The sequence below is a fragment of the Pipistrellus hanaki genome (assembly GCF_964339955.1).
Source record: "Pipistrellus hanaki genome assembly, chromosome: 18".
NCBI lineage: Eukaryota > Metazoa > Chordata > Mammalia > Chiroptera > Vespertilionidae > Pipistrellus > Pipistrellus hanaki.
Window position 1 is genome coordinate 14,605,105 of NC_140520.1, and position 217,969 is coordinate 14,823,073.

Here is a 217,969-nt window from a genome sequence, read left to right on the forward strand (position 1 = left end):
CTCTCAGGGGAGCCGATGTGGTTTTCAGACAATGGAATTAACCCTTCGGGGGCCAGTGGCACTGCGGACGGCGCCCCCTCCACCTCCGTGGGGGGCGGAGTGAAGTGGGAGGGAGCCTCTCTCCCTGGGCCCTTTGCATCCAGCGCCCGCCCGCCGCTGGGGCAGGCGGCTCCCGAAGCAGCGACCAGCAGAGGGACTGGTGAGCGGGCTGCCCCTTCTGCAGGTCTGAGGAAAGGGGCCCTGGACTGCGGGAAGTCCTTCTAGCGGTCTGCCCTGCCCAGGACACATTCGCTTTTTCTTTTTCTCTCCTGGGGCTTTCTGCGGAGACAGAAGGAATCGAGACCTGGGCAACCTCTGGCACTTCCCGCTGCCTCACTCCCAGGTTCTTCCTGAGTCCTGGGCCCCACCTGTGCTCACAGGCCGCGGCCAGATCTTCCGACGCGGTGGCTTTTCCTCTTAGTCTCACTAAACATTAAAATGGCATGAATAGAGCCATGAATAGAGCTGAAACCGGTTTGGCTCAGCCTGCGGACTGAAGGGTCCAGGGTTTGATTCCGGTCAAGGGCATGTACCTTGGTTACGGGCACATCCCCAGTGGGGAGCGTGCAAGAGGCAGCTGAATCGATGTTTCTAACTCTATCCCTCTCCTTTCCTCAATAAAATATATTTTAAAAAATAATAATAAGATGGCATGAATCGTTTTTCCTAATTGCCTTCTTCTAAGGATTGCTAAGCACTCGTGCGTCTCTTTCCTTTTAGAGTTCTAGAGAGTGATTTTTCCTTTTCTTTATGAATATGACCCCAAGTTAGACAGCAAGAAGAACTTCTGAAGAAGGCATAGACCAGACAGGAGAAGGTAACGGCGTGGCCGTCAGATACCCCGCTAAGGACATAGTCGGAGCACGATCAGGGATAGGATTCCAAAATGCACTGGGGAAGTGGGGAAGGGGGGAAGGATGTAGGTACTTGACCTCAAGAGGGACTTCTCCGGGGAAACTGGAGGGTGGATGTCAAAGACCAGAGCCTCTGTCTCTAAAGTCCTGGGGACCAAGCAACCCTGGAGCTGGGTGGGGGGGCCCGTGTCCAATCTCCTAATCCCTGGTGGGGAGGGAAAGATTGATGGCTGTCGCTATGGAATCAATATGATTTTCTTTATTTCTCCTCCCCCATGACTCTGGGAGGCCACGCTTCCCTCCCCTCCTTCTCCATCATTACACAACCTCTCCCAACCCCGAGCTGATCGAGATGGGAATAGAGGGCCATGGAATTAAATTCTGGGGGTTGTTTTCTGGTTAAATCAACCGAGGCTAACATAATGGAAGTGAGAGAGAGAGAGAGAGAGGCTGTGTGATGGAAGGGAAGAGACGGGAGCTGAGGGTTAGGGGGAGGCAGGAGGACAGGGCTCCCAGCCCACTGAGGGCATAGGAAAAGGGCTACAAAGGGGGGGTGGCCCAGAATACTGGTCCAGGGAGTTGACTATGACAGCAAGGATGAGGCAAACCTGATGTGCGCAGAGGACAGGGAGCTGCAAGGAAGACTGGGGTTAGTGCCCAGGTGCAGTATCCGGGTATTTTTCTTAGGTGTCGTTGGCATTTCCTCACCTGGAGAGCTGGTCCCACCCCTTCGCTCACCTTCTCCCCGTCCATTTCACCCACCTAAGGACCTTTTCTGTTAGGAGCAAGAAGATGCTCCTGGGAGGAAGGACCCCTCCTCTTCCTCCCCACGAAGGTGTTGCAGCAGAATCTGAAGCGGGAGTTCAGATTTAAAGTTTTTAAAACTTCAAATACCCTAGCTTGCAACATGCAGCCTCAACACATGTTACTCTGCCTTCAACACCCCCCTCTTCACGTCCAGTAACTGGACCCAGACTGATCAGGCCCAGAAACGCCCGGACAAACCCAGACATTCATAGAGGCCGAGGGAGCCGGGGTGGATCCCATCCCTGTCTGGAAACAGGAGTCCGCAGCAGGCAGCCCCCTCCCTTTGGGGCTGAGAGCTGGCCCTGGGTGTCTCCCGGAGTCCACAGGGAGAGAAGCCATTGGGCTGAGGGAGGGCCGGTGGGGGCTGGGAGGAACCCTCTGGGCTCCCTGCCAGCCCCCGGGGATTGATACACAGACCCAGGCGTGCTGAGTGCCTTCACAGCAGCAAAGCCAGGGATGCTCTATTTGAGCCTCAAGCAGAATGTCCTTTCCTAGTTAGGGTCGTTTCTCATACAGTATTTGAGTAATCGGCGTGATCTGCTGCTGGATTCTGAGCCTGTTGACACTGTCTGACATACTTGGAATGAATGGGTCCTCTCAGGCCTCAGTTGTGCCTTTAAAACGGGCGGGACCAAAGACGCAGGGCTGGGGTCGGAGCCTGGGGAGGCCTCTGTGGGGGCTGCTCAGGGTGGGGGTGGCCAGGCAGGGGGGGGTGAGGAGGTGGTGTCCTCTCTTCCCTGAGGAATGGGGATGAAGAGGTCTCCTCTTCCTTGTCCTCCTTGCTCTCCTGCCAGGACTGGTCTGGAGTCCAGGACTGAAGGGACAGGGGACTTGGCTTGTTCCCAATGGGACGGGAGGAGAGTATTCCTTCATAAACACTCCTTGCCATCTGCCGGTGAGACAGGGGCCATTCCCACCGGCTCATTCCCTTGAACCCCCCAGCCGCTCCCCCAGACAGGGTGGGGCCCAGTGCACCCTCCTCAGAAGGGCAGAGGCAGTGGTGGTGACAGAGACTTGGTTTAGAGGAGGGAGAAGAGGTGAAGGGAGGAGAGGGGAAAGGGACACCCCTGACTAGAGGGATACGGTCCCAGGGGCCAGAAAAGGGGAAAGGAGAGGAAATGCCAGGTATGCTTTTGGAAGGAGGAGAAAAGCAGCCTTCAGGAGACAAAGAGGAGGGAACAGGAGAGGACTAGGGCAGTGGTCGACAAACTCATTCGTCAACAGAGCCAACTGTCAACAGGACAACGATGGAAATTTCCTTTGGGAGCCAAATTTTTAAACTTAAACTTTTTCTAATGCCACTTCTTCAAAATAGACTCGCCCAGGCCGTGGTATGTTGTGGAAGAGCCACACTCAAGGGGCCAACGAGCCGCATGTGGCTTGCGAGCCGCAGTTTGCCGACCACGGGACTAAGGGAAGGAGCGGGTGAGGTAGAGGGAAGAGAAGAGACTAGAGATGGAGGAAAAGGTGAGCAGGAGGCAGCCCTGGGGTGTGCAGCACGTGGCTGAGGGCCAGGGAGGCTGCGTGTGTGTGTGTGTGTGTGTGTGTGTGTGTGTGTGTGTGTGTATGTGTGTGTCCGGTGGCCGCGGTGTCGGTGGAGACTCTTCAGGTTCCATTAGTGGCGATGGAAGGTGACATGCAGGGATCGATACCAATCGAGGCGACAGACTCCCAGTAATAAACCCATTTCGCTCACACTTCTCCACCCCCACCGGCCAACCCCAAGAGAGGGCGCGAGGGCTTCCCACATCTGACCCCCTCTCCAGGAAGGCTGCTCTCAGACCTGTCCCAGCCCCGGTGCTGGGACGGGGTAGGGACCCCACGCCTGGGAGGAGTCTGCAGCAGGGCGGGGGCGGGGCTATCTGGCCTCATGAGGCTCAGGCCCAGGCTCTGCTGCCTTCCACCTGGACTCCCGTCTCCTCCCTAACCCTGTGGGTATTTCCGAGGCAGAACTTGGAAGAGCTCTGGACTTTCTGATCAGCTTACCACCACCACCACCACACACACACACACCCCCCCCCCCCCGGGTGCTGGTGAAGGCCTCTTTGTGTGCCTGGGTCGGTGTGGGTGTCAGAATGTGTGTCTGTCTGTCTCTGTCAGTAGGTGTTTGTCTGTGTGTGTCTGAGGATTCATGGAATGAATGTATGTCTCTCTGCGGAGTCTGCCTTTACGACTGCGTGGCTCCGTGCGTAGGTGTTTGTGTTTCCAGCGTGTGTTGTTAGTGTACCGTGTGTGCCGATCCGTGTCCACACACCCCGCCCCCGCTTCTGGGAACGGGGGTCCGTGAGCCCGAGCTGCCTGCGTGAGTCTGAGCGTGCGTATCCGTGTTCCTGTGGGTGCTGCTGCTGGTGTGTGGGCTGTTTTGGAGACTGTGGGTGTCTCTGTGTACATGCATCTGTGGGGGAGTGGGGGGAATCGTGACTGTCTCTGTCTCCTGGGCGGGTGGGAAAATGCTGCTGGTGTCTTAGTCATTTTTGCACCCAAACCTGCCCCAATCGGGCCCCTGCAGCTGGGCCTCAGGCAGTGTCTGTCCTACCTTCCAGGTAGGGTGTCCACCGTCCCTGGAACTGAGCAGTTTCCCCAGATAGGAGACTCTCAGGACTGAAACTGGGCCAGTCCCAGATGCACCAGGGCAAGGTCACACACTTCTTCCAGGACACACGGAGGCCGGAGTGAACAGTGGGGCAGGTGTCGGGAAGAAAAGGCAGGAGAAAGGTGGGGGGAGAGTTAGAGGAGAAGCTAGGAAGACTGAGGTGTTTGATGGGAGAGGAACTAGAAAAAAAGAAACAAAAGGCTGTGGGAGCAGTAGGAGGGATGCTGGTTAGGCCAAAGGAAGAACTTCCCCAGGGTACAGAGGTGGGACTCCAGAAACTGAGGCAGGAGGCAAGGAGGATGGGTTGTTCTCTGCTGGGATAAACTCCAATGAAGAGACATGCTGGGCTCTGTGGGGGGGACGGGGGACGGGGGACGGGGGCACTGGCAGAGTGACGTTGCTGGCCAGCAGGTAGCCCCTCTGTGGGGGCTCCTACCCCCCTGCACCCCTCACTGTCCGCTCTGCCCCATAGTACAGCGTGTGGGGTGCCCTGCTTTGAATCCTTTCCTCTCTCTGCCTGGTGTGCTCCCCTCCTCAAAGGGAACAGGGATGGGCACCTGGGTGGCCTTGGGTGGTGGGCATTGAGCAGGAGGCTGTGGGAGGGACAGCTGGAAAGATTGGAGCATTGTCCATTGTGTCCACCATGGAATCTGCAGTCCCTACCTCAGTCTCTCAGGAAACCTTTTTATTATTTTTTTATTTTATATTTTTATTGATTTCAGGGAGGAAGGGAGAAGGGAAGAGAGACATAGAAACAGCAATGATGAGAGAGAATCATTGACTGGCTGCCTCCTGCATGCAACCCAGGTATGTGCCCTGACTGGGAATCAAACCGTGATCTCCTGGTTCAAAGGTCAACGCTCAACCACAGAGTCATGCCCAGCTGGGCTCTCAGGGAACTTTTTTGATGAAATTCATAGCTTTGTCCCTGCTCCTGAGTGTGTTAGCTGTCTCTGGCTGTTCCTCTCTCAGCCCCATCCTGCCTCTCCTCACTCCTGCCTGCTCCTGCATGGGGCCTCACAGGTGAGCCTGCCCAGCAAATCACATTCCTGCAGAGTCCGTGAAGGTCAGGCACACTGGGCTCCTGCAAGGGGCCTCCAGGCTCTGCTGATAGTTGTCCCCTATAGTTTGGTCTCAACGCAGTGCTTTTCTTTCTTTTTTATTTATTTATTTGTTTATTTATTTTAAAATATATTTTATTGATTTTTTACAGAGAGGAAGGGAGAGGAACGGAGAATCAGAAACACTGATGGTAGAGAAACATCATTCAGCCACCTCTTGCACACCCCCTAACTGGGGATGTACCCGCAACCAAGGTACATGACCTTGACCAGAATCAAACTTGGGACCCTTCAGTCTGAAGGCCGACGCTCTATCCACTGAGCCAAACCGGTTAGGGCTTTTCTTTCTTTCTTTCTTTCTTTCTTTCTTTCTTTCTTTTTTTTTTTTAAATTTATTTTTATTAATTTCAGAGAGGAAAGAAGAGGGAGAGAGAGACAGAAACATTAATGATGAGAAATCAGTCATTGATCGGCTGCCTCCTGTATGCCCCCTCCTGGGGATCAAGCCTGCACCCCAGGCACGTGCCCTTGACCGAGTCGAAGCCAGGACCCTTCAGTCTGCAGGCCAGTGCTTCACTCACTGAGCCAAGCCGGCTCCGGCAACGTCGTGCCTTTCAGATTGCCCTGACATCAGCTCTCTGGCACTTCGAGGTGTTTGGGGGGGTTACACCGATAACCATGAGGATGAAACTGCCTTTGTGGGGGTCACACGGGCTTGTATCGGTTCTATCAACCGAATTCTCCGTAAAAGTTTCGAAAACAGAGCTTTAATGCTAAGAATCGTTGCGCCCTGGGCCACTCCTGACACCTGCAGGCACCTCTGTGAGGAAGAGTCAGGAGAGTGGGCCCAGGGCAGAGACTGCGCACCCCTGGGCGCTCCTCAGGGAGGCTGATTCCCTGAACCCAGACCCTGGGCCAGAAGAAGGGGCATGGCCGAAGGTGGACATGTCCTCTTGACCCCACAAACTCCACACCTGGGCTGGGGGCCGAACTGCTTGCAAATTGCAGTTGCAGTGTTTGTTGAGTCCCTGCCTCGCTGGCCTCTGAGCTGGGCCCTGGGCTGAGCTCTGGAAGGAGTGGGAGAACTGGATCTTGCCCAGGATCCTGCTGTGTTCACTCTCCTCTGGGCCCAGTCTGTGTACCTCTGTGAGGCTCTTCTTGTCTGTTTCTCAGACGGGTTCTGTCTCTTCCCTCAGACCGGGGGCTTTGGGAAGCCAGAGCTGTTGGCTCCCAGAGGAAACCGTATCTCCTCCGTCAGACTAGGGATTACCTGGCTTCAGACTAGGGGTCAGCGTGGGAATCCCTCCTTCCTTAGTCTGTAGACGCCCTGAGAGGGGCTGAGTCTCCTTTCCTAGTTCCTCTTCCTCTGTCCAAGCCCTGGGGCGGGGAGGTGGGGGTGTCAGGGGTGAGCATGGAGGAGATTTGGCCAAGGATCCCTGAAGATAGCAAGGAAGGGGGTGACAGTATGAAGAACACACAGGCAGCAAGGACACACACACACACACACACACACACACACACACACACACACGGCCGCAGAGAGGGCAGGGAGAAACTGGCATAACACATAGCAAGAGGGTGCAGGCAAGGCTTTGCAGCCTTATGAAGAGCCATCCAAAAGCCTGGCTTAGGAGTGGGGTGGGCGGTGGGGGTCGTGGGGGGTCACAGTGGGAAAAGGCAGATGGCGGCTGTTGCCCACTAATTCTACGTCCCCAGCTCTTTTCGGGACCTTTGAGGACACGAGATGGGCAGACATGTCTACCGTCTGGAGCCAGGAAGGATTTCTTGCAGAAGAGAACTCGGGACTCCAGGGGGATGCTGGTCTCCCTCCCCCCATCTAACCCTGACACCCCCCACCCCCCACCATAACACGAACTTGGGGCAGGCCAACCAAACTTTTGTGTCTATATTCAGTATCAAGGAGCCCTGGGTCAGGCTGATAGGAAGGAATAAGAGGGAGAGGGAAGGGGCCAGGAGAATGCAGAGCTCAAATGAGACCTGAGATAAAGCAATTACCTGATCAATATGGGTGAAATTGAGTAATCTAACAAATCAATACCCTGGGCAGGAGGCTGAGAGGTGCTGCATGCTCTCAGTCCTGATCTCTGGACTCCTCCTCCTCCTGAAACCTCCCCTCCCCTCCCCCACTTTAGTCCCTTTCCCACACCCCCACCCTCCTCACCTCCCCACCCCCGCCCCACCCCCGCCTCCAGGAATTCACTCTAGGTCTGCCTTTCATCCAGCCTTGAACTCTGGTCCCCCCAAGGCTGCCCAAGACTTCCTCTTCAGCTTCTTCCTCCCCAAACTGATCCCCTTCTCTCAGCAGCCCTCTAGGTCGATGCCTCCACATCTTTCTCCATCTTCTTCCATTCCTGCCCCCTTTCTCACTTGCTGGGGTCCACAGCCCAAGCCAGCTTCCCACATCTGTGTCCTGGGAACAGGTGTGGGGAGGTGGTTCCACCTATCCCCCTATTTCTGTGGTCGGCAAACTGCGGCTCGCGAGCCTCATGGGGCTCTTTGGCCCCTTGAGTGTGGCTCTTCTACAAAATACCACAGCCTGGGCGAGTCTATTTTGAAGAAGTGGCGTTAGAAGAAGTTTAAGTTTTAAAAATTGGGCTCTTAAAAGAAATTTCCACCATTGTACTGTTGATATTTGGCTCTGCTGACTAGTGAGTTTGCCGACCACTGCCCTATCTGATAGTCACCTGCTAAGGACAAGAGCTAGGTTTTCAGGGACCAAGTCTTCCCACACTCCTTAGATGCTAGGTTGCGGGCTGAGCTGGACTCTGGGGCAAGGAGCTGGAGGAGGATCCTGACGTTCCAAAGGGGACCCAGTGGGTGCTGACAGTAGTGGAGGCTGGTAGGCCATCTGGGTCTGCCTAGAAGAGGGTCTTGGGATTTGGTTATTTTAAAAGAAGGGGTGAGGGGGGAGAGTGAGAACAGAGAACATCCCCGGTGTGTGGGAACATGAGTTCCTACCTTCCCAAGTCAGTGTTAAAGATTCTCTGGCAACCAGGGAAGTGACAGCTCCCTGGGAGATGAAGAGAAAAGCCATGGCAGTCAATGAAAGAGAAACATCACATGACCTCACTCATTTATGGATGATAAAGAACATTATAAACTGATGAACCAAAAGATAGATATAGAGACAGTAAAGCAACAAGCAGACTGTCAATTTACAATGGGGAGGGGAGGGAGATCTGGGGGAGATAATAGATCAACAGAAGGACTTGTATACATGCATATAAGTACAACCAATGGACATAAAACTCTGGGGAGGGAGGGTATGCATGAGAGGGAGGGAGGGGAGCAAAAAATATATATATTAAAAAATAAAAAAATAAAAAAAATAAAAATAAATAAATTTTTTTTAAAAAAAAAGAAGAGAAAGGCCATGGCATTGTGGGAAGACCACTGGAGCCTCAGTCAGAGCCTCTTAATTACTCATCTTCCATGGCTGCTGGACTGGAGGATCCTGGCAGGTAGGGAGTGTCTTCATTTGGCTGTGACAGCCCAGGACAGAGCCTGGCACCCAGTAGGCACCCAGGAAATGTTAGTCGAATAAATGAATGACTGTTGCCACTTTGCCACAGTCCACCTTGTAACTCCGTTCATTATGTTGGCTCGTTTCCCCGCCTACAATGTTAGTCACTAGAGAGCAGAACCTGCTGTGTCTATCAGCACATGGCCTGCCCGGTTTGTTTCACAAATGAATGAATGAATGAATGAAGGTCTGCATAGGTGCCTCTCCCTTTCTGGCCTGGCGACCCATCCAGAGAGGAGCTCACACCGGCAATGATTCCACAACTTCCCTGAGAGAAACCAGAGGCCTCTTTAAGGCAACCCAATCCCCTGCCCCCTTCCTTCTGCCCTCTATGTGTCACCTCTGAGAGGCAGGGAGGTGTCTGAGAAAAAAACACGGACTTTGGAGTCGGAAACTCTGGGTGAGCCTGGTCAGTTACTCACTAGCTATGTTGACTGAGGGCAGTTCACTTATAGCTTCATTGACCTTTGTTTTCTTCATCTGCGAAATGGGGATGTCAGTGATACATTAGGCAGAGGGCTATGTTGTGGATCAAATAAGTTAACTCAGATGAAGGGAACATAATGTTCCAGTGTTCGTTGTTATTGTCAATATGAGGGGTAGGAGGGGTTGCTCAGCAGAAGAACATTTTAACAAATGCAGATAAAGATTTTTTCCAGCTGGGCCAGGAGTGGGAGCATGAAAATGAACTTTCTTTTTTTAGGTTGTTTTTTTAAAATATATTTTATTGATTTTTTGCAGAGAGGAAGAGAGAGGGATAGAGAGTTAGAAACATCGATGAGAGAGAATCATTGATTAGCTACCTCTTGCACAGCCCCCACTGGGGATGTGCCCGCAACCAAGGTACATGCCCATTCCGGGAAATGAACCTGGGACCTTTCAGTCCGAAGGCTGACGCCCTATCTACTGAGCCAATCTGGTTTCCGCTGAACTTTCTTTACCTGTGACATTCCGCAGATAGCCTGAATCCACACTCCTCAGTTTCCCTTCCCCTTTTCTTTCAGTGAAGTTCTAATACCCAGAGGCCAAAGTCATGCAAAGAAGACACAGCCCCAGACACCACATTGTGGCTGGTTCCCCTCCTTCTCACCTATTTATGTTACTCTTTGAGGAATGGAAGGGGCGGGTTGGGGCGGGGGTGGGGTGGGGGTGGGGGGGAGACCAGAGAAAGTCTTAAGGACACGATGGAACGGAAGAACAAAGAGCCCTGCCCTGGGAGCCAGTATCGTGGTTTCAAGGCCGACCTCTGCCTCCTGGAGAGAATGGTCTTTCCATTCTCCTCCCTTCTTCCCGCTCCTCCCTGGTGTGGTCCCTGCAGGACTCCAGGTGAGAGGTTCCTTGCTGGACCTTAGCTCTAGCACCAAGGTTGTAAGGCTCTAAGTCTTTTCCTAGGCTAGGCTTTGGACTGGAGTTGGACTGGAGCCAGCTTTGATGACAAAGGCCAGAGGCGGTGACGGGGTTAGGTAGAGAGGCGTGTTGCCTCTGGGCTTCAGACCTTCACTTCCCAGTCTCAGCCCATTGTTTGGGCTGCACCCTCCCCATTGTCTGCCCAGACGGCGTCCTCAGATCCGGGAGCTACTTCCCTATCAGTCAGGGTTGGGATTGTCTGCATTCTGGGAAGGTTTGGTCTTTGATCTTTATCCCTCCTTGGCGAGTCCCACAGCTCAGTCCCTGCAGCCTCTTTGACCACAGGTGCTAGCTCCGCCTCCTGCCCTCCTGCTTAGGACACAAAGCCTGACACTTGAAGAAACACTAGAGTTGTGGTCCCCCAGAATGCCTCCAATTCCGCACGTCTTGTTCTGAGGAGGCTGGGAGGAAGCGTCGTCCTTGCGCTTGCTCAGAAATTCAAAGCAATGACTAAAGTGTGGGATCCAGAGTGAGGAGACCAGTTCGAGTCACCGTGGGCCTCATTTTTCTCGTCTGTGAAACAAGGATCATACAGTAGGAGCGGGGCCAGTGAGAGAGCGAGGTGCAGGTATAAAGACCCACAGAGTACAAGAACCATGATGGTGGAGGGAAACCTCCCCAAAGCACCTTGGTCACTAATTAAACAAGGATTTGAGTACTACATGCTTTGTAGGCATCATCTAATACTAAGGACGATCCTATAAAAGCAGGAAGTTGAAGCATAGAGAGCTTCTGTAAATTGCCTATGTAATAGCCAGTAGAACGGCAGGGGTGGGACTATGGGATTAGAGCCAGTTCCAGTTTATCTCCCATCCTCAGGGCGTTCACACACCCAGCTCCTGTGAGAGGAGAGGAGGGGAGCAGAAGTCACCCCCGGAAGGGTCGGGGTGCTGGTTGGGGGGAGGGGAGAGTGAAGTCTGAGACAGCAGGCCTTCTCCTGTCCTCATATTCCAGTCCTGCATCCTCTACCCCAACAAGCAAACCTCCTTTGTATATCTGTCATCCATCCATCCAACACGCTGTTATCAAACATCTTTAGCTCCAGGCAAGGTGCTGGGTGCTGAAGAAAGATGAGCTGACCCTTGGCCAGCCTTTCGGCCACCCTGTGACCAAGCCGGAACATAGGGCATTAACAACAGCATGGAAAGGTGATGGTGCAGAGGTCAACATGGGCTGCGGCACAAACACAGAAGGAAAGGCCCCTGGAGGGGATGACCTGAGCGGGATTCTGAAGGATAAGGTGCAATGGGCCAGGGGAAGTGGAGGAAAAAGGGTGGTCCAGGCAGTGAGAGAGACCAGGTCAGCAGCAGTTCAGCAGGGTCCAGGGGATTTATGGCAGAGTAACTGAGGCACTGGTCCTGGATCTTGAACCCTGTTCATATCAGTTAATGTCTCCGTGACTCATTGTTCTCCTCATGAGAATTTAATGAGTTAATGAGAAGCCCTTAAATATGCCTGGCGCATGGTGAATACTCTGTTCACTGGCTGTTGGGGTTTCAGCCACTTTGGCTGTGTGGGTGGGAGTGTAGGCTCATGTGCCTGAGTGTGGTTACGGGGCAAGATTATGAAGGGCCTTCTAAACTAAACTAAGGGACCGTCCCACTTAAAGCTTTATTCCCTACTCACTTATCTTGGCAGGCTCTGAGACACCCTTTTCTATCACCCTATGTCCCCATGCAGTGTTCTCACCCCCAGACCCCATCTGTTCCCGCACCACTTCTTCCCCTCTGCTCACCCTCACTCCAAGGCTCAGAATATGAATAATCATCTTCTAATTCCATGCAATGAATGGTCAACAGAGAGTGGCAGAACCAGACACCTGGGATCCTGATCTCAAAACTAGATGCCATCTCCCTTCTAACAGAAGTCTCACTTTGCTTTCAGTAGCATGACAAAGGGAAAGAAGCAGGAAGCTTGCCCAGCAGAAGGGTCTCTATCCAAACCCGTTCTGTGCTTGACTTGGTCTGCTTCAGAGAATCAACCAGTCAGCCTTGTCACTTCACTTTCCCCCCCTTTCATGAGTTGAATAGTCTCCTTGAGCAGACATGAACAGGCTGGTTACAGCTTCTTAGGGCTGTGGCCTTCATGTTCACTGGCCTACCCCAAAGGCTTTGGCAAAATATTGGTGATGCCCATCACTAGCAGAATTAAATGTTAACTCTTTGGCATCTCCTCAGACCCTCCATAGTCCTTCCTGGTTTGCTTCTTCAGACTCACCCTCAATTCCAGTCTTCCTGACTCACAGGACTCTTACATGGAAGTCAAATTAACACTTGGCTATGATTCTACAAATGTTTGTGTCTTTAGATTCCTTTATCTCAAGGAGGAAATGAGGTTACTCGGTCTGGCACCGTTTTTCTTAGGGTGTGTTCTGTGATGTTCAGTACCCCACCAAGATCTCCCCTTACCCCTCTGGATTCCTGGCCTCTACTGGCTTGCCATGTACTTAAGACAAACCACCACCAACAAAACCACCTTCACTGATATTATTCACATACCAATTCACCCTTTTAGAGTGACTGTAACTGAGTGGGTTTTATTTATCCAGTGTATTAACTATCTCCACTAACTCCAGAACATGTTCCTCATCTCCCAAACAAAGATATGACCCATCGGCAATCACTCTCCACTCTTCTTGGCAACCACCAATCTATGTCCTATCTCTATGGATTTGTCTATTCTGGACATTTTATGAAACCATATCAAGTGTGGCCTGTTGTGTCTGGCTGTGTATGTACTCTTAATGAATCCTCAAACTGGAGGTAGAAGTTTCCCTACTACATTGTGTCCCAGGCTTCTGTGTCCTTTAGCAGTAGCCATTGACTCAAGAAAATTGACACTTCAGAACTATTAAAAGACCTATCTTCTCACTATATACTGATACCTATATCATAGGAATAAAAAGCACAGTCTCTCAGCAAAACCTCTGGCTAAACTACCCTGGCTAGTGTGTCAACGACAACACCAACACTCGTATTTATTTAAAAGTATTTTTTTTTTATTTAACTTTAATTTCTGAGGTAAAATACTTTTTTCTTTCAACTTCCATAACAAAATACAGAGCTATCAGATACCCCTGGAAAAAAATATGTATATTATACATATATTTCTATAACATTACATCATATATATAATATATATGCAAAAATTTGAAGACTTTATAGAAAGCGGAACATCTAAAAGGCACTGCACAATGGAGTTAAGATTACTTACATTTTATGTACATATACACACTTTATTCTGCTTAAGCTAACTAGTGAAGTCATCTTTCACGTGTGAATATCTCACAATTCCCTGCATCACAATTTTATAACTCAAATGCCTAAATATTTAAAAACAAATTAAATTGTAACTTTTTTTTTCCCAACAAGAAACTAACAATGGAACAGTTTTTAAAAGACTGGATCAAAGTTCTTTTTAACAGAATTAAAATTTCATTACTGTTTATAAAACAAAAAGTACAAACATAATTATGGAATAAATAAAAAGGGACAAATAGCCAACTCACTCTTACCCACTTGGTGAGAAGTGAAATACAACTATATTTTTAATGCTTCTGAAAGTTTCTTGGCCCATGGAGGACTAGGGTGCAGAAATTCCCTGTATTAGTGAGTTGGGTTTAATGCAGTGCAGCTTGAAAATGGGGAGAGGGGGTGAAGGGACTGGTGAATTGTTTAAGATTGACCTCTACTATTGTCTCTTTTCAATAGTAAAAAAAAAAAAAAAAAAAAAAGCAAACTGCATGAACAAATTCTTGATTATAAGACTTCAAGATTCATATTTGTAAAGTTTTAAACATTTGGCACAGCAAATTCAAAAAAACTGGGGGAGAAAATAGGTCTGGTTTTACCCCCCTTTTTTCTATCTGCTGTTGGACAGTGATAAGATGCTCACAGAAAAGTAAAGGCTGGCTTTGTGCCAGGCTGGTGACAGGTGCTGCCAGGAGCAGGCTGGGGGGGGGGGGGGAGAGGGAGGGGAGAAAAACGAACTCCCACCCTCTCACCCCAGGAAGACCCACCTCCACATTCCCTGGTCCACTTCCTGAGCAAGCCCAAGTTTGGCTCTATTTATAAAGGACCCTCCCCTCCACCCAACCCCAGTGTGCAGTGCAAATTGACCAACAATTTACTGGTGGAATGGCAATCAAAGGAAACAGTTAAACACCAAATAATTTCTTAAAGCCAAAAACATTTCCATGGAATTGGACATTTTTTGAGTGTGTTTTTTCAAGTGTAAAAGCATTGACTTTTTGTTCAAACAGAAGCAGCATCTAGGAATTCTGGCACTTGGGTTCTAGGGGGTTACAGGTATGCACATGGATTTCTTTCCCTCTTATTAAAAGGCCTCATGTTTCTATTCCTGAGTTAATACCGACACCTGCTGGCCCTCCCCTCTAGTGGGCAGGGAGGGTGGCCAGCCAGCCTCCCTGGTTAGACTGGGCAATGACAAGAAGACATACCTCCTCCACATGCCCGGGCTTCTTTCCGATTAGAGGTAAGTTGAGGTGCAGAGAAAGTAACTGATGAAAACATAACCAACCGAAGATCCCTTGAACAGACAGCCCTTCGCAGCCTGACCAAAGCCTGAGTCCTTAGGGACCACTGTCAGTCCCTTTCCCAGGGAAAGACAGGTTACTCATGGAATTTGAATTAAACAAGGGGGAGGGCACTTGCCCCCAAAATCTGCATGATGGACTCTGTCATCCCAAACCACCTAGTAACTCACTCACATGCTCTAACCTTCCCTGGGCCCCTCATGCATGCTCTCCTTTAAAAAAGGACAGCCACCTGCCAACATTGGAGGACAACCCTCCAATGCTTCCTAGTTCTCTTAGTTAAGGTGGAGTCAGGAATTTCTCCATTCCTAGACAATATCCCTGTGCCCTCTCCTTACTACTCTCAGATATGGAGTTACTTCTCTTCCTGCTGCCAGGGGGATTTGAGCCACAATTAGACACTCCCACACACTAGAGTTACATGGGCACATGCATGCAGAGCTGGCTGTGGCTTCTCTCTGCCTCTAGTCCAGGATCCTTTCCCTTCACAGAAAATCAGTACTTTCCCATCCCTTTGAAGTTGATGGAACAATTCCTCATAGTCTGTAAACTGGAGTCTCACATAGGATAGTCAACTGATCACGAATATTAGAATAGGCTAGGGAAATGGTATGGCTAGAATGGTAATGCCACAACGGGGCAGACACCAACTTTCTTTCATATCAGGCCTTTTGACATCTGGCTGCTTTCGTTATCTAACTATTCCTTCAGGTTCAATAAGCCTCCACTTGTACCCCCAGCTACCTTCTGCATTTCTAGGTATCATCTGCCTTTCACTCCTTTAATCCTGCCTTTTTACTATCCATCCCAAAAACATCTAGAGAGGATGACTAAATATTAGCTCAAAATTTAATGGTGCTTTGAAATTCTTGGATTATCTGACAAGTTGTTCACGTCCTTCTATAAGTTTCGTTTGACAGACCCGTATCATGTTAAAGTATGTTCACTGTTAAGGCTTGACTTAAGAAAATGGTGAGAGAGCCAGACAACAAAAACACAACTTCATCAGTGTCATGCCTCTCCGTGAACTCGCTACAGCCATATTCTGGTTTGGCTCTCCAGACCCACAATGGAAAAGGAAAAACAAAGGTCATTTTTGTGTTTGTTTTGTTTGTAAAGGCGTTGGGTTACTTCCTCCTGCCCTCTTCTTTCCTCCCTGAATAAGAGTTTACAACTCCTCATGGCTTCTTAACAGATGAAGGTGAAAAGTCCAAGAAATTCATAGCATGGCTTACTGTCTCAACCACGCAGCCAGGTTCAGTGCCTGCCCCACTCTAACTGGCAGTATGTTTCATGTTTCCTGAAAACATTTTTTAGAGGAAAAGAAAAAAATGCCAAACAACGAAGGAAAGAAGAAAAAAAGCAACATCTGAACACCCCAATCGCCCTATCCCAGTAAGACCGAGAATATCGTATTCTCCCCCTGAAATAATTACAAAGAAACATCTCAGGCAAATACTGAGCATTAATGGTCTCTCACCTGCCAGCCATGCCCTTTCTCCTTTATATGTAACTCTCCGAGCAAAATAAACTCATTAATGGCTTTCCTATATATAAATACAGTAGAAAAGAAAGAAGTCTGGAACCTGAACATCATGGGGCCAAACAGCGTCTTGGCCCTTTGGGAGTTTGTTCAGAAAGTATCAGCCTCAACAGGAAATAGAGGCCCTTTCGCCTCTCAGTCCAATACCCTTCCTCTGTCCTACCCAGCAGGAAAAAAAGTGTGTTCATGTCTCACCTAATTTATACAACAGAAGATGACCAACCCCGTTCCCCAAACATAAAAATACGAGTCTATGCCACTAGAATGATCAAACCGGCTAATTCCCTCCCCCCACCCCGAAATCTTGCTACATAAATACATGTGTGTGATTATAGTATAAACAGCTCCCAATCCACTTGCAGTTCTAAGCATCAGCCGCTGCCGTGGCCAGGCCCTGCGGTCCGGACCCATTCCAGAGGAACTTGCCGTCCTTCCTCAGCTCGCGGGCTTCGGGGTCGTCATTCCAGCGCCGCTTCAATCGAAGCTTGGGGGGCATCAGGGCATCTTCTTTCTTCTCAGGCGCACTGGGCTCTTTGCCGGGCCTATCTTCGCTGTCTTCAGTCACTTCTAGGGGTTCTTCGCTTGGGGTGCTCATGGGTACAGGAGGCCAGACGGGTGGTGCCTCTGGGCGGGCAAAGATGGCGCCTTTTCCCTCCTCCGTGGTCCTGCTTGGCACAGTGCTCCCTTCCGGAGAGCGCTCCTCCTTCTCTTGGGCCGAGTGCCCGAGACTCTCGGGATCCTTTTCAGAGGCTGGCTCGACCTTAATTCTTGGGGGCACAGACGCCATGGTGGGAGCAGTGACGGGTGCCGAGTCCTCCCTGCTCTCCACCCTCTCCCGGTTCTTGCGCCCAGCTGGTGGGGGCTGCAGCTTGATAGAAAACGGGGTTGACTCTTCGGGATGCATTTGGCACTGCAGTGGTGGAACCATGAGCCCCGGGTAACGGGGAAATGTCCGGGGACTCAGGTGGTAGTTGAACACAGAACAGGCTTGAGAATGAAGGTAGTGTTTCATTTCCTCAGGGTTGAAGGAAAAGCAACTGCTGCTGGTGAAAGGGCTCAGGCCTGGGGACGGGCTATAGGAGAAGATGGTGGGGGTCAGGGAGAGGGCTGGTGAAATGGGAACATTGAGGACACCTCCTCGGCCAGGGATGGGAGAGACGGCGAAGGGACTGTGGGGGTCAGGGTAGATCCCTGGCCTGCTGAACAGAGGAAGCATGATGTCAGGCTTGCGTTTCTGATGGCCAATCCCTCCTCCACCGACAGCATTCCTGGAGGACATGAGATCCACACCCCGGCGCCAGTCAGCGGTTGAGCCATCCTCCAGCTCCGAGAGCTCCGCCTTTCTGTCAGTGCCATTACTCAGCTCCTGCCCGGCAGTCAGGGAGCTGGCAGAGAACCGCCCCGGCTGCACGTCACCAGTTGGAGAATGAGTGTCCAGAGGAGGGAAATGGAACCGGGAAGAGGCTGTTGGAACTGGTGGTGCACTCTGGGGAACCACGCCTGTGGAGGAAAGAAAGACAAAAGGCTACCTCAGGTCTGGTAATTCATTACCATCACTTTTACTTACACTTAACAAATACAAGATGTCTCTCTCCTTCCCTTCTACTCTCTCTAAAAACCAATGGAAAAATCTCCTTGGGTGAGGATTAACAACAACAACAAAAAAGACCAAAGACCCTGCACCTAACATATATGGATACAAACAAGGCATGTCCTAAGAATAAAAACAGATTTTAAAACAAAAACCAGGTTTATTAAGTTCTTAGGGTATATGTTTTATCAATTCTGATATACAATCACCACTTTATATAGAAATTTAAATGTTTCAATCTCTCCAAATCTATATTTCTCTAACAAACTTTAGGTAATGATCTCTATTCCAAACCTGCTTTCAATACTTTTCAAGCATGGAGAAGGCTGGGTGAAATCCAGGACTTAACACTCACTCTACCAAGGCCACCTGGGAAAATGTGAAGCTCTAAGCTACCAACAGCATGCTAGACATGTCAACTTCAGATGCTCACAAGTTCTCAACTTCCCAAAAGGCCCTTCTGATAAAAAAAAAAGGGGCTAAGGAAGGGTTGCAAGCCAAGGCCTCAGAGGCTCTTTGGGCTCCTAGAAAAAATTAACGATATCTATCACTGAAGATGTCAGGAGGGCTCTTCACATTCTGAGGTAGAGATAAGGGAGAAGGAAAAAAGGACAAAGAAAAAGGTAAGAAAAATCCAAATAAATTAAAGTATGGTGATGTAGAAGAAACAAAAAAGCGCATAAGACAGTGTGGTTAGGCATCACTCCCAAACAGCTGCCTGCTGTTATTTGTATAATGGAGTCACCCTCAGATAGGACTCTGGAGGCTGCTGGTGTGCGCAAGACTAGCTTTCTAGGCACATGTAACGGAGTAACACTGTCAGAGCAGCATTTCCCAAACTGATGCTTCCCAGAAAAGGCAGGGCTTTTTCCCCTGCAGCTACCGACTGAATCTTACAGTTAGGTTTGAGGAGAGCCACGAGGGTCCCAGGCCAGAAGTTTCTCTTCTCCCAGTCTATTACAGTGGCAAAAATTCCATTATTTTTGAGTCTTTTCTATCTTGATTTTTTTATAAGAGCACATCAAATCAAAAGTAAAAAAAAAAATTAAAAAATCCCCATTTCTGTGTGCTCTGAGGGACTGAATAACATTAAGCATAATGTGAGAAGGTCCCGTCTCCTAAATGATTTTATCTTAGAATAGCATCAGCTCATAGCAAAATGCATGTAAGTATTTTTCAAAATAAGTAATTTGTTAGATAATAATCATGGTTCAAAAGTAGTAACTTTAAAAGGTATATATCATTTGAATATGGACCATATATTAGATAATAGTATTTTAGAGCAACAAACTTCCTGGGGAGTTGTAATATTACTGTGGTGGTTATGGAGGTGAATGTCCTTGGACCTGGGAGATCCATGCTGAAGTACAGGGGGGTGAAGTGTTATGTTTGCAACTTAATCTCAAGACTTAAACATGTGGCTGTTCACTACTTTACCAATTTTTCTGTAGGTTTAAAGTTTTCCAAAATAAAGGTATATATAAACAACTTGGGTGGTGGTGGGAGGCAGAATGTCTGAACTGGTATGTCCTGCCCCCACACTCCTGACTGGCTATCATTTTTTTTTAATTCTTTTGGGGTTATCACTTTTATTAGTATCTTCTGTATCGTCTTTTGTTTATTATGTAAGTAAGTATTTAAAATATATTTAATATTTTACAGGACACTTTTAATGGTAAAAATGAGATACTACATGGAGAAGTATTTTCAACACTATTCAAATGTTAAATACTCCCCACTAATTTGTTAAAAGTAAGATTGTGGGGAAGGGAGAACATTCACTTTACTTTTACTCCATGAACTTCTGTATTATTTGGATAGGTTACAACCAGCATGTATTGCCTCATTCTTAAAAACACACCGATCAAAACAGACCAACTGGATCAGCCCACCATCTAGACACGATCTCTCTGGCCTCCAGGATCTAAATCCAAACAGCCCTCCTTTTAGGGTGCTGATCACATTCCACATTCTGAATTGTTTTAAGCCTCTTATATCTTATCTCTCCTGATAAACTGCAAGTTCCTGGAGGAGAGTGCCCCTCCCATAAATTTCTTTTTTTTTTTTTTTGTCTGTCTCTAGGGCTTACTAAATTATCTGTTGACTAAATGAACTGAGTCTCAATCCAGAGAAAGAATGGTTAATTTAGTAAATAAAAATTGTGAATTTCAGACGCTCTATTTCTCAGGTTTTGTTTCCTAAGAAGCTGTTCGACAGGTAACTATTCAAACCACCCTGATCAATCTTTATCTTTGATGTCATCCTTCATTTTATCATTTATAAAATTACATTGAGACATATACTTTGCAGAGTTGAATGAAATAAGTCACCAAACACTAAGGCAACTTTGTTAAGTAGATGTATGTTCAATAAATGTATTTCTTGTCATAAAAAGTTAAACTGAAACAACATTTGGTCTATCTGGGTAAAAGTGCTCTATGAACAAATGACATCCTTTGGAGCTATCTGTATCCAGGAGTAAACAACCAAGCAGCGTGCCTAAAGGAAATACACACTGCTCTGCTTTTCCTGTGACTTCCCTGATTAGGATCTCGAGCTTAGTCGAGGATCAGTGTTGGTTCCAAGGCCTTCGGGAAGAATGGGTTGTGCCAGGCTACTACTGTAAGGTCTCTAGACCAGACTCTTCACAAAGGGAGAGTCCAGATCTCCTTGCCTTGGAAAAGCATATTACTCCCAAGGGCTGATGGATGCCCCATCCCAGGTAACCCAACGGCTGGACTTCTGAGTTTGCAATGGACACGGATGGTTGAAAGACAGAAGAGCAAGACCATTAAAGCCTTTTTTTGGGGGAGCGGTATGGCAGGGCATGAACACCAGCACCTTCTTCAAAGCTGCTGGTGTGCCTACTTAATTATTTTCGTTGCTACTTCATAACTGTAATTTTGTTACTGTTAATGAATCGAAATGTAAATATCTGTGTCTTAGGCTCTATAGGATCATAGGCCAGGCCCTGTTCTAGACATTAGGGATAAAACAATAAACAAAACAAAGCCCCTGCTCCCATATAGCTTCTATTCTAGTGGGAGTGTAGAGCCTAAGACCATCGGAAAACACAGATACTTATATTTCGATTCATTAACAGTAGCAAAATTAGTTATGAAGTAGCAACAAAAATAATTTTATGGTTGGGGGTCACCACAACATAAGGAACTGACTCGGTGGATAGAGCATCAGCCTACGGACTGAAAGGTCCCAGGTTCGATACCGGTCAAGGGCATGTATCTTGGTTGCAGGCAAATCCCCAGTAGGGGGTGTGCAAGAGGCAGCTGATAGATGATTCTCTCTCATCGATGTTTCTAACTTTCAATTCCTCTCTCTTCCTCTCTGTGAAAAATCAATAAAAAATATTTAAAAAAAAAGAAAAAAAGAAATGAGGAACTGTATTAAAGGGTCTCGGCATTAGAAAGGTTGAGAACCACTGCTCTAGATGTACAAGGAAGGAGCAAGAGTGAAAAATAGAGGAAATGGAATTCCAGTGGCTAGAACAGGTTTGATTTCCTAATGCCTCTCCCTCAGGCACAAGGAAAGAAAACAGGTTGTAATCAGAGAGATACATTCCAATACTTTTTTTTTTTTTTAAATGTATGCCCCAGGGACAGGAGGGAGTGGCTATAAGATGGAAATGTAATGATAGCTGCATCAAGCTAAAACTGCTCTAACTTGTTGTGTGTAGTAATTAGGTATCTGCAATGGATCTCAGCATTATATTCTCTCAGCCACACCCCCGTTCTAATTTTTCAGGTTGTTTCCAACTTTTCTGTGAGAAGTCGTAATACTGCAGAAACACAATTAGATTTCTTTGCCTTAACAAAGACTGTGCTGATGGCTGGTTAGAAACTGGTTAATACAATGTTTTATTGGGCAGGATTATGATTTGTACTAACAAACAAGCACACTCTTATAAGAGACTACTTTCTGCTGAGAGAGGCAGACCCGAAACCTCTGTGAAGAGCTGTGGTGAAAGCTGTCCCCAGAGATCCTAGAGGGGAAACCTTGCTGCACTTGAGAGGAGGTCAACTAGGCCCCAAGTCTTGTTCTGAGGTGCTGCTGGTACAGATCAAAGACACTGCTTTTCACTGTACACATATGAACATCCCCTTTGGTGATCAAGGATGCTGTGGTTTTGATGATATTCACTTGATAAGGGAAGGTTTGGTAGTTTCACAGAAAGTCGGAAGTGCTTGTAGAAACAGGTTCTTATCTATGAAAGAGTCACTGGATAGAATGTTAAAACTCTTGAGTCCTGAACTTAAAGATCAACACAAACCTACAGAACATCATTCCTAAAGAGGATAGAGTAATAGTATCTAGGAAATTACAAATATGCAAAAAAGGGAACCAAAACAACAAACCAAACCCAATTTATCTTGATGCTGCAGAGCTTATCACTCTTTTGGTATGAGATGAATGGAAATACCTGAGCAAGAACAGAGGCAATTCAAGGGGTCACATTATTTTAGTGTTTCTGAAAACTCTTTCCAGCCTTAACTGGTTTGGTTCAATGGATAGTCAGCCTGTGGACTGAAGAGTCCAAGGTTCAATTCTAGTCAAGGACATGTACCTTGGTTGTGGGCACATCCCCAGTAGGGAGTGCTCAGGAGGCAGCTGATCCATGTTTCTCTCTCATTAATGTTTCTAAATCTCTGTAAAAAAAAAAAAATCAATAAAATATATATTTTTTAAAAATTATTTCCCCACCAAGAGACTTTGCATCTTACCACTTGACCGAATGTTGATGAACGGGTAGTTGGGCGTCACCAGCTTGTTAAAATTAAATTTATAAGTAAATCTTTTCCCTTTTGTTTTATGAAGGATCCTCTTGTTGTAATAGTATCTGTAAAAACAGAAATGTATGTCAATCTATCTTCTACCTACTGACAGTTAGTACACTTAGGTAATCACTAAAAGTTACTTGCAAACATCACTATCATTCTTTCGCTCATCTGCCCTAAGGTTAGGGCTGGAAGACCTCGGTGCTTACTTTTCATTCAATTTTCAACCGAGTTCTGATCATTGGCTAGAGCTTTACAAAAACAATCTCATTTAGGATCCTGAACACATATCCTAGCCCCAACCACCTTTCTCTTCCATCTTTCTCTAGTTCCAATTCTATAGTACATTTCCTTCCTGTTCCATTATATGTCACTAGCTAGTTTCTCTTTTCTGCCTTACCCAGCTGGGGACAGACAAGGATCTTGGGACACCTGATGTGGCTAGTCTAGAGGCCATCGATGAAGGAATGTGGAACTGTTTTATGGTGGCAGGCCAAACAATGGTACACCCTGATCTGGAAAACAGCACCGAACTTGGCCTGCTTCCCTCCTAAAGGAGATGAGAGTGGCTCCAGCAAAGCTGCCATCCACATTTTACATTCAGGGTCACTAAGAATGAAAAACCTCATTCAGGGAGCTTCAATGTACCCGGAACCTTTAGCCTCGCATCTATTCATTAGCACGGGTCATAAATTACCTTCTGGTCCCTTGAGGGCTAAGGGTTATGAAATATAAAGACTGACAAGTGGAAAAGAGAAGCTGAGAAAATTTATAGATCAATCCTGGACATGCTGGAGCAACTTATGGACTGACAACTGAACTCACAGATATGGTTCCTAAATACTGTAGCTAGGTCAGTACCATTCAGCGAATCCTCCTATGAGTTTGCTTCACTCTTTTTCTAGTTTCTTCCAGAAAAATCTAAAGAAGAGAAATTCTAATAGATTTCCAATAGGGGAAGTCTAAACTAATCTGGATTATAAATGAGCTACAATCCACGTTTTATCACACCCTTTTACCCACCATAGAACAGAATCGGCTGTCTTTCAGAAGCCAGTGCCAATAACAGTGGAATTCCTTCCTGTGTATAACCAAAGATACGCCTGTTTTCCTTTTGTGCCTCTGCTACTGAGATTCAACAGCTCTTCTGCTCCCATTTGAAAACTACACATTATTCACTTCGGAAATATAGTCTCTTGTCGCCTGATACTCCTTTTCCCTAACATTCATCACACTGCTCGGTCTCCTTTCAATCTACTGACACCATGGATTTGGGGATCCTTTCTGTTACCTGAGGGCCCGGCTCAGTTTGTCGTAATTCATCTGCGGTTTGCACTTCCTGCGGCCCCAGAGGCGGGCCACCTCGTCCGGATCCTTGATGACAAACTCCCCGTACTCTCCCTGCTGCCAGGCGATGACATGGCGGAACTCTTCCTTCTGCAGCAGCTCCAGGATGAAGTGCCACAGCTGGATCTGCCGGGAGCCTGGGGAGGACTCTGTTTTATAGGCCCAATCAGGAAACTGATACCCTTTAATGTGAAAAGGGCAAGATCAAAGTTGTCAGGAGCTAGGTACATGCATTCCAGTTATCTCTGACTTCAACATTCCAAAGCTCAGAATCTCTAGAGTGCTGTGCAAATATGCTATCAACACCCTGGGGCTAACCACAACAGGGGAGAGGAAAGCACAGAGGTTACCTTCCCTTAAGACAATCACCAAATCTGATAAGAGTTTGGTAGCAGCCACCAGGTGTCCTAATCTCTTACCCTTCCATACAGTACTTAACCTCACCCCTCCTTTCTACGAAGGCAGGAAAGTTCCAAAAGGAACAAACAGGAAAGATAAATGAATGTTTTAGGAAAATACAGCTGAAAACCCTTACCCCCACGACTAGAACTGTCTCTCTAACAGAAGAGAGATTCTAAAGCCTGGGATAAAAATGTTGTGACCAGACATGTTAGATATACAAACATGGGAAACAAGCCTACAACTGTCCTAGCAGGATCCACCCAGCCAAGAGGCTGTCAGTCATGGGCTGGCATTTGTGAACAGAGCCCAAGTGGAGAGAAAAAGAACCATGGAGGGACATTCCGAGTAGACCAGAGATGATTCACTTCTGCTCACCTCCACCTCCTTCTGGCTTTTCCACGATGCTACAGCCCGCTTTCATTTTCACCCTCCTGCTGAGAGAATATAAAGCCGCATCAATTACCTTTTCATTACCTTCCTAGGATTTCTGGCACAGCCTTTCCCCAACTTCCTTTCTTTATCTTTTCCTCCTTAAGTAACCCCTCTTTCTTTCAAACCTGTCACCTCCAAACTGCTAATCCTCAAGTCATCAAATGATGGTCCTCAGGTCAAAGGCCATAATTATCTTTCACCTGACTTTAAACTACCTAGGGGGAAACACGATCTTTAATATTTGCTGTCTTCCTCCCCACCAGCGCTTTGGAAAGTAAGGGTACCAGTTAAATGGGTCCAAAGAGGCAGCCAGAATAAGCCAGTTTGTCTTCCATTACTAGACAGGTCCAGATGCCAAGATATATATGCTTGAGCTCACCCAGATGTACCAGTTTAAAGAAGAGGGGCAGGGGGATCTAAATACAACTGATTGCCATTCAGGAAAGAACATCTGATTTTGATTTATTTTACTGAATTATGTGAGACGGGAGAAGGAAAACTCTGTCAGAAACTGCCCGCTCCTCCTTGAAAAACACTCTGGGATACAGAGAGTAAACACATTGTGTGTACAGTTACTCTATACAAGAAACACACACATTACCAAAATCTTTTTGAGAAAAAATTTACATTTCCTTCCTTTGATGGGGGGGGGGGGAGAGGAAGGCAAGCATTTCTGAAAGCCTTTGTCCAAAAGGTGGAGGGAGTCTTAGTGTGATCTGAATTCACTCCGTCCAGATTTACAGCACCTCTATCCATTTCCCGTTCCCGGCAGCGAGTAGCTTTGTATCAGTCCATCCTTTAGCAAAAAGAAGGGAAGGGTGAAACTGCCAGAGGGAGAGAGAGGGAGAGAGAGAGAGAGAGAGAGAGAGAGAGAGAGAGAGAGAGAGAGAGGGAGGTGGGCAGGAGAGGCAGATCTACCCTCCCTACTCCCCAGGGTGGATGACAGGCCCTCGGCACCCACCTTTCCGGGGATCTGGAGGAAATGGAGGTGCCTCAATGGCCTCAGGGTGGAGTGGAGACAAAATCCTAGCCTTGGAAATTTCATCTAACCTAGGATTCCTCTAGATCCTTTGAATCACCCCCCTCCCCCCCACCTCAGCACACACATTAAGAAAACCAGCACGTTTTCGTCAGTAAGACAAGGGACAGAGGATGAGATAAACACCCCAGAGGAAGAGAACACTGACACACAGCCGCACACACACAAGACACACAATAACAAGGCCTCAGAGGCTGAGGCAGAAGCTTCCTCTCCAGCTGCTTCCATCTCCGTGACAATGAGGGAGGAAAAACACTCATTTCCCCGCGGCTCCAGGAAGCTGCCCTGGACGCCGACTCCTGGGTGGGAGGCTCCGTCCGATCGCAGGGCCTTTATCCGGCGGCAGGAATGGCCTTCCACCTCCGAGGCTCGGCCAAACCCCGCTGCCACAATAACTTGACAGGGAAGCTCTCTCCCCTTACAGCCCAGCTCCCGATCCCTCGGGGGTTCCCCGCCCCCCCAATAAAGATTCCCCTCCCAGGAGCCCGGAGGCGCCTCTGCAGAGGTTCATACATTCCTTTGGAGGACGCTGTCCAAGGAGGGCCACTCGCCCCGACTCTGCACACCCCACCGAGGCCCCTTGCGCCCTGCCTCCGGCGCCGACCACCCCCGAGGAGTGAAGCAAGCACAAGCACTGAGTCTGGCTGGGCTGCGGCTCCCGGCTCGGCTCGCGGCCCGCACAGCCTCGTTTCCGCTTGCTTCCCGGGAGGGTCTCCCCAGCCCCGTGGCACGATCGCTGCCCTGGCTCCCCGCCGCCGCACAGACACCCGGGCGCCCTCCCTCCCTCCCCGATCCTCCTCCCCGCCCTGGGTGAGGCCAGCGGGGCTGGGACGTGGCCCGCCGGGCATCCCCGGCCCCAGGGATGCCGATCCCGCCGAGGCTCAGGGGGGCCCATCGGAGGGGGGTCGGGCGGCGAGGCCAGGACTCACCTCTCCCCGGCAAGGTCCGTCTTCGGTCCGGTCTCCTCCGCGGCGGCGTCTCCGGCTCCTCCTCATCCACCCCAGCAGGAAGTGACCTCCGCGGCTGCTGTCGTCACTTCCATCCTCCGCAGACGGGGCGGGGAGGAGGCGGCGCCCTCCCCGCGGGTGTCCCGGCCGCGCCTCCCTCCCTTCCCGACGGCGGTCGGGCGGACGCCGACTTCCGCCCGCACTCCGCCCCCCGGCGCCGCTCCGGCCCCGAAGCCCACGTCGCCGCCCGGCGCACGCTGCTGCTCGGGAGGGGCGCGTGCGTCACGCTGCGGGGGCACGTTACGCACGCTCACGTCGCGGCCCCGCCCGGCCGGCCGCGGGCTAGTGCGTGAGGCGGTGGCGGCGCCGAGTGTGTGGAGCCGTGCCGGCCAACCCCGCACCGGCGAGGCGCGGCCCCGAGAGCCCCCCGGGGGCCGCGGGAGGGGGCGTCGCCGATCTCCCGGGAAGGGCCCTGGTGCCGGGAGAAAGCCTGCCCCGACCGCGGTGACCTCCCAGAGGAGAGTGTGCACAAGGGGCAGAGGCCCCCAGGCTTGGGGGGGGGGGGCGTCCTCTTCACCCCCACCCCCTTTCATTTACCCCAACCCACTTTTCACTTACCCCCACCCCCCTCTCATTTACTCCCACCCCCCTTCCATTCACTGAGGAAAGAAGCCGCGGAGCTTTCTCTGCGCGCATTGCTCGGACATCTGCCCCTGTATAGGAAGTGTGGCCAATTCCCCTCGTATCCCCATATCTCTGCATTTAGGTTTTAAAAAATATATCTTACTGACTTTTACAGAGAGGAAGGGAGAGGGATAGAGAGTTAGAAACATTGATCAGCAGCCTCCTGCACCCCCCACTCCCCCAACCCCACAGGGAATGTGCCCGCATCCAAGGTATTGTACATGCCCTTGACCAGAATCGAACCTGGGACCCTTCAGTCCGCAGGCTGATGCTCTATCCACTGAACCAAACCGGTTTCGGCTGCATTTAGTTTTAACGTGTCCACATCTAAGCAATTTGAAAGTCTCCCTCGGTCATTCACAGACCTCTACCTTTTCTCTCCCCTCTACCTTTCGTCCCTGCGGGAGCAATGACAAGTAACTTGTCCAGAGCGTGTCTGTTCTCCCTGTCCGGCTCAGGGCTCAGTGGTCACAAGGCTCCCAAGCACTTCGGTTTCATCTCCATCCCCAGCCCCATGGGGCTGAGTGGTGTCCAGGCTTAGTCTCACGCCAGAGGCAGGAAAAAGGGAGGGTGAGGGTCATGAAAGGTTAAATAAATTAGGATAAAGAATACAAATGAGAAGTGAAGAAGAGAGATGGGATTGAAGAAATCTGAACAGCCATTTGGGATAAAGCAGTCCACTTTGTCCTGTTACCATTGTTCTGCTAACTCCTGAATGCCACCAAGACCATGGAAACGTTATCATGGTAAGTTATTAGAAAAATTCCAGTTTGGGATTTGCTCCCAGCCATTCTCTAGTTGTTGATAAATGAACTAGCATGCTGGGCCCTTCTGAGCTTAACATTGCCCGTTTAAAAAGAAAGGATAATAACATTGGTGATATAAGGTCTTTTCTAGTTAGAAAATCCTACCGTGGAGTTGCATAAAATGACCAAAAATTTTAGCGCCGTAGAATGGACTACCAATGTCTGCAACTACACCTTGCATCTAGTAGGAACTGTCTATCCTCTGTATCTTCCCAACAGCACCCAGAGCAATGTCAGATGTTTGGTTGAACAGTCTTTTTCAGTTATTGGGGTTTAGCTCAGTGACATCAATTGTAGTCAGGTCCTAGTGCCTTCATCAGCTAGCTGTGTGACTGGTTAAGTTACCTAACCTCTCTGTGTCAACTTCTCATCTTGGGTGAGCATAATATGTATAGTATCTACTCAGGCTGTGGTATGAAATGTGTTAATACATGTAGAGTGGTTAGAGCATGTAGAATGGCATGTTGTGAATATGGCAGACGAACAAATGTTGGCAAAAATAATAATTAAAAATCATTGCGTTAAAAATCCTCACATTTTCATACCACCCATGCAAGTCTTAGGAATTGTGTCAACTTGGAAGCCAAGGTGAGCAGCTTCTTCTGAAAGTCTGAGGTGACCAGCCTTTGGCTCAGGGTTCACATTGTCATGGTTAGAGCCAGCACGTAACCTCCAAGGGCCCTGTGTTTTCCAAAGAGCCAGAATTCTCCTTCACCCCGGGCTCCCAGTGGTTCTCCGCTGCGCCTTCTCTGACTAATTAGAGTCAGCGAGGACAACTTGAGTAAACACAATTAACAGAGACTAACAGGTCTCCTACCTGGCTGGAGTCTGAGCTGATGTACGGAGAAATGTGTCTGTGCCAAGAAGAGCTCAACATAATTTCTACATTAAGAATCTCATCCCTGACCTGAAACTCAACAGGGGAATTGGGGTTTGATAAAGCAAACTGGAAATTCCTTCACCACTAGTGGGTCCAGATAAACGAGTTTTGCACCAGGAACTTCTTCTTCTTCTTCTTCTTTTTTTTTTTTTAAAAAATAAAGATATATATAACTTTTTTACAGAGAGGAAGGGAAAGGGACTGAGAGTTAGGAACATTGATGGAAGAGAAACAATGATCAGCTGCCTCCTGCACACCTCCCACTGGGGATGTGCACGCAACCAAGGCACATGCCCCCCCCGATCAGAATCAAACCTGGGACCCTCCAGTCCACAGGCCCACGCTCCATCTCCTGAGCCAAACGGGTTAGGGCTGCACTAGCACCTTCTGTGATGGCAGTATCTGGGGAGATTTGGGTGGCTAGGGACTTCTTGCCCCCTGAATCCAAGGTTCCTATCCACTATCTCCTTCACCGCAGCACTGCCTGCCTTCTTCGTCTGCCGCAGACTGGCTTTCACAATGTGGAGATTCTTCTGTTGCTGAAACGGAGAGCGTGAGCTTTCTGAAAGCATGGGGGTGGAAACACTTAGGCACAGTCTAGGAGTCAAGGCAGGTTGTAATCTCTCTTGAATTTCCACTTGCTCAAAGCCTTCTTTGTCCATTGACACTGGCCTCTGCCCCACTTCCAACCCATCTTTATAATTGTTCCATAGGTCTAGGATAAGTTTCTGTTCTAAATCTCCCTCTCCCAACTAGGCTCCCAATGCAACAACGCTACTCCATTGCTTCTAAAATTTAAAAAAGAGAGAGAGAGAGAGAGAGAAAAAAAAGAAAGAACATCTAAAATTAATTTTACTTTAAAAACCCTTCCTGGCTTGGTGTGTGTGTGTGTGTGTGTGTTGTGTATGTTTCTTCCCTGGCTCGCTTTTCTGTATGGCTCCTCTATTTTATTTAAGAACTTAATATTTTCCACATTCCAAACTTTCCTGGCCATATACAGAGGATGGCAGAAGTAGGCTTACAGTTGTTCACAAGAAAAAAATTACAAATTGGTAAAGAATAATACAAGAATAAACTGTGTTTCACATACTTACAACTGTAAACCTGCTCCTGCCCACCCCTGTGTGTGATATAAATGCCTTCCTCTCTCCTCCCCTGGTAGATCACTGTGGTTGATTTACTGTAGCAGATACTATCTGTGTGTTATGTATGTATTTGTTCTTCTAAGTGTGTTTGTCTTAGATTGCAGGCTCTCAGGGCTTAGAGCTGCTGTCTCTAGATCCCTGTAAGTGCCCAGGGCAGTTCTGTGTCATCATTTGAAATGCCTAATGATGATGATTTCCTTTTCTGTGCCATACGGGCTTATGTGCGACTGGCACTGGTTACTTCCCACCTCCCTCAGTGTCCTCTAAGTCTCCCAGCAAAAAGCCAGTAGCCTCTTTTCCCTAAACTGTGTTCTCTTTGAACTTGGACTCAGAAAATCTGAGTTTCATTCCTACTTCTGCCCTTTGCCACCTGTGCTTTCGACAAGTTGCTAAATGTCTCTGAGTGTGGCCTCCTCACCTTCATCTGTAAAACAGGGGACACTGTTGATGTCCTTGGTGAATACAGAGTATAATAGTGGTTGAGGAACGCTTATAAAGGATGAAACCCTTTTACAGAGGTCAAGGATCATGACTATTCTGGCTGTCACGCCAGACCTTACACTGTGTTTGTTATCAAGAACTCAAAACTTGACAGCAGTTATCACCTCATTTCATAAACTTTGAGTGGATTTAATGTTTCAAACTTGGGTAGGAATCTAATGGAAAAAGAACTTTGCCTTGAAAAATAGGGTTCTTGAGTTTTTCATCTAGGCACTGTTTTATAAAGCCTACCAAGAGGCAATACATTTCAGTCACTCTGTGCCTCAGTTTCCCTATTCATAAAATGCCTATGATAAGAACTCCCATAAAGAAAAATACTGTAACATTAAAACATTATATTGATAAAGTAAAAACCGAAGAGTGTATTAAAACTGTCTAATTTCTGCCCTTCCGGTGTACTCAGTGGTTAGAGTGTCGGCCCTCACACTGAAGGGTCACGGGTTCAATTCCTGATCAAGGGCAGGTACCTGGGTTGCAGGTTCAATCCCCCAGATTTGGTTGGGCCCCTGTGGAAGGGAACCAATTGATGTGCTTCTCTCACATTGATGTCTGTCTCTCCTCCTCCCTCTCTCCCTCTCTCTTTAAAGACGGGCAGGAAAAAGCCCTAGCCGGTTTGGCTCAGTGGATAGATCGTTGGCCTGTGGAATGCAGGGTGCCAAATATGATTCTGGTCCAGGGCACATACTGGGTTGCAGGCTCTGCCCCAGCCCCCACCCTGGTTGGGGACTGTGTGGGTTGGGACATGTGTTTCTTTCACATCAATATTGCTCTCTGTCTTTCCCTCTCTCTTCCCCTTTCTCTAAAAATCAATGGAAAAATATCCTTGGGTGAGAATTAAAAAAAAAAAAAAAAAAAAGATGGATTAACACATACAAAAACTGAACTTACGGGGTTTCGTACGTAGCAGAGCAGCTCCCTCACTGCGATCTATTGAAAGTCAGCCCTCGACACAGGGTTTGTAAAAAAGAAGATGTAAATATAAAGAAATAAAAAAAGAAAAAAGAAAAGAAAAGGAAAGAAAAGGAAAAAAAAAAAGAAAAAAAAAGAAGGAAAAAAAAGAAGAAAAAAAAAGAAGAAAAAAAACCAAAAACACTGAACTTATTTCTATGCTTTGTGACTCAATTTCCCCTAAAGTGAAGGTAAATTATAATAAGAGAATAAACTTTTACTAAGTATTAATTGTATTTTACCACATTGGACTTGAGAAGCTCATTAGATTTTATGTTTTGGTTTATTTTTCCCATCAGCTCAAGGTTGCTGTGAGGGTAAAGGACTTAATGTCAGTAACGTGTGGGGATCCCCAGATTAAAGGTTAAGTGAGTCCAAAGCAGAAGTAACTTTGTCCAAAGTCACCGCTCCAGCAGAAGGAGCCGCGAGGCTGCTGTTTTTTCACCAGTGACTTGGGGATTCGAGGACTCTCCGGGATTCCACGTCCATTACAGTCCACAAATACCCCTTCCTCTCATTTCCCTTTTTTAGGTCTTGGTTCCCCCATCTCGCATTGGCGCAGTGGAGAGGGTAGTGGAGAGATCACGAAGGAACAGCATGGGACAGTGTTTACTGAGGAAATGGCCACGTAAGCTAGTTGGCCTTTTTTTTTTTCCGGGCAGCCTAGGAGCAAGATTCCCCTAACCAAATGTTTGTCTGCTAGAATTTATATATTTCTGAAGGCTCACTTCTTCCAGGAAGCCTGCTAAAGTTCATTGGAACAGGGGGCTAGCTTCTTTCAACCTATGTAGGATGTGTTTTTCAAGGCCCTGTCTTTGTTCCTTCCTCCCGGAAGACATGAAACCTTGACCTGTTTGCCACGTAAACTTTTTGCTGTCTTTTGTATTTATTTACTGTTCATATCTGGCTTTCACTGTGTTCTCTTTATGACTGTCTACGTCATTTATAATCCTAAGAGGTCAGATACTGTGTCTATCTAATTCTCATTATATAATAGCCAATAAAATGATAATCACTGTAATAGAGACTTGATAATCATAGACTAACAAATGCTAGTAATGGTTGTAGTGAGTAATGGAGTAAGGTCTTGAATAAGATTAATTAAAAGCCAATCACCTTAAAATATTTTAAAACTTTTTTTCTTTAATAATTACATTTTTTTTTTTTTGGACTGGTAGAATTTTAGAGTTGGAATGAATGTCAGAGGTCATCTATCCTATGCTCTCACTAAGTGCCACCAGCCTCTTTATATATATTCATATATATATTTTAAATTGATTCCAGAGAGGAAGGGAGAGAGAGATGGAAATATCAATGATAAGAGAGAATCATTGATTGGCTGCCTTCTGCTGGGGATTGAGCCTGCAACCCCGGGCATATGTCCTTGACCAGAATCGAACCTGGGACTTTGGTCTGCAGGCCGATGCTCTATCCACTGAGCCAAACCAGCTGGCTTTAGCTCAGCGGTTCCTTCGAGTACAAACCAGCTAGTTTGCCACGAGCCTCTTGAACCCTCACAATGACAAGGAGTTCACTACTTTGCCCAACACCTAGTCAACCTAGTTTTGCCTTGTAAAACATATCATGCCTACAAAAATATATGAAAATATATGTGTTGAAGAGCAATAATAAAACAAAATACTTAAGTACCTATCACCCAGGCAAAGTTGAGAAATTACCATACCTCAGAAGTCTTCTTTGCCCCTCCTGATTTCATCCAAGTTCAATGTTTAGATCATCCTAATTGTTCTTCCTTATATGGAGCTGAAATGTGTTCCATTGACACATCTACCCATGATTCCTAGTTCTGGGCACTGGGACTGTACAGATTCAATGTAATGCTTCTTACACGTGACAACCCATCGGCTATTTGGTGGCATGTATCATAAGGAATTGCTAGAAGAAACATCTTTAATTCTGTTCTTATTCAAATGTGTCTTCAATAATTGTACTTCAATAATTGTCTACAGACCTGGTCTGACTGGCAAAATTATCTCGAAGATGGCCTCAGATAGGATTGACTATTTCAGAGGCCATTGCACACTGCTGAGTAGATAATAAAAAGTCCCATAGTTTTCGTATAAAGACTATTAACCCAGGTCTCTTCTGTTAACTAGTTTTGAAATCTAAATGCCAGACTTTACATTGATTATGTTAATTCTTGTCAATTTTATTTAGTTGGTTTTGGCCTGTGATTATGCTAGCCTGTCTATACAATAATGCATTCTAATTTATTAGAATGCATTATTGTATAATTTATTAATAGGGAGACTCTCTTTTTAAAAAAATATATTTTTATTGATTTTTCTCAGAGAGGAAGAGAGAGGGATAGAGAGTTAGAAGCATCGATCAGCCGCCTCCTGCACACCCCCACTGGGGATGTACCCGCAACCAAGGTACATGCTCTTGACCAGAATCGAACCCGGGACCCTTCAGTCCACAGGCCGACGCTCTATCCACTGAGCCAAACCGGACCCAGCAATAGGGAGACTCTCATTGGCGCAAGCATGAATAACATTTCTGCAGAATACATTAAAATGCCAATGTTAAACTATTCTGATCATAATATTTCCTAAATGGTTCAGAAGTCACTGCAGGATCTTGCAGTGTCTCCTCAATTATTGTGCCTTTGATCTGTGGGATGCCAGTTAGTGGAGTTGCAAGTAATGAGATTCCAAATAGCAGTGTGCTTTAGTGCATGAGACTCTGGCAGAGAGTTAAAGCTACTGTGGAAAGCAGAGAGCATCAAAGTAAAGCTAGTCATTATGCTGGCAGCAGGGAGAGAGGAGTGGGAGTTCATGTACAGTAGTTGGACATCATAAGGAACTGAGAATCTATCATATTTTGGCATCAATTCAGAGGGTGGAATGTCTAGATACATGTACCGCCAGGATATTTTTCTCTGAACAATAAATTATTGTAACGAGCTTCGTTAATGTGCTTGCAATAATGTTTTAAGGCCAGGTTTATTGGCACAATTTAAAAAATAACTATCATTATAATAACAGGTCTTGATTTTGTAGCAAAAATCTGGGCTGCTAATATTTTAGGAGAAGAAAAAACTCAAAGCTTGGAAGAAAAACACCCTAACATGTACCTCCTCTTGGCTGTCCTGAAACACCTGGGGCACAGAGATCATGTACTGCAGAAGCGTGTGCGCGCACACACACACACACACACACACACACACGCCATCTTGTTCAGCTTCTACATTATATAGATGCTGGTTACAGACCAAGTCCTCATCTGCCCCTACATGCCAATCTGGTCCCGAGCAATGCTAGTTTCTCATGGGAGATATTTTGCCCTGACACTGCCTCTGAAGCCCTGAAACACTAATTTGAACCTGAACATTTGAATTGAACCTCATTACTTGAACTGTGTTGAGGGAAGTGTGGGTCCCGTGGGTCTGAAATAGGATGAGAGGAGACTCAGCTCTCGGTTACACTGTCTCCTGGTGCCAAAATACACTGCCTCTGGGAAACCAGTTACTTGCGACAACTTTGATTATTTTTTGCCTTTCCTGCTCCTCATTTACTCTGTATAATTCACACTGTAACTTCCTGAGTCCTCTCACCTTGATGCAGAGAGGGAAGTAGGCATCAAATGAGAATCACGAGAGTCTCTCTAGTATATGGGGTGGTCAGAATTTGGGGAACCATCACCCAATCAGTCACTTACCCGCACAACTAACGCCATTTGTTAGGTAAGCATTTTGCTTTTCCCTATTCTGTAGAACATGAAAGGTCAGATAAGTGGGGTTTTGTGGAGCAAAAGTGACATGCTGAAGTCCAGCAGTGCTTTGTATGGGTTTGTTACCTGTGCCTTGAAACTCCACAGAACCAAAATCAAACACCCTTTCAAACAGCTCCACTTTATACTTATGAATATATCTTTACTTTTAGATTAAATTTCTTTATTATGGGCCCATTGGCCAAGTTTGTCAGGATTGTTCTTCTTCTTCTTCTTCTTCTTCTAGAAAAAATATTTTTATTGATTTCAGAGGGAAAGGGAGAAGGAGAGATAGAAACATCAGTGATGAGAGAGAATCATTGATTGGCTGTCTCCTGCATGCCCCCTACTGGGAATCAAGCCTACAACCCAGGCTTGTACACTTAATTGGAATCAAACCCAGGACTCTTCAGTCCCCAGGCTGAGGCTCTTTCCACTGAGCCAAACTGGCTAGGGCAGGATCATTCTTTATTAAAATATAATACTATAGAAATCAATGATATATCACTAAATACCTGGTGACATTCCACCTTTACAAGTACCAACAGAGCAGAATGGTTGCCCAGTTCTGGAAGGGTTTTCTAGAAAACATAGTAACTCCTTAAGTTTATGTAATATTTTTAAAAACATTTAAATATTATAATTGTTCATTCATCCATTATTTATTTCCTAACACTTCATGTAGCCGTTGCTAAATACCATGCACTGTGCCAGACTTTGGGGAGACAAATCTCAGGGAGCTAGGTCTCCTCTGACTGTAATAACAGTTCCATTAGCAACATTCCCTACAATTATTTAAAGCTGTGAGCCACAGACTAAGCCAAACATATGAACAGAGCTTAATGTTGTAATCAAACTTAACATAAACAGGTTTATCCAGTTCATTAAATTCTGTACTTTCGTTTCTTTAATAGATATTGGCTGAGAACCTTCTCTGAGCCAGGGACAGTGCTAGTCACTAAGGGTACACAGAGGATTGAGATGCTGGTCTCCTCTTCAGAGAGCTGGGAATCTAATGGGAGAAGTAGACGCATAAGCAGACAACCTTGACAGGATGTGAAACGTAGTGCAGCAGCAGACAGTTTGGTAACCTACCTAATTATTCTCAGCCCTTTCTTTCCAGCTGGCAGGGCCCTTCCCCAGTAAAAAGGTGAAAATGCTTTCTTAGTCTCCCTTGTAAACTAGAAAAAGGACATTTTACTAAATCCTGCTCTGAAAGTCTACTGCACATGTGTCAAACACAAGGCCCGCGGGCCAAATCCAGCCCGCCAGGCCTTGCAATGTGGCCCACACCGCGCTGTCATCACTGCACTCCGCTGTCAGTTTATGACATTGTCAGTTTATGACTGTTCAGTAAACCATTCGGCCCGCGATTTAGACTGGATTTTAGATTTTGGCCCCTTCTCTGATTGAGTTCGACACCCCTAGTCTACTGGAAGGGTGCTGGGAAAAATTTTTCACCTGAAAAGAGAGATTCCCAGAGCGGAACTCATATTCCTTTGTCTTTTGTTGTGAACTAAATTGTGTCACCCCTAATATTCATGTTGAAGTCCTAACTTCCAGTACCTCAGAATGTGACTGTATTTGGAGATAGGGATATTTAAAGAGGTAATTAAAATAGGCCATTAGGATGGACCCTAATTCAACATGACTGGTGTTCTTATAAAGAAAAAGAAATTTGGACGCAGACACATACACAGAGGAAAGACCATGTAAGGACACAGGGAGACGATGGTCATCTAAGCTATGAGAAAAGGCCTCAGAAGAAACCAGCTTGCCAACACCTTGATCTTGAACTTCTAACCTCCAGAATTATGAGAAAATAAAGTCCTATTGTTTAAGACAGTCTATAGTACTTTATTATGAAAGCCCTAGCAAACAAAATATATCTTCCCTGATTTTGGATGTCATCATATGAGTTTGGAGATGCTGTAACCATTGTGGAAGAGCCAAGAGAATTGTAGAATTGCTAGCTTAGAACCCTGACATCACTGAGCCAACTTTGAAACCATCTACTTCAAGATTACTGGTAAAGAGATAATAAGCCCCTACTCTTTAAAGCTGCTTTAGTTGTGGAATTTTGTTACCCCAAACCACAAGCATCCTAATTGATACCTTCAAGGATAGGTGCATTGTGGTATAGAGATAGGGTATTATTGCAGGGACACCAAGAAGAGGTGTCTAGGTGACAACTAAGCTTGACCTTGAAAGATGTGCAGAAATTAATCAAGCAGATGACCGAACAAAGGGCATTTCAGAAAGCGAGGATCATAAACAAGAGCAGCAGTCACCAGATATGTGAGAGAAACTTAGTAGCTACAAGGTTTTGGTGTTATAGGAGTCCAAGTGGGAGTTGGGAAGGGCAAGAAGAAGGATGTGGAGGTTGTCAGGTTGAATCATGGAGAGGGGCCTTGATTGCTGCTAAGATCTGTGACCTTTTTCCCCCTCCAATCTGTGACTTTTTCTATTGGCTAGGTCAAAATGTTGAGTAGAGGATAAAGTGGAGGGGTCAGAACTGAAGGCAGGAATCCTAATTGGGAGATTTATGAAAGTTCAGGAGAGAGAGAAGGGAACAGAATTAGAGATGGAGGTTGAATGGAGGTGGAGGTTGACCTGGCTCCCAGCCCTTGGCCCTTAGAGGACAAATACCAGAAAGTTCAGCAGACACACCTGAATGATGTACATCAACATTATCGTGCTGTCTGGCAATTAGGCATAAAAAGGAAATGACTATAATTTATAATGTAACTGAGAATAGAAAACTGAACTTTATCCTAAATGCCAAACTTTGTCTCTTTGTATCATTTTTATGAATTTTTTTTAAAAAAATGTACTACCTACTTCCCTGTTTTCTTCAACAGACTTTACTAGATGTAAACTGACCTTTTCTTGATGACTCATGGTCATCATTATGAAAAAGGAGCATTCTGGTGCAGAGGGAAAGGGCTGTGTGTTAGATATAATAAGATGTGGATTTATTCCCAGTGCTACTCACAAATCTGTGTGATCATAGAAAAGTGACTAAGCCTCTCTGAATATTTGTCTTCTTGGCTGCCTACTTCATAGGCTTGCTGTGGAGATGAAGTGAGATAATGTGTGTGGAAGGGCTTGATAAACCATCAGGCACCATACAATGAGGCATTATAATCCTCCTTCTAGGAGTGAAGTGACATACAACACAATACTGTGTCTACTCTTGAGTCCTGTTGTCCTTCACTCTTCGGTTGTTTTCTGTCTCTGCTCAAAAATGCTTCCATCTCAAGGCCTTTCACCCACACCCACCTGTCCTCCAAGAACCAAGGGCTGGGAAGCCAGGTCAACCTCAAAATACTTGGTTCAGTGTAACTAGGAAGAGTCTTCATGGAAGCCTAAGGATCTGGCTTTGATTCAGGAGATACATGTCAGCTATTTTGGGTGCTCAGAGGCCTCTTTCACTTCTGGATTTGGTGCTGCATTCCACAGAATTGAGGTAGTCAGAGCGTGACCTCCAGTTAAGAGAGGTGTAACTAGTGCTTTTATACTGCCAAATGAACTGTTTTGTTTTCCCTCTTCCTGCTTAGTTCTCTTTTATCTCTCGGTAACCGGTTTTCGATGATACCGTGTATAGATTTATTCTCATCACTGACCCACAAAGCATGACATAAGTTAAGATTTAAAAACAAACAAACAAACAAAAAAAACTTGCCGAGACCGGTTTGGCTCAGCGGTAGAGCATCGGTCTGTGGACTGAAAGGTCCCAGGTTCGATTCCGGTTAAGGGCATGTACATTGATTGTGGGCACATCCCTGGAAGGGGGTGTGCAAGAGGCAGCTGGTCGATGTTTCTCTCTCATTGACATTTCTAACTATCTCTCTCCCTTCCTCTCTGTAAAAAGTCAATAAAATATATTAAAAAAAAAAAATCTTGACTCTAACTTTTCAATAGAGATATTCCTTGCATTCCCTCCTTTAAGGATTTAGGAGTCCTTCTAGGAAGGTCCTTAATTAGTATGTTGGGAGGCTTTTAGCCCCTCAAAATGACTGTGGGAGCCTAGAATATAAGATCCACGTATAAGGATATGGGATGGTTTATTTTATTATTTTATTTTTTATTATGATGATTAAAAACATATACAATTTTCCATCTTTTTCCCATTATAGTTCACATTCAGTGTTATTCTGTATTAGTTTCAGGTGCACAATATAGTGGTTAGACAATCATATACTTTACAGAGTGGTCCCCATAATATTTCAAGTATCTCCTGGCCCATACATAGCTAGTACAATATTATTATTTTTTCTTTCACTGACCTCTTTCTGGCCACTCCCAGCAAATGCCCTCACATGGGGTGGTTTATTTAAACAGTAGATAGTGATGAGGAGATGTTTAGCATTGTGCTTAAAGCCTGCATTTTAAGTTGGACCACTTGAACTTAAGTGTGTTGCATAATTTCTTTGGATCTCAATTTCATCATCTGTAACATAAGAGCAAACCTGATGTAAGGAGTCAATGTAATAATGCATATAAAGTACTCGGCACAGACTCTGGCACAAAGTAAGTATCCATGAAATGGAGGATGGTGTTACTGGTTAGACGAACCAGTCCTGTAAGATAGTAAGACTAAGGGGTGCAGGGTCTGAATTCATTAAGACAAAGGAGAAGACAGGGGTTGTTAAGAGATGGGGAGTAGAGGATCCTAGAAGAGGATTGGGTGTTTGGGTAGAGTGGGCTCTAGATTACAGGCTGGATTTTGAATTATCCAGTGAGAACAACTCTTGGGATCTGATCAGTCTTGGCTGAGTTTAGGGTGGAGAGAGGGCAGATATCTGGAGGCTGAGATGTTTACTACCTTCTTCAGGGAACCCAGCCAAGTCTGAAACTTTAACTTTCATATAAAGCAATTCTCCTAGCCTTTTTCATCTCAGGTCTCCTTTCCCACACATCTTTGTGATGAATTAAACATGGCCACAAATTCTTTAATACTTCCCTGGACAGGTGGGGTCTTTTTCCTCTTCCCCTTTTCCTTTGTTTTGGTTGGGCTTTGACTGATTTGACTGAGAAAGTACAGCAAAAATGACACTGGGTGCTCCGTGGAGCTCTTTACATGCATATTCTTATATGACCCTCCTGGAAACACGACGGGGAACCTGCACTTTATAGCTGAGGAAACTGTGGAGCTGTGACACAGAGCTGGGAGCCGGTTGAGAGAGGTCTGGCCACTTGCCCCAGGAGTTCCTTGTCACTCATCAGTAGCAGAGCCAGGAAGGAGTGCAGGCTGTTGGCCCAGTCTGTGTTTCCACCTTTATCTGCTTGGGCTCCGGGTTGTGGAAGGGATTACATGCAGGACTGGCTGCACCATTTGCCGGGCCCAGGGCAAAATGAAAATGCTCAAATATGATGAAGAATTTCAAGATGATGACAGCAAGCGCAGGGATCCCTCTGAATGCCCCTGTGTGGATTGTCTCCCTAAGAAATCTGGCCTGAGTATGTGGTTACTGCAGGGACACAGGAGGGTGAGAGACACTGGGCTTGAGTGCTGTAGCAGCTCCTATATGCCCTCCCTGCCCTGTCATTATGCCTCTCCTCCCCTTAGGTAAATCTCTCAGCACTGTCATTCAGAGAGAACAAAGAAGGGGGTGGTGGGGATGATGAATTGGCACTGTCAGTGGGTAAAGCTGTCTTTTGGCTGATCTGTCCTCAAAGGACCCCTAGCTCCCAGAAGCCCTCGGGAAAGCTGCCTTCAGGTGAGGTTTTTGCTGCATCCAGCCAGCGTAACATACTGTGTAGATGCACAGCCATACAACAAGATACGAAGGTGATTAGTAACTTGGGAATTCTTGCCTCTTCAGTGCTCTTTAAGTGTCCGTTTATTGGAGGAGCTCTTTCTGTGTGTCCAGTGCTCTGCAAGCTGATGAGGGGAGAAGACAGATTAAGTGAAGGGAAAGTCAAGATTCTTGCCCTCAAGGAATTTTTGCACTCTGGTTGGGGATCTGAGATTTGTAAACACTAAACAATTAGAAGACAATGCCAAATTACATATAAGTACGCTGGCAATTAAATATGAGCAAGGGCCAAAATAGATATCACAGAACGTGCTATGTGCTGTCTGGAAGAGGAGAGGCCAGGGTGGCTTGAATGAATTAGCAGGCAGAGCTTCCGGAGAGAGTTGTGTCTGAGTTGGGCCTTGAGCAGTGCGGAGGAATCTGAAGCAGGGAAGAGGCAAGTCAGAGGTGATGTGGAGGGTGGGTGGGAATGTTAACAAGGTCAGAAGGGAGAACAAGCACAATGACTGTGTGAGTCTGGGAGGTGACAGGACAGGCTGAGCCACACAGGTGAGTGCTGGCAGACTCAGATTTCAGTCTGGCTCTTCAGGGAACTAGCTGTGTTATTTTAGACATTGCTTAACCTTTCCAATCCTCAACTGTCTCACAATATGATAATATCTGCCATTCAGGGTTACGCTAAGGATTAAATTCAAGTAAAGAAATTGAGCCTGGCACAGAGTAGAGCTCAAAAAAAGTTAGCTATTATTACAATTATTTTGAAGACAAACTTGCATGCGTGAGTAGGATTAGATTATGAAACACTGTCTTGCATCAACTCCATTTTTTTTAATTTTATTTTATTTGTTTTTTTAGTTGGGCTGAACAATTTACCTAACCTCCCCAAGTTTCTATAGGGATGATAATGTCACCAACCCCATAGGGGGGCGCGGGGGGGTTGCCAGGATAAAATGACAAACTACATAAATGTAAAACACGCAGGGCAGAGCTTGGTACCTAAGAAGAACTTAAAAAATGCTAGCTATTGTTATAGTTGATCCTCCCCAAATCCTGCAAAGGTTTTTATCATTCACTTATTGTTGTTAAGGAAACAAAGACTCAGAGCTTGAGAAAATTGCTCAAGGCCACCCAGCCAGTCACTTGTGAGCCAGAACTTCATCCTTTCTATGAAAGAAAAACAGAAACAGTCCAGACTACCTTCCTTACCCCCCCCCCAGGTGGAAATTAGTCTCTCTCTGCTTCCAAAGCTCTCTGTGCTTCTAGTATACACGTAGTATAGTCCGATTTAGACCGCGCTGACTGCCTCTAAGGCTGGTGTCTGTCCCACCCTTTGTGTACCCGCACCTGACATCAGCCAGCCTCTGGAAGGTGCTCAAGAATACTTGTCGACTTGAAATGAGGTGATTGGGATGAGAGCCCTGGAAAAGGCAGGGCTTGGCATGAGCCTGTATCTGGGGTATCGGAGGAAAGAGTGAAAGACAACTCCAGGTTTCTAGTCTGGGTGAGGGGGAGAAGGGCTGGACTGTTGGCAAAGAACAGGAAGTTAGGAAAGTTGATGGCTTGGGATTAAGAAGAAAGTGGGGGAAGGGGAGGGATGCCAAGGTTAGGTTTAGCTAGGTAGAATGGAAAGATGGGGGCCATTTAAACAGGATTGTGTACTGTAAACATGTACTGGCAGCTCTCCAACCCCCTTCCTGAGGACTGGCTTGTGACCAGTCCAGGCCCCAGCTCTGGAGTTGCTTCTAATGGGAGAGGCCTGAGACACACCCAGGAAACCACAGTGCTCAGACCACTTACCTGACCACTTATCAACGTCCAGAACTGAAAAAGGTGTTTGCTCATGGTGGTGAGGATGAGGAGCCTTGGAGTGAGCGGGGTGTGGAGGGGTGGGCCCAGGAGAGCTTCTTGGAAGGGGAGGAGGTGAGAGGCCAGTAGCTGCAAAGCAGGGAGAGAGAATGGGGAGCTGGGGTGGTGCTCACTGCCAGGAAGACCAGGCTTCCTGGCCCTGGCTGGGATTCTGGGCACGGGCCCCTGATCCATCTGCGGGAGTGCCGAGGCACAGCACAGCACAGCTGTTGTGAGGGGGCCCAGAAAGACATCTCTAGGGAAACAGGACAAGAATAACCCTTCTAATGCCCAGCACCACTCCACACTCTGCTGCCTGCTCTCCCTGTGGGGATTTTGCTTCCGATGTTGTGGACACCTCTCTGCCTGCTCCCTCTTTTCCCCATTCCCCATCTTCCTACCCCAGCAGACTGTGGGGGAGAGGGACCACCACCTCCCAGCATGTGGGGGGAGAGTGGGCTTTGCCAGTTGTCTTCACTCTCACCTCAGCCCATCGTGATCCCTTTCTCCTGGGCTGGCAGCACCCACTCTGGTCCTGACAGACAAATCTGGCATACTGCCTTATCTCTCAGACTCCACTCCTTCCTCCACTCTCCCCCTCAGCCCTCACCCCCTCCTTCTGCATCCCCCCAGCCCCCACCTCTCCTTCCACTCTTCCCCACATCCCCCATACCCTCCCTCGAGCTGGCAGACAATGATAAAACCTCTGTACACAAGAATGCTCCATCTTGGGCTTTTTTCCCTGGTTTCTCCCCAATACCCTCTCTCATCCCCTAGTCCCTCTTCCTTGGTATGCCATAGCCCAGCCCTCAGCCTTTTCTCCTAGGGCTGAGAGCCCTAGTACCTGCTACCCCCTCTGCCTGCAGGAGGGCACAGAGCTCCCTGCCCCGGCCTGGCTGTGAGGTCAGCTTCTGGGATTTCCCGTTCACAGCCAGCAGGAAGTCTGCCTTGGGGAGGGGAAACCTTATTCTTGGCCTTCGGCCAGATACTAAGCAAGACCAAAGTTCAGGGGAGGAGCCTGTTTCCCTGGTCAGCTGGGGACTCCCACTGACCTCTGCTGTTCAGGTCCAGGGGTTTGGGCCTCAGAGGCCCAGAGAGCAAGGTCAGATGGAGGCAGAGGGAGGAGGGCTGGAGAGCAGTGGGGTGAGAGAGACTTTATGCTGACCTGCCTGTGGTTGCCTGTCCCGGGGCTTGTCCAGCAGTAGGCTGGGAGGGGGAATGTCTCAGGACGGTCTGTCCTATCCCAGTAGGGAGTGTATGCCAGGGGGGCATGGCCTGGGCGCACACATGGTTGGTAAGGGACCTGTAGCAGCAGTACCACCCTCTCCAGCCCCCAGGGGAACCCTGGTATAGCCCTAGGAGAGAGCTGCTGTGGGGGGTGAAGTCCACACAGGTCTCATTCTGAGACATCCAGGAATTAGGTGCAAGAAGGGAGGGTGTCTGGAAGCTAGCCTTGTTCTCTGGTGCCTCAGTTTCCCCTGCCCTTGAGCTGTTGCTGTTGGAAGCTGATAAGCTCTGTGGATGAGGCTGTGGGGAGTGGCCTCCTTTTCCAGTGGCTCTGGCCCAGAAAAAGGCCTCCCATGCCCTGCAGACTCTTCTCTCTTCTCTGAATCTCATCTCTGCCCTTACCCAGTTTGCCCTATTCCCTGGCTCCAAATGAGCCCCTTGGGGCCCCTCGACAGCAAACACATCAGGAAAAGAGCAAGAGTCAGCCCCCAGGGAGCAGAGCAGACCACACTGGTGACTGTCACATTGCACACTGCCCATGCCAGCCCCTCAGGCCTTCCCTTCCTCATCTCCCACTCCGCTCCTCAAATTCAGGCCGGGGTCCCCTTTTCAGGGCTCTTGGGCTGGCATGGGGCGGTGGGAAGAAAAAGAAACTGAGACAAGGGAGCAAGTACATGGGAAGGAACCACTGGATGGCTGAGGTCAGGGTCAGACGTGGTGGGGGTAGCACTTGTGGAGCCAAGAACGGAGTTTTCAGGGGTAGAGGGAGCAGTTGTGCATTGGGCCAGCGCCCCCTGGTGGAAAGTGTTGCAGCTGCTACCTACCCAGAGCCAGGTCTTGCAGCCCTGCTGCCGTGGCTACCTGGGCATTCTTCCCTGGACATTTGGAGAGAGTGGAGGGCCCAGAAACGGTCTGCTTTCGTAAGAGCTGGGTTTGAGGAAAAGAAAACAAAAACAAAAACAAAAACACACTGTCCAGGGATCAAGTTCCATCCCAGTGCCCCTTGGGGAAGTGCTTCCAGAGGAAACACTGTTTGGGCAGCCAGGGTAAAGACCTGGATCTCTGGAGGCTCCTGCCCTGAGGCAGAATTCCTGCCTGAATAAAAAGTATGCCTTTCTTTCCTTTCCTTTCCTTTGCGGTTGTCCTCCTCCCACTGCCCTGCGTGCTCTCACGTCTTCAGAACAGGATGTGGGACTTCCTGGGACTCCCTTCCTCATTCCCCGCCCGCACCTCTCCCAGCCTTCCTTTTCCTTCCCGCTTCCTTACTCTCCTTTCCTACCCCACCCTCCTCGTCCCTGCTACCCCGACTCAGCGCGGGCTCTCAGGACACAGGAAGGGACTGCGCGACCCCTCCAATGGCTCCAGACCCTGCTTCTCAGGTCGGGACCCTTAGGGGATCTTTACGGGAGAGACAGAGGCAGAGCATCCACAGCCAGAGCTCGAGGTCTGGGCAGTGTGGGCCTCTTGCCGGCCCAGGACCTCCCCGAGTCATGGGTGACCCCAACGTAAGGAACATGGGCATCCGCGGTGCGTGTCATCCCGGGAAACCGAACCGCCTGCCAGGCGCTCCTTCACCGCATCCACTGAGGAAAAACAGCGCCCCTCGTGGCCAAGTCTGTACGGCACACGGTGATCTGCGCAGTACGCTGGGTGATTGGCTGCTTCCTACATGCCCCCCACCATGGATTGAGCCTGCAATCCACACATGTGCCCTTGACTAGAATTGAACCCAGGACCCTTCAGTCTTCAGGCCAATGCTCTATCCACTGAGCCAAACTGGCTAGGGCAGTAGGTTTATTAGTGGAATTAGTATAATTGTGAAGCTGTTTTGTGTGTTTTGATGGATAGAGCTATTAGTAAAAAAGGTTGATATTGCCAGGAATCAAGGTTATCCTCTTGGAAAAAGGGAAAAGTTGAGGAAGAACCCTATGGTGTTGGACTGGAATTGGAGGTATCCATATCAACTCATGATACCCACTGATAAAGTCTAAAAAACAGCCAGGCATGGCACAGTGGTTGAGCGTCGACCTCTGAAATAGAAGTTAGGGTTCGATTCCCAAACAGGGCATATGCCTGGGTTTTGGGCTTGTACCTCAGTGTGGGGCATGCAGAAGGCAGCCAATCAGTGATTCTCTCTCATCATTGATGTTTCTGTCCTTTTTCCTTCTTTGAAATCAATAAAAATATATTAAAATAATTTTAAAAACAGCACATTTAGTTCTTGGTTTATGAATACCATTTCCCATGAAAAAATTATGATTCATTGTAGAAATGCTTGCTTTGGGATTGGGGGACTAAAAATACAAGGTGAGCCTGGAATATCTTATTGTGCCCGAAGATTAGTTAGGCCCGTGGTCGGCAAACTGCGGCTCACAAGCCACATGCGGCTCTTTGGCCCCTTGAGGGTGGCTCTTCCCCAAAATACCACGGCCTGGGAGAGTCTATTTTGAAGAAGTGGCATTAGAAGAAGTTTAAGTTTATTATTATTATTATTTTTATTATTTTTTTAATATTTTATTGATTTTTTACAGAGAGGAAGGGAGAGGGATAGAGAGTTAGAAACATCGATGAGAGAGAAACCTCGACCAGCTGCCTCTTGTACACCCCCTACCGGGGATGTGCCCGCAACCAATGTACATGCCCTTGCCCAGAATCGAACCTGGGACCTTTCAGTCCACAGACCGACACTCTACCACTGAGCCAAACCGGTTTCGGCGTAGAAGTTTAAGTTTAAAAAATTTGGCTCTCAAAAGAAATTTCAATCGTTGTACTGTTGATATTTGGCTCTGCTGACTAATGAGTTTGCCGACCACTGAGTTAGAACATATCAAAAAGTCACAGAAATCAGTTTGAAGAGGTTGCCTGGTCAAATTAGAGACCATTGGAACATCAAAAAGAATTCTGGTGCCATTTGTTGTTTCCATGACCAGGGTATATGAAGTGTAGACCATTCTGCCACAGGCCGAGTCACATGACATCTACCATTCTCTACCTAAAGCCTGTTAAGGTTTGAGATGAACTATTTCGGTCTATTTCCTTCACATGTCTTCATTACCTGTCCTACTATATGTCTCCATTTCTTTCTACTCACCCTGTTCTCACCTCTAGTTACTCCCACAAGGTCCTGCTCCTATCTCCCTTAACGAAATTTAATTCCGTTAAATCTTTAGAGCAGCAAATATAAAGGAGACTGGCTATTGGAAAAGTCCAGAGGCCTTTAGAGCAGCAAATATAAAGGAGACTGTTTTTGGAAAAGTCCAGAGGCCAACTATGAAAAACCGAGGGAAATAAAGCGATAGAAAACAAAAATTAGCCCTAGCTGGTTTGGCTCAGTGGCTAGAGCGTCAGACCGTGAACTGCAGGGTCCCAGGCTTGAACCCCTGTAGGAGGCATGTATTATAGGAGGCAGTCGGTCAATGATTCATCATCATTGATGTTTCTATCTCTCCCTCACCCTTCCTCTCTGGATCAATAAAAATATATTAAAAAGAAAAAGAAAACAAAAATTACCCTGTTATAATTATGGCCCCAAACAAAGTCATCTGAGGAGTGATTTGCTGTATATAATGAATGAAGTATATAATCTGTTTTCATATATGATGAACTATATGTCTGACAGAAAGGTCAGTGGTGCTTATCCCTGGATATATATTAGAATAATCTGGGGACCTTAAATACAGATGCCTGAACCCCATACCAGAGATTTTCATTTAATTGGGGTAAAGGTAGTAGACCGGGCATCAATATTTTTATGGAATCTGCATAGGTTACATGCATGTGTAGCCAGGGGTGAAAAAACTAGTCTAGGACTTGAGCTAATTCACCCCAGGATGGCTAAGTGTACAGTTTACAGAAAGTGCTGAAAATTAAATCATAGGGTTTGGCCGAGACCGGTTTGGCTCAATGGATAGAGCGTTGGCTTGGGGACTGAAGGGACCCAGGTTCGATTCCGGTCAAGGGCATGTACCTTGGCTGCGGGCATATCCCCAGTAGGGGGTGTGCAAGAGAAGAGGCAGCTGATCGATGACTCTCTCTCATCGATGTTTCTAGCTCTCTATCTCTCTCCCTTCCTCTCTGTACAAAATCAATAAAATATATTTAAAAAAAGAAACACAGCAGAGTTTAAAAAAAAATAAAAATAAATAAATAAATCATAGGGTTTGCACTTCTCTAGTTAATGTCAGCATACCCTGGAACAAGAAGAAAAGAAAAAGTGGCAGATGTAAAGACGACATCACTTGTGTTCTACCCCTATAAATTCTCATTTAAATGTGCCTGCGTGGCAATTTACATTCTTTAGGTCCTGAGACTAACAAGGCAGGTAGATCTCTTTTTTTAAAAATGTATTTTTAAAATATACTTTTTATTGATTTCAGAGAATAAGAGAGATGGGGATAGAAACATCAATGATGAGAGAAAATCATCAATTGGCTGCCTCTTGCACATCCACTACTGGGGATTGAGCCTCAAATCCCAGCATGTGCCCTGACCAGGAATCAAAACCTGACCTCCTAATTCATGGGTCAACACTCAACTACTGAGCCACACCGTCCAGGCTTAAGATTTTTAAAAATTGAATTTTAGAGACTGGGAGAGGGAGAAACACTGATGTGAGAAACCGCAATCAACTATTTTCTGCACACCCCTATCAGGGATCGAGCCCACAACTCAGGCATGTGCCCTGACTGGGAATAGAACCAGCAATCTTCTTTCAGTACTAGTTCGGGGTGATGCCCAAGCAACTGAGCCACACTGTCCAGGGCAGCAGACAGATCTTGATAATATAATCAGTAGTCAATGAACAATTCAAATATTGCTGCATAATACTTTTATTCAACAGTGTTATGGAGAAAAACAATTTCTGCATGTGTTACATCATATTTTCAGACATATCAGAATCCAGTGACAAAATCCACTTGGAGAAAAGTTTTCAAACCCATTCTTGTGTAGTACTACTCCTCTATGAAATACTGAAAAGCAGCTCTGCACCTCAGCACTAAAGGTTACAAAAAGCACCATTTAATGGACTCACATGATTAATTCTTTTCAAATTATAGTATTATTTCCCCTTTATGACAGAGCTTCACTAATCCAAAATGCTTCAGTATAACAACAACCAACATCCTCCAATTTACCAATGTTCAAACAAGTCTCACATATGGGGCCCAGTGTGGAATTAGAATAACATCAGTGAGCTTGGCTGTTCTAAAACCTGAACCTGGTTAAGGTTAGTGCTCTGTAGACGGAAACAGAAAAGTAAGATGATCAATACATATTACTATGGTAGGTATTCCTAGACCATTTAACCTGACTACAAAATCCAGTGTTTAGTATTTCATACCAATCTTAATGCAAAAGTACTGAACTACACATAATCCATTTCCAATAATGTTAAAACCAATAAAAATTTCAGTTTTTAACAAAACGTATTCACTTCAAAGCACAATTGAGAAAAGCAAATCAAGACAAAGCCCAAATATGATTCCTAGAGAGATTCCATTACTAGGAATTGGAGATCATAAGTAGCAGATTCGAGTTTTTCTTCTTCTTTTTGCTTATAATTTAAAATTTAAAAATAAATTCTTTTACTCCAAAATTTTGGGTTCATTGCAGAAATCACAGCCCTTCAAGCTCCAATTGCCTAGATCCAGACAAATGCCTAGATCCAGACTTTTAAAAGACAGACTGTAACCCCTCCCCCGCCCTGGTCTACCATCCCATTGGTAACTGGAATCAGCAGTCCCTGGTAAAGATAGCAGGAACTTGGCCTTCAGGATGAGTCAGAATAATGTAGGAACAAACTGTATCTGCGAGTAAACCCATGCCCCAAATCATTAGAACATGGAGATTTAGAAACCTTTGAGAACAGAATGTATTTCAAACACACACAAACATAGACTATTGCATATCATTTTTAGTTGAGGTCAAAAATTTAAAAGCCCTGTTTCCCCAGTTAAAAGCAGGAAATTCTATCATTAGTACGTTACCTTCATTTACAGCCCACATTAATATAAGCCCAGTCTGGAGGTAACACTTCTTTCAAAATTTAACTTCATTTTAGCAGCATACATGGATTATCAATACTTTTCAAAGGTTTTATCTCAGATTCAGTAGGTCTACAAGAGACTAGAACTAATTGAAGGGAAGTTAAGTGGGCCAGGATTTGTAGGATTCTCTCAGGAACTTCTCTTAGACTCTTCTTTTATAGGATTTCTTTATCATGTAAGCATTGTTTAAAAAAGCCAAACTAGTAAGGCCAAGTATGTCCTTCGTGGGTGTTGCTTATAGTGGTTGAATCCCATTCAACTCTAAGTATGAATAAAAATTCTCCATACCAACAAGATGCCTAACATTTATTTTAGGTAATGTTTGACTTGAGACCCTGATAAAGTCTATTTGTCACATGAAATTGCATCAGAAAGTAGAAAAAAGGGTAGAGAGAACAGGAACAAGAGTTGAAGGAATGATGTCTTTTATAGTAAATTCTGTACAGTGAAATCCAAGGACACCGACATGTTATGTCTGATTTAATTTTTTTTTTAAAAAGGATAGTTCTCAGTTATTCAAGTCTTTATTTTCCTAGTATTACTTCTCAACTCAGTCATTCTCTTTTTCTCATAATCCCAAAACCATGATGAAGTTCTTGAACGGTTAATCCTCCTGAGAGCTATTTTCTTATTTTTCTGACTCTTGTGAAATTGCTATAGTCCCTCCCAAAAGAGTTAAAAATATTTTTCTTGCTTTTATTCATTTCTCAAATCTGCTAACCTCTAAAGAAAGTAAACTATTCCGTTAACCAATACAAAAGAATAAGTGGCTAAATGTGGGGCTACCTTCTTCCCTCCCTATCTATCCTCCTCCCTCCCATCTACCTTCTGAAACAGTTTCTTGGGGACAAAATGTGACAGGGCTTCTCAGGGCCATGGGACATATTAGCAGTATAAAAAAGGAGTCATCATCCAGTTCCTCACCTTCCTTACCGGCTGTTAGGCTCCCATTTCACATCTGGCTGAGAGATAACCTCAGAATTTGGGAAACTGAGCTCTCTGCATCTTTGCTGATTAGAAAGACATAAAGGTCAGCAACACCAAAATCTATTGTCACTGAAGCCAGACCCAATTCAACAAAGACTTTGGCCTGAAAGAAATTGAAGGGGTCTCTTTTCCTGTCCTCTCTACTGACATACCTGTGCGGAATAAAAATCTCAATACATGAACATATAGGCAACTACATTTCAATACTGTTGATCAGAAATATGAGTGCAACAAAATCCTTTATTCAAAACCAAGATTTTGAATCCTCCTAAGTGGCCCACTTATTTAATGGGTATTAGAAAAAAACAAAAGTCTAGATTAACTGAAGATGACATAGATCCTAAGAGTTGGTTTAAATAGGATTTGGCCTGGATTTTTAAAATGGCACTCTATTCAAAAAGTGGTTGGGAGTATAAGAGTTCTCCACAAAAGCCTTTTGCTGCAGAAGGTGGCCTTCAGTGGCTAAAGCAGTATTTATTCTCAGCAATTAACCACCAAAGCACTTAGCAATTTGCATTCCCAGCAAAACACCACCACCATAGCCTACTGCCTCATACGGGGACCTAAGAGGTCTACATACCCAAAGACAACTGCCTCCAGCCTTGCATGGGAAAGCAGGAGGTAACTAAACTGACCTATGGATGTCCTCAGTGTGGCTGGGCTCATCTGAGCAGTCAAGGAGTCTCTCAAGCATCAAGTTTGGACTCCTTAAGTGTTGAATGTTTAACGTGCATTTACCTGTAATGGAAGAGTCAGATACCTGGAAAATATGTCTTATCTTTCTACCCCAAGAATAGATTGAATGCTAATTTCATTTCCCAAATGGAAATCACTGACCCCACCTCATTATCAAATATGTTTTTTAAAAAGAGGCAGGAGAACAAAATGATGGTTGAGAACACCAAGGGTCCTTTCTTGATTTTCACCCTAACAAACCTTAAGTTGAGGAAACCTTTTAGGTGTATCGAATGAGCCTGAATATATCTGTACCTAGAGCAGTATTTAGTGTAATGATGTGCTCAGGGTCAGCTACATTACTTACTCTAAGATTAAGAACTAGACTAGGGAAGAAAATCTTGGGAACCAATTCTCCAATGAAGTCTCATAAGACCAATAAAAAGGCATTTTTAATTAAAGAAAAACGTAGGCACATAAAAATCTTTATGGATGAAAGACATGAAAGTTTTCCCTGGCTCACTCCCACCTTCAAGGTTCATTTCAATACTGTTGATCAGAAATATCTGATCAGAAATTTCTGCTCTGAAAAAAGAGTACTTGAAGCAGGCAAGGCCAGGTAGGAAAACCTATAGGGATGTGCCAATACAGCCTAAGCGGTGGCATCAAACCACTAGTAAAACAAAAAAGTAGACCTGCATTCTTGCCTTTATTATTATTATGTTTGGTTAATCCTCACCCAATGACACTTTTTCTATTGATTTTTATAGAGTGAAGGGAAGGGGAGAGAAAGATCGATGTGAGTGAGACACATTGATTGGTTGCCTTTCACATGCACCCTGACTGGGGCCAGGGATTGAACAAGCAACCCAGGTATGTGCCCTTGGCCGGAAATAAAACCCACGACCCTTCGGGGTGTAGGATAATGCTCTAACTACTTAGAACACTGGCCAGGGCTTCCTGCCTTATAATGCTGAGCCATTTTCCTTAGTAGAAGTTATTATAGAACAATTGGTAACAAAGTGGCATAGGCCTGTGCTGGGCTAAAAAGAACTTTCTGGCGGCCCTGGTCTCTGAGGTGGGTCAGATATCCCGAAGACTTTGAAAGGAGTCATTTACCAATGAGTTTTTGTGTTGGGGGGGGGGGTATGTGTGTGTGTGTGTGTCATGTATAGGATCTGAAAGAGGTTATCAAGCAAGTATATATAATGAGAAGGGAAAAAAGGATTTTTGTGGGATATCTGGTATTATATAAAAAACCCAGAGTGTATCCTCAGCTGAGGATTAAAAAAAAAAAAAAGACCACCACAAAACCAACTGACCAACCAAACAACCAGCAATGAGGTTGTGCCACATACTCTGGGAATACAGAAAACCCATGCAAGAAAAGCTGTCCTAAAAGGAGGCAGCTGTGAGTAGGGCCAGAGTATGGCACAAGACCATCCCTTGGAGAGCCAAGGTAGCAGTGATAGACTCTCCACCCATCAAGGATACTGAGTTTGCTCTTCATTTTAGTAAAAAAAAGCTTCCTATAGCGAAGGTTCTTCCTACAGCATCTCCCGACAGTTCTTGGTGCATCCCTAGAGGCAGAGAGATTACATCTAGCTAGTAGGCTTCCATGAACCTTCCTCTCATATGTATACATATATGTGTTATTTTTCTTAGAATGAACACCATGAATTCATAAAACCCACATCTTCAATCAAATGCAAAAGCAGAGCATCCTACTCAGAGGCTCTGAAACACACACATCAGCCTCAAAGCAAATCAAGCTTTCCAGTCTCAGGTAAGACTATTCTAGTCCAGAAAGGCAAGGAAACTGCTTCTGAAGCCTGGGAGGCAGAAGGGGATCCCCTCAGATGGGCTTGTACAGCAGAGTAGTGACATACTTCTTCTTGTAGCGATGGGTTGCACTAAGGACCATCACGCTGTCCTGTAAGGAAAAGAAACATGCAGCTAATTCATTAGTTCAGGTGGTACACAGTTGCTCACTTTTAAGAGACATTATAAAAGGAGTTTGGTTTTAGAGTCAAATCAACTTAAATCTGATCCTGAATCCTACTGTTACTCTTTTTGTGACCTTGAATAATCTACTTCATGTCTGTAAGTCTTCTTTCTTTAAAAAAAAAAAACATATTAATTTTTCACAGAGAGGAAGGGAGAGGAAGAGAGAGTTAGAAACATAGATGAGAGAGAAACATTGATCAGCTGCCTCCTGCACACCCCCTGCTGGGGATGTGCCCAAAACCAAGGTACATGCCCTTGACCAGGATCGAACCTGGGACCCTTGTGTCTGCAGACTGAGCCAAACCGGTTAGGGCTGTGAGTCTTTTTTCCTCACCATCGAAAGGATAATACCTACCATTACGTGGCTCTGATGTTTACATCAGAATACCTGGCATAGTCCCCGACACCTAATTGGTGCTGGCGCGGAAGAAAGATTAGTCTCCTATTTCATTCCTTCCCTATTTTAAATTTGAATATTGGTTTAAACCTAGCAAGTAAAAAAAAGAAAGAAACACCCTGGCAATCCATTTATAGACGGAATCTTAAAGGCAATGAGAAGAAAGGGCATTTTCAATCCCTGAAACAGGTCTAATTTCCATTTAAAAAGTCGTCTTTGATCAAGAGGGGACTCAGGAATCCCCTTCTATCTTTGAATAAAGTAGACCCCAGAATCCTCCTAGGAAAGACACTCAATCCAATTGATTAATTCCAAACAGCCTAAACAATCTGAGTCAAGGCCAAGGTGAATCACAATACTTAAGACCAGTTTGAAAAGCAAAAAGGTACAATTTCCCAGGCTGTGTTACAGGTTATGTATGAACCACAAGAGAAGATGGCAGGTCTGTGGACATCCATTGATAGTTAAGGAGCAGTAACAGGAGGCAAAAGTTCAGTCAGATCCCAAAGAACCCAAGCAGATCCAGTTGAGAAACCAGTGCATTTTCCTATTTTCCCCTATACTGTTTGTCCACAATCAGTGCTTCCCAGATTAACATTCCGTGACCAGAGAAGGCTGGTCACAGCCTAAATATGACAGAAGCAAGGCAGGTAAAAAGTTCAACTCCAAGAAGGGTTTGGTAGAAATGAGAGAAATTCCTACTGGGAAAGTGAGAGAAATACCCACTGGGAAAGACCTGGCCCAGTCATATCTGGGAAAGAATATGGAATGAGAATAGGAGGACTGGACTTCAGTCCTTTCTCTGGTACTTACTGGCAATATGACCTTCTCTGAGCCTTAGTTTCTTTATCTATAAAACAGGGGTTAAAAATAATACTTACCACACAAGGTTATTATAAAAAATAAATTCAAGGTAGTTAAAGAAGTTATTTGTTAAAGAAGCTGTATCAGTGATGGCCCTTATCTAAGAAATATAAGCAGCTTAAAAAGATGATTAGGGCCAATCCTAGATGCACTTATTCAAAATCCCTGGGATATAGCTTCTGAATCTGTATTTTTACAAACTCTTCAGGTGATGATCATCTGGTAACTGTAGAACAAAACTGTATTCCAATAGCCAAACCACAAAGACATGACTAGATTGAATGACTATTTTCAATCTAAACTCTAAAGCAGCAGAGAAATCGAGAAGGACTATAAGAATTGGAGGGGACACTGCAAATATGGTCACATGTCTTCCAATAGAGGAGAGATGCAACCACCTGGGTATATATTGATATGAATGAGTCACCTGAAAGTAGTAGTTGTGTCCATCTTTAAAAAGTGAAAGCTTTAATACCACATTTATGTATTCTTTGAATTGAAGATTAACTCGCTTTCTGTGCAAGTGGAATTTTAGTGCTATGTACTAAAATTAAGTAGGTAGTACAGTGGTTATAGCTACCCACAGGGTAAGCTAAGAACACATATGTCTGTATCTATGAGTTTCAGTTTTATATCCCACGCATAAGAATTATATGGTTCTTAGCTTTTTCTGACCGATTTATTTTGCTTAGCAAAATATTCTCAAGGTCCATCCATGTTATCACATTGGCAATATTTCATCTTTTCTTATGGCTCAGTAGTATTCCATTGTATACCAGCATATACATGTACCACATCTTCTTTATCCAATAATCCATCAAAGCACACTTGGGTTGTTTCCATGTCTTGGCCTCTGTGTATAATGCTGCAATAAACATATAAATATATATATATATCTTTGCAAATGAATGTTTTCAAATTTTTCAGGTAGAGACTCAGAAGTACTGCTGGGTCATATGGTAACTCTATTCTTAATTTTTTGAGGAGCCACTGTACTGTTTTCCATAGTGGTTGTGCCAGTTTACATTCCCACTAGCAGTGAATGAGGTTCCTTTTTCCCCCACAACCTCTCCAATACTTGTCTTGTTGATAATAGCCATTCTAACAGGCAGGTAGTATCTCGTTGTAGTTTTGATTTGCATTTCCCTAATAGCTAGTGAAGTTGAACATCTTTTCATATATCTGTTGGCATTTGTATATTTTCTTTTGAGAAGTGTCTGTTCAGGTCCTCTGCCCATTTTTAAATGGATTATATGTTTGTTTGGTGTTGAGTTGCTTGAGTTCTTTATGTTTTTGGTTATTAACCCCTTATTGGAGCTGTTTGCAAACATCATCTCCTACTTGACTGGTTGCCTTTTAGTTTTACTGGTGGTTTCTTTCGCTGTGCAATTTTTTGAAACTAAGATAAAAATACACACAAACCACCCACTAGTTTAAAAAAAAGTTCTCTCTCTCTCTCTCTCTCTCTCTCTCTCTCTCTCTTTCTCCCCCCCCCCCCCAATTTTTTTGAGGGAAGGCAACCAAAATTTTTGGTGGCCTAAAAAAAATAAATAAATAAGTTCTTTATATGACTGGTCAGTGTTGCTCAGTGGTTGAGTGTTGACTTAGGAACCAAGAGGTCACCCATTCAATTCCTGATCAGGACACATTGCAGGCTCAATCCCCAGTATGGGCCAATGGATGACATTTCTCTCTCACTGATATTTCTCTCTCTCTGTCCTCCATTCCTCTCTTTCTAAAAAATCAATAAAAACTTAAGTTCCTTATAATTTGACCATTCCTGACAGTCTCAGCTTCAGTGAAGTAGCAGAGATTACTTAATCAGTGATTAAATTACCCTTATGTGTGGGATATAAAAGTGAAATCCATTTTGGGGAGCTCTGTGAAGAGCCAGCCGCACCACTTACCTTTATGGACAATGCATAGAGATGGTTCAGCATAACGTGATTTGGTTCAGGGAGCAAGGCTGGATCACACTAAGAGAAAAACACACAACACTAATTGGGGTTAAATGCAGTTTTAAACCAGGCAGTTTATTCTTTGTCAACCCCTTTGGGATTGTTGAGAAACTCTAAACTACTATATATTATTCCTTTTATATACTGCACTCATCCTTGTATATATCAATACAGTCTCATTACAGGAAATCAGGAAAATTCTGAGTCCAGGACTGAAATGCTAAGCCTCAGCATCAATTCATCTTCCTTAACAGAGCTAAGACAAAAATATTGTCCACATCAGACATAGAAGATACAGGCTTAAGAGGCAACAGTAATCTTAATGGGAATCATATGAATTGACTAGAGATGTAAATTATATGAAAACCACACACAAAAAAGGGCCACTTTATACTTCTTTTCTATATCCTCAAGTGACAAATGCGCCCTATCTTGTGTTGAAATATAAGTTCCCGAAACTGATTCTATTGTAGTAATCCACAGCTCTGGGCCTGAATTACTTGGAGCAGAAGACAACTATGAATTTTGATATCACCTGGAAAAGTCACAAGTCAGCCCTAAAAAAAAAGAAACTATAATAATATATGTATCTATATATGATATCTATATAGCTATATGTAGGATAATAATATGAAAAGATTAGAATTCTTTTTTCCATATATGTGATGAATACATATGTAACAATCACCTTTGTAATAATCCCAACCTCTACAATTACTAAACTTTAGCTCAAATGGTCCCAGTGACCTCAAGATGCCCTAGCAATACTTTCAGGATACTCACAGAAATATTAGTGTCCTTGTTAAGAATAACTTGGAGAAGGTGAGGAGGCAAGATGGGCGGGGATTTGAATCTCTCCTCAGATCGAAACACATACATTTCTTGACTATAAGGGCCTGGGGGTGAGCTGGAAAGGTCTGGAAGACATTTATCCAAATATAAGGGAAAGTTAGAGAACTAGTAAAAACGCATGAAAAAAATATCATCATGGCATCTAATAATAAATACATAGAAGTCATGAATCATAAACTTGTGACATGTTGGGTCTACAACTGTAAGGTAGATAAGAAAAAATCCGAGTTATCCTGAACATAAACTAAAGTTCCTCAACCTGGAACATGATATGGAGGATTAAGGAGGAGAAGAGGGGTAAAAGAGGTAGGTTTTGGGAAGAAGTACTCCATTTATCCGTTTCCTCATTCATACAGTATGGTCAGTTTCCTTATTCATAAAATAAAAAGAATCTCTACCCAATTTCACAATTGTTTTTAAAGGAATCAAATAAGAAAACAAATGTGACAGTGCCTTGTCATGTATAACAGTATAAAAAGATTGCATTTCTTTTTTTCCCACCCAGAAAACAGACAAGGTTATAAACTATAAGATTACTTATACTACCATGATTGCAACAATGAGGACAAAATTACGAATAATATAGTAGTCATTAGGGAAATGCAAGTAAAAACCACAATAAAATACCACTTAACATACGTTTAGAGGACTGTAAGAAAAAAGACTGATAAGAACAATAATTGTTGGCCAGTATGTGGAGAAATTGGAACCTTTATACTATTCCCATTGCTGGAGGGTATGTAAAAGGTGCAGCTGCTCTGAACAGTTTGGCAGTTTCTTCAAAAGTTAAACATAAAGTTACCATATGACCCAGAAATTATATTCCTGAGCATATACCTAAGAGAAATGAAAACATGTCTACACAAAAACTTGAACAAAACAGCATTATTTATAATAGACTAATAGCAGTAACAAATCCAAATGTCCATCAGCTAATGGATGGATAAAAAAATAGTATATTCATACAGTAGAATTTTATTCGGCTATAAAAGGAATAAAATACTGATATACATTACAACATGGATAAACATATTAAGTGAAAGAAGCCTAACATAAAATACCATATATTGTATAATCCCATTTACATGAAATGTCCCAAATAGGCAAATCCATAGACACAAAGTAGATTTGTGGTTACTAGGGACTGCTGATGGTTATGGGATTTCTTTCTGGGGTGATAAAAATACTCCGCTATTAGCCAGGACCGGTTTGGCTCAATGGATAGAGCGTCGGCTTGGGGATTGAAAGGTCCCAGGTTCGATTCCGGTCAAGGGCATGTACCTTGGTTGTGGGCATATCCCCAGTAGGGGGTGTGCAAGAGGCAGCTGATCGATGACTCTCTCTCATCGATGTTTCTGACTCTCTGTCTCTCTCCCTTCCTCTCTGTACAAAAACCAATAAAATATATTAAAAAAAAAAAAAAAGATTTCCTTTAAAAAAAAAAAAATACTTCGCTATTAGACAGTGATGATGGTTACACAACTCTGTGAATATACCAAAAATTACTGAATTTTACACTTTAAAAGGGTAAGTTTTATGTATTTGGGGCGGGCGCGGGGGGGGGGGGGGGAGAAATAAAAGAAAAATGGCCCTGGCCAGTTTGGCACAGTGGATAGAGTATCTGCCTGAGCACTGAAGGGTCCCAGGTCAATTTTGGTCAAGTACTGTGTCACCTTGATTGAGAATCTAAGCCTCCAATTTTATTCATAAGGAACCGAGAACCAGAAAGGTTGAAGGGCTTGTCCCTGATGGCAAAGCTAGTCAGTAGCAGAGGCAGGCTCTGAGCCCACAGGGGAGAGGTATGCTCACTAGAAACACAGTGCACACCGTTCTGTAGACTGTCATAGCCTTTAGTGTAAAGTAACAAAATGGTAACTGTGAGTGTGGTTAGCCAATCACTCACTCATCTGGTGCTGCAGCAAATGCACATAGAGATGAAGGCCTTCCTTGGAAAAAATGATATGGGGAGAAACAAAAGGATACAGGCCTTTTTCTCTTCCAAGACATTAAAAAAGAAAAGAAAAGAAACACTTACAAAACTTCAGTTAATATATACACACAAGAATTGTGGGGCTTTGTAACCCCTCTTTCCCCAAAGACTGCCGTTCCTAAGGGTCCTATAACACTGTATGCAAACCAGACAACATCTAGCCCCCGGACAGTGCGGGGAGGGTGATACCACCAAAGGTCAATGAAAAACTTGAAATATTGTTAGAAATAGATTTTTAAATATAGGCCATAGCCCATTAATTGCCAAAAAGGAAAGGATAAAATAGAAAATAGAGTACATCATATGTAATAAAGGCAAACACTGTTCTGCAAGACTTGTGTTATAGGGTGTGTGTGTGTGCAGATCCTGGTTAAAGTTTGAAATCAAATACTCTAAACTGATATTTTTTTGTCTCAGAGCATGGGACTAAAATGCTTACAGAATTACACAGGTGGGGCAAAAAGTAGGTTTACACTTGTTTGTATGGAAAATAATAAAAAACGATAAATAATAATACAAGCATAAACTCTGTGTTTCACATATCCACAACTATAAACCTACCTTTGCCTCACCCCGTGTATAATTTAAAAGATTCCTGAAGAGAAAAATGAAAATAAAACACACAAATAAACTCAAATAAACACAACAAAAATTCTTTACAAAAAAAATAAATAAATAAAAACTACTCTTGAGAAGGAGCATGCATTAAGAGAAAAACATCAAGAAAGAGCAAAGACTATAAAATTACCTCGACAAGATGTCTCCGAGCTTTCCATTGAATCTAGTTTTAAAGCATCAAACACCTCAAAATCGGATTTTTTGACATGGATCAAATTGTTAATCGTGCCAAGCTGACTGGTAACCACAGGCTGAAACAGTGAATGGGAAAAATTTATGAGTCTCTGTTTCAAATCCATCTCTTCCATTCAACTCTCCTCTTTTTAAAAATGATGCCACCTCCATCTTTTATCAAGAGATAAATCCTCCAGTGCAGGAGAGCTGCTGCCCATCAATCCTGGCAGCAGTGAAGTTTGACACCCAGGGGAATAATAGCCAGGAGGAGACTAAGTCAGTGGTCACCTTGGAGGTCAAGGCCTTACCTCTGATGGATCATGAACCCACTGTCCATCCACAAAGAACTTGTACTGATGCTCTCCCTCAGGGAGGTCCAGGATGGCCACAAAGTCATTATGGCTACAGAAGAAAACAGAAAGTTAAATAGGCCACGTTCTTATCAAAAGACAGAAAGTAAATGTAAAAACCACGAGGCAATCAAAATAGCATGCCGATTATCCTCTACACTGCTAAGTGATTGTAGCCTCTGAAGTAATTTATAAACCCAGTTTCCTTTCCTATATCATGTTCAGCATGTACTTGCCAACCCCTCCCAATAACTTTAGTTCTTGACTAATGTCTGGAAAAGAATAATAAAAATGTTAATCTCCCAAAATGGTCCATCTTAGTACAACTATTTTGCTTTGGCAGAACAGACCCCTCACAAATGTAAATAAGATGGCAAATAGGTTCAGGACACAGAAGTGGCTCATGGTACCCTTTCCATAATTTGGTGAGCATCTTCTGGAAAATTACATACTGGCTGTTCTGATAACCAGTTAAATAATTCATTATTGCCCAGGAGGTAACAGATAACATTAGGACTTCACAGTGTGTTTCGTTTTAGTGCAGCAGTCAGAGCAACTAGACTCAACTAGTTATAAAACCCTTCCTACAGGCATAGTAAGGAGTTGGATTAATACAGTCCTAAAGAATGTGCCCACAAGGCTATCAATCCCTCCAAGTAGTAAAACACCTCTGACTCACTTTGAGATTAAAAAAAAAGTCACAGATTAGTCACTGGTCACCGAAAATGTGCAAGAGTCCCTAGCTGGTGGAGAGTAGCCCAGCCAGGTCTCTACTCCTGGATTCTGTGGACTCAATCAAGACACTTGTCTCACCTCTTAATCAGTGGAATCTTGGCGCTCCAGTTGTTGAAGGACCCGGAGATGAAGACCTCCTTGCCTCCTTCAGACCAGCGGATCACAGTGGGCCGGGCCTGCTGTGTGGGCTTTACGGAGTCGTCCAGGTCCTGCTGCCATGATACAAACTCCTTGTCCCCAGGGAGCTGAAAGAAGGATCAGGTCATCCCTAAGTTGTGACCCAGGAATTCTTAACACTCTCCTCCCTAGGGCAGAGAAGGGTGCTATGTTTCTGCTAAGGGTTAATAAGCCCTGAAATTAGCAAGTTTGGTTTTGAACACACTATAGATAAATAACTCATCTAGGACCAATACCATCAAATAAATGACGTATGGTCACGGGCTGCCCAAATCACATCCTAACTTCCAAGTCTGTTTCCTGTTATCACATTAACCCACCGGCAGGCAACTACTATGATATGCTTCTGAGTGCCTCTTAAGAGGAAAAATGTGAAATGAAGTATCTATATATATAAAAGCCTAAGTGATGAAATGACTGGTCAACTGGTCGCTATGATGAGCACTGACCACCAGGGGTCAGATGCTCAATGCAGGAGCTGCCCCCTGGTGGTCAGTGCACTTCCACAGCCGACCTCCCATGGCAGGCCGACCTCCCCTGGTCCCTCCCCCAGGCCAGCCAGGCCAAGGAACCCCCATCCCTGCATGGATTCGTGCACCAACCTGTAGTCTTATATAATAAGAGACTAATTTGCAGAATGACCAGTGGAATGACTGGTTGCTATGATGCACACTGACTACTGGGGGCAGACAATCAAAACAGGAGCTGCCCCCAGCCCGCAGGCCCCAGGCAAGCCAAGGAGGGTGCCAGCAGGGGCCTCCCCTCCTTTCCCCAGATCGGCCCATAGATCAGCCCTGATTGCTGGCCAGGCCTAGGGACTCTACCTGTGCATGAATTTTGTGCACCGGGCCTCTAGTGGTTCTATAAAAAATAATTACATTAGCCATGCATTTTTCATGTGCAAGTATGAACAGCTCTCAATTATCAGTTGCAATGGAAGATAGAGATGCTAAAATTCATAAACTCTATTTTAGCTAATAGGTTACAAATTAAAAATATAAACACCAGATCATTGGTTTCTTAAATTTTGAGAATTGGTTATGAACTCTTTATTTGCTCACCATACTAATTATTTCAGGAGTAGGAATGAAAATTCTGGAGTCTCAAGAAACATCAGATCAAAAACACAGCTTCCTTTAACAAAAGCAGTTCCACTAACAAATGAGGTCTGTAGGATTCTGAAAAATATTGACTCCTTACTTAGTTTCTTTTCATGACCATGTTGGGAAATTTCCTGGGACTGAGAGACCGAAGAAAGGGGTTGACAATGCCATCATTATATCAGAGTTTATTAAGGGAACTTACATGAGGTTCATCTTGGGCTTCAGCAAGATAATGTGGATAAACTCCAAGCCCTGCAGCAGGCACTGAAGAAATATATAGAACAGAGCAAAATGGACAGGAGTACTGGGGCAGGCGCTGCCCTAAATAAGGGGGAATTGTCTTAGTGCCTGCCCAGGGCAGGACAAGGGCTTGTTCTAGGAAGCAGCACACCTGGGACATACGGGAGAGGTCAATCAAACAATCTCCGAGGGGATTTACAGGAAGCAATCTCTGTTCCGGCAGGGGTCTAGCTGGATGTAGGTGGAGGATGTGTCTTAGAACAGTCTCTCTACATACCATCCTTTAGAAGAAGAGTTGGCAAACTGGCCAGTAAGCCAGATGGTTTATAAATAAAGTTTTATTGGAAAATAGCACGCTCACTCATTTACTTAGTATCTCAGCTGTTTTCATGCTACAGTGGCAGAAATGGGTAGTTGTGAGAGACTGACTATATGGACTGCAAAGTCTAAATTGTTTATTCTCTGGCCCTTTACAGGAAAAAGTTTGCCGAGCCCCACTTTCCATAGGCTTAAATGACGTTGGTATATAGAGAAATAAGACCTTACAGTATCGAGTGAAAAGATTACCAAATAGCCCCGGCCAGGTGACTCAGTTGGTTGGGCATCATCCCATGCACTGAAAGGCTGCCTGATGGATTCCTGGTCAGGGCACATGCCCAGGCTGCAGGCTCCATCTCTAGTTGGGGAATGTGCAGGAGGCAGCCAATCAATATTTTTCTCTCACACTGATGTTTCTCTGTCTCTCCCTCTTCCTTCCTTTCTCTTTAGAATCAATAAAACATATATATATATATATATATATATATATATATATATATATATATATATCTAACAAATAAAATAATGTGTTTTTTTTTTAAAGGGCTAGCTTATTTATTTGGGCTTTATTTTCTTTTTCTTTTCTTTTCTTTTTTTAAATATATATTTTATTGATTTTTCACAGAGAGGAAGAGAGAGGGATAGAGAGCCAGAAACATCGATGAGAGAATCATCGACCAGCTGCCTCCTGCACACCCCCTACTGGGGATGTGCCCGCAACCAAGGTACATGCCCTTAACCGGAATCGAACCCGGGACCTTTCAGTCCGCAGGCCGACGCTCTATCCACTGAGCCAAATCGGTCCTGGCTATTTGGGCTTTATTTTCAAATGGCTGTGGTGGTCTACCCTCCATATTGCCTCTCGATCTTCCTCAAAACTGCACTGAGACACCAGTAGCAGTATAATCTGAAGTAAACAGAGAAAGAGAAATGAAGGCACTTTCACATTATATAACTGGTTTAAGAGAAAATCTGGTCTCCATATTCTTAAAGCAATGCACTCTTGTCTGACAAGCTGCAATTAAAATTACAACATGTCTATATATGTCTAAGAATTATCCTCAGATTCTGATTCAGATAGAGGGCCTGGGAATCTTTAAGTTTCCCATATAATAATGTTAAACAAAGAAAAAATCCCTCATTTTCTAAAATAAATAAAATACCATATGACATGTCTGGAATTTGCTTCAAAATAATTGGTGGGGAGAGTGAATGGGTATAGTTATATAAATTCATTCACGATCTGATCATTGTTTAAACTGGGTGACAGGTATTTAAGAATTCATTACACTATTCTTCCTAAACTTCAAAACATGGAAAATGTTTCCATAAAGTGTTTAAACAAATGTCAGGCGATTTTAATGTGCAAACAGAATTGAGAACTGGCATTCAAAGCAATGTAGGCCTCACTGCCACTGTTTCTATCAGATACTTTTAGGATTTTCGATTTAGAATTTGAAAGCTACAAACTATTAATATGCCCAGCTTTGGAAGAAAGCCCTTCCATGTATGACATGACATTTCTGTGGGAGATATGAGTACTGCTGACTATCAGGAAGACTGTTTACGACAAGTTGAATTGTCAGCACAGGCACCAGGGAAAGAGACAATTAGAATTACAGTATGAAATGTTCAAGTAAAACATTGGGGGAAGAAGACAGTAATTTGAGAATGATAAAACTTTAGATCTGGAAGAGATCTGAGGAATGATCTGAACCAATTTTCTCATTTCACAAATGGCAAGACTGAGGGAAGGGAAAGAATGATCCAAAACAAGGCTCCATTTTCAGACAGAGCAACCTGGCTTCCATCCAGGACACCGATTACCGCAGTCACAGTTTGACAAAAACACTATTCTTAATTCCTGAGTCATCAATGTAGGAAAATGGAAGAAAACACTGTGAGGTAGTTCACCTTGAGAAACCTTGAATAAGTAAATTCAGATGGCTGGATGGGCAGCCCCAATGATGAGGAAGGAGTCCGGAAGTGGGAGAAGAAAGGATCAGAAAAGAAACCCCAAGAAATGGTCCCTCCTTTAATCATCCTCAGTCCTCCTTTCTCTGATTACGTTCTCAGTTGGGATCCGAGGAAACAACCAAATTCTATGTGATACCAACGAGGCAAATCATTCTCTATTCCTTTGTTGAAGAAATAAGAAACATCAAACACACTCCAATCTCCTCAATTCCTCCATTTTTAAATTTTTATTATTATTATCTTTTTACTTCATCCAGTTGGCCTTAATGCATTTAACTCTGACAGCTCTAAAAGTGATTATTCGGATGGTAATCATATTGCTGACAGCTCCATCTGTCCTGTCTGTAGAGCGAACACAAGTTACTGCTTTCCTGAAAGACCTTGGGAACTGAGAGCAAGTTCTCCGGAGCCGCCGTGGGTGGTCCTTGTTAGCCATGCCAGCCTTAGGAAGTACTACCGGGAAACGGGAGGAATCCTGGCATTATTTGCTCTGCCACTTGAGGAGCAGCTGGGCATGAGAGCAGCACAGCCTCAGGCACTGCAGAGAGCCGGAGTATGGGGCAACAACGGAGCAACGATTTCCTTCTTTTGATCCCCACTGCCAGGAGAAAGTATTCGCACAAGCCAGCGGCTGCCACGCACAGCCAAGCCGAAGGGACAGGGATCGGGAAGTGCTGAGCTCCTAGAAGCGTAAACACGATACGGATACACACACAAGCGGTCAGGGGAAACATCCATTTACCCTCCTCGGGGCACATGTGAGGAACGGAAGTTTTCCACCAGCGCTTTTCAACCTATACTTTGGAAGGGGACACCTTCCTGCTAGGAGAACCAAAGATAAGGGGGCGAGGGGTCCCCCAGTCATCCTGAACATGTGGCCGACAACAGACTGGTCGGAAAACAAGCATTCTCGCTTCTAGTTGGAGGCAGCACTGCAATTGCCATCAACATCTCCATCCCCGAAAAAATCCCGTGAATTCACAAAAACCCCCGTAACCTGGATCAGTGGGATAAGAACCAAGAAAAGGAGGAGGAGGAGGAGGAGCCCTGACGCCCAGGCCGCCGCAGTCCGCTCACCTTGGAGTCGGGCAGGCTGAAGACGCTGGGGTCGTCGGTGCTGCCCACCATGATCTTGTGCTCCTTGCCGGGGCCCGGGCCGCCGGCGCCCTCCGCGCGCGCCGCCTTGGCGCCGTGGCGCTCGCCGGCCGCCCGGTCGCTGGCGGTGTTGCCCATGGCTGCGGCTCGCGCCGGGGCCACCTGCCGTGGGAACCACACGGAGCGGGGAACCCCCCGCCGGCGGCGGCGCGTCAGGGGCACCTCCGGCCCCGCCCCTGCGCCGGGGGTTCCGGTTCAGGGAATCCCCGCCGCCCGCCCGCCGCGGGGAAGCCGCCGGGAGGAGGTCGCTCCCCTCCGGGGCCTCCGGGAACGCCCGGACCCCGCCCGTGCGCCTCCGCCGCGCGCCGCTCGGGAATCCCGCGTCCGGGAACTCCCAGGCGTCCCCGCGCTCACGCCCGCACCCCGACCATCACCTCCTCCCGCCGGCGCGATGGGGGGTGTTCTTGAGGATGAGGCCACCAATAAAGTTATTGAAAATTGAAACCTCGCCCGGGTAGCAATCCGGGTTTCCTCCTAAAATGGACACAGCCCGCCCGCCCCGCGCGCGTTCCCTGCGGCCGCGCGGTGCCCGGGCCCGCCGGCCTCTCTAGCGCCGCCGCCTCGATGGTGACAGCCCCGCGCGCAGCCTCCGGTGCCGGGCGGGGCCGCCGTCCGCTGTCCACCGGGGCCGGGCCGGGCCTCCGCCCGCAGGATCGCCCTGCGGAACGGCTCGCTGAGTCCGGGCCCCGCGTGCGGAGGACCCGGCCCTCAAATGACACTAGGGCTGCCACCCGGTCTCCCGTGTTCGGTACCCGGAGAAACGGTGCTTTCTTCCCGGCCCCTCCCCCTGGCCCCAGTTTCGCCAAATAACGGTTTCTTATCCGTAGGCGACCGGAGAGGTGGGTTCCTAGAGGGAATAGGAACCCGGCTTCCCACTAACGGCAAGAGGGCGTGAAGTTGAAACTAAGTGCTGCAGAGAGCAGTCAGCTTGGGGGCCCGGGGAAGGAGTGATGAGGAGATAACCTTAAGTTAGTGAATTGCCGGTCTAAAAAGAAGGGGGAAGAAGCTATTCCAAGCTAAGAAACAGTGTATGCAATGAGCAAACCCCAGAAGAAATGAAATCCAAGAAAGAGAGCAACAACAAAAACAACCGAGGAATAAAATAGTGGGCAGAAGAGGGCAAAGACAATCCTGGGTTTGGGACACATCCAGGCTTTCACTGATAACGAATGGTATTTAACAGTTCTTACTTTGCATTATAATGCTATGGGTGTCTCATTCCCTACTAGCAATCCTTGTCGCTCAACACGTGTTACAGAGACCACCTAAGCTAAGAGATTGTTCCAAATGCAAAATCTGGACTCCATCCCGTAGAATTGGAATTAATACACCTTAGGGGACAGGGGGTGGGCAGGCTCTAAGTAGGGGTGTCGAACTCAATCAGAGAAGGGGCCAAAATCTAAAATCCAGCCTAAATCGCGGGCCGAATGGTTTACTGAACAGTCATAAACTGACAATGTCATAAACTGACAGCGGAGTGCAGTGATGACAGCGCAGTGCGGGCCACATTGCAAGGCCTGGCGGGCTGGATTTGGCCCTCGGGCCTTGTGTTTGACACATGTGCTCTAAAGAATTGCCACAAGGCTCCTATTAATCCTCCATATATCTTCTAGGTTCAGGTAAAGAACAAAGAACTAAATTATCCAACCCAAATTCCTAACTTTCCCCAGGCCTGGGTTGGGCACTCTTCCCAGTAAATTTTATTGGGGTCTCATGTCCTCTGTCCACTCTGTCCAATATGATTACCTTTTTTTATTGTTCCCAGGCTAGCTTTTAGTATCCTGTTCCGAGAATTATGTCTCCTGGTTGGGGTGGGGAGGGGGGTGGGGGGCGCCAGGGGAGAAGGCGGGGAGGCAGTTCTCTGGAGTGTATGAATGAGTGTTTACCACTAAACTAGATAGAATTCTGCTCTGTTACCTGCTTCTGCTTCCCAGTTTATTAAGATATTTTAGTTCCCCTTTGCATTTCTCCGTGTATTAATAACTAGCTATCTTCCTCATATCAATAACTAGCTATCTACACTGACAATGCGAGCCAGAAACACAGCGCAGCAGCCCGGACCTCATCCAGGGAGGGAGGAGTCTGGTTGTCGCTGACACACCATTCACCTGGGAGGAGCACAGACCGCATGGACACTCCTGCAGGAATGAGCGGCAGTAGCTGCAGCTGAGCACAGAGGCCTGGGCAAAAACACAGCAAAGGAGAGCGGCCACAGTCATGGGGCTGTTGGCAATTCAGACAGTGAAGCAAGGCCACGAAGCCTGGCCGCCTGCCCGCCTGCCCTTAGCCTCCCAGAGACTGCCTCCCTTTGCCCTTGATGTCGGGCTGCAGACCACACATTAACTGGTGCCCAAGGAAACGCGCCCAAGGTCTAACACTGCAGAATCACATTTCTCCCTAAGCACAGGGTACACTCTTTAACCAGAACACAGGGAGGACCCGGGCAGAGGACCGAGGTCTCCTTTACTGAGTGTAAAACAACAACAAAAATGAGTATAAAACAACAAAGAATGAGTGTAGGGATTCCCCTGCCCACCCCAAGGCATCCTGGCTACACTGACCAGAGGTCAAGGGAGACCATGCTGAGATCTCAGAGCTAAAAACCTTGTGATTCAGCTCCACCTGCTGGAAACTAATAGAAATATGCCTGTGTATTAATCAGCTAGAGGTATTGGATGCTTCCAGAAGGTGGGCATTTGCCTTAAACAGTTTGGCTCAGTGGATAGAGTGTCAGCCTACAGACTCAAGGGTCCCAGGTCAAGGGCATATACCTTGGTTTCAGGCACATACCCAGTGGGGAGTGTGCAGGGGGCAGCTGATTGATGTTTCTAACTCTCTATCCCTCTCCCTTCCTCTGTAAAAAAATCAGTAAAATACATGTTGTTTTTTTTAAAGGTGGAAATTTGAAAAAGCAGGGATAGACAGCTGTGAGGACCAAGGAAGACATCTACCACTCCTCCTTTCTTGTGCTAAGATACTGACTTTCACAGGCAAGGAGGAGTGGTGGACGTGTGCTTTAGAATTTACGGGATACTTCATTTCATTGTGCTTTGCTTGACTGCGTCTCAGAGGTGTTGCATTTTTTTTTTTTTTAATTGAAGGCAAGACCCTCCACCAGCAAAATGACTAAAACTCGCTTTATTGCAGTACTTGTTTTATTAGGGTGGTCTGGAACTGAAATCACAATATCTCTAAGGAATGCCTGTAAATTACAGACAGGATATACCAAACAGGACATTAGAGATGACATTCTGAGTCCGGTCAATGATCTATTCCAGAGTATTTTCTAGAACACGCTTGCCCTGTTTTCTAGAACATTTCAAAATGTTAAGCACTCCTTACTCTCCTTAATAATACTTCTGTATGTATGTGTATATTTATGTTGAGATACAATCACTATATTATTTGATCCTTTAAAAATACATTCATACTTTTACCTCTTATGTCAAATTTACTTATGCAATTAAGTAATCATTAACGTACTCAGGTCATATGTTTTAGGCAGCACTAACAACAAACAGATTACTTACAAAGTATCTTCCTCCACGGAATTGACTAGTTCAAGAACGAAACAGGTGAGAGAACCAAGTGATATATAGGCTGACAAAGGCAGAGTGTCTACATAAGTTATTCAGAATTCTGGGTTGGAGATTTGTGTATTCTTCCCCTCTTATTAATTTATTAAAACAATTTATAAAATTAATAAATTTGTGTATTCTTCCCCTCTTATTAATTTATTAAAACAATTTATAAATTAATAAATTTGTGTATTCTTCCCCTCTTATTAATTTATTAAAACAATTAATAAATTAATTTATTAAAATTAATTTATTAATTTATTAAAATTTATTAGAGGTCTGGTGCATGAAATTCATGCACGGGTAGGATCCCTAGGCCTAGCTAGTGATCAGGGCCAATCGGGGCCTTCTGCCTGCCAGTCAGGGCCTTCCTTCATTCTGCGCTTCTCCCTGGTGGTTAGCGCACATCATAGAGAGCTATAGAACTCCCGGTCCCCTGGTTGAACTTTCTACAAATGTTAGATTATTAGAATGACCCATGATCCTAGAAAGTTTAAGGTAGTTCCTTCATTGAGATAATAAAGACCTTTTGCTGAGGGAAAAAGAGTCAGAATGACCAGATATCAGATACACTAGTGAACAGCTAATGAGACAAAATGTTTAAGTATGTATATATCTTAGGAATATACAACTGTTATAAGACCGTTATTTCTTTTTATCCCTCAGGAAACACACTTAATTTCAATATTAAAAACTAAAAATTGAGCTTCTAATAGAAAACTAAATCCTATCAGAAACTGAGTTACATGGAATCACCCATTTCTTATACAGATATTGTCTTCTGCTCCCCACCATAATATTTGATAACAACAAACATTTATTAAGCACCTATCATATAAAAACTCTGCTAAGGACATAAAAAGACTAACAGAGTATCAGAGCTTACAGACCAGGGATTGCTGGAAGGAAAACATGATGGGTCTTAAGAAGAAGGGAGATAAGTCAATATGAATGAAAAGCTGAAATTGCCTTGTAGGGGAAAGAGGATTAATGCTTTGGAAAGAGAAATAAAAGATTTTTGGTGAAACTCAAGAGGTGTTCAATCTTGTCAGATTCTAAATCATCTAAAGCATCTCTAGATCCAGCTAAAAATAGGTTATCATTACAGCAAAGATAACAATGGCTAGCATAAACCTGGCCATTGTTATTGTTGAAGTCGTGGAATCGCTGCTTTCAACCTCTCTTGTCATCATAGGCTTCCTGATACGATCTTCTGTGGTGAGGAATGCTTTTCGAGCTCCTTCCCACTTTCCAGGACCCTGTAGGCGATACTGGACTGGAGTGCAGGGTCCTGTTAATAACTTCCATGCCAATTTGGGGTCGGTGAAAGCTAGAGACAGCAGATTGGGCCTGACGCCCACCAGATCAGCAAGCTCTTCCATGGTGTCTACATAGTCTGCCTGAATGGTATGGCGCTGGCTCTCCACATACCTGAAGCAGAGAAGACAAAAGCCATGGCCTATCAATAATTTAGTCAATCAACCAATCAGTCAATTAATCAGCGCTTTCTAAGTGTCTGTTATTAGCTCAATATTAGTCTAGGACAGTGGTCGGCAAACCGCAGCTTGCGAGCCACATGCGGCTGTTTGGCCCACTGGTGGCTGGCAAACTCATTAGTCAACAGAGCCAAATATCAACAGTACAACTATTGAAATTTCTTTTTAGAGCCAAATTTTTTAAACTTAAACTTCTCCTAACGCCACTTCTTCAAAACAGCCTCTCCCAGGCCGTGGTATTTTGTGGAAGAGCCACACTCAAGGGGCCAAAGAGCTGCATGTGGCTCGAGAGCCACGGTTTGTTGACCACTGGACTAGGAGGTATGGAAAATAGAGAAGAAAGATAAGATATTGTCTCTATCCTTAAGGAGAAGAATAGAAGATAGATACACGTGAAACATAGAATATAAGAGTTTTGGAAAATGATGTGATCTTAGACTGCTAAGTAGAAATGTAGAAGAGGGTAGCTAAAATAGAGCTATAATATGTCCTTGAAGGATGTGGAAGACACAAACGAGCTGACAACAAAGAGGAAAGTATTGCAAATCAGGGGGGCAGCAGAGTGAAGGAATTAAGCAGGAATGAGAGTAGGATGTGAGTATAAAATATCTGTAGGCACTACCTACAGTAGAGGAGGAATGTTGTGGAAAACAAGGATGGATAGAGAGAGGCAAGTATAGCAGTTCCAGTTACAGGGGACTCTGATCTTATCAGAAAGAGAGAACCCACCGTAAACATTCTGAAGCTTGGGACTCTCAACTGTTTTTACGAGGGCAGTGGTAATGGGATCCACAGAGCACAGCTTTGGATGGCCATTGTTAATTCAGAATCTTGAAAGGGGAGGGGGGGGATGACTTATTCCACAAGAGGAAGTAATGCTCCAAATGGAGATAGGTGGGAGGATTACACCAAATGCAGATTTGAAAAGCTACAAGGGATTTTTAGAGGGGAAATGTGGTAATGATGATACCTGTGTGGTAGGATTTCTTTCTTTTTTTTCTAGAATAAAAATAAAACAAAAAACAGTGGGACAGAAAGGAAGTAAGAGAAAAAGCCATGTCAAATTAATTGAAATTAGATGGGCTTATTAGGAGAATCCAAAACAAGGACAGGAAAAAAAAAAAAAATAGAAGATAAATCTGAAGTAGAACTGATGAAATAAAATTCCACAGGAACGGGCAGATTCTAAAGTTTAGAAGAGAAGAAGGTAAGACAGGACAGAATCTGGGAGCTCTCCTTTATGGATGCCATGCTTGCTCAAGGATTTATAGACATACATTTATCCTATCCTGGGTTGCAAGCTGTAGTATTCATGCATCTTTCACAAAGAGATTCACTAGTACCTGCCTTGTAGGGTTGTTATGAGGAATGAATAAATTCATACATATAAACCATCTAGTGTATGTACCTAATGGACTCTCAGTAAAGGGTGAATTATATCCATAGGGACTGCTCAGTCAGGTGGCCAGACAAAAATAAGCCAAAGTAAAGGGAACAGGAACATTGAAATAAGGTATATTAGTCCCAGAAAAACAAGGAAAGAAAGCACTCCAAGAAGGATGAGATGTTTAAAAGTGTCAAACTCCAGGAGGAAAATGAAGATGGGCATGGATGACTGACTATCAGGAGAGCCGTAGCAAGGAGTTACAATACAGGGGCCTTCAGAGAGAGAAAAGGATGAGAATTGAGCATATCATGCAGAATATTTACGGCAGACATTTGGCAGTGAAAGGAAAGAGGAAACTAGAGGACCTGGAAAGGGTACCAGGGTTAAATAAAAACTTTCTCCTCCTCCAAGGTAGGGAAGAGGTACGCTAGTATAACCAATTCCAGTAAAACTACATCTTTAGGCATGAATGATTGTGCCTCTGACTTTAGCACACAATTTTAGGAACTTACCATCAACTTCCACTTGGTCCAAATCACATTGACCAGTGAATAAGTTCGGTTCTGAAATTCAGATTGCTAAATTACTGTGTCCACCCACGCACTGAGCAGCTGGTTGATGCTACCACCTTTTCATATCACACAGACTATTCACACCAGGAGCCAGTGTGAACAGTGACCTCTGCAGAGTTGTAAGCCTTCCGGTGGATTTGGAATTCGACCGCATTTATCACTCAGTTCTTTGTCACTCTTCCTGTCTCTGGTGGCTCTGCTAGCATTTCAAATAATAGTGCCAGAAACCATAGGCCTGATTTTCTCTCCAAGTGTCTTTTCCTACTTGACAATTTCTTTCAGGCCCTCCATACAGGATTTTAAACACTTTTTGTAAGCTTCTCTCTTCTTTCCCATCCATATCTGAACCACTTGGTACTATTTCTTCAGTCTGTTGTCACAAACTCTTATTTCCTTTTCCTGCGCAATACAATCTCAATCCTTAAACTAACACAATTGAGGATAACTATAGTACAATATTGTTCTTATTAAATAGAAAAATGAAGCACGTATTTTCCTGGGAGAATTTCTCACCTTTTTTCCATTTGCTCTTGAGTCTCAGCTATTTCTGTCATCATTTCATTTTTTGAGGGCAATGTCTTTAGCCCTAAAGAGAAAAAAACAAAAATATAAGTGTAAAGCTACCTCAGTAGGAACAATAATCCTATTAACAATTACTGTGTTCTGGAGAATTCAAAGAAATACAGGGTAGTTTTCTTTACTCCAGGAGGTTAAACCTTTATCCTAGCACCGCCATAATATAATAATATAAACTAACAACAGTAGCTTTCTACATTCTCCTTTGTCTTTGGAAGATACTTGCTTAACTCTGCCTTCCAACTGGTACCTGGTTCCTCCCTAGCATAGTCCTTTATTGGAGAAATAAAGTATGGACACAAGGAAATAATAAATGGCCTTAAAGTATATGGAAAATAAAGTACAAAGTGAAAGAGCAGGGGAGCACAACCACAGTTGTACTCTTAATAACAAAGAGGTTTTATAACCCAGGAGAAGGAAGTAAAAAATAATGTTCAATCCCATTTCATGCCTATAGTCCTATGGAAGATAATCCTCACCTTCTAAACTTTATTTGGTCAGGATGGGGGTAAGGCTAAGGGCAACTCATAATGCCCAACCTTGACAGATAAATTTAAGCACTGATGCACAGTTCCGATAGTAGGAATTTGACATCAAGGACCTTGCTAGAAAGGTAGAATAGTATTTAAGCCAATATAACCAACTCAAGGTTAAAGAATTAACGTTATGCCCAGATTTATAGGCACTATGCCATGCAGATAATTTTTAAAAAATATATATTTTATTGATTTTTTACAGAGAGGAAGGGATAGGGATAGAGAGTTAGAAACATCAATGAGAGGGACACATCGGTCAGCTGCCTCCTGCAACACTCCCTACTGGGGATGTGCCCGAAACCAAGGTACATGCCCTTGACCGCAATCGAACCTGGGACCCTTCAGTCCGTAGGCGACGCTCCAGCCACTGAGCCAAACCGGTTAGGGCATGCATGCAGATAAATTTTGTCATACCCAGCCATAAGGTGTTACTCCTTAAAATTCTGGATGGTAATATATTTTACTGTACACAAGCCTTCTCTTTACAAATACACTCATCAAATGGTTATCTCTTTCCTCCTTCAACCTCAATGCTGACATCATTACCTTCTGAGGAGATGATTTAATTGTGTGGCTGCTCTAGTTGCTGGAACATATTCTCTTTATTTGATCCCCAAATCTATTTCCATGCAACTTGCACTGTTGGTCTTAGCTCTGCCTTTTGAAGCCACGGAGTCTAATCTTATATGACAGGCCTTCAAATATTTGAAAACAACTGTCATAACTTCTTCAAATCTTATCGTCGTCAGCAGCAGAGCACAAGGTCCCCACACCACAGGTTTCACGTGCTATCCCATGTCGGTTGCCCTCTCCTGGGCACAGGCCCGTTCTTATCCTGGTATCCCCCTTACACTGTGAGACTCAGAAACTCCCCACTCAAGAAATAGACTTCTGTATTTCACCATGTGGTTTCTCATTTGGGAATTATTACTTGTATTCATAAGTCAATGAGGGGATGCTGAAATGCCTCATTTGAGATTAAGCAGAGGTCCCTTATGATGCTTGAGAAACATATTTGGAGAGTTGATTTCCAAATTGCTTCATATAGTACAACCATACCTTTTACTTCTATTAACTAGAAACATTATGGGGGAAGGAGGTTATATTTCTTGCCTTGGAGAGGCAGCCAATTTATCAAAAGCAAAAAATTAAAAATAAAAATAAAAACTTCTATGTACATATACAATATTCTGTGGTACAATTCTTTCTTAATTCATTGATACTGATCTTGCAGTATTTACTTATTCAGATACGTATTATAATTTTACCACATTTTTTATCTTCCTCTTCTTATCTTAGGTTTTCAGTTTACTATTATTATTATTATTATTATTATTACTACTACTACTATTTTCTTTAATCTTTACTTGAGGATTTTTTCCCATTGCTTAGGGAGGATGGGAAGAAGGAAGGGTAAGAGGAAAGGAGGGTGGGAAGGGGGTGGGTGGAAATGAGTGAAGGGTGGTGAAAAGGGGGATCCCTGCAACTATGACAACATTGAAAATTTTAACTAAAAAATAAAATAAAGCAAGAACATAAGTATAATTAAACATACTATAAGAAATTAAGTCGTTAAGTTGCATGATTACTTACCTTTAAATACTTGAGTGACCCAGCGTCCTTGGAGCTCTGAAATGGGCATAATGGCACCCAAGGGCTGGATCAAGCCTATGAATGCAAGAGTTGGCTTTTCCAGGTTAGGAGGGAAGACTTTTTTATACAGGGATATCTTGTTTTTTACTACTTTGACAGAATCTTCAAGGAAAGGAAAAGCAAAGCTATAGCCGGTGGCAAAGATAACGGCATCAATGTCATCCTCCCTGGAGCCGTCTTCAAATATGGCAGCTGTCTCTGTGAATTCCTTGACATTTCCTTTCACCTTCACCCTCCCAGAAATTATACGATTTGGCAGATCATCATTGACTGTTGGATGCTGGTTTAGAGCTCTGTGAGTAGTGAGAAAGACCAAAAATAAAGAAAGGAGAGTGATCATGGGGGCAGGGAGGGAGAGAAAAATCAGTTAACATGAAAGTAAAATTCTATTTTGATGGAGGTGGTTAAACAATATGCCAATGGCCTCCATCTTGGTCTATCTATGGGATTTGGGAAAGGTCTAATGTATACTGGCACAGATCAGGATCTCAGAGCAGAAGTTGTACCCTGGATGTCACTGAAAGGAAAGATGTTAGAGAAGTGAAGGAAGAATGGTTTCATTTGGAGAGTGCATGTATGGTTTCTCAAAAAACCATACAGACTTTCTGCAAAACAATTGGCTTGGGTCTTTTTAAAAAAGGAGAATTATTTCAAATTAAGAGAAATTAAAGAGACAGGACAGCTAAATGCAATGGTGTAATAATACCTGATAGGATTTTATATTTGAAAAAAGAAAGCTATAAATATATATTATTGGGACAACAGTAAATTTAAATATATTAGATAATGATATTTTATCAATGTTAAATTTTCCAAGTATGGTCATTGTATTATGTTTATGTAGGAGAATGCCCTTTTTCTCAGGTAATGCATGTTGAACAATTTAGGGTAAAGTGTCTTGATGATAGCACCTTCTATTTAAATGGTTCAGAAAATGTATGTATGTATTATGTGTGATATAATTTAGAGAGAGAGAGAGAGAGAGAGAGAGAGAGAGAGAGAGAGAGAGAGAGAAAGCAAATATAGTGAATCTAAGTGAAAGGTATTGGTGCTCATTATCCTTACTATATTGTCTGAAGTAAATCTGAACATTTAAAAAATAAAATGTTGGAGGGGGGAAAAAGTTGGATTTAAAATCAGCTTCTAAAAAATGCTTTCAGTCTCCTTTCTAGGCTGTGTGAGGATTCCCATCCTTCATGCTCCCATAGCATGCCATGCATTTCTCTATCTTATCCTATTGTCAGTCTCATCATTAGAGTTCTTAAGGTAAAATCCACTTCTCGATTCTGCCATTTATTGCTTGTGTGCTCTTGGGATAGTTCCTCTAAGTATCAATGTTTGTAAAATGGAGGGGAAACGCCCATCTATAGGACTGTTGTGTGAGGGGTAAATGAGATAATGCATAGAACTCATTTAGTACTGTGCTTGTCATGTTAACTCCTCAAAAAGGTAAGGTGCTATTGTTTGTATTAGTATTACTATTAGGTCTTTAATATCTGCATGCTCATTCCCAGTATAATGCTTGGCTTGTAAGAGGTGCTCAATGTTTGTTGGATGAATGAATGATTCATGCACTGCCCTCTGCCACCATTTTGTTGTTGTTGGACATCACATAAAAAGAACTAGTACTGCTCTGGCTGGCATGGCTCAATCTGTTGGAGTGTTGTCCCATATACCAAAAGGTGGCAGGTTTGACTCCTGGTCAGGGCACAGACCAGGTTGTGAGTTTGATCCCATCCTGAGAACATACCTGTGTTTAGGCTTTAGGCCATACATTTTGTGGTCAAACCTTTGGTTCATCCTTCTTTCCATATATGTGTTTGTTAATGATTGACCAGCAATCTTCGAAAATAAATGTTGAAGCCGAGAGTTGAAGAACACATCAAAAGGATATCCTTGGTCCCCTACACGATTCAGGATCCAAGCCCCTCTCCTGGTGCTGAGGAAAACCTGGGGCACAGGAAAAAATTGTTTGCTTTTACCATTCTTTGGTTCATCATCCTTTAACAGTACCCTGTTTTCCTCAAGAGTAAGTTTAAACTCATTAGTCTGGCTTTTCAGCGCCTGCACAATCTTTTTTTATTCCCTGCTATTTTCCTTCTCAGATACTAAGCTTACAATTAAATTGATATAGTCACTGACCAAGAATATGTCTTGCTCTTCACCACCACTGCATTTTACTGTCATTATGCCTCCTTGAAAAGCCCCTATCCACTTAATTCTCTAAAACCTATTCATTTTTAGGATCCTGATCAAGCCCTAACCAGTAAGGGGAATACAGGAGGGGGAATGGATGATTCTCTTATCATTGAAATTCCTATGTTTCTCTTCCTCTCCCTTCCTCTCTCTAAAATCAATAGAAATCTATTTTATAAAAAATAAATTAGAAAAAAAAGAAAGGAATGTTTCTTCTTCACAAAAGCATTATAGCACAAAAATTCTTATAACAAACTGTCCTTGATACTCTTGACATTTATAGTTTTATTTAAAACTAGAGGCCTGGTGCACAAAATTTGTGCCCATGTAGGGTCCCTAGCCCTGGCCTGTGATCAGGGCCAATAGTGGGGCAACCGGTGGGGCAATCTGAGGGCCCCCCGCTGGCACCCGCTTTGGCCGGCCTAGGGCCTGTGGGCTGGGGGCAGCTCCTGTGTTGAGCATCTGCCCCCTGGTGGTCAGTGTGCATCATAGCGACCAATCGATTTGCATATTAGACTTTTATTAGATAGGATGTTTGATTTACAAACCATCTCTCATAAGTACAATTTAATATGTAAAGCAAAGAGTCATACCCAGCAATTGAGTTTCTTCGACTTCCTTTACTGGTGTGACAGTACTGTCCCTGCTAGGCAGACATTGTTTTGCTATTTGTTTTCCCAGACTCTCTCAGACACAACTACCTTATCTCCATCCAAGTGGGATGCTTTGTTCCTCGGCAATTTACAGTTTCTCATTGCATGTAAGGCCCCTAGTTCCCTTATAACTGACCATTGGACAAGTCAATAATATTAAAGAAGGCTCATGCTTTGGATCCCCACTACATACCTCGTAAATTCTTTTTATCATAATACCCACACACATTTTTACCCTTTCTTGTTTATATAGCTATTTCCTGATAGATGCTGTTGAATTAATTCATGGAGCATCTGAAATCACTTTTGTGGTGATAAATGGAGATAGGACTGAGAATGGAGTTTCTGAGTATAGGTCATGTAACCAAGTTGTAGCATTAAACTTCTATTTAAAAAATAATTTAAGCCCAGCTGGGCTTGAGCATTGACCCATGAACCAAGAGATCACCAGTTCAATTACCATTAGGGCACATGTCCGGGTTGCAGGCTTGGGGCATGCAGGAGGCAGCTGATTGGCGTTCCTCTCTCTCTCTCTTCCTCTCCCTTTCTCTCTGAAATCAATAAAAAATATATATATTAAAAAATTTTTAAACATATTTGTGGGGAAGCACACCTTAATTAAAGTTATTGGAAGAACAACCAGATATTTAACTATTGCTGACAGTTATGATTCAATAAAGACATGAATAACAAAATATAAAAATGACATGTCTTTTTCTAGGAATTTATAATAATGACACTTTCTTCCCAGTTCAAAATCTGATGAAAACAAACAAACAAACAAACAAAAAATCTATGATGAAAACAAACAAATAAGAAAACCTCAAGGACACAGAAATTGCTTGCAGTGTTTCCCAATCTTCTGACATATGTGTACCCCTTCTATAATTTCTGTAACGCTGAGTCCCCCTCGTACTCATGAGAACGAAGAATTAGGCGCAGCTAAGCACGGTGCAGTGCATATCCCCACGCGTACCCCCACCAAACTCTTCCCGTACCCCTGGGGGTATGCGTACCACACTTTGGGAAACACTGCTTTAGAGAAAATAGCATTCCGAGTTGCCTAATTGTATGCAAAGGCCGGGGCAAGCTGCCTTCAGGTGCCACAGTGTGGACACTTTCATACTGATAAGCATGTTGTCTTTTGAAAAATTCGAGTGCTTCTTTTTTTCCAGTTGGGGAGTAAAGAGGAAAAGTCCCCCACCCTCCTCTGCGTGAAAAGCTTTCAGTGACGCAGTGCGCTTTCCGTCACATAAGAGCATGGCATTTCTGGCCAACCAAAGATCCACACTTCTGGGTGCTGCCTCCTGATAAGCTCTCCCATCAATCACTTGGTCTTCTTCAATGCCAGAGGCACACTCTGAAGAAACAGCTGATTGGGATTAAGACCACAGTCGTGTTCATGAACTAATTCCTTAGTGTGAGGCCAATCGAATGATGGGAATCTAACTGACAACCTTGGCTCCATCATATCATCAATCATAATGTTGCCAACCGAGGCGATGAAACCAAGCCCTACACTTGCCATCGGCACTGATGGGCTATATACAGGTATCCATACTCTCTGTTGAGTCCACCTGCAGCTTTCTCGGAGAAGCAAAGCAAATAATTGGCTGATTCAAACCTGCTTGGCTGTGTGGCTAATCTCCACAGCCAGGTCGCCTCCAGAATTCCCAATGCCAATTACAATGACTCTCTTTCCAGTGAAACTCTCTGGATTCTTATAATCTCGACTATGGAAGTACTGTCCTTTGAACTTCTCAATTCCTGAAAGATAAGGGAAAATAATTATCAGGTGATAGTTTATCTGATATCATTTGACAATTTTTTTTGCAGAGTGTATATATATATATATATATATATATATATATATATATATATATACATACATACATACACACACACTCTTTACACGTCCTCCCTTTACTCAGTTGCACACTTGCCTGTCTGAATATTTTTGCCTATTTCTCCCCCCCCCTCCCATAGCCTCAAGGCAGAACCTTGTGACTTCTGTATTATAAATAGTCTGCTTCCCTCAGGATGTTTATATTTTGGATTTGTAGACTCAGATATACAAATGGCTTCAAAAAACCTCCATTCTCTTTTGTTTTTTCATCCTCTTTAAATACCCACCCCCATTTCAATTGGACTATATATTTTTATAAACTCTAGAATATACATAGACTGCTCTTGAGCCTAAAAATCCAGGCCCCAAACGGTAATAAATTCTTTCCTTAAGCTTTAATTTCTTCCTTATTAACTCAGTATTTCTGTTTGTTTCCTTGATTGCTGAAAATCCTTATTCAACCTAATTAATACACATCAACTCCACCTTTTTCTCTTTGGATTCTTAGAAAAACTAAAGTCATTGTGCAACTTAATATACTGTATAGCACCTTTTAACTTTCCCCTAGTCTCCAAATTACCATTATCTCTATCTTCCAACATCTTTTAGGAGGATATACAGAATTAGGATAAGCCTCATTTCACCTCAAGGTCAGAATCACTCAGAACGAAATCCCCCCATTCCTCAGGGACGAGGTCACAGGTATGGTCCAAGGGTCTTTCTTCCTGGTAGGCTACTCACCAGGGAAGCTTCCCAAGGGTAAGTGAGCATTGGTATGATGGCCGGTGCAAACCATGACTCCATCGAAGACATTCATCTCCTTTTTCCCTTCACATTCCGTGACCACCTCCCACTGGCCTGAAGTGGAGAAATCAGGCCGCTTTTTCACACTGCACACAGCGGTCTGAAAAGGAAAGTGATAGCAACAGGGGATGGTAACCACAGCCTCTACAGCGGACATCTCTCCTGACATGACTCTCCTTGTGGAGTGTGACACAAAGGGCTGATATCACACAAGAAGGCTCATGCAGGGATATTTGATGTCCATATTCCACCAGTGAGAACATTTTTGTGAGATGTGGCCAGAGTGAGAAAACTTCCATGAGAGAGGCTAAATAAAATAGAGTTGGCTAATGACGTACTCTTCTCCGCTTCTAGAAGAGTGCAGATTATTAGGTCTCTTGGATTATCCCTCAAGGCAGCGATTTTCAAGTGGTGTGCTGCACGCATTTTTAAAACATGCAATACCTGACTATTTAGTCAGAGGCACTGACCTCTTTTCCCCTGAGACTGTCAAATAAAAGAAAAATGACAACAGCCAACACAACAAGAGCCATCTGGTGTGAATGAATTTAAATTATACCTACTTCTTGTCAGATTGGCAAAAACAAAATTTTTTTTTTTTTTTTGGGGGGGGGGTGCTGCAGAATTTTAGTAATTAGTACATGTGCCAGGAGGTGAAAAGGCTGAAAATCACTACCCTGAGGCAATGCAATACTTGACTAAAGCTTAGACTTCTCCTAAGATACTCTGTGCAATAAATGCCCATTCCTCCCCTGACCCGCAAACATCCTAAGGCTCTCTGATGTCTTCTTACCCCACGTCTTGTTCTCATTGCCTAACTTTAAACCTGTGCTGAGCTAGAGGGCTCCCATTCTTAGTAGAGTAGAAAAACATCCCAGTGGCTCCCATAAATGCCTATTTCAACACATAACTATAAAAGAAGAAGTTGTGAAATGGGATAGTAAGTGGTATTAACTTGTTGCTTTTAGATAAGGAGATAGGAGATCAACCGAAGGACTTGTATACATGCATATAAGTACAACCAATGGACACAAAACTCTGGGGAGGGAGGGTATGTATGGAAGGGGGGGCATTGTTAAAATATGTACACAGATAATAATTTAATAAAAAAAAACTTAAAAAAATAAAATAACAAAAAAATAGATAGATAGATATTAATCTACCCAGCCTAAAGAAACATTAAGAATGTATTCCTATGTGCTTCTAGGGTCTATGACCATAATGTCTAATAGAGACATGACATCTTTATGCTCTAGCCATCTTGCACTACTTATAGTTCTTGCTTTTACACACGCTGGTGCCTCTGTCTGGATCATCTTTTTTATACCTTCTTCATTTGACTGATTCCTGCTCACCCTTCAGCCTTTAATTATCTCCTCTAGGAAAACTTCCCTGGTGCCTGATGACTGATGCCCAGATGAGTTAAGCATCCCTCCTCTGAGCTGCCGTATGTAAATCTCTATAGCATTTATCACTTAAAAAAAAAAAAAAGTAAATAGAAACCTCACTCAAAATGAAGTGGGAAGTGGGGGGAGGGGATCTGTCATGCCCTATGTCAATCATGAAGCATAAAAGGGAGAACTCTTTGTAACTGCCCTCCCAATTTCTTCTTCCCTCTATAAAAGAATTCTCTCTCTCTCTCTCTCTCTCTCTCTCTCTCTCTCTCTCTCTCTCTCTCTCTCTCAGCAGGCTTGCATGTGGCCCACCATGGTTGCCTGTTCCAGATTGCAACACTTTGTTGTACCTGAATAAACCCATTTTGCTGGAGAAATATCTGGCTAACTTTTTGTTTAAGGTCAATATTTTTTGTTTTTATTACTTAGGTTTATAATAAAATTTTTCTTCGTTTTTCTATTTCTTTAGACTATGAAATCACTGGGTTTTGTTTTATTTTTGTTTTTGTATCTTCACTACTTAGAATGGTAACAAACATGTTCAGTAAGTATTTAAACAAGTGAAGAGAAATACCATTGGGCTGGAAACAACTTACTTTGGAAGATGTCACTGAATGTTTTATTATTGTTATTAAACAGAAAAAGGCATGATTTACCAGAATGATCAGAAAGTAGAAGGGAGGTAGGGATAGGGGAATTGAATTAAGGTGGTCAAAAGGTACAAACTTCCAGTTATAAGATAAATAAGTACAAGGGATGCAATGTACTACATGTAACTATACCTAACATTGCTGTATGGTATACTAGCATTTGAAAGTTGTTAAGAGCATAGATCCTAAGAGTTTTAAATATATATACATTTTATTGATTTTTTTACAGAGAGGAAAGGAGAGGGAGAGAGAGTCAAAAACATCAATAAGAGAGAAACATCGATCAGCTGCCTCCTGCACACCTCCTACTGGGGATGTGCCTGAAACCAAGATACATGCCCTTGACTGGAATCGAACCTGAGACCTTTCAGTCCACAGACAGACGTTCTATCCACTGAGCCAAACCAGTTTCGGCAGTCCTAAGAGTTTTTGATACTGTTGTAATAACTTGGTTATTATTTAACAGGAAAGAGGTGAAAGGGGAGACCAAAAGATATAGGCGTGCCGTTTATACAGCTATGCCAGAAAGCTACATTTAAAAGGTCCAAATCTGCTCCCCACGCATTGATGGGGGAAGGGACTAGACAAAGGCAGTTTAGAATGTGCCCAGTAGGGTCTGAGTGATGTGGGAAATGCTTGCCCATCAATCACACCTGGAAACAGGTAACTGGCCAAGATGAGCATGGCCACTGAAGTGTGCACAAAACCTAAAATATCTAAACTTCTAAACAAAGAACTGACACTTGGCTCACTCTGTGTTGTCTCTCTCTCTCTCTCTCTCTCTCTCTCTCTCTCTCTCTCTCACACACACACACACACACACACACACACACACACACACACACTCGTAGCCTTAGCCCTCTTGGGACTCCTGCTGGTGTTGGGCTGAGCTACCTTTCACCCACATGGCCCAACTCCACACACAGACTAATTGACTGCAGTCTATTCTGGATGCTGAACCAGACCAGCTGCAACACAGAAGGGAAACTCTGGATGCTGACCCTCTTTCCATGTTCTAGTTATCCTAGTGGCGTTCTGATGGACTTCCAGCTGCCCCTCCTCTGGGACTGGTTTTGGGGAAATGGGGCATTGGAACCAGAGGAATGTAATTCTATGCCAATGCAATCTACTGCCACCACTCATCCTCCCACGCAGCTTCTGAAAATTTTTATTTCAGCCGAGCCCTCAAAACCCGACAAACAGCGGATGGTTCCCACTCGTGTTCTCCTCTGGCAGCATTTTCATCCAAGGGAAAAAAGGTGGAAGATTCGGGCTTGTTGTGCTAGCTGACAGAAATATCTGTTCTTCTACAGTCATGGCTGAAAACTATAGGAGAGTATGGAAGACTTTACAGCAGGAAGAAACCATTTAAGTGACCTAGTACAATCATCTTGTTTTACAGAAAAGAAAATTAAGACACGTGCAAGTTTAGGAACTTGTCTGAGGTCACAAGATGATTAATAATAGAACAAAGACTAGAATTCAAGCTTTCACCAGAGTTAACTTTTTTGCTTTCTTAGTAACTTCCCAATAATCACTTCCCTTCCCTGCGTTGCTGTGATTGTATAAAATAATGCACTGGAAAATACTTCAGAAAAATATAAAAGGGCTAAGCACTAGTGGACAAGTTGTAGAACCAGAGGAATTTAAAGTTCCCATACCTGTCAATTTCCCTCTATAACTAGAAAAACACCTCCCCTCATTTGTTTTATTGCAATCAAATAGTATAAAATACAGGCAATGAAAACATTTTGGTAGGAGGCTTGCTAGAGATGCAGCCAAAAATATATAAAATAGAGACCTTTCTGTGAATATTTTTCAGGCACAGAGAAGACAAAGAGTGTAGTCTTTGTCTAGGTAGGATAGATACATTGATATCAAACCAATATTTATGTGTAAGCACTGGTGAATGAAACCACATTATTCATGTAATTGACAAACAACCTCAAACACAAAGGTACCCACAAAATTCCCCTACCTTGAATCGGATATACTTTAGAAGGTCAAATGCTTTGGCATACATCCTGAAATACTCCAGGACCTGGGAATTGTGCATGAAGTTAGGAAAGTGATCTGGAATAGGATAGTCACTGAAGCACATCATCTCCTTAGAAGTATTGATGATCACTGATTTATAAATACTGGCTCTTCCTTCTTCAGGATTTTCCTGCAATAAATAAGAAGCATTCATAGCCACTTGAGAATTAACTTCATGGTTTATAAACAGTCAATTAACACTTCAAAAAGATTTTTTTTTAAAGTTATACACACCTCTACAACTCCTAGTATTGTGCCTTTCTGTAGTCTTTTCCTCTTGAATCTGAGCTGTATTTATGACTTTATATATATATATATGTATATATATACACATATATATGTATATACATATACATATACATATATATGTATATTATTGATTTTTTACAGAGAGGAAGAGAGTGAGAGAGAATCATCGATCAGCTGCCTCCTGCACACTGGGGATGTGCCCACAACCAAGGTACATGGCCCTGACCAGAATCAAACCTGGGACCTTTCAGTCCACAGGCCAATGCTCTATCCACTGAGCCAAACTGGTTTTGGCACAACTTGCTTTTGACCAAAGGCATGCAGTTGGGATGATACTGAATGGCTTCCGAAACTGTCATAAGTAGTCTTGCAGCCACTGCCTAAGTCTCTTAGAAAGCTTGCTCTCATGGAAGTCAGCAGTCATGTAAAAAGTCCAACTACCCTGAGACTACCGTACTGTGAGGAAGCCCAAGCTAGTCACATAAAGAGAATGTATGGTAGAGAAATGCACAGCCAGTTCCCAGAAGTTCTAGTTATCCTAGTGGCGTTCTAAACACGTGAGCAAAGAGACCATAGCAGATGTCCAGTCCCAGTCACCTGACTGCCATGACCTGAAATTCCAAGTGAGAACTGCCCATCTGAGTAAGTCTTCATATTGCAAAGCCTAAGTAAGTTGTGAGGGTTTTTGAGTGGCTTCCTAGCATTCCTTAGTTGAAGAGCAAGCAGTACAGTCCTTTGCATCTGGGCTCTGTCTTTGGGGACTAACTCTATTTAACAACAGTCCTCATTATACTAATGAGCCTGCTCTCCAGGAATCATTCCGTCCAGTTTATGTCCCCATTTTACCTCATTTTTATTCATTTAAAAGACAATTACTCAGTTTTAAAAAAAAATGAGGTGAAATTGGAACTTATGCTGGAGCCGAGTGTAAGTTAGTAGAATGTACTTTTCCACTATCAGTCTTAACATTAGTGATGAGATCAAGAATTGATTGAAATTAATATTTTGAGAATTTATATATGCAGTAGGCTTTCTGGGATTTTAGTTACTCATTGTTTGAAAATATTAAATGGTAAATTCCAGAAATAAACAATTCCTAAGTTCTAAATTTTGGGCTGTTCTGAGCAGCACGATACAATGTCATTCTGTCCTTTCTAACCTGCCGACAGCATGAATCATCACTTTGTCTAGCATATCCACGCTGTATATGCTCTCCACAAGTTAATCGCTGGTAAATCATCCTAGTTATCAGATTGACTGTCAGCAGTATCACAGTGCTTGTGTTCAAGGACACAAGAAACCCTATTTTACTTAATAATGGCCCCAAAGTACAGGAGTAGTGATGCTGGCAATTCTGACAAGCTGAAGAGAAACCATAAAGTGATTCCTGTAAGTATAAAGCTGAGTACAATACAATAAGATATTTTAAAAGAGAGACCACATTGATATAACTTTTTACAGTATAATTGCTCTACTTTATTCTTATTATTGTTAAATCTCTTCTGTGCCTAATTTATAAATTAAACTTTACCAGAGGTATGTATGTATAGGAAAAAACATACTATATATAGGGTTTGGTACTATCTGTGGTTTCAGGCATCCACTGGGGATCCTGAAATGTATTCTCGATGGGTAAGAGGGGATAATTATTACTATAATATAAAGCTTCAACAATAACAAGAAGGAGGCAAGTGGTAAATCCTCCTTCTGTTTGGCAGATGGACTAGAGCAGGGGTCTTCAAACTACGGCCCGCGGGCCACATGCGGCCCGCAGAGGAGTCTGATCCGGCCCGCCAGGTTTTTTGGGCAGTGAGTGCAGCCGAGGTGTTACAGTAGGAATTAGTAGTTCATATAGTCCGGCCCTCCAGCTCTCTGAGGGACCGTGATCTGGCCCCCACTTTAAAAGTTTGAGGACCCCTGGACTAGAGAAAAGAAAACGCAAGTGATGACATTTGAGAATTAAAAAAAAAAAATTCATGCTAAATCCCTGGGACCTGTCACAAAAGAACAGATATTTGAATATGAATATGATACATAATCTATAATAGACACCTATGTGGTCTGTCTTAACGTAAGTCAGAGAGTTATGATGAAATATAGCTTTTTTAAAAATTTATTTTCAAGGAATTAGTTTAAACTATTTCCTTGAAAATTTATTTTCAAGGAAGTAGTTTATATGGTATTGAAATTTTGTCAAGAAGATAATCAGAAAAAATCCCAAGTCTTTAACAGAGAATAGGGTTAAACCACTTTGGAGATAAAAATCAGTTACCTGGGCCCCACTCCAGGCCTACTGAATAATAACTGGCATGCAGCACTTACTGTACAACTGGCATTGTTATTAAAGAATGACACAATTATTCATGTACTTAATCCCCACAATAACTCTATGAAGTGGGTATGATTATCATCTCCTTTTTTTTTAAAAAAAAAATTATCTCCTTGTTAAAGATGAAGAAGCAGAGGTACAGAGAGATTTACTGATTTTCCCCAACAGCACACTGCTGGTAGGTGCCGATATAGGAGTTGAACCAAGACTATGCTGTTAACCTCTACAACTAAGTTGTGGCTGGATTTCAAAAGTAGCATGTTCTGTTGATTATAAGTATTAATTAACAGCCTTTTCAGCCCATGCCCCAGACCGATTATGACAGAGGCATGGGGGATGTGGTTTTCTAAGGGGTATCCACTCATGAACTAAAAAAGGACTATTGTTGATTAGAGTTAGTCCCCAAAGACAGAGCCTAGATGCAGAGGATTATACTGCTCTTCAACTAAGGGATGCTATGAAGCCACTTTAAAACACACACAAATGAACAGCATGTATTTAATATTGCTGGCAAAATGGAGTGAGTAGTGGGCTTCATGTCCGGGGGTTGGGGGGGACTGCTTCTCCCCTTCTCCTGCCAGCTAGATGGTTACATAGGAGTAAGGAGAAATATCTGTGTGCCGTGTAGCAGGGTAAGGGGGCGGTTTAGGCTCTGCAGTCTGTGGGTCTGCCTCAAATACCAAGGTGGCTGATCTTGTATGGTGTTAAAAACATCTCAACCTGTTCCAGGGACCAGAGAATAGTCAAAACTGAAGCAAACTCCCGGAGCGGGTCAGGGTCCAGGCACAGCAACCAAATCAAAGCATGTCCTGCCTTTGGTCTGCTCTCCAAAAGTATTTTCTTTTCTGAGTGATGGGCCCATTTGGGCTTCGAGACCGTATTATCCTTACAGCCCTGTTCTTCTTTTTGCAACATACCCTCCAGTTTCCCACAGTTTTCATAACATAGTTTTAAGATGTGATTAATCCCCTATCTCAAAGCTTCCATCATTCTAGAAAGGTTTGAATGACAGTCATAGTTTCAAGATGTGATTAATCCCTTATCTCAAAACTTCCATCATTCTAGAAAGGTTTGAATGACAGTCGAAATGTTCAAGAGCTCCCACTTTCTCCTGGGATATGCATTCACCAATGAACACAAAGTTCCTGTGTGAACTCCCCCTGACATGTAATCTTCACTAGTTCTGAAGATCAGGCCTCTGACAGGGATCTCACCGGGCTAAAATCCAGGAGCTGGCTAGGTTCCAGGCCTACAGAAGCCGCTAGGCTCTTCCCCTTGCCTTTTGCATAAGGTGACCAGATTTTAACATTGGTAAAGCGGGACACCATTGACTGGGGGAGGGGGGGTTCTTGATTAAAAATTTGATCTATATGGAGCAACAAAAATTTTCATAGAACGCAAAAATAGCATTGTAATATATTTTTTAAAATTTCAACGTAAGTACAATTTACAAATATAATAAATAAATAAAAATTATGTATAGTCATGTCACTTTCAAGGCCGGCACTAGACTTTTTGCCGCCACTATAAAATATAAATAATATGAGTACTGTCTGCTAAATTCAAGAAAATTTATGTATTTATGAAATAAATAAACAACTTACCTAAATTATCTGAACAGCTGATTTGTAATGACATCACTTGTTTAACTAGCTTACTAGCATGCAATAAGATGTATATCATCTGAGAAATAGTTACAAAATGTTTTCGTCATTGCCAATGCTCAAAAATGCCATTGTTCATTAAGTCCAAACAATGGTGGTTGAATTCTAACAACTGACAATGCGAACTTTGATAAGCAGTTTTCGATAATCAGTTCTCAACAATTATTTGTTATTATTAAAGTTTAACAATATAAAATTAACAAAAATAGTATAAAACTCATATCCTGGCTAAATAGCCACATGGCCACTGAAAACCGTATATTCCCTTCCCGTTCTCTCGCCGTTCCCTAGCTTGTCGTGCATTATTTCCAAAAATCAGGACTTTCTTAAAACACCGAGGGACCCAGGACAAATTGTTAAAAAGCGGGACGTCTGGTCACCTTACTTTTGCACCTTCCAGAGGCTGGCTGCATTCCGTGGGCTCATGGCCCCTTCCAGCAATGGCATCACTCTGACCTCTGCTTCCAGTATCACCTACCTTCTCTCTGAAGCCACTTCTTTTTTAAAAAAATATAGTCAACACTATTAGTTTTTATGAAATAGGAAACATATTTGGATACCCCAATACCATTCAATGGGTTAGAAAGTGAGTTTAAAAACAAACCCAATATGTGTTACTTTGGAGATCAGGAGAGGCAGTTAATATATATATTTTTTAAATATATTTTATTGATTTTTTTTTTTTACAGAGAGGAAGGGAGAGTGATAGAGAGTCAGAAACATCGATGAGAGAGAAACATCGACCAGCTGCCTCTTGCACACCCCCCACCGGGAATGTGCCCGCAACCAACGTACATGCCCCTGACTGGAATCGAACGCGGGACCTTTCAGTCTGCAGACCAACGCTCTACCACTGAGCCAAACAGGTTTCGGCAGAGGCAGTTAATATTCTTTGGCATAGAATAAGCTTAACTATCATTTAAGTAGGTGATAACTTTTGGTAACAAGTTGCAGGGCTGGGTGTGTGTATTAAAGCAATTCAACTTTAAAACTGAATATTTGCAAAGACAAGAAAGTCCAGTGGCAGGAGTCCTCTGCCTTTTTCTGTAGACAAGGACTTTGACCCACTGGTTTGATTTCTCCAGTGAAGTAAAAGTTCAAAGGATAGAAGGAGGCCAGATTTTATATTCTACTGAAGGACTAGGATTTTGAGAGAATGATCTAAAGTGAACTGGGATTCAAAAGAGAGAGTGAAGAGGAGGAGGAGGAGGAAGAGGAGGAAGAGGAGGAGGAGAGGGAGGAGGGGAGGAGAGGAAGGAGGAAGAAAGGGAGAGGGAAGAAGAAGAGGGGGAGAGGGAGAAGGAGGGGGGAAGAGGGAGGAGGAAGAGGGGGACAGGGAGAAGGAGGAGGGGAAGAGGGAGGAGGAAGAGGGGGAGAGGGAGGAAGAGAAGGAGGAGGAAGAGTTGCTGTAAGCAGGTAATCTACAATCACCTGTTAACACGGACTAGGAGCAACCACTCTACATTTTCTCATCACTTCATATTTTGTTTGTTATTCTGTTCTCCCCTCACACCATCCTCTTATGGACAGCAGCACAACTCAATCATTGAAAATGACCTCTGTGCCATTGTTCCGGACATCAGTAAAGAAAAAAACAAACAAACACACACAAATGATACCCATGCTCTCCTCTGCTGCCAGCCTAGGGAAAGAGGAGCCCACACAGAGGTGGATGGCTGCTACCAAGAGGTCAGCAGGCGGAACTGCAGCAGATTTAAATCACTGTCAAGGCCATCCTATCTCCTGACACCAGATAAGATGTCTAAGATAAAATATCTCAGGTACCAACTTACAGGGAGGGTCCCAGACACTATGAACCCCAGGAGATTCGTACCTGGAACCTCCAGAGCCCTCCGATGTCATCGGACCTTTCAAAGCAGACGGGCTCCAGGCCTTCGTCCAGGCAGCACTTGATGGATGTGAGCCCGCTCACGCCCGCCCCGATCACGGCGATTCTCTTGCTGGTGGTCATGGTCTCCTGAGGACTTCACAGGGCTGGGTCTGCCCACTGTGCCCTGAAGAATGGATGGCAAAAGACAAGAAAGCGCACGTCAGTGAACACCTTTCAAGAAGAGACCTTGGCCAAGGCATCCAGACAGAACTTGCAACAGATGTCTCTGTGGAAGCCAGAGTTGCTGTCTCCTTAGCCACTGGGACTGGCTTTACTGGCGGGACCGGGAGCCCCGTGCCTCCGAGCGGAGGCTCAGCGCTGCGAGCGCAGCTGTCGGACGCGATCTCACTACCTGTCCTTCCTGTAGCCCCGGGCAGGTCCGTCAGCTGCAAGTCTGGAGGCTCCACTGCACTTTAGACTGTTTTCACAGAAATATAAAGCAACAAAGCGCAAACAACAGCCACAGCCAACTGGGCGGGGCTGGGCAGCACCACCGCTTTCAGCCAGCACCCCGCCCACTGGCCGCCCCCGCCGCCTCTCTCGGGGTGAGGATGTGGGGATGGGCAGAGGAGGAGGGGAATTAAAGGCGGCGGAACCTGCTTTGGGCGGACAAAAATGAGTCCTCCAGACTTCTCAATTTTTTCAGCGCAGTTGCCTGCACTCGTCTGGAGAGACCTAACTCCATCCTCCCCGCCCCTCTGCACCCACTGCGAACTTCCTGGTTTCCACCTTAAAGTGACAAATTCCTCCTGGTGAAGGGGAACTGTCACCCACCCCAGAGCAAGTCAGCTGAAGGGGAGAAGCCCAATCTTTCCGATCTGTTCAGACAGGTCCGCCCCCGCACCCTAACCCCCACTCCACAGATGGGATCTTTGGTTCTGTGTCCTGAGAGACATTTACAGAGTGGATTATGGTTCCTACTTAAGGGGAGCTTATAGTTGGGTGGAGAAGACCAAAAACACAGGCTGAAGACTTCCATAAAATAAAAATACATTAAAAAAAAGTGTTTTATGCCATTGCATGTGGACGTAAAGCCCACAAGCTATCCGCTTTTTAAAATGTAACTTCATTTTTAAAAAAATATAATTTCACTGACTGGCTCACCATGGTCAGGGCCCATCCCAGGAATCTGCCCTGGTGCGTTGTTGGGGAGGTGGTAAGCTGTGGCTGATGCAACCCACCTTTGCTCACCGTCTACTACTCCCAGTCAACTTTGCTCAAGATGGTTGGATGCCAGTGACCGCCCTGGGTGTTGACCTACTGGTTTCACCTCAAAGATATTGTTCGTGGAGTTAATCCTTATCATTTCTCAAGGGCTTACCTGTACGGTTCAAAAGGCTAAATGGGAATGGGCAATATTTTCTCAGCAATGCTGTGAAGCAATACTATCATTATCCCCATTTCACAAGTAAGTGGGAAAGGATGCAAGCCAGGCAGTCTTGCTATAAGCCTGAGCTTTCCATCACTGTGCATACTGCCTCTTTAAGAGGATATATCTCTCTATCTCTATCTCTATCTCTATCTCTATCTCTATCTCTATCTCTATCTCTATCTCTATCTCTATCTCTATCTCTATATATTTTAGAGACCCTATGTACGAAATTCATGCAAGAGTAGGCCTTCCCCTGGTTGGCGGTACCACCTTCCTTCTGGCACCTGGGACCCGGGCTTCCCTGGCCGCCTCGGCTTTGTTTGGAAGGTTGTCTGGAAGGACACCCAGAAGGACATCCAGTCTAATTAGCATATTATGTTTTTATTATTATAGATATATTTTTAATCCTTACCCAAGGATATTTTTCCATTGATCTTTTAGAGAGAGTGGAAGGGAGAGGACTAAAAGACAGAGAGAAATATTGATGTGAGAGAAACACATCGATCGGTTGCCTCCTGCACCAGCCTTGACCAGGGCCCAGGCCAGGGAGGAGCCTACAAGGGCGGTACATGCCCTTGACCGGGCTCCAACCTGGGACCCTTCATAAGCAGGCCGATGCTCTATCCACTGAGACAAACTGGCTAGGGCTAGGAGGACATTTTTACTTCTTATTTAGTCACAAGTCCTTCTTCCATTTCTCATCTCCTTTCTTTTTGCATCCTTTCCTTTTTGGCTAATTTCTGCTTTTACAACACTCTAGTTGAACTGCATTTATTTTTTTTAATTTACTTTTATTGTTTAAAGTATTATAAACAGTAGTGCATATGCCTCCTTTTTCCCCCCATTGACCTCCTCTCCACTCCCTGGCCTTCCCTACCCACTGGCATTTGTCCTCACAGTGTCTTGCGTCCATTGGTTATACTTAAATGCATGTGTACAAGTTCCTTGGTTGATCTCTTACCGCCCGCCCCCCCCAACTCTCCCCTAACTTCCCACTGTAGTTTGACAGTCTGTTCAATGCTTCTTTGCCTCTGTATCTATTTTTGTTCATCAATTTATAATGTTCTTTATATTCCACAAATGAGTGAGATCATGCGGTATTTATCCTTCACTGACTGGCTTATTTCACTTAGCATAAGGTTCTCCAGTTCCATCCATGCTGTTGCAAATGGTAAGAATTCCTTCTTTTTTATAGCAGCATAGTATTCCATTGTGTAGATGTACCACAGTTTTCTGATCCACTCATTTGCTATTGGGCACTTAGGCTGTTTCCAAATCTTAGCTATTGTAAATTGTGCTGCTCTGAACATAGGGGTGCATATATCCTTTCTGATTGATATTTCTGTTTTATTGGGATATAGTCTGAGAAGTGGTACTACTGGGTCAAATGGCAGTTTTTTAATTTTTTGGGAAACGCCATATTGTTTCCCACAGTGGCTGCACCAGTCTGCATTCCCACCAACACTGAAGGAGAGTTCCTTTTTCTCTGCTTCCTTGCCAACACTTACCGTTTGCTGATTTGTTGATGATAGCCATTCTGACAGGTGTGAGATGGCACCTCATTGTGGTTTTGATTTGCATCTCTTGGATGATTAATGACTTTGAACATGTTTTCATAGATCTCTCAGCCTTCTGTATGTCCTCTTTAGAAAAGTATCTATTTAGGTCCTTTGCCCATTTTTTGATTGGTCCCTTATGAAGTCTCTTCCTTGAGATTTCAGAAAAGTTAGCTTCTCATTCTATCCCTCCCCAAGATTTATGGTAGCAGAAGGGCCAAGAACCACTTAAGAACAACCACATCTAATACAACTATCCTGCTTCTATTAGCCCATGGTTTATTGGTTGCTAGAGAAGGTTCGTGATTTCCTTTCAGTTAATGAATTGCTGAACCACAAGGAGCCTCATTTGAATGGGAGGCAGATAATTGCAAGTCACTAGAGATCCCCAAACTTGAGCTCGGTGTAGTAACTGGATGGGTGGGATGAGCATATCAAGAAAAAGATGAACATAGAATTTTCATGGTTATAGGAGTGGCAGACACTGCTAGTTGTTCACTAAAATCTGTTCTCCTTATACAGCACCAAAGGGTTGTTGTGGGGATGGGACTGCCCAATAGGAACTATATTTCCCAGTTCCCCTTGCAGCCATGTGTGCCCATATGATTAAATTCTCATTGAGGAATGTAAGAAGAGCTGACATAGGCAAGTCCTACCTAACTGGTTTAAAGGTAATGGTTTATCCTAGAGTTCTACTCTTTCTCTTTTCCTGTAATCTGAAATGCTGATATCCAGAGATAATTTTGGAAATCACATATTGGGTCCTTAAATGATTGGATTTTCTAATCTGGATCTACTTATCTTAGACTGTTACATAAGAGATAAGTAAACTGCTATTTTTTTTGTACTATTCAATGTTTGATTTTGCTTTTTATAGCAATTTGCCAACCCTAATAAGTATTAATATTATGTAATTTTAATATTCTTTGCACCTGTAACGTTTTTTGCTTAGTCCAGGCTACTCTTGGACTTAAAAATTTTTTCTTTCAATTTCAATACTATATTTGTTTCAGGTATACAACGTAGTGTTTATTTGTTTTTTCAGCATAGTGTTTAGACAGTTATACAACTTATGAAGTGATCCCTGAGAAGTCTAGTACCATACATAGTTATTACAATATTAACTATATTCCATATGCTGCTAATTTTTACTCTTAATCCATTTATCTTTTTCAAACTCCAACCCCCTCCAATATGGCAATCATCAGTCTTATTTAAAAACTGGAGGCCCGATGCACGAAATTTGTGCATAGGGGTGTGTGTCTCTCAGCCCAGCCTGCACCCTCTCCAATCTGGGACCCCTTTCACAATCCAGGAATGCTGACTCCCAACTACTCATCTGCCTGCCTTCCTGATTCCCCTAACTGCTTCTGTCTGCCAGCCTGATCACCCCCTAACCACTCTCATGCCAACTTGTTTGCCCCTAACTACCCTCCACTGCAGGCCTGGTTACCCCTAACTGCACTCCCCTGCAGGCTTGATTGCCCACAACTTCCCTTGCAGGCCTGGTCCCTCCCAACTGCCCTCCCCTGCTGGTCATCTTGTGGCAGCCATTTTGTGTCTACATGGGGGCAGCCATCTTGTGTGTTGGAGTGATGATCAATTTGCATATTACTCTTTTATTAGATAGGATAGAGGCCTGGTGCATGGGTAGGGGCCAGCTGGTTTGTCCTGAAGGGTGTCCTGGATGAGGGTGGGGGTTCCATTGGAGCATGGGTGGGGCGAGTGTCCTATGGTGGTTTGCAGGCCAGCCACACCCCCTGGTGACACAAGCAGAGGCCCTGGTATCTGGGACTTATTTATCTTCTATAATTGAAACTTTGTAGCCTTAAGTGGAGGCCTGGGGCAGCCAGGATGTACAGAAAACTTGGCTTTCTCCATTGCTGGGGAAACCCAAGCCTCCTGCTCGCTCTAAGGCTGTAGCCATCTTGGTTGGGTTAATTTGCATATTCACTGATTGGATGGTGGGTGTGGTGGAGTGATGGTTAATTTGTATATTACTATTTTATTAGATAGGATTGGCAGTGGACCTGAGTAAACATTTCCAATAGACACATGAAAAGATGCTCAATGTCAATAATCAGAGAAATGTAAATCAAAACCACAATGAGCCCTAATTGGTTTGGCTCAGTGGATAGAGCCGTCGGCCTGCAGACTTAAAGGTCCCAGGTTCGATTCTGGTCAAGGGCATGTACCTTGGTTGCAGGCACATTCCCAGTGGGGAGTGTGCAGGAGGCAGCTGATTGATGTTTCTTTCTCATCGATGTTTCTAACTCTCTATCCCTCTCCCTTCCTCTCTGAAAAATAATATATATATATAATATATATAATATATATTATATATAATATATATTTAATATATATAATATATAATATATATTTAATATATATTAAAAACAAACAAACACAATGAGATATTACCTCACACCTGTCAGATTAGCTATAAAAAAAAGAATGAACTCTAACCATTTGTGAAAACATGAATGGACCTAGGTGATTTTTGCTAAGTGAAATAAGTCAGACAAAGGCAAATACCATATGGTTCACCTATATGTGGAATCTAAAAAATAAAATAAATGAACAAACAGAAACAAACTCATAGGTACAGTGGACCTGTAACGTTTATTTTTTGGACCTGTAACTTTTAAAAGACTGGCATATTTCATAAAAGCTTTCAGTTACACATGTGAACCTGTACTATAATAGTCTCTTTTAAAAATGAAATTCTGAAGAGCGTGTCTTAACATAATCATTTTACAGATCAGAATTTTAACTTACAAATGAGTTATTTGTAAATTGGAATATATGAGTGTACTAGAGATGTCTAGCTATAGGAAATAGCTAAGCATTTCCTTTGGGGAATCCTATATATAATTAAAGGTTAATATGGCTTTGGGATCTTGCCAACCAGAGAAGAAGAGAGATCTTAAGTTTAGAGCCCCTGTGAGCAAGATCACATTGTTTAACAACATTTCATTGTAGACTGAGTCAATAGAAACATTTAGCTTCATTTAGTTTTATTACTGAGATGTCCTGCTCCTTCTGTGGAAATATGTCACAAAAGTAACTGGCAAACTCAAAAGCTTGGGATTAACTAGGTGGATTCCTGGCAGGCGTGGCTTAGTGGATGAGTGCTGACCTATGAACCAGGAGGTCAGGATTTGATCCCCGGTCAAGGTACATGTCCAGGCTGCCTGTTCTATGCCCAGTGTGGAGCGTGCAGGAGGCAGTCCATCAATGATTCTGTCTCATCATTGATGTTTCTATCTGTCTTTCCCTCTCCTTTCCTCTCTGAAATCAATACAAATATATTTTCAAAAAACAGAAAGAATAAAATTGGGTGTCACTAACTTGGTGGCAAGGCATATTGATAGTCAAAAGGCACTAGTTAAGGAAAATAAACAGAACTGTGGGCAAAACTTGGTGCACAGCTGATAGTTTGCAATCTCTGGATTTTGTCCTCCAAGATTCCTTGATAATATCTTAGTGTTAAAGCATTACCTTTGGCACAAGAGGGAGTGGAAATTTCCTGATGAGATTGAATATGGTAAGAGTCCTATAAAGCAGACCTACTTGGTTGATATATTTAAAGGGGCACTCTTGAGGAATCCAAGATGGCTGCTCGGGTAGACACCTAGCCGCAGCCGCACGCAACAATTTCAATAAAATACAACTAAAATATAAAATGGACATTACCCAGAACTACAGGAAAGTCAACTGACTGGAAATTCTACAACGAGAAGCAAGGAGAAAACCAGAAGGAAGCGCGGAGGAGCTGTAAAAGCCCAAGGTACGGAGACACGCGGCGCGTGCGGAGAGGACGGAGCCGGAGAGGAGGGAGGCCGAGTGCCTGGCTGGCGTTCCCTAGCGGGAAGGAGATAAACACTCGGACTGTGCTGGGCCCCCAATTGCTCTGAACCCCCGTTCTAGGCCAGACCCTGGGGACCCAGGCTCATCCAGAGGGAGATGGGCTGTAAGGCGGTACTCGGGGAAGCAGCGAAAGGAGGTCCCAGAGGCGCGCACACAGCGCGCAGAGAAGGGCCGGCCGGCTGTGCCGTAGGGCTGCCCTGGCGGGAAGGAGACAGGCTCCAGACTGCTCTGAACGCCACCTCCAACTCCACTTCCAACTGAACTGAACCCCAGTTTCGGGCCCATTGCGGGAGAGCTTACACTGTTTGGTAGCAGGCGAAAATCGAGGGCACCTTTCTCTCAGAGGCGCCGGCAGCAAGCACTGAAGGACCCTGAGTCTCAGGAGTCGCATAGGGCGGGGCTGACGGAAGCCAAGGCTGTAGGCTCCACCCTGAAACCCCGCCCCATCAGAAAAGCTGCCTGCGAAAATGCCTAAACCAAATAGATCACAAACGAAAGAAATGGAGGACAAAAAGCGACTGGATATAGAGTTCAAAACCACACTTATAGGGTTTTTCAAGAGACTCCTAGAAAAGGCCGATAAAATAAATGAGACCTATGAGGATATGAAAAGGGATCAACAAGAAATGCTAAGGGATCAACAAGAAATAAAGAATACATTGTCTGAAATAAAAAATATTCTACAGAGTCCTAAAAACAGAATAGAAGATCGCAAGAATCAAGTCAAAGATTTGGAACATAAAGAGCCAGAAGACACTCCTCTGCAGAAGCTAGAAGGCAAGAGAATCCAGAAAATTGAAGATAATGTAAGAAACATCTGGGACAACTTCAAACGATCCAACATCAGAATCATGGGGGTCCCAGAAGATGAGAGAGAGCAAGATATCGAAAACATACTGAAAGAAATAGTGATAGAAAACTTCCCCCACCTGGGGAAAGAATTGGACTTACAAGTCCAGGAAGCACACAGAACTCCAAATAAGAGGAATCCAAAGAGGACCACACCAAGACAAATCATAATTAAGATTCCAAGAGCAAAGGACAAAGAGAGAATATTAAAAGCAGCAAGAGCTAAGCAGGTGGTTACCTATAAAGGAGCACCTATACGATTGTCAGCTGATTTCTCAACAGAAACCATGCAGGCCAGACGGGAATGGCAAGAAATATTCAAGGTGATGAATAGCAAGAACCTACAGCCAAAAATACTCTACCCAGCAAAGCTATCACTCAGAATCGAAGGTCAGATAAAGAGCTTTACTAATAAAAAAAAGCTAAAGGAGTTCATCACCACCAAACCAGAATTATATGAATTGCTGAAGGGGGTTCTTTCAGAAGAGAAAGTAAATAAAGATAAAAATTATGAACAACAAATACGTAACTATCAACAAGTGAATCAAAAAACCAAGGAAATTTAAAAAAAAAATCTGATGAACAATATTAACTGTTGAATATAATATTGTAGAATCAGAGGTATGGAAGGGGAGTGAACTGATGATTCTTGGGGAAAAGGGGAGAGGGAAATGTGGGAAGAGACTGAACATATAAACTGTGCACCTATGGATGAGGACAATGGGGAGGGGGGAAAGGGCAGAGGGTGGGGTGGGAAGGGGGGGGAAAGGAACACTTGTAATAATATGAACAATAAAAATTTATTAAAAAAAATAATAATAAAATAAAAATAAAAAAAATAAATAAAAGCTGAGCTAAATTCCTGCATTAAAATAAAAAAAAAATAAAAAAAAAATAAAGGGGCACTCTTTTTTAAAATATATTTCCCTGGTTTCTACATTTTAAACTAATGTATGATTTGATGCTAAAAATGTATGTAATTATGTCAAATGTCAAAATACGGTTTTTCTTTTTCTTAGGAGAAAAAAACTCAACTCTCTTTCATTCCAGTGATTTCTCCACCACAGGGCAGTGACCTAATCCTAACCTGAACCCAAAGGTCTAAGTTCATGTACTCAAAAAGAGGTTTGTACAGATTTTCACCCATGGCTACAGCTTTTACTCAAGCTCCATATCTAACCTACCACTAGCAGATGTTGCCAGCTGGCATCCTGCTTTTACCCACCAGGTCAGGGACATAATGGATAGCAAACACACTTGTTTGCCAATCTGTGCTTCCTCATGCTTGCTTTGGTGGGATTGGCAGAGACGAAGGCCTAACATTAGGGTGATAATGATTACCGTTAATCTTATTCAGTTGCTGTTGCCAGCGTGTCTACCCTCTCAGTGAAGTTATAAAATAAAGAATTAATATTAACACCAGGATTACATAACCTGGACAAAGAATGGAAAGGAGTTGGGGTTAGACGCTCTTCCGGCAGTTAACATTGGCTAACTGGAAAAATTGGACAAGTTGCCTAAACTTTTGGCGCCTTGGTTTGTCCATCCCTGAAATGTCCTCTCTGTACGGTGAGGTTATAATAGTTAGGTTTGGACTTCAGAATTGCTCAACAGACACCTCATTCAAACATTCAATAATACTTACTGAGTGTATACTATGTGCCAGTATATACTATACAAATTCAACCTTTCCTAACAGTGAAATTCTTATCTTTTGTCTCCTGTATTCTCTGTCTCAGTGATGGTGTCAATATCCACCCAGTTATCCAGATGCTCAATCAGGGTATTTTACAGGTTTTTCCTTAGCAGTATATCTAATATCTGACCACTACTCAAACCTCCACTCCACCATGTTGGCCCAACAACTATCATCTCTATCTCAGACTCCCACAGTAGTCTTCTACAAGGCTCCCTGCTTTTACCTTGTCCCTTTCCATATATTCTTTTCATACAGCATCCAAATAAAATCTTAGAGGCATCATCTCACTAACTGGCTTGGAGTTTCTTAGCTACTTCTCTTAGCTGTATTTTATTTTTATTTACTTATTTTTAAAAATATGTTTTTATTGATTTTAGAGAGAGGAAAGGAGAGGGAGAGAGATACACATACATTAATGATGAGAGAGAATCATCAATCGACTGCCTCTTCCATGCTCCCTATAGGGGATCAAGCCCGCAACCTAGGCATGTGCCCTGACTGGGAATTGAACCGTGATCCCCTGGTTCATGGGTCCACGGCTTAAACACTAAGCCGGGCATTTAGCTGAATTTTAGATGCCAGACTCAATATACCAACAGAACACTTAGCTTACAGCTAGGACCCCCATCTCTAGTATAATACTAAAACAAATGTATGTTAAGTTGATAATAATAAACACCCATTTGTTTGAGTGGCGGGTGGTTAATATTGGTGCTTTAGTAGATGTCTACCCACAAAGTCTAGAGGGGAGAAAGTAAGTCCAGTTCAGACACCAGGACTCATAGTCCATTTACAACAGCCACTTAGGACAGCAGCCCCTCAAGAGAAGCAAAGGATATAAATCTATCTTAAAATTTTGAGAAAACAGCCATGTAGGAAATCAATTAATAGGGCCTATTATATGACTCTGTTTCTCTCTCTTCTTAACATTGATCAGTACTTGGCTTTCATTTGTTTATTGCCTGTCTCCCCCCTTTTAAAAATATAAGCCTAACCTGATTTACTTAAATTAAATAAGTAATGGCCTTAATGTGAGTAGTGGCCTCTGTCTCCAGTGCTGAAAGAGCACGTGGCACACAGTAGGTGCTCAATCAGTATTTATAAAACGACTCAAGACACAAAATTAGCTTCACAAAACAGTGCTTTGTTTTTGAGGTTTTAGAAATCAGTCCAAAGTCATTTCTTTTGTAGCTCACAGCTAATTTCTCCCTTTTATTTTGAGGGTAGGCAAGGATGGGGTGAAGTGCAGCTTTAGTCTGAGTTTACCGAAGACAGAAGCATCAAGATTAATGTAAGTGAGAATAGCATTCTAATGATATTATCCAGAGAATTAACATGGTTCCTGTTCCAGTTTTGCCAATTACCACTCACCGTTTCCTCATCTGTCACGTGAGGACAATTATAGGGCTTAATTGAGGGTTAAATGAGAAAATAAACACATGTTAAGGCCTTAGGGCAGAGCTTCTAACAGCTACTTGGTTATTATAGTATTTGTATTGGTGGTACACTACTAATCATAAATGACTACATCACAAATGCACCCAAAGCTAACCTTGAGTCTTGGTGTGCTCCCCATAATTCACTTGAGAAACCCATTGTATCACAAGCTTTGGTGACTGACGTTACTACCATTGAGGGGTCCCAAACTATGGCCTACCATCAGCAGGAAGTAAACAAGATTTCAGGGCCGAAAACGAATGTATGATTAGCATGAACTGAAAGCACTCAAGCCTTGACCATCTCGCCGTGAATCGCTGGAGGGCAGCAGGCAGGGACGACGTCTTCCTGAATTCTGCAGCCCCAGAGCACCTGGCAGAGGGCAGTGAACTTAGTAAGTGAATGACCAGCACACGCTGACCTCTGGGGGAGCGTGTCCAGGCCGCCTGTCGCTGATTATGGATGTGCAGAGCGCGCGTCAGCACCACCAGAAGCACAGGAGCGCGCACCCAGCGGCCCCGCGTGCACCGGGCTGCAGGGGACCCCGCTCGGAGCCGGAGCCGGAGCCGCGCTCGCCTCCGGAACTCAGCGCCGCACGCGCCCCCTGGCGGCGGGGGGACGCATTTGCGTCGGGAAAGGAAGCGCGCGAGGCGACGCGGGGCGACGCGCGGCGGAACTCTCCGGGCGGATGGAGAAGCGCGCGGACGCCGCGACCCGCCAGGGCGACATGCCCGGCTTCTTACGGAACCTCCAGGGCCGAGCGGAGGCGGCGCGGGCGGGCGCGCGTGTGCAGGAGCAGGAGCTGAGGCAGTGGGGCCTGACAGGTCAGTGGCCCCGGGGGGAACTTCCGCCCGCCCGGCTGCTCGCCGGGACTCGCTTCTCCGCGGCCGGGACCCCGCGCCGCGGCCGGTGCTGCTGGGCGCCGCGGGGGGACCGTCCTGTGGGCCGTTTTCCTGCGGACCCCAGGACCTTCCCTTCCCTTTCCTTCCCTGCCCCTCCCGCACCTGCGGCGGGGCGGGGCGGGGCGGACCGGAGCCTCCGGGGCCGGGGGCCATGTCCCGCCGGTGCCGGCCGCGGGGTCGCGGGCGCAGCTGGAGCGGGATCCGCGCTCCCGCGGGCCCAGGGGCGGGGAGCCCGGGGAGGCCTGGTCCTAAGGGGAAGAGCGTCCTCCGAAGAAGGCGGCGGCGGAGGTCCTGACGCCCCCGGGCCGGGCTTGCAGGTTCTGTGCCGGTGGGTTTGCAGGCCTGTGCTCGGGGTTTCAGTCGTTAGTTCCCTGAAACTATCGGGACTCGGCTCCCAGCTCCAGGGCTCTTGGTTCACTGTGCATGCGCAGTTCCTGGAGAAGCACCCCGGCAAAGTCCCTCCCCTTCCTTCCTCCTCCCCACCGGCTGTGTTTTAAAATGTGCTTTTATCAGCTCATCACCGCACATAACTGTCCCGCTTTTCCTAGCCCTTCCTTCCCCAGAGTCAACGCAGAACACACCTTTCAGGGTCTGCACAGGGAGGCCCCGCCCCTTTACCTCTTGATGTGGGTGAGCGTATGGCTCCCCGGCTGGCCTCCACTGACACTGTAGGGTAGTCTCATTCCCTCTTGACCGAGTCTCCGCCAGGCCTCCTGTGACACCACTTCTGAGGGTGGTATTGGAGAGGGTAGTTAGAATCTCCTAAGGGTAAGAAGTCCAGGCATTTCTGGGTGGTTAGTTTTTTTCACCTCCAAGTCTTCAGAGTTGACTTACATTTGTTTGTTTATATATATTTAAATATATTTTATTGATTTTTTACAGAGAGGAAAAGAGAGGGATAGAGAGCTAGAAACATCGATGAGAGAGAAACACCCATCAGCCGCCTCCTGCACACCCCAGCACAGGGGATGTGCCCACAACCCAGGTACATGCCCTTGACCGGAATCGAACTTGGGACCCTTCAGTCTGCAGGCGGACGCTCTATCCACTGAACCAAACCAGTTTCAGGGTTACGTTTGTTTTTTATTGTAGCATTCAGGATCTTTAGTTGCATTAGCAGGAAGAATGGTGACAAGAAAATCTCCCATCTTCCCAGAAGCCATTTTGGTCTTTTACATTTTAGTCTTCTTGGATTAGTTGAATTTTCTAACCTACAAAGTGGAGATAATGCCTACTACATGGGGTTGTTATAAGTATTAAAGGAGGTGATGTACATAAAGTGTTTACTACTCTCCCTGGTATTTAGTAAGTGCTTAATAAAAGTAACTTATTCCCCCCCCCCAAATGTTCTATAATTATTATATATGGCCTAGTTTCTTTTTAAAGATCGTGAGTTCAAACCAGAAAATTATAGTTTTGTTAATAGTAGTATGGTTGGGGTCTTCCCTTCTCCCGAGACGTAGCTGTTTTCTGAAATTGTGTATTCTTTCCCTAAGAGAGAGAATAGAGAGCAGAAGCGCCATGTGGGTTGCAGCCTCATTTCCTAGAATGGACACTGGCGTGAGAATCAGGTCCAAGGTGACGTTCTTATGTCGTGTGGATCCCATAATACTGGGCTTTGAATATAATGATGACTAAATCTGCTGAAAAAGCAGTTTGGAAGTCAGCAAATGTTTACATATTTGTAACTTCCCAACAGAGGATATGGCCAGTAATGTTGGGGTATAGGGATTTAGGCCATATGCTTCTGTTGAAGTCTTAGAATATAGCGTGTGTGTTGTGTGTGTGTGTGTGTGTGTGTGTGTGTGTGTGTATGCGCGCCCGTGCGCGCAGGCTGAAATATTTGCTGTTTGGACTCGCTGTGTTTTTTATTTCTAGGGATTAACCTACGCTCTTATCAACTGGAGGGAGTCAACTGGCTAGCCCAGCGCTTCCATTGTCAGAATGGCTGCATCCTGGGAGATGAGATGGGCCTGGGTAAGACCTGCCAGGTATGTCACTTAACCTCTGTTGAGGGTGAGAGTACTGGCTCCCCACGTGGTCTCACAGACACTGTAGGATGGTCTTACCTTCACTGAAATACCTTCTTACAACTCATTACTATCTTCAGTGACCAGTATGCGGTTTTATATTAGGTGGTGAAACGCCTGAGCCTTTATTTTGACGTTGGAGCTGACTTTTCTAATCGGGACAGTTTTGAACTGTGTCACTGTTATAGAAGACCAGAAAAAAAATCCAAGCCATGCATAGAGAAAGGGAGTTACATTTTATTAAAGGCAGAGAGAAATGTGCCTTTCAAATTCTGGGCCCCTCCACATGGAGGAAACCTTTTCCATTTATACTTTTCCTGGCTCTTTTGTCTCCCAAATTTGGGCCTTCTGGGAAAGAAGGCCTTCGTGCTGGGAAGGGGCCATGAGACCGTATCTCACGCCTGGCCCGTGTCAGCACTGACAGCTCTGACTGGGGCATAGTCCACGGCCTCTCTGGAATGGGAGTAGCCTTATTGTCATTATTTAAGCAATTACAGAAGCCAAAATAGGGTTAAAATTTCAAACAGCAGTTTTTATGTAAGATGGATGCCTCATCACTATCCTTATTTTAGTTTCTGGGCAAGGTTTTTCTCTTGTAAAGCAAATATACCTGTCTCAGGGATCAAATTGTTTCTGCCTGCCTTAGCAATACTCTAACGAATTAAGTTAGCTGGATCACTTCTGATATTAATTTCCCTTCCTCAGTGAGTAGAGGGCCGCTTGTCATTTTTCTAGCAGGTTAGAGAAGTGCAGAAGAAATACCCCATGTTTTCCAAAGCGCCTTGGACATGGAATGGCAGGACACAGTATCCTCAGCAAAAGCTAGACAAGAGTGGTTTTAATCCAATAGGCACCTTTTTATTGGATGATTTTTCTGAGCACAATCTGGATTGGAAAGTGATAGGTAATTAAAGAAGAAAATTCTATTATAAAATTAATGTAATTTCAGTTTAAAAACAAAACAAAAACAAAACCCACCAAACCATAACCACAGAACACTAATCATAACCATAAATATATAGTAGTGCATGTTTTACAATGGTTGAAATTATAGTGCACTTATAGTTTGTATTTTAGTGATCCAACACTGTCATTTCCGTTTCTGTTCTTCCCAGTGATTATTTTTATTGGCTACTTAATATTCCTTCAAGAGAATTGATCATAATTTACTTAAATGTCCTAAAGATGAGGAATGATGAGTTCCTTTTTTGTTGTGCTATTTAAATTAATCTCAGTGTGTTCACCTTTGGGTATTTGCTTTCTCAGAATTTTGGATTGTATCATTAGCATAGATTTTTTTCAGAAACAGTTTAGCATTTGGGGATAGAGGCTTCTCAGACTTATTGTTTTATAAAAGAGAGCTATTTTCTCTGTATATCACAGCAATCTTCTAAAGAAACTTTTCTATTGTAGTCAAAATTGTGTACAACCATATCCTTTAGGAGGCCTATTTGGCTTTACAAAAATTTTCATTTTATACCACTATTTAAGCTTATGAGGCATTACTTATTTTTTATTATTTTTTTTTAACACTAGAATGTCTATTCCAGGAGAACTAGTAGTTTTATCCCTATTTTGTTCACTGTAGCCTAGCAAATAGAAGGTGCTCTATCAATACAGAGAGAAGGGAGCAAGGTAGGGAGGAAAGAGAACCTGGTAAGCAGCAGAGGCCACCACGTGGTTGGTCATTTTCACAGTCATATCCTGACACTTGCTGTATGTTTTCAGAGTATTCCTGATCTCTTGTACATTCTTTGCATTGTTTTCATGGATTTCTGTGGTCTTTCCTATATAAATATAGCAAGCAATGGTGCCATATGTATATGACAAGCAATGGTGTCAATATTTATTCAATTGAACCTCTAATGCAAAGAAATTTAAAAATTAGCACAATTTTTAAATTTCTTTGCATTAGGTTCAATTGAATAAATATTGACACCATCGCTTGTTAACTGTTGATATAATTGAGTGCCATAGATTTCTTTGGCAATTATTCTGAAGCTTACATGATTTCACTCTAGGAATGGATGACTCTCCTAATGTGTACATTATTTTTTGTAAACCACATGGTCGTTTCTCATATGGAAATGTGATCAAAACTGCCTTCTTTTTCTGTGTTTCAGACTATTGCTCTCTTCATTTACTTGGCAGGAAGATTAAATGATGAAGGACCATTTCTGATTCTTTGTCCCTTGTCTGTGTTAAGCAACTGGAAAGAAGAGATAGAAAGGTACAGAGCAGATGTAGCGGAAATTTTATTTTTTGCATTGACTAAGTTTTTTTCCCCCCTGAGAGATATGTGAAGTGTGATGAAACAACAGATTGCCCTAAACAGTGAGTGTATTTTTTTCCAGAAAACTCTAACCTGAGGTAATGTAGATAAAGACTGAGGATCTGATGGGAGGAGGGTCCCATGTTATTGATACTATTTGGCCATTTGAAGGTCAGTCCTCATCTTTAGTACATTTTGCTGAACTAAAGGAGAAACCATCTTTTTCATAGTGACAGATGGAGGAACCAATATGGAAAAAAATATTTTGTCTTTAGAGTTAGCACAGGACCCTTTTTTCAGATGTTCATCAGACCCTCCCTCCTATTTACACAAGAACTTATCCATTACTCTGCATAGGATTGCAGAGTCCCAGGCCTCTTTCTGATCCTGAGGCCTGCACATCTGCAGTCCTCCCATGAAATGTACTTTTCCAGATAGGTGTGCCCTTTCCCACGGCTCTGTGTTTGTGTTCATCTACTTCTTTTCTTGGATTCAGATTTGCTCCAGGTCTTTCCTGTGTAACATATACAGGTGACAAAGAGGAGAGAGCCAACCTCCAGCCAGACCTAAAACAGAAGCCATGTTTTCATGTGTTGCTGACTACCTATGAGGTACCTACCCATTTTTCCTCTACAGCAAGAACTCTTAACTTGGGACCCTAGAAGTTGTAAAACCCATTGGAATTATGTTTAATGGTTTTTGAGAACACACGTTTTTCTGGGACAGCCTACTTCACTTAGGTCCTCAGTGCCGGGGTGTGACCAAAGAAGTGAGGGGAAGGCTTCCCAGGGAGGTGGCATTTGAGCTGCTTCTTTCTTTCTTTCTTTCTTTCTTTCTTTCTTTCTTTCTTTCTTTCTTTTTAAAAAATATATATTTTATTGATTTTTTACAGAGAGGAAGGGAGAGGGATAAGAGAGTTAAAAACATCGATGAGAGAGAAACATCGATCAGCTGCCTCCTGCACACCCCCACCTGGGGATGTGCCTGCAACCAAGATACACGCCCTTGACTGGAATCGAACCTGGGACCCTTCAGTCTCTAGGCCGATGCTCCATCCACTGAGCCAAACCGGCCAGCACTTGAGCTGCTTCTTGATTGAGGAATAGGAGGCAGACAGGCAGGCAAGGGAAAGGGTTTGTAGGCATAGGCATGGTCTCTGTTACTTGAGGATGGGAATGGAGGACACTTAGTTCCTGTCTCTTTTAAGACCTTGTTCTTCATGCTAAGACCAGGTCACTGTAAGCAGGCCTTACTCATGCCTCCCTTTTGCATGTCTAAGATAGTGCTGCTTAGAAATTATGTTCATGGCTCATTTTACTTAGTGAATGAATAAGACTTACCTCTTATTAATCTCAGAGTTATACTAGTACCAGCCTTTATAATGTATTTTCCTTAAATTTTCAGATTTCTTTGAAAGATGCCGCATTTCTAAGATCGTGAGTATGTTGCACTTCAGAAATTGTGCTAAATGTATCATGATACTCTTGTCTTTTCTTCTTTCCTGTCTGTCTTTCATGAGTCTTATTCACAAACTAGAGGCCCAGTGCATGAATTTCTCTAGCGGCTGCTGGCCAGGGCCTTCCTCCCTTCCCCTAGCTGGCCCCATGTCCCTGGAAGAACTCCCATTTGAGGGGACAATTTGCATATTGTGCTTTTATTATATAGAATAGGAGGCATTGCAGGATTCCTACAGTCTAGCTCCCTAGATTGTATGTCCTTGGGTTAGTTACTTAATCTCCACGAACCTCAGACTCCTCATGTGTAAAATGGGGGTGATTAACTCTCTTACCTTGGATGGCTGTTATGAGGATTAAATGAAGTGAGGTGTGCCTGGTAGGTTAACAGATATTAGATTCTTTATATTGCAACTTGCATAGACACCTCAGAACTGCTGTTTGGAGATTTTCTTATAGTATAAGAGGTGACTGATTTGAACCCACAAAATTAATGTTTTAGAAAGGGAGTGTTAAGAAGACTTCTAATTAATTAGCTTTCAGGCTTCATATGTGCTCATAAAGTACAGGAAACTTACATCTAACTCTTAGTACCACCTGATAATAAGGCTGACATGTTGCAGTATAGGGTCAGGATAACAGTTACAATATAAATTAAACAAGAGCTAGGCTTTAGGTAAATAAGAAAAGAATATATGTTGACAGAGTTGCGCGTTCTCCATTGCATGTGTAGTTGTGACATGGTTAGGTGGGGATTTGCATCTTTAATATTCTGAAACTTTTGCTTTCAAAGTGCTTACCAATATTTTAAATGTTATTTCTCAGTCAGGTTCTTTAGAATTGAATTTCTTTTTTTCATCTTATTTTGAAATACTAAAGACTCAGTCATAGATTTAAAATGACTTCCATCCAGTATTTTGTTTCACTTTTCATTTAACTGAGCATATGACCTTATTTTTCTTTAGGAGAGGATATGCTTTGCCTCTCTTTTGTTTATTTATTAATATCCAACTTAATATTTGTTGAAGATTTCTCCTCTGGAATGATACTATTCAGAAATACCAGGAAGGTAAGCCACAGAGCTTCCCTTAAGAGGACATTAACTCCAGGAGAGAGATAAAAAAAATATATAGATATCCATAATACAAGGCGGTATACAGGGCATCTCAAACAATGAAAAGATTGAGGCATAAATGTTATTCAGAACTTGATATAAATCATCCTATTTAGTCCTCATGGCAACCTTAAAAGGGATATTATCATCTATTGGATAGCTGAGGAAATGAGATTAGGTAACCTGTCCACTAGTAAATAGTAGATAACAGTTAACAATATACATTAAACAAGAGCTAGACGCCCAGACCCAGCACTAGTGCTGAGGAGCTTTCTTCTAAGCGTGCTTCTCAAAGGATCCAGGTCCGCTGGCATTTCACATGGTTCAGCAGAAACACAAGCTTTCTATGTCAGATTACCTGTCTTGAATCCCTTCCAGGTGGGTTGAAGAACCTCAGTAAATGAAGGGGCATTTGTAATGTTGACTCATCCTATGAGTCCCCAAAGCTCAGATAGGTTCTTTGGATGACAGGAGCGGCCAAAGGTAGGTTTACAGTTGTGGGTCCATGAAACACAGTTTATTCTTATGTTCTTATTTACTCATTATTTCATTATTTTCTATGCGGACGACTGTAAACTGACATTTGTCCTACCCCGAATTGGGCAAGGGTACACTGTGTGTCACTATATTGCACACTCTGAGAATATGCGAAAGTGTAATCTCTGCCCGAACGAGGTTTATTATGGGGAATTAATAAGAAAAATAGGAACTGTTTTTTTAATGATAGGCAACAGATTTATGCAATCTTTGAGTGCCAGAATTTCCTCCCCCTCTTCCTTTCCACGGAGCATCGTTCAGAGTGTCTTTTGATGAGTGCCTTTACCTACTTCCTTTTACTGAGCCCAAATCCATCTCCCTGTAGCCTGTTGAACTGAACAAGCTTTTCCTGGATGCCTGCTTGCTGCGTGTGAAAACCCAAATATCTGGTTCTTCACAGGGGAATAGGACCTAATCTGTTTTGAATGCTAATTCAGTCAGGCACACAGCTTATAGTGTGGCCACTTTCACACCTTGTCTATGGCCAGTGTCCACCTGCAGCTAGACTTGGTTCCTGGTAATCCTTAAATGCATCCCTTGCTCATCCTTTCCAGTGGGAATGATCCCAGTTCCTGTGTTCTCATTGGACCCCCAGTCTCTCTCCACCTGGACCGCTCTCAGAAAGTGAATGGAGCTAGGTGTCTGTTTCTGTGTGTTTTCTTGATTTTTTTTTACTGTAGCCTTAGAGGAAGAGGGCTTCCTCTTTGTAAGGCCAACCTCTGCTCGAGATCTTTTTCTAACTTTTTAGGGATTTTTATTACCATGCCCACTATCTTTCCAGTATGCTATTTTACTTGTATATACATTTAGTTTTTTTTAAAGTATAAATTAATGTAATGGAATTACCAAATGTTTACAAACAAAATAAAGAGTTAAAAAAATATTGTAACTTACACTTTATTATCTTTTGAGTGGTTTATACATTTGTGAGAAGATATGTATATATCTTTTTTGGTTGTCATATAGGCCTATCTTATTGCAACATAATCTTTATTTAAAATGCTGTATAGTATTTTATAACCTATAATTGGACCTATTGTGATTTTTTTCTATTTTAAATAATGCAGCTGGAAACATACACAGACATACATTTTAAAAAAGATATTTTGAATTGTTTTTTTTGGGGGGGAGGGAGTTGAGCAACTTTCCAGAAGTGTTTGAATGAAACCTCTTGAGAAATTGTTTTAATACACTATGCTACAAAATGTGCTCTGGCAGCCAGTGCATCGATGTATCTCCCAGACATCTAGAATATTTGATCCTATTCACCACTCCTCATTTTAACACCATATTTTTCTAGCTATTGTGACACCATTGTCGGTTTTCTTCTCAGTCTGATTCTCAGCTCTGCCTCGTCATACCTCTGTGACCTTGACTTAGTCACATAGTCTTTCTGAGCTTTCAGTCTCCTTGTTGGTAAAATGAGCACAATAATATCTACAAATGTCTACAGTAAAACCTCGATATAATGGAATAATTCAGGGGTGGGGCTAGGATTGTCCCTTAATGCTGAAAGTCCGTTATATAATAAAGTAGGTTTTCCAAATGCATAGGATAAAAAATTGACAAATCAGTTCATTTATCTGTTTTTACTTATTTGACACATTTTGGGAAGTTAAAATTAAGTATGATTGAAAAGTTTGAGTTCACAGAAAAGGTTTCTATAAAATTACTGTAATGTTAAGTTTATACTGAATAGGTCTAGTCAGTGTGTGCATTTGCCAGCCACCACAAGTAAACAAATGCACACGGCTGAGGTGTGGCTTAGCACATGTCGGAACTTCATTAAAACTGCTGCAGTCACGCTAGGAGACAACAGAACCAATTACTGTGCATGTGACCACATGCTAACCATCCCCTGAACATTGTTTGTGAGTGGTGACTCTTGGATTTAAATATGTAGACTGTAGTTGTAGATATGTAATATTCATTTATGTCGGCGAAATTATTGCAGTATTTTTCCCCCAACACATGGCTTATTCGCTAAAATTTGTTAATAATAACGGTGAAGTAGTAAAACAAAACAAACAAACAAAGAAAACCCCAAACCCCTGTTAATTTATTTATAAGCAAATGCATTTTAAAATTAACAAGGTGTTAATTTTCACATATGACCTATGGACTGGAAATTCGTCCATTAAATCCGAAGTTCATTAAATCAGGGTCTGCACCCGGAGCAGCTGGTTGTGGAACGAACCAGAGCAACAGAGGCCAGGCCCGGAGCAGCCAGGCCCGAAACAGCTCGCTCCTCTTCTGTCCCTGCCCACGGCTGCCTCTCAGACATGGCTGGAAACTTTTGCGGGAACTTGAGGGTCTGCTGAATCAAGTGATGAAGGCTTAGATCTGGATGTGTTGAGTTAGTATAGCGCTGGGGTGTTGATCTGTGAGTGCCTTGGGTGGGGCCTGGATGAGGCTGGTTGACCTATTTGGAAATGTTTTTTGTGTGAAATGTATCATTGGGCATGTGGAGGTATTATTGATATGAGAAAACGCTAAGTAACAGATTTACTATCTGAAAAGGGATTTACTATCGGGGAAAGGGAGGGAGGAAGAGACTGAACATAAACTGTGCACCTATGGATGAGGACAATGGGGGATGGGGAGGGGGCAGAGGGTGGGGTGGGAACCTGGTGGAGGGGGGAAGAAATGAGGAACCTTTGTAATAATATGAACAATAAAGATTGATTTAAAAAAAAAATAAAAAAAATAATAAATAAATCAGGGTCTGCAAAATCGAGGGTTTGCTGTACTCACCCTATTCTGCTAGATTAAATAACATACATGAAGAGCCATGCTCAGTGTCTGGCACACAGTAGATGGTCCTAACTGTTTCATTTTACTTTCTGTCTCTGGCTCTTTCCTGTCTTGGGAAAATTCCTTTTATTTAAGTACCTTATCTGGATATTGTCACATGTACATGGCAGGCTCTCAGATAAGAAGGCAATTTGAGTGTGTTTCTAATAGAATGGGATTAATATTCATCTTCCCAGCAATACTCACAGTTGTGTAGTAAGACTTTTAAATGTGAGATACGTGTTTGAGTTGCACAAAACTGAAAGCTTGGATTTTTCTCTCACAGCTTCCATTGGAGTGTTCTTGTTGTGGATGAAGCTCACAGGTTGAAAAATCAAAGCTCCTTGCTGCATAAGACACTTTCAGAGGTAAACTCACAGGATAGTTTTCGTTTTTAATATAACTTCCTTATAAAAAACATTAGTTTAGGCTTGCGTAGAGCCTATTAAGTTGAAACGTGTTTTCAGTCTCATTCCTGGAGAGCTGAATGAACATTCTGAGGGAGACGAGCAGGTACTTAATATGGCCTAACTTCTTCCTCTAGTCTTTTACAAAGGAGATGTTTTCAAAAATTTGGCTATCCAGTGAATAAGTTCCTACACCAATAAAATACATTGTAGTTTTGGAAATGTTTCAACTCTCTCTTTACAGGGGCAATTTCTTTAAAAAAGTTCATTATAATTCTTCTGTCTGCAATAGCAGATATAGCTGATATATTGTACCCCTTCCCTATATACCTGTTAAAAAATTTAGCAATTCACATAGAATCACCAAGAGACTGATTTCATGTCTTCCTTATCTTAGTTATACTTCTGAGTATTACACCCTTGGTCTCATTTCCTTCTCTTGATCTCTGACATCATTCTGGCAAAGTAGATAAGAAATGTTATTACAGCCCAAGGTTTGCCATCTCTCTTGAGGATCCAGTGGAACAGCTTGTACATATGAAGCGCCCTTCTCCTTAATCAAGTAAAGGCTTGTTCATTCATGAGACCACATGTGTGAATTTCTGTGACCATCATTGAGGTTTGGTCCCTGTCCTGTAATCAGTTAATAAATTTAGAGGTCATTTGAGGAGAAGTCTGGATTTTATACTTACTGGTTAAAAGTTACAGTTTTTAGCATTTTCATGCAGATGTGGCCACTATCCATTATTAGCTCAATCACAAGTTGCTGTCCTGTGATGAGTCCCTTTCTGCTTTGTTGTCCTTTGCCGTCTTTTTAGGGGCTTGTAACAGTGTCTTTCTTCCCCAAGAGGTTTACATGTGCTGGTGCCTAATCTTATAAGAGATTGTTTCATAAACCACCAAGTTAGTTTACTGATTCGCAAGGGGAGAAGAATAGCAGGTATAGTAAAAGAACACGAGGTTTGGAGTGGGGGAAAGAAAGTTCTGTGGCTGGCCTCAGAGCGATTAAGTAAGGAAATTGTTCTCTGTCATCATGCATTCTTTTTTTTTTTTTTTTTTTAAATATATTTTATTGATTTTTCACAGAAAGGAAGAGAGAGGGATAGAGAGTTAGAAACATAGATGAGAGAGAATCATTGATCAGCTGCCTCTTACGCACCCCCTACTGGGGATGTGCCCGCAACCAAGGTACATGCCCTTGACCGGAATCGAACCCGGGACCTTTCAGTCCCCAGGCCGACGCTCTATTCACTGAGCCAAACCAGTCCCGGCTCATCATGCATTCTTTTTAGGTGAGGTTTAAGTTGCAGTTAACACATGGGTTGAAAAAATACATTTACTAGTCCTGATTGGGCTGAGAGGTGAGGAGGTTACTGCCTTTATTCTCCTTCCGAATATTGTTTTGAGCTTGTTTATAAAAAGTTGGAAACAACCTAAATGTGAAACATAATTGATTATATAATTTATGCTATATTCATATACTACATTTACAAAGTAAGGTTACCATGAAAAATTATGTAGAAGGATATTTAATAACATGGAAAATATTTGTAAAATATTTTACACAAAGAAGTTTACAAAATATACATAGGCCTAGCCAGTTGTGCAGTGGTTAGAGCATTGGCCCAGGAACTGAAGGGTTTCGGGTTTGATTCCAATCAAAGGCACGTACCTTGGTTGCAGGCTCAATCCTGGCCCTGGTCAAGGTGCATGCAGGCGGCAACCAATCTGTGTGTCTCTCCATGTTTCTCTCTCTCGGTCTCTCCCCCTCCCTTCCACTCTCTTAAAAAAAAAAAAGGGTGGAAAAATATCCTTGGGTGAGAGGAATATATATGTATATGTATATGTATATGTATATGTATATGTATATATAAATTGTATCTGGATTTTTTTTTTTTTTACCCATTTAGAAGTTTTGATGCCAAAACAGACATTAAATAAAAATGTTAACTTACGTGATAGTGTAAGTTGACTGTAGTGACCAACAGCCTTGGTTTTGTGACCTCATATCTCTTAGGTCATCTCATTTTTTTGCCTAGTGAACACACATTGCAAAAATCTGACCTGGTTATTGGAAACTTATTTTTGGCCAGGTCCCATACTTGAAATCTATGAAAACTTGGCCCTAAAAGTAGATCAGGCATGTGTGGGTAGACACTATTAGACATTTTAAAAAGAATATCTCGGAAGGAAGCCTGGGGAGGGTGGGTGGGTGGGAGGTGACCAGCCAAAGAACTTATATGCACTTATGCATAACTCGTGAGCATAGACAATGGGGTGGTAAAGGCTGGGAATGGGGGGAAAGGGATGGGCTGGAGGGGGTCAATGGGGAAAAAGGGGGACATATGTAATACTTTCAACAATAATTATTTTTTGTAAATTGATCTCAGAGAAGAAGTGGGGGGTGGAGAGATAGAAACATCAATGATGAAAGACAATCATTGATTAACTGCCTTCTGCACACCCCCTTATTGGAATCGAGCCCACAACCCGGGCATGTGCCCTGACCTGAATTGAACTGACACCTCCTGGTTCATAAATCAGTTCTCAACCACTGAGCTACCTTGGCCTGGTGACAATAAAGATTTTTAAAAAATAGCATTGTGCCCTAGCTGGTGTGGCTCAGTGGATAGAGCATCGACTTGTGGTCTGAAGGGTCCTGGGTTTGATTCCAGTCAAGGGCACATGCCCAGGTTGCAGACTCCATCCCCAGTGTCATGCAGGAGGCAGCAGATCAATGAGTCTCTCTCATTGTTGATGTTTCTATCTCTCACCCCCTCATTCTTTCTCTCTGAAATCAATAAAAATATATTTTAAAAAATAAATTAAAATAGTGTTATGTTTTCAGATTGGTAGAGTTCATGACTAGGGTGCTGTTCTAAGAATGTCCACAAGACAGCAGTATTGTAACTTTTTCCTGCAAGAAGAGAGCTTTCTAGATCCATCAATAGTAATTTCTCAGACCAGCAGAATTCTTTACTGGGGTGCTGTTCTTAGACTGTCCATAAGAGGGCACTATTGTAACTCCTCTCTTTCTAGGGTGCTGTTTTCAGAAAAAAACACACACAAAAAAAGATTACCAAAAAAAGCAAAACATATTCAAGTCAGTTTTAATTGATTGTGTTAATTCATCTATTACTTTTCTTATGACAAAACAGTATCTTCTTATGACTTTCTCCCAAATCAAAATGTATGAAGACAAGATGAAAGTAACCCCCCCACCCCCCAAATATTCTACTGTTCTACTCCTCTGTATTTATTAACATTTGGTATTTATTACTACTGTATCCTTTGAGATATATATATATATCTCCAAACATATATTTACATAATAACCTATTTTAAAAATTAAAACAATACCCATGCATAGGATATGGCTATCCCATTTTGCTGTACTATCTAATTTAAACAGTGTATGTTCTTGGTAATGTGAGGTCCAAGGGTGTTTTTTGCTTGACCATCAGGTCTATTGTTGCTGTTTTACCTAAACTTTTACTTCATTAGTTACTTATTCTTGGTGTTATCATCTTTGCTCAAAATGGACTTTTTTTTTTGCATTTTGGGCTGTATATGGCCCCGTGTCTAGAAATGTCCGGAAGTCTTGATGTGTTACATGTGATGCACTGTAAAGTTTCATAAAAGGACATTAGAGGAAAATTCGTGCACTTGGGGGTGCCCCTCGGCCCAGCCTGTGCCCTCTCAGAGTCCAGGACTCCTCAGGATGTCCACCTGCCAGCTTAGGCCCACTCCCCGGGGGATCGGGCCTAAGCTGGCCGTCAGACATCCCTCTGGCAACCCAAGCCATTAGTCGAACATCCTTAATGCTGCAGTGGAGGCGGGAGAGGCTCCTGCCACCACCCCTGCACTGGCAACCATGAGCTGGCTTCTGGCCGAGCAGTGCTCCCCCTGTGGAAGCACACTGACCACCAGGGGGCAGCTCCTGCATTGAGCATCTGCCCCCTGGTGGTTCAGTGCAGGTCATAGCAACCAGTCATTCCAGGTAGTTCTGCAATTAAGGTCAATTTGCATGTCACCCTTTTATTATATAGGATTCTTTTAGCCTCAGCCGGTTTGGCTCAGTGGATAGAGTGTTGGCCTGTGGACTGAGGGGTCCCAGGTTCGATTCTTGTCAAGGGCACATGCCCGGGTTTTGGGCTTGATCCCATTGTGGGTTGTGCAGGAGGCAGCCAATCGATGATGCTCTCTCATCATTGATGTTTCTATCTCTCCCTCTCCCTTCCTCTATGAAATCAATAAAAATATATATTAAAAAAAGGACATTCTTTTAGTATAGATTGCAATGGGGCCTGCTGCCGTAACTTTGGGCTTCTCAGACTGAATGAATATATGCTGTGTACCTCTGATGCCTCAGTGGACTCCCCCACACAGGTGATAAGATAGCTTGAATCCTTACGTACATGGAATAATAATGACCATGTCGAATACTCATGTAGTACCTCAGAGTTCACAAAGTGATTTTATTTACATCCTTACAGTGGTATCTCCATCACAATCATTATCCCCTTTTAATAGTTGAAACCGAAGAGATGTTATTTCCTATGTCAAACAGATAGTATGCAACTAGAACCTGAGCCTTCTGATTTCATGTCCCTGTGGCCATTCCATTAAATCCTATCTGTTTATATGGGTACAGGTTGTGATGGCTAACTCTGCCTTGCTTGCCAATGTTACAGATTTTTTACTTTATTTCTTTATGTATTTGAGTTCTCAGTAGTCTTCAATCTCCTGCTGACCGGTACTCCCATCCAGAACAGCCTCCAAGAGCTCTACTCCCTCCTCAGCTTTGTGGAGCCTGATCTCTTTTCCCAGGAGCAGGTGGAAGATTTTGTTCAGCGTTACCAGAATATTGAGAAAGAGTCTGAGTCAGGCAAGTGCCCTTCTGACAAATTGTTCCCTAGAGGTCTGGGCCCAGAAACTGGCCTTGTGCAAATAGGTTATAGATAGAAAAGAATCACTGACCAGAGGATGCATGCAGTGTAATGCCAATTTCGGCTAATTTTGAAGTTTACCACACTTAGGGGAAGAACAAGGGAGTTGACGTCAGAAGAAGTAAGCAACAATAGCATCTAGCTATGTGACTTGGATAAGATACTTAATTTTTCTGAGCCTCATTTCATTCTAAAAACGGGGAAATATTAATTAGTTGGTCTGTACATTTCTCAGATGTTGTGCTGATCAATGAGATTATCAGTAAGAATCAACTTCGTTGGGTATTCCTAGTTCTTGAGTTAAGAGCTAATACTGATTTCAGAAGGAATTGGAAAGAACCCAATGAAGGAAGAAACACTGAAAAATTACCATGTTGGCTTAAATGCAGAATTGGCATGAAAATAAGAAAAATAAATTGCTGTATGTTCTCTAGTAATTGTCTTACTTCTATCGCACACTTCTTGTGTGTTTTTTTCTTACACAGCAAATGAACTACACAAACTCTTGCAGCCATTTCTGCTGAGACGAGTGAAATCTGAGGTAGCTACGGATCTTCCCAAGAAGACAGAAGTAGTAATATACCATGGCATGTCGGCACTGCAGAAGAAATACTACAAGGCCATTTTGATGAAAGACCTAGGTAATCAGAGGGCACTTATCTGCTTGGCCTTCACGCAGGGAAATACTTTATAATCACACTCACTTTGTACAGCAAGGCTATGGGCTGGAATTTTGTATTCTGAATATATTCAGGTCAGCTACGGTGAAACTGGCTGAGTATCTTCAGTATACCTCAGACTCGATTGGCTGTTGCAGTTGTGAAATTTCCTCCCCCACCTCTCCCACACTCAGTGTTCCTTATTGCAAACTGAGATTGGGAGAAGTAACACTTGTAAGTGTTCCTGTCATGCCTTTGACTTTCCCAACCTCTTAGATACATTTCAGAACGTTTTTGTTGAGTCATGTTCACTGGGAGGAATTGGGAGTGAGAGGGAGGAATAGGAGAAATAGGAACAACCTCCCAGCTTGTATCTTTTTCATCCCTTGGCTCCAGAGCATCAGTGAAAGAAGGAAATTTAGAATGTACAAAAGGATAACAAATTCCTTCTGGTTCAATTCATAGTTATTTGCCCTTCTTAAAATAAAATGATGGGTAAGGAGACTTCCTGTGGATGTGCTGTTAATTCTTAATGCGATTCGGGAGGTTACTATAGGTTTGAAAGATGTATTATTAAAACGAGTAAGATTATTTATGAAAACATAGAAGGTTTCTTTTTTGTTGTTATTGTTGTTCAGTAATTCATCTCTATTTCTCTCTCTCTCTTTAAAAACTCCAGATGCATTTGAAAATGAGATGGCTAAGAAAGTTAAACTTCAGAATGTCTTATCCCAGCTTCGAAAGTGTGTGGATCACCCATATTTGTTTGATGGTAAGGCAGTGCTTTTTCTCATGTTAACATTTCTGTGACCAACGTGATAGCAGAATTTTTCAAAAGAATTGCCTGTATTTACTATCTATTTTTCCTCCATTTTATTAATATTTTTATGTTGATGTTATCTAACATATTGATCCTATACAAATTTCTTCAGTTGTCCTCTATGATATCCCTGATGGCTATTTTTTTTTTTTTTTTAAGTTCAAGATTTAGTCATAGATCTGCTTGCATTTGTCATGTCTCTATTCTCCTTTAATTTAGAAATATCTCACTTTTTTTGTTGTTGCCATTTTTTGTCTTTCATGAAATTGGCAATAAAGGAATCAAGGCCATTTGTTTCCGGGGATATCTTATAATCTGGATTCATCCGATAATTTTTATATAAGATGTCCCTTTGTCTTGAACCCACTCAGCCTTTCTCCACTGTTATTCCTAGTTTACCAGTGATTTCCACGTTGCCCAACCAATGATTGTCAGTTCACATTTTAATTAACGTCTCAACACCTGTGACACCGTTGATCACATCTCTCATGTTCTTCACATGGGTTTTGGGGCAGCACTTTCTCTTTCCCACCTCTGTCACGTCTACGCCGGCACAGTCTCCTTTGCTGCGTCCCTCTTCATTTTACGGATGTCCATCAGTTCCCTCTAAGTGCTGTTTATTATGTGCATTCTGATACGTAATGTTTTCATTTTCATTCAAACTGTCGTGGTTTTGTAATTCATCTAACTGGTAGTCTTTGGGACAGTTCTGTGGCTGTGAGGGCTCCAATAGGGATAGGAACAATGCAGAAGGTTTGCTGCAGTAATTTTAAGGGAGTCTTTGCCAAGTAGCACGATGAATTGTTTAAAAACGTCACAGCATCTTAATTAGGTGCACATCAGAACTTTATTTTCCAAGGAGAGGGGGGTGTTGGGAACATGTACATTTTGAAAGCAGCCCTCCAGGTTAACCTGACTGCCATCCCCAACTTGAGACTCACTAGAGTATACAACTAAGCCTATTTCTTAGTTTGTTTTCTAGAGTTAAAGCCTCAAGATATTAATGTTGGGTCTCTTAGGCCTTTAGCATCTCCCTGTGCCTCAGTATCCTAGCGTCAGTTTGTTCCGTGGATAAACATTTATTAGGCATATTGGGTGTGCCAGGCTCCGTGATAGATGGTAAGCAGCACCGAGATTATCATGCAAACAAACAATTACAAATTGCCTCAAAGAGAGACAAGATGTGGGCCCATTATCAGTTGGAAGGAGCTGGGCCTCTTGCTGTAGCCTGGCCATGGGTTTCACCGTTCACGGAGTCTGGCCTGGCTGAGGAGACACTATTGAGAGTGGATTCTCTCTTGTCCAGGTGTGGAACCAGAGCCTTTTGAGATTGGAGACCACCTGATTGAGGCCAGTGGGAAACTTCACCTGCTGGACAAGCTGCTGGCATACCTATATTCTAGGTAGGTGGTTGTGGTACAGAACTTAACAGGTGACCGAAAAATACACAGGAGTACCCGGAGATATAGGAAAACCCCGTCTATTTTCAGATGTTTCACATGTACTAGTACAGTGACTCAGGGGTCAGTTCTCCAAATCCCGAGTAAGCCAATATGGAGGGAGCTTTCTCTTTATACTCTTTGGTTTCTTTGTCCCCCAAATATGGATCAGACTTCTGGATCTTTTCTCGGGCTTTGCAAAAAGCCCCCAATGTGTGTTGGGATGGGGGACATGAGACCACACCTAAAGGCCTGGTCTGGGTTGTGTATTGTTCATGGCTTATAGCTTCTGTAAAATGTGAGTATTTGGGTTAATAGGTGTTGCAAGACCAGATAATTAAGGAAGGGGCAGTGACTAGACTATAGGCTAACAGGAATATACTGATTAACTAGGTAGAGTAAGACTGCTGGTTCCTCCCCTTCCCCCCCAAAAATCTTATTTTCCTCATCATTTGGCTCATATTTTGTGCTATGAGCTGGTGACTGTTAAAACCAGTATAACCAGGAACTTACCGATTTCTTGAGATTAATTTCAGTTTTTCAGTTTTCAAGACCCTGATTCAGGGTCTACCTATGCAGCCACACCTCCTACCCGATTCCTTCCCATCCTACCTACCCCATCAGCTCCATAATCATCCTTTCCACTTAATGTCCTAAAATAGGACGTGGCCATGCACTGCGTTAATTGGTGTATATTAACCAAATCACTGAAGCTGTGCTGTTTAGTTCCACAGGGACAGTGATAACATCAAGCATTTCTTTTTAATTGCCTGCTGGTAGCTTGTATTGAATTGGCACATAGTAAGACTTAATAAATGTTTGTTTTTGTTAAACCTGTAATGTTTTATTATTTAAAATTTTTTTTTAAAAAAATAATTGATTTCAGAGAAGAAAGGAGAGAAAGAAAGAGATAGAAATATCAATGATGAGAGAGAATCACTGATCGGCTGCTTCCTGCACACCCCGCACTGGGGGTTTGAGCTTGCAACTGGGGCACGTGCCCTGACTGGGAATTGAACTTTGACTCCCTGGTTTATAGGTCGACACTCAACCACTGGGCCAAGCCAGCCAGGTCTGTGATGTTTTGGTTTTAACTTAGGAAAAACTTGGGAGATTCTATCTTAGAGACATGAATTGGGCCTTGGGAGACCAGGTCATTTCTCGAGCCTCTAAAAGTTCAGCTAAGTGTTCAGTAGCCTGATGTTCAGCCGGTACCTGATCCTCCTAGTTCCCAAGGGACAGAGTAGTCTAGAGAAGTCCTAGCTTCTAAAGTATTTAAAAGTTCTTGGAACTATTTCCCCTAGTGGGCCTGAACCAACCTAAAACCTCAGATTTTACCAAAGCACCCACCATTAGGAATGTGCTAGTCAAATGATTGCATATCTTATTATATTCTATTGGCTCTGATACATCTACTGTGTTATGTAGTAAGAGTGTTAGAGTTGGAGAGGATCCGTAAATATCTTCTCTCTAACCATTTTATTTCATAGGTGTTGAAACTGACCCAGAGTGATTGTGTGACTTGTCTAAGGTCAGCCAGTCAACAGTTGGTAGAGATGGGATTGGAATTGAGGTCCTCAGCTTCAGGTTTAATGCCTTTTCCTATTTGGGGCTAGAGTCTAGAAGGAATTCTTCATAATTCTTCCTGTTGTGCCCATTGCAAGCTCAGGATAAATGAAAAGACTGTTTGACAGTGCCGTACTTCCTTGTGTCTGATAGCTGAAAATCACTGACATCAGGGGGCTCTAGGCTTGACTTCATTCTTGGCCTAACCCATTTTGCCTCCTCCTCTCTTTACTCCTCTTTCTATACATAAATTTTCTCTGTATATTCTGGAATATCACCTGCCCCTTGCTTCTCTAATGCTTCATAGACTTCAACCAGCATAGCTCTAGAAGAGAGGATAGTGACTTTACACCCTCAAGTAGATGTAGATGGCTGGCCACAAACTTCAGTGTTTTCAGGTTTTTTGGTGCATTTGCATTTTGCATTTTACTCTTCTAATGTCTTTATTTGCTGTTAAACTAAAATTTTCTTCCCACTTGGTAAGTTGATCTTAGAGAGAGGCACCTTGGTTATCCTAGGGCTTCATACACTCCCTGGTGCATTAGCACATGCCCCTGGGGTTATTCTCTCTCTGCTTTGAGAACTGCTATGAAGGATACTGCTACATTTGGACCTGTGTCCTTACATAAGGCATTTAGCATTTCAGAGGAAATCTCTGTAAATGATTAGGACATTTATACTAATGCTTCAGCATTTAATTTATTTATAAACTTGCATCCTTTGGTAAATTGCACTTGAAACTTTTCTTTTTCTTGCCAGGGGCCATCGAGTTTTAATTTTCTCCCAAATGACCCGGATGTTGGATATTCTCCAAGACTACATGGATTATAGAGGTGACATCCCGTGGCCACTACATTTCTCCAGCTTTTTTCAGACTTAGCAGTCCAGATAGGGTCCTAAAGAGTAATCTGGGGCGTGGGGATGTTACAGAGGAAAGCACAGAAGAACATTACTCAGACCAAAGGCAGATTAAAAGTAAAGAGAAAAGTGTGTGACGCAAGCATTGACATCAGGGTAGAGACATGTGGGCAGAAATAAACACATATTCCCATCGGTGATGTGATTTAAAAATATGGTTCCTGGAGAAAATGTGTATTGCAGAAATGTTGAGAATTTTTGCAATGTATGATAAATAGTTTTAGTGAAAGGAGCTATCAGTGTCCTGCAACATTCAACTCAACAGTTGAGTTCAAGATCAATAGAAGAGATGAATACTGAAATTATAGAGATCCCACATATCAACCAAGAAAGAGGTAAATGAAATTAAAAAACACCATATATTTTTATTGATTTCAGAGAGAAGGAGAGAGAGAGAAACATCAATGATGAAAGAGAATCATTGATTAGCTGCCTCTTGCACACATGTGCCCCAACTTGGAATCAAACTGTGACCTCCTGGTTCATAGGTCAACGCTCAACCACTGAGCCACACCAGCCAGGCAAGACAAAGAATCTTAAAAGCAGCAAGAGAAAAGCAGTTAATTACCTACAAGGCATCTCCTATAGCTAGTTACCTATAAAATTGTCAACTGATTTCTTAACAAAAATTTTGCAGAAAGGAGTAGCAAGAAATATTCAGTGATGAAAAGCAAGGACCTACAACCAAGATTACTTTACCCAGCAAAGCGATTATTTAGAATCAAAGGCCATTAAAAGAGCTTCCCAGACTAGAAGAAGCTAAAGGAGTTCATCACCACCAAACTATCTATATATACAAAAGCCTAACCAACCATTATGACCGAACAACCAGAACAACTGCAATGACCAGTTGCTATGATGTGCACTGACCACCAGGGGGCAAGACTCTCAACACAGGAGCTGCCCCATGATGGTCAGTGTGCTTCCACAGGGGGAGCGCCACTCAGCCAGAAGCTGAATTCATGGCTGGTGAGCTCAGCTACAGTGGAAGGAACCGGGAGAGCCTCTCCCAACTCCGAGACAGTGCTATTGAGCAGTTGTGGTGGCAGGTGCAGCGGGCCGGGATGAGTGTGAGCAGTGTGGCTACCTGCCACTTGGCGCACTGCTACATCTCCTGAGGGGTCCCGGGTTGCAAGAGGGCACAGGCCAGGCTGAGGGACCCCTCCCTCCCACGTGAATCCGTGCACCAGGCCTCTAGTTATTATATAATGTTACAGGGTCTTGAAAAAAAAAAAGGAGAAGTGGGAGTAAGGAGGAGGAGGAGAAAGGGATAAAAATATGAACAATAAAATGGCAACAGATACTTATCTGTCAGCAATTGAATCTAAAAAACAAACGAACAAGTAGAACAGATACAGACTCATAGACACAGAGATGGTTCTGACAATTGCAAAATGGGAAGTGGGGGGGAGATGGGTGAAAAAGGTGAAGGGATCAAGAAGTACAAATTGATTGTTACACAGAAGTCATGGAGATGTAAAGTACAGCATAGGGAATATAGTCAACAGTATCCTAATAACTGTATGGTGTCATTGTATATAAGATTTATTTGGGATGATCACTTAGTAAATTATATAATGTCCAATCACTGGGGCGTACACCTTAAACTAATATAATGTATGTCAACTCTAATTGAAAAATAAGTATTTAAGAAAAACGGAAAAGAACTCATAGGCAGTCTCAGAGCCACTTGATGCCCCCCCAGGTACTGTAAACTGGTCCAGTGGACACTTGCAGGAAATGCCATTGGCACATTGAGGAATCCCCAGATTTGTAAACATGGCTTGAGCACATAGTTCCCCCTCTCCAACATGGGTCTGTAGTGAATTCTGAAGCCATCTGGCAGGCTCACTCACCAGCCCCCAAGTGCTTGTCTTACTGCTGGCATAAGTGAGAGTTATGTCTTAGCATGGTCCGCAGTGTGCTTTAGGGTTGCTCAGGATAGTCAAGATTGAAAATTTAGTCCAGGAATCCAACCGTGGATGTATTTAAAACTGCATGTATTTAAAACAACTAGAAGAGTACATTTTGGAAAGTTCTTTGGTAAGACAATAAAATGGTTCCTGCATTTTAAATTTTGCCTGTGGGATTTGCTTAAAATAGGGGTATGCTTGTATAGGGAAGGGGACAAAATTAGCGTTTGGTTTTGAGCTGACAATGCTTTATTCCTCATCGAGTATCTGAAAAGGATTAGTGTTTGTTTTCTTCCTGTATGTGAAGGCTACAGTTACGAGCGTGTGGATGGTTCCGTGAGAGGAGAGGAGCGATACCTGGCCATTAAGAACTTTGGACAGCAGCCCATTTTTGTATTTCTTCTGAGTACCAGGGCAGGTAAGTGACATTGGCATTGACAAAGGCAAATGAGGGATGATACAGGACTTTTACATCCCAGCACTTATTATGTTTTTCCTTATTTCTCTGAAACTTGAGGTCAGTATTGAGTATAAAAAAAAAAAATGGGACTTTTAGGTTGTTGCCATAAGTTTACCAAGGTCCTGGACCTCTGGCATGGATTTCTATTGTCTCCAGCCTTTCTTAGCTGTCATCTCATCAGAGAAGTAAGGCTGAAACCTGGGGTCAATAACTTTGTGGAAAGTTTTATTCATAATTAATAGAGGTAGCTCTCTTCCCCAGCCATGAATTTGTGAAATGAAATAGGAGACTGTCCATTATCCACTTTTGCTGCTTTCCCCCGCTTCCCTCATTCTGTTACTTCCAGTGGTTCAATTTTCCCAAGTCAGGCAGTCTGAGCTCAGGGAGCAGTTTTATCCACTACAAGTTTCTGGGGTTGGATATTGGGGTGAGTTTGAAGGAAGAAGCCCGATATTTTGCCAATTCAGTTTATCAGTCTGACCTCCGTAGCCCGTGTCTTTCTTTTCTAGTCTCTAGTCCGCATACTGTTGATCATTCTCCTTCGTGCATTGTTTCCAGGTGGAGTTGGCATGAACCTAACAGCGGCAGATACCGTTATTTTTGTTGACAGTGATTTCAATCCTCAGAATGACTTGCAAGCAGCCGCCAGGGCTCACCGCATAGGCCAGAACAAGTAAGAGATTTAAGCAGCAGCATGTTTCCACTTTTCGGCTACTCGGCAGTTCTGGTTTGGGGAGGAAGGTGGTAATCCTGGTGATAGTCCCGGACTGGAGGCTGAGAGAATGCTAGGTGTTAGCCCAGTTTGCTGCTGACTGGGCAGGGCACAGTCTCACTCAAGACTTGCTTTGTTAAAAAGAGCAAAATCAAATTGTCAAAGGACTAGAAGGAACTTCCAGAAGTTAATTAATGCATCTTTCCTGAGTTAAGGTCAAACTCAGTTAAGAAATTTGTGGTGTAACGGAACTAAGCTGAAAAGATGGGTCTTACCCTTTGCCCTGAAGATAAGGTAGGTTCACCAGAGATTTTCTTCTGCCACAGATAAGGAATCCCGATTCTGACCACCTCGTCATCCCTTCCTTAACTCTTTTGGAAAGGTTTAGTGAGAACCTGTGTGAGGTCAGATCTCTCTGAACAGTGGCTCTGTCCATGGCTAACAATCTCCCTTTAGCTGTGCCCCAAACATGGCTTTTTGGGTTTATTTCCTTTTAGGTGCATCAACCTTGTATGCTTGCGTCCATCTTTGCGGACTCCGATAGCACACTCCTCTCCTTTGCCTTCTGTACAGGTCTGTTAAGGTTATCCGGCTGATTGGCAGAGACACCGTGGAAGAAATAGTTTGCAGGAAAGCCGCCTCCAAGCTGCAGCTCACCAGCGCAGTCATGGAGGGAGGTCATTTTACCCTGGGAGCCCAGAAGCCTGCAGCTGATGCTGACCTCCAGGTATGGTAGTTTGTTCTTCACTTCAGAATATGCCAGGATTTGTAGTCAGTGCTCTCTGTGGATGAGAATGGAAGGGAGAAGAACTAGCATTGCCCTGGCCAGTATGGCTCAGTGAGTGGGGCGTTGTCCCATGGACCAGAAGGTTGGTGGTTCAATTCCTGGTCAGGACACATGTCTGGGTTGCAGGCTCAATCTCCGGTAGGGGCATTTGGAGGCAGCCTATTGATGTTTCTCACATAGATGTTTTTCTTTCTCGCTCCCTCTCCATTGCTCTCTCTATATAAATCAACAAAAATATTAAAAAAGAGAGACTAGCATTAACCACCCACTCTCCTCAACTACACATTTGGTCTCTGGCCAAACACTTCCTCCTCTAGTACCTATTGCATGCAGGCTGCCGTAGGAGCTAGAAATGAATATGTATAGAAAGGCAGCAGAATAAAGAATAACGATATGCTTTGGGTCCATCTGACTTGGATTCAAATCCGAGCTTTGTCACTTGTTGACTCTGTGGCTCTGAGCAGATATCTTAACCTCTTAGCTCTAACAGGGTTTCTGACTTCTCTGTGGCTGTTGAGAATTGCCTATGAAAAAGACTGGGTCAGAAGGGCAATAGTAATGTAAGAAATTACTATTACTCTTCAAAAAAAAAAAATTGGAGGCTCATAATTTGTTTTTAGTATGAGAATTGTCAAAATCAATATCTCTGGCAATCATTTATCATATTTTCTGTTTAGTCATCATCCAATTATTAAATGGCTCTAATGGTTTCTTATCATGGGGAGAAAGGAAAAGGCCCACCATCAGGGAAGGTATATACCTGGTGTCACTTAGCAAATCCCTGATATCCAGGGTTTGTTTTCACGAGAACTGACTGGACTTTGTTTTCTCCATTCAAGTTGGATGAGATACTCAAATTCGGTTTGGATAAACTGTTGTCCTCTGAGGGGAGCACCATCGATGAAATAGACCTGGAGTCTGTCCTGGGAGAAACAAAAGATGGCGAGTGGGTCTCTGATGCCTTGCCTACCACAGAAGAAGGAAGCAGAGAGCAAGAGGAAGGAAGTAAGTAGGGGGTGAGAGCAGCCCCAAGGGCACAGCCCCCCTAAGTTAGGACATGAGATGAGTCCCCATGGAAAGACAGGGGTTAGGGGACTCCCCAGTGTTGTTAGCAGTAATAATCCCTGTCTTAGTCTCGGTTTTCCCTTTCTTTTTTTTCTTTTTTTCTTTTCTTCTTCTTTTTTTTTTTTTTTTTTTTTTTTTTTTTTTTAATATATTTTATTGATTTTTTACAGAGAGGAAGAGAGAGGGATAGAAAGTTAGAAACATCGATGAGAGAGAAACATCGATCAGCTGCCTCTTGACCGGAATCGAACCTGGGACCTTTCAGTCCACAGGCTGACATTCTATCCACTGAGCTAAACCTGTTTTGGCGGTTTTCCCTTTCTTAACTGAAGAGGTTAATTATTCCATGATTGTGGTGAGGCTCATGAAAATGCTTTCTCAAGATCTGGAAAGACTACTGTAAATCTAAGGGATTATATTTATGATTCCTCGTTTTTCTCATCAGTTTGCCACTTGCTCTTTTAATATTATAGAAAAGGGAGGAATATGTTCTTAATTACTAATGTCAGGAGATTTATGCTGAGGAATAGGGTAGCATGAGTGAGTGATGAGTGATTCAAAACTCAACAGGATGGAGGTACTCACCGACCATGTAGAGATGACCAACAGGGCTTTAGCCTGCACTCTCCTTTGAAAAATAAATGTGTGAGATCTCCATTTGGATCCCACGCCCATCAGTGTCAGTGGGATGGGAAATGCAATACCTTCATCACAAGCTAGTCTTCGCCCCTCTAGAATTCAGGCTGTTCTTTTGTTCCCCCTGGTTATTGCTTTGAATAGAATTAATCTATTTTTCTATAAATATCTAACATTTCTCATTTTATGTTTTCTGTTCTTAGAAAATCACATGTACTTATTTGAAGGGAAAGACTATTCTAAGGAGCCCAGCAAAGAAGACAGAAAATCATTTGAGCAACTGGTGAATCTTCAGAAAACCCTTTTGGAGAAAACTAGTCAAGAGGGCCGGTTACTCCGAAATAAAGGCAGTGTAAGAACTATCTATAATAATAAAAGCGTAATATGCTAATTAGACGGACAGCCGGATGACCTTCTGGATGAAGCCAGGGCTGCGAGGGCTGAGCTCCTTGCACAAATTTCCTGCATCGGGCCTCTAGTTAATTTATATAAAGGAATAAGTTCTTCCAATTTTTCATTCTAAGAGGATAAAAAATTATGCTGGGTGTGATTATTTTTATTGATTTCAATACTTTTATTGATTTCAGAGAGAGGAAGGGAGAGGGAGAGAGAAACATCAATGATGAGAATCATCCATTGGCTGCCTCTTGCATGCCCCTACTGGGGATGGAGCCCACAACCCGGGCATGTGCCCTGGCTGGGAATTGAATCCTAACATCCTGGTTCACGAACCCAAACAAGCACTGAGTAACACCGGCTGGGCTGGATGTGATTTATTAAGAAATAAATTGTAAGCATTTGTTGAAATGAAGTATAATTACCTCGGCCAGTGTGTGGAGTGGTCTCCCCCTCGCCGCCTTCCTCCATCCTTCAAGCCTTCGGTCTTTCTTTTAGTTAAGATGAGTGGTAAGCCTGACTTGTCTGAAGTGAAGTTTGACAGGTCAAAATGAAGAAAACTAATACCGAAGAAAAAATTATTGTCTCCCCAAAGGAAACTATCCTGCAGAGGAAGAGTGTGTTCAAATATTGTAAAACAATCTTGTCTGAAGAAGAAATTTCAACATTGCCTAAGTGTCTTGGATTTGGGCTTGTTTTGTGTTGTAGAGACTTTAGGCATCTTCTGATGTCTTCTCACTCATACTCCCTGGCTAAGAGGTCAAGGGTAACCAATGTTCTCTTACCTACTTTTTTAAACTTCCCATTGGTGTATAAATTCCAGCTGGCAGGTGTGTTGATAATCTCACCATTGATGACCTTAGTGTGTGTAGGCCTTGCACCCCCTGTCGGATGAACCACTTGTAACCTAGGATGGATGCTTCCGTTGCTCTCTAATCTTCACAAAGTGACATGCTTTTGCAGCTTCTTTCAGCTTATTTCTAATGCAGCAATAAAATATATACATAATCACTAAAAACAAGAAACATAAGTATAATTAACTGTACTGTAATATAAAAACTATGTAAAAAGTTGACATAAAAATCATTAGAAGAATTTATTTTGCTACTTAATGCAGGTGAAAGCAGTTTGTCCACTTAAGCCACCCCTGGGATCACTGTATGACAGCAATATATACATACCCTGCTCTTGATCATGACTCCATGTCGTTCAGAGAGGATCACAACCACACTATAGCTCTAATGTCCATATTATTTGGCACTTAATATGTACTCTTTGAATGCTAGCTATAATTAAGATAATCATGATGTTGAAATATTCTGTTTAAGAAAGAAATATAATACATTGTATGAAGTTTTTCATTTAAAAAATGGTTAAACATAAAATGGCATCCTGCAAGGTGTGCTTTCCATTTTTAAAAAGTGATTTTTCTGAAGTGCCTTCTTAATAATGAAATTAATCAAAATGACGTATAGCTTTACCAACCACGCCAGTCCTTTGGTTGGGTTTAGAGCACACTGTCCTGGTTGCCATGCCGGTGAGATGTGTGATGGAAGTGTGAATGGAAGTGGCATGGAGATTCAGTGTTTTGGGAAATACTAAGCATGTTGCTGGCATACAGAGTGTGTTCTAGGGATGAATGAAACTCATGAAGGAACAGGCAGCCCCCAAACTTCTTGGTTATAGATCTTGTTCTTCTGACAGGTTCTCATGCCAGGCCTTGTGGAGGAGTCTACTAAGAGGAAGCGGGTTCTAAGTCCAGAAGAACTGGAGGAGAGAAGGAAGAAAAGACAAGAAGCAGCAGCCAAGAGAAAGAAGCTAATGGAAGAGAAGCAGAGGAGAAAGGAAGAGGAGGAACATAAGAAAAAGTATGTGGGCATTATTTGATTGCATTATTAATAAAGCTGAGGATCACAATTGATAAAAGAATCACTATTGTATACTGAGTCTACAGTTGAACATCATTTTTTTTTTTAAAAAAAAGCATTGATTGATTTGAGAGAAAGGAGAGAAAGAGATATCATTTGTTGTTCTACTTATGCATTTACTGCTTGATTCTTGTATGTGCCCTGACTAGGGATTGAATCAGCAACTTTGGTGTATTGAGATGACACTCTAATCAACTGAATAGAACATCATTTTAAAATTGCAGAAAACTTTTTAAAAAAAATATATATTTTATTGATTTTTTACAGAGAGGAAGGGAGAGGGATAGAAAGCTAGAAACATCGATGAGAGAGAAACAGCTGCCTCTTGCACACCCCCCACTGGGGATGTGCCCGCAACCAATGTACATGCCCTTGACCGGAATCGAACCTGGGACCTCTCAGTCTGCAGACCGACGCTCTATCCATTGAGCCAAACAGGTTTCAGCAGCAGAAAAATTTTATAAAGCTGATAGTTCCTGTTGATAACAATATTATTATAACAATTAACCTAAACATTTACTGAGGTGAAAATTCCTGAGTGCCTAGGCAGAGAAGATACATTCAGTTGAGGCAAGAAAATCTAAGGTTTTATTGTAATTAACAAAAAGTAGTTTACTCACAGTCCCTTCTAGTCATGTTCTTAAGAACAGGGATATCTGGTGGCTGCTCATCACTGAAGTATAGACATGAAGCAGTAAGCCTACTTGCTTATTTGCAGATTGGCAAAAGTGTAGGGTGAGTTTCTAATTGCGTTCACGTGGCACTCCATGTCTGTGAATAGCAGTACAAAATGTGGTCCACGGGAAATGGTGATTCGCCTGATTAAATTCCTTTTCTCTCTGGCCTGTTGAAGGATGGCCTGGTGGGAGTCCAATAATTACCAGTCCTTCTGCCTGCCTTCCGAGGAGAGTGAACCCGAGAGTCTAGAGGAGGAGGAAGATGAGAGCTCAACCCAACTGGAGTATGAAGATTCAGACTCGGCCTTCATCAAGTATGTTAGTGGCGATGTCACCCACCCCCAGGCCGGCGTGGAGGATGCTGTGACCGTGCACTGCGTAGGTAGGAGAAGTGGTATGGGCTCAGGGCGGCGGCCTCAGTCTTTATGGTGCTAGGAACTGGGGCGGATGAAGCAGAACCCTGACCTAGTGCAGTCGTGTGTGGTCAAAAAAAGTGTGAATTTTAGCATCAGGAGACTTGGATTTGACTGTTGTCTTTCCTTTACCTGGTTGAATAACCCAACCTCCCTAGGCCTCAGCTTCCTTATCCGTATAATGGGATGGTACTATCTACATTATTCTCTTCACAAGGTTTTTAGGAGAGTGGAAAGAGGCAGCGTTCACAAGACAAATGAATCCTTTGAGAAAAAGCAAAATTCCAAGCATGTTTCCCCCTCACAATCGTTGCACTTTTCGTTTTTTACTTCCTCTGCCTGGAACCCTCTTTCCCCAGTTAGCCACCTTCAAGCATTGTTCAAATGTCTGTGTGTCAGAGAGATCTCCCCTGCTTGCCTCATACAGAATAGATCCCATCCTCACGCCTCCATTTCTCTATCCCCTTCCTACCTTATTTTATTTGATGGCACATATCACCATCTGACCTTACGTATTTTACTGTTTTGCACTAGAAAAAAATCTTTATGGGGGCAGGGTTTGTTGTCCACTGCTCTAACCCTAGTGCTTAGAACAATGCCTGACACATAATACATGCTAACAAATATTTGTAATATGAATGAATGACTCTAAATACAAGGTACTAACCAACTCTGTTAACACCAGAATAAATCATTTAACCTTTCCTCTTCCTTGCCTGTAAAAAAATGGGAGTCAAGTATATTTGTTAAGTACCAGTGCTACAACTCTGTTTTGTTACGTCAACTCTTCACCGTTCCTCCTCCATCATTTCCAGGAATTACAGAAGTTCTACAGAGATTTTGCTCTTTCAGAACACTAATTTTTTCAATGCTTTCCAGTTATGATGGCCGGATATATTAGAGAAAATCTAAACGTATTTGAGAAATCCAACCTATGGTATTCCTAGGAGATTAGATTGATTTTTCAAAGGGAAGAAAAAAAAATTTCCTTCTATAAGTCTATTTGGTATAACTTTGTTGTTGTTGTTTTTAATTGTGGACTGAACTTTGCCTCCTATAAGAAGAAAATTTTCTTTCTTCTGTCAGATGACTCTGGCCACTGGGGCAGAGGTGGTTTATTCACAGCTCTGGAAAACAGATCCACTGAGCCAAGAAAAATATATGAGCTGGCTGGGAAAATGAACGGTAAGGAGCAAGCAGAGAGAAGGGTTAGGGACGGAATAAGAGAGGACTCTTAGGGTAGCATCATGTGGATTTAAAAAGCAGTAGATAAGGCGTCAGAAGAGCTGGTTGGAGTCTGAATTCTGTCATCGATGAGCTAGTTGTAGTGTGACTTTGAGACAGTCCCTTCACCTCCCTCTGCCTTTTTTCTCTATTGTAATTTGTGAATTATGGACTATAATGAGGATAATGAATGTGCAACTGCTTTGATAATGTTGATCCCTGCATGCATGTTAAAGTTTTGGATTTCATTGCTTACCCAACTCACCCCATCTTCATAAGGGAATCTCTCATGAAAATTTGAGAGCCTATGGGAGAGAAATCAGACACACCATTAAAGTGCTAACAAAAGCTGGGTGCCGAAGGGAAGAAGGCTGTAGCATAATGTTAGCACAGGCGGGGGTAAAGCTGTTTGGTGCCAAGGGGATTTGGAAGTCTGAATAGCATCTCCTTTTAAGTACTGTACACGTTTTCAATTTTTTGTAAAAATTGAGCTTTTTTGGGGGAACTAAGCCATACGTTTATGACAGTGGTAAACATAAATATCAGGCAAAAATGGCTCAGCTTCCAAAAGGCCCTGCTGCTGCTACTGAATGGAGAGCAGGAAGCTACTTCGAGGACTGAGCTCTTTAAAGACACAGAAGTTAGGGCACTTACAGAGAATGTCGTCATTTCATCTCTGAATCCCCAGGGTTAGCGCACAATGCCTGGATAGTAGGGTGTTCAATAATGTCAATAGTAAACTTTTGTAAAATAAATATAAAGTAGAGAAAACGATTTTGAGGGGAAAAAGGAGTACCTAGCTGAGACAGTGACTGGGTCCAGGAGAGTGAAATAAGGCAAATTTGAAACCTGATTGAACTCAGTCTGCAGTGAACTTAATGTTCTTTCTGTTGCTCCTTTTTCTTGTATTGCAGACTTGAGTTTGGGAAGTGTCCTTTTATTTCCTATTGATGATAAAGAGTCAAGAAACAAAGGGCAAGATTTGGTAAGTGAAAAAAACCACATCTCATATCAGAGCTAAAATATGGCTCCTATCACCTCCCCTTTGAAACACCTCCTGCTCCCACTGACCTCTGTCACTGTATGTTAGTTTGCTGGGGCTGCCATAAAATACCACAGGCTGGGTGATTTCAAAAACTGAAGTTTACTTCCTCACAGTTCTGGAGGCCACAAGTCTAAGGTGAAGGTGCTGGCAAGGCTGGTTTCCTCTGCGGCCTCTCCTCGGCTTGCAGGTGGTTGGCTCCATGCCCTGTGAGGACATGGTCTTTCCTCTGTGCCCAAATTCCTCCTTCCTGTAAGGAGGTCAGTCAGATTGGGTTAGGCCCCACCCTGAGGCCTTTTCAATCGGATTACCTTTTTGAAGGTCTTATCTCCAGATACAATCACATTTTGAAGTACTGAGGGTCAGGACTTCAACATATGAATTTGGGGGACACAATGCAGCCCATAGCCAGGTTGAACCTCACTTTCCGATGCACTCTGCCATCCCCCGTGCTTCTGTTCCTCTCAGCTTCTGGAGTACTGTTCCCCACTTTCTTGTTCTCCCCACTGATTTAGAGGACAGGCCCCTCCTAATTGCAGAGTTTAATCTATATCATCAATATTGCATGCAGTATGGCTTATAGGAAGTGCTCAATAAACATTTACTGAATGAATAAGGAAACATGACTAAAAACTGACGGTTTCGTCATTTGTCACATGAAAAATTCTGTAAAAGACCTTGCTTTCTAGCCAACCATAAGCCACGAAGAAGCAATCCACATTTCCTCTGCCTGCATTAAAATTCTTCTTTTGTATCTTAAGTGCCTCCCACTTGGCTGTCATTTGGAACTATTGTAAAATGTTTTATTGACCACTAACTTAGCTTTCTCCAGGGCCCGAATTCATATTCAAATTTTGGGCCAAACTGACTTAGCCCTGACTGGTGGGGCTCAGCTGGTAGGAGCCTTGTCCCATACACTGAAAGGTCACGGGTTCAGTCACCAGTTGGGGCACATGTGGGAGGAAACCAATTGATTTCCCCCCCTGACATCAATGTTTCTCTCCCTAAAAATCAATGAACATGTCCTCGGTGAGGATTAAAGAATTGAAAAAACAATTTCACTGACTTAAACAAGATCTTTAGAAACGAGGCTGAGAGGACCTTTTCTTGAGGTTAATGGCCGGTGTGCCTAACAATGAAGTGCTTCCTGCTTGTTTCTGCTTGTTCCAAAATGCTGGGAAATGAGAATGACACAGTGGTTGTGCATAAAAGGCTCAGAAGCCAGTGACTAAAAAAAACTGTTTACAGTGAGTATAACCAAGACTAAGATGTGACTACTGGTGTACGTCCCAGATACGGCCTTGACACCCTCTCCAGCTCCACTCCTCTTCGATTAGGAGGGGAGATAGCTGGCATTTGAACAGAGAAGAATGACAGCTTATCCTGGTGTTTGCAGAGCTTACCTGAGCATCAGCTAGTGGGCTGGAGTACAAGAACCTCAGAAGGCCTTTCTGCTCCAAAGACTGAAAAACTCCTTCTTTATCCTTGAGAGCATTTAGAAAGGCCAACATGTCTTGGACTCGGGATTTCCGCGCCCCCCCCCCCCCTAATTTTTAAATATATTTTTATTTATTTCGGAGAGGAAGGGAGAGAGAGACAGATAGAAACATCGATGATGAGAGAGAATACTTGATTGGCTGCCTTCTGCATGCCCCCCACTGGGAATCGAGCCCACAACCCTGGCATGTGCCCTGACTGGGAATTGGACCGTGACCACCTGGTTCATAGGTTGATGCTCAACCATTGAGCCATGCTAGGTGGGCGTCAGGTTTTAAAATATCTTAAAAAGAGTAAGGAAAGCTTATATAAAGTTGCCACAAAATAAGATAAAACAATTACAATGGGTGTGAAATCATAGATTTGGTAGTACATGGCTATTCAGGCAGAGCATTCAAAAGAGGTGGAGCTAACCCGAGTGATTCATAAAGGGGGACCACTCACACCCCCTCCAATGGCAGGTCACTTAGTTGGCTGTGTAGCCACCTCATGCCGTGTCAGCTATTAATGATGGTTTCTCTTAGTTGGCCTTGATTGTGGCTCAGCACCGTGATCGCTCCAATGTCCTGTCTGGCATTAAGATGACAGCCCTAGAAGAGGGCCTGAAGAAGATTTTTTTAGCAGCAAAGAAAAAGAAAGGTGAGCTCCTCCAATTGTCCTTAGGAATAGATGGGTTTCTGTATTTTGGTTTTTAAGGAGTGAGAAATGTCAAGAACCTGTTCAGTATGCTTAGTAAAGGTAAGTCCCGATGTGAGAGGCGAGAGAAGTTACCACCTTGTCATCTTGTATTTGTAGAGTCCTTTTCTTTTCAAATTACTTCTGTATCCCTGTATCTGTGATCTGTGTATCGTCTGCATCCACCGGGGGACTTGTACCATGATTTCACAGATGAGGAAGGAGGCACCAGAGATGAAGGAAACTGGTCACATGCAGTTGGGAAATGCCCTCTATCGTGTCCTCTCTTGGAGAGTCACAGTCCACATCAGCAGACAGTTCTCTGTCAAAAACCATAGTTTAGTGTTGGTTCCAAAACTTGTATGTCTCAGAGTTTGAACTTTTTGACTTATTAATGAGTCTTTGCTTAATTTTAATTACATCTCGACTATTGATCATATATTCTATTCCCATTGTGCCTACTTCTTTCCAGGGCCTACCTGTAGGCCAGTCCTTGTCTTCAACAGAATTATTTTTCCATATTACATCCCTCCCCAGAATATTCGTGAGGTTATAATTGTTTGCTTTGAGTGGGATGGTCCATTGGAAACTACAGAGTGACTAAGAGTAAAGATTACTTTCTGCTTTGTGTGTGTGTGTGTGTGTGTATATATATATATATGTGTGTGTGTGTGTGTATATATATATATATATATATATATCCATCAATCCATTTAAAAAATATATATTTTATTGATTTTTTTTTTTTTTACAGAGAGGAAGAGAGAGGGATAGAGAGTTAGAAACATCGATGAGAGAGAATCATCAATCAGCTGTCTCTTGCACACACCCTACTGGGGATGTGCCCGTAACCAAGGTACATGCCCTTGACCGGAATCAAACCCGGGACCTTTCAGTCCCCAGGCCGACGCTCTATCCATTGAGCCAAACCGGTTTTGACATCATCAGTCCATTTTTGATGAAGGAAGACATCATAATCTATTCTTTCTTCTTTTCAACAGCAAGTGTCCATCTCCCACGCATTGGGCATGCTACGAAAGGTTTCAACTGGTATGGTACTGAGCGACTTATACGGAAACACTTGGCTGCAAAAGGCATCCCAACTTACATGTATCCTTTTGTTACTCTACTAATGTCTCCTCCCACTTCAAAAGGGAAAATGGCTTACGTTTCCTGATATCACTATTTCACCCAGCACCAAAGCCTCCTCTGCCCCATTTTTCACTCTGCCCCTCTTTAATGAGAGAAAATCTAAGAAGCACTTTCTAACTTTTATCGAAGAAGACAAGTACATCCAAGCCTTTCTGGGTGCCAAGAGCTAAAAGATACATGCGAGGAGACCCAGGTGGGTGGCTGGAGGTGGTGTCTTGGCTGAGGCACTCTGCGGGCACCTTCCCATGGGGTCCAGCAGCCGAGTGGGCAGAGGCCTAGGATGGGAGGACCTGCCCTCCAGAGAGCCAGGGTCTCTGATAGTTCAGTGACTTCTCCTGAGGAGGTACCTGCCATCTCCAGAAAATATCAAGGTTTGTGGGCTCTATAGAACCCACAAAGTCCTGGCGACCTGACAGTAGCATCCAGAGATGCCTGGTCATTATATACCACCAGTCTATCTAACAAACAACCTTTAACATCCAGGATGGACCTGACTTCCAAGATTGAGTTGTCAACAGTGAGACACCAGTGGTTGTGGATTTTCATGGACAGTGGCGTGGCCTCTGCAAGATCCTGGGGCCAAGGTTAGAGAAGGTGGTGGCCAAGCAGCATGGAAAGGTGGTGATGGCCAAGGTGGATATTGATGGCCACACAGACCTCGCCATAGGGTATTAGGCGTTCGCTGTGTCCATCATGCTGGCCATCAAGAGTGGGGACGTGATGGACAAATCTGTGGGCATCAAGGGTGAGGAACAGCTGGAGGCCTTCCTGAAGAAGCTGATTGGCCCTTCTTAACCTTGCCCACTGGGACCCTGTGGTCCTGGGAGGAACCCTGATAGAACTTAGTCCTGTGCAGGCCCCTCCTGCCTCCTCCCTTCTGGCCCCAGAAGGGTCTGTGCTTTTGCACTCCATTCAGCCATAGCCAGCACTGCGCTCTCCTGCACAGAGTCCGTCTGTTTCACTGGGCAGAAGGGCCTGTCCACAACAACCAGATTCCTCCCCTCTCCTGGCTGAGTCTGGCTGTGTGCTCTGGCTGCTGCTACAGGGGCTGTGTTCCTGACTCGTATCAGCCCCACTCCCTTTTGCCTCTCCTTTTGTTCCACATGCCCATCTTTAGATGTTCCATTGCGTGGGTCTCTCAGGCATATTTGTGCTTGAGCAGAGAATCTTTGGTTGAAATATGGGTGTTCAGGTTGTTGAAACTTCCATGGGAGAGACTAAGAGGTCTGTCACGCCACCATTCCTCTGATATAATCTAGTTTTGTTAGACTAGTATTTTCTTCTAATGACCTTTTTGTTGTATAAGTTAGAATTGTTTGAACTATTACAAGAAATCCAAATTTAATAATCATATAGAAACTCTTATCTTTTTTTACTTACTGAAATTAATTCACTCAGTGTTGGTTTTCAAGGTATTTAAATTACTATAAGAACTTAGTAGAGAAGTCATGTTTTGTACCCTTGCATAATTTAAGCAGAATCAAAAACATTCTAGTACATCAGCAGTAGCAGTAACAAGTACTATCAACATCTGAAGGATTTACAATATGGTGAAAGGAAATTAAAGGTATTCTACTTCTGAAGTCATTATCTTAACAAGGACTAAACTAGACAACTAGTACAATAGTTCTAGTAAAGTTGATTTTAAAGTGGTGAAATGTATCTTCCTTGACTGTCCTTATCAGATATTACTTTCCCAGAAACAAGGCTGCCGTCTCTCACTCACAGTACTCATCTTCCTCCTCAGGACAGCTGCCGTCCTGAGAACCAGCCCCGGCTCAGCCCCAGCCTTCAGCAGCTAGCTAAGGGTTTTGCTCAGAACTACTGTAAAGAATATTTTGAAAGAAATTGGAATCTGAAAGGTGGGCTTCTGAGATACTCTGAATTCTAATTTTGTTCCGGATGTGTTGCTCTGATTGGTACCTGTAATACAGGGATGTATAAGTTAGATGGGAAAGTCCTTTGGCAGCTTCTCAGGGCCCCAGTTGGCATAGCTATTTGAATAATAATAAAATTTCTATCTCTAATGTTTTCATTGCTTTCTTCCCCCAATTTGGATTTCTTCCCCTCTGTCAGACTGGATTAGAATATTTAATAGTCTAAGTGTTCTAATTACCACCAATTTAAGCTATATATTTAATATAATATCAACCAAAATACCAAAGGAATTGTTTAAATTGTCAGATTGATTGTAGAGTTTACCTGGGAAAAATAAACATATATAAATAGTAAATAACATATACTATACCTTCAATGATAAGAAGAAATGTTTGAAATGGAAAGGGAAAGTCTTGCCTGACAGGTAAAATTACATTATATAGGTACACTGATTAAACAGTTTAATACTTGTACAGAAATGGGCAATGGAAGGATACACCTAGATGGGGTTAAGACAACTATCTAATCATTGGAGGGAGAGGGGGAAGATAAAATCATTTGGTCTGGCTGTACCAAGACATTAGGGGTGAGTTAATTAAATATTTGGCCACATATAGCAGGCTAATTTTCAAGTTGATAATTTTGTATAGGACAAGAATGATGTTATAAATATCCAAATGGCTCTTGGCCAAAAAAAGGTTCCCCACCCCTGGTATATATAAAAGTTATTAAAGAACATCCTGAAAGTTTCCTTCAGAAGGAAAAAAAACCACATTGTTTTCTTTTTCTCTTAATTTTTTTGTATCCATATGAGATAATGGATATTAGTTAAGCTTATATACATGATATGTTTATAATATGACTATATAAACTCACATTAGGGATTTATGTATAATATATACAATTTTAATGATGGGCGTGATTAAGATTCTTTTAAAAAATATATATATATTTTATTGATTTTCTACAGAGAGGAAGAGAGAGGGATAGAGTTAGAAACATCGATGAGAAAGAATCATCTATCAACTGCCTCTTGTACACACCCTACCGGGGATGTGCCTGCAACCGATACATGCCCTTGACCGGAATCGAACCTGGGACCTTTCAGTCTGCAGGTCGATGCTCTATCTATTGAGCCAAACCAGTTTGGCAAGATTCTTTAATTGTGACTTCCATTTCAGAATAATACAAGGGTGCTAAGAAATATTTATGATGAAAAACAGGCAGTGGTAAGGTTGAGACCACTGGGCTGCTAAGAAAAGCTTTTAAATAGACATCATTTCAGATTTTGGTTGAAGGTGAGAAATGTGATGGGGATTTAATTAATTCCTTGACTCTCAATTTTTTTTATGAAATGGAGATACTAATTATAATCTGAATTATAACCTAATTCAGGGCTGTTATTAAGTGTTAGCATATGTAAAGCTCTTCTGCTCTGCACATAGTAAATACTGAGGACTGTTAGCTATTATGATCATTATTAAAATGAGGAAGCTATATGCCTCATAAGGTTATAAATATTTAGCAAAGTGCTATACAAAGTACCTAGTTAACAAATGTCCAGTAAATTTATTTTATTGAATTCTAATTTCACAAAATAAGAACCGAGCATGGAGGCATGGAACAGACTGACATACTTTGATGTGGGGTGGGGGGGACGAGAAGAGATAATCCAAATAACTTATATGCATAGCCCATGTACATGGGCAATAGGATGGTGAAGACCTGAGCGGGGGCGGGGGTAAGGCTTGGGAGGAGCGGGGTAAAGGGAGAGAAAGTGGGAGACATCTGTAATACCATCAACAATAATAATAATAATAATAAAAATAATAAGACCCTTGCTAATTTTATTATAAAAAATAGCAAAGCAGAAATTAAACATTCTAAACAAATTTTTAGTTATTCTGTTTATTTTAATACTTAGGACACTCCATGGACATTAACTAGGATACTTAAAAGTCATTTCAATTAGGTATCTTTTTAGTCCTTCATCAATTATTTCAAGTGTTCTAGTCTTAAATACATTTCTTTCTTCTACAAACTTCTGAAAGAGATGAACACCTCCACCTACACCAAAATAATGTGCTTTGCTGGCCAAAAGCACCCGCCCATTTTTACCTAACAATTGAAGAAATGTTTGGTGCAAAGTATCATAGTAATCCGGATTGTAAATCGTTTCTGAGGTGAGAATGAGGTCATATTTTTCAAAGTGTTTTTCACTGGTTACGAGCTTACAAAACGTAGACCACTCCCCAGAAAAGAACCGGCATTGACCCAGTTTTTGTGCTACCTCTGATTTCCGGCATCTTTTCACGTCCGGCTCGTTTCCATCATTTCCTTCATCTTCCAGAGCAGAGTTAGCCGCCACGTTAGGTAAAGTTACTTCGTCGATCACCAAACTGTTATAGTCTTGAAAATGAACTTCTCTGGCCCCTCCCTTGAGCGCCATTAAACCCAGCAACCCCGATCCACAGCCAAGATCCAACACTCTCCCCCCGGCGAATTTCACGTGGGCCTTGGTGAAATAAGCCAGGAGGTCAAAGGTACATTCCCAGATTTTTAAGCCTCCTTCGTAAACACCGGTAATCAGATCCGAGTGAGACGAGAAGGTTTCTGAAACGACGTTTTCTCCAGGGAAGTTCTCTTTCAACAGGATGGTCTTCACTACCGACAGGTTAACGTGCTGGAGATCTGGTAATGCTTCTATCACTTTATTCTCCAACGCTTCCTTCAGGTCTTCAGGCACAGCATGCTCTTTGGCGAGTCTCAGGCAAGGCTGCTGTTCATGAGGCTCTAAGTTCCCCGAACTGGGAGCTGCACTGGGCGAGTGGCATGTGTCTTGGGAGGGAGCTGCGTGTCCCACTGACTTAGGTCCCCACGAGTGACTCGGAGGCAAGACAGACTGTTCTGTAGAACATTTTGTGTCTCTGTGTTTACCTTTTTGACTTTCTGAGACTGAAGACTCTTTTGAGGAACTCGGGGTCAAAGTTCCATCTCCAGGGGCCGTTAGTTCATTTTCCAGATGGTCCTCTATAGTGAAATTAAATTGGAAGGCCATCCTCGGACAATCCTTCAGTTCAAAGGGAGACTCCTCAGCTTCTGGATAGAATTGATGACACAGAACGTGAACCTGTTTCAGTTACTCAAGTAGTTTTGTTTGGGTCTCTTTCTCTTTAGGAGCTTATACAGTTACAGATATTTAGAGTTGTTTCCAAATCGCTTTTTAGAGGCTTTTGCTTTTCTTTCCGTTTAACTCTGGAGGGAAAAAAAATTGTTAGTAAAAAGCAAAATGACATATTTCCTTAAAATATGATATTAAACAGTAATCACCCCAACCCCCTCCGCTAGCTGCTTTTTCTATACAAGTTTAGAGGGAGATAAAGAGATTTGGAAACACACCACCCATAAGGGGTCAAAAGCTGGGTTAGAGAATGAAGAGTGAAAACAAATATTAGAACAGCAGCAGCAATAACTAGCAAAAAACAAAAATCCCAAGTTTTCGGGAAGGAACTGACAAGCCTAGCTACTTGGTGTCATGAGCCTGTCCAAACATATTTATTTACCTACTAAACTAACAGAATCTCTTCACTCAGTCTGTTCCTGTTCCAAGTAACAAGAATTCAAGAGTTTATTTTGGTAAATGTGTAGCCCTGTAAGAACTTGCACGACTCTCCTTTGGTGCAAGTTCATCCAGATGAGCTCACAACATTTTAGTGGATATCAGCAGCCCTAAGTGTATGGGAGTGGGGTGATTTTTGGAGTCATCAGTAAAGGTTAGTTTGGCGGCAGAACAAACACAAAATAAGGACACTGAACGGTTTGGAGAGGCCCGTGGAAAATGGAAGCAACTTTACCGAGGCCCTCACGGTACTAGACCTGCTTCAGATCGCACATTTCTGGCAGTGGGGTCTCTATTCCCATTCAACGAGACGTACAGAGTAGGGCCACACGGCGAAGTGGACAGGAACCGGATCCAACCCCAGCAGACTTGCAATCTCAAAGCCCCCCGAGATCGACGGTAGCAAAGCTGGGGACTTCCGGCTTTCATCTCCCCAAAGCGCCTCCATGTAACAAGAGAAATCTAGACCTTGGGACGCTCAAAGCTCCGCAAGTTCCCAGCTCACCGCCGCGTGTGGAAACCTCGTGTCCCCGCAGATGCTCTGGGCTGAAAGCGCGCACCAGTGAGTCGAGTCCTCCGCGGGGGCCAGAGAAGCCCGGTTTTTCCTCTGCCGCGCCGGGCCCCGGGCTCAACAAGGAACGCGGCCCGCCCCCTCTCTATGGTATTGTCGCTGTCGGAGCGCTCGCAAGGCCTGCCGGGAAGGTGGCGTTTCCGGTCCCGGCGGTGGCGGGACAGTTTGGAAGCTGGTTGCTGGGGGGAGAAAGCATGTCTCAGGAGCGCGCCGCCTCGGCGAGCGCCGTCCCCCTGGAGGAGTTAGGCGGCTGGCCCGAGGAGCTGTGCCGCCGGGAGCTGCCGACCGTCCTGCCTCGGCTCCTCATATCCTTCGCTGTCGCTCTGCCCCCAGAGGGGAGTGTGCGGCCGGTGTCGCGTCTTTCCCCTCAGCCGGGCCACGCCCGCCGCCGCCAGGCCGTGTGGCGTCCCCGCGGCCGGGAACCTCTCGGTTCTTTGTTGTGAGCGAGACAGAGATGCGAGGGGACGGAGGGCGAGCGGGGGCCGTGTGCCCGAGAGCCAGGGCAGGCCTGGCTTTGGGACTGCTCGGGTTCGCAGAGGTGTCCTCTGCCCCTCGGTGGTGGAGGTGGGAGTGGCATTTTCGTCCATTGCTCTGTGCCGTGGAGTTTTTTTTTCCTGTGCTCGTCACGGTGTTTGGACAGGAGCGTGGGAGAGGCGAGGACTCGGACCTGAGCTGTAAGGGTCACCTTCCCTTCAGTGGCTTATACAGTAACAGATAGAGACCTGGCGCTAAGCTGGGTGAGGCAGAAGTCGCTCTGAGCTATCCTAGGATGCGTGGTGGGTCCCCAGTATTGTGAGAACTAGAGATGCTGAAGGGCTCCTGCCCTCCCCTCTCCCACCTCCTTTCCTGCGTTGCTGACCAGGAGGAGTTGCTAAATTTTGTTATTGGCTCCATCTGTTGGGGTTGAGTGGCTTGACGCCTCAGTTGTCCAGGTGCTGACCGCTCTTTAGTAGTCTGATGCCTTTGTGGTTGTCAATGTGCCTCGGGTATTAGCCTTTCATGTTATTTTGGTAATATATATTTTTTCATGCTTTTGCGCTCGCCTTCAACATAAAACTACACGGAAGAGGAAAAATGACCTTTATTTGAGAGAGTCCCAACACTGCATAAATAACTTTTATAGTCAAAGCCAAATACCAGTGTTGCCATCCCATAGGCGTCATTCGTCTCTAGGCCAGTTGGTCGCAAACTCATTAGTCAACAGAGCGACAAACAGCCACTCTGAGCCACAGTTTGCCGACCATTGGCTAGGCACTAGCACACTCCCACTAGGTACCAAAGCCTGATGTTAGTCGTTGTGAAGATAAGGAATCCCCATCCTCAAGGAGTTTTGGACTTGGAAAAAATAAAATAAAAAGGATTTTGACTTGAGAAACGAAATAGATATCCTTCTCAAAGACGTGTTCTGGGTCCTTAATATGTATCAGGCGGGCTGGCAGGCTTTGGAGTAACACAGGAACATGGTTCCTCTTCCCCTCGAACTTATAGGGGAACCTCAATAATTGAAAGTCAACATTCCCACCTGGTTTTGCATCTAACACAACATTTAGAAAGAGGAAAAATGTTCTTCTCCCAGTTTTCTTCATTGAAATACGGCAGGTCCTAGGATAACTAATTTCTTTCAAAGTCATTTCATCATAAAATAGGGACTTTTGTTTAGATCAGTTGGCCTATGGAAAAAGTGGTTTTGTTATACATCGTGTTGCTTTACATCACAGAATCTATTGATAAATTAAGTGAGGACTCACCTGTAAATGGTTTCACAGATCTTGAATCCTCACATCTAATCAGCAAGTTCTTTTGTCTCTGACTTCAAGCTGTATCTTGAATGCATCCACTTATTTCCATCCCCAGTTGCTATCAGCTTATTCTAAACTTCCATCACCTCTCACCTGGACTGTTAATAGTTTCCTTATGTCCTCTTATAATCCATTCTCCAAAAATAGTTCTGGGTGAAAGACCTGTCATTTCCTTTTTAACCCTCCCCTCCTCACCAAACTTACCGTAAGGCCCCTTGTAATCTAAGCCTTGCCTTTTCTTCCTGCCTAGCTCACTACGGCATGACATTCCTCCACCGCTAGGTCCGTATGCTTGCTACTCCCTCAGCCTCCTTTGTCCTCCAGCCTTAGTGCAGCTCATCATTTGGGTCTTGGCTCAAATTCCACCTCACTGGGCCTTTTTCAGAGGCCTCAACTTTAGGTGGTTCTCACAAACCCAATCTGCAACATTTTTATTACTTTGTCCTGTTTTCTAAAGAGTACTTTAGCATTAACAGAAATAGTCTTGTTTGTTTTGTTTATTTAAAAAAATGTTTATTGCTTTCAGAGAGGAAGGGAGAGGAAGATAGAAACATCAATGATGAGAGAGAATCATTGATCAGCTGTCTTCTGCACATCCCGCAATGGAGATCAAGCCTGCAATCCGGGCACATGCCCTGACTGGCAGTTGAACCAGTGACCTCTTGTTGCACAGGATGATGTGCAATCCACTGAGCTACACTGGCTGGGCTATAAGTATATGTTTTATAATTTGATTACTGTTAGGATAACTTACTGTGACAATTTTTCTATGCTCCTGTTATGTGCAGAAGAGTTTTAGTCTGGTAAGAAAGGTGTGAAAATAATATGAAAAGAAGATAGAAAGTGGTGAGTGACTTAAGACAGCTACAGATAAAGTACTGTAGAAATGCTGAGGAGAGAGAAATTGCTTTCCTGCCTGAGAAACCAGAAATCCATGGCTTATTGGAGCACTGTTGGTCAGCTGTCAAAGATATTTTACCTAATAGCTTGGAAAAAAACCTTTTTCCAAGTCCAGAATATCCCTGGAGTGATTTTGAAAATATTTTCATAATATATATATTTTTTTAATCTAAAGGCTTTAACTTTTTATTTATTTATTTTTTATCATCACCTGAGGACATTTCCTTCCCCCCCCCCCCCCCGCAATTGATTTTTAGAGAGAGTGGAAGGGAGGGGGAGAGACAGAGAGAAACACCCACGTGAGAGAGACACATTGATTGGTTCCCTCCCACATAATACCCGACCAGGGCTGGGAGCCTGCAGTTGAGGTATGTGTCCTTAACCCTTCAGTCCACAGGCCGTTGCTTTATCCCCTGAGCCAAACTGGCCATGGCAAGTTTTAACTATTTAAAAGCAAAATTATGCCAGTAATTTGAGTCTAGTTTCCAACTCTTACTGATTATTGCTTAAACTTCAAGAATGGTTCTTTTTTTTTGTGTTTTGTTTTCAGTAGTGAATATCCTAATAGTATGGTTTTCCTTAATTATTTTACTCCATGTATCAACATTCTGACAGTTGGATTGAGCATATTCGTAAGTCAGATTATCTTATGATTTATTTTGATGTTAAGATGTGAATCATATTTATTAATAGAGTATTATATCCCCTTCAAATTGAATCTTCCTATTGTCCGGCTACAGTCTCTCTAACTTTCAATTAAAATGCCCAAATTTCTTCTAATTACAGGACTTACAGATTTAAATTCCATTTTTGATAGATAGCAAACATATCCTGTTTAATAGTGTGTGTGTAAGCACAATGCAAACTTTAAATGTTAGTTGTTAGACCATGGTTAACCTTTGTGAAACAACTTGCAGACTATTGCTTTCAGCCTCTTAACATGTGAAGTAGCTTTAAAAAATAGTTTCTAGGTTACAGAAAGCTGATTATTTAGGTGATGACACATTTGTCATTTGGAAAAAGTTGACTTTCTCATCTTTATCTGTCTTCATCACCCCTATTTGATGTGATTTACTTATTTAGCCAGGAGAGGTGGTGAAGAGTAATGACTAGACAGTAGTTTTCATTTATTTTGAGTTAGAATGGTTGTGGAATATTTGTTTATAATTTTGAATCTTTGTTAGGAAAAGAATTATTTTTTATACTGAGTATGAGTTATACATATTCATTGTAGAAAATATGAAGTTCACAGAAAAAAAACAAGACACTCATGGATCTGAAATGGTTAAGATTTTAATAGAGAATATTCTCATCCCATTTCTGTACATTCCCGCCAGATTACCTATTATTCTTTGTATGTTCATGTTTACATATATTAAATTTGGGATACTATTTTGAGACCTTTATGCTTAATTTTAAAACTAAACATTTAAAAATATATATTTTTATTGATTTCAGAGAGGAAGGGAAAGAGAGATAGAAACATCAATGATGAAAGAGAATCATTGATTGTCTGCCTCCTGCACGAGGCCACATCCCAGGTATGTCCTCACTGGGAATTGAACTGTGACCTCCTCAAGCACTGAGCCACACTGACCGGGCCAGTTCTGTAAACATTTTTAAAATAAATCTTTTAAGAATTATTTACAGATCCTATTCAGTGGGCCTCAGTTGCTGGACATATTTTCCCTTTTTTTGTTATTATTTCACTTAATAGTTTCTCTACACAGATTATGGCATTTGAAACTGTACAGTGCTTTCTGTGGTTGTGCTTACATATTTTCCCATTTGGAAAGAGCAATGATCTTTGTTGGCTGACATGATTAATATTCCTACAAAATGTGTTACTATTTTGCTTTATAGAAATTCTGAAAACCATTGTACAGATGTTTTTACCTCATATGAACCACCTGACATTGGAACAGACTTTCTTTTCACAAGTGCTGCCAAAGGTACAGTGCTATTAATAAATGTGCAAGATACAAAACAAAGGCGTTAAAATCTAAACTCCGGTTTATAGCATTCTTAATTGTGTCTTTTTAAAAAATATATCAAACATATTTGTCATACAGATAAAGTATTTAAAGATAGATCTCATGTGAGAATATGGTGGTGGGGAATGTCTGGCTTGAGGGCCACATAAGGCCTTCAAAATCATTTGGTTTGGCCCTGTCAGGGCATTATTAAATTTTATCTTACTGTATTAATTAAATTAATTAAATTAAATATTTTGGCCAAATATAGCAGGCTAATTTTTAAGTTGATAATTTTGTGTAACCTGAGAATGATGTTATAAACATCCAAATGGCCCTTGGCAGAAAAAAGCTTCCCCACCTTGTGTTAGAGTAGGCAATTAAAAACTATTTTCAGCCGAGACCGGTTTGGCTCAATGGATAGAGCACATGTGTCAAACACAAGGCCTGCGGGCCAGATCCAGCCCGCCAGGCCTTACAATGTGGCCCGCACCGCGCTGTCATCACTGCACTTCGCTGTCAGTTTATGACATTGTCAGTTTATGACTGTTCAGTAAAACATTCGGCCCGCGATTTAGGCTGGATTTTAGATTTTGGCCCCTTCTCTGATTGAGTTCGACACCCCTAGGATAGAGCGTCGGCTTGGGGACTGAAGGGTCCCAGGTTCGATTCCGGTCAAGGGCATGTACCTTGGTTGTGGGCATATCCCCAGTAGGGGGTGTGCAAGAGGCACTGATCGATGACTCTCTCTCATCGATGTTTCTAACTCTCTACCTCTCTCCCTTTCTCTCTGTACAAAATCAATAAAAAACAAAACAAAACAAAAAAAACAAACCTATTTTCAGATAATAGGGATCCTTTACTAACTGAATTTAAATTATTTGCATTTAGTTTTAAATGCTTTTGTATTTTAATGCTATTAAATGAAAATTTGGGATATGTGATAAAGGTAGTGAGTCCCTTTGTTGTATCTTCTCTGTAGGGTTTATTAGTAATTATTAAATAGCACTGTCTGAAGAAATGGACCCAAGGTTTAATAAAGAAGTCTTAGGGTTAAAAAAGGCTGGTATACTGGTAAAATCAAGTAACTAAGAGAATATATTATTACTTTTTGATATATTGATATGATATACTTTTTCTCTGAAAAGACATCTTTTTTTTTTTTTTTTTTTTTTGATTGAGAGAATTGAAGGTAGTTTGGCACCAAAATGAAATATATTTATGATAACTTATTCTCTTATTAGAATGGAGTTCTGAGTTTAGCTTTGAGGCAGATAACCATCAGAATTCCTCTTACTCATATTCACTTGGTTATTCTGTATCTGAGAAGATTCTTAGGATTTGTTCTTGACCAGCAGGAAAGGTCAGTTGCTGTGTACGTGAAATCAGGATGAGCATCAACAGGCCTGTGGGAAGCAGTGGGAAACCATCCTCTTTAATTACCTGGTCTTGTTGCCGGTGTGCTTATTCCTGCACTGTGTACTGTAGGTCATATAAATAGTTTAGAAAGATCTTAGTGTTAAGATTTTTGGGTGGTTAACTTTTCACAGACAAAATACTTAGTTCTGAGGTCACATACTATGCCTCTAACCTGGGAACTATGTTTTGAGTTGGTTGAAAAGGGAAACTGGTTAGAATACAAGTAATAAGAGATTCAGCACAAATTCATTACTTTACCAGGAATTATCCTTATAAATGTCCACGTGAATATATTATACAGTAGGTTAAGACCATCATCTTGTATTATGAAAAGAGTAGCACTTACATTTGTCACGTCACCAAAAAATGAACTATTAATTATTTTTTAATTATTAGATTCAAACCACAGAAATGAAAAATAAGTCAGTTTCTGTCTGAAGTCTTTTTTTAAGCAACTGTACAGTCCTCGGGTTACATTGGACTTGACATACGTCCTTTCGTGGTTTTTATAAATAAATGCCCTATCCCGTTTATTTATAAAAAAAAAAAAGTTCCATCATTTCGATGTATGTACATATGTGCTTTATGCTTTTTATTATTTATCACAAGTAAAAATCAGGAATTGTTATCTTTCTTTTACTTTTTTTTTTTTTTTTTACTGTTTCACTTCATTACTGCTGTGTATGTGCTCCATGTGAGTGACGTAGGTGCTTATGTAGGTGGGTTCCGACTTAATGGCGAAAATCGCTTTACGTTGCGCCGTAGGAACGGAAATTCAACGAAACCCAAGGACCCACTGTATATTATACAGTAGTTTTACAGTTGTCCATATGGAAAATAGTACAATAATAAATAATACAAGAATAAATGCTGTTTCACATACAATTGTAAACTTACTTTTGCCCCACCATGTATGTATAACATATATTCTAAACTTAATTAGGTGCAATTGTTAAGCTAGAGAATATCCCAAGGGTGTTAAATGATACAAAAATAAATCATCTTATTTTTTTTTAAAGATAGCTTTTCTTTTCTAGTGACTTCTGTTTATAGTAATAACATGCTTTGTTTTTACAGACGGTGAAATTATTTGATGATATGATGTATGAGTTAACCAATCAAGCCAGAGAACTAACAAGCCAAAACTTAGAAATCCAGTCCACTCTAAGGAATATTTTACAGGTATGTCAAATTTATTAGAAAAGGAGAGACAGCGCTCAAAGAGTGTGAGAATTTTTATACTGATATTAGTTAGCCTTGTGCTCTTTATGTGATGGCCCAGTACTGGAATTATGCTTATAGAATTAAAGATATGAATGCAGAAACATAAGTTCTGAAAATTTTCATGCCGAATAAACATCTAAACTTGTAAAGAAAGACAAATAATTGAGATAGCATGCCTTACCTGTAATTTCAAAGCATATGGGTTAGGATTCCAACTTTTTTAGACAAATGGCTAGTTAAATGTTCCAGTATTTGTAATTCTGACAGACTGAAGTTCTCTGAATGGAGGTACAGAGCGTCCATTTTGTTCACTGCTCTATCCCTAGCATTTAGTCTGATAGTTTTTAGATACACAAAAAATATATTCTGAATTAAATGTCTTTCCTATTCCCAGACAATGGTGCAGCTTTTAGGAGCTCTTACAGGATGTGTTCAGCATGTCTGTGCCACACAGGAGTCCATCATTCTAGAAAATATTCAGAGCCTCCCCTCCTCAGTCCTACATGTAATCAGAAGTACCTTTGTACATTGTAAGGTGAGTAAATGGGTCCACGTACACTTTCAGTGGTCCAGAATCCATGGGCAAAAGGGCTGAGTATAGTAGTATTTATACATACAATGGATGTTCACTAAAAATTTGCTTAATGAGTGAATATGTGATTCAGTGAAAGGCATTAATGATGATCTCTGATAGTATGAGTGAAAGGAAATTTGGCTTTTGAGCTTTTTCTGATTTGCCTTTTCTCTCATTTTTATTTATTTGACCAGAATAGTGAATCTGTCTATTCTGGGCGCTTACACCTCGTTTCAGACCTTCTCCAGGCTCTCTTCAAGGAGGCCTATTCTCTTCAGAAGCAGCTAATGGAACTGCTGGATATGGTCTGCATGGACCCTGGAGTTGATGAGAATGATGACATTTTGAATATGGTACTTGGTGAGTGAAGAGACTTATTATCCATATATGTTGTGTACTGACTGGACACTGTATATCAGTTAAATTATTGAACCTACTGTTTTAATGATTTATAATATCTTACGTGTAAAAAAATCCTACCAGATAAATTTTTAATCTTTTAAATTTTAGAATTTAAAATTGAGATTTGATGCCTTAACATTAGATTTTATATAATCAGTTAATGTTCATAGGTAATTTCCCCACAGTGATTAACAAAAAAAAGGTATATCTAAAATATTTCACTTATAACAGGGTACAACTTCCATTAAACATTTTAGTTTTATTTAGGTCATAGGGTAGGTGTAAACTTCAAAAATTCATTTTCCCTAATTTCTAACAACCTTAAAAATGTGACACTTATCCTATATAATAAAAGGATATTGTGCAGCTGAAACCGGTTTGGCTCAGTGGATAGAGCATCGGCCTGCGGATTGAAGGGTCCCGGGTTCGAATCCGGTCAAGGTCATGTACCTTGGTTGCGGGCACATCCCCAGTAGGGGGTGTGCAGGAGGCAGTTGATCGGTGTTTCTCTCTCATCAATGTTCCTAATTCTCTATCCCTATCTCTTCCTCTCTATAAAAAATCAATAAAATATTAAAAAAGAAAAAGAAAAAGGATATTGTGCAAATTGACCCTAACGGCAGAACGACCAGAACAACCACTTGACCAGTTACTATGAGGCACACTGACCACCTCTTGGTTCTATTCCCTGGCCTGCAGGCTCCCATCGCCTGATGGCGAATGGGGAACTGGGAGGGGGGGGGGGGGGGGATACAGGCGGTGCCAGGCCATCATCCCCCACCACCCACCCCTGGTTCCCCATTTGCAATTGGGTGATGGGAGCCTGGTGATTCTGTCTACACACGGAGGGTGACTCATGGCAGGGGCAAGGGCGGGGCTGGTGAGCGTGCGGGAAAGGCTGACCTCTCAGTGCCTTCAGCCCCGCCCCTGCCCCCAGCTGGCAGGCCCTCGTCATTTGATAGCGAATCGGGTGGGTGGTGGATGGAGTGGGGCTGGATTCCAGCAGCCAGGGAGGACGGCCCTGATTGCAGGCCAGGTCTAGGGACCATACTCGCACATGAATTTCGTGTGCCGGGCCTCTTCTTTTCAGTAACTGTTTTGACACAATTTTTGCAAACTGCATTACCTATTTTAACAAATGTCAAATTGTTCAGTAGATAATTTTAAATATAGACGATACTCATGGCATTTGAATGTCTTAAGAGTTCTGTTTTCTTTCTTTGTAGTTATTCATTCATTGTTGGACATCTGCTCTGTTATTTCCAGTATGGACCATGCATTTCATGCAAATACTTGGAAATTTATAATTAAGTAAGCTATTTTCTTTTTACTTTTTGTAATTTTCCATATCTTAAATCTTAATTATTCATATCAGATTGCATTTGAAACAGTTCCTCTAAGTGTATAATGTTCACTGACCCTTCTGTGTGGTAATCTAGATAATCCTACATAAACTACTAGCTCCCAAACCAAATTGGACTTTACCCTGCTGCCTCTACAGTTAAAAAAATTCTCCCTAGTTAGCTTGTAATTCTGAAATAATGGACCATGGTCAGACTAATCCTTAACCACTTGCCTGCTGCTGCTACTGTTTAACAGACTATTAAGTATCCTATTTTCAGGCTGAGATAAATTAGTAAATATAATTAGAGCTGAATATACATATAATCCCTTCATTATAGGCTTTTGAGTTGTTCAACTTGAATTCCATTTACAAAGTAATTTTAAGTAGAGCATTACAAAGGGTTACTAGGGAGAGTTCCCACAGTGTTCATCAGTTTCTTAGGTGCCGGATGAGATACAGTTGAGATGTAAAAATGGTTAAGAACCTCTAATTTACATACAGGCATAATACTTTGTATTAAAGGACAGTGTAGTACTTTCAGGTCTTAGGTGCTTTTGCACTACCAGGCCATTAATTTACCAAGTAACAGCAGAGGTAAGAAGTGTTAGCTCAGATCCCTGTTGCATTTTGCTTGAGTCTCTACTGAAGTAACTTACTACTCTTCCTGGACATTTGAGAAATTTGGTTAATTTCTCTGAACCTTAGTTGCTTATCTACAATAGGAGTAGTACCAGTGGCACTTTTTTGGTGGGTGTAGTAGAGTTGAGTTTAAAAGGGTGAAATGGTTAGAATGGGTGCATAGCACATAGAGCTCGATAAATGAGGTGTATCATCACCACCACCATTATCAGATATCTTGCACTCTTATCCCCTTCCAATTCACTTTCTACCTCAGAATTCAGACTGATCTCTTATAAATGTAATCAGATCACTCCCCATTTTACTAAGAGTAACCACCCAATCCTCTCTGTGCCCTGCCTTCTTCACCAGCCTGTCTCCGCTGCTCTCTCTCTGCTCTTAGGTCCTCAAACGTACTGGACTCTCCTGTCCTGGCACCTTGTTGTGGTTTCTTCATCTGCTGGAATGTTCCTCCCTGTTCTCTGCACCTTGCTAACCCCTGCCTGTTTTTCATTTCTCAGCTTAGGTGCTGTGTCTTCATGGTAGCCTTCTTTGATTTTCTCACCCTAAGAAGTTAGATTAGACCTCTCTAGTAGCACACTGGCCTTTTCCATCTTTACAGTGATCACAGCCATAGTTAATTATTAATGGTCTCCCTCAGGCTGGCCCACATGCTCTGTACAGACAGGGCAGAGGTTGTGTCTTCGTTCACCTCTGTATCCCCAGAGCCTAACAGAGTGACTGGCACAGAGTAAGACTTCAATTAATATTTTGCATGGAGAAATAAAAGAAATCTGTAGTAACATAAATTGACATAACTGCTTAATAGGTAAAGTTGGCACATCTTAATTATGTCATGTCTCATAGGTGTGCACTGATTTTTTTTTTTTTTTTTTTACATATTTCTTCATCGTATTTGCATGGTCCTAAGTTACTCATGGTGACTGCTCTTTTTACTCACTTAGGCAGAGCCTTAAGCACCAGTCCGTTATAAAGAGTCAGCTGAGACACAAAGAAATCATCACCAGCTTGTGTGAAGACATTCTGTGCTCCTTCCAGTCTTGTTTACAGTTAGCAGAGCAGATGGCCCAGTCAACGGCACAGGTACGCATGCTCCCACAGCACTTAGATGGTGGCTCTTACTTCCTTGGGCAGTTATTGAACCGAATTTGAACCTATGGATCACTTTACTTCCAAGGGTTTTAATTTGTTTCATTTGTGTTTGCTTATTTTTCAGTTTATTGGATAAAATTATAGCCCATAATCACTTTTTATCCAGAACATTGCATTAGGCTCCTGTCTGCTCTCATTCTCTAGGTTCCACCTGTCCCTCCTCTTTACTTATTGGTTGGTCATTCTCCTCACCATTTTTTCATTCTTTTGTTCCCTGAAACAAAGGTCTAATTCTTTAGTCCTATAGACTAAAGCCCATGCAACAGGATAGTCCAGTGGTCAGCAAACTGCGGCTCACTAGCCACATGTGGCTCGTGAGCCATGGTTTGCTGCTCTGTTGACTAATGAGTTTGCCGACCACTGGGATAGTCTATAGTGGAAGAGAAAAGAGAAGACCAGAGGGTGCTTGACTTGGTGGCTGTTTGTACTAAATTATACAAGTTCAGCTCATATCAACTGTCTGCAGGTGAAAATCAGGGAGTTTAAATTGTAATTCTCTTAACGTCCAAGCATATTTTAATGTTTCCTTATTTGTGAACATTTGGGATTGACTGTCCCTACACTAGTCATTGGCTGAAATGGAGCTTTGCTATGGCCTGTAGAGTTTCTGCATTTTTTACTCTTAAATTCTAATCAGCAGCACCCTCTCCTGTTCACTATTAATATTTATTCAAGAATCAAACTATTAAAGTTTTCCAGGTAATGTTTTAAAAAAATGTCTAGCTAAAAACACTAGAGTTAATTTGTTGTGTGCTATTAATGGAGGGATTATTGAAGTATCAGTTCCTGTATTTGTTTTCCAGGCTGCAGTAGCAAATTGCCACAAACTAGGTGGCTTAAATAAAAGCGACTTTTATTCTCTTTCAGTGCTAGAGGGTAAAAATCTGAAATGTGTCAGCAGGGCCTTGCTCTCTCAAAGACACGGGCAGAGAGAGAACACTTAAGCTTCTGGTGTGGCTGGCATTCTGTGTAACACTGATCTCTTCCTCCACCATCACGTGGTGCTGTCTTCCTGTGTCTTCGCATCTTTATATAGGACCCAGTCAGCTGGATTAAGGGCACATCCTATTTCTGTATTACCTCAACTAATTACATCTGCAGTGACTTATTTCCAAATAAAGTTATATTCTGTGTTAGGACTTGGTGGACGTTGTTCCTTCCATCATGGCCGCTAACATTGACAAGACTCTCATTCTCTAGTAAGTCTTGAACTCGTTTTCAAAATGAGAATATTGTGTTAGACTTTTTAGCATAGTCTTTTCCCCCCCTTTTTTCTTTTGCTCCCCCTTACCTCTAGCATATAGTTTTTTATCCACCAATAATTTAGTTTTTCTATAAAGATAGAGAAATTTGTTAGGCTCTTTTAAAACCTATATGTTTTTATTGATTTTAGAGAGAGGAAGGGAAAGGGATAAAGATATAGGAAATTGGTGAGAGAGAAACATCGATTGGCTGCCTCCTGTATGCCCCATAATGGGGATTGAACTGGCAATCCAGGCATGTGCCCTGACCAGGAATTGAACTGGTGACCTCTTGGTTCCTTGGGTCAGTGCTCAACCACTGAGCCACACCAGCCAGGCTATAAGCTTCTTTGATACAAATTTAATTTTTTCTGTAATTCCTACTTTAAAAAATACATATTTTTATTGATTTCAGAGAGGAAGGGAGAGGGAGAGAGAGATAGAAACATTAGTGATGGCAGAGAACCATCGATTGGCTGCCTCCTGCAAACCTTATACTAGAGATCGAGTCTGCAGCCCAGGCATGTGCCCTTACTGGGAATTGAACTATGACCTCCACGTTCATAGGTTGATGACTAACCATGGAGCCATGGTGGCTGAGCTTTAATTCCTGCTTTTGCTTATACATTGCTTATAGAAATTTGTATTCTGAAAAGAAACAACCTGCAACCCAGGTCTGTGCCCTTGACTGGGAATCGAACCAGAGACCCTTTGGTGGGCGGGTCAATGCTCTAACCACTGGGAACACGGGTCAGGGCTATCTTATTCTTTTTAATAACTCTGTGCTATTACAGTTTATATACATACCTTGACTTTATTTAACCATTCTCCAGTTGAGGCATATTTGGTTCATATCAATTTTCACTAGGTAAAAAATGTTGCATTGCATACCTTTGCTAAAATGTAAAAATAGGAATTATGTTTTCTTGAAAAATGTTTTTATTCTAAGTGTTTATAAAGGGATCTTTTCAGAAAAAACTGTCTCATTTATAAGTTAAGCTAGTTTCATATTCTGTTCTTATTTATATGCTTTCTTATTTCCTTTTTTGAAACAGGATACTACTGACAGCAGGTTATTTCAGAAAACACTCAAATTGTGTCGTTTCCTTGCCAACTCTCTTCTACACTATACTAAGGTAAGACTTATTTTTTAAAATAAGTTTTAAGTTAGCATATTTTTATCATTCCTGTCAAGAGCAATCTTTGGAACTTTATTTTGTCAAGAGAATAGTTTTTGGGTTTTTGTTTATTTAGTATTGTTAATTGTGAAATATTGCGCATCTGTGAAATTATTTAAGTGGCCACCATCATTGTTCTTTAATTATCTGAAAAATTACCCTCCTATATAATAAAGAGGTACTATGCAAATTGACCTTCATGCCCTCACAAATGGCTGCCTACAACCAGGCTGGCAGGGGGTTAGTGAGGGATAACCAAAAAACTGAAAAAGCAGGCTGTGTGGGGTGACCAGGCCAGCAGGGGCCCAGTTGGGGGCGACCAGGCTGGCAGGGCGGGGAGGGCAGTTAGGGGTGACCAGGCCAGTAGGGGAGGTGCAGTTGGGGGTGACCAGTCCAGCGGGGGGGGGGCGGCAGTTGGGTTCAATTAGGATGGCAGGGGGGGCAGTGAGGGGCAACTAGGTCAGCGGGGAGGCAGTGGGGGTGACCAGGCTGGCGGGAGGGGGCAATTAGGGGCAACCAGGCTGGCAGAGGGGTCAGTTGGTGGTGACCAGGCCAGCAGGAGGGGCCAGTAAGGGGTTACCAGGATGGTAGGGGGGCAGTTGGGGGTGACCTGGCTGGCAGCAGGGGGACAGTTAGGGGCGATCAGGCTGGCACACAGAGGCAGTGAGGGATGATTAGGCTGGTGGGGGGATCAGTTAAGAGTGAGCAGGCAGGCAGGCAGATGAGTGATTAGGAGCGAGTGATTAGGAGCAAGCGATTAGGAGCCAGGATTGTGAAAGGGATATCAGACTGAGGCTGGGCTGAGAGACCCCCCCTCCCCCGTGCATGAATTTCGTGCACCGGGCTTCTAGTTTAATATAAACAAAAAAATTATTTCTGTAATCTCAAATCATTTTCAGAAAATAATTCAGTTTGTCTTCAAATATGGTTTATATATTATTTCTACCATACTTCTAAATTAGGTTTTTAGAGTTTAAATGTTAATATCTTTAAAACTGTATAATAATTTTAAGAGGACCTGCATATTTGTGAGTTATCAGGAGAGCAGTGATAGTTGAAGATATGTGGATAGAATAGAGTAGTTGTTCAGGGAGATTATTTGTTGGGAGAGATGAGCAGGGAGTGCTTACGGCAGCCAGTTAAATAGTAGTAGTAGATTAAAATAAAATAAACAGAGATTAGGGATACAACCTAGTGATTAGACATTTATGTAACTTATGAAATGATCATCCTGATAAGTGTAGCCCCATCTGCTGCCGTACTAGCTGTACTTGGCTAGTATGCTATACTTTGTATCCCAAGACTACTTTTGTAAGTGCCAGTAACCAGCCTCATGCCCATCTGACAATCATCAAAATGTTCTTGGTATCTGTGAGTTTTTTTCTATTTTATGTTTTTTAATTTTGTTTTTATTCCACATATAAGTGAATTCATTTGGTATTTGTCTTTTTCTGACTCATTTTACTTAGCATAATACCCTCTAAGTCATCCATGTTGTCTACAAATGGCAAGATCTCATTCATTTTTGTGGCTGAGTAATAGTCCATTGTATATATGCACAATAATTTTTTATGCATTTGTATATTGATGGATACTTAGACTGCTTCCATATTTTGGCTATTGTAAATAGTGCTTCAATGAACATGTCCTTTTGAATTCACGTATTGGGTTTCTTTGGATAAATATCCAGCCATAGAATTCCTGGGTCATCTGGTAGTTCTATTTGTAATTTTGGAGGGACTGCCATACTGTTTTCCATACAGGCTTCATCAGTTTATAATTCTAACAGTGCACAAGGTTTCCTTTTTCTACATGTTCTTTTCAACACTTGTTTATTGATTTATTGATGATAGCCATTTTAATTTGCATTTCCCTGGTGATTAGCGATGTTGAGCATTTTTTATATGTCTGTTGGTCATCTGTACTCTTGGGATTTGAAATGTCTGCCCATTTTTTATTGAATTGTGTGTTTTTTTGGTGTTATATGAGTTTTTTATTTATATATTTTGGATATGAATCTCTTATTGGATGTGTTATTAGCAAATATCCTGTCCTATTCAGTAGGTTGTTTTTTGTTTTTTGTTATGGTTTCTTTCACTGGGCAAAGATTTCTTAGTTTATATAATCCATTTCTTTATTTTTTACATTTCCTTTGCCCAAGGAGACATACCCATAAAATATTGCCAAGAACGATGTCAGAGAGTTTCATGCCTATGTTTGCTTATAGGAGTTTTATGATTTCAGGTCTTACATTTAAGTGTTCACTCCATTTTGAGTTTATTTTTGTGTAGCGTAAGAAAGTGTTCTAGTTTTAGTTATTTTCCCCCGTGTCTGTCCAGTTTTCCCAGTTCTCTTTTTTTTTTTTTCTTTTTAAAAATATTTTATTGATTTTTTACAGAGAGGAAGGGAGAGGGATAGAGAGTTAGAAACATCGATGAGAGAGGAACATTGACCAGCTGCCTCCTGCACACCCCCCACTGGGGATGTGCCCGCAACCAATGTACATGCCCTTGACCGGAATCGAACCTGGGACCTCTCAGTCCGCAGGCCGATGCTCTATCTACTGAGCCAAACCGGTTTCGGCCCAGTTCTCTTATTGAAGCGATTGTCTTTATCCCTTTGTATATTTTTTCCTCCTTTGTCATAGTTTAATTGAACATATATGCATCAATTTATTCCTGGGCTCTATATTGAACTGTGTGTGTTTTTATGCCAGTATCTTGCTGTGTTGGTTACTGTAGCTTTGTAATGAAGTTGCATGATACCTCCAACTTTTTCTTTCTCAAGATTGCTTTGGCTATTCATGATATTACGTGGTTACATATAAATTTTGTGATTATTTGTTCTAGTTCTGTGAAAAACGCCATTAGTATTGTGATAGGGATTGTGGTGTGGATTTGGAGATTGCTTTGGGTTATATGGATATTTTATGAATGTTAATTTTTGCTATACATGAGCACGGTATATGCTTCTGTTTATTTGCATCTTCTTCAGTTTCTTCCTTTAATGCCTTACATTTTGAGTACAGGTCTTTTAGCTCTTTGGTTAAATTTGTTTCTAGGTATTTTTATTTATTTTATTTTTTGCATTTTAGTTCCTTTATTGATTAAGGTATTACATATGTGTCCTCATCCTTCCATTACCTTCCCAAACCCTTCTCCCCCTCATTCCCTTATCTCCCTGTTGTCTGTCTGGTTAGGCTTATATGCATTCATAGAAGTCCTTTGGTTGATCTCTCCCCCTTACACCTATCCTCCCCTACCTTCCCTCTGAGGTTTGACAGTCTGATTGATGCTTCCTTGTCTCTGGATCTGTTTTTGTTCATCAGTTTATGTTGTTCATTATGTCCCATAGATGAGTGAGATCATGTGATATTTATCTTTCTCTGACTGACTTGTTTCCCTTAGCAAAATGCTCTCCAGTTCCAACTAAGGGAAATAAGTTGCAAATGGCAGGAATTCCTTCTTTTTTTTTTTTTTTTTTATCACAGTGTAGTATTCCATTGTGTAGATGTACACAGTTTTTAATCCACTTACCTGCTGATGGGCACTTAGGCTGTTTCCAAATCTTAGCTATGGTAAATTGTGCTGCTATGAACATAGGGGTGCATATATCTTTTCTGATTGGTGTTTCTAGCTTCTTGGGATATATTCCTAGAAGTGGGATCACTGGGTCAAAATGGGAGGTATTTTATTTTTTGTAATGCAACTATAAATAGGATGTTTTCTTAAATTACTCTTCCTGATAGTTTGTTTTTGGTATATAAAAATGCAACCAATTTCTGAATGTTAATTTTGTATCTGTTACTTTACTGAATTTATAAGTTTTAATATATTTTTTGGTGGAATTTTTAGTTTTCTATAGTATTCTGTCATCTGCAAATAATGCTAGTTTTTACTAGCATAAAAACACACACATTCCTTTCCAATTTGAATGATTTGTGCCTTTTTTCTTGTCTAATTGCTGTGGCTGAGATTTCCAATACTATAGGGTTGGGCAAAAGTAGGTTTATAGTTGTTTGTATTGGTATGGAAAATCATACAATAATTAATAAATAATGCAAGAATAAACAATTTCACACAGTTGCAACTGTAAACCTATTTTTGCTCCTTCCTGTCTATATCATAAAAGGCCTGTGGTCATGGTGCCGTAACCGGTCACGACCACAACCCGTCACCAGGAGGTGCATGGAGTGCGCGGTGTGCGGGGTTGTGTGCACGGTGAGGTGGCGTGTGCAGGTGGGAGGGGGCTTGACTCTGAGTCCTGCCTCCCTCCTGGGGGCATGCCGTGACTCCCTGGTTCCCGTGGTGGGCGACCTACTGTGCTCGATTTTGTGTCACTAGTGTCTTGTATAAAAGTGGTGAGAGTGGAAATTCTTGAGTATGATGTTAACTGTGGATTTGTCATACGTGGTTTTTATTGTGTTGTATATTCTCTCCCTGCTTTGTTGAGAGTGTTTATCATAAATAGATGCTGGATTTTTGTCAAATGCTTTTTCTGCATTTATTGATATGATTTTTATTCTTCATTTTGTTTATGTGGCATGTCACATTAATTGATTTGCAGATTTTGAACCAACCTTGCATCCTAGGAATAAAGCCCATTTGTATACTAGTAATCTTTTTGGCGTATCACTAAATTTGATTTGCTGATTTTTTGGTGAGAATTTTTGCATCTATGTTCTTTAGGGGTATTGGCCTTTTTTTTTTTTTTTTTTTTTTTTTTTTTTTTTTTTTTTTTTTTGTAGTGTCTTCATCTGATTTTGGTATCAGGGTAATGCTGGCCATGTAAAAATGAATTTGAGAACCTTCCTTCCTCTTGAGTTTTTTGGAATATTTTGAGAAGGATAAGTATTAATTCTTTTTTGAATGCTTGGTAAAATTCACCTGTGAAGACATCTGGTCCACAGCTTTGTTTTTTGAGAGTGTTTTTATTACTGATTTGATTTTGTTAGTTATTAGTCTGTTCAGATTTTCCATTTCTTCCCGGTTCAGTCTTTCTATGTATCTAGAAATTTATCCATTTCTTCCAGGTTGTTTAATTTGATGGCAAACTATTAGGTCTATAATAATTAATGTCGTTTTCTCATACTTATTTAAATCAAATTTATTTAAACAATACAACAAAATTTAATCAACAATATAGTTGCCGTTGTTTTTTACTACTTGTGCCCAACGCTCAGGAAGCATTTTAATCCCTCTGTTGTAAAATTCTTGTGATTCTGATGCAAAAAATTCAGTCAATGCATTTTTGAGGCATTCTTCATTATTAAATTTTTTTCCAAGAAGGAAGTTTTGCAAAGAACGAAACAAATGGTAATCGGAAGGGGCAATATCAGGAGAATATGCAGGTTGAGGGAGAACTTCCCATTCCAACTGGCGCAGTTTTTCAGCAGTGATTCTTGCAGTATACGGTCCTGCGTTATCGTGGTGAAGAATTACGCCCTTTCGATTAATCAGCGCGGGTTCTTTTTCTCTTAAAGCTTGGGCTAACCTTTCCAATTGGGCACTATACACTGCACTTGTAATGGTTTGGTTAGATGGTAAAAGTTCATAATGAAGAATTCCTTTAAAATTCCACCAAACACACAACATCACTTTTTTCGCATGCAAGTCAGGTTTTGGCGTGGGCTGCGGAGCCTCATTTTTGTTCAACCATTGAGGCCGCCTTTTCAAATTAACATACAGCACCCATTCTTCATCTCCGGTAACAATTTGCTCTAAAAATGGCAAACGGTTTTGACGAGAGAGGAGCGAACTGCAAATTGTGACTTTGATTACGGTTGTTGTCGGTCAACTCATGAGGAACCCATTTTCGAAACTTTTGGACTTTGCCAAGTGCACGCAATTGATTGGAAATTGTTTTTTGTGAACAATTTAAAGTTGTCGCAAGCTCTTGTTGGGTAATTTGAGGATTTTGCACCAAAAGAGCTTGAAGAGCTTCTTGATCAAAATTGGACACACGACCTCGACCACTCTTGTCATCTAACGAAAAATTTCCCTCGCGAAATTTCTCAAACCAACGCTGGCATTTTCTGGCGCTAACTGCATCTTGACCAAGAGCACTACAGATGTTTTTTGCAGCCTCACTTGCTTTTCTTCCTAATTGGAACTCGTAAAGCATGCAGTGCCGAATATGCTCTTCATCCGCCATCTTCTTAGCCCTAGTTTTGCAACAAAAACCAAACCAAACACAAACTTTTCCAAGCAAAACTTGTTAATTGCACTTCACACGTTCTGTAGATACCACGTGTTTGAAGGTTATGTCAATACAAGTCAACGCCAAGCAAGATTTTAAACGAATGTTTAAAAACGACATTAATTATTACTAGACCCGATATACTATTGGCACTCGAGCCCTACCAATCTCCTCATGGCTTCTTTATAGCCTTACTTGTAGGAGACTAGTTTAGCTAGTCTCTGGGTGGTTCTCAATGATGATTATCTCTACTTTAGTTGTAATTTTGATGTGGTTGTGGGAGGGGGTGAGCACAGCTTTTACCTACTCCACCATCTTGACTAGAATTCCTTGTTATGCCATTTTTTAATCCTTTTCCGTCAGGGGAAATTTTTAATTTTTAAAATTTAAGTATCAGCTGTTTTTCTATGTTCTATAACAGTAAGAAATAGTTTCTTAACTTTCTAAGAGCTAGCCTACCATAATATGTGGAGCGATCACAACTGTACCTAAAGCCCAGCCTTGCTGGCTTTTAACAGAGTACTTGATCACATCACTGGATACCTCAGCTTCAGCTTTGTGTTCTGGGGACAGTGACACTAAGTAAACTGATGTACATAAAGTCTTTTGCAACATGTCTGCTGAGCACTTAGTCAGTGTTCTGTGTGTGATAGTTGCTGTCATTTTGGTGATAGTCTTAACAGTAAAGAATTTTATTTTATTTATTTTTAAAAATATATTTTTATTGATTTCAGAGAAAGAGAGAGGGCGAAATAGAAGCATTAGTGATGAGAATCTTTGATCTTGGCTGCCTCCTATATGCCCTCTCCTGGGGATTGAGCCTACAACCCGGACATGTGCCCTTGATCAGAGTCGAATCCAGGACCCTTCAGTCTGCAGGCCAACGCTCTATCTACTGAGATAAACAGCTAGGGCACAGTAAAGAATTTTAGATGCTTAGCCTAATCTTCCTATATATTCTCATGCAAGAATTTATTTTAATGTGGCACATCCAGGATATTATCATTATTGTTTATTTTGCAAATTTATTTTATTTTTTAAGAATTTATCTTTGTTGTTGAAAGAATTACAGATGTTCCCCTTCCCCCACCCTCTCATTTACCCCTCCATCCTGTCTGCCTTTCCTTCGCGTCCCTCCACCTCCCCCTCCTCCCAGGCCTTCACCACACTATTGTCTGTGCAGGATATTATTCTATATTTTGCATGTCCTTGTGAGAGATGTGTATTAGAAAGGTACCTTGTATATAAAGAATGAATATAGTTGTTTTATTTTAGGAATTTCTACCTTTCCTCTCTGATTCTTGCTGTATATTGCACCAACTTTATCTGCAGATACACAGGTAAGAAGAATGCCATGTAATTATTAAAATGTAACAATGACATTTGAACCAGGCAAAAATTAAGTATATATAATTTTAAAATGAAATATCAGTCATTTTTCTTAATGTTTAGTAAATTTTTATCTGCTTGCTTAAAATAATTGGAGATAACAGCTTTTAAAAAAATAGATTCCATGTGAGTTTTGCATATCTTTATATTCTTAACTAGTACATTATACTAAGTGGTGAATCACTAGTGTGTTGATAAATACCAAAGGTAAAAAAAAAAAAAAGAGATTATTCATACACATCTGTGAATTACAGGAAGGTATTTCGTTAGATAGGGGCTAAGTGACATTTGAAATTGACAGTTACCTCAGAAGAGCCCCTAGTTTGACACTAAGATAATCTTTCAGTTCACTTATCCAGGTCCTCTCAGCTCTGCCTGATCCATCTGGTCTCCTAGAAACCTTTTTCATACCACTCCCTCTTCAAACTTCCTGTTTCCAGCACCTTCATCCTATTGCTCATTATCAGTCAGCATCCTCAGTTTGTATGTCACTGAGAACAAGAAGCACTGCCTCCAATACAACCACTCTCCCTGCATTTAGCCCATAGATTTAGGCCTTGTTCCCGTGGATGAACTCTGTGAGGCTAGCCTCCCATTTGTGCATTGGATTCCATCCTCTCACAGGCTCAGGGACCTCACTCTAGCAATTATCCCCTTTCCCCCTCACATCACCAGCCTTTCCTCCCTATTGTATCATTCCCATGAATGTACCAACATGCTGTTATTTTTCCCACCTTAAGAATAATACAAAACAAAATCTCCCAACTATATCCACCAAATTCCTTCCCATTTCTCCTCCTTGTAAAATGTTTACAACAAAACCAGAAAGCTTTGTCTACACCACTGTGTCTACAGTTGACCTTTAAACAACAAAGGTTTGAACTGCACAGATATACTTCCTTATATGTGGATTTTTTTCAATAAATGCTGTAAATGCAATTTCTCATGATTTTCTTAACATTTTCTTTAGCTTACTTTATTATAAGAATATAGTATGTAATACATATAACATACAAAATATGTGTTAATTGGCTATTCATATTTTTGGTAATGCTTCCAGTCAGCAGCAGGCTGTTAGTAAAGTTTCTGGGGAGTCAGAAGTTATACACAGACTTGACATTGTGGGGAATTTGAGCCCCTAACCCCTGCATTGTTGAAGGGTCAACTGTACTTCCTTTCTTAATCCTATTCCAGGGAGACCTTCTATTCTACCTCTTCACCAAAACAATTCCTGTCAAGGTCAGGTCATCTGTGACTCCTATGTTGCTGCATCCAGTGTCAGTGTTAGGCCTCTCCTTATTAACCTGTCAGCAGTGCTTCACCCTTTCTTTCTTTTTAATATATTTTATTGATTGTTTACAGAGAGGAAGAGAGAGGGATAGAGAGTTAGAAACATCGATGAGAGAGAATCATCAATCAGTTGCCTCTTGCACACCCCCTACTGGGGATGTGCCCGCAACCAAGGTACATGCCCTTGACTGGAATTGAACCTTGCAGTCCGCAGGCCGACACTCTGTCCACTGAGACAAAACCAGTTTTGGCTATTTATATATGTCTTTCACCTTACTTATAATTTAATCCTCACAATTCCAGATCAGTGTCACAAGTGAAGAAACTGAGAGGCTCAGGGGGGTCAAATGAATGATCGAAAGCCACTGACAGATGGTGCTTTCTCCATCATATTACAGAGGTGCTAATGTTTATCTTAAGCCCATTCTTTTATTTTTTTTTAATCCTCACTGAGGATATGCTCATTGATTTTAGACAGAGGAGAAGAGAGACAGAGACATTGATGAGAAAATCAATCAGTTGCCTTCCATATGTGCCCTGAGTGGAAATCAAACTCATAACCTTTTGGTGTATGGGACAACGTTCCAACCAACATTCCACCCACCCGTCCAAGGTTTAACTGCACCCTTTTAAATGTTGTTATTTACCCTCTGCAAGGCAGGGTGTTCCCACATTTAAAGTGTGACATAATTAAAATAACGTGGCAAAAAATACTGAATACATATCTTCAGTAAAGCTCTTGCTCCTGAGAAACTGAGCATGAATTCATAGTATATTCAGCATTCTATTTTATTTATTTAAAAAAATATATTTTATTGATTTTTTACAGAGTGGAAGGGAGAGGGATAGAGTTAGAAACATCGATGAGGGAGAAACTGCAATCAGCTGCCTCCTGCACACCCTGTACTGGGGATGTGCCTGCAACCAAGGTACATGCCCTTGACCAGAATCGAACCTGGGACCTTTCAGTCCACAGGCTGATGTTCTATCTACCCAGCCAAACCGGCTAGGGCATATTCTATCTATTTTAAAACAATGTTTAATAGAAGTGGTTATGCCAGAATTTATCAGAAAGTGTTGTTTTTTTTTACATTAATGTTTTTATTATTTAAATTCATATTTTTGCAGTATTTTTAAAAGATATCATTGTCAAAATAGGTATTAAAATGAATTAAAACAATCCAGAGATTTCACTAAGATTCTAAATTTCTTGTTAGAGCTTTGTTATTTAGTTCTGAGGTTCTTCATAATTATGGTGTCATTTCCGTAATCTGAATTTTGTTTAATAAAACATATGCTACTTATGTATTCTCACTGCTAGAAGAACATCAGTTTGCAGTATTTACCTCTTCCTAAAATTAGAAGGTAGCTGTTCATAACATTGTTTTCCTCCCCTTCCAGCAAGTTTCCTCCCAGCCTGTATGCTTCTGGGATCTCTCAAGCCCAGCAGGAGGAGATAGCGGGCACTTTCCTAGTCACCCTGGATCCACTCATCACTCAGCTGCTCACCTTCCAGCCTTTCGTGCATGTGGTTTTGGACAGTAAATTAGGTAAAGCTTCAAAACAGAATCAATGTTAAAATGTCTCATTAATTACTAGAGGCTCCGCAGGTCTGGTCCCAAGTCTATGATCAGGGCCATCACCAGCCCGGTTCCCCGTTCACCATCCAGCGATGGGAGCCTGACGGCTGGGGGAGGGACCGAGAGGTCAGCCATTCCTGCCTGCTCACCAGCCCCACCCCCGCTGCAGGTTGCCCTCTGTGCTTAGGGCGACTGGTGGGGCAGGGGCCTTGGCCTGGTACCACCCGCATCCCCTGCCACCCACTCCTGGTCCCCGTTCGCCATTGGCAATCGGAGCCTGCTGGCGGGGAACGGAACCAAGAGGTGGTCAGTGCACCTCATAGTGACTGGCCGAGCGGTCGTTCTGGTCATGCCATTAATGGTTGCTGGGCTTTTATTATATAGGATAACATGTTAGAGACAGCCTTCCCTTCCCTTATGCAATCATTTTTTTAAGTTGCAAACTTTTTATTTAAAATTTCTCTTACGTTTTTCTTCTTGGAACATATTTCTCATTGAAATAAATTATGTCTCTAATTTCTTTACATATCACATCGGGTTTCTGCCGAGAAGATGTAGAATACGTTTTTACCAATTTGTAACACCATGAATGTGTTTTTATTGCTTCTAAGAGCTGCCATGCGAACTCCAGTTCCCGCAGTGTCTCCTGCTGGTTGTCATCATGGATAAGCTGCCCGCTCAGCCCCTGGACGTGCAGACCCTGTGGTGCACCGGGAGCCGGGCCTCGGGAGCCGCGTCCAGGTAGCAGATGTGCTGTTTCTACCCGTCACGTTACCATGGTTTACAATGCCCTCTCGCTTGGAAAGATCTTGAAATTACGTTTTTGTTGTGTCAGATATTCTAGTTAATAATTACTGTAGACCTCATTCATATGTTGCTATTTTATAAAAATATACATATAAAACATATGAATCTATAGACACTAAAACTATTTTAATTTTGTTTAGTGTTTTAGAAGGTATTACCTAATAGTGTTATAAACATTGAGTGGATTGGGTTAGATGTAATTAGTAACATGAAAATGAGCTCTGATGAAGAGAATGGTAGACACTGTACTTTACCGCTTGGGAATTTTCACTTGTATTCATACTCCTCCCTTGGATTATTGCTGTGCTTGGATTTTTCACCCTCTTTTAGCCCATTCAGTCTCCCTGAAGCCCAGCTCTGAGCTCCCTGTTCTCAAAACCAAAATTCTGTGCTCAAAACTAAAGCCAATTTGTCAGACTTCTTAGCTTTGGGTTGAAAGGCCATCCCATTCTGTTGCTAATTTCTGCTTTTGCTCCTCATCCTTTCACTTGTTTTCTGTCATGTTTACCTTGTACTCATGCTTTTGTTGTCTTTACCTGTTTATATCTTTTTGTATTTTTAATTTAAGTCCTCTACAAAGATTTCCTAAACCATTTCAATCATAAAATGCCCTCTCCCCATCAGAACTGTAATATTCTAGTTTATATATGCTATCTAGCTATTTAAAAATGAAGTTTCTTCATGAATTTTGTCTTTGAATAGTTTAGTTATGTGATAAACACTTGGTCAGTGATACAAAATGTCCAGGCAAATTCTTATCCTTTAAGGACTTTCTCTAATAATGATTGTATTTTGTTTTTATTATACATGTTCACATATTGGAAATGTATACCTCTTGAGACCTTTTGCTTTACTAAAAAAAAAAAACCCATGATATGTTATATTATTATACTACTAATTATTAAATGTTAATAATGTTGGGTTCCATATTCTCAATTTCCCTGCAGGATATCTCTCCTCACAGCCATTTTCGGCAGTTTTGAGCAGTGTTCTGGTGAGCTCTCTCTCCCTGTTCACTTACAGGGAGTGAAGGGGAAAGGGCAAGTGGAGGTTGCCGTTCCCTTGTACCAGCATGTCTGCGTTCATCTGTGCACGTTTATCACCTCCTTCCACCCCTCCCTGTTTCCCGAACTGGTAAGTTTGTGACTTGTTTGGCTAAGCTGAGGCTGCTCTTTTGCATTTTTTTGTTTCACTGAAATTGTGGATGTTCTTTTAGACCAGGGGTCCTCAAACTTTTTAAAGTGGGGGCCAGATCACGGTCCCTCAGAGAGCTGGAGGGCCGGACTATATGAACTACTAATTCCTACTGTAACACCTCGGCTGCGCTCACTGCCCAAAAAACCTGGCGGGCCGGATCAGACTCCTCTGCGGGCCGCATGTGGCCCGCGGGCCGCAGTTTGAAGACCCCTGATTTAAGATATACAGTGGGTAGTATCAGTCATATTAAATACTGTATTTGGATGGTTACAGCAGAAACAAAAGTACAGGCTTCTATGTCACTATGTTGTTTTAACAATGTGATCTCCTGGGAGAATGCTGGTGGGCCCAGTGATTGATTTCTACAATTAAAACCAGTTTGAGTCCTGGTGGCTCTGCATCGGGCTCCATGTGGCAGGTGCTGAGGACGGGCAGGCAACATGGGCTCCTTCAGGTTCCAGGAAGCAGAGCCTTTCCCCGAGGCCTGTTGCCGTGTGTGTTGTGCGGTGTTTTGTTTCATGGGGAAGTGTAACGTGAACTGTGTTTCTGCTCAGGATGCCGCTCTGCTGAGCGCAGTGCTCAGTGCCAACATGATCTCCTCCTTGTTGGCGATGGATGCCTGGTGCTTCCTCGCTCGGTACGTGCACTGCTTTGTTTCCGGTTGGTTTGTCGTAGTGACCAACAGTGAATTATTTTAGATTTTTACGTTTATAGAAAAGTTCTGCTCAGTAACTCTTTGGTTTCCTATCACAGCACTCAATTAGGGTTCCTCTCCTCTTTCTTTGTTTGGAGTCATAGACGACTAGTGCGTAGGTGGCTTTGTATGTCGTGATATTCCTTGATCCTGGGGATACCTGGGTGTAAAATACTTAGTGCTATGTGGAAGCTGGTCTCCTTGCTTTTCTGGGGAATTGTATAAATAATTGTATAAAGACTCCCCCCTCCATGTGCATTGCAGATACGGGACCGCTGAGCTCTGTGCGCACCATGTCTCCATAGTGGCTCACCTGGTGAGTAGAATTGCCCATGAGGCTCCTTTGGAGACATGCTCATCTACAGAGAGTGAATATCGAGCGGAGGAATACATGGCAGCCAAATTATTTTGACAGTTTGTTGATACTATTGAGATAGACTAGAAACAGTGCAAAACTGGGAAAATTGTCTCATATTTTCAAAATTTTATCGAGTTCCATTAATTGTTCTGGGAAATAAAGACTAGGTTGAGAATTAATTTAAAGTTGATGCAAAATAGAAAATCAGGAGAGAAGAGTTTAATGTTGATGACCAAGAGTGTTCTCCCTCCTTCTCTCTCTAATATGACTTAGACGGCTGACTCTTGAATTGTTGTATCTCTTTTAGTCAAGAGGGACTAAATGTGATAGTGATTAATGCCTTTGGGGAAAAGCAGTAATGCTTTGTGGATGGGCATAAAGAGAATGATTTAGTGATGATTTAATCTTTTCATATTGACCTTTTTTATCTTTAATTCTGAGATATTTGATGCATTCCATTTAAGATGGTCATGATCTATTCGTTTTGTTGTTGTTCTTTTGTCCCTGGCCTTAGTGTATTATGCAAGGAATTCATTTCCAGGAAATTGAGTTTATAAAATCTTTTAATTATAGTTCCATCTTACCAGAATTATACCCACTTCTGCACTGTAGTGCTTAGGTCTGAAAATATTCCATGAATTGTTTTTGAGTAGGAGGTAGTGATCAAAATGATAACTCGAAACCAAGGTTCCAAAGTGGTGTTTTAAATATAACGTCAAAATAGTTCTTTCATTATAAAAGTAATATAGGTTCATGGAAAAAAATTAAAATTACCTATAATCTTCTCTCAGAAAGAGTTACTGTTAACACTTAACATATAAAAGCGTGTAAAAGCTGTGATTTTAGGCCAGTCTCCTGTCTTTCCCCAGATAAAGTCCTGCCCTGGAGAATGCTATCAGCTCACCAACCTGTCCGTGCTCCTGCGGCGGCTCCTCTTCTTCATGGCCCCGTCCCACCAGGCAAGAATGTCCTCGTTGTCCCCGTCTTGGAGCAGCTGCCGGGGGTTGGGTTCAGACTCTTTTTAAAATGTTTCCTCCCCCCATTTGTACTATGTTTAAACGTTGGCATGATAACAGAACCTTTTTTAAATAGTCCTCACCCAAGGATATTTTTCCCCATTGATTTTTAGAGAGTGGAAGGGAGGGAAGAGGAGAGAGAAAAACATCGATGTAAGAGAGACACATGGATTTGTTGCTTTCCACATGTGCACCCTGACTGGGGCTGGTGATTGAACCTGCAACCCAAGTGTGCCCTTGACCAGGAATCAAACCCATTACCCTTTGGTGCATGGGCTGATGCTCTAACCACTTAACAACACCAGCCAGGGCAACAAGAGTACTACTTTTTTTTTTTTTTTTTTTTTTTTTTTAAATATATTTTATTGATTTTTTGCAGAGAGGAAGGGAGAGGGATAGAGAGCTAGAAACATCGACCAGCTGCCTCTTGCACACCCCCTACTGGGGATGTGCCTGCAACCAATGTACATGCCCTTGACTGGAATCGAACCTGGGACCTTTCAGTCCGTAGACCAATGTTCTACCACTGAGCCAAACCAGTTTCGGCAAGAGCTCAACTTTTAATGTATCATTGCTTATTACTTTTAGACGAGTTCAGATTTTGATGTTGTTAAAGAAAAACCAGAGCTACACAGTAGTTAAAGTGGTAAACGCAGATTTTATTCAGGGACTATCATGATAGGAGAGACCTCAGTGTGCAGCTGGCTCAGTTCTGAATTCCGCAGACAGGTGAGGACTCGGAGTCGGAGCAAGTGGACGTCAGGATTAGTGAGGTGAAACATTGGGACGGGGTGATTTTTGCTAAACTGACTTGACAAGATTCTTGCTGAACACAGACCAGATGCTCAGATAGCGGGAGAGACTCTTCCTAAACTGACTGGGCAGGATTCCTGCTGACACGGATGATGCCCACCCAGCATGGGGGACACAGCCTAAGGTCGAAGGCTAGTCATCAGAAGGCTCCCTGACTACGTTTGTCAGGGCCTTTGCTGCAAGTTAGATCATCATTCTAATTTTCTCTTCCTGAAACACCTGCCCTCTTGTTTCTTGTGCATTTAAGATTCTTGAAATGGTTCTATGTCTGCTGCCTCTGTAACTAATTTGAAGAGCTGGAATATTATTTATGCCCTTAGTGATATCTCTGTTTTTCTTCCGTAAATGAGTTTGACATGCAGGGGAAATCGAGAGGAGGATGGCCGCAGCTGTTTGAGGTTGTGAGGAAACAAGCTGTGATGGAGGAGGCGCTGCAGTTACAGGGCCTGGCAGCCTTGGGCAGTCAGTCCTCAGGCTGGCCACTGGGGAGCCTAAGGAAGGTGGGGGGCGGGGCTTAGGGGAGAGATCACCAAAGGACCTGTATGCATGCGTATAAGCATAATCACTGGACACAGACACCAGGGGAGTGAGGACATGAGGTGGGGGGGGAGTAATAGGGGAAAAGGACACATATGTAATACCTTAGTCAACAAAGAAAGGAAAAAAAACAACAACAAAGAAACAGGTTCCCGGATGGAGTGGTGGCTTAGTAATTCTGTTAAATTCCTACATGAATCTGACAGGGATGCATGCTTGGGAACCACTATGTTAGCTAAGGGGTAACAGGCCTCTGTTTGAATCCTGGCTTAGTATGACCTTGGACAAGCCATCCTGTCTGAGCCTCACTTTCCCTGTCTACAAAGTGGTGGCTAGGTATAACTATTTTTGAAAACATTTGTAAAACACTAGCACTAGAGGGTGCTCAGTAAATGCTGGGCGGTCTCTCTCACTGAGTATTCGGCCCGAGTCGCAGTCCTCCCTAGAGAGGCTGGCTGGGCCCTAGGAGGACCACCAGCCTTCCAGCCGCCTCCAGGCAGAAGCCCCTGAGGCCGGCGGTGAGCGCTTCAGAAGACTCGCTGTCCTTCCTCCCAACTCCAGCCTCGCTCTCTGCTCAGGTCCCTGTGAATTTTCCTGCCCTCACTCTCCCGACGGAGGCCTTGTCCTGGGTTCCTGTCCATTGCTCTTCATGGAGGGAGGGAAAGGCCTCTTAATCCCAGTTTCTCACATAGAAAATAGGAATAAAAGTATTTGTTTCCAGGGTTGTTGTGAAATTTTAACTTTTAGAATAATACAACTCACAGCAAATTAGCTCTAAGTGAGGTGTAGAAGCTTTGTTATAAATAAAGAAGATAAACTCTAATTTTAGACATCTTACATCTCAATTTTCTAAATTTTTCCCAATAATTGAGGATATCAGAGGTTATGGGTAAATTAGGGTTGTTTTTTTTTTTAAATTTTTTCCCTTCAGTTATCAAATATTAATTTTCTGCTATGATCAAGTGACTGTGCTAAAATTTACAATTAAAGGATAGCCCTAGCCAGTTTGGTTCAGTGAGTAGAGCATTGCCCGTGGACTGAAGGGTCCCAGGTTTGATTTAGGTCAAGGCCACATACCTCGGTTGCAGGCTCCATGCCTGGCACCTTTTGGGCTCATTTGGGAGGCAACCAACCAATGTGTCTCTCACATGGATTTCTCTCTCTGTTTTTACCCCTCCCTTCCACTCTAAAACCAATGGAGAAATATCCGTGGGTGAGGATTAGCAAGAAAAAAAAAAAAAGCTTAAGGGACAAATCTGAATTTGAATCCCTGTCCTTCGAGTCCTTGGCAGAGTTCGTTAGTCCTGAAGCTGAGATGCTGAGGCTCACCCTGACGGCAGCTGTGAGGTTTGAGTGAGCATTTGCCAAGTGTCAGTTCCGCCTGTTTAGCTCCTTTTCCTCAGGCCGGTCACTCCTCCAGAGGAAGGAGGGAGGACACATATTTTTGGAGACTGTAATGTGGACCGGGCTTTATACCAGGCACTCAAACTGTTTGGGGTACAGATGAAAACAGAGATTCAGAAATTAAAGAACTCCCCCAAACACCCATAATAAATGCCAAGCCAGTTCCTGCGTTATCTCAAGTGGAGCAGAGCCAGTTCCCACTGGAAAACTGACTCTGTGACCTTCGCTTCTTTAAGTTCCGTTGCCGTGTTGGGAATATTACTTCTGACTTAACTGTACAGGGTGATGAATTCTTAGGGAAATAGTAGGCTTGCTCTAGCCGGTTTGGCTCAGTGAGTAGAGCGTTCGCCTGCGGGATGAAGGGTCCCAGGTTTGATTCTGGCCAAGGGCAATGCCTGGGTTTTAGGCTTGATCCCCAGCGCAGGGCATGCAGGAGGCAGCCGGTCAGTGGTTCTCTCTCATTGAAGTTTCTATCTTTCTCTCCCTCTCCCTTCCTCTCTGGGTAGGAGCCTTATAAAATAGTTGACCTGACTACCAAGGAATTATATTCTTTAACATTCTTAGTGCATTTTCATAATGTTCCTGATGGAAACAAATGCAACAACAAAAATAATGTGTTCATTTCAGTTAACCTTGAATCTGGTACCTTGTGATAACACTGTTTAATTAAAAACTTTTAAAATATATTAAATAATATATTAAGTTACTCATGTTTCTTTAATAATTTATTTCAGGTGGAGTTTATCCAGAAATTTCCCCCCAAAGAAGCGGAAAATCTGCCTCTGTGGCAACATATTTCTTTCCAGGCTTTCCCCGCTGAGCTGAGGAAGCAGACGGCTCATGAGGTGGTCAGCGCGGGCGTGGCCCAGAGCAGGAGGTGGCTCGGTGGCAGTCGCACTGTGGGGGACCTCGAGTGGCTGGCAAGTACTCAGTTTGATGGATGTTTTCAGTCGTGGTTGGTGAGCCGTTTTAGGAATGGGTGGGGTGTTAGAAGATGGACCCAGGCTGATTTTAATCTGTGATTCTAGATAGTGTACTACTTCTCATACATAAAAAAAAAAAAAAGAATAGTTTATTGATTAGAGAGAAACTGATGTGAGAGAAAAATGTCCATCAGTTGCCTTCGTGCCTTCCCTGACTGGGGATTGAATCCGCAGCCTTTCAGTGCCGGGACGGTGCTCCACAGCTGAAACACACTGGCCAGGTCTAAATTGATGAATATTACAAATCAGCTTGGCCATACTGACTATTTGTTTCAAACTTAAAATGTTCTTTTTATTTCCTTATAAAATTTTCAACCTATAAGGAAAAAGGCTTACTTAAAAAAATGAAGCAAATGTTCCTATGTTAAGGAAAATTAGTTTTATTAAAATATATTACAGAAATAGCTGAAAAGATGAATTTGGGTTTTAGGAATATAATTCCACATGGATTTTTACGAAGAGTTACGGGTAACTCCTAACCTCTAGGCAATTGGCTTCAGCTCCGTTAGGCTGGCGTCTAAAACTGGGCCTTTTCCCGTCTCTCCATAGAACACTGCGCTCTCTGCTTTGCTTGCTGTGAATAATTCTGCGAGCGAAGCTCTGGATATTGGACAACAAACTGCAGTTATGGAAGCCGGAAGTCAGCTTTGGGCTTTTCTAAACACTAATCTGGTAAGCAATGCAACTGTGATTTCCGAGAAGAAGAAGGTTGACAGAAGAGAACAGTACTGAAATTTCCCTGTGGAGTAAAAGGGATCTCGTTTCTTCAGGTGCCGGGTAGAGCGTGTGATTGCAGCTTATTTGTACAATTGAATTAGATTAGTGAAGCCAGAACCTAGTCAAGATGGTGACAGTCCAGCTAACAGTTTCAGGACCGGTTGGATCCAATTTTTTTTTAAAGTTTCTTACCCTATTATTTCTCTTCTCTCTTGGGTTAGTTCAGCCTGTTTTGTGATTCCGGGTTCTTTAATATTATCTTTTGGGCTTAAGGTAGAAGGGGCAAGTAGATGGATGACCCAGCAAAGACAGAACCTAGTGACGAGCCGGCTGGAAATGTGTGTCCCCCATGTTATTACAGTTTGAAAATATGGACTTAAAAATCCAAATAGGACATTTGCTTTGAGCCAATAAAAGCTGACCTCTGCTGTTCCGCCTGTGAAAGCAGAAAGCTACAATTGCACTTGTGGGAAATAATAGACGTGGTTTTGCAGGTGGTTTAGCATAAAGTTTGTCAGATTTCCCATCTGCAGTATTTTCGCTTAATTACTTCCCCTCGTCCTCACAAATCATTCAATAAATATTCATAAAAGCACCTATTTTCTGAAATTAAATCTTTTATGTATGACCAAAAGCTCAAGTTCAGCAGGTTAACTTCTCTGCTGGTGACATAACTTACAATATCATGACAGAAACAATTATGGAGAGAGGAGTGGAATTCTGAGACTCAGTATAGCCAAGTGCAAGGCAGACAGACGTGATATCTAGGTTTGCATCGTGACTGCTTTTTACTAGCCACAGGGTCGTGAGCAGATGTGTGACCTGGCCCTGTTCTTAGTGAGCCGAGGGGAGCACTGCCTCAGAGATCTGCAAGGCATAAGTGAGGTAATAAACAGAAGGAACCTAGGTATAGATAAATGCTGATTAAAAGGCTGCTATCCACATGTTATTGAAAAAATTTTAAATTATTTTGTTTCTTATTTAAGGTAACAGGTCAACCTTATGTTCAACAGACACTCAGCCTTTTGTTTCCACTGTTGGGATTTTTCATTCAAACTCTAGATCCTCAGCTGATCAGTCAGGTAAGAATAGTGAGCAAGTGGGTATTTTGTTGAGAAAGTTGTTGAAATGGGATGACTTAAAATAACTTTCCAGAAACTGTCCTTTTTCATGATTTCTTGCACAGTTTGCTTATTTACCTTGTGGGGTTGCACGTAGCAGCCACAAATTGCATGTCCAGGGATGTCTCCTCATTGCTTCTTCCTTCCTTCTGGTGGTGGATTGTTAGTATTCTGGGCTGTTAATCCAGCCTTTATCTGCTTCCTTTTCTCCTTGATAGGGAAGAGTCAAAACTTTTCTGTTGCTGTTAACGGCCCAGAAAGACCCCTGCGGTTGGGTCAGACTTGTGTGGGACCGGCATTCCTAGCACTTTGCAAGGCACCTGTGCAGCCCTGGGAGTGAGGTCTAACCAGCATGGACGAAGGCTACCCCTCAGTTTCTCTGAGGAAATAAGGTGGTTTTGAGGGAAGACACTGCTGAACTGGGGTCACTGTCAGGGGAGCCTGGGGTGTTGCTGAGTTATGTCCCATTTAGGAGGCTCTAGGCCAGTGAGGGGAGAGAGAGGGGAAGGCCTTCATGGTATCTGAGGTGGTCTAGAGGCTCTGGAATGAGTCCTGACTGGCCAGGATGACCCCCAAGTGAAGAGCTGGCTTGTGTTTAGTCATATAAGAAACAAACAGAAAGAAAAGCCGTTAAGAAGTAAGACTAGCCCTGGTTACTCAGCAGGCGGGTGATGGAAATACAGCCTGTCGCAGTGGACTGTGGGAAGGTCTGGTGAGTGGCTGTATATATGAAAAATTTAAATATTTGCTAATTAGGTAATATTTTTGTTAATCCTCACCTGAGGATGCTTTTCCATTTCTTTTCAGAGAGAGGGAGGAAGGGAGAGGGGGACGGGGGAGAAACATTGACGTGAGACACACTGACTGGGTGCCTCCCAGTTCGGGGAGCGAACCCAGGTATGTGCCCTTGGCCAGGAACTGAACCTCACACATTTCAGTGCGTGGGCAGGTGCTCTAACCTCTGAGCCACATGAGCCAGGGCTAATGAGGTATATTTTAAAATTTCTGTATGTGTAACATGTATTACTGAATTAGAGAGAATGACAATGTGGTAAAAACCATTCACTCCAATTATGTGACTGTAACGTTGAGTTTGTTTATGAAAAGTTAAATGCTGCTAATTTTAATATGATTGTGCCTATCTTTAAAAAATCCAAATAACTAAAGTTCTAAAATTTCAACATAAGTAATTGTTCATTTAGGCATTTTTGTTTTACAGAAGACTTTCTCTCATTGCTCCCTTAAATCAAGGGTTGGCAAATCTCCCAGCTGGATTCTGCCCTGCTTTCAGCACAAGAGCTAAGGATGATTTTTGCTTTCTTAAAGGTTTATAAAATAAAATACGATAAAGTATGCAGCAGGGAACACCTGTTGCTGCAAAGCCTTAAAATACTGACCACCTGATCCTTTATAGAGTTTGCCAACCCCTGCTAATAATAAAGAACGGAGACTTTAAAATACAGAATGACTTTTAAAGGTTCGAAGAAGAGCACCGGCATATAGGTTTTCAGGAGCCCCCCTTGTTTTTTGTTACTTCAGCATTCTTCCTGCCGGCCACTGACTCAATAGTTCTATTAGGGCCCACCTTCATGAAGGTTAGGGTTTGAGGAGTGTTTGGCTATTGTGGGTTTTGCTTTGTTTTCCCTCCCACACCCCCTTCAAAATCATAGCAACTCAGGATGTTTCTGCAAAATAATGTTCTTTGCCTCTTCAGGTAGTAACTCTGCAGGCCTCACTTCTGAAATTAGAACCTCCAGACCATGTTCGCTTGGCAGTCCTTGACTTTGTGTCCTCTCTAGGAAAACTCTTCATATCTCCAGCTATCCAGGTAAAACTCTGAATTCTGTTCTTGTTATTACAAAAACACTGCAGGATCAATGACTAAGGGATTTTTAGGATTTTGGTTTCTTCAATTCTGTGGATTGAAGACATGTAAGTTGGGGGAAAAACGTATTTTATGAATAGAGTGACTACCAAAGTAGAACTCATTTTATGTTGACACACACACACACATCAGTGTAGTCTGATATTTTCTTTGTGGGCTTTAGCCCACAAAGAAAACGTAGTGTATAATGAAGTTGGATAACTTATTGATATTATTCTTTTGGTTTTATATCCATGAAAGGGAGTCTGTTTTTAAAGATAGTGTTTTGAATATGTTGCAAAGTACATGTAGTTGACATTGGGCGCTTATTTATAATCATACTGTGAGGCCTGGCAGGCCACTTCTGTTGAAGGAGACTGTCCGCAGTCTCGCCTTCCTTACTGCTGCCGTCACCCCAGCAGTTCCTGACCGCTGACTCTCCCTCCTCCACAGGAGACTGGAGCTCACTGATGAGCACCTGTTATGTAAATGGAACAAGACCGTAATTGACATTACAGGCTGATTAAAATCTTTGCAACCAAAAAATTTACCTGGTTAGTTTCTAAAGGACTTTCTCATTTGTTCCAGGTAAACGATGCTGCTATCACATCAGGTTGCGTTTCAAGAGATAAGTGTAGCTGTTGTCAGTTTGTTTTCAACTCTACGGGCAAAAGTAGCCAAATCTTTTTAGCATAAGAGTGTTTTTCCAAAATGCGTCTGCATTTGGACCATAATGTGCCCAGAACCTATAGAACAGATGTTTTTATTAGCAGAAATTACCTTTTATATTTCTAGAAATATATCTATTTCCAGGAGTGAGGTTAAGGCCTGAAAAAATTTTGGGGCTTCATCAGCAAATAAGAGGCATTTAAAACCATAAGATTGATTCATATTTCATTTAAGAAAAAAAATTACTGAGTTCTTGTACATTTATCATGCACTGTTTCAATCACTGGGGATTCAATAATGAACCCAGCAAACCCCCCACTGAGAGATTGCAGACCTGAAGTGGTGACATGTGCAGTGCGTGGGATGGTGTGTGTGTGTGTGTGTGTGTGTGGGGTGGGGGGGGAAGAGTAGGAAGAGAGCATGTGGACGTGGGGCACAGCTCTAAGTGGGCGGTACAGTCAGTGGTGACACTAAGACAGAAGCCGGGGAGCAGGCCTTGCAGCTCTGGGACAAGCGTCTTCTGAGCAGAGGAAAGGCAGGGAGCAGCTCTGACCTGGGAGTCTGGCTGGTCCACCGAGGATGCAGCAATGACTGAACAGAGGCAGGCGGGCTTGCAGGCCAAGGTCAGGACCCTGATTTATACGAGCAAAATGGAAGACTCGAGCAAAGGAGTGACATGACCAGCATGTTTTAATACAACATTAGGCATATTGCATTCACTCTGCTAAGGCTTTTCTCTGCTTGGTTCTCTTTAGGACAAAATTGTGCCCAATCTGTGTTCCGTTTTTGCTTTGCTGCTGGCCGACAGGAACTGGCTATTAGAACAACATGCCTTGGAGGCATTTACTAAGTTTGCAGAGGTAAGACCCACCATGGCCGTGACCTGCAAAGCATTTCAACGTTTCAGACACTCCAGAAACAGTGATGAGCTGCTTCTCTTAGTCGTAAAATTTTCTGCTGCAGAAGGTATTTCTAAAGATGAGGCATCGAGAAGTGGGATCCCTAAGGGCCTGTGGGTAGTAACAACCCAACAGGCATTCTAGCCAGGCCTGCGAACCCAGCAGTCTCCTCCACGCTGTTTTGGGGTTGGATAATACCTACCACCTCAAACTATCCTGGCGTCAGGTTGATGAGCAGACCTGTTAATTTGTTCTGGCAGGGACGGCTCCTCCCCACTGTACACCTAGTACCTGCAGCGTGGGGTGTTACCTAAGGCACGTGCAACAACTACGAGCTAACATCTCCGGAGTGTCCCCGCTTACTGCCATGTACCCAAACAGGAACCGTCCCCACACGCCACAGTATTTTGGATTTAATTTAGAAAAATCAATTTACAATGAATATTATAAAAATACTCAATGCGAATGTTCTTGAATATTTTCAGCTGAAAATTGTCACGAATAATGATTTTAAAGTTGGTCAGGGCTGACACTTAGAGCAAACATTTTTAATAGCCACCGTGGTGTGCAGTGGGTTAAAATGCTTTTGAGTAAGGTGGCCCTTAAAACTCATGTATGTGTCTCTTCAACTTATCGAAATATATTAAAAATTGTCTTACCAATTTTTAACAGGAAACAAGTAATGAAGAGATAGTCCCCCAGTGCCTTAGTTCTGAAGAAACTAAGAACAAAGTGGTATCCTTTCTGGAGAAGGTACTTTATTTCATTTTTTACAGAATCAAAAAAATGGTGTCACTGTTGTTTGTCGTGTTACTTTTTAAAGAGGTTATCTCCCTAGCTCCACTTTTGCACAGTGGTGACACATCGCCGAAGTCAGACGTGGAGTCACTGCCTGTAGCACCACTGGTTCAGGTGTAACTGGGGCGGCTCCTCCGCACTGACAGCCCAGGACATGGGCTTTTTACAGTTTGACTCCATCCTACGGCTCCCACATCTGCATCCTTTGTCACTTTCATGGGGACAGTTAGGTGAAGCATAAAGAATAATAGTTAAACCCCAGGTCCCGAATTCCGGGAGCAGTCTGACTGCACTGGCTGCTTACCTGGTCTTTCATGATCTCTGGCAGACGGGATTTGCAGACGAGACGGGAGCTGCCAGAGTGGAGCGTGTGAAACAGGAAAAGGGGATTTTCTGGGGATCTTTGCCGAGAGTCATGTTAGAAGAAGCAAAGTGGTCATCCTTACAGGTATGGACGATTGCATTACAATATGGGTCAAGCTTTTTTTGTACAAGAAATTCTCTTAGTACTTAAACTAGTATGGCTCTTGTTCTCATGTTCCATATAAAAGCAAGTAGATCTAGACATGTAAAATTCTGTTTTATGCTCCCCCCCCCCCAAAAGAAAAAAAAGATTATGAACACCAAAAAATAGGTAGGACTACAGAATAAGCCTTGGCCGGCACAACTGCTACCTGAAGTGGCCTAAGAGGAAAACCAGAAAACTTACCTTCCAGGATGTTTATCTACCCAATACCCTGTCTATTAGTAAATATCCCCTAGGGAGATTTTAAAATGGGTTTTTTTTTTTTGTTGTTTTTTTTTGAGTACTAACGATATATTTGGAATTGCAATCCACAAGAACGATGTTCTTGTAAGTTAAGTTTTAATAACTTTTCAAGACTCTTATGCCTGAAGTCTGTAAAGTTAAATATCCTGCCAGCAGTACAAGGGGGCCCTCAAGAATTCATGACTTTCCTTAGAGTGGTTAGAAAGGGGTCTTAGCCCTCAACCCCTTTCCTGGGCAGTGACCGTTTGAGAACTGGCTCCACAGCTCTTAGTTATAAACTGAGCATTGAACATAAAAAGAAGCCTAAATCCAATGGGCTGTGTGGTCAGGTGTGTCCAGAGCATACTCACTGGAGGGGAGGCTTCGGTACCGAGGGGTTAGCTGCCTGCATCGCGGTGACAAACACAGCCCCATGTCTTAACCGGGACGCTGGAGGTGCTGCCCCTGTGAGCCGATGGCTGGGATAAAATGTGCACGTGCAGCGTTGACGGTTTTCGAACTTGTTCTAATAAAGCTCTGCTCTAGTCCGCACAAGGTTCCTGATAGTTTTTAGGACAGGTGGGCCATTCCTACCACGTCTGTCTCGTTTGCCAGCCGTGTGCTAAGAGAGCCCGCCTCGAGCCCCCCGCGGAGGAGGAGTGCCGGTCAGCACTGCAGGCCGCGGCCGGGGCCCTGGAGGCCCTCGGGCTGCTGCTCCGGAAGTCCGCGGCTCCTCCCTGGCTTCCCGCAGAAATGCAGCTGCTCCAGGAGAAGATCGACGAGCTAAAGCGTCACGGGCTCCGGGATGAAACCTGAGTGGACCGGACCATCGCTAGACAGAACTGGGTATGACATTCTACGATGTAGTTTGTAAATGAAGACACTTATGTAAATTGTTTATAAATTTCCTAACACATAAAACAACTTTTGTAAAGTTAAATCTAGTGAAAATAGTCTTTATTGGATGTTTAGAGAACAAGATTATAGGGGATATTTCTCATGAAGAACTTTGGTCCACGTAATACATGTGGGAATAACCGTAAACAAATAAATAGCTAAGGTTTCCTTGGGCAGCTTAGTCATTTACATCCTTCATCCTAAAATGTTTTCCAGGTGCATTTCATAATAGAGCTCACTCCTCTCACCGGTAAAGAAATGGCACGAAATTAAGCTAATCAGTTGGAAGGTCTTGTATTTATTTCCTTTACTTCCAAAGCGACCTGGCCTAGAGGCTCAGGCTTCCCCCAGCTGAGGCCACACCAAGGTCTCGCTTCCTTGGCGCAGACTGGAAAGCTCCTGGTGTGAGGAACAGGATGCTGTGGGGTTTTCTTGTCTGCAGAGCCTGCTTTTGAGGTATTTGATTTTTTTTTTTTTTTTAAAGGAATCCTTTTCCCTAGAGTTTAACTCACAGCCATTGTCACCAGCTGCTGTCGCCCCAGCTCAGCTCCCCGGCATCTCCCCAGCCGTCAGACTCCGCCTGCAACACAAAGCCAAGGGCAGCGCTGGGACAGGTCTCCACATTGGAGAGGTCAGCAGTTTACATCCTGATGCAAATGAGCAAAGCAGCTTCCTAAGCACCATCTCGTCCAATGAAGCCCACCTGCTGACACCACCGTTACTCGTGGTTTGCTCCCTTTTCCAAGGAAAAAGGTGACTATTTACAAGCGCCATGAACACTTAGCCACACCGTTGCGTTTTTCTGGGGAAGGAAGCAGGGTAATAAATAGCAAGTGGCTTTGACTGGGCACAGGCGTCCCTTCCCTTGGCGGGAAGACAGCTGGGTGTCTGCTACGAGGGGACAAGGCAGCTGGTACCACAAAGGAAATCCTTACCTCAGTCATTTCTGCTGCAGCAAATTTTGAGGAAAACTGCATCCCCGGTGAGACACCATCCATGTTGGGGATCCCCGTTTCTGTCCTCAGTTCAGGTAGAACAAGAATAGCACCCGAAGGCTTAATTTCGGGGATCATGTCAGCGAACCAGTCCAACTCAGGGTCCTGTGCCAGCTTCTTTTTCACTTGAATGGTGAACTCCTCTCCTAAACCGAGTTCTGATGGGACCTTAGGGTGCCTTTCTCGTGATGATACTTTCGGGGGCGGGGGCTGGTCCGGGACAGGACTGGTCTTGTGGGGTTGGCTTGGTGCCAAAGGCTGGGCCTCCTCTGTGAGCGGGAGAGAAGTGGGGATGGCCCTGTCCCCAGGGGTCCCGGCGATTCCGCCTCCCGGGCTCACCGTGCGGCCGAGGCTGCTGTGCATAAGGCCACCCCGCGTCTCCTCCTCCTCCAGGGCGGTGAGCGGGGGCCGGGCCGGCCCCGGAGGCCACGCCGGGGTGAGGACAGTCCTGCTCTCGGGCTCCCCAGGCTCGCTCCAGTCGGGCCACTCCTCAGACACCTGGGGGCTCGGCAGGAAGCTCTCACTGTCTCCTGAGGTATGTCTCACGTCTGCAAGTCCATTCATAGGAAATGCCCTAGGCTGAGAAAACCCATCACCTATGGGAGAGGGACAAGAGTTATTCTCCTAAATGTGAGTTAAAAGCAAGAACATATTTAGGGAAATGTACAGATGTAAGTTTTTATATCCTTGCACACTAAACCAGAGGCAACAATTAGAGCTTCTTCTACTAAATACTCAAACATAAATGCTGCTGGCACAGTTAGGAGTGTTAAGACAGCCGATGTTACCCTTGCGATGTCAGTTACGTACATCCTGAAACTGTGTGGCCACGTAAGTTTGCCTCGGTCAACATGCCTTCACTCGAACAGGCTGCCTATGTGCTCAGGGCACAGAGAAGCCTGTGTGTCTGTCAGCACTGCCCCAGCTTACTGAACCACGACCCCTTCTCACGCTCCCTGTCCTCGCCCAGAACTATCGCTGCACTGAGGCATCGAAGCAGACAGGTCAGGCAGTGTTAGCCTGCCCCTCCGCCGGCTGCAGCCAAAGGCAGTCATCACCCTGTGGCCTATGGAGGCAGGTGACACCGAGCTGACTTCCCTTGTAATCAGTCTCACATGTTCCCAAAGTGCCTTTAATATTCAGAATTTAAACTTATTAAGAAAACGTTCACCCAAGCGATGGAAAAGCTATATGAACTTACTGTTTCTACCTGTCTGGGGAAGAGGGGCATAGGAATCCTGCTGTTTGTGCTTCTTGCTGCCCACGGGCCTGTCGTCAGGGAACACCCGAGAGGGCTTCTCGGAGACAGGGGAGGTCGGCCTGTGCTGGCTGCAGGCCACGTGTGTGGGAGAATCTGAAGACAGACAAACTCAGAAAGTGAAGGGACAGTAAACTGCGTCTTGCTCTAGCACACAGGTGAGCAACAGTTAAGGGAATGGGTATATTTAGCAGAAATAAAAGCTAAAGTGCAGGGAGAAGTGTACCCCTGGTATTGGAGTGGATTACCTGTCCTGGGGGTGGGGGGTGAGGACAGGCTGAGTGTGCATCTGGTGGAGTTGGACTAGAGACAGAACCCTTAGGATGACACCTAGTTAGAAAAGTTAGTCTTTAAAACCAGAAAGTTCATACTTATAAGTTGGCATTGCTCATTCAAACACAATTTTGGCTACTTCTCTGTCTGAAAGTGCTGCCACCAGCCTGGGCTCAGCCATCTGCTGGTTTCCTCCTCCTGGAGTCCTAATTGTTCTCAGCCTAAGGTGTCCTTCAGATTTCCCCCTTAACTCTCAAGAGACTTCTCACCGACAGGTACAATGCAACTGAACAGAAGTCAGAGTGTTGCTATACGTGCAGGTCAGTGGGATTAGATCTGATGTGACTTCAGGAAAACCTATTTTAATAAAAATCCACCTGCTCCTGCAGCTCTGGTGTCTTTTCAGCTAAGATGACAGGGTGATCCAAGTGGATGGTATATGACAGCGGTCGCCAACTGGTGTCTGTGAGGTCTGAGAGGTTGGCGATCGCTGGTATATAAAGTCTAGAATTAGAAAACTCCAGGCAGCAAGTAACACCAAGGTCAGGAGTGAGGACTTATGCAAAGCTGCCACCAAAAACAACCCCTAAGCCTCATCTCAAAGCTGTCAGACTTTCCTCCTCCATGCCGTCCGCCTCCCCCAGAGCCCTCCAGTATGAAACGTGGATAAGCCTTTCCAGTCTGATGCGCACATCCCACAGCTGTAGAGGTGGCGGCATTCCACGTCCTCTCCGACTGCGCAGAGCCCCCCTGACCCAGTCTCATCTGAGCTCTCAAAGGTTCAGGAAGCAGGGATTGTTTTTAAATTCTCTTGGCATCAAATTAAAGCTTAGTCTATCTGATGGCTCTTTTCTAATAATTTCCCCCTCATCTGCCAACTATCAGGGAGGACCAGATGAGAGCCAGTGTCACTGTCCTTCCTACTCGGGGTTACATAAAGGAGCAGGACAGTGACCCTTTACAGCCTACAGAGACCAGGAATTACTGCCACCTGCCAGGTGACACCCAGTGGGAACATACCAAAATAAATAAGGTTTCTTGAAGTACCTAAGCACCAACAGCTTTTTACCTAATAGGCCACTTAACTACTATTTATGGAAACTGACAACATCTACTAAAATTTTAAATAACGTATATATTCTTGTGACTCAGTAAGTCTATTACCGGGACCTGATCCTACAGCAATAAAACTGAAATAAAGATGTATTTCTAAGGATATCTAGTACAATACTGTGGGTAGTGGTTAAAAAGACAGAAATGGGTATAATAACCATCAACAAGGAATTCACTGAGTGAATCACACTCAATGAAATATAAAGCAGCGTTCACAAAGACGAGCTCGAGTTTATGCTAACCTGGAGGCTGGTCCCTGATAAAATGCTATCAATACATGGAAAAAAAACAACAAAAAACCCAAGCCATACAATTATGGACAGTATTTTCTCACTTTAAAAAATTGAGTGAAGCTTAGCTGGTTTGACTCGGTGGGTAGAGCATTGGCCTGTGGACTCAAGGGTCCTGGGTTCGCTTCCGGTCAAAGACATGTGCCCAGGTTGCAGGCTCAATCCCCAGTAGGGGGCGTGCAGGAGGCAGCCAATCGATGATTGTCTCATCATTGATGTTTCTCTCCCCTCTCCCTCCCTCTCAAAGAAAAATATATTAAAACAACAATAACAAAGAACTGTGTAGTCCTGACCCGTTTGGCTCAGTGGATAGAGAGAACAGCCTGTGGATTGAAAGGTCCTGGGTTCGATTTTGGTCAAGAGCATGTATCTTGGTTGCAGGCTGATCCCTAATAGGGGGCATGCAGGAGGCAGCTGATAGATGTTTCTCTCTCATCGATGTTTCTAACTCTCTATCCTTCTCCCTTTTGCTCTATGAAATCAATAAAATACTTGTATATTTTAAAAAGTAAACTGTGTGTAAATACACATTTGTCTTTTTGTGGCTTTTGAGAAAGGGATGAGAGGATTCCCATTAAGCTATTACGATCTGTTTCCTGTCCCCAGAGGAGCTGGGAAGGAAATGACCAACTTTTCACTTCTATCATTTGACTGAATACAACCACCTGCATCATTTCTACAATGTTAAAAATCTAATTACAATAAAGAGACCTTTTAAATCACTCTTACCTTCTGGGGAAAGGTCAATAGCTTTTGTAAAACTCGGGGCAGTGCGTTTGAAGACCTTGGTTCTCTGTCCTCCCACAACCACCTCTGGTCCAAGCAGGGAGACCAGCACAGCCAGGCTGTGAAGCGTGATTGCCACAATGGAGCTGCTGGTATCACGCAGGCCCAGTAACACCTAGAGCAGACAGGATGGTGAGTGTCGACAACCATGCTGCCTGCAAGCAGGAACTTCATTTCTCAGACACGGGTTCTGAGGCAGCAGCTTGCACACTATCTGGTCAAGGACCAGCATTCCACTCGCAGTCCAGCGCAGAGTGGATTTAAGAACTAAGGTGATTCATGGCCACCTGTGGGTAGGTAAATGCTGTGCTCACCTTCTCCCACAACCACTTAACGTTACAGTTACATTACAGAACCACCACCTTTGAGGACCACCTGACAACTAACTGAACCAGGTCCTGTAATTATGGATGAGGCCAATCTGAGTCATTAACTGGCTAACACCTTTCACCTCCCCGGAGGCCCTGAAACTTCACCCAATGCAGCCCCGTGGAACCCCTTCCAGCCGCTCCTCCACACAGGTGACCCGGCCAGTTCACACTGCAGACCCCTAAAACCTCTAGGCCCACAACCAAGCAAGCCGGGGCTGGCCTCGGCACGCCCTGTCCCTCGCTGTGCTGCCCAAAGCCTTAGACGCAGGCTGCGACTGGCCTCAACTCGCACTGCAGCTCCCGTCAGAAGCCCCAAGCCTGGCATACGCTGCAACCAATGGCCACGAGCCCAGCACACGGGGTCGTCTGCTCTCTGCTCCATCGTGGTGCTTGCCAGAGGCCCACGCCTGGCCCTAGGGGCAGTGGCCTGTTTGCAGCACAGCCTCTCATTGCACAAGCACCAGCCAATTGCAGGTCAGTTTGTAACTCCCACCAGGTGGCCCCAAGCCAGGCAGCACACAGGCTGATCTTGGCCCACATGGTCAAGATGCTCCAGAAAAAACACCTGGCGGCTTGGCTGACCAAGCACCACCCAAACTCTCAACAACACACTGCGGACTCTGCTGGCACCAGAGCCCTGCTCGTGTCCTGCTCCGTGGGGTCACCCCCGCCCCCTCCCCCCCAACAAACACACCAGCTTACCCCACATTACAGCAGGGGAACAGCAGCTCAAGAAGGGCCAGGGGCATTCGGTAAACAACGGTTTGACTTCAGGACAAGGGCTGGAGAGGCAGCTTTCTCCAAGACAGAAGTCCTCACCAGTGCCCCTGTTCCCTCATGGAGCCCTCCCCCAGTTCAGCCTGTGGGTGCAGGCACACGTCTGAGCCCCCATCAACCTGGGGACTCCAGCCACCCACCTTAGGCATGGACCCAAACCGCTTTCTGCGCTGCTTCTCATGAGCAACTGGCCTTGGCTTGTGCTGTGGCCTTTTCTTCTTCTTCTTTTTTTTAATAAAATATATTTTTATTGATTTTGTACAGAGAGGAAGGGAGAGAGATAGAGAGCTAGAAACATCGATGAGAGAGTCATCGATCAGCTGCCTCTTGCACACCCCCTACTGGGGATATGCCCGCAACCAAGGTACATGCCCTTGACCGGAATCGAACCCAGGTCCCTTCAGTCCCCAAGCTGATGCTCTATCCATTGAGCCAAACTGGTCTCGGCTTTTTTTTATTTTTTTATTTTTTTTATGTTTATTAAATCTATTGGGGTGACATTGGTTATAAAATTATATAGGTTTCGAGAGATGCAAAACGACAATGCAGTACCATCAACAAATCAACAAACAAGTGCTGGCGAGGTTGCGGAGAAAAAGGAACCCTCGTGCACTGCTGGTGGGAATGCAGACTGGTGCAGCCACTGTGGAGAACAGTATGGAGCTTCCTCAAAAAACTGAAAATGGAACTCCCATTTGACCCAGTAATCCCACTCCTAGGAATATATCCTAAGAAACTAGAAACACCAATAAAAAATTATATATGCACCCCTATGTTCATAGCAGCACAATTTACAATAGCTAGGATTTGGAAACAGCCTAGGTGCCCATCAGCAGATGATTGGATAAAAAAACTATGGTATATCTACCCAATGGAATATTATGCTGCCATAAAAAAGTAATTCTTATCATTTGCAGCAACCTGGATGGAATTGGAGAACATTATGCTGAGTGAAATAAGCCAGTCAATGAAAGAAAAACACCACATGGTCTCATTTATTTATGGATAATAAGGAACATTATAAACTGATGAACAAAAAGATACAGAGACTGTAAAGCAACAAACAAACTGTCAAATTACAGTGGGGAGGGTAGGGAGATATGGGGGAGATAAGAGATCAACCAAAGGACTTGTATGCATGCATACAAGCATGACCAATGGATGCAAAACTGGAGAGGGCGGGCATGAATGGGAGGGGAAAATTGGTAAGATATGTACACATATAATACCTTAATAAAAAATGAAAAAAATTATATAGGTTTCAGGTGTACATCATTTGTATATTGCATTGTGTTCACCACCCCAGTCTAATCTCCTTCCATCACCATTTGTCCCTCCTTACCCTCTCTTCTACCTCCCTCATCTCCCTTTCCCTCTGTAATTAGCATAAAACCCCTCAAAGGTCCACAGCCACAACTGCTCCTGGGTAAGAAAAAATAAGATTAAAATTTCCATACTAATCAAAGTAATCCACAGAGTCAATGCAATCCTATCAAAATACTAAAGGCATTTCTCACAGAACTAGCATAAATATTCCTAAAATTTATATGGATTCAACAAAAGACCCAATGAGATAGAACAAAGCTGGAGGTATAACACTCTCTGATATCAAAGTGTACTATAAGCCTATAGTAATCAACGCAGCCTGGCACAGGCATAAGAACAGGCATATAGATCAATGGAACAAAACAGCCCAGAAATAAACCCAGGCCTATATGTATGGTCAATTAATCTATGACAAGACTATTCAATGAGGTAAGGACCGTCTCTCAATAAATGGTATTGGGAAAACTGGGCAGATACACACACACACACACACACACACACACAAATGAAACTACACCACCTCCTTACTCCACACACAAGAATAAACTCAAAATGGATTAATGACTAAATGCAAGACCTGAAACCATAGAACCCCTAGCAGAAAACAGGCAGTTAACTCTGACAAGGCTCTCGGCAATATTTTTTTGGACGTGTCTCCTTGGGCACAGGCAACAAAAGAAAACATACATAAACTGAAAAGTTTTTGCACAGCAAAGGAAACCAAAAGACTGCAGACTGAGTTCAATAGGTCACTCAAAAACTCTTGTCCACCCATAACCTCACACTGGGTTAGTGAGCTCTACACCGATCGCCCGGTGTCCTTACAAAAAGGCCACCTGACAATGGAAGCAGAGGTTGGAGAGACACAGGCAACACCAAGAAAGGCCGAGGAGCCAGCAGAAGCTGGGAGAAGTGAGGGAGGACTCGAACCTGGAGCTTCAAGAAGCTCTGCCCACACCCGAGTTGGCACTTCTGCCTCCAGAGCCGAGAGAAGAGTTCTGTTGTAAGCCCCACCTTTCAATCACTTGTTCATCACCCAGGACACCCCCAACCCGGAGCCTTCAAGTGGGCAAATCCGAACGAGGCTCCTGGTGGCTGAGGAAGAGGCTGGAAAGCCCTCAATCTCAACGTCCAGCCCCCTCGGTGTGATTGTTTTACACCAGCCACGCACCGTCTGTGCTCACCACGCATCCCACCAAGGACGCGGCTCTTCTTCCCCAACGAATTAGCAAACAATCACCGTTTTTCTCCGTTTCAGACCAAACCATTAGTTTACCGACTGGCCTTTGCAAATGGGATCACCAGGTCGCTTTAATTCCAACCTAATTGCTGCCTCAGCCTCCAAAGCTCTCCTCTTTCAGCCTCCGCCTCCCGATCAGCACCCGCGGTGCCACGCCTGCCCCGGCCCCCAGGCCGCCCCCCCCTCCCCCCCCCGCCCCGGCCCCCAGGCCGCCCCCCCTCCCCCCCCGCCCCGGCCCCCAGGCCGCCCCCCCTCCCCCCCCGCCCCGGCCCCCAGGCCGCCCCCCCCCTCCCCCCCCTGCCCCGGCCCCCAGGCCGCCCCCCCCTCTCCCCCCCCCGCCCCGGCCCCCAGGCCGCCCCCCCCCCCCCGCCCCCGCCCCAGCGCCCGGCCCCCCAGCGCCCGGCCCCCCAGCGCCCGGCCCCCCAGCGCCCGGCCCCCCAGCGCCAGGCCCCCCAGCGCCAGGCCCCCCAGCGCCCGCACCCCCGGGCGCCGGCGCGGTCTCTGACCTGCGGCAGGATGACGGTCCGCAGCTGCTCGGGCGTGAAGTGCTCCACGTAGGCCTCCAGGTGCGCCAGCAGCGCGGTGCGCACGTGCTCCTCGTGCACCTGGAACAGCTGCAGCAGCACCGGCACCACCCGCGCGCGGAACAGGGCGGGCGACAGCAGGCGCGGGCTCTCTCCGCCGTCTGCGGAGCGGGGGCCGTGTCAGCGAGGGTGCAGGCCGCACTCAGACCAGCCACGGACCGCACACACTCAGCACTCCCCAGACCACAGGGAAGCTTTCTGACCCAAAATTCCCCCAAGGCTGAATTATAAACACACTCCACCGGACAGTGTTTTAAACACACTGTGTCATCTGAATGTGCTATGCATAAAGCTTTTATTTAATAGGATCCAGAATCAGTAACTCTATGCATGTATGCTTACTCAGTGAGGAGTTATATATGCTACATCAGATCGATATTGTTGTTGCAGTCTTATCTGTAAAACCAGAAGGTGCTGAAACCACCAGACTCGGTGGAGAGCTGCCGTGGCTGTGGAAGCAGGGACCTTTACGATATGTACAATGGCCCTGACCAGGGGTCATGCACACACAGAATTTTAAAAGCTCCCAGCGGACTCAGGACACCCCACCCAAGATCTGAGTAATGGGATCGAAGTGCTTTGCCCACAGTTCACGGCCAAGGGAATAGCATCAAAGGAGAATGCGAGGAAATTCACTGCTTGGATTTAGACTAAGAAAATAAATTCTAAAAACAGGATTCTTCCCAACTCAAAATTCTAGGGTCATATTAATGCTATACTCTCTAACCTAAAATGTTATCACCTACAGTGCTGATATAGAGCTACAAAGTTTCAGAGCAATAACCCGATTTCACATTCTGAAAACACCCAGAGGTCCTAAGAGTAAAGTGATCTCAGTGCTTCTCCATCTTTGCTCTGGGGAAGTCGTTGCAAATGCACAAGTCCCCGAAGACATGCTTTTCCTATGTTAGTCCTGTGGGGCACGTGTGTGCTATCCTGCTGACCACAGGAGTCTGACTCTGCGGGAAGACTCAAGGCCTGTGCTGGGGGCTCCGGGACCAGGGCTGAGCCGGTTGTCAGGGGCCAAGGCTGCTCCCCACCCCGAGAAGCCACACTAACCACACCGAGCAGTGACCTCACTCCTCAGACACAGACTAACAATCCCCAAGCTCCTCAGTCACCAGGAATAGTTGGGGAAAAGTCACCTTTTTTGGGGCCAAGCAGGTGAGGAAGGAAGCTCTTCACAGCCACCGGCTCCGCGAACACCAGCTGATTGAGCAGCAGCGGCACCAGCCGCGAGGCGATCAGCTCCTCCGACAAGCCGCTGACTCTGTCCAGCAGGAACCTGCGGGGAGGAGGGGCCTGGGCACCGGGCCACACTGGAGCCGGCGCCCCCTCCCCCGCACCCCTCACCCCGGCCGTCCCCTCATCCACCGGAGCTCTGACAGCCGGCCAGGCGGCAGGAGTGCAGTGAGAGGCAGGCCGCTCATCGGCGCTCCGGCCGCTCATCGGCGCTCAGGCCGCTCATCGGCGCTCAGGCCTCCACGCCGAGCAAGGAGCCGTCCCCGCGAACCGCCCTCACTGACAGCAGTGCCCCCCCAGCCAGGGCTTCCCAGCACAGGAGGGGCTTTCCTGATGTGAAAGATGAGGATGTCAGAGAACCCAAACTTCCCACAGGTAAAGCACTTACTGGATTAAAGCAGCACACGGAAAAGCCCACAGTTAAGGACGACACAGATGCTGGATATTAACGTTAATGTGACCCATTATCCCATCAGCCTTCTCGGAGAATCTCGCCGCCCACTTTACTAGGCAAGAGGCCACCATCCACAGACAGGTCCACCCACATCCCTCCTCCCCCATCCCACCTTCCCAGGTACCAAAGGGTGAGGTTCTCTCTCACTGTGGCCACCCACCAGCACTGCCCCACCGTGCCCTCCCCTCCCCTCCCCGCCCAGCGTCAACTGCCCCTCCTCCCGCCCCCGCCCCTTCCCGCCTCAGAAACACCCGCTCCAGCTCCATTCCTCCCTAGGCGGGCCTCCTGCTCCCTGCTCTCAACTTCGCAGGAGGCCTTACCCACTGTCTCCCCCTCCCTCCCCGGCCGTCACTTCCGACCCACTGAGCCCGGCTCCTGCGGGAGCAGCTCCGGAGACAGCTGACCACCTTCCGACCGCTTCCTCCCTGCGCCCACCGCTCCGCGTCTCACTCCTTCCTGCCCAGCCCCTCACCAGGCTGGGTCCCGGGGCTACAACTGGGACCCGCTGTCTTTTTAAAATATATTTATTTATTTATATGATTGATTTTTTACAGAGAGGAAGAGAGAGGGATAGAGTTAGAAACATCAGTGAGAAAGGATCATTGATCAGCTGCCTCCTGCACACCCCCCACTGGGGATGTGCCCGCAACCAAGGTACATGCCCTTGACCGGAATCGAACCCGGGACCTTTCAGTCCGCAGGCTGACGCTCCATCCGCTGAGCCAAACGGTTTCAGCCCCAAGGTCTTTCTCATGCCCCCACTTTCTCTGGGAGTGTCACAGCTCAGGCTGACGGCCCTAACAGTGACCTCCAGCTCTTCCCCTTACGCCTTCCTCCTGCGCTCAGACCCACCGGCAGGAGCCCGCACGCCTCCTCTGGAGCCAGGACCCTGGCCGGCCGGCGCACCGCCCGCACTGAGGTCCGAGCCCCGGACCTGGTTCACCGGGGCGATCACTAAGGCTGCGTTTCCCCTTTTAGGTCTTTCTGACCTCAGTGTCTCTGTACTGGGGGCCGCACATCTACTGCCTTCACTTCCGGGCCCAAGTCCAATGCCAGCCGAGCCTGTGCCTGCCTCAGGGGGACGGGCCGCTCGGCAGCCTGCGGTCCCTCTGGGGGCGGGCTCAGGGCTGAGACCCTGCCCTCCTCATGCCACACGCAAGGGTGCCCTCCTCTTGCCTGTCCTGCTGCTGCCGCCCCCTGCCGCCCCGTCTGCTCAGGCCCCCGAGCTCCATCGTAAGGACCGTCTCCCCGATTCCTCCCCGGAGCCTAACTCGGAGCACACTCCGTCACTTCGTAACAGCCGATCGTGTGAGCCGCCCCTTTCATGGACGTGGCCCAAGTCCCTGAATTTTAAGTGTTAACTTTCTGAACTTACTTAAAGAATTCAGTTTTTTCCTCTTCACTCTTCAAAGTTAAACTTTTCAAGAAATTCACAACTTCTAGAAAATCATTCCTAAATGCCAAGAAGAAAAAAACAGGACAACAGATTAGAGAAGGCACGCCCAGCACCGAAGACAGCCAGACGCACTGCAGGAACACTCAACGGGGAGCACCGCCTCACTGCTTACAAGGCTCCTTACAACCACGCATCCGAGACCAGTGCCCCGGACAGGGGCTGACGGGGAGAATCGGGGAGGGGGAGGGAGGGTGGCCGTACCCGCCCCCAGTCGGGGAGGGGGAGGGGGGGTGACCGTACCCGCCCCCCCGTCGGGGAGGGGGAGGGGGGGTGACCGTACCCGCCCCCAGTCGGGGAGGGGGAGGGGGGGTGACCGTACCCGCCCCCCCGTCGGGGAGGGGGAGGGGGGGGTGACCGTACCCGCCCCCCAGTCGGGGAGGGGGAGGGGGAGGGGGGGTGACCGTACCCGCCCCCAGTCGGGGAGGGGGAGGGGGGGTGACCGTACCCGCCCCCCCGTCGGGGAGGGGGAGGGGGGGTGACCGTACCCGCCCCCCCGTCGGGGAGGGGGAGGGGGGGTGACCGTACCCGCCCCCCAGTCGGGGAGGGGGAGGGGGGGTGACCGTACCCGCCCCCCGTCGGGGAGGGGGAGGGGGGGTGACCGTACCCGCCCCCCGTCGGGGAGGGGGAGGGGGGGTGACCGTACCCGCCCCCCGTCGGGGAGGGGGAGGGGGGGTGACCGTACCCGCCCCCGCTGCTGTCCGGGCTGTGGGCACATGAGCCAGTGGGAGGAAGGGTTCTCTTAGGAAACAGCTGTTCCTCTCAGGCCTCTGCCAGGCAAACCCCATTCCCAGGCGGCAGGGCTCTCCCCTCACAGGGACCCTGGTGCTGCCCCTGTGGGACTGACAGGCCTTTCAGCTCTCCCTCCGCCTCGGCTTTTCTCGGGCTCCGACTGCAAACGAGGAGTTTTACTTTCTAAACGGACACAGGTCGGCTTTGCTGACAAAAGTCATGAACGTGGAGTTGAACCTGAGCAGTTCATGGAATTAAAAAACGAAGGACACGGAGCTCAAACCAACCTGAGGCTCAGAAGCCTCTGAAGCCGCGAATGCTCCCTGTGCCGCCCCCGGGCCGGCCACTGAGCAGAAACGGGCTTTGCTGGACAGAATCAGCTCGTCTCCACCCAACAAGACATCTCACCGCGAACCCACTGAGCACCGGGCCAGGAGCGGCCGGCTCGCAACTTTCTGTTCCTCAGCCGGGGCCGCAGCCTCCTCCCCGCAGCCCCTCACGGATGCTCCAAGGACTCAGCCAAACGCCTCGGCCCCGTCTGACCCGGAACGGTCTCCCTGTTCCCGGTGCCCCCCCCCCCCCCCGGCCCCGGAGCGGACGGGCCCTCACCTGAAGAAGTCGTGGGACAACAGGGTGCAGAGCGCCGGCCGGCGCTGGGGCTCGGGGTGCAGCAGGGCGGAGTGCAGGGCCTGCTGGAAGCCGCGCAGAGCGTCCGCTGAAACGGAAATCCAGAGGAGAGTTAGTTTCCGGCTCCTCCCTCCTCTCAGGGCCGCTAGCTGGAGGCTGACGGGAGCAAAAACCAACCTGCAAAACCCAAACACACACAGCCGGGCTGATGGGCAACAGCTTCCAGCCCTTAAGCCCTTAACCCCCCGGCAGGTGTAGGGAGTTGCCAGCCCCAGCCCAGGTGCCTCCCCTCTCGGCCCTCCCTCCTGCCTCTGACTCAGCTCGGCCTCAGGAGGCCGGGGCAGGTGCGCAGCCTGGTCACCTGGGGGCTCAGCCACAGAAGCCGTCAGTGAAGGACGGCATTTTCAATCCTCCCAAGGAAGGTGCGGAACTGTCACCATTCCTGGCCAGTGGGGCAGGATTCACACCCACGGGGGGCCTGCCGGGGCCGGGCGGACAGTTTAGGGCTGACGGGGATGGCGCCTGTAACTCCAGGCTGTGGCGTTAGCCTGGCGGCAGAGGCCGGGCTGGGACGCACGAAGCCTCAGCAGTGGGGGACCAGCCACTGGGGCCCCAGGGCAGACCCTGAGGCCTGGAGTGGCTGCAGGACAGGCATGCAGCTGCCGAGCCGCGAGGACTCGGGAAAACGCTTGGTCAGTACTCTGGGCTTTACCGGGCAACAAAGGGAACAGGCCACGAATAAGTTACAGCCAGATGAGAAAGCTCAAGAGGCCTCTGAGAGAATAAAGATAAAGCCTGGCTGAGAAACAGATTCTGAACCGTATGCTGCTCATCTGATTGTGCGGGAACAGCCTATAAGCCCTGCTCAGGCTCTTCGGACAGCAGTGGTGTCTGTGAGGCCCGAAAGGCCGGACCGCTGCCTCAGACCATCGCCACCGCCCCGGTTACTAAGGTGACAGCGTGACCCTGGCAGCTGGAGCTCAAGGTGCTTCCTACGGGAAGTGCTTTTAGCGAGAGAACTCGGGAAACCCGCACCCACGGTCATGGCAGGCAGGCGCTCCCTGCCACGGCGGCTGCGGGCCTGGGCCCCCGCCGAGCGGCCCGGGTGGCCCACGTGCTCTGTGGGTGACTCACCCTGTCCGTTCAGGCCGGCGAGCAGCCTCTCCACCAGCTTCCCGAAGGCGTAGGCGTCCCGCGCGTGCCCGTGCGCCTCGGGCAGGGTGGCGAACCCCGGGGCCTAGAGGAGGGGAGGCCGATAAAACAGTGCTCTCCTGCTTTGCATGATCTACACTCGGAGCTGACCGAGGCTGCCACACCCGAGTGTACAGGCTCTAATGGCTGCGGCTCTCAAAACAGGTTTGGCAGCAGCCCGGAGTGAACAAGACACTGTAGTTCAGGGGTCCTCAAACTTTTTAAAGTGGGGGCCAGATCACGGTCCCTCAGAGAGCTGGAGGGCCGGACTATATGAACTACTAATTCCTACTGTAACACCTCGGCTGCACTCACTGCCCAAAAAACCTGGCGGGCCGGATCAGACTGCTCTGCGGGCCGCATGTGGCCCGCGGGCCGTAGTTTGAAGACCCCTGCTGTAATTCATTATCATCAGCTCACACACGTACAAACGCACACTTAATGGAAACAAGTTTCATAAAACAGCACTAAACATTACTACCTTCCTAAGATGCCCATTGATATTTTCTACCCCACCCCAAGCCAGTTAGAACCCTTAAATTGATTTAAAACCCACCTATCGTCAGAAGAACACATGCTACTGATTTGATAACTGACTTTTTTCAAGGCTTAGGTTTCTTTTTGCTTTTCTAGTTGGGTTTGCTTTTCCTGTGAAGCACGTGCAGACGTGTCTTTGGGAATCAGTGTTTGTTCGCAGTGATCATACGAACAGGGCTAGAGAGCAACAGGTAAATACAGCTTTGCCAGCACACGGGGCAACGATCACTCTTGTCTGCATCTCAGATTCCTAAGTGATAGTCAGACGGCCGAGCGATCTTGTCCAAACTGAGGCCCCTCTTTTGTTTTTAAATTTTATTTTTTATTAGTTTATATCCAACATTACTTTGTATTACTTTCTGTGTACGGCACAAGGGTTAGACAATCACATACTTTACAAAGCGATGCCGTTATTTCTAGTATCCACCTGCCATACGTAGTCATCACAATACCACGGACTCTGTCCCTGTGCTGTATTTACGTCGCCGAGACTATCCTGTAACTGCCAATCTGCATTTCTTCTTCCCTTCACCATGTCCACCCGATTCCTCCCCTTTGGCAACAGTCAGCCTGTTTTCTGTGTCTATGTGTCTGTTTCTATTTCTGTTTATTTGTTCTTTGGGTTTCACATACAGTGAGGTCCCTCCATCTTTAAGTAATGTCACAGTGTCCATGGGCCAGATGTGAGCTGAGTGTCGAGGAGAGGCTGCCTGCGGTGACGAGGCCTCGGAAGCCTCCAGGCCACAGGAGTCTGAGCTCTGAAATTCAGCAAAGAAAGGGCGGGCGGCGGGGGCTGTGAAGTGCCGCCCTCAGCTACACAAAGGGCACGTGTCCTCTTACCGTCTCTTCCGGGGGGATGCAGGCCGGGTCTCTCACTGACTGAATGCTCCGCAGAAACTGGAGAGAAATAGAGCACGGAGGAATCAATGGGGTGTTTGTGAACCAATCTGACATCAAGCGACAAAAGCCTCGAGCAATGGAAACTGCAGCCATGACACCGTCCAACTCCGCCCCCATCAAATATACAATCAACGTCCTCACTGAGGAGGGAAACCCCGGGGGCTTCGGCCCATCGCTCCCCTCAGCTGGTCTGACGACACCCCGCCCTCCCGCAGACACACACGCCGAACCTTCTCGCTCCTGCTCGGACAGGCCAGTGAGAGGCCCCGCAGGGACACCGTCTGCGTCCTCTCGCTCAGAGTCCGCTGTAAGGTTCCTGCCACGTGAGCTATAAAAGCTGAGGATCTTGCCCGGCTGGTGTGGCTCAGTGGTTGAGCATCGCCCTATGACCAGGAGGTCACAGTTCCATTCCAGGCAAGGGCACAGGCCCAGGTTGTGTGCTTGACCCCCAGTGTGGGGCGTGCAGGAGGCAGCCAGTCAACGATTCTCTCTCATCATTGATGTTTTTTTCCCCTCTCTCTCCCTCTCCCTTCCTCTCTAAAATCAATAAAAATATAATTTTTTTAAAATTTATTTTTTATTTTTTTTTTGTAAATATATATTTTATTAATTTTTCACAGAGAGGAAGAGAGAGGGATAGAGAGAAACATCGATGAGAGAGAATCACCGATCAGCCGCCTCCTGCACACCCCCCATTGGGGATGTGCCTGCAATCAAGGTACATGCCCCTGACCGGAATCAAACCCGGGACCCCTCAGTCCGCAGTCCGACGCTCTATCCACTGAGCCAAACCGGTCCCGGCTATAATTTTTTTTTAAAAAGTTGAGGATCTTACCAAGAGAAAACCAAAATCACAGACCAGTACATTCCTTCACTGACATAAAGATTATTTTTCAGGAGTTCGCATTCAGGGCACTAGGAATAGAAAGTGAATGCAGCCAGCTCGCTGCCCCCTGCAGGTGCGCTCATCCTGGACCGTAAACTAGTCTCAGTGACTCGTGCAGAGGCCACGAAGCACAGGAGTGACCCACGGGGGGGAGGGACCCGGGAAGGGGTTCCCCGAAGACACTGCGGCTCCTCTCACATCCCCAGAGAGCCACGGCAAGGGGTGCCCAGCAACGGCGGCACAGGCAGCGGCGAAAGCGCCGGCACACCCGAGACCGCTCGGGGGGACTCAGCGAGCGAGTGAGCGGCCATGGAGCCCGAGGGCAGCTGGGCAGACGCTCACTGCCTCACGCGGGGAAGCAAGTCCGGACCCTGCCCCCGCGGGCACTGCGCGCCGAGTTCTAACCAGACGTGAGGCAATCCGGGAGGGAGTGATCAAGGGGCAAGAATGATAATCGGAGGAGTGTCCTTGTGGTGAAATGGCACCTGAAGGAGTGAGAGCCCACGGGGGTGCGGACTGGGTGAGGCCCTGGGGGTAGAGGTGAAGGTGGGGCGGGAAGGCTTCATGGGGATGTTCCGACAGGTGGGTTTTCTTTTCTCAGAAAGAGTGAGTCTGACAACATGCAGCATGGTGACAACAAGAAGGAAGACACCAAGGAGGTTTGGCAGCCTAGGAGGGACGCTGGAAAGATCTGCGTCAGAAGAATTATACGCCGTGCCACGGGCAGCCACGGGCAGCCACGGGCTGCGGGGGGGCTGGGATGGGGGCGGTTTGACGATGCACAGGCCCTGATTCCAGCTCCTAGGACATACTGTGTGACTGGGGACAACTTCGGTGGTTGTGCCTCGAACAGCAGGCTGTATCTAACATGTGCCAGCCTATCTGGGGGGAGCTATAAAGATAACTGTAGACACTGGCACACCTGGCACAGACAGACCCATACGGGCCAGTTCAATGTTCAACATGACGTGGAATCATTAATTCAGGAGCAGAGAGAGGGACGTAAAACGAAACCTGACTAAGCCATTATGCTCCTCAGCTACAAAACGAAGGGAGAAGAGTAAGTGAGCCGCGGGGCTTGTAAGAATAAACGCCCACAATCCCAGGAGCACGAGCTGACAAACCTCAGCCGCCCGCGCCGAAGGCGGCCCTGCAGAGACCCATCGGTGCCGCGCTGTCCCGCTTACCTCGGGGGTGGCCTGGGGCACTCGGCAGACCGTCTCCATGCCGCCCAGCTTCCAGTGTCCGTCTTCGCTCACGAACACAGAGGACAGGCAGACGTTGTTATGCGTGAGGTGGCCCTGGAAGAGAGGAACGGGGAGAAGACGGCCACTCCAGTTTGTGAAGGAATTTAAAGAAACTGAACACTAGCCACCAAGGAAGGCCCGGCCCGTCTTCCTCTGTGGCATCCTGAACGAAGCCTGACTGTGGGCGCGCCAGCCGAAGGGCCTGCTAAGCACGGACGCCAGGGGAGGGGGGGCGCCCGGGGAGGGCTTCTGGCACCTCCCCGCCAGCCGGCCGCTCAGACACCGCACCCCAGCCCACAGGAGGCAGGAGGCGTGCGGCCCCGAACAGGAATCCTGTCTCCACATCCTGCGGCTGTGCCTCCGACGCCTTTAACATCACGTGTCTCGGCTCCTAAGATTCCGGTTTCAATCTCTAAATTCTCTCTCGCCCACGTTCTATCAGGAGCCCAGGCCCATGTCACCTAGGTCCGATCCCAGGAAGCATGAAAAGTCTCTGCCCGGAGAGGAGGACACGGGATGCTGTGGGTGAGCAGAAGCACCAGAGCACAGCAGAGCCGAAGCCACCACCACACAAACGGGGAGACAAACATGAGAGGGAGGAAGAGCACGAGGGCGGAGATGAAGTGAAGGTTCCTTTTCCAAACCAGGAATCGCTCCAGCACACAAGTACGTTTTAAATATGTTACCCTGGAGAGCAAATATGCACCTATTTTTATAGTAAATGCTCCAAGGTGTATATATGTTTTATTTTATTATTATTATTATTATTAAAATATTTTTATTGGTGTCAGAGAGGAAGGGACAGGGAGAGATAGAAACATCGATGATGAGAGAGAATCATTGATTGGCTGCCTCCTGCATGCCCCACTCTGGGGATCAAGCCTGCAACCTGGGCATGTGCCCTGACCAGGAATGGAACTGTGACCTCCTGGTTCATAGGTCGATGCTCAACCACTGAGCCACACTGGCCAGGCACAAGGTACATATGCTTTGAAGGAAGATTTAGAACGGTGTGAATGGTGCTTCCATTGAGAAAAAACGAAGGACCATCACAGAGATTCGCTTTACCCGCACGGAATTCCGACTACAGCTGAGTGCCGAGGATGAACAGGACACTCCATGTAAGGAGGGCGGGGGCAGACTTCACCTTACGCTCACTCCACAGGCAAACCTCCCACCACGCGCACACACTCCTGCCAGAGGGCACATCCCTCCACAGCGAAGCAGAGGAATTCCCCTATGGGAACCTCAGACACACTTTGAAGAGAGGATAAACCCAAAGTGATATTTGGAGACTCAGTCTCCCATTAGTAGAAAAAAATTTAAATACAAACATTAAGATGAGTTAAATGCAAGTGTTTCTAACCTGGGACTGGTGTTTTTAAACTTGGGGGCTGGTCCGACCAAGATTAAAACTCCATCCACTAAGCAACAGTCACTCCCACCCGTCTAGACACAGGGACCCAGGAGGGGCGCTGCCACAGTCACTGGCACAACCTACTCGAATGGGAAGAGATGTAAAGCTTGGCCTCTTTCTAAGAAATCATTTTTTTTTTTTTAATTCTTTATTGTTTAAAGTATTACATAAGTCTCCTTTTCCCCCACTGCACTTTCTTTGGCCACCTCCATCCCCCAGCACATGCCCTCACCCCCCTACTGTCTGTGCCCAGTGGTTATGCTCATAGGCATGCACACAGGTCCTCTGGTTGATCTCTTACCTCCTCACCCCTGCCTTCCCTCATAGGCTGAACAGTCTGTTTTGCATGTACTGTCCAATTTTCCCAACAACATTTATTGAAGAGGCTGTCTTGGCTCCATTTTTAAATATTAATTGAACATAATGGCTTGGGTTGATTTCTGGGTTCTCTTCCATTGGTCTATATGTCTGTTCCTTTGTCAGTACCAGGCAGTTTTAAGAACAGGGGCTTTGTGATACAGCGTGAAATCTGGTATTGTGATCCCTCCAACTTTGTTCTTCTTTCTCAAGATTGTTGCAGTTATTCAGGGTGTTTTTTTATTCCAGGTGAAATTTTGGAGTTTGTTCTATGTCTCTGAAATATGCCACTGGTATTTTAATGGGGGTTGCACTGAATCTATAGATTGCTTTGGGTATGTTGTTGATTCTATCAATCCATGAACACAGATATTCTTCCATTTGTTTATGTCTTTCACTATCTCTTTTTTTCAGCATCCTATAATTTTCTGAGTATGCTTGGTTAAATTTATTCCTAGGTATCTTACCTTTTGGCTTTGCAGTGGTAAATGGGATTGTTTTTTTAGTTTCTCTTTCTGTGAGTTCATTATTCTCACAGAAAGTTCAAGCTTTTTTATCCTTTCAAAGAACTAGCTCTTGGTTCCACTGATCTTTTGTTCTCTATGTTGTTTATTTCCACTCCAATCTTTATTATTTCCTTCCTTCTGCTTACTCTGGGCTTTTCTTGTTGCTCTCTTTCTAATTCTTTAAGTTGCAGGGTTAGATAATTTATTACCATTTTTCCTTGTTTTTTGAGGTAGGCCTGCAGAACTATGAACTTAACCTCTCAGGATTGTTTTCACTGTGTCCCATTGATTTTGGATTATTGTGTTTTCATTGTCATTTGTTTTCAGGATGTTTTTAATTTGTTCTTTGATCTCTTTGGTAACCTAATCGTTGTTTAATAGCATGCTATATTTAGCCTCCAAGTGTTTGAGAAATTATCATTTCTTTTCTAAACTGAAAATGGAACAAAACTGCTGAAAATGAAGAGGAACTTTGGTTTACAGGCCTGATGTGAAACTTTTGTTCTGATTTATTAAGAAATAACAGGTGCAGCTGTATTTACCTAAGTCTGTAGATAAAGACTTACCTAGAACTGGGGGAGACTAGTAAACGGAATAGTCTGACACTAACGGCCCAATTCCATGCGACAGGAACCTACGACTTCTCTGTGCAGCATCAGTTACCGTTCCCCCGCCCCCGCCGCTGCTCAGGCCACTCACGCGGTCGTGCAGGAAGACGAGAGCCAGCAGGATGTCGTAGATCCCGGCACAGACCTCAGCGGAGGACAGCGTTCCCAAGGCCGCTTCCAGAGGCTGCACGCGCTCAGTGACCAGATGAATGCCATCTGCCTCCACCGTGCAAGACAAGAACCTCAGCAAGCAGGGGTGCCGCAGAGTCTTCAGGTGCTTTAACAGAACAAACAGAGGAGCCGGCGTTAACGACTCAAACCCACATTCGCTCCGGGCACAGGAAAGTTAGGAGACGCAAACTTGCATTCAAGCTCCCTTCCAGCTCCCTCCCTTCCCCAGCTACCCCCATATGCCGAATAAAGCTAAGGAGAATCTCGGACTTCCCGTGACTTTATCGACTTGACCAATATTTAATAACATGTCAGGGAGGTATAGTGCCACTGTGCTGTGTGAGCGCGACAGCCCAACCTCCAGAGAACTACTGCTCGGAGCTGGGAAGTGCCCACAGCAACCCACTGCGAACTCTGAGAAGCCAAGGACAGGTGCAGACTAGGGGGAGTCAAACTCGGGGGAGAAGACCCTTAGGGGTGAGTTTCCTTCACTTTTGCCTCCAAAAAAAAATTCTTCATTTTGCTTTTTCGTCCCAGGCTCTAGTTATTTTCTGTTGGTTTTATGCACCTTCTTTTATTCTTCTCGGGCTCAGGGCAGAACAGTGAGCCAGAGGAATGCTATTCGGTTCAGTGCTGGCCTACACACACAGTCATAAAATGCTCACCTGGTTAATAAGTGAAAAAATAAATTTCATTTTTATTTATTTCTTTTTTTTTTTTTTGAATCCTGCATGCGCACCAAAATTCTAGATCCAAAGTGGCCCCTTGTTTCTTTACTGAAGGGAGAAAGGCTCATTGCCTGATCCTGAGGAAGAACCCTGTTTGGCACAATTAGGCGTAAATTCTACACACAGATTCATGGAAGAGGCTCATCGTTAGCAGCCAAACAGGAAATTTCTTAATCCTAGTGTTTGCTCCGGAGAACAGAGGGAGCACAAGGTGTCCTTGCTGACTGTGACTCCGACAGGCTCCTAATGGGCACCAACTGGAGAGAGAAGCAGCGCTGATCCCGGGGAGAAAAGTGCCTGGGACTGAGGGACGGTGCCTTGGAAGTCCGCTGTCCCGGTGCTGCCTGTGAGAGGGTTCTGAGTGAGGAAGGACCTGCCTGCCCAGCGGGAGCAGGACAGGGACTGGGCAGGGTGCATCCTTACCCAGGCTGAGTGTGACATCAGCCCCTGACTAGAAACCAGGCCCATGTTTCAGGAGTAAGCTGTGGCTCAGGTGTACAGAGGATTAACTCAGGCCTTTAGGCTTAACTTTTTATTATCCTTCTGCCTCAGACTTACTACTTCACTTGGAGAATTGCACAGAGCAGTAGTTCTTAACTATAGGGTGAGTTCACTTGCAGGTTTTAGGCAGGGAGAAAGCCATCATTTCATCCTGTTAAAGAAATGTAACACTATAATCTAGAGAGCATAAAATTCCAGGGAGAAATAGTCTTCCTTCTAAGCTGCAAATCTGAGACAGGATGGACGAGCATTGTCTTTAAGATGCCCGCTGCGCTGCGGTGCCCCAGGAAAAGAGAAGGTAGCGCAGTTCCTGAAATATTATTCCCAGGCCCCGTCCCTGCACTGCTGAGGGTGGTCCACACTGAGAGCACCTGGGCTGAGCCCGGTGAACTCTCCACCTCACACCAGCGACGTGAGGTCACCTCCCAACCGTCTCACGACAAAGTACCATCTGATATGGAAGCCGCCACCCTGGGCTCTCTGGAGCTCTCGACTATCGCTGAGGTCCTTGGCCACGTCTTACAAGCTGGGGACACTCCCATGAAGTAAGGACCGCTATGCTTTTAAAGGACCCACCTCCCGTGGCCTTTATTCATTTTATATTTTTCATAGAAAAAGTACTGACTATTGCCCGCCTGGTGTGGCTCAGTGGTTGAGCATCAACTCAAAAACCAAGAGATTGCTGGTTCGATTCCTGGTTAGGGCATATGCCTGGGTGGCAGGCTTGATCCCCAGTGGGGGCAGTATAAGAGGCAGCCAATTGATGACTTTCTCATCAATGTTTTTATCTATCCCTCTCCTTCCCTCTCTCTTAAAAAAAAGAAAAGGCCCTGACCTGTTTGGCTCAGATGGGGCATTGGCCTGCAGACTGGAGGGTCCCAGGTTCGGTTTCTGTCGAGGGCATGTACCTTGGCTGCGGGCCCATCCCTGGTGGGGGGTGTGCAGGAGGCAGCTGATCGATGTTTCTCTCTCATCGATGTTTCTAACTCTCTATCCCTCTCCCTTCCTCTCTGTACAAAATCAATAAAATATTAAAAAAAAAAAAAATCCTAACTACTCAGAGACCACGCTGCGTACCTTGGCGGCCTGGTTGACTTTGTCTTCGTTTTCTCTCTTGTACACAAACACCGACGCCACTTTGCCATCCTGCAGCTCGGCGGGGAACACGGCCAGCCCTGAGTGCAGTGTGGCCGGGGGCCCCCTCAGCGCACAGCTCCTCAGGGCGCTGCTCTCCGCGCCCATCCCGGGCGGGCCACGCGCAGCCCCTCCCACGGCCACGGACCTGAAAGGAAGCAGAGGACGGGGTCAGACTTCAGGTCTCTGCGGCAGGGGCCCAGGACCCAGGCGCAGCCTTGCCAGCCTGCCAGTTTCTACGATAATCTAGGCCACCAGACAGGGAAAGGTGAACGCCCGGCAAGGCCCGGCGATGCTCCAGGGAACGGCTGACAGCTCTAAAGAGTGTGCTCGAACGGAACAGTGTGTGAACAACCGCCAGCCAACCCCCGGCACGCACACCGCCGTTCGGGTGGGTGATGCGCAGTCACCCTCAGACTGGGGTCACTCACGTCCCTGACCCTCCACACCCCGCCTCACAGGGGAAGGGGTGCCAAACAGGAGCAGCACTAAACCGTCTCCATATCTAAAAAACCTTCCAGTTATAAAGGAAAACAACGCAAACTGGAGACTATTTAAATATATTTTATTGATTTTTTTACAGAGAGGAAGGGAGAGAGATAGAGAGCTAGAAACGTCGATGAGAGAGAATCGACCAGCTGCCTCCTGCACACCCCCTACTGGGGATGTGCCCGTAACCAATGTACATGCCCTTGACCGGAATCGAACCCGGGACCTTTCAGTCCGCAGACCGACGCTCTACTGCTGAGCCAAACCGGTTTCGGCTGGAGACTATTTCTAACCATGAGGAAAACATGTTAACAAACGAGGAGCACATTTAAACCAAGGCAAACCCCAGGGGAGAAATGGGGCAGGAAACAGACAGGGCGCAGAATACAAATGACCAGAGGAAGAAGGGCAGCCGCTCTGCTCCTCAGTGCGCGCTGAGTAAGAAGGGGAAAGTGCAAACTGTAATCTCACAAGCTGACTCCACCCCCGTGTGCGCGCACACACACGCACACACACACACACGCGCACACACACACACATGCACACGCAAACACATACATACACACACACACACACACACACACACACACACGCGCGCGCGCGATTCTAGAAAAGGCAAACTACTCTTCAACACAAAACAGACCCGTGGTTCCTGGTGTGGGGGCCCAGTCAGAGGGACTGGGGGGCGGTCAGGATGGCAAAGGGGTATAGGGAAACTTTGGGGGGAATGGATACATTCATTATCTTGATTTAATGAACATGCTGATGGTGACTACAAATACCAAGACCTGTAAAATCGTACCCTTTAAATATGCTCAGTTTATTATATGTCAATTAGACTTCAGCAAAGGGCACTTCAAAAGACGTTTACGCTGCCTGCCTCTCCCTGTACATATGTGCATATGAAAAACATGATGTGTAACAGGCTCTGCCGAGGGTGTCAGGTCACCGCGGACCTGGCTTTACCGCAGACACAGCTCACCGGTCACAGCAGGTGCCGCCCGGCAGCCGGCAGCACAGGGTCTGCGGCGCGGGCACAGGACCTGCTGTGAGGCCGCCCTGCGCCCTGAGTGCCCAGACCTGCCAGGCTGTGCCCAGGAGGCAAGAGCCAGGATATTTATGGGGAAATGTCCCTGTTTTTCCATGCTAGCTCAAAAAAAATTTTTAAAGTCTATATAGGCCAAACAACATGTCTGAAAAATAAGTGGCAGACTTCAGTTCTGGCTTTACCATAATTAAAAAATAAAGAGTTCTTACTAATTCTGGCAAACAGATAGCATGGCCAAACACTCTCTATAGACCTTTAAGATTTTAGTTTAAAATCTGCCTCCTTTGGATAAATATAAGCTGAATAATCATACCCACAGCCCCTCTACTTGATGAGGTTCCACACGCCTCCTCTTATCGGAGACACGCTGCTCCAGACACACGTCTGAGACACACGTGCACCACTGCACAAGGAACGCATGGACAAGGGCAACGCTAGCCAAAAGGGAAGGCTTTCCAAGTCCCAGGCCGCTGTTGGAGGTAAAAGGAAGCGAGGCCGAGGCTGGGCGGCTCCGCTGACTGGAGCACTGTCCCGCACACCGAAAGGCTGCAGGGTCAGCTCCCAGTCTGGGCACACATGGAAGGCAACCAATCAACGTTTCTCTCTCATACCAAAATTCATCCCTCTCTAAAATCAGTAAAAAAAAAAAAAAAAAATGTATCAGGTGAGAATTTAAAAAAAAAAGAAAAAAAAAAAAGATGGATATCAGTTTTGTAACAAACCCACTGAGTTCCTGCCCTCCTAGCAATCACCCTTCTTAAGAATAGGAGAGTTAAAAACACAAAATAGTATTAAAAAGGCCAAGTGTCTTAAGTACAGGCAACATTCCCCTTGCTATGGGGATGAGAAATGTGTGTGTGCAGGACCATGGAGAAAAAAGCAACTATGTGAATTCTCTTATTCCAGAGAAGGTACAGTGCCTGCCCAGCCGGTGACAAATCTCCCGCCCCTGCTGAGTAGGGAGGGCCAAGGGTAATACTTGGATCTTGCTCTCCTCTTCCTGGACACAGTTCATGGGTCAGGTGCCTACTGAGCACCGAAGGGCCGTCTCTACACATCAGCCATCTCATTAGCCACACCCGTGGCCTGGCTGTCTCCCCAGGACTCTGAATAAACAGAAGGCATTTTTGTCCTTCAGCAGGTAAAAAGGGTGCCATGGGGGAGAGTCGGCTACAGCCAGCCAAAGCCAGGTGGAGGCAGTCACTTGGCAGGCACAGAGGAAGCCAGTGGGCATCAGGAGGGGAGCTTAGTGGCACTGACTGGGCATGTTACTGCCCCCACGTTCTACACCCATTCCCTCCCTGCCTCAGGCAGGAGCCTCAGGGACACGCAGGGCGCTGAGCGGTCTGTGCTCTTTGAAACCAATTGCTGTTTCATAAGCAGAACTCTGCTCCTCTCTAACACATCCCGTCTGGTCTGCAAAACCAGTCCAACTAGAGCAATGAGCTGGAGAACTGTTCCTCTGAAGTGTCTCCCTGGAGCTGGTCTCACAGAGGCGCTCTGAAAAATCAAGAAAACGAAAACCTGCCTCATGCTGTTTGCTCAGTTTTAATAGGAAGCCCCAAAGCAGATAAGAGGGCCACCAGGATTCAGGGCCCTGCTCTGGCAGAATAATTACTGAGTCATTTCCAAACAGATGCTTCCTGGTGGCAATCCTGGGCCTTGCAACATCTATTCACCCCTGACTTCGTCTCATGAATTCTCCGGAGATAATTGACAGCGCAGGTCATGACCACTCGGGCAAGAGGTTAACACGGGTGATGGTTCTTGGCGGTGAACGTTCTGAGTCGCGGCCCTAAGAAACACCACTTAAACCCGAAAAGGGAATTCCGACTTCCTTTCCGTGTTTGAAACACACGATTCATGCTGACAGAAGGGTTCTGCCCTCTGTCCAGGCAAGCGTTACCAGGGGGAAATAAGATGTGCTACTGGCTGCAATTTGAGAATGTCTTAAAATCAGAAATCCTTAGCTTCACACAACTGTATCCCAAGACACGCCAAAACTGTTGATATAAATAGCGCCTTAAAAAACTGTAATTCATCATTCGGTTCATATGGACTCACTGCAAGGCAAGACAAAGTTAGCACTTGGATTTCTAAAATGTTCTTTCTTGTTTGGAGGCGTGAAGGGGAAAATACAAAATCTTTTAGCTTTAACACATGTCGCAAGGAGGCAGAGGAGGTCGAGCCTAACACTACGTATTCTGCAGACACTACCATCTCTTTAGTGAAACATTCCGGAGTTCCATCGCACAGGCTGCCTCGGACTTGAGTGTGCATCGTAGTCTTGTCCTTAGAAACGTGTCCGCCTACCGCCCTCCAAGTTCCTGGGCCACCTGTGGATCCCACAGCTCTGGTCTGGGCCCCGGGCAACTCCCTCAAACCGAGAGGCCCGCGTCCTCTGGGCACAGCTCTGCCCCTGCTCTTCCCACAGTGAGCCAGGGCGTGCAGGTGCCAGGCCCTAAGCCCGCGAGGCCGAAGGTAGCGAACGGCCTGCACTGTGAGCTCCGAGGCCGCCTGTACGGGCTGACAGGTTGTTACCGGTGATAAGGGCACTCGCGGTCCTGTGCTTTTGTCTGTTTCAGGTGCGTGTCCCCATTCGGAGGTCGGGGAGCCCACGATACAGACGCAGCCTGGAAGGACCGGGGTCTGACTTCAGCCAAGAGAGGAGACGCGACGTGGGGCTGCTCCAGGTGCTAAGAGCAGTGGTGCCAGGGATTCGGGGCGACTCTGAAGGTTCACGTGGTTTCCTACAAATGTGTCACCATTTTATTCTACATACAAAGCACGACCCACAGGCGGCGCGACCCAGGGTTCCCCGGCGCTAGTGCGGGGCCGCGGGTGCAGCCGCAGCCGCTCGGGGGGCGGTCGGGGCCGGGCGGGCGGGCGCCGGGCTGTCCCTCACCTGCCCGCGAGGCCCGGCAACGCGCTTCCTCCCCGCGTCCGGCCGCCGGCGCCGCCCCGGGCCGGGACCCCGCCAGCCCCGCGGAGAGGCCGCCCCGCGGGCCGCAGGGGGCTGCACGGAGGCGGCTGGCTGGGCTCAACCGGCAGCGGCGCCGCGCCCAGCTCGCCCCCAGGCGCGGACCCGCGAGCCGGGCGCGCGCCCACCGCCCACTGCGCTCCCCGCCCCGCCCCGCGCCGGGCCGCACGGACAGGGACGCGGCGCCCTGTTACCTGCCGGAGCGCAGCGGGAGGCGGCCGAGGGTCTTGGCTCCGGTCCCCGCTTCGCCCCCGGTTGACACAAGCCACCCGCGCCTCCCCCGTGAGGCTCCGGCCACTACACCCACGGCCTTCGGGGGTCTGGTCGCTCCGCCACCATAGAGACGGATCCGGAAGCCGGACAGAACGTCAGCCGGCGGCCCTCCGACGCCACCACGGAGGCGCACGGACCCGGAACCGAGCTAGAGCGGCCGGCCGGGTGACGCTCAGGCCGGCGCCATCTTGAGTGTGGGCGCCGTGCCCGCCGAGCGACTCCCTCACTGCTCCCAGCAGCCTGTGGGGCTGTGAACAGGGCTTCTCCGTTAGCTCTTGAGTTAAACACGCAAGTTCGTCTTGATTGTAACGTCCAGGCTTTTTGATCCTGAGTTTTTCACTTGATTTCCGCCCGAATCAAAAATGGCCCCCAGGCGCGTCTAACAAATACCAAAGGGGCGGAACGGAGTGATGTCTGGCAATCGGAGTGACGTCACGAGCGCCGCAGCTCTGATTGGCTGAGCCGCGTGGCCCGGAGTGGTGCATTGGAAAGGTGGCTTAGCTCTGGACAGGGAGGTCCGAAGTTACACTTACTGTAATTCAGTAAGGAGTCAAGTTGGCTCTATAGGACCTATAATTAATATTAATGGTTTCTACTTAATAGGCTGTTGTGAGAATAAAGTGAGTATATGTAATAGTTTTAAAACTACATGACTCGGTGTAAACACCATCTATTTTCCCTGTTGTCATCTGCGTGGTTGTGGTCATCATCACTCCTACGCAAGGCGTCTACAACTTCACAGCATTCCGTCATCCTAAAACGTTTAGGCTCTTTCTAGTCCATAACAGTAGGTGCAACTTTTAGATAAAGGAGCCCACAACTTCTTCAAGTGAAAGCAACTATCAGACCACATGTCCCTTATTCAGAGAAATGGATTAAATACTTATAAGGAGGCAGACACAGATAGCATTTAATTTGTCCTAATAGTTTGATGAAGACCGAGTTGTGTACTAAGTCAGTGATGCCCTATAGAAAAAAAAAAAAAATTCAAGCCACATAGGTGATTTTAAATTCTAGTAGCCACATTAAAAACAGAATGAAGGTAATTTTAATAGTTTTAACTAGATAGGTCCAGAAGACTGTCATTTACACATGCACTCAATATGAAAAATTGAGATTCTTTACATCTTCAAAACTGATGTTTATTTTTTTAGAATTTGGACTAGCCATATTTTCACGCTTAGTGGTCACACATGGTTAGCAATTACCATGTTGGAGAGCACAGTTCTAGAGGTCTGACCATCACTTTGCTCTAGAAAGTTGAGCAGCAGAGGTGCCACTCCTGGGGGGCAGGACGTCGGCATCAGCGTCTGGCAACCAGAAATCCAGAGCAGTGACAGCTAGGACGAGGCCGCAGGTGGCTTCTCCAAAGGTGGAGGTCTCCTGAATGTCCAGTGGTTCTCAACCTTTCCAATGCCACGACCCTTTAATACAGTTCCTCATGTTGTCGTGACCCCCAACCACAAAATTATTTTTGTTGCTACTTCATAACTGTAACTTTGCTACTTTTATGAATCGTAATGTAAATAACTGTGTGTTCCGATGATCTTAGGCTGCACAGCAGGGGTTCTCAACCTGGGACCCACAGCTAGCAGAGTTGCCTGAGACCATCGGAACACACAGATATTTACATTATGATTCATAACAGTAGCAAAATTACAGTTATTAAGTAGCAATGAAAATAATTTTGTGGTTGGGGGTCACCACAACCTGAGGAACTGTATTAAAGGGTTGCGGCACTAGAAAGGTTGAGAACCACTGGTTTAGACCTCAGGAGCAGAGAACATTTTCTAAAATATGTTAAGGAAATCACCTATCTTGAATTCTTTTTAGACCTAATTTCTAGTGTACACTGATTATAAGCTGTTAATTTTGCCAATAAAAACCCATTTCCGATACCATGATAATTAGTAAAACATCTGGTGTCTTCAGAGACCAAGGTGGTTAAAGTATTTGTAGCTCCATCTCTGGAAGGTGGCCTTTCTGGTATGATGCTACTAGCTACTCCTGCAGTGTGTGTTCTGATTACTAGAATGCTAGCCGCCTCTACGGTATACCTGGAACCAATCAAACCACAGAGAACATCACACTGCCTGTGCTGAGAAAATTTAAAGTCAACCACAGACATCATGACACCCATGTTACTATAAGAAAGAGTGTCCTGTGTTTTAAACATTATGAATGTTCTAGAACATGTAACCTCATGTTACAGACTATGTTTATTCCACAGGCATTTAATACACGCCCCTTCTGTGCCCTGCATTGTGCTGACCACTAAGAAGGAACAATCATTACAGAAAAGTGGGTTGAGGGGCCCAAATAAAGCTTTTTTTCTTCTTCCCCTTTTCTGTTTAAGGGATTCAAGACGTGCCAGTACTGTAGTCCTAGGAATGTTATTTCAGCTTTTCAAAATGCCTGTCCCACCACCAACGTTTAACTACTGCTACTGTTTGTGGATCTGGACATGGGCTAAATGACTCCACACTTTTCCTGACATTTGCTCCTTGTTCATGGTGAAGGGCTCACTGGGCTCCAGCTTCCACTCTTCAGACAAGGGAGACACCAGCACAAAACAACTTCCCTGCTCTCAACAGACCTCACATCTTAGGGGTTAGGGGGACAGAGAGACAGTAAGCATATAAACAAACAAAGTTCAGCTAATGTAAATTCTATGAAAAAATAAAACGAGTTAATGTAGGAAGAGTAACTAACACGTGCTTAGTACTTACTGTGTTAGATACTTCATATGATGTTCTTCCTAAGTCACTTTGTAATAGTACGTGGGAAGTTAAGCTTTAGCACGTTCGCTTTGTCTTTCTATTAATGTCACAATGTAATCAATCTTTGTACGTATGACAAATAACAAGGCAAGATGGTTAGTGTTGAGGTTAGTGGGTTGGAAGCAGGGAGACGGGTTACGTCACTGACCAAACAGGTAAGTTTGGGCAAATAATTTCATCTCTCCTGGCCACAGTTTTTTCAACTGAAAGAATCTGATAAGGTTGCTTCTAGGGCCTTTTCCAGTTTTAATAGTCTATGGTTGAAATAGAAACTAAGACAAATGTATGTTTTCAGAAAGATCAATTAGGTTGTAATTTTAAAGACACAAATCATATTTCAGAGTCACATATTCCCTCAGAAGCATCATATTCTTAGACATAAGCAGTAGTTTAAAAAAATCTGTTGACTATATTGCATATTTTTATGTGATTGGTTTCTCAAATAGGTAGATGAACTGAGTTATTTCAAAGGCTCTTTCCAGCCCTACTGTTCCTTAAATATAAATCAAGCCAATAAATAGTGCAGTGGGTCAATGAGATCTAAAACGCAAGGACAGAAGTTGTCTTTGATCTATGCATCCCTTCAAATCCTTACATAATTCCTTCCACAGCAAGTGCTCAAGGAAATAGCTACAGATTATCGCTATTTTATTTGCTTTAGTAAACTTTAAGCGTTGTAACTTGAGCTATTTTCAAAACTCAGGATTAATTATAAAGTCTTTCCATTTCTTACTACCTAAATCTAACGTATAACAACAAGTGAACAAATGGGAAACAAGTACCTTAGTGAGCAAAATATTGTTCTTAATTTTCCTCCGAGAGAGGACAATTAGCTTTACCATACTTTAGATTTCACAAATCATAAAATTTAAAAACCCAATACTGATCTCATTTCATGCATACTAATAGATGTCCCAGACATTCTATAGTAAGAAAGACATGAATGCAAATGGTTGAAGAGAC

At 44.2% G+C, this 217,969-nt stretch overlaps 7 protein-coding genes, 1 long non-coding RNA gene and 1 pseudogene across 20 annotated transcripts; 4 read left to right on the forward strand and 5 right to left on the reverse strand.

The window, feature by feature from the left end:
• Positions 1-13,755: 13,755 nt before the first annotated feature.
• Positions 13,756-27,182, reverse strand: LOC311612763 (ETS translocation variant 3). 2 transcript variants are annotated; one of them, XM_084865992.1, is made up of 5 exons: positions 26,937-27,182; positions 24,912-24,967; positions 24,079-24,316; positions 22,734-22,849; positions 13,756-17,903 (listed from the first exon to the last, which is right to left on the reverse strand). In XM_084865992.1, exons 2-5 carry the CDS (start codon positions 24,955-24,957, stop codon positions 16,768-16,770), a joined length of 1,536 nt encoding a protein of 511 aa, XP_084722118.1. In that variant the 5' UTR covers positions 24,958-24,967; positions 26,937-27,182; the 3' UTR covers positions 13,756-16,767. The 2 variants fall into 2 exon arrangements, with proteins under 2 accessions (XP_084722118.1, XP_084722117.1); XM_084865991.1 differs by having other exon boundaries at positions 24,912-24,970; positions 26,937-27,181.
• Positions 27,183-27,822: 640 nt separating this feature from the next.
• Positions 27,823-53,948, forward strand: LOC311612771. Its single transcript, XR_014793347.1, has 3 exons — positions 27,823-28,384; positions 32,450-32,546; positions 53,859-53,948. It is a non-coding gene; the product is annotated as an uncharacterized lncRNA (long non-coding RNA).
• PRKAB2 (protein kinase AMP-activated non-catalytic subunit beta 2) lies at positions 49,296-67,644 on the reverse strand. Of its 3 annotated transcripts, XM_084866005.1 has the most exons (8): positions 67,031-67,644; positions 62,217-62,383; positions 61,362-61,455; positions 61,010-61,130; positions 58,203-58,336; positions 57,369-57,437; positions 55,411-55,447; positions 49,296-54,126 (listed from the first exon to the last, which is right to left on the reverse strand). In XM_084866005.1, the coding sequence occupies exons 1-8, from the start codon at positions 67,184-67,186 to the stop codon at positions 54,107-54,109; spliced, it is 798 nt and encodes a 265-aa protein (XP_084722131.1). In that variant the 5' UTR covers positions 67,187-67,644; the 3' UTR covers positions 49,296-54,106. The 3 variants fall into 3 exon arrangements, with proteins under 3 accessions (XP_084722131.1, XP_084722130.1, XP_084722132.1); XM_084866004.1 differs by lacking the exon at positions 55,411-55,447 and having other exon boundaries at positions 67,031-67,642; XM_084866006.1 differs by lacking the exons at positions 49,296-54,126; positions 55,411-55,447 and adding an exon at positions 55,482-56,326.
• A 2,601-nt stretch (positions 67,645-70,245) lies between these two features.
• Positions 70,246-93,470, reverse strand: LOC311612761 (flavin-containing monooxygenase 5). Of its 2 annotated transcripts, none has more exons than XM_084865989.1 (9): positions 93,216-93,470; positions 92,563-92,743; positions 86,428-86,616; positions 82,343-82,505; positions 81,380-81,522; positions 78,657-78,856; positions 76,847-77,199; positions 74,655-74,727; positions 70,246-72,117 (listed from the first exon to the last, which is right to left on the reverse strand). In XM_084865989.1, the coding sequence occupies exons 2-9, from the start codon at positions 92,698-92,700 to the stop codon at positions 71,772-71,774; spliced, it is 1,605 nt and encodes a 534-aa protein (XP_084722115.1). In that variant the 5' UTR covers positions 92,701-92,743; positions 93,216-93,470; the 3' UTR covers positions 70,246-71,771. The 2 variants fall into 2 exon arrangements, with proteins under 2 accessions (XP_084722115.1, XP_084722114.1); XM_084865988.1 differs by lacking the exon at positions 93,216-93,470 and adding an exon at positions 92,972-93,145.
• A 10,434-nt stretch (positions 93,471-103,904) lies between these two features.
• On the forward strand, positions 103,905-141,866 carry CHD1L (chromodomain helicase DNA binding protein 1 like). The gene is made up of 23 exons (XM_084865510.1): positions 103,905-104,226; positions 106,183-106,295; positions 108,458-108,564; positions 109,103-109,217; positions 110,011-110,042; positions 114,791-114,872; positions 119,637-119,799; positions 120,346-120,501; positions 121,199-121,291; positions 122,646-122,742; positions 125,104-125,177; positions 127,483-127,593; positions 128,194-128,308; positions 128,921-129,074; positions 129,974-130,139; positions 131,039-131,187; positions 132,936-133,099; positions 134,013-134,218; positions 135,336-135,434; positions 136,388-136,458; positions 138,537-138,651; positions 139,689-139,797; positions 141,525-141,866. The coding sequence occupies exons 1-23, from the start codon at positions 104,091-104,093 to the stop codon at positions 141,601-141,603; spliced, it is 2,706 nt and encodes a 901-aa protein (XP_084721636.1). The 5' UTR covers positions 103,905-104,090; the 3' UTR covers positions 141,604-141,866.
• Positions 131,549-132,208, forward strand: LOC311612520 (annotated as a pseudogene). Its single transcript has one exon. The product of its transcript is annotated as an uncharacterized misc_RNA (transcript).
• A 1,768-nt stretch (positions 141,867-143,634) lies between the features above and the next one.
• LOC311612766 (histidine protein methyltransferase 1 homolog) lies at positions 143,635-145,987 on the reverse strand. Of its 5 annotated transcripts, none has more exons than XM_084866000.1 (2): positions 145,805-145,987; positions 143,635-144,972 (listed from the first exon to the last, which is right to left on the reverse strand). In XM_084866000.1, exon 2 carries the CDS (start codon positions 144,773-144,775, stop codon positions 143,657-143,659), a length of 1,119 nt encoding a protein of 372 aa, XP_084722126.1. In that variant the 5' UTR covers positions 144,776-144,972; positions 145,805-145,987; the 3' UTR covers positions 143,635-143,656. The 5 variants fall into 5 exon arrangements, with proteins under 5 accessions (XP_084722126.1, XP_084722124.1, XP_084722125.1 ...); XM_084865998.1 differs by having other exon boundaries at positions 145,653-145,987; XM_084865999.1 differs by having other exon boundaries at positions 143,635-144,958; positions 145,644-145,987.
• Positions 145,988-146,068: 81 nt separating this feature from the next.
• FIRRM (FIGNL1 interacting regulator of recombination and mitosis) lies at positions 146,069-186,352 on the forward strand. Of its 2 annotated transcripts, XM_084865971.1 has the most exons (25): positions 146,069-146,211; positions 149,198-149,238; positions 150,470-150,558; positions 153,076-153,180; positions 153,617-153,757; positions 153,991-154,156; positions 155,425-155,509; positions 157,127-157,265; positions 159,631-159,711; positions 167,227-167,291; positions 170,032-170,180; positions 170,822-170,951; positions 171,965-172,151; positions 172,769-172,851; positions 173,173-173,224; positions 174,136-174,225; positions 177,771-177,956; positions 178,569-178,691; positions 179,723-179,818; positions 181,572-181,685; positions 183,146-183,250; positions 183,962-184,042; positions 184,416-184,535; positions 185,451-185,681; positions 186,217-186,352. In XM_084865971.1, the coding sequence occupies exons 1-24, from the start codon at positions 146,102-146,104 to the stop codon at positions 185,649-185,651; spliced, it is 2,739 nt and encodes a 912-aa protein (XP_084722097.1). In that variant the 5' UTR covers positions 146,069-146,101; the 3' UTR covers positions 185,652-185,681; positions 186,217-186,352. The 2 variants fall into 2 exon arrangements, with proteins under 2 accessions (XP_084722097.1, XP_084722098.1); XM_084865972.1 differs by lacking the exon at positions 174,136-174,225.
• SCYL3 (SCY1 like pseudokinase 3) lies at positions 185,776-214,384 on the reverse strand. Of its 3 annotated transcripts, none has more exons than XM_084865984.1 (14): positions 214,148-214,384; positions 209,380-209,584; positions 206,994-207,179; positions 203,955-204,068; positions 201,822-201,878; positions 200,388-200,490; positions 199,236-199,341; positions 197,817-197,894; positions 195,891-196,030; positions 194,668-194,846; positions 190,391-190,562; positions 187,938-188,081; positions 186,668-187,323; positions 185,776-186,312 (listed from the first exon to the last, which is right to left on the reverse strand). In XM_084865984.1, the coding sequence occupies exons 2-14, from the start codon at positions 209,542-209,544 to the stop codon at positions 186,253-186,255; spliced, it is 2,160 nt and encodes a 719-aa protein (XP_084722110.1). In that variant the 5' UTR covers positions 209,545-209,584; positions 214,148-214,384; the 3' UTR covers positions 185,776-186,252. The 3 variants fall into 3 exon arrangements, with proteins under 3 accessions (XP_084722110.1, XP_084722109.1, XP_084722111.1); XM_084865983.1 differs by having other exon boundaries at positions 187,929-188,081; positions 214,148-214,381; XM_084865985.1 differs by lacking the exon at positions 209,380-209,584 and having other exon boundaries at positions 187,929-188,081; positions 214,148-214,381.
• Between the last annotated feature and the right edge of the window lie 3,585 nt (positions 214,385-217,969).

Excerpts from the sequence above, each read along its gene's own strand:
- LOC311612763 (XM_084865992.1), bottom strand. The coding sequence starts at position 24,957 with ATGAAAGCGGGCTGTAGCATCGTGGAAAAGCCAGAAGGAGGTGGAG. Across the intron at positions 24,317-24,911 it reads AAAGCCAGAAGGAGGTGGAG|GGTATCAGTTTCCTGATTGG; the intron begins GTGAGCAGAAGT and ends TTCACATTAAAG. Across the intron at positions 22,850-24,078 it reads AAACTGAGCCGGGCCCTCAG|ATACTATTACAACAAGAGGA; the intron begins GTAACAGAAAGG and ends CTGTTTTTACAG.
- PRKAB2 (XM_084866004.1), bottom strand. The coding sequence starts at position 67,186 with ATGGGCAACACCGCCAGCGACCGGGCGGCCGGCGAGCGCCACGGCGCC. Across the intron at positions 61,456-62,216 it reads AAGATTCCACTGATTAAGAG|CCATAATGACTTTGTGGCCA; the intron begins GTGAGACAAGTG and ends TTTCTTCTGTAG. Across the intron at positions 57,438-58,202 it reads ACAAGGACACTAATATTTCT|TGTGATCCAGCCTTGCTCCC; the intron begins GTGAGTATCCTG and ends TTTTTCTCTTAG.
- LOC311612761 (XM_084865989.1), bottom strand. The coding sequence starts at position 92,700 with ATGACCACCAGCAAGAGAATCGCCGTGATCGGGGCGGGCGTGAGCGGG. Across the intron at positions 82,506-86,427 it reads TAAAGTATATCCGATTCAAG|ACCGCTGTGTGCAGTGTGAA; the intron begins GTAGGGGAATTT and ends TTTCCTTTTCAG. Across the intron at positions 78,857-81,379 it reads TTAGCCACACAGCCAAGCAG|GTTTTCCTCAGCACCAGGAG; the intron begins GTTTGAATCAGC and ends CCTGTGCCCCAG.
- CHD1L (XM_084865510.1), top strand. The coding sequence starts at position 104,091 with ATGGAGAAGCGCGCGGACGCCGCGACCCGCCAGGGCGACATGCCCGGC. Across the intron at positions 109,218-110,010 it reads TGTTGCTGACTACCTATGAG|ATTTCTTTGAAAGATGCCGC; the intron begins GTACCTACCCAT and ends TTAAATTTTCAG. Across the intron at positions 134,219-135,335 it reads TGTGACCGTGCACTGCGTAG|ATGACTCTGGCCACTGGGGC; the intron begins GTAGGAGAAGTG and ends TTCTTCTGTCAG.
- LOC311612766 (XM_084866000.1), bottom strand. The coding sequence starts at position 144,775 with ATGGCCTTCCAATTTAATTTCACTATAGAGGACCATCTGGAAAATGAA.
- FIRRM (XM_084865971.1), top strand. The coding sequence starts at position 146,102 with ATGTCTCAGGAGCGCGCCGCCTCGGCGAGCGCCGTCCCCCTGGAGGAG. Across the intron at positions 146,212-149,197 it reads ACCGTCCTGCCTCGGCTCCT|CTCCATGTATCAACATTCTG; the intron begins CATATCCTTCGC and ends TTAATTATTTTA. Across the intron at positions 170,181-170,821 it reads GGTTTTGGACAGTAAATTAG|AGCTGCCATGCGAACTCCAG; the intron begins GTAAAGCTTCAA and ends ATTGCTTCTAAG.
- SCYL3 (XM_084865983.1), bottom strand. The coding sequence starts at position 209,544 with ATGGGCGCGGAGAGCAGCGCCCTGAGGAGCTGTGCGCTGAGGGGGCCC. Across the intron at positions 190,563-194,667 it reads GGACCGTCATCCTGCCGCAG|GTGTTACTGGGCCTGCGTGA; the intron begins GTCAGAGACCGC and ends TGTCTGCTCTAG. Across the intron at positions 188,082-190,390 it reads TATTGACCTTTCCCCAGAAG|ATTCTCCCACACACGTGGCC; the intron begins GTAAGAGTGATT and ends GTCTGTCTTCAG.